At 50.2% G+C, this 283426-nt stretch overlaps 15 protein-coding genes across 59 annotated transcripts in view; 8 read left to right on the plus strand and 7 right to left on the minus strand.

Moving 5' to 3' along the window:
* The window catches only part of LOC122387488 (max dimerization protein 1-like), a 33647-nt gene extending 29940 nt beyond the window's left edge, over positions 1-3707 (plus strand). The window contains exons 6-7 of the mRNA XM_043377736.1: positions 1814-1947; positions 3054-3707. Of these exons, the coding sequence (XP_043233671.1) occupies positions 1814-1947 (134 nt within the window). The 3' untranslated portion in view covers positions 3054-3707. The remainder of the gene's footprint in view (positions 1-1813; positions 1948-3053) is intronic.
* Positions 3689-17469, minus strand: LOC122387487 (integrator complex subunit 5-like). Its single transcript, XM_043377735.1, has 9 exons — positions 17200-17469; positions 16439-16886; positions 15985-16085; positions 15562-15733; positions 14907-15146; positions 13463-14541; positions 11881-12045; positions 7436-7570; positions 3689-4238 (listed from the first exon to the last, which is right to left on the minus strand). The coding sequence occupies exons 1-9, from the start codon at positions 17413-17415 to the stop codon at positions 3924-3926; spliced, it is 2871 nt and encodes a 956-aa protein (XP_043233670.1). The 5' UTR covers positions 17416-17469; the 3' UTR covers positions 3689-3923.
* A 10289-nt stretch (positions 17470-27758) lies between these two features.
* LOC122387453 (serine/threonine-protein kinase 10-like) lies at positions 27759-48856 on the plus strand. 9 transcript variants are annotated; one of them, XM_043377647.1, is made up of 21 exons: positions 27759-28173; positions 29796-29986; positions 30329-30493; positions 33820-34018; positions 34835-35013; positions 36314-36484; positions 38463-38564; positions 39292-39411; positions 39653-40241; positions 40877-41362; positions 41738-41853; positions 42354-42587; positions 42899-43174; positions 43416-43595; positions 44011-44148; positions 44584-44709; positions 44973-45086; positions 45400-45647; positions 46098-46210; positions 46671-46774; positions 47156-48856. In XM_043377647.1, exons 2-21 carry the CDS (start codon positions 29822-29824, stop codon positions 47357-47359), a joined length of 4029 nt encoding a protein of 1342 aa, XP_043233582.1. In that variant the 5' UTR covers positions 27759-28173; positions 29796-29821; the 3' UTR covers positions 47360-48856. The 9 variants fall into 9 exon arrangements, with proteins under 9 accessions (XP_043233582.1, XP_043233585.1, XP_043233581.1 ...); XM_043377650.1 differs by having other exon boundaries at positions 27821-28173; positions 40880-41362; XM_043377646.1 differs by having other exon boundaries at positions 27821-28155.
* A 642-nt stretch (positions 48857-49498) lies between these two features.
* LOC122387455 (protein KTI12 homolog) lies at positions 49499-54791 on the plus strand. Of its 4 annotated transcripts, XM_043377658.1 has the most exons (7): positions 49511-49542; positions 49666-49885; positions 50169-50220; positions 52437-52610; positions 53488-53662; positions 53832-53894; positions 54233-54791. In XM_043377658.1, the coding sequence occupies exons 2-7, from the start codon at positions 49729-49731 to the stop codon at positions 54446-54448; spliced, it is 837 nt and encodes a 278-aa protein (XP_043233593.1). In that variant the 5' UTR covers positions 49511-49542; positions 49666-49728; the 3' UTR covers positions 54449-54791. The 4 variants fall into 4 exon arrangements, with proteins under 4 accessions (XP_043233592.1, XP_043233593.1, XP_043233595.1 ...); XM_043377657.1 differs by having other exon boundaries at positions 49499-49885; XM_043377660.1 differs by lacking the exons at positions 49511-49542; positions 50169-50220 and having other exon boundaries at positions 49748-49885.
* On the minus strand, positions 54723-69922 carry LOC122387454 (CTD small phosphatase-like protein 2). 2 transcript variants are annotated; one of them, XM_043377656.1, is made up of 10 exons: positions 69879-69922; positions 68992-69356; positions 68287-68691; positions 62377-62585; positions 61495-61693; positions 60418-60677; positions 59119-59348; positions 56695-56821; positions 55945-56040; positions 54723-55706 (listed from the first exon to the last, which is right to left on the minus strand). In XM_043377656.1, exons 4-10 carry the CDS (start codon positions 62572-62574, stop codon positions 55641-55643), a joined length of 1176 nt encoding a protein of 391 aa, XP_043233591.1. In that variant the 5' UTR covers positions 62575-62585; positions 68287-68691; positions 68992-69356; positions 69879-69922; the 3' UTR covers positions 54723-55640. The 2 variants fall into 2 exon arrangements, 1 of the variants encoding a protein (XP_043233591.1); XR_006257595.1 differs by lacking the exons at positions 68992-69356; positions 69879-69922 and having other exon boundaries at positions 57046-59348; positions 68287-68542.
* A 3225-nt stretch (positions 69923-73147) lies between these two features.
* LOC122387457 (serine/threonine-protein kinase rio2-like) lies at positions 73148-75914 on the minus strand. 3 transcript variants are annotated; one of them, XM_043377661.1, is made up of 2 exons: positions 75676-75914; positions 73148-75161 (listed from the first exon to the last, which is right to left on the minus strand). In XM_043377661.1, the coding sequence occupies exon 2, from the start codon at positions 75117-75119 to the stop codon at positions 73503-73505; it is 1617 nt and encodes a 538-aa protein (XP_043233596.1). In that variant the 5' UTR covers positions 75120-75161; positions 75676-75914; the 3' UTR covers positions 73148-73502. The 3 variants fall into 3 exon arrangements, with proteins under 3 accessions (XP_043233596.1, XP_043233598.1, XP_043233597.1); XM_043377663.1 differs by having other exon boundaries at positions 75665-75682; XM_043377662.1 differs by lacking the exon at positions 75676-75914 and adding an exon at positions 75624-75672.
* Positions 75809-83690, plus strand: LOC122387459 (probable aminopeptidase NPEPL1). Of its 4 annotated transcripts, none has more exons than XM_043377665.1 (12): positions 75809-76064; positions 76473-76622; positions 77936-78118; positions 78656-78805; positions 79385-79480; positions 79864-79960; positions 80217-80523; positions 80864-80910; positions 81180-81256; positions 81582-81758; positions 82184-82294; positions 82690-83690. In XM_043377665.1, the coding sequence occupies exons 2-12, from the start codon at positions 76479-76481 to the stop codon at positions 82855-82857; spliced, it is 1557 nt and encodes a 518-aa protein (XP_043233600.1). In that variant the 5' UTR covers positions 75809-76064; positions 76473-76478; the 3' UTR covers positions 82858-83690. The 4 variants fall into 4 exon arrangements, with proteins under 4 accessions (XP_043233600.1, XP_043233601.1, XP_043233603.1 ...); XM_043377666.1 differs by having other exon boundaries at positions 76013-76035; XM_043377668.1 differs by having other exon boundaries at positions 76016-76294.
* Positions 83691-84038: 348 nt separating this feature from the next.
* Positions 84039-91463, minus strand: LOC122387460. The gene is made up of 5 exons (XM_043377669.1): positions 91379-91463; positions 90844-91010; positions 90463-90611; positions 88752-89183; positions 84039-84433 (listed from the first exon to the last, which is right to left on the minus strand). Exons 1-4 carry the CDS (start codon positions 91428-91430, stop codon positions 89081-89083), a joined length of 471 nt encoding a protein of 156 aa, XP_043233604.1. The 5' UTR covers positions 91431-91463; the 3' UTR covers positions 84039-84433; positions 88752-89080.
* A 1127-nt stretch (positions 91464-92590) lies between these two features.
* Positions 92591-111421, minus strand: LOC122387461 (tyrosine-protein phosphatase non-receptor type 2-like). Of its 9 annotated transcripts, XM_043377674.1 has the most exons (11): positions 111174-111393; positions 105684-105830; positions 105073-105237; positions 103542-103669; positions 102749-102974; positions 102109-102264; positions 101462-101577; positions 100996-101054; positions 99932-99963; positions 93659-93806; positions 92591-93274 (listed from the first exon to the last, which is right to left on the minus strand). In XM_043377674.1, exons 1-10 carry the CDS (start codon positions 111255-111257, stop codon positions 93666-93668), a joined length of 1254 nt encoding a protein of 417 aa, XP_043233609.1. In that variant the 5' UTR covers positions 111258-111393; the 3' UTR covers positions 92591-93274; positions 93659-93665. The 9 variants fall into 9 exon arrangements, with proteins under 9 accessions (XP_043233609.1, XP_043233608.1, XP_043233607.1 ...); XM_043377673.1 differs by lacking the exon at positions 99932-99963 and having other exon boundaries at positions 92591-93268; positions 105684-105815; positions 111174-111421; XM_043377672.1 differs by lacking the exon at positions 99932-99963 and having other exon boundaries at positions 105684-105815; positions 111174-111421.
* Positions 111422-117262: 5841 nt separating this feature from the next.
* On the plus strand, positions 117263-134607 carry LOC122387464 (G1/S-specific cyclin-E-like). 4 transcript variants are annotated; one of them, XM_043377684.1, is made up of 10 exons: positions 117263-117696; positions 119823-119892; positions 128759-129094; positions 129495-129696; positions 129940-130051; positions 130426-130556; positions 131612-131699; positions 132120-132305; positions 132767-132924; positions 133289-134607. In XM_043377684.1, the coding sequence occupies exons 2-10, from the start codon at positions 119879-119881 to the stop codon at positions 133406-133408; spliced, it is 1347 nt and encodes a 448-aa protein (XP_043233619.1). In that variant the 5' UTR covers positions 117263-117696; positions 119823-119878; the 3' UTR covers positions 133409-134607. The 4 variants fall into 4 exon arrangements, with proteins under 4 accessions (XP_043233619.1, XP_043233621.1, XP_043233620.1 ...); XM_043377685.1 differs by lacking the exon at positions 117263-117696 and adding an exon at positions 117831-117909; XM_043377686.1 differs by lacking the exon at positions 119823-119892 and having other exon boundaries at positions 117375-117696.
* Positions 134608-134660: 53 nt separating this feature from the next.
* LOC122387463 (unconventional prefoldin RPB5 interactor-like) lies at positions 134661-139242 on the minus strand. 3 transcript variants are annotated; one of them, XM_043377679.1, is made up of 7 exons: positions 139219-139242; positions 138321-138456; positions 137932-138181; positions 137354-137500; positions 136805-136940; positions 135818-136427; positions 134661-135636 (listed from the first exon to the last, which is right to left on the minus strand). In XM_043377679.1, exons 2-7 carry the CDS (start codon positions 138435-138437, stop codon positions 135508-135510), a joined length of 1389 nt encoding a protein of 462 aa, XP_043233614.1. In that variant the 5' UTR covers positions 138438-138456; positions 139219-139242; the 3' UTR covers positions 134661-135507. The 3 variants fall into 3 exon arrangements, with proteins under 3 accessions (XP_043233614.1, XP_043233615.1, XP_043233617.1); XM_043377680.1 differs by having other exon boundaries at positions 139175-139239; XM_043377682.1 differs by having other exon boundaries at positions 139049-139223.
* Positions 139243-139542: 300 nt separating this feature from the next.
* LOC122387465 (bromodomain-containing protein 8-like) lies at positions 139543-143142 on the plus strand. 3 transcript variants are annotated; one of them, XM_043377687.1, is made up of 2 exons: positions 139543-139684; positions 140145-143142. In XM_043377687.1, exon 2 carries the CDS (start codon positions 140174-140176, stop codon positions 142667-142669), a length of 2496 nt encoding a protein of 831 aa, XP_043233622.1. In that variant the 5' UTR covers positions 139543-139684; positions 140145-140173; the 3' UTR covers positions 142670-143142. The 3 variants fall into 3 exon arrangements, with proteins under 3 accessions (XP_043233622.1, XP_043233623.1, XP_043233624.1); XM_043377688.1 differs by having other exon boundaries at positions 139544-139624; XM_043377689.1 differs by having other exon boundaries at positions 139555-139684; positions 140148-143142.
* Positions 143143-157658: 14516 nt separating this feature from the next.
* Positions 157659-229502, plus strand: LOC122387466 (protein grainyhead-like). Of its 13 annotated transcripts, none has more exons than XM_043377690.1 (15): positions 157673-157810; positions 194319-194561; positions 203653-204361; positions 212851-213026; positions 216291-216453; positions 220677-220788; positions 221341-221435; positions 223074-223130; positions 223523-223627; positions 225277-225456; positions 226360-226415; positions 227106-227237; positions 227727-227889; positions 228035-228099; positions 228267-229502. In XM_043377690.1, exons 1-15 carry the CDS (start codon positions 157752-157754, stop codon positions 228391-228393), a joined length of 2442 nt encoding a protein of 813 aa, XP_043233625.1. In that variant the 5' UTR covers positions 157673-157751; the 3' UTR covers positions 228394-229502. The 13 variants fall into 13 exon arrangements, with proteins under 13 accessions (XP_043233631.1, XP_043233625.1, XP_043233627.1 ...); XM_043377692.1 differs by lacking the exon at positions 223074-223130 and adding an exon at positions 223174-223230 and having other exon boundaries at positions 157678-157810; XM_043377693.1 differs by having other exon boundaries at positions 157703-157810; positions 194322-194561.
* A 704-nt stretch (positions 229503-230206) lies between these two features.
* LOC122387469 (uncharacterized protein NMB1327-like) lies at positions 230207-233881 on the minus strand. The gene is made up of 4 exons (XM_043377711.1): positions 233589-233881; positions 231850-231991; positions 231357-231489; positions 230207-231096 (listed from the first exon to the last, which is right to left on the minus strand). Exons 1-4 carry the CDS (start codon positions 233739-233741, stop codon positions 230997-230999), a joined length of 528 nt encoding a protein of 175 aa, XP_043233646.1. The 5' UTR covers positions 233742-233881; the 3' UTR covers positions 230207-230996.
* Positions 233882-240849: 6968 nt separating this feature from the next.
* LOC122387468 (ATP-dependent RNA helicase A-like) lies at positions 240850-243025 on the plus strand. The gene is made up of 2 exons (XM_043377710.1): positions 240850-240984; positions 241666-243025. The coding sequence occupies exons 1-2, from the start codon at positions 240967-240969 to the stop codon at positions 242596-242598; spliced, it is 951 nt and encodes a 316-aa protein (XP_043233645.1). The 5' UTR covers positions 240850-240966; the 3' UTR covers positions 242599-243025.
* The last annotated feature ends 40401 nt before the right edge of the window (positions 243026-283426 follow it).

The raw sequence follows: 283426 nt of genomic DNA on the forward strand, positions 1-283426 counted from the left end.
ACACCGTGTCTTGTCGTGTCACCTGATGTATATCTCGCGGCCGTTACGTGCCACCGCTCTACCCGTCCTGACACGTGCCGCCACGGGTATAGCTCTGGACGGGGTGGGATTCGATACACGGGAGGACGGGGAGGCGGCCGCGGAAAACTCTGTGTGGGATGGAACAGGACGGGCGGAGCGGCGGGCAGCCACCTCGCCGCGGGGTGCAGCGGCCGAGGGCGCGGCACTGAGTGAGAAACGTGCGCGCCAGTCACGTGTCGCGGTGCCGCCCAGCCCCACGGTGAACGACACCGGTCACGTGGTCTCGGACGTTCACAGCGCGCCGGCTAGGTGGGAAGAACGGGGACGCTTCCCGCGAGCGCCGGGCGTCGTTAGAGTGATATGCATCGTAGCCGGACCGCTGTTGGAGAAAGGTAAAACTCCGCTGCGCGCTGCGCATGGCGGACCGGACGGCCACGGAGCTCGAGACGTCGGGCGTGCAGTGCTGATTCAGCCGGGAGGGTTGGTGACCGCGGCCGGTTGCTCGCGGACGTAAGGCGCGGCCCGCTCGACCGGTTATGCAGAGTGTGTGTACGCGACTGAGTTTCGGCCCCACCGCAGCGGTTACGGTGGACTGAGCGGGCAGTCACTCGGCCGGCCCACCGCGGTGCATGAAAGGTCAAAGTCTACATGGGTGAGCAGGGAAGAAAAACAAAACCGGGCGACATGTGCTGGAAAAAAACGTGGTTACGTAACACAGTCACGCGTGGATGCATGTCGTATGTTGACGGACGAGTGTGCGGCGGGCTATGAAGTGTGCTATGAGTACAGTGGTACCCGCGGGACTGTGTGTACCGGTACCCACACCACCCGCGCACGAAGGCTGGGAGCGCCGGGTCGCCGTCCGCCGCCGGTTACCGTTTTTGTGGCGACACCGGATAGTGGCGGCCGGGTAATCACGACCGGGCGATTTGAGAGATTGCTGGTCGTGGCTGACCCCGCCCCGGGATCCATAACGGCTGCCAGAGGCCGCGGGCGTCGCCGCAGTGCGCTGAACCTCCACTAAAACAGCCCCCGCTCGGGGACCAGAGGCCGGCCCGCGGCGCCGCACCAATGGCACTGCCCCGCATCGCTGGTGGCATGGGGGCAGAGCTCAGGTGATTAATGTGAGGGACGGGTAGTTACCTGCGGCAGTCATGAATGACTCGCCTTTGTGTGGGGCTAATTATTCGTGGAAATGAAGTAAGTTACAGCTGGGTGTGCCGCGTTGTGTATGATCTCCACATTTCGTGCAGCTGACGTAATGATGTGGCTGACCGTGCAGTTCTGTGTTGAAATGTGTCCGTTTCGTGCACGGCACTGACTCAGGCCTGTGCCGATGCTCGGTGCTATGTGCCTGATGCCCCGGCCTGTTCCTATGTATGCCGTGTGCCCTGTGCTCCCGCCCTTTTCCCTCGCATAGTCCACTCCAGCCGCAGGTCACCCGGCGGAATGCCTTTGTCGCAGCGCGCGGCGGGTGCATTGTACCGTTCGCCCGCGCGTTTTCCCCAGCCAGGTTCTTCACCCCTTGTCGCCAAGCGGCCGGCCGACTGCACGCTCGGTACCATGCATAACGGAGCCTTTATGAGCGTAATTGGCGGCATTGTTGCATGTCGGCCGGTGTTCCCGGCGGCTGTACCTGCGGCTAGTTCACACCACCCTGTCCTACCCCAGGCGTGGCCCGCCTACATCACTACCCGTCTACGTGTTATCCATCTTTTCCGTGGTTTGTGTGTATTCATGACGTCACGACTTACACTGATGACGTCACTGACTGTTCTCCTCTCTTTTTCAGACGGCTGTGAGAGCGCAAACGGCGCCGTGGCGGCGAGTGGCGTCGACGCCACGAGGATTGCTTTCAACACGCTTGACTTTCTCGGCATCGGTGGCATGCACGTCCAGGCTAATTGTGAGCCCACCCAGGCCTAGGTAAGTATTGGCGACACGTACGAGGTTCCACTGGGTACTGAAAGGGAGGGACAGGGACATACTACTGGGGGTGGGGGGTGGGGGGGGGGGGGGGCAGGGATAGGGGAAGGGCTGGTGCTGTATAATAAGGAGGAAAATTGAATATTTATGGTGAGGACCAAGCTGTAAAGGCAGACTTGCAAGGTGTGATTTGGCAGCGATAGGTCGGAGAAGCTGTCATGACCCACACTTTCTTTACTGGTTATCGTGCCGTTTGCAAAAGTTTCGAAGTGACCGCTGCATTTAACAATGAGCGATTTGGAAGTAAAATCGATAGCCCATCTGGCAAATTGGCCTCTGGGGAGCTGCAAAATCGGCCCGATTCGGTCCGGTTCGGTGAGTGTCGAGGTCGGCTGCCTGTCCAGTGCGCACGCGAGCGGCGCGGCACTGTGCGTTGCGCCGACCCAGTTCGGGGTAATGGCGCAGCGGCGGTACGGACAGCGACCTGGATATCATACACGCACCGCTGCTCGTCGGACCGCTCGACGGAAGGCGGCCATATGGGCACAAAATGATGGCCCATGTCCGCTGGGCGGGCGCAGGCAATTCGGCTAATTTACGTGTTTGTAGTATGTTATGGGGATTATGGTCTAAACTGTAAATTCCTGGGATTTAATATGGGCATTACAATATTGGTTGGATGTAATTTGAAGCTGGGCTGATGTAGATGAGATGTATTTCGCTCAGTCTGTGCGTACCGTTCGTTTCCCGTGTTGAGTGTGTGGGCGGGATTTCGCGTCCCTCCGAGGTTTCCCTCTGAGATTTGTCGGTCGGCCGCGACCTTCAGCGCTCGCTGCTTTTGTGTGCCGAGCGGGCCGCTCGATCGCAGGTCGTTCGCCTGGCGGTCGGATCCACCGCTAACGCAGGGTCAAGGTCGCGCCGACGCGCCTCACGCAGCCGCCGGGCCCGGGCCGGGGAGGTGGTCGATCGTTCACGCACCTCGGCCGCTGCTGCGACGGCGAGTTGGGACCGGCGCCAGCGGACGCCCGTTGCAACGATTGCCGCGCGCCGTCCGCCCCGCACCACCTGTGCCCACCGCTGACCGTGTTTCCCCTGTTTGCCGCAGCTGGGAGGAGGGCGCCAGCGTCGCGGCGCCGCGCTAGTCAGCGGTGGTCCGCGTCTGGCCGCGCCGCCTCGCCACTCTGGACTCAGTAGCACGTCAGCGGCGGCGGTGTCACAAGGCTTCAGGACGTTGTTGTGCGAAAAATGAAATATGCGCCACCGGAGGGCATCAAGTACAAAGTGCGCCACAGCAGTAGAACGTCCGGCTCCCTCCGGTGATATGTTTGTGGGCGGCGCCCGTCCGGCGCGCCGGCGGCCCTCCTCTCGAGCCGCGTGCCAGCCCGGCCCGGCCCGGCCCTGCCCGCCCGCACCGGGCCCGGCGCCAGTGGTGACCGCGCAGCGCCGCCATTGCCGGCGCGATTTAGAGGCCCGCTTTTGACGTTGATTTGCCGCCGGGGCGCCGCCGCGTCCGGCCGGCCCGCTGGTTGTGTGCTGATGTATAGCTTTATTTATTAGTCTCCTGGCGCTCAGCGCTCCAACTGGCTTGGTTCCGTGATACGACCAGTGCGTGATTTGACCGTCTGACGACTGCGCCCCGCCCCGGGGTGGTAGGGTCGCCCACGCGAGACTGCGCTCAGTATAGTATGTGTATGCCGTTGTAAATTATTTATTAACCTTTGTTCTGTTCCAAATTTCTCGGTGAATAAATCCCGTTTGTATTGGCTGTTTTGTGGGCACGGTTGCAGAGTGAGATCCGCGGGCGCGGGAGCGTTGCATGGACACGATCATACACCAGCACATCATTATACGTAACGATCAACCGCACGGTCACCACAGACACTAAAAGTCATTTCACTTCGCACTCACAGTCGCACCACACCAGCCTATCTGCAGGTCACAGCACTATGTCCTGTCACCTCCCTTCCTCACACCCTTCACATTCCCTCCCGCCCCTCCCTGTCCCGTTCTCGTTCCCTCTCGCGTTCCCTCATGATGGCCATGTCCCGTTCCAGTCCAACGGGAATACCGTTCCTAGCCTGGTCGTTGGCTATTGCCGCGCGCACCTGCGGGAACAAGTGTCCCAGCTTGGCCACGTTGTTCTGCAGTACGAGGAGAAGGTTGGTGGTGAAGCGACTCTCGAGGGGAGGGAACGAGCGGCTCGTCACGCCGTTGGCGTCCAGAGTGAAGGCGGCTGGCGTCGGCACTGTGTCCCGCATGTAGGCCCACACGTCCGTCAACAGCAGGTACACCTGAGGGAGAGGAGGGTTACGTCAGGGAGGGTGACGGGCCATGGAGGGTAGCAGGCTCGGTGCACCGTCAGATAACAGTGAGGGCAAAACACACTCGTTCGGGACTCGCCGACTCTGTAAGCTGATGCGATGCCCGATTTCACCCGAGTGTGTTGAGAGGAAAAGTGGATAGCCGAGAAAACAGACGAGATCTACCTTTAAAATGTGACTGCACTCAGCAGAGTGTACCTAGGGACTGTGCCGCATAGATCACAGTTGACACCATCAGAGGTCAAAGTACATTTCCTCGCAATGGAAGTACCTGATAAAGTGAAGCAATGTTGAGGTCACACCAAACACATCGCGTTTGCAGTTCTTAACAAACGTGCATTGTTTGAAACAGGTGTTCCTGCCATAGCATGGCCGTAGGCAACAAGCCGCCTATTGTTTCGTACTGCGACCCGCCAATGAGTCGGCTAGGCAATGACAAGGTTGAAGGTACAGGGCAAGTTCACACGAGTCGAAAGTTCAAAGGTGTGGAATCGTCTTATCTCACAAGGGTTGTCCAAGTTCAGCGAAGTGGTCATTTAGCTGATGCAACACATTAACTTGAAACAGATCATGTGTTGGATGGGGTTTTCAGACGTCAACATTCTGCGGAAATACGGGGAACTGGATGTAAAAATGCGACGCAAATGTCGCATCTGGTGTAACGATCGGTCGACAACATATTTCACAATCCATTAGATTACACTGCGTTCCAGCTTCACGAATACCTATGGTCCTATACCCCCCATGACAACAAAATCACCACTGCTTGGAACTTAAAACAGCGTGAGGCAACTCTTCGTCTGTAATTTATTTCTACGTAAATCATACACCGCCCTGCAACAACAACCAACCGGTGACACAAGGACACTCAACGTATCAACACCACTCAACTTCCGGCGACTGCTTGTCCTCCTGTTGTGCTAGTGCCAAATGTCAATTGACACACATAGCACCAAGCTCGAGATATGTTGACAACTACAGCACAAACCATGCTGTCATCGAGTCCTCCTTAAGCGTCACCTTTCCCGTCGTCCCGTACAATCCATGACGTCACACCCCTGACATCGACATGTCACATTACCCCTGGGTTAGCCTGGAGCTCATTCAGGCTGAGCAAAACCACCATCCCAAGCCTCTCTAAAGCCACGCAGCCAACACCGTCAAACACGGTGGGCTAAGGGTGGGTGTAACACCACACGGGCCGTTTCCGCCGGCACCAGACTCGGCGGCGGTCAACCCCGCGCCGGTGACTCGGTGTTTACTGTCGCCTTCGGAACCGGTCCGGCGCCCGGCGACGAAGGCCGGGCAGTCGCCTTCTGTCGCCCCGGTGAGCGACCGAAACCACGGTCAGCTGACTGAATGTCGAGTCATATCGGCGGCGATTGCTGAACGATTGCCTAGTGCTCGGCAACATGCGAACCTAAACTGAGTATCTACCGGGAAGTTCAAACGGATGCTGCTAAGTTTGCTAAGAATGAGGAAGATATAAAACCCATAATGCATATGGATCAGCCACCACTATTTGAAGTCTAAGGATCATGCTGTTGTTACTTTCAGAACCATCACAGTCAATAAGAAGACTGCTGCTAACTTCATATAGCCCATGTTACCAAGGGCTTTTTAGACCCGAGCATCGGGTGAAAAGTAACAAAAAAAGCGAAACTCCAACAGCAGATGACTCAGCACGTTGTCAGGAGTCATCTGAGGAATGACGGAACAAACGACCACCCTAGGGCTGCGGTCAGCCGTCCACAGCTGGTCCCCAACGGCTCCGTCCGGCCTCGAGCCGACGGAGCACGGAGCTGACGGAGCACGGAGCCGGCGGAGCATGGAGCCGGCGGAGCACACGCTCGGTCCGGAGCCGACGGAGCACGCTCCAGTGGAGCCATGCGGAGCCGGGCAGCGCTCAGAGCCGTCCAGCCATGACTGTTACCCAGGGTATATTGAGAGGCTGTTGCCACCCGCGCTGGGGAGCTACGCTCGCGGGTCCCGGCACGTCCTGCCGTGAGGTAATAAGACCACACATCCACATGGGTACAGGCCGCAACCCGCACCCCGGGGCAGGACGGAACACGTTCTGGAGCTGCACTTTGTCCGGTGGGGACATAAAAATGGGACTCAGACTGGTATGTGAGGTCGTGAGTCGAGCGATTTCATGAGAGGTGTGCTGCAGGTCAAAACACGTCTCGGATTGACAAAAAGCGCCCGCATCCCTACCCAATCCAGACAGAGGATTCCCCAACGGATAATTCATTGAATAAATGAATTTCCCTCCCCACCCTGAACGACTCTGGAGCAAAAACAGTCACAGGCTCCAACACGTTTCTAGGCCGGAAATGTCCGAGCAATCACCCCACCTGCTCCAATCGGCATTCCCCTGTTTCTCTACATCAAACCAGGCCGTGTCGCCGACTCTGGCAGACCGATCTCAAACCATGCCGCTCCCCATGGGGCATGGGGTCACTATGGGGTCACTACCCCTCTTTCTCCCCTGCTGTCGGTGTCCCTTCAGTTGTGGTCAGCCTGCATCCCGTCCTGACCTAAGAGCGACCCAGAGTCCACTTCACAGAGGACCCGCGGCGGGATACAGACTCGTAGACACAGCTCGACAGACGACAGTCACCAGATAAAGGCAGCGGCACACATGGCAGCTGTGGTGACGCATGGATATGTGGTCTGATGTGACGGTTTGTCGAGTCATTCACCGGCGAGACGGTGTGTCAATTTGAACAGAACACACACCTCACAAAAAGGCGATCGATACCGGACAGGCTGTTTACAGTTCACGGTGATCAGTTATTAGCAGCACCTTGAGAACATCGCGTGATTCGATGAGCATGTACATATAACGCAAAAAGCCTAGTTGCCGCTCTTCAATCATAAATGAATCAAAACACTTCATTCGCCACATTTCGACAAAAACTGACTTACATCGTGAAGCAAATTGTAATCTCTCCAATTGTCATTCGTGCTGTCAAAACTGCATCTGTGCCATCAAACTTCGACATCAGACATGCACCGTCCCAACTCGCAGCCTCAACATACTGTTATGCCTGCTAGTTCCAAATCCATCTATCATATTAATCATCTTCTACGTCTCTCTTTCCAATCCCTCATCCCTGTCCACCCTTCCCTCTCTCCCCCGCGCCATCCCACCCCCCTCTCACCTCGTGTGACGTCAGGCTGGCCAGCATCTCTGGTATGAGTGTGAGCGGTGGCGGCAGAAGACGACCCAGGGCCATCACATAGAGCAGTCGCTCCGTCACCTCCAGCTGGCTGGAGCACTTACTCGCCAGAGACTCCTGTGGTGGAGAGGGGGAGAGGGGTGAATGAGAGGGGGAGGGAGGAAGGTGAGAGAGGGAGGCACAGACAGGTTGACAGACCAAGAAATACAAAGGAACGGAGGATGGAAGGAGAAAGAAAAAGACAGATAGATATAGGAATGGAGAGAGAAAGAAAGAGAGTAATATCATTATCCACGAAAGGGGAGAGTGAGTGAGTGAGTGAGTGAGTGAGTGGGTGGGTGGGTGAGTGAGTGAGTGAGTGAGTGAGTGAGTGAGTGAGTGAGTGAGTGAGTGAGTGGGTGGGTGGGTGAGTGAGTGAGTGAGTGAGTGAGTGAGTGAGTGAGTGAGTGAGTGAGTGAGTGAGTGAGAGAGAGAGAGAGAGAGAGAGAGAGAGAGAGAGAGAGAGAGAGAGAGAGAGAGAGAGAGAGAGAGAGAGAGAGAGAGAGAGAGAGAGAGAGAGACCGTTACACGGTATTTCTGCACACTGTGGGCTCGGAGTAACAACAAGGAACGGTTCGGGTGGCTGTGAGTGAACTGAGTGAACCGAGGTTTGCGGAACTAGCATGAGTGATGTCTGATCTGGGTTCGTGAGCCGCGAAGGCCGAAATAACAGTACATCTTTGTGCAGTTGCAGGATGTAAACAGGCATCGTTAGTTATCGTGTCTGGCAAGGGTGGAGTCGTTTCAGTTTTGATGTGCTGCAGACACTTCAAGGAATCGTTCAGCTCGTTGTAACCACACCCTAATCATGTAGGTATCCAATCGCAAAGTAGCAGAGCACACGTCGAATAAACATGCATATGACAGCTACTAAACCGGCCGTAAAACCGTTCCCTATGCATGCTGGCGATGGCACACAAACAGAACGCCCCACACTGGGGCCATTTGGCGGCGTCTGCAAAAGTTCACCGCCCTGCTGTCGGGCGCGGCGATGACAAAACATTCACAGGTGTCACGAACACGGACCGGGCTCGTCCATCTGTACCGGGTGCCGGGGCGTGTCAGCGGCCACAGTTTTACGGCTGCCGTTTGTAGGACAGGCGGCACCAGGCGCCGGCGACATAGTTTGTCAGTTGGATGTATGCTCTACACTTGGCCGACAGCATTCCAGTGTAATTTAGCTGTCAGCACAATGGCCGTAATTTAGCTGGGAAACATGTATACGCCGACATCGATAAAAAGGGGAAATTTCAGGAAATTACTGGAGTGCACTTTTCGCATAGAATCAGAGCGGATGTTCGAATTACATAAAAACAGCTGATCGAAGGACAATACACTCGACAAAGTGGCTACTTATCCCTAATTACCAGATCACTACAAACAACATGATAGCTGGTATCGATCCGATCGGCGATTCGACACGAAATAGCCACCAGTCGAGCGGCAAACTAATTCCGCCCGTAATTAACTTGAAATGACGTCCAATACTAGGCGCGCCAGACTGTGCTCATTATGTCACATAGCTCGAGCGGCCGACTCTCTATCACCAAACAAAGCACGTGCCGAGAGGTGGTCTTGTTGAGACGAGCGATACTTCGGCCAGGTGCACTGAAGATGAGTGGAATTCCCAGATTGGTGCCTGTCGCTAATGGTTTAAATGCAGGCTCTATCAAAACCGCCGAGGGCCAGACACGAGGACGCCAGCTCAAGGGCTGAGGCTGGTACTTAGAAGCTGATAGTGTTGATTAGAGTAGGCTGTTGTTCGGTGAGGAGTCGTGTTCGAGCGTGTTGTTTTTTATTTGCTGAGACTTGTTAAAAATGCTGGCGAGCCCAGGTCGAAACACTCATCGCAATTACCCATTCCAGTGAACGAAATTTTGCTTGACCTTTCTTACGGACCTTTTGCTTGACCTTTACATAAGGGAAGTAAGCAGCATGTAGCCTTTTTTTTTGCATGTAGCTTTGTTGTTTTCAGAATACCCGAGCGGGATTGTCGGAGCAGCTTTTGAAAATATCACGTCAGCTGGAATATTTCGAGCAACGTCAGATCAGAGGAGAAGCCGTGGCATCTGGTACAGTCTGGCATTTACTCGCTGACTTACATTAAACTAATATACCGACCAAACACAATCTATGCAGCCTAGCTTGACTTACACTAAAATAATAAACCAGACATAATGCACCCTGGCATCCAGCGTTCAGGGATCCAATTTCAACCACATGCAGACCACACGGCGAGGCCGGTTATGATCGGAGCCAGGCCTGACCGTCGCCCGGGCGGGGGCGGGGGCGGGGGCGGACGTGCCGTCAGCCCACTGCAGACTGCTCGGCGCCGCCGCTGACGCCACCAGGTCTGTGACTCACAGGCCGGCGGAGCGGGGCGGGGCGGGCGGGGGCGGGGGCGGGGGCGGAGGGCTGGCCGCTGCTGCCACCGACATTTAGCAGCAAACAGGTGCGCGATGAAGATAAGGGATTCTGCCAGTTTGTGGTATGAGGACAAAGGAGGCAGAAGGTTGTTGAGCTGAAGCCTGGTTTTACCTGATTTTGATTTGAAAATACAGCACGCTTCTGGGCAATGCTTGCAAGACTGAATGCCTTCAATGTCCGAGAAATGAAATATCAAGACTAAGGAGCAATAGAAACGCTGCCTAAATCATAACGGACATAAACTATACCTGTGCGACCACTTACGTAAGAGGCCATATATTACAACTTGCTGAAAATGGTGACTTATGGTTCTCGCAAACGGCCAGCACGACTCCGCGCAAGACGCCTCGGCCAAGTCGAGCTAACGGGTTGGGCCAGTTGTGTCGGCGCCTAACCCTACCTTATCGCTAAAAATAGCCGTATAATCGGACATTCGCCCCTTCGCAGCCAACAGCACTACGACACAGCCTGGGCGCAGCTATAACAAAGAAAACCCATGACAGGCTCGACGTCCTACTCGGCAGGGAACTTTGCACCATGACAAACTCACGATAGCACGCGCTGCAGCTGTAAATTGCGAGCCTGCGCCGACTCACAACCCCCACGCTCGCCGCCGTGCCGATTAAAGTGCAGTATCATGTTTGCTCGTGTGCGGAGGAACCCTGTCAAGCATTACACCACGAGCAGCACGGACTAAGCCAGCAGGTGTGAGTGAGTGCGCAAACATTCGTCAAGCATTCGCTGGTTATCATTAGTCGACCGGTTAAGCCCACTTTGAGCGTTAGATTTGCCTAAGCTATGGCGCTATCAGTCAGTGTTTCGTGAAAGCTGAGTCAAGGCGGGGCGACAGTGCGTGGTGACCGTGATAGGCAGTGCGGACCGGCTGACGGAAGAGACAGGGACAGGAAGAGCGTCTGCACTATCGCAGTGGTGCGCCGCCGAATACGCTGGAGGCGGAGTGGAGCTGAGTCACCGAGCCAAGGCAATGTCGGATCGAGAATGTTACCAACGGCATGGTTGAGCCTACGGTACACTAGCGCCAACATATGGGGATAGCGAAAGTCCAAAATTCTGGCCAGACGACACACTAAACACCAATATAGCCTGACGGCACGATAGACAAAAACCTAGCCAGACAAAAAAAAAAAAAAATAGCACAGAACAAATCTGAGGGCGCAATTCAACATTCAACAAAACAAAAAACACCCAAGTTCGTACAGAACTTCTAGACATCTGCCGATGCTATATCAGCCTAACCAGACAGCACGCTGCCACGATCTGCCCCATCCCAGTTGCAGAAAAAAATATGCATCCCAGACCGCACTATGTCCCACAAGCACATCAAGACCCCGACCACTGCGCCCTACTTCCTAGTCCCTCCCACATACATGGCACCGAATGACGACACAAAATTGCGAGGTTGCAGAGTGGGATCCCCATTATCTATCAAACTTCCGTGAGTGTGTAAACCGACTGCAGTCACACTTCGGGTGAAAGTGACACGCCGTTTTACAGAAGGGGAAGTAGGTAAATCTGTCGTATGTCATCAGTCAAAAAGAAAAGAAGCAAAGGGGATAAATTCCGCCCATGGACTTAGGGCATGTGAGACGCTCAACTGAATGAACAGCTGGACTGTCAGAAGTGGTTAAATAATGATCGTGGCGCAAGCAGTAAGCGCCTTATGTCTTCCGTGTTTTGACCTTCGATAGCAGATAGCACTAGGACTGCTCCGCTGCAGTTTGTGATGCCCACATTCAAAACATTGCAGAACATTGTCCCACCCTGATGACGACCGCCGGTAGTGTCGCCGCCAAAACAGCACCCGTCCTGAGTCGAAGACCAGTGATGTGCGACTTGCGAGAGTATCAGCTCAGTACACTACTCACCTGAGCTGATGACCAGTGCAGTATCAGTGCAATCGCGGTATATAGTTAACAGGTGCATACGTTCACATCTCGTACCTGAGTTGATGACCAGTGCTGTATGAGTGTCGCCGCCAGGGCCCGCAGCAGTACAGAGCAGTAGCAGATGGCCGGCGGTCGGCGCGCCACCAGCTCCAACAGGCACCAGCTCAGCGGGTGGTCGTCGAAGAAACGGCGCATCTTGAGGTCCCTCTCCATCGTGACCTGAGTGGAAGGGAAGGGGTTGGCTGTGACGGCTGCGCAGGGATGGGGAAGGGGAAGTCGAGCTGGTGGGTCGATGAGGCAGATAGTTACACGGTGGACGAAATTGGTTTGAAACTACCGATGTTACAATTCGCAGCTTTCAAAACAAGAAGATTATTAACTAGAAACAATTAGCGAAGGCTAAATCAATAACTACCAGTTCATTACCAATCGTGTAGGCTCACGGCATTCATGTGGGAAACCCAAGAAAGCCGACAAAAACGCTGTAACTGTGGGCAACAGATGCGTTGCTAGGAAACTCCCGTTTCGCTCATTTACGAGCAAAAACTTCCCAGCCTCCTGGAGGAGCCGCAATCGAAGATATAGGCAATCAATACACGTAACGACCTGCCGGGAAGACCGCGCGCGCGCCAGTTGGTCCGGTTATGGAGTCTGGTCACGCTAGTTCAGCCGCTAACTACCGAGTAGACAGCGACACCAGCAGACATCAGCGTCCGCCAGCTCCGCCGCGAGAATCGAGACCGGCAGAACCAGTATTTTCCGGAATAGGAAGGAGGATAAAACAGAGACGAGATTAGTCCTCAGGCCACACAGCTAAAACATCTGTTTCCGCAGAAAACAGATGGCCTGAACGGAGATGCAAAAACTGTCGAGTTTATCAGGCTTCTTGCCGAGTGGTGCGAGCCATGTGATCCAGAGGGGCCACGGAGGCGCATTCGAGCACTTCTGGTCAAACTCCGAGAGCAGTTTTTGCGACGCGGAGTGGCCAGAAAGCGTTTCGTCATTTTTATGCCGTTGACCCCAGCCTTAACGGTTCCGCTACCACGACAAAAAAGTAACGGGCCTCGGATAAGGCACCGAAACAAAAACAGCCTTCATGTAATCCCATGTTTGAACATGAGACCTGTAAGTGGCGTCGACGACTCGTTTGTTTCGCACGCCTTCCTTGGACACAGTCATAACTCTCCAGGGAAACTTTCACCTCCAGTTCTCAATTACCCTTTGAAAAGCCTACGCTAATGAGTTCACGTTTCGTATGTCATCAAACCGTCCGCACACACACACTTTCACTTAGCATTTTTCTCGTTGCGATATCAAAGTGGAACGAAGAGTTATAAAATAGCGCCATGGGATCGTCAAACAAGTATGAAGTAACACTTATAAGCGTACCTCGCACCATAAATTCCGTCATATCTAACTCATCCACATGTCCGCAATGGAAAACGATTCCATTGATAGTGACAGCTGATATAAATGACTACTTGGCATTCGAACCAGTTATTGGGCCATTCGCATTTCGCATGTTAGTGAATGGATGCGTATCTCGCGCCGCGCAACATTAATCCGCCAATGAAGCATATCTCATTGAACCGCACGAGGCATGCATCCTTTCCGCTATCCTGCGACCCGTTCTCACCTTCATGAACTCCTCCTCAGGCCAGGGCAGGCCGTTGAACATCACATCTGGCGATATGAACTCGACCAGAAGCAGCGCCAGCGTGCGCGCCGCGTCATCGGGGCTCCGTGCCGCGGCCAGACAGCGCGACACCGTCTCCACCACTAGCTCACAGTTGAGCCGGGCGGCGGCAGGTGGCAGCACCGGCGGCGCCGCGTCCGGCCGTCGGCCCTCGCCGATCACACCGGCGTGGAAGACGGTGGTGTGCGCCTGGGGTACGGTGACGATCCTCCAGTGAAGTCTGTTCTCCTCGAGCAGTGAGCGGGAGGCCGGCCCGGGCGGCGGTCTGCCCTCGGAGGCGCCCAATAGCGGCGCTAGGTGAGGCTGCAGAGCGGCGTGCAGCAGCGCGCGCAGCACGGCCGGCAAACAGACCGGCTGACCGGCCAGACGCGCCAGCAGCTGCTGAGCCAGCCGGGTCCGCCGCAGCATGGCGGCCGGCCGATCCCCGCGGCGGAGGCAGTAGAACAGATACCCCACCACACTATCAGCCAGACTCAGTTGCCTACTTCCGGCCAGCGAGTCGGGCAGCTCCAGCAGCGCCAGCGCCTCGATGGCAGCGTCAGCGGTACCCAGCTCCGTCAGTCTCTCAGCCAGCAGCGGCGCGCACTCGGACACCGCACCAGCCAGGGGTGTCTGCAGCCAGGCGCCGGCCTGCTGGCGTCGCTCCCAGCGCAGCAGACGCACCACCGAGCGCAGGACCCGCTCCGGCGCCGCGCTCTCGGCCGACGCGTGACGGAACGCCTCCACAAACACCGTCGGAAAGTTGGACTCTAGTGCGCGCAGCATGCGCAGCGGAGTGGCCAGCCGCAGCTCAGGTCGCTCCAGCAGCCGGCTGAGGGTGTGGGCGGCAGCGGACGGGCCGCGCGCCGTGGCGGCCGTGGCCAGGAGCTGGACACAGCGCCGCGCGCGCTGGTCGTCGGCGGAGAGGTGGGCGGCGAGCTGCGGTAGGGCGTCCGGCAGGGCGGTCAGCAGCGGCACGTCCGGCGCTGAGCCGGGCTGACAGTCGAACACCAGCCGCTGCAGCTCCGACAGCACACGCTCTGTGGGTCAGGGGGGGGAGGGAGTGGTCAGAGACGGGTGGGCGGGTATTTAGTCGGGTTGGAACACAGCTTCATGGGAAAGAAGGAACAATGAAGTACGTACTGTGACGATGATCGGTCAACGATTGAGGTAACCGAAAGAATGACTGTGAACCAGGCAAAGCATGCTATGTTTTCGATCGTATAGGTAATAATTTGGTGTTCTGGCTCTTTCTAAAAAAAAAACAAATGTAAAACGTCTACTTTCTGCGCTGGCATATCCAGCCGATCACTTGCTACTAACGGCAACACCAATCCCCTGTCCCCCGTCCCCTTCTATCCACACGTTCCTTCCCTCAGCAGTCCCCATTCCAGCTCTCACATACCCAGCAGGTGTTCGGCGGCTCTGCCGACGCTCTGCCCATGGTCAGCGGCCCGCAGCAGCAGCTGCAGCAGTGTGATGGCTCCACGCTCACAGCCCAGCTGCATCTCACGGGCCATGGAGCGGGTGCTCGGCCCCAGTACCAGGTGGACGGCCAGCGAGAGAAGGCTCTCGGTGGTCGCAAAGTGGCGCGGGATCCAGGAGGGAAGCTGCTCGGCCACCACGGCCAGCTGCTGAGCCGTCACTGCCGGAGGACACGGGGAGGGGGTAAACGTAAGACTGTGGAGCGCACAAGTCGAGAAAACGGGTTAACCGAGGGTAAATGAAGTTACTTACGCAAAATTCAGTGTTCAGAGTTCAGAGTTGGGCGACGGTCGTCGGCAATCGCAGAACCGAGACAATACAGTGGTTGCTTCGCGGTTTTCTTAAAAACATATGCCTCAAAAGCGACTCTATCTACTTTTCCAAATTGGTTCCCACACGTTTATACATGCATATGCAGAAGCACTGCACTGTTAACAGCAGATAAGAAAAAAAAACACTGAAGATCGACGATGCTCATTCGGTCATGATCGCTGCATTCAAAAAGCTCATCCACGACCGTCGACCAGGGACAATAAATGGCATGCAATGGTCCGTCTGTAACCGCCGCCGCTCACCCGTTTTGGCGATTTCCGTGCTCAGAGTGATAAGCAGCATGGGTGACAGGCTGGCCAGGTGCAGCAGAAAGGGCACGGTGGCGAGACGGGTCTCTTCGGAGGACGACGCGCCGCCAGTAGTGGCGCTGGTGCTGGGCGGGGCGCCAGGGGACTCCGGAGGACCGACACTCTCCTGCGGAGGGGACAGAAACCATGAGAGGCTGGTGGGAAAGCATCAGGGCTCGGAATGACCGAGAGATAAAAGAAATACCAAATATAGAATGATGACGGCGGAGCTCACGGAAATAAACAGAGCAGAAATAATTCATTCATTGCAAATGACGCTTGTTACGCCTAATTACGAACAACTCATCATTGAACGTGACACATTGTTACGGCAGAGATTAATACGAAAATCGATCGAAAGCATCGATCAATGTTTACCTGGAAGAGCGCCTTGAGAGCCTCGCATATCTCAGACGAGTTTCGGTCCGCGAGATGTCCGAGGATGCTGACGACGGAGTTCAGCTGGCCGGACAGCTCCCCTGGAGAAAGGCAGCGCAGTTCACGTGATACGAACTTACTGTGGTTCCTCAACATTTATACTCATTGTAACTCATTGTAAAACAAATATGAGAAACTACTCGACAGCTAACAAGCTCATTCACCTGAATAGCAACATACTCAAAGACAAAATCAGCACGAGTATGTTTGAAGTGGAGCCGAGAATAGCAAGGTGAGTGCAACAGTATTTCCATGTAGCAATTGTTTAGCAAGATGATCAAACTTCCTTCTGGCTTCAACCAAGTTTCCCCACCACAATATCCACCGTCACGGTCATTCCCACCACAAACTATTTCGGCTCTCCCATCCCCCCACCTCCACCCACTCCACTCACCCGCATCGGTCGGCTTCTGGGCGCAGAACTCCCGGAGACCCACCGCCAGCACGCGCTCAATGATAGTCCCCGGGAAACAGGAGCCAATGTGCGCCACCACCCAGTCAAAGTGCGGCGTATAGGTGGCCGACGTCTCCAGCAGCGGTTTGATGCACACATCCGTGTCCCGCCTGACACACTGCACCGTGACGGTGACGAGGGCGCGCGTGGCCGGACAGCACAGCCACAGCTGCACAGAGTCGTTCAGGCCGGCCGAGTGGGGGACGTGAGCGCGTGCCGCGTACCGCGCAGATAGCCGGCCGAGCAGCTCGAGCGCCCAGGCCGAGATGAGCGGCACCCAGCCGGCCGGCGCCGCCTCTAGGAGTGAGGAGAGGGTGGCACCGATCTCGGCCACCAGGTCGTCCTCGCCACCGGCGGCCGCGGCGGCGCCCTCCGGCGTATCGCCCTCCTGAAGGGGACAAACGGTCGAGCTGGGGTCAACAGTCGGTAACTTTTCAGATGATGCTGATAAATGGGTTTAGGAGCACGCGGACTATGCTAGACATTGACGCCCATCACTAAATGTAACACTTCTCAGTGAAACTTGTTTAGAAGCTGCTGGAATATATATGGGATGCTTCAACTAGGCATACAAAACTATTAAAGCAACACAAATGTCAATCACAAAACCTAGGACAGACAAACTCCCCATATAACCAGCAAGGCTCCCCTTCCCCATTCCTCTCCAGTCTCCACGCCCTCCGTCAAAGCACACCGCTCACCTCCAATTGTGTGACGAACTGAGCTGTGCATTCACCTAGCACTGTACTGAGGTATTCAAGGCCGGCTTGGCGCGCCGCCGGCAGGCTCCGCAGTAGTTTCAGAGCCGTGTGCGTCAGCTCTTGCTGACTGAGACGCGTCTCGTGCGTGGCGCCGCGCAGGAACCGCCGCAGGTCATCGCGGACCGATTCCGAGCGGTCCGCGGCCGCCGCCGCCATGGTCGAGCGGTTCAGAGGTGACTGGGTGGCTGGAAACTGTGGAATAGAGATGGCAAGGTGAGTTGGGTATTTAAGGGTTCACAAACTGCTGCTGCTATTCCGCACACATGAAATATATGGCAGAGGCACACAGCTGTGGTCTTAAACCTGGACTATGACTGTGCCAGGCTTCATAGCAGCTGTAAGGTGAGAAAATGAGCACCATTGATTGCATTTCATGGCGTGAGAGCAAAATTACAGTGGTGTTTGACAATGGGACACAGTGATTAACATTGCATTTGTATTTGTCACTTGTCAGTGGGACGTTATGGGTAGAGAAAACCAGCTGCCGTTATCCAAAGCAGACATTTTAGTTTGTTTACACTTACATATCTAAAAATATTAAAAATAACCATATCCTAATAAGTTTAACCCTCGCATGTGTGCAGCGTTTGCCAGCTTCTTACATGTAGGGCGGGGGGGGGGGGTTCGATTGGGTATAAGTATATATTAGGTCCGAGTGGACAATTGTGACGCTGTTGATACAAATATGTAACAGCAAAAATTTTAGGTTTTAGGTTAGGTTAGGTTAGGTTGTAGGTTTGTAGGTTTTAGGTTATAGGTTTGAAGGTTAGGTTAGGTTAGGTTGTAGGTTTGTAGGTTGTAGGTTCGTAGGTTGTAGGTAAATAGGTAAGATTAGGTCAGGTTTGATTATGTTTTTCTTTTATTTCCAGGACATATAAGTATCATTTTTGGATTCAGGATGTCAAATAATGTAAGAATATGAAAACTTTATCTTTTAACAGTCACTCGGACTTAATGAATACTTTTACCGACGATTAGGTATAGGTATAGGTATAGGTTCAGTGGACTAGGATTAGACAATGGTCTATTTGGTGTCCACATCGGTCATAGGTCATTGGCCGTGATTTAAAGACAAATTACTCAGGAATGGTTGCGGCCCAGTGTCGGTCTAGCCTGTTCTTGAAGCTGTCAACAGTTTCGGCTTCGATCACACCTTGCGGCAGAGAGTTCCAGTGCTGCACACTGCGTCTTGAGAAGGCCATTGCTCTCGGTTTGTGTCTGGCTCTCTGTACTTTCAGTTTCTTGTTATGTCCTCTTGTTCTTTCCTCTGTGTTCTCTTCAAAGAACTTGTCGAACTCTAGTCCAGTCATCCCTCTCATGATTTTGAACATCAGTATCAGATCGCCTCTTTGCAGCCTCCTTTTCATGTCGTACATCTTCAGCCGCTTAAGTCGCTCCTCATAAGGTACATTCTTCAGTCCTCTTACCAGTTTGGTTGCTCTGCGCTGGATCTTATCGAGTTCCTTGAAGTCTTGGGCCATGTAGGGACCAACTGCTTGCATGCAATATTCTAGGTGAGGCCGCACATACGTTGTGTATAGCATCTTGAAGCTGCTACTGTCAAAGTTGACAAAAGCTCTTTTTATCCTTCTAAGTGCCGCTGCTGCTTTGTTGGCCGCCTGATGACAATGCAATGTAGGTTTCAAGTTGCTCTCCACTAACACTCCCAAGTCCTTCTCCTGCTCTGTTTTCTTCAATCGGTGTTCAATTCCATCCTGAGTTAAGGTGTAGTTAGCCCTCTGGTTCTTTCTACCACAATGCATCACTTTGCATTTGTCTACATTGAACTGGAGCAACCAATCCTCGGACCATTTGGACAGTACTTCTAGGTCTTCCTGTAATGCCTTTGTGTCCTGATCTCCATTGATGGTCCGATAGACTTTTGTATCGTCAGCAAAGAGTTTGATACCGCTCTTTACTAGTTCCGGCAGCTCGTTCACATATAGTAGGAATAGCGTTGGTCCTATCACAGAACCTTGAGGCACCCCACTCTTGACTTGACCCCACTCGGATAGTCCTTCACCAACACATACCTGCTGTCTACGGTCTCGTAGGAAATCTCCTATCCAGTCAGAGATCTTGCCAGCTATACCATAGCTCTTGAGCTTCTTGATTAGTCTTTCGTGGGGGACCGTGTCAAACGCCTTTTTGAAGTCGAGGAATATTATATCCAGATCCAAGTCATTGTCCAGTGCCTCTGTCCATTCCTCAAAGGTCTCCAGCAAGTTTGACTGGCATGATTTCCGGGTGGTGAAGCCATGTTGATGTTTGCTGAGCAAATTGTTGATTTCCATATGATGCATCAGTTGCGCTCGAATGATCCTCTCAAGTATCTTACAGACTTGGCTGGTCAGACTTACTGGTCGGTAATTGCACGCCTTGCTTCTGGATCCCTTCTTGAATATTGGAGTGATTTTGGCAGTTTTCCATTCTTCCGGCAGCCTACCCTCGTCTAGGGTTTTCCTGAAGAGAGCACATAATGGCGATGCCAGTGATCCTGCACAGTTTTTTAGTACAATTGGTTTTATGTCATCAGGTCCAGCAGCCTTCTGAGGGTTAAGGTCACTCAGTTCCTTGTAGACCAAGTCTGGAGTGATTGTCACATCATTCATAAAGTTCCTCTCATCCTCCACTCTTGGTGGTGGGTTCGGGATTTTCGTCATGTCTTCATCTACAAAGACACTTTGAAAAAAATCTTGGAGAATTTGAGCCATTTCATTATCATTTTGTGCCAGAGACCCATCATGCTTTTCAAGAGGACCCACTGTGACCTTCGCTTTGTGCTGAGCTCTAATGTACCTGTGGAGGTTCTTTGGTTCTTGTTTTGATTTTGCAATGATGCTTTTTTCATAGTCTCTCCTGACTTTCCTCAGCATCTTTGAGGTGCGGTTTCTTTGAGTCTTGTACTCTTCCAAAGCCTCCGCAGTTTTCACCTCGGTGTAGTGCTTCCAGCATGCATGCTTCCTCTTGACCTCCTTCTTCAACTTAGGTGACCACCAAGGTGCTTTCTCTAGTTTCATGCTTCTTTTGCCTCTTAATGGGACGTGCTTGGCAACTTCTGTTTGAATCTGAGCTTTGAACAGCCTCCAAGCTTCTTCAACCCCTAGGGTCTCAATCTCAGCCCAGTTCACATTGTTTAGATCATGATTCATTTGCTGGTAGTTTCCTTTGCTGAAGTTCCTCTGGATGCCCAGAGTTGACTTTTTCCTGTGAGTACCATTTGCTGTATCTGTGTAGAAATACTTCCATGTTAAAACCACATGGTCACTTTTCCCCAGTGGACTCTCACTGACTAGCTCGTCTACTGCCATATCATTGTCACTGAAGACGAGGTCAAGCTGTGATGGAACACAGCCTTCCCGAAATCTTGTGGGGAAGTCTACATGCTGGTGTAAAAATATGTCTTGTGCGACATCAAAGAACCTGGTTGCATGGCCGTCCAATGGCCCTCGGGAGGTCCCGCCTTTCCAATTTATTTGGCCATAGTTAAAGTCTCCCATGATAAGCACACAGTTTGCATTTATTTGGTCAATTTGTTTGAAAAGTTCCAATAACAAGTCATTGTTCTCGGGTGAACTTGAAGGGCTCCTGTAGCATATCCCTATAAGTATTTTGACTGATAGGCTTGGTCTTACAATACCCCAAACGGATTCACCGAACATGGAACCGTTTAGTTCAAAACATTCTGTCAGCCTTAGGTTGTCTCGAACGAAAAGCATGACCCCTCCACCTTCCTGACCCTCAGCTCTGTCCTTCCTTAATGCAGGGTGATAACCTTGCAACATGAATTCATCTTTGGTCCATGTCTCAGTTATGCCTATAACATCTGGCGTACTGATTTGAATTCTACTGAGTAATTCTTCATGTTTGTTTCTCAAACTGTTTGCGTTGGTGTACATACAATTTAAATGACTTTTCCCAATCACGTAATCCCTTTTATGAGGCCCTGTGGTTGACTTGCCTGTTTTGTTGTTCTGGAGAATCTCTCCCTTGTTTGGGGACCACCTTGCCCCGAAAAATCATGTGGGTTTCCTTTCCCTTTTCAGCCAATTCCTGCCTGAGTTTCTTCCGAGCTTCTCGTTCTTCTGGTGGCAAATCTCTGGTAAGGTATATATTAGGAAAACCTCTGTCCTTGAGGCTCCATCTGTTCTTCATGAGCTGTTCAACATCTCTCTGGTCTCTGAGTTTGACCAACATCAGTCGAGGTTTTTGATCTTCCATGGTTTTGTTGTCTTCATTCCTTCTTCCCAGTCTGATCACATTTTCCACCTCAATGTTCATCCCCTCTCCTAGGAGCGCCGCAACTACATTATGGAAGCTGTCTTGGTCGTACTGCTTTCTCAACTCAGGATTGCTTGATTTGCTCTCAGGTATATTATGGAGTAGTATGTTTCTCTCTCTTACTGTTTTTTCATCATGTGCCTTCATGTATTTTCTCAGTTCCTGGGCACTGCTCTTAATTTCCTCCGTATACTTTGGCATCGCTTTGACAGAGTCTATCTGCCCTTTGAGCTCTCGAGATAAATTTTCTAGTTCGACGTGATGAGTCTTCATTTGTTCTTTCATTTTTTGTTCTAAGAGATCTAGTCTTTGGTCTAACTTTGTTTCCGCTTCTATATCTACATTCTTATCATTGATTGCCTGAAGGATGTTTTTCTCCATCTCCTCAATTTTGTTGCTGTTGATGGTTTCTGCCTTCCCCAAATCTTTGACCTTGGGGCGACATTTGCAGCACAAAAAGCAGAGGTCATACTCATCAAGTGCCCAAAAAGCATCATCTGAGATATTTTGGCATTTTGGGTGAAACCACATTTCGCAGCCATCACACATGATAGAGTCATCTGAGTCATCCAGCGTTTTACCACATGGATTTCTTCCCCCATTGCAAGTGTATGTTTGTTTCGCCTCAATTTTTGGAGATCCTCTTTTCTTACCTTTCTTTGGTCCGTCCGACAATTCCCCACTCGCTGATCCAGCCAAGGATCCAGCACCGGATTTTACCTCTTTTTGCTTTTTATCACCGTTTCCACCATTTTCGTCTTTTTGAGACAAACTCGCCGCATCTTTTGAAGCGTCCTCGTTGCTCTTAGAGGTGACTCTTGTTCTTCCCATTTCGATTTGTATCTGGCCTTTTATGTTCAGTTTTCTTTTCCAGCACCTTCTTTAAATTGGCATTTCACCGTTCCACTTTGTTTATGTGCGATAATTCGATCAAAGACACTCTGAGGCCTTCCTCCGCACTATTTCTTCCAGCTGTGACCTTGGCCTTGACCGCTAACACAATCCGGCACAACCTGTAGGGTCGGATCCGGATTGAGGAGCGACTGAGAGGAGCGTCCGTCCGGGCCGAGGATCAGAGGGAAACTGATTGGATTGGACCTTACAGTTTGGCCCCTGCTCGAGTGCTCGGGCTAGAGCTTCGCGGAAAAAACGAGCGTGTTGCCTGTCACGAGTCGAAGCAGATGATGCCCAATTTTAAGGTCCTAGGTCATTGGTTGACCTTCCAGGTCAGCTAATCCTTTCAAAAAAAAAAAAAAAATGGAATATGGAACAGCCGGGATGAGATGGGGTGGATTGGAATTGGGTCTATTTCTTGCTCACTTCCTTGTGAAGTGCCCTGATGCTACTCAACTTGTAAGTAGGCATCCACCGGTTATATTTTTAACAGGGCCGTATCCCTAAATCATAAATAATAATGAATAAAAATAACAGAGCACCCCCAAACAAACACACTTACACGCGCCGGATTGGGCAAGGATGGAGATAAAGTAATTAATAAACGCAATTACTTACAACTTTGACGTCATAAGTAATGATGCAGCATAAGCATAGATTTGCAACAAAGGTAAGGAAAAGTGCAAAATGTCAATACTTTTGATCCTCATCGTACAAAACGAAGCAAATCTTAGTCAAGCGCAAGCAAATATTTGACTAAACCAAGACTTAAACCGACTTAAAATTTAAATGTTTGCAAAAGAAAAGTGAAATATGATAATAAAAACCATGACGTCATCTTATACGTAAATAAAATATTTGTGAATTTGATGTAGCGTTGAAAATGAAAAAACAAATTGTTGATGGCATTACGTCAGATAACACAAAATATGCTTTTTTGAATGATTTAAAAGTAGTTAATATAAAAACATAAAAATCGTCGATCATTTGACCATAGACAATGGAAAAATTACAGTCATAATTTGTAAATTTCAGTCTAAAACAACTTCAAACGTCATTTACTAGAAAAACCTTAGTTCATTTGTTGGTGTCGCATTTGGGTCATAAATGTAGACAAGAAAAACATTTGCGATGCGATTGCGATTGCGAAATGCGGCTCTCTCTATCGTCTGGAGGTTTCGAAAGATGCTCTCCAGAGATGGCGCTAGTAAATTTGGCTGACATGACGTCATGCTAAAAAGTGATGGGTTTTGTGAGAGCAAATGTAATAATAGTTGAAAATTTTGTACTTTTGCTTAATTAAGAAAAAATAAATATACAATTGTTCAAAACAGCGTTTTCCTCATTCATCCTTTATTGTTTTAAGAGGAATATAGACAGTTTAAATATTTTTTTCTTGACCGCAATTCGCACACGCACTAAATTAAAAGCTGGAGTTTTGTGCGTTCGTAAATTGTGATTTGAGAAAATAGGTTGACAATAATCTTTTGCACTTTTGCTTTACAATCATTTTTCAATGCAGATAAATGCATAAATTATTCAAAAATAGGCATATCTTTGAAATATTATGATTTTCCACAAGCAAATTTTCACAAAAACTTGAACTACTTACAACTGACGAACGCATCCAATAATCTGGATGTCTTAGGATGAGTTCGTCATTTTTTCCCAAGGAAATACGATACAGTTCAAGCTACTTTACCGATTTATTAGGGTACTTTTGCCAATGAATTAATAAATAAATGACAACAATTAATCTCATTATCAACCATACTCGGAAGAATTTTCTTCGCATAAGCGCGAACACATCCGCGCTTTCATGAAAAGTCACGCCTGTAGATGTCAGGACTGCTGCTTTATGTTTCGCAAGGTGGCGCAGCGCGCAGGGTACCGACTACCGAGGCTGAGGTCTCCAGACTCTCCACCACGATTTAACTTGGAAATGGCCGATGGGGAAGGTATCACCCAAAAACGGACGCCCTTTTACACAGCTGCATAAAGAGAATGAATTATTGGCATAGCTGACCATACGTCCCCTCCCCCTCTCCGCACCAGCTCAATAGGAAATATCGCCTATTCTCCTTAGTCAGTTATATTCTGACTAATTTCTCACTCTTCCCAGTAAACCTTAACATGCATGATGCAGATGTCCACTGCGTAAGTCGTGTGCTTCCGTAAGTGTGCCAACTATATAGTGTTGCCTACACTCTACAGTGCCTACTGCTTCCCCATTGTCGTTATAATTGGTGATTCTCAGGTCAAAAGTTACACAGTGGTCTCAGAGAACAATCGTTTCAACAAATTAACGATTCAAACCGTTGCATTCTACTTATATTCCGGTCAGTTCTGCTACTAAACGATTCCGGCAAAACACTCTTTAGGTTATGTATTAGCGAACCACCACACAAAATTCGCCCAATCAATGGTCAGTTATTACTGCTGTGCTGAACCGTCATACGCTATATAGCCTATTGCAGTCAATATTTTCATAACGATACTGACTGACGAAACACAACGTATTCGCGGATTCGCACATACGTTGGCACCCAGGTGGCCTGTCAGCAGCCGCACAAATCCGCACAGCGCAGCCGGGATTTGACATTGAGATGGTACACCGTAAAGCATGCCTTTCCACACAGGCACAAGCACAGGGACACAAATTCTCAAAATCCAAACTTATTCCAATACTGGTCAATTACGAATAGGCATAAAGTTTTGAGCAGGGATGCGGAGCCGGAGCCGGAGCCGGAGCCGCCGGAGCCGGCATATTTTGCCCGGAGCCGGAGCCGGAGCCGGAGCCGTGAAACAATATAACCCGGAGCCGGAGCCGGAGCCGGAGCCGTCAAAAAAGGGGGCGACTCCGGCTCCTTTTCTTACGAGGAAACAATTATTTACCTAGTTCGGTTTGACAGTACAAGGCGTAAAACAATGTGGTATTCAAAATAGCCTTGTTATACAAATACAGAAGCAACGTGTACTAATCCCATCGCCTTTTTTCTTCCACCCGTATTTAATTGATCGCATAGTGGATGTACTGAGTAGAAGCCGGAGCCGAAGCCGCCGGAGCCGGAGCCGCCGGAGCCGGATCATTTTACTCAGAGCCGGAGCCGGAGCCGGAGCCGCCATGACATTTCACCCGGAGCCGGAGCCGGAGCCGGAGCCGATTTTTTTCTCCGGAGCCGGAGCCGGAGCCGGAGCCGTCTGAAATTTCCACGGCTCCGCATCCCTGGTTTTGAGGCTTTCTCAGGTTCATTCTTCTTTCAACACACGCGGCAGACTGCAGCAGCTGCAGAACATCTCACAGAGCTGCGCTGGATGCAGTCATGAGCTGGGACACGGTTTGTGACCAATGACCGATCGGGGTGCCAGCCTCCTCCCGGCACGCGATGCACTGGCCGCAGCGCAGTCGATGTCGGGGCACCGCCGGCATTCGCCGACAGGGTTCCATCCGATTCGGTGTATTGGTGGCAGCCCGAACAGTGACCCACGCGAAGCTGGCGGACGTCGATGGCCGATGAGCGATGCCCTTCCGCGACCGGCGGTGGCAGTCGGTCCCACATCAAGAACAGATACCAGTCATGCGGTCAGTCGGCGACGGCGCTGTCGCGAGCCGATCTGATGGTCGCGCGGTGGGCGTTGCCGACGTCCACCGGGACCGTCGACTGGGGGAGCGCGGCCGCCTCTTGGCCGCCGCCTCTGGTCGGCGAGCACGTTGCGCTGTGGGATGGCATCCACTGCAAGTCGTTCACTGTGAAGCGGTCGTTTGACCGGACCTGGCAGGCGGGGAAAGGGGGCCTCAGATGAAGTAAAACCATCCCTCAGGCCAGCTTGAACTGGCTCTCCACCTCACCATGTTAGATAAGCGGACACCCTCGTGATCATCGCAGCGATGATTGCCAATTGGTGTGTCATTATGGGAGAGGATGCCAGCCTCCTTTGCAAGATAGTCTGCCTTTAATATAGTGCAGCCCGACCCATTGCCTGTGGCGCAGACTGGGCTTGATAATGCAGTGCAGGACACACCAAATGTAAGCGGCCATCTGTACCCCCTGTGCAGTAGGGCTGACTCAAGAGCCCAGAGTTGCCCTCCCCCCACCATTCTGTGCACGTGATAACTGGATGGGACATGCCATGGTCAGCATCTGTTCAAAAGCTGCCCTAAGCATGTAAAGCTCCACTGGCATGCTCAAGCATGGTCACAGTCAGTTCTCACTTCTCAGTTGAACCTCCAATGGAAACCCATCACAAAGTAGAGATCAGGGCGCCTCTCACACTGCGGCACACTCAACGACTGAGGCACCATCTCATCACTTGCAGGTGGTTCTTGCCAGGAGCAATGCCAGCCACGCACATCAGGTGATAACAGCAGTGTACAACTGCAATCTACAAGCATCCATGTTCTTTCTGGTTTCCTCCTGTTGAGATCCACTGCCATGCATGAACTTGATGGGCTTTTGTTGCGCTCCTCCCATGTGCAGACAGGTTTCTGCTGAAACAAAGCAAAGCAAATGTGATTAATAATGGCCCTGTTTCACCATCCAGACACTGTGTGCACTGGTAGCTACGGCATACCATAGCATCACTCAAATGACGTTGCATGTGATCTCTTAGTTTATGATCAATCGCGTTTGGAACAGAGTGAGAGGTTCTGAAAAACCGTACCAAGAACAGAGGTTTGAGTTCAAATACTGCTAGCATGCTGCTGGTGCTCATACCGCAGCGTGCTAGCGTTCTGGGATGCTGTCATAGCTTAGCGTCACAGTGAAGTTTGTTGACACTGCCATGGAAACCCAATGCTCTGACACACGCAGCGCACTAGAATATAGAATGCAATAGAATGCTCTAGTGCGTGCTCTGCCGTGAAACACCACCCATGAACGTTGGTTGCATGACCAGGATGGAGCAGTGTGGCAGACAGTGATTTTAATTTTAATTGCACTTCCTAGAGATTAAAATGTTGTTGGTGAAATTGCTATTCATTATTCCTATTACCATTGTCTAAATTTCACATTTCAAGACAGCATCAGCATTGACATGTTATATAAAATAAGGTTTAGACTTCAGGTGGTCCCAGGTTCAGCTATTAAGTAAAACAAGGGCAAAAAATTGTCAAAAAAAATATTTAAAAAAAAATACCTGCCTCCATCAACACCTCATCTAATCTAACCTCATCCTCATCTAACAAGGCCCTAAAAGCAAAAACCGCTTGAATAACAATGTAATATTTTGCAACCGCTGCACCACTACTGTCACGTACGCTATCCCTAGATTGGTTGCTGGTAAGTAGTGGTTGTCGTCATCAACTCGTCATGGAGCAGCTGATTGGGATGGGCGGGGCCTATTTTTATCCAGGCGATAGAGAGAGCCCGAAATGCGAATTGCGATATTTTTGCGATGCGGTGGGATGCGATCGCAACGCTGACGCGCGGGGGTCACTATTAATACTGTGAATTGAATCTATCTCTGTGAAGTGAAACCAAGCGAAGTTCCCGTAGGCTGTATTCTGTAATGCCATTAGTAGCACATTCTCTCTTTATTTGTACTTATCACGGCCTGGCACGCCCGCCCACGTTACATGCCACAAAGTCACCAAGCTGTGAAGACAAGGTTTTCAAGGTTTTCAGCTTAAACCAATCTGAATCGTATCTGAATCTGCTCAAGATCGTGACCTGATAAAGATAAATGAATTAACTCTCGTATATTTATTTATTATAATCAATGGTGAGCATTCTTTGCAGGGTAAGACACTTCTATCTTCATTATTAATTGAAGGGTTCTCTCTAGTTCTCGGTGGAATCTGAAAACGGGGCTTGTGGGATAATCTAATCAAGGATCTTGAAATTTGCTTGACCTAATCACATGACAATTGCCCGGACTGGAAAAAATACATGCTATGCCAAATATGTCTAGCATAGTGGCGGGATTGCGTCAAAAATTTCAGCGCACGTCCGGAGTAACTTCGTTTGCGCCAAATTCAGTGTATGGCAGCGGCTGAATTTTCGGCACAGGGCGGGCGCATAATTTTTTGACGAAAGACGGTCACCGAATGGTGAATTTAGTCGGCACGCTGGTCAATCAATCAGCAGATTCGCACTGTGGGGTGCTTGTGGCTCTGGAGAGGTTTCGGCACGAGACGTCCACGCCCCAGTTGTCGTGTTCTCGAACTGGCGAGCCGCTCTGAGTCTATTCGGCGGAGGAGCAGCCGCCCAGGTGAGGCCTCAACCCTCGGTGTGGAGAAAGGTATGGAAGACCTTGTTGAACATAGTCGTCGTCGTTAAGTAGGTAATACTGCAGTGGGTTCCTGCCCACTGCAGTATCGAGGGAATGAGAACGCGGAAGACCTGGCGAAACAAGCGGCCGCCCTGCCCTCAAACGCCCGCTTGCTGACCAGGGTGGTTCATTGTGCGGTCTCGCATCAATGGCGCGACAACTGGTCCCGAGTTACTATTCAAGCCACTCCTCAGGAGCACGCCGCCGCTCCCTATCCCCGGAGAGGACTGAGGGGACGCTGTTTCGGTGCACCAGATGAGGGCGGGCCACTAGGGCCGCTCGCTCCAGTACGTGCACCGAATCGGCTGTCTCCACTCCGCGCAGTCCGCGGCGTGCCAGCAGTGCCCAGACAAGCGGTGCCACGCGGCGCTCTGCGCCGTGTACCGAGAAGAGGCTGATGTGCCGTAGCACGTGCTGCTCCGCTGTTCGGCCCTCGCTGACTCCCGGCTCCCGCCAGCCTCAAACACACCGCTCCGCCGATATTTGTGGCTCCGGAACTTCCGGTTCCAGCCTTGTTTCACCGTTCACGACGCTTCAGTGTACTTAGCGTATTGAGGTATTGGATTTCCATGGAAATAAAGAACTTTCGGATGCTCAAAGATGAGAGAGTCCAAGGCCCAGGAACACTCCGGCTAGTTGATATAGCCTTGATCGGTAGATGTGCACATGTGGTTTATATAAAAGTCAGTGGCTTAATTTTGGCACAAATAGACCCCCAATTTTCGGCGCAAATCATGCAGAAATTTCAGCGCAAAATCTGCTCCGAATTTCGGCGCAAGGGGCCTCAAGGGCCCCTTGCGGTAGGGGTCGGGGTCTACGCAACAAGCTCTGTTTAGCATGGACTCCGGCTCTGTCAATCCGTCCATTCATACATTCGAGCTAAATTTATTAAAAAAAGGCATCCAACGTAGTGTATGGATGTTTTCCAGTCTGGACAATTGCCAATTGGCAATTGGCCTGTTAAAGGCACCTAGGGGGAGAATATCCCAATAATCATGTGACTAGAAATTTAAAAAATCAGTATGTTTCTATTGTCTTTTTGCCGCTCAATTGCATCAGCAGCTAAGGGGCATTCACTATCTTTTTCCCAGGCATGAGCTAAACAACGTTGTTCAGCATGTCGTTCTTTAAGAACCTGAAAAGCTTGTTCTCCGTCGGCGGTGAGACGAATGCATCCAAACGTCGGAGGGCGCTCAGCAATGTCAAGGTGGATGCCAACCCGGAGGAATTCTGGGAGCTACAGGGCGAAGTGGGCGATGGAGCCTTCGGTAAAGTCTATAAGGTGAGCACGGCTAGGGACAGAGTTGTTGAAAGCTAGTTCTCATATACATACTTAATTTTATGTTGTTGCTTATAAGTCTTGGGTGTTTACCAACACCCTCTGACATGTTCCTTTTCTCACTAACCTTTATTTTTGGTTTCACCCACCAGTAAAGTTATGGAAGATGTGCGGCAATTGCAACTTGTATGTTTACCACTGCCGATATCCCACCTTTCCCGATCTGTCATGACCTCTGCTGACCTGTCTTTGACCCCTGCCGTCTGTGTCCTCCGCTGACCTCCGGTGACATCCACTGACTCACATCCGACCTCTGTTGAACCGCTCCCGTGTCGCCCTGCGCAGGCGGTCCACCGGATGTCCGGGCTGGTGTCGGCCGCCAAGGTGTGCGAAATGTCCGAGGACGACGAGCTCGACAACTTCATGGTGGAGATCGACATCCTCACGGAAATGCAGCACAAGAACGTGGTCCGACTCATCGACGCCTACCTGATGAAGAAGCAGCTGTGGGTGAGTAACAGCGGAGGATGTGACGTGGTGTTCCGACGCCTTGGTGAGGGTGTCTCCCCAGTCGTTTTCCATTTATACATTACGTATTACCGTTGACAAGGAAAGATCGGTTTAGAAAATTGTGTGATTCCTCGAACTGTCAAGGCATGATACCTACAACGATTGTGGGTATGAATGGGATGAGTAATAATATTTCGGTGGATGCCAACTGCATGTGATATAATATGTCTTTTTACTGGACCATTTTTAATGAGCTGAAGGTTCGAATCGTAGCACAAAGACGTAGGTAAGGGATTGCTACGTCGCGATATTTTGCTTTTGATTCTGTCATATACATTATACAGCTATGTAGTTGTGCTACTTTAATTTGAAACGACCGCATAACATGCTGCAGGAAGGTATTTTTTATGATGGAGTTAAAACCATTTTTTGAGAATTGTGGAATTAAGGACGATCATTTAAAAATGACATGGTGAGGAGCTGTCAGTGATTGGTCCGTTTCTGCTCGGCAATGTTCAGAAATTTGTCAGTCGAACATGTGGTCGTTCCTCCTCCAAGGAGTAAAATAGCTCGTGCCTAACAGAAAATGTGCTGAGCCAAGAATCAGTCATCAATGGTAGGACGCTTGAAGCAGACTTTATTTAGGGAAGCCACCTGACTCGTTTGTCATAGTGACGACAAACCGACGCCTGACAGCACTGTTGTGATTGGTATGTTATGTCATGGACAACGGATTGGTGGCTGGCAACAACCGAAGTTGCGCTCGTCATGGGCGCATTTTCATGTGGCCTAGGCATACATTCAGTAGGCACTAGGCACTGTTCTTTGTATACATCATTTTAGTTTTTGTGACCTATACTGCGACCCCTGCACAGCAAAGTCGGCTTTAACCCGCGCACCGACGGGGGTCTGCGCCAACTTAGTACCGACGGGGGGGGGGGGGCGGATGACCGCCCCCCCTGAGATCTCGAGAACGAAGCAAGATAGCGATAAGCGGTAAACGGCATCGGATACGCACGGACAAGATCTACAATTTTTACCAAGGTCATTTTCAGGTCAGGTCAAAGATGACGTCACAGGGGTCGAAAAAGTCAAAATGGCGGCGCTAGATATGGAGAGGGTTTTTCTCGAATAACTTTCGAAGTAGTCAAGATAGGAACAAACTAAGAGCATCATCGTGATCCTCTCGTCAATCCGCATCGAATGATATATATGTTGACCTCGAAAGGTCAAGGTCAAAGGTTGACCTCAGGTCACGTGACCTCGAGGTCATCATGTATATCATTCGATGCGTCTTGACGAGCTGAACACAATGAGACCATCCGCGCGGCTGTATCTTGTTCCTGTAAGGAGTTATTGGCAAAAAACCTTTGGTGACCTTTGATGACGTCACATGACCTTACAGCTGCCCAACAGCAAAACAGACCTCAAGGTAGTGAAGGTTGATCGTATGTGAAGTCATGTATGGTATATGGGGCCATTCCGACCCGTTTTAGTGGTAAAAACAGGGAGTTGATTTTTCCCCCATTGACTTATAATGGGGAGGTCGCGAAATTGACCTGACCTTAGGTCACCGACATCAAAATTCCGAGATATACAAATTGTAGCTACTAATGACCTAATAACATCCTGCGACTTTCAAAGGCCTCCGACATCTACTGTAGCTCTGGCACGGTGACAAAGTTGCAAAAAAGTGACTTGAGGTTGGGTCATTCAAAGTGACCTGGTGACCTGACCTTAAAAGTTAGGAGGTTTAAACTTGCACACCATGTGTAAAATTGATGAGGGAATAGTCATACCAAATTTCGCCCGCTATCCGCGAAAAACCTCAGGGGGGGCGGATATCCGCCCCCCCCCCCCCCGTCGGTGCGCGGGTTAAAATGATACACCGACTGTAATGTTACTCTGTTATGGGATGTGTATTTGCATACTTACACAGGATGCAATATGGGTCAATCGGGTGTTGCTGCTGTCTTTCCCTTTTCCTTGACCCATGAAGTAGATTCGCGCGAATTTAGCTATATTTTGACTTTTAAGTGGTATTATTTTGATATGTGGCTTTTGTGAAACGCGAAGAAGAAGGTACGGATTACGCGGCAGAAAGAGCAATATGGATTGCTTCATCCTTTCTACCGTCCGCTCCAGCCACCCACTTCTGCCAAATCAGCCTGGGCCGAGTATTCCAGCCTTCCGGCTCGGTTCTCCGGCAGTAGTGCCGCAGTACTAAGTCTCTGCGGCCATTGTTTGTCGCCCAAATATCCTTCTGATGTATGGCACGCCACGAATTAGACGGCGAACAATGACTGTAACGCAGCCCGGCGTACTATACAGCCGGCGGTAGAGACGGAGAAACGGACCGGCCGCCGCGCGGTCACTTGGGAAGGAGGGATCGGAGGCTTCAGTCTGTAACCGGCTTAGAAAGCTTCCCCGTGAGGCTCTTTGTGTTGGGACCTGGGAGTCTTCTTACGTTTTAAATGCGTTATTACGGTGCGGCATGCCCTTGTGAATCCTATTGTAGATATGCTAATTATAGCGGCAGACGCTCGGCTACCTAGTAAATGTGTTGGCCCTTACTTTCATTTTATTGGAAATTTTAGCGACTTAAGTACTTTAGAACTACAAGTCGCTCCAAAGATATCCGTTTCGCCCCTTCCTCATAAAAAATCATTATTAGCGGTATGCGATCTTCAAACGAGCGTCTTAATTCTAAGCAAACATTCGTGTTCGAGTTTTGAGGAGGGCGCTACTGCCGCTACGACAGCATACCATTTCTGTGTAGTGGTTTGCTCAGTCGCATGCTTGAATCACCCGCAAGCTATTCGTTTCCATTCGGCATTCTGAGGGAGTGTTTATCTCATCTTTCGACCTATGACGTCATATGCAGACGTCATCCTATAAACCACCCCCGGGGTGGTAACTTAACCTCCCGTGGTGCTAATGCCGCGTGGGGAAATGACATCATCGTTGATTGTTCGTTGTCCAATGATGACGTCCCTCGGCCGTAAACGACGAGTGACGTCATGTCATCTGCGGCTTCGCTAAAGAGTTTGACGAGTGTGCTTCGATTTTAATTTTATGCATGCTCGCATACATTTCCAATTATCTACTAGAACCAACATTAATGGAAGACGGTCACGGTTCTACGTTATCACCGTGACTATTGTATCCGTTATTTCGAGTGTCATTTGCCGTGGTTGATTTTTCGTTTTCATTGTCGTACATTCCTAGTCCGTGGCCCGTTTTGCCGGCGATTGGACGTTTACTGTTCGACAAGGCCCGGCTCCAATCATCACTAACCTCCTCTCTCCCTTGTCCGCCACTCCCAGATGCTGCTGGAGTTTTGTGACGGCGGTGCCGTCGACTCCATCATGGTCGAGCTGGACCGCGGCCTCAAGGAGCCCCAGATCGCCTACATCACACGCGGCATGGTGGAGGGACTCCAGTACCTGCACCAGCACAAGGTGGTTCACAGGGACATCAAGGCCGGAAACGTGCTGCTCACTACAGACGGAGGCGTCAAACTCAGTGAGTTGGCGAGCGGGAGTGGGACTGGGATACACTCATTGAGTTGGGGAGTGGGATCTCTCAGAGGCGTCAAACTCGGTGGGTTAGGATTAGTGGGAGTTACAAGTGGTGGCTAGGGAACTCGGAGGCGTCAAACTCAGTGTTTTGGGGAATGGGATTGGGGTGCACTCGGGGAGCTGGGGAGTAGGAATGGGAATCTTCGGAATGCGTCAAAGTTCAAACTCAAGATAAGACGAAAAATGAACTTTGTCGAGAACCTTGATGGTAAACCTATAGGAATGGATTCTGGCCTTGCAGGTTTTTTTTTGGCGATTTCAGCAATGTTCTTGTATTGATGCTAAATGTAATGGGTATTGTATTCGTGCATTTTTTGCCAGGTGCTAAATTTGTTTTATATTATTACATGTATCTGGGTGATTATCCTATTTAGGTCGTTGGTGACAAAGTATTTCTGGGCGTTTGTGGTGTTAGCTGTGCTATAAATAGGCCATCTGTGTATCAGTATCAGTGTGCTATCGCGTCGGTGCATGACATCGTTATACCCGCGCTAGTTAATTGTGCCGGGGTCTGTCGGGGGTTCGTGACGTAGACGAACGTATTACGTTAACTCTTCCTATTATCTGCGCTGCTGTGTTGACAATATTTACCGATATATTGAACTATATGACAATATTTCCCCCGTGTTAACTTTCAACAACACACGGCTCATCAAAATCCCCAGCGTAAATGACACCTGACAAGGCTCAAATAAACTCACTATTAGCGCTTACGTAAACCCCAACTAACCCTCTCTTACCCCCTTCCCCCCACCCGCAGCTGATTTTGGCGTCTCGGCCAAGAACAAGCACACAATGCAGAAGCATACGACTTTCATCGGCACTCCCTACTGGATGGCCCCGGAGGTGATCGTATGTGAAACGTCGCCAACCGACACGTACGACTACAAGTCGGACATCTGGTCACTGGGCATCACCATGATCGAGTTTGCGCAAAAGGTGCGGAACGGATTTGGATGGAGTGAGGGAGAGGAGGGGAGGAGAGGAGAGGAGAGGGGAGCGTGAGGAAGCGCTACCGCGAAAGCCCGTGTTGCTCTTTGGCCCGGCGTGTTTTCCGGTGTGTCTTTTTGTGTTGCGCTCTATAAGCTATAAGCAAAATGACACATTTTTTTATATAATAATACAATTTATTATCAAATAATGAATTCCCTTCCATGCTATGTAGGGTCGATACAGACCGTCTTAGATAGGGCCGCAGACGTTCGTCAATTTAACTCAAAATTATGTCCTAAAGTGAAGTGTAATAAAACCGTTGGCACTCGTTTACCGACGTGTCTTAGTGTTCCCGTCAGGGTCGTCCTCGGTGCGTGGGAAAGGGAAGTGAGGAGTAACAGCCCATTTCCGTCGCGTGCCGCCATTGTCCTTAGATGTCCAAATGGCGTGTGTGGGCCCCCGCCTGTGGTCCATTGTGTTCAATTGTTGCCGCTCGGCCATTTGAGTCAGGTCAGGCAAGAAGTTATTGTTTATTTCGTTATCAGTCACGTCTGGTCGACGGAAATTTTAACTTTTTGAAAAAGAAGTTTTCACGTCAATTTTTTCCCGGCATATCTGAATATAATAAGACCGATTGAGAACAGCCCCATCGACCCTGAGGTCGGCAGCATTCCGAGATAATGAAGCTAACGTAGCACCGGAATCATGGAAAGTCGATAGTAGCTATCCAGAAGGGTCTCATCCGTGCGCTTGTGTCGGCGATTTGCATTGTTTGGCGCCGATGATTGGCTGTTTGGTGGTTTTGATGGCTTGTTTGAAGGCTCTGTTCATTCTAACACACCACATTTCTGTGCGGACTCTCGCCACCTTTTCGACCCAAAGACCCTCTCAACTTGAGTTGTATCGATCATGTAGATATCTGTTTGCATTGTCACTCTCGCAGCGCAGGTGAAGCCGCACTTTGCGTTCGCACAGCTGTTAACGGATTTATAAGTTTCACGTTCATTTCTGCGGTTTATGATAAAAAGGTGATAGACGACCCGCGTCCATGTATGTAGAGCACCTTTACAGATTGTTGCTAGTTCATAGCCCAGGCGTAAGCCCTGTAACTTGTCTTAACCCGTCTCCTCTGCTTAACTCTTGGTTTCTGATCTGACCCTTGACCTATGATGACCTGTGGTATTTAACCAGCTTTTTTCTAACTGATTCGGGAGTCGGGACTATGACCATTTGACTTGCTCTTTGCGCCCTACTACCTGGCCTGTTATCACTGACCCCACTGACCCCTGATGTCCGACCTGCACAGGAGCCTCCGTACAACGAGCTGAACCCGGTGCGGGCCATGCTGCGGATACAGAAGCACGATCCACCGACCCTGGACCGTCCGAGTCAGTGGAGCCGAGAGTTCAACGCCTTCATCGCCGCCTGCCTGAAAAAGGAGCCCGAGAAACGAGCAGACACCGGCCAGCTTCTCGAGGTGGGTCCCGGGGGACGCAAAACGCTGGCATATAGGCAGGGTTTGGGAAATAGTGATGGCGACTTCACGGCGCGTAAACTAACGGCCATGAGTGATAGTTGTGTTTTGTGTGAATGGGGGGGGGGGGAGCTTGGAGATTGTTAGTTGTGTTTTGTGTGAATGGGGGGGGGAGCTAAGAGATTGTTGGACGTGCTTAGAAGTGTGATGATAGTCTCATGTTAGGAGCTAAGCGGACGGCTGTGATGTAACGGAGTTCCATTTGCTCGTGTCTTTTAAAGGAAGTTAGCAAAGTTATCCTGCATGCATAATTTATCGTTGCTTACGGGTCGTCTATCATCGAAACACAGTCTATGGTTCCACCGATTCTCCAACCCAACGTCGCTCTGTGCCAGGCTGATCCCTCACCGTCTGGCCTGTGTCGTCATGGCTGCCAATGTCGGTGTAGCGATACAGCGACTATCTGGGTCCCGGTGGAGCGGGCATGGTCTGCCGCAGCCGAACCGCGGTTTATGGCGTGCTGTAATGTCGGAAGTGACGGCCCGTGGAGGCCATCCGGAGGGAGTGTTCATGGATACTATCTCATCGGAGCTTTACTTACGCTCATTTCTATGTAGATTTTATTGAAAAAGCGTGATGGGTAGACTTTAAAAGAATCGATGGCGGCGGGAACTATAAGCAGTCGAGAGGAGGGTTAGTTTTTCGTCACATGCTAAGCCACCAGAAGCACACTATGACCGATTCATCTGAGGTAATAATCGCCGGGATATAGGCTATCTGCCTCGATACCGTATCGCGCGGCCGCTTTGGTTCGACGGCGCCGATGGCTCAGTGCCAATCAAACTACCCATGACGTCATGTATGGGGACGACCCGGCCGGGACTGAGGCCGTTACGGTGCGCCGGCTGGCTGGCCTCGCTACCCCTAATGCGTCCCTGTCTATCCAGTCTTTACACGTGCTATGGTCAGCGCACCGTTCGATCACCACCCCGGCGCGTGTGTTGTTCCGCATCCGTCGCTCCTCGCCCGGCGAGAGAGAAGGTGTTTGTGTTGGAAATCGCCCGGCACTTGGCTCCGATCCTGACGCGGCTTGTTTCAACAGTGGACCGTGGTCACGCGGTCGGGCGCTGCAGAGGTGTCTGGGATGAGATTGGCTGTCGTTTTTCACAGTTGTGTGGCTTTAGCGAGATGAAGCGGGTAGCAGGTGTAGGCTATGTAGTGAGATTGCGTATTTCTGTCAGTTGGACGGGTTTGATCGCATTCGTCAGATAGACGCGCCTACACTTACGAATCAAATAGACGGGACTTGGTATCCAGACAGACTGAATGGTTTGAATCGGCTATTCAATACCAGAAGCTGACGTGAGGCTTATCTTTACGCGCCGCAGCACGGTGTATTGCGTGTATGCGAGTCGTAAACGGAAGATAAGATGGCGCGTCGATGTATGTCAGAAATGCGGTATGTTAGGTTCTGGGACATATTGTGTGACCACGTTGATATATCAGATAGTAGCAGTCTCGCAATGAATACCTTCAGAGTTCAGATAAGGTAGCAGACCGGAGGTTGGTTCAAGGTGGATCTGCAACCTTGTAAGGCTTTTGTATGGCCAGCCGCCAGATAGGCGAGGGCTTCCACTTATCAATGGGAATTAATAACCGTAGAATAATTCATGTGGTTAGGTGCAGCGGCCGAGCGTATGCGAGATTCATTTGATCAGGTGTAACTACATACGAGATCTGGCGGCATTTAAAGTCGATTGTGGCATCTATTTTTGGGAACATTTGATTTATGTTATTCGACGAGGGCGTGACCCGAAGTCACTGGTCTTCCGTAACCCGTTTCGCTGGAGACGTTTTTAATCATCCATCAACTCAGTGTTGTCGACACGCCCCTGTTACCAAGCGCCCCGCCTCCTGTCAATGCTGCAGCTGTTTAACTGATACCACCTTCCTCCCTTCCCCTCCTCCCTGTCTGTTACAGCTACCGTTTATCAACCGGACCCTGGACAACAAACCGATCCGAGAGCTGCTGCTCGAGTACAAGGCCGATGTGGACGAGGGCTTCGAGGACGCCGTCGAAGACGTAAGGATGGAGACGGAGTGGAATTATTACGGTGGTGCTTTTGTTGCCGTTTTGCCAGGATGTCTTGTGTGCTAACTGGTTTTAGCGAGATGCAATCTGTTCTCTGCAGCTTTATAGCTAATACCCAGTCCTTCGTTTAAAACAAAACGACGCCTTGCTGTGAATGACTATTTACTATGTGTACGCCTCGTCACGTATGCGTCGCTTTTTGCTGCCTTGTCTCGTCTGAAACGTGTTGTCTTAATTTTTCACATGTGTCTCCTGATGCTTTGGAGCCAATGGCGCTTTTCATTCCTATCCCTCATTCCTGCTTTTCGTCGTGTATGTGATAATGTCCCGATTGTGATGAATTGGGATGCATTCCATTACACGCTGCTCAGACGCCTGGACGGCGTCGAAAAATCGCAGAAAAAGAGAAAAAGGTGACGTATTATTCGGGAAGAGCTTTGTCACCTTGCGCATAAATGGGCCATTTCTTGCGGCCAATGCTGATTTCTTAAAACCAGTTTAAGGATGTTGTTATGTATAGTCTTCCTTTTCATCTAACTTTAAAATCTTTTACAGAAAAGCATGTCTTAAAATGACATTTTTTTGTGGAAAAGTCGGTCGAACGAACCCGTGTTTCGCCATTCCGGTCGGCGGCTTTCTCTGCCGGCGGTCACCAGCGTTAGTGTCAGCAGTACCACACCGTATCTCCCATTTAACCCTCTCTATCCCCACCTTTCAGCAGGAGAGCAGCCGCGTCTCTCGGATGAGTGACTCGGACGCTCTGACGGCTCCGTCCGAGGCAGATGAAGAGAGCATCGTAAACGGGGAGACCGCCAGCGCGGCACAGGCTGATGACAAGGTAAGGCGGATACTACTGGCACCAGTGGTAGATGAGGATGTTTGGTGTTGGTGGGGTTTGTATGTTGTGTTGAAGGTGTTTTGCGATAAGGGACCGATAATACTTCCCCCGCCAGTGCAGTGTCTGATGATTGAGCATGTTTTGTTTGATCCTCGCCGTTTCGAGTGTCTTGTTCCCAAAGTCTCCCAGTCGTCGACATAGTGAAGATTATCGCTCATCGTTTGTTTCTCCCTGTTTTCAGGCGGCCGGGAAATCTACACCTCCAGAAGATCGTCCCAAGTCAGAATCCACCCCTGTTCCCAACGGCGAGGCCGTGTCCCCGGTGAAAGAGCCATCTCCCCAGCCCACCTCCCCGTCAGTTACAACCACGCCCAGTAAACTAGCACCGGCGCCGCCTCCTCCGGCCACGCCCACCAAGGAGACCACGCCCCCTCAGACCTCCACACCAGCGGTCAAGCCGGCGTCACCAGCGGAGCCGGCGCCGTCACCAGCCGCTCCCTCACCAGTGGTTCCTGCACCAGTGGTTCCTGCACCAGCGGCGGAGTCTGTCTCGCCAGTGGCTCCATCACAACCATCCGAACCTGCCAAACCGACACCTGATGACCTACCACCCCCACCCCCACCACCTCTCTCTGATCCGGACGACGGACCTCCCTCGCTCCGGCACGCCGACCAGAGACCCCTGGTGGCCGCCGAGCCGGTGGTGGTACAGACTTTCGGCAGCGATGGTGGTGGAACGACCAGGGTTATTCTTGGCGGTGGAGGAGCGGACCCGCCCTCGGCCATGGGAGATGGGACTGCCAGAGTGCAGATTGTTACCACTGGAACAGGTGAGCTGGATGTCTGCTTACGCCGGGTCGTGTCCGTCTCGGGTGCTTGGGTAGTGTCGTGGTGGGACGCTGGTTGGTTGATGATGACTGGATGGTGGTTTTCACTTTTGGCTGTAACTGAGAGATGAAATTTCATCATGGTATGTTTGTCTTGTCTCGGTGAGGAAAATATTTTATACACATGCATTGGATGTCATGCTTCTATCTACGAGCTTCGGAGATTATGTACAGGTCTCGCGGGTTTTAGCGATAGGTTTTGCACCTAGAAAATTTAGTGTACTTCAGGGTATATCTTTGTCGTCTTAAGCTGTTAAGTGTTGAAGATGCGATCGACTTGTTGGTTCACAAGCCGGCCATGATCGTGTAAAGTGGCTTCATCGTAGATCGATTAGTTTCTGAGATATAATCGAAAATGTAAAAGTGCAAAACCTACCGCCTATTCTCGCGAGAGCCGTACCAATGTCATATTTGTTAGACAATTAATGTCATTGCTGGCCTCAGGGGCCAACAGTCTGGTATGATGTACTGCTTTGGTATATCGTCCTGTCCCGTGTACGTCTAGCTGCCCAGTCTCGGCCCGTTCGCTGAACCTCTCTCCCCGTCTGACGCGTGTTATTCCGTGGTCGGCCCGTCAGCAGCCTCGCCGGAGCGCCGCCCGGCACCGCGGCCGCCGTCCGTCCCGCCTGCCGCCGGGGCCGCCGCGCCGCCGCCGGTCCGGCCCGGCGTGCTGGTCCTCAGCACAGGACAGCCGTTCACGGGACCCACCACAGCGCGCGCCGCGGCGCCCGTGCCGCCGCCCAAACCATCTCCGTCGCGGTCACCCGCCTCGCCGCCTGCGCCGCCGCCGCCGCCGCCTCCAGCCGACACCTCCGAGCCCGCACTGCGTCTGGATGACAGTGAGGTGGTGATCGGTGGAGGAAGCATCGTCTCGGCGCCGCCGCCGGGGCCCGATCCCGGCTCGCGGTTCCAGCTGACCCTGGAGGAGCGGGCCGAGTCGCCGCCGCTGCCGCCGCCGCCGCCCACACCGCCGCGGGTGTCTGTTGGAGGAACGGCAGTGGAGGAGGGAGCCGCGCATGTGTCCGTCATCCAGGTAGAACCCGAGGAAGAGGAGGAGGATTCAGGTGAGGAAGACTCAAGGATCCCAAAGCTAAATATAACTGATCCTTCATTCCTCCCTGGGGTCGTGCTTTATGGTATATGCCTTTGTCATTTGTCTCGATTTGGGATAGTATCGTGGGTGGCCTTTTGTTTTGCTTGCTCAGTCCAGTTCTGTCCTGCTTATTTAATGATCGTTTCATTTCTTTACCTGTCAATGTTACGAATCGGATATATTTACAGGTTTTTTTCTCATTTTTATGCATCTATTGACAATGCAGAAGCTCTTGATTCTGTTTTCCGTCTTCCGTCCCCTAAACCATTCTTTCACATGTCATCTTACCTTTTCTCGTCACCTGACGTTCTCGAACGTACTCACGCCCGTCCCCACCTTCCGTCAGGCACGGCAAACTCCTTGTCCATCATGCTGGAGGGCACGACGGTGGGCAGCTCGGACGTCGATCAGATGGGAGAGGATGACGTCTTCACGCCCGGAAAGGGGGCTGCGCCAGTGCCGGTGAGTGTGTGTAGGGGGGAGGGGCTCTGGGGATGGGGTGAGGTGCTTGAGGGGTGGGGGGACGAGGGTGAAAATGCTATGCGTGCTAGTTCTGCGATGCTGATGGCTTGTGAGCTAGGATTTGGCATGGATGCGGAATCGCGCTTGCCCGATTGTTTTCTGCTCACTAGTAAGGATCAAGGATGCTTGATGGATCTGGCTTAGCATGGTTTAGATTTAAATTCAAGCTTTGCTGTGTTTCTTGATTCTTGCCGCGTAGCAACTGCGATGCAGGATTTAGATGTTCTATTGATTAGGCTTACTCTTATCACTATTCGGTTGAATGCATTTCAGGTTCACAAAAACAAAACTATCTGCTTAGTCGATCACTGCCTGTTGTGGCTCAGCCACCACCGCTTGCCACTTTTAGAGCCAGCCTGATGCTTTGCCGGCTATCCTGCCTGTTAACGCCACCCGCCTGCCCCGGCTGACGCGCCGCCTGTTCGCTCCCCGCCCCGCAGTCCAGCACCAGTACCCCGGCCAGTGCGCGCGGCACGGTCTCCCCGCTGGTCGGGAACGGTGGGCCAGCGCCGCCCCCGCCGCCACCGCCACCACCACCCCCGGCTCAGACGGCTCAGAAGGCTCAGACGCCAGAGAGGGCGGCTCAGACGCCGGACAAGGCGGGGACGCCAGAGGAGCAGGACGATGAGCCGGTGGTGTACAGGAAAAAGCGGCCGGCGCCGCCGCCATCACAGGTAGCACAGAGGTTCAATTGCTGTAGGCTGCAGTTCGTAGTTTGTGGGATATCTTTTTTCACTTTGGCCCCAATGGCCCATTTTCTCAGAATCGCATGTAGCTTGTCATTTCTTGCACGGCGTACTTGCTTTTTTGTTGGTTGATAAGTTCGTATGAGTTAAATTCATGTTATACATATGCTTATGAATTTTCGACATAAATGACATCGCCTCCAGAATTCACCTACCTTTGTCTTATAGCACCGGTGGAGTTGCCTCACACGTTACCCCCTAACGTCCCTTTCTCTCTTGCCTCCTTCGCTGTCTGCCAGGACTCTTCCAACTCATCGAGTGGCGGCAGTCAGTCGCGCTCGTCGACGCTCAGCCGCTCCAAGGAGGAGCTGGAGGCGTCACGGCTGCGCAAGAAGACACGCAACCGCACGCGGCGCTTCGAGATCGACGGCGTCGTCATGACGACCACGACCAAGAAAGTGTTCTATGGTGACGAACCGCTGATTGACGAGCACGCGCTGCGGAAGGCCGAGCTCAGGGAGCTGAAACTGCTGCAGAAACAGGAGCAGAAACAGATCAGGGAGATGCATGACAAGGTGAGATTGAGCTGATGGGGATGGAGGACGTGTACTGTGTATGAAAGTATGCGTGAACTCTGCGCAGCTTCGAACCCCAACCCTCCAAACTGGGGGTTTGGGGTTCGGAGGATAATTCTGGGGGCTCGGCGTGCTCAGCTATGCTGTCTTCAAAAAGGCATTTTATTTTCAAGGAAATCACCTGAGGAATCACCCCTCCCGTCTGTACCCCCGGGATTACTCCCCCCCCTTTCGTCCACAGTCTCAGCTGGCGCTGGACCAGCAGGCGCGCCGGTTCGAGCAGGAGCGACAGCAGCTGCTGCGCCAGCACGACGCCGAGCTGGAGGCGGCGCAGCGGCAGCATAAGGCTCAGCTGGAGCGCTGTGAGCAACAGCAGGAACAGGAGAAACGCAGCGTCAGCAAGAAACTGCGGGCCGAACAGGTAGGCGGGCGAGGGGCAGGCGACGGTGGGAATATGTAGTGGGTAGACAGACTGGCTGGCAGTTGAAAAGGAAAATGGGAAGCGGATTTAGTGCTTAAATGCGTGCTGATTGTAACTAGAGTGCTTAATGTGTTGATTTCTTGGGAGACGGGCTGAGCTAACTCCTATTTATTATCTGTGCTTGTTTGCGTAGGTAATTTGATGACGGCGTTCGAACTTATTCCAGCTGTTGCGCATATTCCAGCTGCGTGTGTATGTATCTTGTCGGGCGCTCACCGCCTGCTTTCCTTGTGACCTTTCATGTGACCGTTCGCAAAATACTACACTGACTGGCTCCCATAATACCATCAGACTACCCAGTAACATGTCTGATGACTCAATGAGTGATGGCCGTGTCTGTGACCGTGTTCCACAGGAGAAGGAGCTGAAACAGTTCCGCGAAGGCCTCCGTGCCGAGGCGCGTCTCCTCAAGCAGGACGTGGAGCGACTGCCGCGCGCGGAGAGGAAGGAGGCACTCAGAGCTGGCAAGGAGAGACTGGAGGCAGAACACCAGGTGAGGGCGGAGGAAGGGTAGAAGAAGGGAGAGATGGTAGACTAGGAAGTTGATGGTGATGACTGATGAGATGCTGTGGTGGGGTGCTGACTGCTGATTACATTGCCGCATTGAAACGGTACAGTTTATGCGTGTTTGTGAAGTGGACGTCGAACTGCAGTGTAAGGAATTGCACCTTTATCATTTACACTCCTAGAATGTATGCATATTTCGGCGCGCCCCTAACCCCCAACAAACAAACAATGTATGCATATTTTTCCGTAGTGCTGCTCAGTTTAGTGAATTTTCACACCTTTGCTGCTTGGAGTGGTTATTTCTACGCTGATATGAAACTGATTTGTATCTCTCGAAAAATGTTCTATCTTGCACTCAGTCCGCCCATCACTCCTAACTTAAGTCTAACGGTCTTTCTCCTCCCTTTCTTGTCTTCCTCAGGAGAAGGAGCGTCAGTTCATCGACCAGCTGAACGAGACTCACGAGGCGGCTCTGCAGCGGCTGGGGGAGCAGCACCGCGCCAGCACCGCGCAGCTTGAGAAACAGTGCCTCGAGGAGAAACAGAGGGTCAGTTGTCCAGAGAAACATTGTCTTTAGGATAAGCAGGGAGTCATTCGGTAGAGGAAACCGTTCCTCGAGGCAAAACAGTGGGTCAGTTGAATCATGGAGTAGCTGTTGAAGAATAAGAACGTTTTTGTGGATGACGGTTACTCTTATTCATTGCTCTTAAATCAAGCTCACCATTCTATCGAGCTGCGTTCTCTCCTGACCTTCTGACGGCTGCCCGGGGATCCCCCTGTCTGACGTCCCCTCCCCTCGGTTTCCCGCAGCTGCTGCGGGCGAGGGAGTCTGCCCTCTGGGAACTGGAGGAGCGTCACATCCAGGAGCGGTTCCAGCTCACCAAACAGCAGGTCAAGGAGGTGTTCTTCCTGCAGCGACACCAGGCAAGTACCGCCGCCACCGTGGGGGATCAGGGATGGTAGCCAGCAATAGACGCGCTTTGGTTTGTGTGACACAATGCCGGATAAAGGATGTGACACGGGACTTCGGAGTTTCTAGGAACTCACCGGATAGATTTCGGGGTACCTACGCTTAATTATCGTCATTATAATCGTCAATAAGTCATAATATTTGTTTTTGGTGTGCGCACAATGCTTTCTAACCGTCGTGCCCCTCTCCTCAGATACTGACCCGTCACAACAGAGAGATGGAGCTACAGCATATAACACTTAGTCTAACCATCTCCCCACTCCCCAGATGCTGGCGCGTCACAACAAAGAGATGGAGCACGTGCGGCGAATGGGCGACCGTCGGATGGACGAGCTGCGCCGACAACAGGCCGTCGAAAAGCGCGCCATGCCCAAACGCATCCGCGCCGAGCGAAAAACGCGCGAGCTGATGTTCCGCGAGAGTCTGCGCATTGGCGCGCCGCGCAGCAGCATCGCGGACGTGGAGACCAACGGCCGCGACCCGGTCAAGGCGTTCCAGGATCAGGAGGAGAAACGGTGAGTGGTTGGGTGTGGACAGTGGCAAGGAAATATGGGAGAAATGGAAGGTGCGTAGAATATGAGAGACGTCTGAATGTGCTTGTGTATGTAGATTGTAGGGAAGATAACACGGCATAGTGAAGGATATTAGAGCGACCAAGTCATGGGCTAGCAGGGGCGCCAGTTTGGTTTTGAGGTTTTGTCTAACGCACTCTGTTTTAGATTCAGTTTTATACACTGAGCGTCCGATGTCTTTGTTTCGGCCCAAAGCGATGCGATTTTCCCCACAATGGCCTATAATCCAACGAGTCGGCATCAACTCGATATACAAGCGGTACCCATCCAATGTTGTTTCAACCACGCATAGCCTAGAAACCACAGATAAGCCTCTTGCCCTGACTACCAGCCTGACAACCTAACTTCACCCACTCAGACGCGACCTGACGTCCTTGTCCACGTGACCCGCAGGTACAAAGCGGAGCATAAGCGGTTCGAGCTCAAACAGAAGAGGAAACAAGAAGAGCTGAAGGCCGTCAGCGAGGCAGCCATGAAGGAGCTGGAACAGGTTCACAACGAAAAACGTGAGTCAGTGGTGTTCAGTGCAGTCGGCGTTTGCTGCTGGGGCGGCCAGCGGCCCGGCACATGAGCCTGCCTGGTAGACGTTATGGTGTTGTTATCACAGTTTGTGTTGTCCAGTTGCTCATATTCTCGTATGCTCATATGTATCTTCTTGTTCTTGTTATCAGGACAAGTCGAGGCACGATGTCCTGTAGGGCCCGTTCTCGCCGAGTTCCTTAACTCCACTCTGTACTCAGTCTGTTACAGGAGAAGGCGCTAATGTCCTCTCGCTGTCCCTCTTTGTCGGTTCTTCAATGTTGTTGGAAGTGTGTGAGGTACCTGACTCCAACTTCGCCTCTCGCAATACACATCCCTAGCTGCATTTCTAGGGAAACGCTACTCCCTTTTGAATTACGGTGGATACGATAGATGTCTTCGCGCGCTCGCTGAATTGTAATGACTCTAACTTTGTCTCTCGACCAGGGCGCATGCTGATGGACCATGAGAACACGAAGTTGCGCTCTGCGGAGGAGGCTCACCAGGCAGAAATGAAGCAGTGGAGGCAGGAGCTCAAACCGCGCAAACAGGTGGGATTATCGAGGCCTGAAGTCAGTCCGGTGTCTTATATGGCATACAGACCATGGTTTGAAGTGTAAGGAGAACTACGTATAGGAGCTACAGGCCTCACGAAGAGGCCTGACTTCCTGAACATTTTAAAAGTCAAAGTCAAAGTTGGCTTTAGAATGGGAGCATGTTCCGTTGGCAGTATTGTTGCTTACAACTTGCTGCAGTGCTTACAGGCGTAAGATTTGTTGCTATCGGGCATGGTGAGTAAATGAGATATCTTTAGTGATGCATAGTCTGCGATAAGTGTTACTGTTTATTTACCTAAGTTGCTATCCATACCATTCCCGACTCCACATTTCCTCCTACACTTCCCAGCTAACCTCCCCTTCCCACCCCGTCAGAAACTGGAGGAGGGTTTCGCGGCCGAACTGGAGGAACGGGAACGCTTCTACGCTGACCCATCAGCCGGTGACAGGCTGACCTGCACACCGCTGGCCGACGGAACGGCCAGCGTGAGTCGAGCCAGCACGGGCAGCGCGGGCCGCAGCTCGGCGAGCGGGGGCAGCGTCGGCCGGGCCAGCGTCACCAGCGGGCGGTCGCACTGAGACTGAGCGTGGACAGGGGTAGGACGTGGGAGATAAACGGTGAAAGTGGGGATCGCAAGGACGTCGGAAGACGAAGATAGGTGTGTTAGAACACCAGTCTGGTGCTCAAGGAAGAAGATAGAGACGCTCTGGCGTCCGAAAGATATACTTAAGACATTCTGAAGGGTCTATGTGACATAAACGAAGCTTAAGGCGTCTGAAAGTGGCGTATTTTGAAGATGCTATCGTATATTCGATGTGCCATGAGCTGCAGGGGACACTAGAGCTGATATGGGGAGTAATTTGGGTGTGAATTTGTGCCAAGTTTGTCGATACCGGTGGTGGTGTGCGATATTGAGTGAGCGGTGGTGAGTTCAGTGAGAAGAGCTGGTCCAATTTCTGCAGGCAGTATCGACGGTGCGCAAGTATAAAAGGGAGAGAGATCGGCGTCGGATCGTCCAAGCCATGCGGTATGTGTACAAGACATCCGCGTATGCGGGATAATGGTCTCTGTCGCTGGATTGGAGACGCGCGAATCGAGTTCAAATAGTCACCATAGTGGTATCAATCCTGTGAGCGAGTGAGTAAGTCAAAGAGTGCGCGGCGGACTATGTCGCGGGAACTATTCGTGCTAAGTGAGCGAGTGATTGAGTGAGTGAGTGGGGAGTTCAGTCCCCAGCTGGTGCTTCGCTGTTCGCGCGGGACAGAGCTGGACTGCCGCTCGCGGGCGACTCCCCGGACCAGGAGGTCCTGCGGCGGTCTGCGTGCTGCGCCGCGCTGGGGTGATGGCTCTAGTCGAAGGCCGGCGGTGCGGGCAGACCCCGCCACTGGTGGCTCTAGTCGGGTACCTATTCCGGGCGGCCAGGAGGGCGCTCAAACGCCGCCCCCGCCCCCGCCACCGCCCCCGCCCGGCGCTCTGCCCTCGGCGGCGGCGGGGGCGGCTCCGTGCCATGGCTGAAGGCCGGCTGTGACCTGACCTTACGACGAAAGGCACGAGCTTCGCGCTGCCGCTGCGATAGTGGCGCCTCTACCGGCAGCGGCGCGCAACTGGCAATCAACCCATGAAGACTGTGCTTTTCCGGAATCGAGCCATATATCGCATATATCGCGCCTGCAATAGCAAGAGTGATTGTCTCAGTGATATCGGCGCGTATTTAGATAATTTTTAGTGCTTGTGATACGCTGTGTCATGAACGCATTTACATACACTTATTTCTAGGCGAATATGATAGCGGATCTGTATCCCAATGGGTGATTACCATAAACGAATGGACCCGTAGCTTTAGCTTTAGCTCGGCTTGCATCGATGCGTGGAGTACCTAAATGCCGTGCCCCGGGCATTCTGCATTTGCCATATGCGAGCACACCTACATGTGTGTATGTATGCATGTATATCTTGGCGATGGGGTCGCCTTATTGACACTTGTCAGCTCACTCCGGTGTCTTCCGGCCGGCCCGGCGGAGCCGCGCCGTCGACGACGCCGTTTCATAATAAAGACTGCTGGTCGCTCTGTGAGATGGTGCTGTTTGTGGTGAGCCTGCCCCGGAGGAACCGTACCCAGCGTATGTAACCGCTCCGTTCAGCTGACTAGTTCAGCCGGAGCTTGCTCAGCTACTGCCTCGAAATAGAGCCTTGGCCACGGTGACTATCCTTGGCCACGGCCCACGGGTAGGTATCAGGATTATCGACGATAGTCATCCAGCCTGGTCATCTTAAAATGTTTTTTTTTCTTCTTCTTTCTAGACTATGCTCTTTTTATACTGGAATTAAACATACGCCTGGTTCCTGCGTTCATCGCATCGGCAGCAAATATAGAATAAAAGCCTTCATCGAGGTTCATCGTTCATTACAATTTTATTCACAACATTGCTGGAAAACAGGGAACCAAGCATTAGGGCTCATAAACCATGCAAAGCACATGCAACACCGTGCCACAGCCTGCACATGTAACAACATAAATATACAACAATCTTTATCATTTAAATGTCTCGTATGAAATATGAAAAAATTGGTACTGTTTGCCAATGTATCATGTATGCCAGTCTATCTGGAAGTGCTTTGTTCACATCACATCAGACAAACTCACACATGAATACAACCTTTTAAATTAGTGACGGCGTTCGAAAGGCAAAGCATAGCAAATATGACGCAGCTGCGACATTCCAATTCCCACATTTTTTGGAAAGCTTAGATCATTTTTTGCGTAATTTTTGAATTATTTACGTAATTTAGCCTAGGTTTGCACAGTTGAAATTGTAAAAAATAAGTGTTTCTTCAGGCTTAGTATGAGTGCGTGCATGTAAATGGTTGTATTTTGCGTTTATAGAGGAATTTGTGAATGCGGTGAATCGTATTGATTCTGAGGCAATAGGTAATATCCAGAATTAAGATGCCATTTGTTGTTATTTCTGGTTTCCCTGCATCTGGAAAGACTACTAGAACGAAAGAGCTTCTTGAATTTATGAAAAAGGAATGGCCAAAAAATGTAGTGGTGATATCTGAGCATGACTTTGTGAAGGATCAAGACAAGGATTACACATATTCATGTGAGTAACATCAACATGCCTAGGGCTGTCAATTTTTGTCTTTTGTTTGCTATGTTGTCTACTTCTTGTAAACTTTTACCTCTTGACAATTTGACAAAACTGCTGACAAACAGGTGTCATCAAAAGAGAGGATCTGGATGAGAAAAGAACCATGATAAAAATCTTGCGATAGGGGCTGTTGTCTAGGGACCTTTTCATGTTGGCATTAGTGACAGCCCTTCCTTGTGAAATACCTGTGCCACTAATGTCAAGCTATCTTATTAACTTGCATTCTTGTTTTTAGCTTCTCAGGTTGAGAAAGATGTTCGTGGAGCCTTGAAAGGGGAGGTTATCAGGTGCGTGGTATCAAACTGTTCTTAACAGCTAGGTTCCCAATTGTTTTTTATTTCTTGAGTAGCAGTCAATTTTTATGATCATTTTTTATTATTTTCTTAATAATTCCACAAGCTGCATGCTTAAATCACTTATCTGTGATATATAATTTATTGTGAAGGCCATGTCCTGGAACATGCCCTGATTAAAGTTGGTAAATGTCAAGTTTACGTCCTAAGCACATTTCAATGATATTTCTTTCATATTCTTACATATTTTGACATGCTGAATCCAAAAATGATACTTACATGTCTCGCAAGAACAAAATCATCACCAATACACTAAGCAATTACACCTTCGGACACCGCACGATCAAAACACGTCAGGAGGAAATCGAAAGTATGCAGCGTTGCCATTGATGAAAAATATTTCCTGTCGAGAAATAAAAACAATCAATATATGATAAAAATAAAAAAGAAATATGAAAAAAATATTTATTTTAAAAAATATAGGAAATTAAATAGTAAAACAACAAGGGGGAAATGATGGAAACCGGGGTTATTGGGTGGGGAGGGTTAGAAAAACAGGGAAATGTTGGGAATCGGGGTTCATGGGTGGGGAAGAGAAAAAATGAAAATGACTGACCTGACCTGACCTGACCTGACCTGACCTAACCTAACCTAACCTAACCTAACCTAACCTAACCTAACCTAACCTAACCTAACCTAACCTAACCTAACCTAACCTAACCTAACCTTACCTACTGATTTTTGCCTACCGGGGATAAGGAAAAAGTTGCTTGCAGGAATAGATTGCAGGCAAGAGTAAATCAAATATTTTTAGGTTAAGTGGTCATGCATCAGGCTTCAGGCCTTCGGCCTGAAGCCAGATACATAGCCACTTAACCTAAAAATATTTGATTTACTCTTGCCTGTAATCTCTCCTAAGGCATTGCCTTCGGCACTGCGCTGCTTCGCCGCGAGAAATATTATGACGTCATTATTCACAGTTGAATAGCAACTGTTAGACTCTTGTCGCGCTGTCACATGTCCGTCACGTCCTGCCTGTCGGTGTCATCAAGACACTTGTAGCCGCCTTGGTTCTCTCGCAGGTCACATACTGCCTTTCCGTCTACGGCAACGGCACTAAGAAAAACATTGACAGAATTCAAAAGATACTGAACTTTGCTGCACGAGTCATTTTTGGTAAGAGAAAATTTGATCATGTTAGTGACCTGCGCGGGAAACTTGGCTGGCTGCCCGCTCAGCACATGGCCGACCACCGTACACTGTGTCTGGCGCACAAGGTGATTGCTGGTGGCGAGCCCGAGTCACTGGCGGCTGCATTCGTGTGCAACGGTGACCGGCGGTCCCGGCGCACGAGGCAGGACGGGCAGCTCTACGTGCCGAGGTCCAACACCGAGACCGGCAAGAGACGCTTTTGCTCGAGGGCACCTGCCCTCTACAACCGGCTGTCGAGTGACCTGACACCGCTTAGCCAGCAGCGTTTTTCACGTACCGTGAAGAGACGCCTGCTGGATCTCCACCGAACGTGACCGTTCCGACAGCCGTGGCCGCCACAGCACAGGGGTAGCCCTGTGTACCGTGTATGAGTGCGTGTGTGTGTGTGTGTGTGTGTGTGTGTTTTTTTTTTATCCATGACAGCGACCATGTTTGACTCGGAGCTTAATAGCCACACTTTGAGTGGACCGCTCTACGATGGCAAATACAAATACAAATTAGATGTCATTCATGATTTTGGCCAACTTTGCGCAAGTAATCGCCCCCCAGTTCTCAGGATTCTCCTTTCCTCCCCCCCCCCCCCCCACCCAATAACCCCGGTTCCCAACATTTCCCCTTTGTTGTTTTGCTATTCTATTTCTAATAATATTTCTTTTTAAATAAATATTTTTTACATATTTCCTATTTATTTTTATAATATATTGAATGTTTTTATTTCTGGACATTAAAAAAGACAAAATATTTTTCACAAATGGCAACGCTGGACACTTTCAATTTCCTCTCGATTTGTTTTGATCGTGTGTTGTCGGAAGGTGTAATTGCTTAGTGTATTGGTGATAATTTTGCTCTTGCGAGACATGTAAGTATGATTTTTGGATTCAGCACGTCAAAATACGTAGGAATGTGAAACAATTATCATTGATATGTGCTTAGGACGTAAACTTGACATATACCTTAAAGTTAAGTGTGATATTGAATTGCTTATTATTCTTTTGCAGGAAAATCTCCAAGGATGACATAGTGATTCTGGATGGTCTGAACTACATCAAGGGCTTCAGGTATGAGCTGTTTTGCATCAGCAAGAACTGCAGGACACCTCAAGTAACTGTTCACTGCATCATCAATCCTGAGCAAGCTTGGAAATGGAATGAATCAAGGCCTGAGAGTCAAAGGTAATTTTAATGAGATGGCTTATTATTTTTTTAGCTTTTGTAAGAAATGAGAGGTTTTTAAGTTTATGAAAAAGTAAGAACTACCGTTGTTTGGCCTAACTTTGCACCAGTTTTTGACTTTTCTTCGTATTACTTCCAAATTATTTTGTTAAATGTTCAGGAAATTGTGCAGTAAGGCAGTGACATCCCTGCTGGTCACCTATAGTCACTCTTAATTTTTTTGGATAATGACATATAATTTATTTTTTGAAATTAGAGTGGCACAATGTTACCCGCACAAAAATAATTTTGTACCATATGAATAAATGCATCAACAAAACAATGGAAAAGCCAAAAGTATCAATGTTAGCGGTCATTATGGATACATTGGTCCACTTAGGGGCTTTTAAAAAAGGAACAGCAAACTTGTACATTGTACAAACATAGTCACGGGATGATGCACACCATCATGACTGTAGGTCGCTTACGTATCCCACTGGGACATTTACGCGCATAGGCATTAAGCTGATTAAAATTTAGCCATTTTTTTCCTCGTGGAACAAAGTTACCCACACGGCCCAAAGTTAGACCAAACAACGGTATAGAAATAAGAATATATTTTGGGTGATAGTGTCACCATGACAGTTTTGCTGCTGTTCTTACATTTTGTGATGCTTGAACACCTGTTAGTGTTCATCCATCCTTTTTTATTGGCATTCTCTCAGCACAGCTGCAAAATAATAATACTGTACCCACATAAGCTTTTAACATGTAATGTCATATCCTCACCAGTTCTGGCAACAAGCTCCACTTCTCAGTGACCCATCCCACAACACTTAAGGGACACATCAATGACGAGGTCATCACGTGACCCCCTGGCTCCCCCTCCGTACCCCAGTTACAGCCGAGCGGTGTTTGACGGCCTGGTGATGCGTTATGAGGAGCCCGACAGCCGGAACCGCTGGGACAGTCCTCTGGTCACCGTTCAGGCCGACGACCCCACGCCGGCTGAGGCTGTGCTGCAGGCGCTCCGGGCGGCGCCCGCGCCCAAACCCAACATGTCCACACAGAATGTGAGCGGCGGGAACGGTGGGATCATATCGTCGAAGTGTCATGGTGATAAGTTTGAATTGGTGTTCACCGATTCAAAGATATTTTCGTTTTACAACTTTGTCAAATGACGCAAGATTGATGCAAGGGTTTCAGTTGAGGTGGTATCTGACGATCTCCAACCTGTTTCAGCCCATGCTGGCACCCACCGACTTTCTGTTTGAGCTGGACCGGCGGACACAGGACGTTGTCAAGGTAGGTAACCGGGGCAGAATGGTGTTCAATGACGGATTATGCATAGTTCACCGGCCTGTATAGGACCTTGGTTCACCGGTGGTAGTGTTTCTCGGTGATTGGGCCGCGCTACCATTCTGGATTAACCATATACCCTCCGCTATTTTTTTCGGGTAATAATTTAATTATGTTCCTACATAATTAATATATGTTGTTTACCGATGACTGTTTTTGAAGAAGTTAGTTAAGTGCTACCGGCTGATCCCAGCTAGAATCGTTGATACATCATTTGCATGAATTTAAGTCATCTCGTGTCACCAATTATATGGCCTGCCCTCTGATCCCGCCCTCCCCCACAGGCCATAGTGTCGGCGCAGGAGTCGGCCATGGAGGGCGACCAGCTACCTGTGACGGGTACCTCCGAGCGGTACACGGTCCCCTCTACGGGCCGGCTCACCCTGGCCCAGCTGTCCCGCGCCCGCCGACAGTTCGTCTCCTACCTGAAAACACACCCGGCCGACCCGGCCAGTATACCTACGCTGTTCGTACAGTACCTGAATAATACGGATCGGTGACCGGAAGGGGTGGGAGGTCATCGCCTATGTCAGGGGCGAGGGGTGGGGATGACGTGGGCCGGAAGGGGCCGGTTTGGATATTTTGGAATGTACTTGAGGCGTTGCGGTCTTGTCAGCTCGCGTATGGTGTGAATCATTATAAGAATGCGGCATCTCCGATTCCATCTACTTTTTGCCGTCTTAGCCACCGGCAATGACTGATCATCTCTCGTACATTTATACGGGCGATACCACGTTATACGGCCCTAATCTGATGATGTGATGACAGATCGTGGTGGGTATTGATGCCGTTTATTAGCTAAAATACTATGCGCTCATTGCAATACAGCATGCAACTGTGCAACGACCACTCTGAAATAATCTCAAAATACGCCGTAGCTGTAATTCATTATAGGGATTTCACACGGTCGATGCGTAAAACAATGTTTCTAAACCACGTCACGCGAAGAACAGACATCCCACGGCAGCAAGTGACCCGATTTGTGGCCCAGTCAGACAGCACGCGAGGAAACATGCGCTTGTACCTCGTGCATGGCAGCGAAACAGTTCACAACAACGCGGTTCTGGAGCCTGAAGTATGCACATATGAATGCCTGAACGCCAGACGGTGAAATTGCGTCCGTATAGGACAGGATAGTAAGCCGCTTACCGGTAGCAAGAAGAAGCTATGTGATTATATCTGCAGGCCAAATTCTCGATTATCCTCACGGTGCATATGTAAATTGACGTCGAACACAGTCTCAAACCAAAAGCCGTCCCGCCCACCACCTCTCCCGATGGGTTGCGACTTGCGACTCTCATCACGCAGAATTGCGAACAATGACGATGCATGCCTTCTTCCACGAAACACCAAAAAGCGACGACACCAACCGCGCTGTCTCCTGAGATGTCGAGGCACCACTCGCAAAAGCCTAATTGGTGTTCGCATTATGGTCTCAGAAAATGGCACAACAGAACTGGTTCAGCAAAGTTCAGCAGTAGCACCGTCGTAGCTGGGCCTCGCGCGTCGTCCATCACTCGTCACTATCGATGCGGGCACCACCTAGAGACGCGCCGTGAAGATCACTCGCGGCGCAGTAGCGGCCACTATAAGTAGACCGGGCGAGCTCACGATCCCACAGCGACTCCGGAGTCCGGGACTCCGGGATCGGTCCGGGTGACTCCGGGATCAACCCTGGGCGGCTCCAAGGTGTTAGTCGGGCGGCATGTATGTGTGCGGCTGGAACTTCTCGCGGATGTGAGGTCGCACGTCCTCGTTCTGAAACCGCCCAGAGACAACAGTGAGTCACGGCAGCATGTATGGGTCGATTGCATGATAAAACAAAGGAAACTGAAAGCAGCAAATGCAAAACGAAACAAATCAACATTCAGGGCCCTCCAGAGAGTTAGGTGAGGCCGCGGGACCCCCTGCGGCCGAAGGAACTGACAGTAACAACACAAATCGACAGTGCATCATCTGCGGTATTTCCCTTCCCCATTTGTCTTTGTATGCTTACCAAGGTGTGCAGGTTTTCTAGGAACGGTATCAGTTTCAGCAGCTCAGAGTCCTCCTTGTCGGTGTACCAGCTCTCAATGGGGATGCCGTTCTCATACTGGAAACAAAACAACGTGGTCAGCATAATTGCGAACTCGAAGGAAAGCTGAAAAACAGCTGACGAATCGATTCATTTCAAACTCGTTTTTATTTTGACTTGTGTGTGCATGCGAGCGTATAGACTGCTCACTGCTAAAAGTTCTTCGTCTCGTCTCGTTTCGAACTCCTTTTTGTTCAAGAACTGGGAAATTGCATTTAATATTTTCGATATTGGCACACCAAAACAGACTTAAATCGCATGCAAAACTGCAGTTTGTGGTTAGGTTACCCATCCAAATTTTTGCTGGGAGCCCATACGGCATCAATCGAAGACAATCGAAGATGGCTCGATAGTCAACCTTAGCTTGAGTCCGATCTTAAGGCCCTTTCAGCTTTTCTTATCCGACGCAGCTTTGGCTTAATACCGGCCGGTCTTCTAGCCCATCACCCACATATCAGACACTATTTACTCACTGATAGCTCCCTACTACAGCCCTCCCTCCCCAGTCCCCACCAGAACTCCACCCCAACAAGCACGTGGCAGTGCTGGCAGATACGGCAGCTGTAACAGCTGGACATGATTTGACCGGCGATTACACGCTTCCACGTGTTCACGTTTAATCACCCCTCCCCCTATCTTCAGCGATACAGACGCAGGGCAGCGAGTACATACCTGATAGCCGAAGGCCTCTGGCGAGTTGTCGATGATGATGGTGCGGGAGAGGTCGCGACCCAGGATGTTGAGGTCCTTGACGTAGGTGCCGTTCACGCAGACGCAGTGGTCGCGGAACAGACGGTACCTGACGACGGACAAAGGTAGTGTCAACTCCATGAGATGGGGTGCGAAAAGTAGTTCAATCGCACACATCAATATCCTCCATCGGGAACTGTAATTGATGAACTTGAATTTAGTCCAAGAACTATCATTTATTGCTTGTAAAATGTGTATAATCATATAATGATATAAGCAAAAAAGAGCCATAAGGTAGCGACGAGCAGCGCTGGTAATTCAGGTGTCACGTACTTTATTTATTAGCAGGGATGCGGAGCCGGAGCCGGAGCCGGAGCCGGAGCCGCCGGAGCCGGCATATTTTGCCCGGAGCCGGAGCCGGAGCCGGAGCCGTGAAACAATGTAGCCCGGAGCCGGAGCCGGAGCCGGAGCCGTCAAAAAAGGGGGCGACTCCGGCTCCTTTTCTTTAGAGGAAACAATTATTTACCTAGTTCGGTTTGACAGTAGGGACCGTCGAGGTCCTGGTCAGTGTTCTCTACCTTCAGTGTTCGCATACACGGTTACACCTCGCCTCGCATTCAAAGCAATGCTGCCACCACCTTCAAGGCGTAAAACAATGTGGTATTCAAAATGTGGTATTCCACCCGTATTTAATTGATCGCATAGGGGATGTAGGGTAGGGTGAGGTAATTTGAACATGTGGGGCAATTTGAACATAGTGTGAATAACACAAAATTACGGAAAATCCATAAGTGGCATGACAATAAGACCAATGAGAGAAATTATCGTAACTAAAAGGGCCATCATATGAACGGGGTTTAAAGTTTCAGGGAATGAAGATGTTGACGCACAGTGTAAAAAATAATTTCGCAAGGATAAACGCCTAACAACACGTCATTGCAACTTCATTGTAGCGCAAAATCTTGCATTGCTAGTGCCTAATACGTAACAGCTTTTGTTGTACAATGACCTAATCAGTGTCTTCAATCCAAGAAATTTGCTTTTGAACCCTGTTTTTGAAAATGGCAAAATAACTTTTTGTGTGGGGTAATTTGAACATAGTGTGAGAATTTCAATGAAAACAGGGATAGCTCCGAAAAAACAGCTCTCCCAGTTTTTTTTTTTGCCAATATTTTCGACCCAAAGCAGTAGCAGATAAGTGATGCCAGTTTTCGAAAATTTACGTCTAATTTCCGTCTAATGCCCGGCATTTTCGTTGATTTTCCGTCCAAAAATGTTAAAGTCAACTATTTGTCCAAATATGTCCGAAAATTATGCAGCTATCAACACTCAAAACCGTCATTTATATTGCTTATCACGTAATTTTACCAGCCGAAAAGTGTTCATTACATTGAGAGCTTAACAAGCTTTCCATTCGCCAAGCAATGCTACGCACGATTACTTGATAAAAATGCTCAAGTGTGGCAGGCCATCGTCCAATGTTGTCCAGACTACTATACCTACCTTTGTGCAATCAATTCCGAATTGGACATAATAAAGAATCGGAACTCCGAATGTCCAGGTTCCGATTGGCACCACTATAACAGATGAAGTAAGGTTTGGTAGAGTTTTTATCGAACGGAGATGATAGACGTCCTGTTAATTGAAGAGAGGCGAATTCTTTCAACTGACCTGTGTGCAGCGTGCAGATATCGATACTCTGCAACTGTTATTTTTGTTGCTGTGTTGATTTTCAAATGAAGGTATGTTTAGAATTGCTCTACCTATTCGTTTATGGGTCAAACAATGCATCGGTGCTGGCGAGACTATCGTTTTTATGGCAGGTAAAGGCAGTATGTTCAAATTACCCCACGGTGGGGCAATTTGAACACACCGTGACTTGGTGGAGAAGTGATGCTATGCTATTCAAGGTATGCTCGGCTCGTCCAAAAATGAGGCTTGCATGGTAAAAGCAAGTGACACATGCGCTACTGAAACAGTTTTTCTTCATCCAGGGTTGAGCTGGAAGTTGGTACAAGGGAGAAGACGTAAAAATATGCTCAAATTACCCCACACTACCCTACTTGGTAGAAGCCGGAGCCGGAGCCGCCGGAGCCGGAGCCGCCGGAGCCGGATCATTTTACTCGGAGCCGGAGCCGGAGCCGGAGCCGCCATGACATTTCACCCGGAGCCGGAGCCGGAGCCGGAGCCGATTTTTTTCTCCGGAGCCGGAGCCGGAGTCGGAGCCGTCTGAAATTTCCACGGCTCCGCATCCCTGTTTATTAGGATAATTGGCATTACGCAAGACGGAAATCGGACCGTATGGCCCAGCTAAATAAACTAAGAGATCCAAACCAGCAATGGGAGTGATGAAATCGAAGAAACGCTACTGTGAGCACCCACGCCCCACGATCCGTATTTACGTACTTAATGAGCTTCCTCTCGGGGTCCAGCAGGTTGACCAGTTTGTCGGCGTACACCTTCTTGGAGGCGGTGAACAGGATGACTTCGAACAGGTCCGAGACCCGGTCTAGGAACTCGTGTATGAAGGGCCGCGTGCGCACAAACACCTCGTAGGAGACGCCTTGGAAGAGTACCGGGAACGTGAACGAGGCGTCGGCCATCCTCTGCAGACTGCAGTGGACCAGCGTCTCGTCCTGCCGCCGAGAGGAAACAACGAAAAGATTGTCAGGGGAAGGTCGAAAAGGGTAGCATGATAAGCGGGAAAGTGATAGTCATTAACATGCGCAAGTAGCGACCACCCACCATGACCATCCCCATTCCCCCGTAAACACAGCACAGCCTGCCACTTGATTAAAAAAAAAAAAATTGGCAGCATAAGATGTTGGCAGACACACACACAATTGACAATGACGACGCAAACGAGCAGTCTGCGTAAAAAGCGCCTAAGTCACAAATAATCGGTGACTCATGAAAATTAAGAAAATAAAACGAAAATTCAATTAATGAATAGACTTGAAAATTCCAGTAGCACTGCAACAAGAGTAAAATACATGAAAGGAAATAACAAATTTCAATTGAAACGCGCAAAGCATGCAGACGTAAAATCGCGGTGACCTCGTACAGTTCGTTCAACTGGGTTGTCATTGAAATTCACTAGACTTCAATGTTGATGAAACTGTGAATTCCCTCTCCTACGTTCTCCGCAGTGTGACGTCAGCCATATCTCCCCAATCTGCCCTTGGCAGAGCCCCTGGTACTATATCTGTCCCTGACATTCAGCAATGCCACAGAGGTTAAACCAGTGGCCTACCAGGCCTCCAGTTGCATTTTGATGCTTCGCAGATATATGCTAAGAAGGTCAAATGAATATTTGTTCCCGTCGTAGCATATATCACGTAGGGAGCGAAAGAGGCGCCTTGACTTTGATATATTCGGAAATATATATTGCTGTTGACTTCTTTAGAGGGAATCAAAGCTCTGTCCTAGGGGAGTCCCAGTATTGCTCGGAAGCGATGAATGAATGCAAAGAAACCATGCAGAGCGAAATGATTTGCATACCAGTTACGCAAAACATATAGACCAGATAGGTACTGGAAAACATGAATTCCAGTGTTCCTAAAAACAATCAAATGACGACTCGACAAAACCTTCATACTCAAATAAAAATAATAAGGGCTCCATTCCCTCACCATACCGACCGAACAGACTCTTCTACAGGTCACAGAGGCGCACAAACCGACCAGCAGCGCCATCATGACTCACCAGGTCCAGGACCAGTGTGAAGTGTGGACTGCTGCGCGTCTTCAGCGGCAGCGCCGGGTGGCGGGCCCGCATCTCGGGCGTCAGCGGCGGCAGGTGTTTGATGAAGTAGTAGGCCTCGAACATGCTGTCGGTATAGTAGTCCGTCTCCTCCTCTCCATCATCTTCCTCTTCCTCCTCCTCTTCATCCTCTTCTTCATCTTCCTCTGCTTCGTCCTCTTCAGGTTCACGGGAGCGGTACTCGGTGGGAGCCGACACACAGCCTGTGGCACAGCGATAGAAGAGCGTCAGAAATCAGAGCGTCAGAAGAGCGTCAGAGCAACGGGGATCGGTAGGGTTCGCGGCGGAAACTGCTATTAGGTTTGTAGTTACAACCCCGAGCGATTAATATCCCGCAAATATTGTAAGGATACCGCATTGATGCGTGAGATGCAGGGAGGGTGTGACCCCGACGGAACTTCTTACATAGTCTATGGCGCTCGCCGACGTCTTCCGGAACGGAATACAAGTTCCATTCAACGACGCAGTAACATACTCATCACAGCTTACAGATTAATTAGAAAGATGCGCAATTTTAGGCCACATTCAGACTTAACTCGTAATTACATACTAGCGGCGCAATACTTCCTAGCAAATCAATCCCACATGGTTCATTGGGACTTTACTGCAATAGTGGCGAAGGAAAATGTTGTTGCATTTTTATACGGAAAACAGGAACCAGTACAACCTTGCTTCGATGAGTAAACACCTCTTTTACGAACATGTTAATCGGAAAACTGGAACCATGATGCAGAGCGTAAATAAGTACAGCCCGAATACTTAAATCGGTGGTTTGTGCTTTGATAATTTGTGATTTAGGGGAGCCCGGGCTTCCGAGGTCATCGGCGTTCATGGCCTATGCTTTGAGTAGGCAGGAAAATAGAAGCAAATTGAACGGCCGAGAGACGGCCCGAAGACCAGAGCGGACTCCCAGAACGCCGCTATACCGTCGACCAACAGTTGTTAAACAGTTTTTACGACTTAATTCATGAACCTTTAGCAACAGCGGGACCACACCCCCTTCCACCAGCCCTTGCTCACCGACGTCACCGGCGGCTGAGGTGACCTGCGGCTGCGCCGGCGGCGGGGCTCGGCTGTTGTGCTGGTCAGGAGCCACCTGCTGCAGAGGCTGGCGCCGTGGAGCGGCCGAGCAGATCAGCCGGCTATCAGCCGCCCCCGCCTCCGCCGGGGGCTGCTTCAGCGCCGTGTAGTCGCTGGTCGATGACGGGTCCTCGTTCTCCTGTGGGTGACAGGGTGGGGTGGGTGTGAGCGGTCTGGTATGGCATCTGTCAGTTGACTGGATGTTTTACAGAGCAGACGTGAGTGGGGTGTACCATGTCCTGGGCAGTGTGTGAAACGTAGCTTTTTGTCCGATTATAATGTCAGTGTAGCTTATTCGCCCCGAATGTTTTTGTCAATTTCCCTCTAAATGTAATGAGGACTATATCGGCGAGCTGGTGTGAAGTGCGAACAACACTTGACGCGACGAACACCGAAAAGATGAATCACAGAATGAATCACTTCACGGGATAAACCCGTACTTGTCACTTCGTCAATAGACAAACACAGCTCAACACAGTACCTCAACACAGCTTGCAACCGTCGAAAACTACGCCAAAATACGGCTAGTGTTGATGATTCAACGTCTGTCGTGCTCTATGACTCCTCCATTATCAAGGTATGGGGTATATACGGGCAACCATAAAACCGACTCAGCTTCAGATGTTGTGAACCAGTCCTAAAATATATCGCCCTAGTGCACTGCAAAGACAACATAGCGCGACTTTGGGCACCAGCATTGTGCATGACTCAAGACTGATCCTCTCACTGATCTTATTCTCTTCCCTCCCCACTCGTAACTCACCCCACCCTTTCCTCTCCTCTTCTAACTCACCGCACTCCCCCTCCTCTCTCCCAACTCACATTACAGGTGCGCAGCAGCGGCCGGCGGCTGTGGCGGCTCGAGCTCGCAGGTGGCAGCGGCGAGCGACTAGCGCGGGGTCGGGATGGCACCCAGGCTGCCGAGCGGCGCGCCCGGCCCCGCCAGCGAGCAGCCACTGCCACTGACGGCGAGCTGCGTGACTTGCTCGCCCGTGGCCGGTTACTCTGCCGGGTCCTCATCGTGCCGACATCTGCCGGGCAGGGAGGGTGGAGGTCAGGTCAGAGGTCACAGGGAGAGTTGAGGGTCACGGTCATGCGATCGGTTCCATACGATCTCTGACAGGTCCTCGTTGATCGAACAATTCGAACATCTGCCCAAGCAAATAAAGCGGAAAACAGCTTTGGAATGTCTCACCGATACAATGGCCAGCCACTGAAACCGCACTGCAGTCCACAGGCATTTCGCATGTCCCAAGCTGGCCAGCCTTTCTGCAGAGTGGCATTCCCTCACGCGATTCTCCAATACACTGCACTGTGCACCCACACTCGAAAAGGTTACGACAAGGAAAGGCTAACCATTAACTGGGGAGCCACAAATTTTGGATAAGTTAGGATGCGGATCCACTCAGCAGACAGTAGACGAACGGCAAGTTGGGTAGCGACTGCGAGTATAACCCTGGCAAGTTATGAATCACGGAAAATTGGGGGGAGCCGAAACAAAATCCGGTCGGCTCATGATCCATCGAGCCGACCGGACGGCCGGGGATATTGCGCCGGATGGTCTGGTCACTTCGTAGTTCGTGGGGGGGGGGGGGGGTGTTTTGCCCGCTCACCGCAGTCAACAGCTCGGTTGGGGTTGTGACTCGTGAGTCACATGGTGATTCGATAGCAGCTCAGGCGGGCCCGCCAGAGGCCCGGAACCAAGGGGAAGGCCTGGTCTGACCGGCCTACGAAGTACCGGAACGAACGGAATATGGGGCTTTTGGAGGTTCGCCAGCGAAGGGGAGTCCAGCATATCACGTAAGAGGAACCTCACTCCCTGGTAGGTGTGGCAGTGTGGTGATGAGAACTCAACACATAGGTACGTTAAATAATGTATCTATTCTTGACGATCGTCAGTTGGTCTTACAGTATGATAGCTCATAGCTGTCACTCAAGAATCGCCGTGAATATATGTTGATCAAATGCAATGCACGGATGGAATGTGCTGTGCACACTGCACGGTGCCTACGCCGTTGTACTGCCTGACTCATCCCTTTAGACCGGTTTTCTTCCCTCCATAGTGGCCTCTGCCGTCCAAACATAAGGTGAATGAACAATGGCGTGGCAGTGACTGCCTTGGCATTGATATAAGCTGAGATGACACATGCTCCCATCTGGAAACGGCCAAATAGATGGCTTCAAACTGAGGGTTAAAGTCACCCAAATGAGGCATATACTGTAAAAAAATTACTGGATATGGGTGGAAAAGGTTATTGAGCCGATAAGCTGCTACGCAATACCTACAACCCGGGAATAGGGGTAGTAATGACCGACAGAGACAAACAACATGCGTGGTGTTTCTGTTTGTTTACAACAGACACAGAACCGGATGCGGGAGGCGTCAATGCTTTCCAAAATGGGTTAGTTTTCAAACACATTTAGTGAGTGCATGAAATATGAATAGTAGCCGCACATGCACCGTCCACCACCCCGCTCTCCTGCCATTTCGCTGACCGCGTACAACACCGACCATTCAGTCAATCGACCCACCATGCATGACGTCATACCACACATATGACGTCACATAGAGCGCGTGCCGAGACTCGGCACTCTGCGCAGGTCGGGCGGGGTCGGACGGATTTGGCAAAGACAGCACGGGATGTAAACAGATGGGGAAAGAAAGCGACCGTTCAGAGACGCGCGATACGAGAGCGATATACAGAGCACGGCTCGAAGGACGAGAGTGAGAGAGAGAGAGAGAGAGAGAGAGAGGGGGGGGAGGGAGAGAGAGGGGGGACGAGAGCAAGAATCGACTACAGCGAGATCGCACCATGGTTTTGCGAAATTGTGATGTCCATGAAGCGTGAGCTGTGTAAGAAAAATAAAATCAATATGGTTGTCTTTCTAAAGATAGTTAAATAGCTGTCTGCAGCGCGGAGGAGCTATTCCAGTCGTGCGTGCATCTCGTACGCCGACTATTGCGAGCAGCTGTATCAAGTTGCACGCTAAATTGGTTCGCGTCGTCTGATGCCTTCCCATACAGTTTCCTTTTTATCACATCCTTCCTTCTTAGTTGCAGATGCAGTAAGAACTAGACTAAGGAAAGCTGGCCCAAGGTCACGGACCACAAAAAGCCCGACCATCTCCGGCGGCCGCCGAGACAGGGTTGGCAAGGGGTGGCAAAAACTGGTTTTTGCCGGTGGTTTTAACCGGTTTAAACCGGCTGGCAGAAACCCTGGTGGCAAAAACTGGCAAAAACTGGCAAAAACTCAGGTAGTCAAGACTTGCAACTTTTCTGGTTAGCAATTGATTTGAAATGTAGGTACAAATGCATTTCTGGATGTTTTAGAGACTCGCTAAACATTCTGAAGTTTGCCCCATTAGCTACCCGGGCTGCAATGTCTATGCATGTCGGTAGACATCCGTCAGACAATGCATTTCTGAAGAATATTGGCATTTCCATGCATCACGGTTAGGGTGCTACCTACTGCAGGTGCACACGTGCAGGGGTCGCTTTCGACCAGATCTCGAGAATGGCTCTGCCGATTGCGCTCAAATTTGGAACACCGTTACAGACAGATTAGATTAGCATGGGTGTCGCAGATAAGTCAGTCGGGGGCAACTTTCTACGAGCGCACGTGTGGGACGACACTTCCAGTTCTCGAGAACGGCTGCGTCGATTGAGCTCAAATTTGGTACTAATACCGTTAGGAACCAGTGAGTATGGGGGCCGTGACACATCAGTGGCAGGCACCCCTTCGCACTTCTGCATGTGCAGGAATCACTCTTGCACTGGCTCATTTGTCGCCCCAAAAAGACGTACTGGTTACTAATGGAAAGCGGGAAGCCCATGAAAATGTTTTTATTGTATGAAACACTGGTCGAATGGTCAAGATGTCGCTTCTTTTTGAAAGCATATAACTTTCACTGAATCCCCCATAGAATGTTTCCAAATCAAATGCATGTCTAGGCAAAGCATTGTAATGGTTTTGAGTTTTTGCCAGTTTTTGCCACTTTTTGCCGGTTAAAACCGGTTTAAACCGGCAAATGGCATAAACTAGTTTTTGCCGGCAAAAATGCCAACCCTGCGCCGAGAATGGCCCAGTATTGATCCAGCCCCGTACCCGCCCCAGCCCGACCGCGTACTCCAGAAAGGTCGCCATGACCCCGGGCACACGAACGGTTGACTATTCCACGGAATAGTCAAATGACGGCATTGTTTGACCGAGTGGCGTCATTGTCGGCGAATGACTGGCCCGTCATAAAAACAAGTTGGGTGTGTGATAAAATCGACTGCCACAAAAACATGACTGAATCATACAAATGAATGTGCAAGTCATCGTGGAACTCACACCCAATGAGCAAACCTCAATATAAGGTTTCAATATCAGACAAATTTGCAGCCTCATGCTACTCCCGGGAAGGGAAGGCATAGCGGAAAACGTAGACCAAAAGCGACAAGCCCATCCGCAGAGCTGTCACAGTAGTCGGTTAACAAAAAAACAGGAGCACCTGTTTGCGGGGGCGGCGGCCCAGATATGCGGGCAGGGTCGCGGAGGGTCGGACGGACCAATCGATGGTGTGTGACCCGAGCCGTCCGTCGGCCGCCGATACCGGCGGGAACGATCGACCCGTCGGCGGCGGCTATATGCCAGTCGGGACACGCCGTCCCGCACCGTGGGGTGGTAGGTCAGGTCAGCTAGTCGGTCGGCCGGGCGGCCAGGAGGGCACAGGAGGGCGACGGGAGGGTGGGGGCTTATCAAAAAGAGACTCGTGGGACTATCGATGGAGAAGCTAATAGTTCCCTTGATAGTGAAGTACCTAAATCTGTAAACAGCTAGGTAGGCGGCAAACGTCGCACGCTTAGAGCTTATCTGCACTGTTGCACAGATTGCATGGTGAACAATGTTTGTGACAGATCATGCAAACTTAGGACCGTTTAGGCGCTTAGGTTGTTGTTGACGGTTCATGCGAGGCATTATAACTTGAAAATCGCACCATAGAGGGAGACAACTAAATCCACACCCAGCTGATGAACACTCTAGAACCCTGGATTAATAATATTCATCTCGTTCAGTTGGAGACAAGCCGTATCAGGATTAAATCAAGAGGTGACCCGCCTCGTCCTTCCCAGTCACCTTCCTCGATTGGTGTCCGGTTAGATAAAAGGGGCGATAATAGGAACAGATAGGTGTCCCTCACGCGGCGAGACAAAGGACAGCCGATTGGAAACCTTCGAATTTCTAATAGTCATGCCGATAACTGGACCGGGTTTTCACATTACATCAGCCGACAGAATGCGCACAAGGGCAGTCTAAAAGAGGCATATTTTTCAAAACTAAGATACAAAGGTAACCGGTGTGGGCAATTGTAAGCACAAGATGTGACCTTTATCCCACAAAACTCTTAAATCTCAGTCTCACGAAAGGTACCTACATAAGACACGATCCAGATCGCATGTTTATTGCTTGTTGCATCAGACGAGTCGGCAAGGATTATGAGCGTACTCCGTGACCTTCCTGTGTGGAACGTTAATAAAATAAACACTCTTGGATGTATTTATGTCTGCAGACAGACACGAATAAATATGCGATCCCGTATGACACCGTGCACTTTGCCGGAATGCCAAAACGGATTGCGACCAAAACAATGTAGGTGGGTTGATGTGCAAAATTATGAGTGGCTTCCATTGACAGTGAACGAGACGAATTAAATATAATGTCGTCCTTTGACCCAGTCCATCATATAGGGTCGTGCCCTAGTCAATAAAAGAGGAATGTGCCCCACTTTCGAGTACTTTTTGGCCTAGTTTATACCCATACTTGCGGTACCTAGCGAGGGTTCGTTTCAGCCTACGCCAATAACCCCACACCTTTTCTCACGAACATCCGAATTTCCGACCTTTTCAAGGCTGCGGTTTCAAAGCTCCCGATTCTCACCGACCGGTGGGAGATTTGAATCTCACTCCCTTCAACCCCTCATTGGTCCAGGGCCACCAGGCCGGGCCGGGCCGAAAAACGCCGACCGCCCCAGGTAATCAGCTGGCCGAAAAACCGGCAGCTGGCGTCCGCCGGGCCCCCACCGAGCACGAGGCGTCTGAAGGAGGCTTCTCAGGGCGTATGGCTGTAATTGAGCTCTAGGGAATGAAGAAGTGTCATGAAATGTCAGATTTGCAATGGGGTAGATAGATACCATACCAACGTCGCTATGGTCACTAGAGGCTGCAATCACAACGCTGAGAATATCAGGAACTCGCTGTCTCCAGGACGCTAAAGCATTGTAAAGAGAATAGCGGGTGTGTCCCAAGTCTCAAAACACCACTTCCAAGCATAATATGATGTCGGTTAAGCCCTAAAACACGGACCCGTTCGAAGCTAGTCGGCCGCAAGATGAGAAGCTTCTGGAAAGCAAAACAGGCCGGCCGCCAGCGCGGGGAGGGGGCGGGGCGGGGAGCCGTCTGCCGACGTACCGCGCAGTTGGCCCACCCGGCCGACGGCACCTGGGAAAAAACCGACCCAGAGCTGCAACGATACCTTCAACTGTGAAGTTAAAAGAAAAGCCCTGTGATAGAGAATTTACCATCATTCCATGGATTTGCTTAGCTTCCGGTGCATCTGTCACGCAAGGCGCTGCTACGCCATTCCCGCCACATTCCACATGCCCCGCTTTCGCGCGCAAACCCGGCCCGACACCCACGTGACTCCCTGTACGCAATGGAAAGCTCTGCCAGCCTCAGCCCAACGTACTCACCGACTGTTCTCTCTCGCAGGGGAAGTCCTCGGAAAGTTTTCTCTCTTGATTGGCGGCTATCTTCGGGGCATTCACACGTAGGTTGAACGCGCGCACGTCCGACCTGCCCACGCGCGGCTGGCGCCACAATTGTTTGGCGCCGCCGCCGCGCGTTCCGTATTGATTCTCACGGCCGCCGAGCGACCTCCCCCGCCGGCCGCCGGTGTGGACTCGTCCGGCGCGGCGTTGTAGATGGCGCTGCGAGCGGTGTCGGCCGAGGTCGTCGCGATGTAAACGAACGCCGTCTGGCCGGGCCGGCACCTCCGGGGTAGGGGGGGGGGGGGGAGGGGTGGTGCAACTTGCACGTTGCAGAGCGTCTTTTGCTGACCAGCGGCGCGACACCTCAAACTCCGCTGGCTCCCAGTCCTGAGGATGAGAAGATGGGTAATGAATAGGTATACATCAGGATCAGCTGCTACTGTCACGCTCGTTCTACATACAGACGGGGGATAGTTCAGCATTCCAAGGCAAGATTCGAAAGCAGTGCTTTACACTTGACTAGAATACAACCAAACCGATATCTTTTTAGCTTGGTATACTCGTATATGCAAGAGTTGCTTCAGGGAATGAATAAAGCCTCCTCACATAATCGCGATGTCGAAAGTCTCGTTATGACTCACGTGTGCCTACCTGATACATTTTTCTCCCTACAGCTCACATTCTTACCCATTCCCATAGCATTGTAACGCACTCCACCTCCAGTCTCCATTCATCCCCTGCTGCTTCCTGAAGCCCTCCCGGCGCTCGGCGTCGGTCGGCACCGGCGGTGCCCCCGCTCGGGCCGCCGTGTCCGGTGTGCTGGGGGCAGCGGCGGCCGGCCTTGGTCGGTGTCCGTCCGTCCGTCCGTCCGTTCGTGCGGGGAGGAGGCGGTGGAGAGCGGCAGAGGCAACACAGGTTATGGGCGTCTACTGGCACCCGGCCACCACACGGCGACAAAGAAGGGGAGGAGGATGGACGAACGGAGGAAGAGAGGTGGACCGATAGCCGCCCCGGCGCCCGCGGGCCGCCCGGTGGCTGGGTGCGGCCGGGGGCTTGGAAAAAGGTCACGGTTCCGGTAAATACAATGAGATGGTTTGGTATGCAAGTTCGTTGGAATGGACAGAGGTATATGCAACAACGGCAACTTTGAAAGCATGTTGACATGCAAGAGAACATTTTGATATGGTGGTAGGGCGTAGTGGGGGTTTAAAGTAATATGAAAATAATAAGCGCCAGTCACGATTCGGATGAACATATAATCTATAAACACGGCGAGAAGTTTCGTCACAAGTAATCATTGCAAGCTCGCTTCAACTGACTGTCTATGGATGCAATAATAGCATGCCCGGCGGTAAGGCAGTTGTCACCGTCAATGGCACCCATCCAACCCGCGCCGGGCCGCGCCGGGCCGACGGGCGAGGGTCGAGCTGCACCTGAGGAGAGGGGAAGGGAGGAGGGGCGCTGGCGCCGGGCCGTCGGGGCTGACGGCGGCGACAGCGATATACCATCAGTCGACCCCGGGAGAGTCCTGAGACCGGTCTGGTGGGTTCAAACCGGATCGAGGACCGACACACCTCCGTGGTCGACCAATGAGCGCCCACCACCGGTGGGCAGGCTCGCTGGCCCGCTGGGGACGGGTGCCGGGTACCGATGCCGGGCCTGATAGCCGTCCGTGGCGCGGGCAGACGCCCGTCACCATACGCAACCGAAGTCGTGACGTCACGATAAGTGGCTGGGGCATAATCAGCTGACGGCCCCGTGCTAAAGCAATGGGGCAATATTTTGCCGATCTTTCCCAAGAAAACTGGACCTAGTTAGATAGTTTTAGTAGCTGAATTTAGAACAACTATGTATGATCTATTTTTCTATGAAAAAATATTGCAAAATCTAACAACGCAAAGCACAAAATTTCGTGAAAACCTAATTGGCGGCGAAGTTGACGCAGAAATACAAAACATTTTAGATCAAGAGGTTTAAAATAATGGATTTAAAATAAAAAAGATTTTCAAAATAACTTATATGGTGAATTTTCTCCTTTGCTTTTCACAAATAAAAAATATTTATCCAGCTCAAACTCAAATATGTCAAACCTTACGCATCAAAATCCTCCCGACGCGGTCACAGTTCGCATCTCAAGGTCATGTATTTGGTGCGTCAAGTTCGCCGCCCGTAACAATTTCGCGAAATTCGGTCCTTTTCGCTTTGAAACATAGCATTTTTTGGGCGTAGAAAAATAGAATATACTCAGTTTACCTAGAAACTGGCCCCCAAACTATCTAACTAGGTCCAGTTTGTTCTAAAAATGCTGATAAAATTTCGTCCCATTGCTTTAACACAGGGCCGTCAGCTGATTATGCCCCAGCCACTAGTCATGACGTCACACTTCGGTTGCGTGACGCAACCGAAGTCGTGACGTCACGATAAGTGGCTGGGGCATAATCAGCTGACGGCCCCGTGCTAAAGCAATGGGGCAATATTTTGCCGATCTTTCCCAAGAAAACTGGACCTAGTTAGATAGTTTTAGTAGCTGAATTTAGAACAACTATGTATGATCTATTTTTCTATGAAAAAATATTGCAAAATCTAACAACGCAAAGCACAAAATTTCGTGAAAACCTAATTGGCGGCGAAGTTGACGCAGAAATACAAAACATTTTAGATCAAGAGGTTTAAAATAATGGATTTAAAATAAAAAAGATTTTCAAAATAACTTATATGGTGAATTTTCTCCTTTGCTTTTCACAAATAAAAAATATTTATCCAGCTCAAACTCAAATATGTCAAACCTTACGCATCAAAATCCTCCCGACGCGGTCACAGTTCGCATCTCAAGGTCATGTATTTGGTGCGTCAAGTTCGCCGCCCGTAACAATTTCGCGAAATTCGGTCCTTTTCGCTTTGAAACATAGCATTTTTTGGGCGTAGAAAAATAGAATATACTCAGTTTACCTAGAAACTGGCCCCCAAACTATCTAACTAGGTCCAGTTTGTTCTAAAAATGCTGATAAAATTTCGTCCCATTGCTTTAACACAGGGCCGTCAGCTGATTATGCCCCAGCCACTAGTCATGACGTCACACTTCGGTTGCGTATTGCTAATCGAGGTGGCTGGTATGAAGGCCGCTACCTAGGCGGAGGGAGAGAACGATGGCGATGATGGAAGGTGCTTTCTACGTATATGCATGCCTTTGCATTTATGTGCGCACTGCGCAGTGCAATGTATCAAATTATGCAAGAGCTAAGCAACGCCACCTGCTGACGATCGGAAAGAGCTGGAAACTGTTCTTTCCTCTCAGAATAAATTTTGAATGTGCCCATCCGAGGTATCATCATAATTATTATTGCGACAAAATACGCCAAAACCTGAAAGTTGTGCACTGTGCAGTGTGCAGGCCCGCAAAGTGCAAACTCTTGCATGTTGATTTCAAACCTTAAAAACTGTAAAGCCGATGAACAAACGCTGGCCCCAGACGAACAAACAAACAACGCTGCAAAATAAGTGCCTGGAGTCCATAGAAATACTGGAGTCAGTGTATCGAGGCGAAGCACGTTCGACGGCGTACCCTAACTCCCCGGCGGACCGGTCTGTAATCTTTGGTCACAGCTGGCCGGAGAAACCGGTCCCCGGCACACAGCGTCCCTGAGGTCGGGCGGACGACCGAGCGGGCCCGCGGGCCGACACCCGGTCCCGGCGACCCGGTGGTGGAGCCATGAAAGTAGGTGAACAGGGGCACAGGGACTGGCCCGATGGAGGAATCAAAATGACAACCTAACAGTGAGGGATTCGAATAAAGACTCGTGACAGGAATTCGCAAATTGCAAATGTTTGAAAAACTGCATGGTAAACATCTAAGACAATGCACTCGTACTTCTAGAGTTTGGTCACTTTGTGAGTTTTTTATTGCAACCTCTGAAAACACACCAATCATCGCATAATTTAGCCGGCTTAAGCAGTGTACGTGAATGAAAACGGAATACAGTCTGCAAACAGCTGAAATTGATTTCACCATAGTCGTGCACGCTCCGGCCAACAGCCCTTCAAAACTACCGAATTGAGGGCACCAAAGTGTATGAACTATGAACTGTGCAATTCGACACAAGGTGGATTGAAGAGTTATTGGTACGTTACTGAATCATGCGGTCATGAAAAAATTTGGTAGCTACTAGCCAGACAGCCAAGGCCAAGTCAAGGCAGCAATTACATCAGCGACAGCAGCAAGGCAGGCAGCGACTCGAGGGGCGGCATCTGTCGGAGAGTCAGCGCAAGCTGTCTACCGCTAGATGTCAGTAAAGAGAGCCAATGCACTTGGGTGGAAGGCAATTGACTTGAGCGGATAGCGGGGTAAAGCACCCATCAGAGCCTCTCACCTCAGCACAGGCCGTGCAGTGTGGGTAGGTGGGCGAGGAAAGGATCAGTCGTCGCATCGGACGCAGCGGCGACAGTCACAGGCCGCGTTATTCTCGTGCGAACGTCCTGAAAACGTTGCCGTCTGGTTAGTCGGTGAGCTAGGGTATGGTCCAATTGCAGGCAGTTATTCAGGTAGGTAACAGTAAATTAGCTGAGAACCGTGAACATTGTTAGCAGTTTATGATGGAATATTTGCGTCGATGTTTAAAAAAATGAAGTAAATGCGAGGAATCAGCAGTTTGATTAAAATGAACACTATGCGGTTGGGATGCAGCGTAGAAAAGTTTGGATATGCGCCAAGCAGCTCGGAGTGAAGGCACAAGAATATCAATGCATCACCATCCAAGCACAACACTTGGCAAAAAGTCGGTACTCTGTAGCACTGTCAGCAAAACTATGGTATGATCAAAATATACAGCATAAATAAAAAAGAGCATATTTGAACAAACCTTTATTGGGTCTTAGATAAAACGTCTTCAAAATAACAAACTCCTATTTTTAGCTGGATCTAAATGGCTTAGTTCTAACTTATACTGAAGAACAATAAATCCGTCGCAACGCACATAGCAACAAACCGTCATACATTATCATACAACACTTACAAAATCTCATTCGTCGCATTCCCAGCACAGATAACCGCCCAATACAGACAACCGTCAACCATCGCTTCATCTCAATCTCCAATCCACATTCTTTAACACCTCTCACGCGTGCAGCCCCGATCACCACACGTGTCATCACACGAACACACCAGACACATCCTCCAGCCCTCCCCTCCCCATAGTCACCGTTCAGTCCGCCCAGAAGCCGGTTGTACTCTCGCGTATGGTGGCCGCGTTATCCCTCCTCGAGCGGGTCACCGCACTGGCATCTCCCTTGGCGCGCAGCCGCTCGGCCTGGTGGCGGCGTTTGCGGCGCAACTCGCGCGCCAGCCGGCGCTGCAGCACCTCTGGCGCGATGGTGGAGGCGGCCGTGCTGCGGCTCCGCTGGCTGGCAGACCGCTGGATGGCCTCGTTCAGCTGGCTGCGCGCCGCCAAGCGCTGCTCCTCGAGTCTGCGCTGTTTGAGTCGCTTCATCTCACGGCGCCTCGCCGCTGCTGCCGCCTCGTCCTCGTCTCCCTCTGAGGAGACAGTGCCCTCCTCCGCCGAGTCCTCCCCACTCCGACCGCCGCCGCCGCTCGAGTCTAGTCCAGAACCGTCTCCGTCCGAGCCGTCACCCGTATCCGAGCGCAGCGCCACGCGGGTGGCCGAGTCGAGCGGGAACGCCTGTGGCCGGTCCGGCTGCTCCGAGACCACTCCCGTGGGAGTCTCCTCCTCCAGTGACTCGACAGCGTCCTTGAAGCTGTCATCCTCACTCCCCTCCTCCGAACCGGCTCTTTTCTGCTCCTCCTCAACTCGGCTGGATTCCTCGTCATCTGACTCCTCTCCCGTCTCCGAGCCGTCGTCTTCCTCGCCCAGCCCGGCCACCGTGTCGAACTCTGCGAACTCTTTGCCGTAGCCGCTGGCTCTGATTTCCGTGTCTAGGTCCTCTGTCCGAACCACCTCCGAAAACACAGGGTAGTCGTCGCTCTCAAACCGGAAGCGTCTGGCGAAGAATCTCCTCAGACATTCGACGTCCCGCTGAAACAGGTGTTCGGCGTTCGGGTGTGACGTGCTCACCATTTGCGGGAAGTCGATCAGGATGATGTGTTCCTCATCGGTCACCATCAGGTTGAACTCGTTGAAGTCGCAGTGGATGACGCCGCACTCGGCCAGCCGAATCATCAGCTCCATGCACTCGCCGTAGAGCCGACGCGGGTCGGAGAGATCCCTCAGCTCGCACAGCGGTTCGCCGTGTACGATGGACATCAGCACCGCATGCCGATTCTGATAAATAGGCCGCGGCACTGGAAAGCCGCGCTCGTGGAGTGCCTTCATGTAGGAGAACTCTTTTCGCGCCGACAGCGTCGACAGGTACAGCCAGGACATGTGCGAGCGGTTCTTGTGGTAGTCTCGTAGCAGTTTGAGCTTGCGGAACGACGTGCGCCCGAGACGGTGAAACTTGAGCGCCAGCGCCTCGCCGTGCGTGTCATACGCCGCGTACACGTCCGATTCCTTTCCGGTGCCGATCTGATTACCGAAACCGTCAATGACGTTCTCAGCAACCATGCTGTGCAGCGCGAGGAAGTCATACCCACTGACTGTCAGCCTCAGACCGTCGTAGCGCCTGCCGCGCTCATACGCTAGCAGTTTCGTGTTCTGTAGCTGTCTGATAACCTTCTGAGCGCCACCTGAGCGCAGGTTCGCCAGAGAGCACGCCAGGGGAGTTGACACCAGCTCATGGTTTCGCATGCCCATTTCTACACCCTGCAGGACACGAAAGTCCTCCTTGGACATGTAGCGCAGGATGCCCACATCTAGACGACCCATAGTGAACGGGTGGACGGAGACGGACGGACGCAGCCAGATCGTCTGTTGAAATGTTGGAAGTCAGTTAGCAAACACTGAAGGCACAAATTGCAGAGCAGTCATACAGCTTCCCCTTGGTGTTGTGTTCACAGAGTTGCAACAAAAAACCAAAGTGACTGGCACAACTACTGACAAGGAACACAAAATAATGCAAATATAAATGGAGAGTGGTCAAAATATTAGTCTGATGCCTGATGGGACTGGGTCTGGGATTGGTCTGGGAGTAGCCACGTAACTGCCAAGTGCGAGGCACGCAGGCCAGGTAAAAATTTTATTTTTGTTTTGGTTGCATATTACTTGATTTTGATTTAAAAACAATTTTTAGCGAAAATGGAAAACATTTTGACATTCCAACTTCAACGAAACGTGGGCAATATAAAATATTTCCACGTAACACGGTTCGGTGTAATTCAATCCAAGGCCATATAGGTTCTTTTGAAATGTTTGATTCGATCGTGAACGTACAAAAAGGTCAGTTTGATAGAGATAAAAATATAAAAATTCACAGCATCCGTACCCCACGTGCGCACTCGAACGTCTCTCACGTTGCAGACTGTTTGTATCAAGGATATGAAAATAAATTTCTAAAAACACAGCTACAAAATTGTTGCAAATTTGTCTTCGCTTCACCCTCACAACTTGTTTTTGATGGGTTTTAGTTCAACCATTTCGTATAACCATATCTATGTTAAATCTTTATGTTTTTTTAACATAATGGATCATTTTAGTCTATTAAACTGTTAAACAATGCGCTTTAAAATACAAACTTCCCAATGCACCGACACAGCAGTTTAGGCGGTTTGGTGCTTCTTCTTTTGTCACAGATCCTCTTGTAAACGTGTTTTCGGTGCATTGATGAATTTTGTAAACTGAATTGGTGGGGCCCCGGAGTTTCTCGCGCCGGGGGTGAGGTTTTTATGTTTTTTGATGAATGCCAAGTGTACTTAATCTCCAATGATATTGAATGAAAATGCTTGATTTCGGCTAGTTTCGCAACATTTTGATTTGTTCCTCTATTTTTATTTCAAGTTTGAGTTTGAGTCATAATAACGGGATCAGGATAGCAATTCAGCATTTCTGATTTCAGCAGGAATTCACAGCATTTCAATTTCTTAAAAGTTAAATAGGTTATTTAGGTATGTCTCTTGCTCCAGTTCAAACTATTCTGCCTTACCTCATAGTCCTATTGCCATCGATTTGAATTGTATCAAACATTTCAATTTCATGCCATGATGCCTAGTCGAAAAGTGTATTGGTATGACTGTAAACGTATGCTTATCTGACCTTTTGATTTTTTGCACCTACTGTTTTCAGACAAAGATGGCAACACTGAAGTACGCTGTGGGTCTGGCACCCTCTGACCCAGACAGCCAGCCGGTGATGGTTCTGGGCCAGATCCGTCACCTGGCTCGAGTCAGCTGGGACACCATCAAGGTCAAATTGGAGCCTCAGGTCTCAGAGGCAGTAAGTATCATACAGTTTAATTTCTTATCCTGTTTCCATAACATTTTTTCTGTCAGCTACAACTGAGTGAAATATTGTACATGTGGCTGAACTGTAACATGAATTGTGATGGACAATGCTAGTTTTGAAAAATGATCTGTGATCATGGATCTGAGTGTAGGATCTTTCATCTTGTGGATCTCTGAACAAACTGAAGGCTAGGTTCTCTATTTCCATAGAATACCACATGGAAAAATGTGTAATCTTGTGGCTGAAAGTATCTGGTTGTAAGTAAAGGGTCATGTAGGATCCATTCCATGTGGACCTCACACCACTCAACCTCTTAAATGATGACCCTAGGTGCTTTTTATGACATTAAGTGCTACATACTTGTGAAGTGTGGTCACATTAAATGTCTCAGACAGGTCCATTGCATTTTAAACTCCTCAAAGAAAAAAATGTCATTAATGTCTTGAACAAAAGTCATATGAGGATTTAACAGAAATTTATCCAGAACCTTCATTGAAAATAATCTTCAAATTCAATATCCAAGCAGATCTGTCATGAAAATATCAGAAATGGATGTGTAATCCCAGCTCACTTTTCTCAGCTCAAAGCACATCTCAAATAGATGTTTTTTTTGTCACAGAATCTGCAAAGTAAACAGGTACCTATTTTAGATAATCACAAATATACAGGCTGGTCAAGTGCCCATACCACTTAAGAAAGGTTTTAAGTGGAACTCGAACTGTTGCATTATGTTGATGTGGTCAGTGGTATGAGTTTTGTGTTGTGTAAAGTATAGTGCTGGCTGTTGTGCTGTAACATGGCGAGGAGGAGCAGTTTGGAATTGGTCCATATTGTTACATTATTTGTCTTGAGGCCTGTGAACATGCTGAAGAGCTGAAATGACTCATTGGGGCTGTTCCATAGGTATTGGTGGATAAAATTTATAGAGCTTCAATCATGAATGAAGGAGTGTTAATTCGTATCCACAGGACAGTGCTATTATATGTCATTTGCCCATGGCGTGTCATTGTTACCTGATGTCTTGTTATTTTGGATGAACTGCTACTTTAAAGCAATCTTAATTGTGCAGCTGACTTCTGACATGCAGTGGGTGTTTTTCTCCTTCCACATTGAGTGCTGGTGCATGTTTGCAAAGGCTGGATCTGCTTTGGTCTCACACTTGGTAATGTTCATCAGTGATTAACTCTTTTTATGACCCACAGTCTCGATAATGCTGAACTTTGTTTTACCAGCCTGCATCACTTTCTTTTCGCATAATTTTCCACCCTTCCCGCACCTCTACCTGCCCCTTTTCACCCTGACAGGTATGGCAGCGAGCCGTCTCGGAGCTCTTCCCGTCGCCCACGGACTCTCTGCACCTGTACCTGAACCAGGCCACGCTGGCCGCTCTGCCTGGCAAGTGTTCGCGCCATAACACACCGTCTCGCGCGCACAGCGTCACACGACTGGTGCGCTCGCTGCTGACTGGCGCCGACCAGACTGTCGTGGTGAGTGGAGTGGACAGCGTTGTATCCACGGTTCGTAGTCGTACGGCACACGGGTGTGACTGAATTGAGAGTGGGAGGGTGGGGATGGAGCTGGGGTCGCAAGTTGAGGGTGAATCAGATGTGTATACATGATAATTGCTAGACACAAGTGCTAAGTGCCAAATGGCCGAATGTCTTGGTGCTGGCTGAGGATGTGATTGAGATTGTTTCGGTCGATTGATGACGTGTATAAGTGTGACTCTTTTTGGATCGGTGAGCGCTGTTAATCGTTTTTTTTTTGTACTTTCATTTTACTTAAGATGCACTCATGCAATGTTAAGTTCGAAAAAAGCTGGGCAGCATTCTCCAGAGTGAAGATGGCCTAGTATTATTCTAGTGTTTGGATATCCGTTCACAAACGTTTCTTGATTTGCTCGCAATCTACAAATCACTGTGCTTACAAAAGTGTGATGATATCGAACCAGTCGTTCTTTCATGGACGTTATCCTCCCCCGCACCTCTGACCCCCCTCCCCCCCCCCCCTCTCCGCTCTCCCAGCTGGTATGTGAGCGTGCCGACATGCTGGCCACGGGGTGCGCGGTGGCGCGCGCGCTGCCGCTGTTCACGCGCAAGTCGGGGCCGCAGCCGGAGCCGACCATCACCGTCGAGGTGTTGGTGGTGGATGGGGAGCAGGCTTCCGCCGAGGAGGTGAGTATGGATGGGGGCTGGAATGAATGATAGGTCGTTGAGGCACGTGAAAAATGAGGCAGTCCCTAATAGCTAGAGTCAGGCTAAGTCTGGAGGTCTTATGGGACGCACCAGCTACCAAGTAGGATATTCTAGGCTGCTTGATCGCCAAGTTTAAGTGTTAGATGTTCAGAAGTTCATGTTCAAGGAACTTCTACGATTAATACCTTGCTGGTATGTTTCCACACGCTATGAATTTGATCTTGTTGCGATGCCGTTCCTCCCGCTGTGTGGAGCCAGTACAGTATCGGGATTTTAGAGCATCGCACAGCACCTGACTCGGATGTCTTCACCCGGCTGGAGTGTCGGTTCTTCAGTCGGTTCTGCACATCCGCACAACGCCTCCTCATACCAACATCTAACGGTCCTTGTGCGCCGACTGACTGTCTGGGCACTGAGATTGTTTAGCTAACACAGGGCTCCCAGTGTCATCCGCCTCACCCTCTGCGTCTGAGTAGGATCAACGTATTTAGCCCGCCACTCACGATATCCGTCCTACCCACTGTCTGACTGTTTCTCTGTGTATTTCTGCCTGAGCAGGTTCAGCTAATGCAGGACGCCGCGCGCGGCATTCGCCTCACTGCCAGGCTGGTTGATACGCCCGCCAACGAGATGCACACAGATGCCTTTGTCGAGGTTAGTTATTCACTTAAACCCGTTTGTGTGTCGGTTGGCATGTGTTCACGGCCTTAGTGGGAGGAAAGATAGCGTATGTGCTCTAATCTCGAACTCAGTACTAGTCGCCGAGACTGAGCGTGGCTTCAGGCTGGCTGAAAGTCTGGTATTCTTACTGGTTAGGTCGGATAGCCAAACGAGTGGTTAGATACAGATAACATGCATGAGTACCTGAAGCACGTACTTATGTTCAGTCAAGAGGCTGCGAGATTATCAGTCAAGTGGTCCTTGTGAGGCATAGCAACACTGCAGCTGACTCGGCCTGGAGCCCTAGCATGACATCCTGGTCTGACATGTTGATCTGTGTGACCTGACCTGACCTGACCGTCACTGTGTCTATTCAGGAAGTGAAGAAGGTAGGAGAGGAGCTGGGCGTCTCCCTCACCCTAATCCGCGGCGAGGACCTCAAGGCGCGGGGGTTCGGCGGTATCTATGGAGTCGGTAAGAACGATACTCACATGGGTCCACGGAAGTGCCATGTCGCCTAGTAACAGCTGTGATGATTAAGCTTGTTTATGCTTATAGACGTGTAATTTATGGACAGTGGACGCCCTTGAATATTTTAAACTAGCATGGCTGGCGTAAGTTCAATGCCGGAGCCCACTTGCTACAACTACTGGCAGCATATGACTCACCAATTTTGCACTGCATTCGTCCTGCCCAACCCCTGACGATTGACCCACCCTGTTTCTTACAGGTAAGGCTGCCGTACACCCGCCGGCACTAGCAATTCTCAGTCACACCCCTGCTGGAGCCACTCAGAGTATCGCCTGGGTCGGCAAGGGCATCGTGTACGACACGGGCGGCCTCTCAATGAAGACCAAAACCACCATGCCCGGTATGAAGCGGGACCTGGGCGGAGCAGCTGCCATTCTCGGTGCCTTCCTCGTCACGGTGAAGGCCGGGTTCACACAGAACCTGCACGCTGTGTTCTGTTTGGCCGAGAACGCGGTGGGGCCGATCGCCACGAAACCGGACGATATACACACGCTATACTCGGGAAGGTGAGTTTTGAAGTATGGGAGATTCGTGATGCGAGTAGCTTATATGGTGCTTGGGGTTTTTGGAGCAATAATAGTGCTCTTTGCGCCTATCAAGCGCTCTAATGAAACTATCAAATGCAGGCAAAATGGGTGTGTTATGGTTTTGTCTCACTGTTTTCAAAGGTGGTAAGCTAGTATCCTGTAAGAAAAGTCGTTTAGTCCGTTTTTAGTGTCCGTTTTCACCGTCCCAGCAGTGTGCTTTTTTCTTGTTCTCTTAATTTTTTTTATTAATTCTCTTTTCCGTTTCTAACTCCGTCTGATTGTGGAACCTAGCGCTGAAGCTCCCTCTGCCCCATTTCAGGACGGTAGAGATTAACAACACAGACGCGGAGGGCAGGCTGGTCCTAGGTGAGCAACAGAAACAAACTCATCAGAACTTGCACGCCACCTATTATGTACTGGATTTGGCTGTGCAGTTCCATATCGTTTGCGATTGATGCGGCGCATTGCACTTCAGGATTGTTATCGTGCAATTTTGAATATTTTTCCCCAAGCTTTGTCTCGCTGCCTTTTGCAGTCTCGTTTTAGTGCTGGCATCGGACAGTGTGGGCATCTTCGGGGTCGCCGAGGAGCTGTATCTGTATGTCGTCTGTACATAATCTGGTTGTCTCTTTCAGCCGACGGCGTCGCCTATGCCAACAAAGACCTCAAGTGTACAACGATTCTGGATATGGCCACCCTCACCGGGGCTCAGGTAAGCAAGAGTATTCTAGTGCCTGGCTGGGTATAGGTAGAGCTCACAGATCAACCCACCTCTGGTTCATATGACTTGCAGAAATAATTGATCCCTTGTGCAGTGCATATTTATCGTATTTATGCAGAAGGTATCTTACTTTCTGTATTTTCACCTTCTGATGCCAATCGCTGGTGTAGCACGCCGTACGACCGCTCTAAATAAAAATCTCGCCATCACCATAATTGCTCAACTCAACGTCGTTCATTTATGTTCACACATTATCATTCACTCACTAATCTCCTTTTCTTAACTAACCCCTCGCACCGCCGACCCTCCTGCACAGGGCACCGCCACGGGCAAGTACCACGGCGCGCTACTGACTAACGAGGACACCTGGGAGGTGCTGGGCGCGGCGGCCGGCCGCGCCTCGGGAGACCTGCTCTTCCCTGTGCCGTACACGCCCGAGCTGCACTTCAGCGAGTTTGCGTCCAGCGTGGCCGATATGAAAAACTCGGCGGCGGTGAGTCATGGGTGAAAGAGAGGATAAGAGGGAGAGGACGACAAGGGAGAGAGATGATGAGTGGGATTGAGTAGGAAGCGGTGAGGATGAATAGCAGGCGATGGAATAATGTGGGTCTGGCGATATATTTAATAATCGGTTTAGTTAGATATTCATGTTATGCAGATAGTGGTGTAATCTTAAATCAGGTACCCAACCTACATACGCCTTTTACATTTTGATGTATCATTTTCGCGACACTCTTGTCGCGCGTAAGTGAGAGGAGAATCGTTTTTGTCGTAGCCTGCTTAGGGCTTTGATAACGACAGCTTGTCACCAGCACGCTATATTCACCCAGTGCCCGAATGTGTATCGGTTTTTCGCACATCTCTCCGCTTCAGTCGTTCACCATCACCCTCCGCTCTCTCCCCCTCTGTACCCGACAGGACCGCAGTAACGCGCTGGTCTCGTGCGCCGGCCTCTTCATCGCTGCCAACCTCGGCTTCGACTTCCCTGGCTCGTGGATTCATGTGGACATGGCCTCGCCCGTCCACTCGGTAAGTGGCGCTGCAGTCGCGGCTGTGTGGTGGATCCCGTTGTGGATGGGGGGGGGGGGGGGAGGAGCTGCTCAGATTGGGTTAGAATTCCAAGCTATGATGTATTTTCATGTTGCTGTAATCAGATGTCTTGTCTCATGCTACATTATTCCAACTGGATTTAAAGTCGACTGAAATAATCAAGCTGCCGTTGTGCTGTGTCGGTCCATCGCTTCAAGCTTGCTTGATACATGCTCGAAGTTTCTGGTTCACGCTTCCATCATAACTCGATAAGTTCCAGCATATTGTGTCCTCGTCCGTCCGCGGCGACTACATAGATGCCAGCATCGCGTGATCCTTTGCGCTCCTCCTCTGTGGTTTAGTGCTCTGCTGACCCCCTATCTCTCTCGCCGCAGGGTGACCGAGCCACCGGCTACGGCGTAGCGCTGCTGTGTGTGCTGTTCGGGGCCCACTCGTCGCACCGCCTACTGCAGGCGGTGGCGCCGCCGCTGCCGCCGCCCGCCGGTCACACGGACGGCACCAACTCCAGCAAGAAGATGCGCCTCGAACAGAGGCGGCCGTGAGGGCGCCGGGGAGGTGAGAGAGCCTCCGTTCGGGACGTGTGTGCCTGCTGGGGTCGGTGTCGGCCTCCCGGGGAGGGTGACGGACGGGAGGGGGTCGGTTGTGCCTGTCTGTGCCGGGCGGCGCGGATCCCGCCGCGGCTAGTTTTATTTACCGTAGTCTCGTCTGGATGGCAGCCGCGGGCGCTGCGCGCGCCGCTCCTACTCGTCGTGTGATTAACAGAGCCGTGTTCCTGTACGGGGCGGCGGCCGCCGTCTTCCGCGCACACTGCTGCCGCTGTGATGCCGCGTCCAGGTCACCCTCGTTTGTACCTCAGTTCAACGTTCGCTCACTCACGTACAAAAGCAGTTATTAGTCAGGTTTGCCGCGGAGTGACGCGCCGCGCCGCGCACTGTCTCGGCTGCCAGGAGAGCCGGCTCTCGGCTGAGATAGAAACACCCCGCTGATTAAAACTGGCCGCGCTGGGGTGATTATTTTTTGCTTCATTCCGTGGGAGACGGCATGTGACGAGCTCGTGCCGAGAACTGCTGACCCGGAGTTCAGAAGTTCCCCGCACGCAGGACCCATGCCCCGTGCCCCACACGACCTGGATCGGAATACCTCTCGCGTTGTGTTTGTGTTAATCTCTGCACGAATTATTGTTGCTAGTTTCCGGTAATTGAGAGGCAGTTTTTCGCTCGACTCCGCCTCTCTGACGAATGATCAATGTTTAATCAGGCTCGTCCGCGCGTGCAGTGCCGCCGCCGCGGGTCAAATTGTACCGACAGCCCGCCGCAGCTGCCGACCCCGTGTACTCTGCGTGTCGCAATCAATACACGTATATGGTTATCGCTAACGAAAGTGCGTGATTGGTGAGATGGGGTGAGCGGCGGGAGAGGGGGTGAGCAATATGTGCTTTTTCAGAATTAGTTCGGCACTGACTTACTGGTCCTTCGAGCTTTTTGGAGGCTGAGCTCACCGTGGGATCGCGAAGTTCAGCCATGCTTCGTTCGAGCGCAAACGTATGATATATTATGTCCTTATCTTTGTGGTATGAATATGTCGGTATGGTATAGGTATTATATATTTTTGTTCAGTTTCGCTCGGAACCGAATTCGTCACATATCTGTCCATTTTAAATTTATTTGAGTACATCGATGTTTGCATAAAGTACCCTACCATTGTACAAACTTCACTGCGAAAATCAAAAGGTTCAGGTAGCTTTGATTCAAGTAGTTATTTTCGTTCTGCTGATAGGCGACACTGATTGTTCAATGTTCAGTTTGACCTGTGCATGAGCAAGGCTCTCAAACGCCTTTCGAACAGCAGACGCGAGTGACTAGCGTAGTGGAGGCTTGAAATTGAAAAAAAAAAACACGTAAGCTCACAAAAGACGTGTACAAAACGCGCGCTTCACTTCCGAATTACGTGTTTGCCTCAAAAGGACAGGGCGTTGAGTTTTAGCGTTTGATGTTTTGAATGGGAACGGCCTCGCCTTCGCCAAGCACAGCGACTTCTGTGACGTTCCGGCGCTTGCGCTTTTTGAAGAAAAAGATACATAAGGTGAAATGGCTCCTGAATTTATAGGCCATGGAACGTCTGCCGTCCAAAGGAAGAAAACCGTAAGCGCCATTTACCAAATTTTACAGGAGAGCACTTTTTCGGTTTTCATTTAATACACTCTTACAGAGTGGATGTTTATTGTAAAATTAGGTATAGAAATGATGCTTTCTTTATCAGCAACCTACTGATATGCTTTATTTCCCTCAAAATTGAATACTTTTTGCTATATTTCAATAAATGCTTTTTTCCTTAGTCAACAAGTCAACATTTAGGTGCATCTGTCAAGTCAAATAAACGTATGTCAAGCCTGAATCTCACGGATGGCGGATACGCTTATTTACCTTGGTCACCATGGGCCGAGAAAAAGTGGCAAAAAGACGTATGATGTGACTTACGTCTTTTTGTTTTTGATACTAACCTCCGTCTTCCTACTCAATGACCGGCCAAAAAGCGTAAGTGCACGATACGCCTTTCTGCCCTTTGTCATTTCAGCCGAATTCGAGATAAAGTGACAATAAAATAGCCGTATGTCGTACCAGAAAATGAATGAAATGAATGAAAAGGAAAGAATGAATGAATGAAAAGCGTATTAAGTACCTACACATGAATCCGGGGCAACTGCGTAAAATAATGCGGCAAATGAGTGTAAAAACGGAGTCAGAGTCGGGGTCAGTCGAAGTCAACAATTCTGACAGGAGTTGGAGTCGGGATCGGAGCAACTTTGGAAGCCGGAGTCGGAGTCGCGACTTCGACTCTGCATAATTCATTGCCTGGACAGCGACACGCAGGGATGCGGAGTCGGGGTCGGAGTTTGAGTAGGAGTTGGTCGGAGTCTACAGTTCTTCACGAAGTCGGAGTTGGAGTCGATTTTGGGAGCCGGAGTCGAGTTACCGAAAATCTCGACCGCTCAGCCTTGGTCAAAACAGAAGCGTCGCTTTCCTTCTAGCTCAGGATGTACCGCACTGTTGTCTTGGCTCTGTTCTGCAGAGCAAGCAAGAAGTCTGTGGCGGGAGATCAGCCCCAGCAGATTCTTGCATGGCTCGTCGATTTTCTTGTGCAGCATACGGGTAAAGATCCGGAGGAGATTGCCTTCTCTTTAGTGCTCGAAGGTACGGCTCTCGCGAAATTAAGCGGTAGGTTTGCACTTTTACATTTCCGGTTATATCTCAGAAACTAATCGAACTACGATGAAGCTATTTCACGATCATGGCCGGCTTGTGAACCAACAAGTCGATCGCATCTTCAACACTTATAGGCGACGAATATATAGCCTGAAGTACACTAAATTTTCTAGGTGCAAACTGCAAAACCTACCGTTAAAACCCGCGAGACCTGTACATACCTGTAATACGGTACCGCCGGCGCATACGACATGCTGACGGGACGCTATCGTGTCACAGTCACACTTAATTGTGTGAGTTCCACCTCCTCGCCTGTCCTTAGGAGTGGCTGACTGCGTACTTGACTGCTCCACCCCGTTGTGTATCGAAGCATCGTTGCAGGGTAGGCGGTGGTCCGTACCATAACCGGCTGCCCCCTGTCCACCCCGGTTCACGTTGTGATGACGGAAACCGGGCTGATGCCGGTGGCCGCCCGCCGGGCTGTTTTAGAGGCCAAGCTCCTCGCCAAGGCATACGTGCTCATCGAAATGACCCGCTCAGGTCAGCCGCGGAGGCGGAGGGGCGACACCGGCTGAAATTCGTGACGGACTGGTGCGAGGCCGTGTGCGATGCGTGACGGGCCGCTGGGATCGTCCCACCGTTCAGTCACCCTGCAGCCAACCCGCTCACCGCCGTGGGAGGTGACTGCCTGTCCCCACGTTACATTCGGCCTGGACATCGAGATTCTGCGACTGGGAGCCTCGGCCGATGATCTGCGCCGGGCGGCGCGGCGACTTTTGATCTTTCTTCTCCAACGAGCCACCTGGGTGTGGACGGACGGTTCGGCGGACGCTGGAGTCCACTGCGGAGGAGCTGGAGTGTTCGTGGACTGGCCGGACGACTGACGAGCCGCGCTCCCGTCGACGTCCACCAGCTCCGCGCCGGGCACTGAACCAGGTCCCAACAGTGTTTACCCAAAATCGTCAAAAGTCCCACTACCGCCTGCGCCAGGTGCGAAGATGAAAGATGCACCGCGGCCAGATGCAGCATCTGTCTTGAAGAGGCGGACACCCTGGCGCACGTGCTACTGAGGTGCATCAGTCATCACCCTCATGACCTGCGGTTTTGCGTGCTGGGAACAAACCACCCGACGACCGAGGAGCTGCGTAGCGCCGACGTGGTGGCGGCTTTGGGGGGCCGCCTTCGTCTCCCTTCAGAGCCGATTGGCTACCCCTCTTTGGGCCGCAGAGAGACAAACAACAACAGCTGAGCTCCCCGGCCGGCCATGTCTTCTCCAGCTTCAGGACGGAGCTGGCCGCGCTCCGCTCAGCCCTGGACCACATGCGAGCGAGACCATACGCAACATGCGAATCTTCCAACAGTTTTTTTTTTTGTACGGACTCCCAGGCAGCACTCGCGGCCCTCCAGGAGGGGGTTGGGGGATGACCCAAAAGTCCCCGCTGGGTACCGTCGTATGGATGGGTTTGGCAGCACTGGTCGTCCCGCCCCATCACATCCACCTGCAGTGGGTGCCGTCCCGCTGCAGCATCGACGGGAATCAGCGCGCCGACCAGGTCGCCAAGGAGGCGGCGACGCTCCCCAAGCAGCGGTCCAGGTGGATGTCGGCACCGCCCACCGCGCGGTTATCAGAATAGCATGCGACCGCGCCGTCGCCGCCTGGCCGGACGGCTGGTACCCGGGACCGATTGCCACCGCCGCGCCGATGGCGGAGGAGGACCGCTCTTTAGCCGAAGACGTTCACCAGCTCTGTGCGAGCTACTGGTCGGGGCCCCGCCAGAGCCTGCACTGGATCGTATGGAACTCTACCGTGGAGTGCTGCCAGTGCCCCGACACCGATTGCGCGGCGGGCCGGTGCACCGTGTGCCGACAGGAGGCATACACTCCTGTTGTTGTTGATTGTTGTTGATTTTCCCTCCGGCTGCGGGTGGCCCCGCGGCGTAGCCTCATCGGCTCTGGAGGGCCCTGAAGGCGGCCACCAGGGCCGCCACCACGTCACTGCGCCAGACCTCGTCGGGTGTTGGTAAGATGTTCCTTACGGCCGGGATTCTGAGGCGAACACCCATCAGGCCCGGGCACGTGAGCAGGATGTGCCGGGGGGTGTCCGCCTCTTCGCCGCACAGCGGGCACCGGGCGGCCTCGCATAGCAGGTCCCGGCATTGGGCACAGGCGGCTGAGGGGCTCTGGCCGATGGAGTGCATGAACTGGGTCGATCCACTCCAGCGGCCAGTCCGGATCTGGTGGACATCGATGGCTGATCGCCGATCCAGGTTGGAGATTGGGGGCAGGTATCTCGTACCCATCAGCTCACGGTACCAGCCGGTCGCCGCTCTGCGTGTCGGGTCCGGGTATGACGGTCTGTCCCTGGCGCCCGGTCCCTGGCTAGACGCCAGACGGACCGCAGCCTTGTAGATGGTGTTGACGTCGATGGAGGCGATTTCTTGTTCCAGCGCCGCCGCCTCTCCCGCCAGCACGTCCACCGCCTCGTTGCCTGGGATCCCACAATGGGAGGGGACCCACTGCAGCGTCACGTGGCGGTCCGGTGCAGCGATTTCCAGCAGGCGGCTCCATATCTCCGCCCCCTTGGCCGTCCTCTGGGCCGAAGGCCCCTCTCTCAGTGCAGCCAGGGCAGACTGTGAGTCAGTACAAATAAACGTATGTCCATCGAGCTTGCCATTTTGCTTGGGGACGGGTATACTGACAATGGATAAAAACCGTAAGTCCATCGTACGTCTTTTTGCCATAAGAAATTAGGCAGGGTGACCAGGAAAATAAACGTATGCGCCCACATACGGCTGGCCGAAATTGTCGGACAATCCTTTCCAGAATGGAAGATAAACGTAAGTGCATTTTTTCGGTTTCTACCAAGGCAAATAAACGTATATCCATCTGTAAGTTTATTTTCAGTTGTACCATGTTGACAATGTATGGTGGCAAATAAACGTAACTGAGCACTTGCGTCTTTTATCCATGGTTGCTCAGAGTTTTAGCCGATTTTTCGTTGATCATACGTTTTTTTGTCAAAGATACGTTTATTTGCCAGTATTATAAAATGCTTTATGTGACATAAGGTTATTTTGAAATATTTTATTCTTGTATAACTTGGTATAAAATCATTTAATATCTGTGTAATGTATATGGTTAGATGCAGAATAACATGACGATTCCAATGATACCAATAACTCATTTTCGGTAAAAGTGGCGCTTACGGTTTTCTTCCTTTGGACGGCAGACGTGCTTACTTCAGCTGTTTCCACCGGGATGGATTCGTCAATGCAGTGTATCATTGCACGGATGCTTGCTTCAACTTCACCAATTCATCACTTCCAAAAATCTTGCCCTTCCGCGAGGTTGCGTATGAATCACCTGCAAAACCCGTAAAACTAAACCCCTTCCTACATCCTCTGGTGAAGTTCCTCGAGTTGCAGCCGGTTGTTACTGATTGTCCCAGCTTGTTCCGGTTGGGTCCGGTCCAGATGGTCTGTAACTCTGTAGTCCGGCCTGGCAGGTCGGTGGTCCGGTCCAGAATCCAGATGGTCTGTTGGTCCGGATGGTCCGGATCCCACTAACGCCTGTAGGTCTCCTGCTCGTGCATCAGCAGGTCCTTGGACGAGTCAGACTTGGACATGTTTCCTCCGATGCCTGGAGGAGCGCCCATGTTCTGCGCCCTGGAAACAGGAGGAGGGAGACCCGCAGGTCAACAACGAATGGCGAGTGTCATAAAGGCGGAATTTTACTCATTCTAGGCAAGCATCGAAGCGGAAAATCTTTGAGGAAAATTTCTCAGTTAAATTTGGAACAGATACGATTCTCCCAGCTCAAAGTGTCATGGTTCTGGGCGTCATCATTGATCGGCATCTGACGTGGGAAAAACATGTATCAGCAGCTGTGCAGCGCTGCTACGCTGTGTTGATAGGCCTGGCCAGGATGCGTCACCGACTACCAGAGGATACCAAGCGCCTGCTCGTTGAAGCGCTAGTCCTTCCACATGTGCGCTATTGTATCAGTGTTTGGGGTAGCTGCACGGTAGAGCAGAAGAAGCGGATCCAGAAGGCTGTGAACTTCGGTGCTAGGATTGTAACTGGACTGGGCCGCCGCGAACATGTTACACCGGTGCTGCAGCAGCTCGGATGGGGAAAGCTGGATGATATGCTGAAGGATCATGATATCTCGATTGTAAAACGACTACTCACTGCGTCAGACGCATCGGAGATCCTGAGAGCGAAGCTCGTGCATCGCTCTGAGATATCCGGCCAGAGTACCCGAGCAGCAGCGAGTGGCCAGCTGCAGTTGCCACGCGTCAAAACAGAGATGGCGCGACGCAGTTTTCTTTTTAGAGCAGTTGCTGCATGGAACAGTGTTCTGAAGTGATAGGGCTGTCCTCGTGCCTTTTATTTTTTATCTATATAGTATCTACCTACATGTATGCATTTTAGTGGTTCTTATTTCTTTAAGGATTTCTATCTATTTTGTAGACATTTATATATTTTACCATCAGCTTGTATGCTGATGTCATGCACCTGTTTCATTGCCTTCTATATTTCCACTTTTATAGGGTGTTCATTTTTAGAGTAGCCACAGTTTAGCACTACTGTTCAATTTTAACATTGTATGTTTGATAGATAGGTGTCTGGCGTTGGTTTGTCTGTGCAATGTCTGTCAAAAGTGTTTTGCATTTATGTATTGACGTGGATACCATAAAATCCACTTTGTGGAGGATCCTAATACATTATCTATCTATCTATCTAAGCATTGCCGATTTTTTTTACAATTGTACATGAAACGCGAAGCATTTGAAGCGTGTAAGATATAATTGATCAAGTCCTTGAAAAGGCTATGTATCTCGTCACAGCTCCAAAGTCGCCCCACACCCCGCCGCTCCTCTATGACTATATCCGTTCTCAGTGCGTCCAGGACGGACAGACTGCCGCCATATCGACCACTCGCCTCTGGTTGCCCCGGTGCTTGTCCTTGCGCCGGCAGCAGCAGCCGCAGCACTTGGTGTCCTCATCGCAGCACTGGCCGTCCCAGCGGGCGTACCACATCAGCAGGCCGAACAGCACGATCACGCCGATCACGCCGCCCCAGAGCTTCACCTGAGGAAGGTGGGGAAGGTGATGTCACTGGAATGGTGGGTGATAACTTCGATAACTTCGAACCCGATAACTTCGTCACCTGTTACTCAAAACCTCGTGACCTGTCGCCTGTAAATAACATCGTGAACCGTGCCTCATGACGTGGCCTGAGCCCCTTCACAGACTCTTGACCCGTGACACATGACCTTGCGACCCCTCCCGACCCTACGACCTCCCGACCAGTGACCGTTACCTGTCGCATGATCTCCTCGTGTTCGTCCATGTCGCCGCAGCAGGAGGGTTTGGCGTCCTCGGTGCAGCAGCGACGGTCCTCTGCACATGTGTACAGCTGATTGGGGTCCTCGAAGTCATCATCGGTAGCCTCGCGAGCCTGTCCCACCACGCAGTGCTTGGCGAACGCTGTGGCAGAACGGGGATGGGTGAATTAGTGGAGGAGGTGGCTGGGAGAGGGGGTATGAAGGTAGTGATCCTTTTGAAAAGGCTGGCTGGCGTGATCAAGATATAATACTGATATTCGAACTTTGACACGAGCATCATGCCTTCTGCAGATGGAACAGACTGAATACACGCGAAAGGAGTCGAAAGATAAGTGCTCTGTACGGTTAATATAAAGTATTTACGCTGCCGTCGTTCAAGCCAATGCCAACAACCCTGAGGTCAGCCATGCGCACCGCTCACACTTCCTCCCTAGCCCTGCGTACAATACAACCACTCACACACACACCCCACACGAGCCCCTCTCCTCACAGACCCTCGGCAGCACTCACCAGCACCACAGAGTAGCAGCAGCAGGCCGGCGGTGAGGGCGGCCCGAGCCATGGCTGGGTGTCTTCTCTCCCTCAGACCACTGTGAGCCCCACACTCCACCTCGCGCCCCGGCTGGCGGTGTTACCTACAAACCATGGAGACGGGACCGGTGCCGGGCGCCCCGCCGCAACGCACCGCCTCGCCAATCAATGTTGATATGGAGACTTGACGGGGCCGGCGGTACAGCACGGTTGGAGCGTGGGTCGGAGGGGTATGGTGGTATGGTGAAAGGTGATGGTGGAATGGATGGGGATGGGCTTAGAATAGACTTGGGTTGAGATTTTAGTGGAATACCGTGGCTGGTGCACGCACGGATTGGAAAGGCGAGGAGGAGGAAGAGATTATTGACTAATGAGGTTATCGGTGGAGCCAACAAATAACTAAATGCACTTACTTTTATTACTTTTAGTTATTTGTTGGCTCCACCGATAACCTCATTACACAAATATGTCCTTAAATAATCAGATTATTGACTGTTGCGTTAGTGCTCATACCTTACGCCAGATGGGGCTTGATGAGAAATGAACGATCGAACCCAATGGAGTGAGTTAGACTTGCTAGCGTGTACAACTTTTAAGTCTTTTTTTTCAGAGTAAGGCAGGTGAACGTATGGTGAACTCTACCATGAGCATTACCACATCAATTGTCGCTCTCTGATTACTGAGCGAAAAGTCATCCCTCAACCTCAGGTCAGTACGGTCAGGTGATAAACTCAGCCCACGTGAACTTCCATGAGCTCCTATTTCGCATACTCACAATGCCGAATAAATCAGCACCACACCTGAAAGCCCGCCGACCCCTGAACGACTCCGTCGCAAGTCGCAACTGCCCCTGCCCTGATCCCCCCCCCCCCCCCCCCCAGAGCGGGTAACGAGCGATCGATACACGGGCCTTCACACGGCCGTGAAACGGTCACAGGCTGGACGCGCAAGGCCGACATACGGGGGAGGTCGGCAGTGGTGGCAACTGTAACCAGGACAGTATGTGTGGGGCGTAAAGTCGCTGAGAATGACGGCTGATCTAAAGCAGCTGAAAATGAGATTTATGGAGACTGGGCCTTTCATATTTCATTCATTCATTAAATCGTTCATTCAGCTTTCGGCAAGTGACTCGCTCCAGAAATCCGTTTCCAGTGTCCATCAGCACGATTCTCCCCCATTGAGACGCGCGTGTTCGTTTCTAAAATATACGTGTATTTATCAACCTCGCGTGACGGCCCGGTGGTTACAAAACACGTGTGTCGGGTGCGCACGGCCGGCACGGGCCGCCGAGCAGCGCCGATGCCGACGAGCCGGCCGGCCCGCCTCCCATCTGTTATATAAAAAATAACGGGATCCGGCCGCCGCCTCCCTCGGGCGCGCACAACACAAACAGTATGAAAAGGTAAAAGACCGCCGGGGCGGCGCGGCGCCGCTGCTCCGGCCGCGGGGCTGAGGGGGCGGACACGGGAGGAGCGGCGGGCGGGCCGCCGCGCGGCGCGCCGGCTCACCCCGCTCTCGAACTTGGCACGATTCTGCGCGCGCGCGCACGCGTGACGGTGGGCGCGGGCGGCGGCGCGGACGGCGCGCGCGCGACACCTATGGAGAGCGCCGCGCTGCGCCACTGACGGCTGAGTACGGTCGGCGCGGCCGGCCCTTTGTACTGCCGCACGGGACCGGCCGGCGCGCTACAACCAGCGCGACCACATCAGGTAGACGAGCACGGCGCCGCCCAGCGCCGCCGCCGTGTAGCCGAGCGGGCGCAGCTGCTGCTTGCGCCGCTGCCACAGCTCGTGCTCCAGCTGTCTGCGGCGCATCTCCTCGACACGCTGCTCCAGCTGTGCTTTGCGCACGCGTCGCTGGCGCAGACCGCTGTTGCTGCCGCCGGCGGAGAGCGAGGGGCGTCAGAGAGCGGCTGACTTAGCGGGTGAACAGCAGGGAAAACGGCCCATGAAAACGGCCGATTGCAGACACACGTCTAATAAAGCGGAATGAAAACCCAACTTATGAAACGTGCATCGCTTTTACAACTCCTCGCCATCCAATGTTAATAAAAATGCATGCATATAGTTATGGGAAACGAGAGTATGCACACAACCCCCACAGCAAAACTAACCTGTCGCTAACCTAGTCCTCACAACTTCAATCCCTCAAATTTAGATCTCTTTAGTCATCATTCACCAAATTACAACCCCATCGGCTATGGCCCCTCGCCATCCCTCCCTCCCTCCCTCTCCCTCCCACCCTCCACTCTCAGCTCACCCGTCGTTCAGGAGCGGGGCGTCGACGAGGCGGGGCAGCCGGTCGGCGGTTCCGCTGATGGCGGACTCTCCGTCTCCGGCGGTTCGCCCGAGGCCGGCGCACGGGGCGAGCTGAGGCTGTGGCTGAGGCGCCTCCTCTTCGGTCGAGTCTGCGACAGACGGCGTGCTGTCAGCACACACACAGAGAGCACGGTCTGAGAGCGGGCCGGGGCGGGGGGGAGGTCATAGCACACCGGACCCGACACACACACAGCGATAAGCGAGCACACACACACACAGAACGGAGTCTGAGAGCGCGACGGGACGAGACACACCCGACGGACCCGACACACACAGCAATTAGCCAATTGGCACGGTCTTGTAAACACGGGTGATTGGGTCGGGGAGTCGGTAAACGGCGTAGTTTACAAACTAGAGTGACAGGGACTGGCGGGTAGTTCATTGAAGTGTCAAGTGAGGTTGGTGAGACTGAAACACAATACGCAGTCGCAGACACTCTGTTCCCCGAAAATTTTCGGGAGAAAGCGTAACATTCGTTGATGCCGAAAAGCATAATTTCGATGACGCTGACTAAGGCAACAAATTTTTGTTCTCGTTTTTAAAGTCCCATCAACGTTGCTCGTTAGCCATTGACGCCCACTATAGGAGTGCTTTCGCAGGCTACTTGGAGGAATTTATGTCGCAAGATTAATGCTTCAAACTTGCATTATCATTACGCAACGCATAAAACAAGGAAACTGAAGCCTGGGCTTCCTCGAATCTCGCGAGTACAAAACAGTGTACTTACTGTGAATGCTATGAAATGAATTGGGAAGGCTGCTTTGTCCCATAAATTTTTACAAGGAGCGACAATCACAAAATGAAAAGCGTGACATGATGGGTCCAAATTGCTAATGAAATGATCTTTGGATTGCGATCAATGTAATAAAAATAGTAAATAAATTGCAGGGCCTCCTCTAAGGAATTTTCACTGGGGGGGCCAGAGGCTCAGAAGTCAAACCTAGGGTACCCCCAAATCCAGTTTCCTCATCGGATTTAGGCCACTTATTTTTCGTCACAGCCCTGATACCATGATTTTCATTTTTAATTTGAAAAAAAAAAATCAAGAAATGGTAGGCTACGTCACCCTACTGGTGGATCCAGGCGGCAGGGTCACATTTTAGGTACCTAACGATCCCGGCAACGTCCGAAATCGACGAAAATTTCTGGCTTTTCGACTTTCGAGGATAAAACAAAATCCCTATATTATAGAAAAATAGTATTAAACGGCACGCAGTGCGTCAGGAATCTAACCAACCGCTAAAAGTGTGAGGGTCAATCTTTCCCACTAACACTGGAATCCATTAACCAACAGCTACCTGCCTGAAAACAGCTCACTATCCTAAAAAGCTACCTGCCTGAAAATGACTTAAGAAACAGGCCACAGGTCAATAGTAATGAAGGCTAGGGACCAGGGTCATTTCAGGAAATGTGCAGCCAATTGATAATCACAAGAATACTTAAAGTTTTGCCACGCTGGGCCACTTTTTACGTGAGTTATTTACGAAAACCCTAGGGGTAGGTCTATCTAACGGCTAACCCCTCAATAAGTGTGAGGGCTTATTGCTTCCAGTCCCAAACACCGGGGAATAAAAACTTTTCCGTGCTCCGCCGCGTTCTCATTTGACCGTAGCAAGATTTCCTCTTCAAGAATGAACCCGTCTCCCGAAAAAAATAGTCCTTCTCCGTGTAGAAGCGTGAGCGTTTGACTGATTGAGAGGGCGACCTTCCGGGACGCTTCCTTCTCAAAGGAATTCATCAATGCCCATGCCCCGTTCGGGCTTCAGTCGGTGTTCGATTATAAAAACTGAACTGTCTGACCTCATTCCGTGGCTCATCTTAGGCAACATGCGGATGTGAAATGTTCTTTGTAGATAAAAAACAACGGTAGGCATTAGAAAACTAAAATTAGTAACGTGGTGATCGTGGAGATAGTCTGGAATCCTGGATTGTTTGTGTGGTACGCTTTTAGTGAAATTTCCTCATTTTTCTACATTATTGGTTTAAAGGGACCCTCCCACCTTCAAAAAAGTTTATGAATTGGCATGAAAGTGATGTCGCTCGGTTCAGAAAGAGCGAAAACGAATATCTAACAAATTTCACCGAAAAATATTCACCGGTTTTCAAGATATTAGACTTTTACTTTTGTTTACTTTTTTGGGATCTCCGCTGTTTCTAGCGACTTTATTTTAGAAGTGCGGCGTTTGCGGCAGATGTTGCGCGCAAATAGCATATACCACCGCGTGCTACAAAACGTTTTAGTCAAACATTTAAAAATCGTTAGATATCTGCGCTGACGTCACATATTCAGAGGGGTATTCCTAAGCATTAGCCCCTCTGAATCAAAATGCTGCAATTTTGAAATTCAATATTTCCGATTTAAGGCATTTCTCGATGTTGTGAGTGCCGAAACCGGTAATTGTGAGCCAGGGACCCCATTTTGGCTATCTCAACTCAAATCTAATGTTAAGGTGGGAGGGTCCCTTTAACTGTGTGGCCCCCCAGTGACGCGATTTCAGCTCCACTGAGGGGGCCAGCGGCATCACTGGGGGGGCCGCGGCCCCTCCCCCCCCCCCCCCCCAGTTAACATGTTAGAGGAGGCCCTGATAAATGGCACACAAAACAAAAATAAAAGCACATCACAAAAAAGCGACGAACAAAGGCAAACTGCATGGCATTAAATGTACTCGTAGATGCTAACAAACGAGCCAAGAAAATGCAACGAAAAGTAGTGACAAGTGCTAAAGGATTGGCGAAAAATACGACTAAAAACAATAACAAAGACGAAACGAAAAAAAAATATAGGTCATGCGAACAAATTACTAACACATTCGTGCCTTGTGACGGGAAACAATTAAGGCATTGGAGCATGCAGAAATGTGAGAGGTTTTCGATACCAAATGCGACAACTAATCCAGACCGAAAAGCTAATGGAGGATATTCACTTTTGTGTGAGACTTCGTGTTGAACAAAATGTTGTTCGTGTTCAGTATTGTCATCCAGTTTTGAACAAAGTGGCAAAAGTAGCAACTTAGATGTCATAGCGGATGAACATAAAAAGACAATGTTATTCAAATACACAAGAAAAGTACAAAGCCTTCTGTATTGAAATACCTGCCTACCTTGATCACTGCATGTGTAGGTACACCAAAATGAAGAAATATCCATTCTAGTTGTTTGTGCGTGCATAATAAGCCGGTAAAATTGAAGATGGCAGTTTAACCCGCGCCGGGCCGGGGGGGGCGGGTGTTTAAACACCCCCCCCCCCTTGCGGTTTTTCGCAGATATCTCAAAAACAGCGGCGCGGAGCGCCGCCCTTTTTGGCACACCTGTTCGTGCATCTTTTCCGCACATGTTGTGAAAATTTCAGACCCAGGTCAGTGGTCACCTTAGGTCAGGTCACCAGACACCAGGTCACGCCAAGTGACCTCACCTCAGAAAAAAATAAGAATGCTCGTCATAGCTACACCGATTGATCGATGGCCTTGAAACTTTCAGCGATTGATAAGAGAAACATTACCTATAAAATGTATGTCTCGGAATTTTGATATCGGTGACCTAAGGTCAGGTCAATTTTGCGGCCTCTCCATTATAAGTCAAGGGGAGAAAATTGAAAAGCGTCTGTTTTGCACGAACTCTATTCTAGACACTCTCAAACATCGAGATGCAGGTAAAATTGACACACTGAACCGGAAAATGGCAACTGTGACCCCTCGTTATGTCCCCGAGGTCATCTCAGGTCACGAACAGAATATAACAGTTTTTCGCCAATAACTTCTGATAGAGTCGTGCTAGAGCGCTGAAAACGCCTTAGATGTGTTCGGCTCGACGTTGCGGATCGACTGATATGCAACATGACCTTTTCCAGCCTTGATCTGAAGTCAAATTTTCAAGTTGACCTTTCAAGGTCAACTTATAGTTAATTCGACGCGTCTCGACGAGAGGAACACGATGCTGGCAAAAGTAATGTCATGGCTCTTTTGAGTCAAACGTTATTGCCGAAAAACGTTTTTCGTAAAATCGGCTATTTTTGGAGTTTTTGCCTTCTGGAAGCTAAACCGTTGACCTGAGGTCAAATCTGAGAACATTACTCAGAAAGGTCTGTAAAAGGGCTATCGAATGCGCTTTTCCGCGGCGCTGTAGCTCTTTCGGTTCCCGAGATAGCCGTCGGCAGTTTCCAAAATGTTGAAATAGTCAACATTTGACCTTTGGTGACCTCTGGTGACCTGACCTTTGACCTGACCCAAAAAATGACTGAGTGTTTTCGTCCTTATTTTGGACGTTCTTTCGATTGCCGCTTACCGCGTGCCGCTACGTGGCCCAGGAGCCGAGTTAGAAGGGGGGTGTTCAGACACCCCCCCCCCCCCCCGGCCGGCGCGGAATCTCCGAGCACCGGCCCGGCGCGGGTTAAAGTACAAAAAGATATATTCAGGCAGGCAGGCAAATATGTCCATGTTTTCAGTTCACACACTAATTGCAGTCTTTTTCTCTTGACTCCCCAAAAAGCCCCCATTTTACTCGCTGACCTTCAATCTTACAAGATTTCATTTTCCTCCTGCCCTGGCATTATACGATCAGATGGTTTCAACCCATCTCCATTAAGCCGCGCCCGTCCATAAGCATACACATGTAATGATCAAAGTATTTTAATACCGAAAGCTTTGCACTTTTCTTGCGTATTTGAATAATATGTATTGTCGTTTTTTATGCATAGGTACCTATCTTTCATGAATAACACACAATTATACTGGATGGGATACACGATGCCAATACCATTGCCTTAGCTTAGGCAGTGAAGAAAAAATAAGCTCGGACGGAAAATGGGATAAAAATGAGTACCGATTAGTGAGCTCGACATCCCCTTTACGTTAAACTGAATGAATTGCAGGACGGATCGCAGAAGTGCGTCACGCATGTGCAGTAACCGGCGGGCCAAGTGCCGAATGCTTCCATACAAAACTCACAAACCGCGCATAATTAGATGCAAAATGGCAGAGTTTTCCGCTCACGTCAACAACTTTTCCGCGAAATGGTTTACACAGTGAACAGCCAGCACAAAAATTGGCGGACCTTCATAGACAATGATCTTGCGGTTAATGCATGCACCTTTGTTTCAAAGGCTGAAGGGCCTGCCGCCCTTCGCTGTCCGCGCAGCGTTTGGTCGCCGGGAAGACACCATTTCACATGAATGGTAGCTCCACTGGAAATCCACGACCCTTAAACAAAATACACTCTAGTACACACCCCTTGGTGTTGATAGTAGAAATTATAATTGATATATTATCTATAAATGATAGGTAATGAGCGATAGAATATCCTAACCGAGGTTCGTTGTGATATAGGTACCTCATCTAAGGCGTATATGCTCGTAATCTTTTCATCAAATATGCTTGCAGTTCGGGGAAGTAAAATGTGTGCCGGCTGGACTATTGATACCGGGAATTTCATCGAACCGTTTACTTACAATACAGCTGTCGCAGAGCCGAGTCTTCATGTAAAATGTGGTATAACCTATAATGTGACCACAAGCATTCAGAAGAAATTAACGCGAGTGTTGCCAATGCCCCCGATTTTCCCATAGAAAATAAGATGAGACCTTCCTCCTATCCATGACATAACCCGTATCATAGCCAACTCCGCTCCTCCGAACAACCACAGTGTCTATCTCTGTGCATTTGTTGATCGTCACTTCCAGCCAGGGTAGATAGAGGGACCTTCCAGCGACATCCTGCGACTGACAGGGAGTCCCAGGAATGGAGGGGGCAGGAAGGGGGCTGGGGGAGACCTCCCCAGTCGCGGGCGCCTCTGGCAGTCGCGTCCGTAGTAAAGTAATCTTGGTCGCGTCAGCCACATCCGGGGGTGAGAGGGGGAGGGGGGGGGGGCGGAAGTTGCCCGATCACGGCCGGTGGGGGGAGGGGGAGTGGGAGTGTTGCGACCGGTTGCGACCCGCTCCGAGGCACGATCAGGCAGCGACTGAGTGCTGCCAATGAAGTCAGTAGGTACGTCGTGCGTGGAAACTGGCGGATCCTAGCGAGTTGTATGTGGATCGGAAGGGCTAATGAGAATCCAGTCATTTCGTTCGCATAAGCTGGTGCACATTCTTCTGATAAAGGCGAAAAGAATCACCCTCTTCTAGACGACTGACGACTGTAACATATCTATTCTGCAGGTAGTTGGCAGAGAAAAGGAGAAAGATATAGAGAAAAAGCAATCACCCAGGAAGCCAAATACCTACGACAGAAGACATCCAGGCGGCCCGCCACCTCGCTGAAATGAACAGTCCATCAGTTCCATTCAGATTTCAGACCAAGGATTTGAGTCCCTCCTTCAAAGAAACATTGAACAGTAAAGGACTGGAGTGGTAAGTGGTACCATCACCGTCACTTAGTGATAGAAACGTGAACACCATTACCAGAGGGATCATCGGGAAACCTTATCATCACCTGCTGCAGGACAAAAAAGCTCGCGAACGCATGTATTTGGAAATGGTAACACGTATTTGCGCATGAAAAACAAATACCTTCACAGCGAAAAAAAAACACATACGCGGAGCTTCCAGCGTATGACAGGTCATGATGACTAAACCACCTGCCGCATGCCTGGTAAAGCTGTGTGGGGGCCGGCAGTCCGCATCAGATCGCCCGAAAATGACGTCACCAAATGACGAGTCGCTCTGATGCCGGTTGGCCCCCAATGCAATAATGGCCTTCACATTCCTACAAGATGGAAGGCATTCCTTTCCCGGGAACGACACCGATTCAGAAGAGCTGAGTGGCCTGTGATCGTGGGCATACGACGAAGGAACACTTCAGCGAACTTCGCAGGCTAATGGTTATATTGAATTCGATGTACCCAGTATGCATGATGGAGCGATACGTGATGGTTTATGGGTACTGAGACCGGTACCTGCAGTGGAGATGCCGGGTGTGATCACGTAATGATCTAAATGTAATTTCTGAGATGGCTGTTTGCGTCATCATGAAGCAATCTACCTAATCAATCACTAGCAAATCTACCTAATAAAATTCACTTACAACAATGCCAATTCCTGTGACTTACCCTCTAATTCAGATTCACTTTAAAATCCATGCTGTTCAAAAGGATATCATAGGAAACACGTTTACCTTCCCCAGAAACCCACAACAAAAGCAGAGAGAAGGGTCAGCCAGCCACGACAGAGTGCCAGGGTGACACAACTGCATTATGACACAAAGAATCAGTGACACATATGTATGTGATGCAGTGCAGAGTGAGAGAGACGAGTTTAGGGAGAGTATAGAATGGATGTCAAATACTTACCGGAAAGGTGCTCCTCATTATTCAAATCTGCATTTCGCGACTCCTCAACTGCTTTCGATCTGCGGACGGAAACAGCAAGACGGGAGTCAACACGGTGCAAATCATCCAATCACTATCACGGGAATGTAACATAAAAAAAGAACCAACATTATGCGATCAAACAAGGTCTTGAGCATAAGGCCCATCATATAATCATAAAATGACGCATTTATACACAAAACCTTGCACAGGTCGAGCTCCCCATCACGCCTGCTTCCAGACAATGACCGGAACACGGGCGGCGAGGTCAGAGCCGGAGCCAGTACCGAGCAGGACCAAAGTCGGCGGCCGGGGCCAGGCCAGGGACGGGAGCGGGAGCGGGGGCGGGGGCGGCGGCCGGGGCCAGGACGCGGGTGGCGGCGGGAGCCGGAGCGGGAGACGGAGTGGGAGCGGAGGCGGAACCGGGGACGGTGGCGGCGTCACTGACCGTTTCAGCGACTCGGTGCGCGGCGGCGGAGGAGGCGGCGTCTCGTCATCCGAGTCGTCGTTGGCCGCCAGTTTCCGTTTCTGAGGCGAGGCGCCGCTTCCGTTCAACATATCACACTGTGGGCGGAAACAGCGAGTGTTACAGCGTGTTGCGAGTGTTACGAGTGTTTGAGGGTGTAACACAGTGAGTCACAGCGTCACAGGGTCCCGTAAACACCGCACACTGTATCGGCAGGAGGTTCGGAGAATCTCGGCACCACACTGCTATCACTGCACCGTGCTGTCATCGATGACATGACGGGAAGAGGGCTGCAGTGGCAGTTGCGAGAATTATAACTAAACATTGATGACGCATGACACAACAAAACCGTGGAGCTATGGCGGGATCGCAGTAGCCCGAAAAATACATGATACTGTCCAGTGTGCCCACTGTACAACTGTTTGTCATGTAGTGCTTGAAAGTAAAACGTAAAGCAGTGGCCATAGGATAAAATTGCCTCCCCAGAAGGCGTACTTTATGGCAAAATCCATCCTGGACCTTGCATTCAGTCACTTAGAAATGCATGACACTGTATCATATTGTCCACCTCTCAAACTATGAACCCCACCTTGCCCCCTCCCCCGAGCGAGATTCCCATTAGGACTCACCAGCGCGTTGTGTTTGAGCAATGACCGTGCCCCCTGCACTATGGCCTGGTAGGAGAACTTGAGCTGCTCGTGCGTCTGGATGAGGCCCATGCGGTACCGGCGCATGGTCAACAGAACGCTCTGGATGCTCTGGCCGTCCACACAGCCACGCTCCAGCTGTGGAGAGGCCGTGAGAGGGTCAGACGAGGAAACTGGAAAACATGCTGCATAAGTCAAGTGGATCCAGAGCACTCAAAAATCGCAAGACAGAAGAAAGGCTCGCCGGATGCAGGCTTTGTTCATAACGCCATATCGCTTTATGATATCCGATATATTAACAGGAAATAAGCATGCATAGATGGACCTCCGTAGACCGGTGTACACGATGAAATGACACAGGACATTTTTAAGTTCAAATTTCCATTGTAATTTTGCAGCAGCCTGCTGATGTTCAACCATAGTAGACACCAAAAACTAGAGATCACAGCTTCCAATCAGATTCTTATCACATCTTCTTCACAATAATGCAAAGCTACCCAATACCCCGTTCCCAAATCCCAGCAAGCCGACCTACACCTCACACCTTACCCCCTCCCCTCCACACAAACACACAGCCTTCCTACCCACCCTCCCCCAGCCCGCTCCCGCTCCCATCACCCACCATAAGCAGGTAGCTATCCACGAGGCTGAAGGTGCCGCTGCGCCCGATGCCGGCCGAGCAGTGCACCACGGCCGGTCCGACCGACTCCTCGAGCACACCCGCCTCGCGCACGGCCGCCAGGAACATGAGGAACGCGTGAGGCGACTGCGGGATGCCAAAGTCGGGCCATGTCGTGTAGTGGTAGTGGAGTACCTCGCGGTGCTCGCCACTCTCCTGGTCTGTCAGCCTGGTGATGCGAATGGGGAGGGGGAGTGTCAGATATTGGAAACGAGGGGAGAGACAAGTAGGTAGGGTGAGATCAACTGATGAATGTGTTCATTAGCTAGCATGCCATAACAAAAGCAGGCCATCGCTCGTAGAAAAGCACAGCTCAGTTTAGAGCATCTATGACAACCCTAGCTTCAAGGAAATGCCGGCAAGTCATAAAAGTAAGATATGCTATCAAAGCTCGCAGAAATTTGACTGTAAAGAAGTACCGCTAACCTCAATAAGAACCACAATAGTTTGTCCCCTGCCCTTGCTATCGCCATCGCCACCACCACTTCCATCCGAGTTCGGAATCGTAGGGTATTTCCTCCAGCGCACCATCCTCAGTCATATCACAACATGACTAGAGCAACCGCAGGCAAACACTACGCAGCCACCCAGCTGCATGAATTCATCAACCTCACGCCCCTCCTCCACCTCCATGGGGACAGACCTGATGGGTCAATGGACAAGAAAATATCGACATGACTTTCTCAGGCGCGAGCATACTGTCAAGAGGGTTTAAACGTCAGACAGCGCTACTCACTTGAGCGCGGAGACTGTGTAGTAGCTACAGTCAGTCTGGCTGACGAGCTCTACAGTCAGACCGACGTCTTCCAACTGCAGACGGTCCTCCGCGCCGGAAACCAGCGGCCAGTACTGATGGCACTTAATCTGAGGGTCAGGGCAGGTCTGGTCAGGTCAGGGCGAGGCAGGACAGACACCAGAGCCCAGCGGTCAGTATTGGTGACACTTGAACGGTGAACATTCCATGCTCTCCGAACTCACCGGTAAAAACGCCGCAATTATATGAGTTTCTCATTCGACTGACTAATGGCTATCTAAAGCATAACTTGTTGAAAGAGGAAAGAGAAAATTGAAATTACAAATGTGGGAGGGGGTAAGTTCAACTTTGGTCCGTATTATGAATTATGAAGCAATAAACCAGAAAATTCGTATCGCGAAGCTGGGGTGGCAATCCTTCATTCCAGTATTACGCATTGCATCACTTTTTCAGCGCCAATAAGCGATCCGAACACCATCTCCATTCGCCATTCTGCCAACTGTTTGTGGTTTCATTTCCCTTCATTCCTTCCGCAACCGTCCGATCTTGATTTCATGCGCTTTCTTGGATATGCCGTCAACAACAGCAAACACGCTTGTAAAAGCACCGCAAGCTACTACTTTAAGGCTACCGACTGGAAAACTTGCCAGCGATAAGCCTGGCAGCTTGGCAGCGAAGCGACAGGCAAGCCGCTTTCGCGTCAGGTGTATGTACGATTACAGCTCGGCTATTCGTAGAATTCAAATCATTTTTGGTCACCTTCGGGGAAACACTAAACGCCGTTTCCGCAAATCTGATCATGTAAACGGTAGCAACAGTTGCGTGCTATGCAGGAACTCACAAAGTATTTGAAAATTACTCGGTACGCATGAGGAAAAACAGAGCATCAGTAACTTTGTTTCCTCAAAATGCATCTATATTTGTTACTATTCTTATGCGGCATGCGCGGCCATCTTCCGTCCCTTCCTGGCGAATCTTAGAAAATGGGAATCCAGTGTTGAGGGAGATGAGCGAGAGTGCGAGAGTGTGAGAGTGTGATTGAGTGAGAGAGTGAGAGAGTAAGAGAGTAAGAGAGTAAGAGAGTAAGAGAGTAAGAGTGAGAGAGTGAGAGAGTGAGAGAGTGAGAGAGCGAGAGGGAGAGGGAGAGAGAGAGAGAGAGAGAGAGAGAGAGAGAGAGAGAGAGAGAGAGAGAGGAAGTGAGGAAAGAGGGGAGAGGGAGGTTCAAAGGTACTACCAAGCGTGACTGAGTGAATTAGTTGCTGAATGAATGAAGGAACAACTGAAAGAGCGACGCCAGACGGAGGGAAAGAAAAAAAAGGAGAGCCGAGTAAAGGCGACAAATGGAGGAAAAAGAGGGCGAGAGAGGAGAAAGAAAGAGAAAGAGGAATGAGAGTGATAATTAATCTGCATTTCTTTGAAATAAGACAAACCTCAACCCCATATCAGACCTAGTACATCGCCATCGTCATGATCCCTTTCCTTGCCAGTCACGTCGCACCCGATTGCCACCGACCTGATTCTTTTCGATGGTTTTGTTGAGCATGATGATGGCGCGGGAGCACTGTTCCCAAACGAGCAGCCAAAAGTGGCCGGTGGTGTTGGGCAGCGGGCCCTGCGTGAGGATGTAGCGTCGCCGCGCCGCCGGTATTTCCACCAGACTGGCATTGATGTAGTCCACCTGTCAGAGAACGGCGACGATAGGTAACGATACATATTACATAACGCATGGTACCTGTCCGCGAAAAAAAAAATAATAATGTAGAGTTATTATTGACAAACCCAGGTGGCTAATAACGGAAAGGTGGTCTAAACCAATAGCAACATCACAAGATGAATACATCGTAGCTTGGTTTACTGCTCGAATCATAAACATGTAGCACCATTCAGAGAGAATGTGTCGTTATCCCTCGCGTCAAACAAAGACACACGAATAGCTCGTCTGTCCCTACTCATGGGTCTCACACGCATAAACTAACGACCGAATTTCCACAGGAATGTTCCACTGACCTGTCCCATCCGATCGCCTCGCTGACCCATCCACCACCTGTCCCTCAGCTCACCGACTGCCCCACTGACTGCCCCACTGGCACTGTCCCACCGGCCATTACCCAGTCCCCGACTGACCTGGCCGCGGCCGAGCTTGATCCGCGCGTGGTCATACGGGTTCACGTCGCGGTACCGGTTCAAAGAGCGATTCTCCAGCCGTTTCGCGTCCTTGCATGTGAAGTCAAACTGCTGTGCGTCCGTCCGGATCTCCTGTGAAGAGAGAGCCTGCTGGTACAATAAGTGACAACAGAATCTGTTGTCAGTGCACACAGCTAACGCACAACCGAATCGCACTACCAAACGCACTGCCATATCCCGATGAACTTCAGCTTCAGTTCATCTCGTTTCGAAACGAAACATTCATCTCGTTCATCTCATCTCGATTCGAAACCTAAATCTTAAATCGATTTAAGATTTAGGTAGAGCATAGTGACAAGGGTCGCAAAAGAATAACAACATTTCACTTCACCTCAGAACACTTCTTTAGATTGGTGCCTGCACACTTAGGCACATGCTGACTTTGTGTTAGACATATCAATGACATAACCTATGCAGATATGCAAACTGAGAAATTATACAGACAAGAAACCAGTAAATCACTAGGTAGCTAAAGAAGTCAGAAGTGCCCCAGTTCATTGACCTACCTGCAGATGAAACCCAGCCCTAATTTCTAAGCTCACATTGGCTAGGAGTGCATTTCTACAGGAGAAAAAAAGTATTTCCCATCAGCCATTCTACACTTTCATATCCTTGATCTTATGACCAGCTAATCAAACATTCTCCTTTGAATTGGCACTCCCCATTTGCATAAGACAGGGATGGACAGTGACAGGTAACAGGTGACAAAGGTTGCATTACAGAGTACCTACAGATCAAATGATGTTCCAGTGAAGATTGGTGATGTCCTACCATGTGCATGCATGCATCACATAATCCAGACAGATCCCCCCCCCCACCCTGATCAGTTTCTGATCAAGCCACAGTGATCTACTTGCCTGAATCATCAAATTATTTGGTTTACTAGTTATTACTTTTACGCTCAGGTGGCCATTAAGAAAGGAAGGTTTCATAACCAAACAAGATATCACTTCAATAGATACCAAGATTAAGTTGTTTACTAATACTTTACTATTTTTGTAATACTTTGGTTGATGCTTGAGGACAAGGCTATGCTGTTTCTGAAAAATATCATTTGCTAGCAAATGGCATATAGGTATAATTTCAGTGAAAATAAGAAAAATGTTGCAAGCTGCCAGCTGATAGCAGACATAACATTCTCAACCCTAAAAAAGTCACAATCCCATTCTTAATTTCTTGTCCATCGAGTGTCCACTTAGGTAATTAACTCTTTGAAATAGTTTTCCATCTCTATAAACCATACAACCATCCAGGCAATAAGCAAGGAAATCTTACAGATAAGTTTAGCAGGCTGAACTTTAGCAGGCTGAAATTATAATAGCTACAAGAACTTTGGAAAGTGAACTTTCTGAGCTTTAGAAAAATAAAAATTAAAACTGAAACTGAACAATGGAAATAGGACCTACCTAAGAATGAGATATAGAATAGGTAACTTTCTAAGAATACCATAAAGACAAGCATGTAGTGCAACAAAGAGTTGCTCATTACTGGGCCTTTTTATGCCAGCAGAATAATCAGCTCATTAAACTTTTTAAGGGTATTACAATTGTAAGCCCTTATATCTTAAGCAGGGACGTATCCAAGGGGGGGGGGGCGACGGGGGCGGTCGCCCCCCCCCTGGGCCCTGCCGGGCCCCAAAAGCGGGTCCGGCAGGGCCCGCTAGGCAGCAAGAAAGCGGGCCCGAAGGGCCCGCTTTGGGGCCTAGCCAGGAACAATTTGGGGTCGGTTGGGCCAAAAAGCGGAAGGGCATGTTCAGAAGGATTTGTTCGAATTTTTTTGTTCGCGGATGGGCCCCTGGGGCCCTGCCGGGCCACAAACAGGTCCGTAACTGGGCCCTTCGGCCCACTTTTGGGCAGAGCGAGGGCAATTTGGAGCCCGGCAGGGCCCCAAAAGCGGAAAGACCCGTTCAGAAGGATATGCTCGAGCCTTCGAGCTTGAGGAAGGGCCCCTATGGCCCTGCCGGACTCCAAACGGGTCCCTTATCGGGCCCAAAGGTACCGCTTTTGAGCTAATTGGCCCCGGAGAAGTTATGGTTAGCGGATCCGAAAAAATCCTCTTCCGTGCCCAGTCACAGGGCCTGTCTGTGCCCTAGATGTGGAAGGGCCCGCTGAGAAGATCTTGCCCAGGCTTTCGGGTCCAAAAAGGGCCCATAGGGTCTTGCCGGTGCTCATATGGGTCCCTAGCCGGGCCCCACAAGCGGACCGGGCCAAGCCAATGACAACCGGGGGCCCGGGAGGTCTACAAAAGCGGAAGGGCCCGCTCAGAAAGCCTTGAAGCAGGCTTTTAAGCTTAAGTATTGGTCCCTCGGCCTCGACAACGTATCAAGAAAGCGAGCCCAGATATACACTTCCGTGCCCAGTCTCAGAAACAGCTTGTCCTGACCGGGCCCCAGAAACGGAAGGGCCCGCTGAGAAGGCCCTGCCCAGGCCATGGGGCCCGAGGAACAGGCAACAGCCGATGATGGGACCCTTTCGACTGACCTCATGGGGCTGCTCCTGTTTACAGTTCTCCGAACAAAATGAGATCCATAGTTGCGCCACGGATGGCGTTTGGGACAGGCGGTGGGGGAGGCGTTTGAACACCCTCTCTCTCTAACTCGGCTCCTGGGCCACGTAGCGACACGTAAGCGTACGTGGCATTCGGAAGAGCGTAAAAAATCATGCCGAAAGTAACTCGGTCATTTTCTAGGTCAGGTCAAGGGTCAGGTCACCATAAGTCAGCAAAGGTCACATTTTGCCTATTTCAACATTGTTTGACAACTCCGGCGCATAACCCGGGTACAAACAGAGCTGCAGCGCCACAAAAAAAAAACGCATTCAATAGTTCTTTTAACGTTCTTTCCGTAAACTGTTCTCAGAATTGACCTGCGATTAACCCGCGCACCGACGGGGGTCCGCGCCAACTTAAACCGACGGGGGGGGGCGGATGACCGCCCGCCCCCTGAGATCTCAAGAACGAAGCAAGATAGCGACAAGCGGTAAACGGCATGGGGTACGCACGGACAAGGTCTACAATTTTTAATTAGGTCATTTCCAGATCAGGTCAAAGATGACGTCACAGGGGTAAAAAAAGTCAAAATGGCGGCGCTAGATATGAAGAGTTTTTCTCGAATAACTTTCGAATTAGCCAATCTAGGAACAAACTAAGGGCACCATCGTGATCCTCTCGTCAATCCGCATCGAATCATACTCCGTTATCTACTGTAGCTCTGACACGACGTGACAAAGTTGCAAAAAAGTGATTTGAGGTTGGGTCATTCGAAGTAACCTGGTGATCTGACCTTAAAAGTTAGGAGGTTCAAACTTGCACACCATGTGTAAAATTAATGAGAAAATAGTCATGCCAAATTTCGCGGCGCTACGCGCCGCGGTTTTCCCGCTATTCACGATAACCTCAAGGGGGGGCGGATAACAGCCCCCCCGTCGGTGCTCGGGTTAACGGTTTAGCCTCTTGAGAGAAAAAAAAAACTTTTAAAATAGTCGTTTTTATGAAACACTTTTTTCTTTAACAATTTTCGACTCAGGAAAAGGCACGACATTTCTTTTGTCAGCATCGTGTTACTCTCGTCGAGACGCGTCGAATGAACTACATATAATTTGACCTTATCAGGTCATTTAGAAAATTTGAATTAAATTCAAGGTGACCTGACCTGAAAGGTCATGTTGCACATCCGTCAAACCGTATCGTCGATAAGGCCTGAACACATCTAAGGTGTTTTCAACGCTCTAGCGTGTCTCTAACAAATGCTATTGTCAAAAGCTGTGGAGACGTTTCGTGACCTGAGATGACCCCATAGACATAAGGAGGGGTCACGGGTACAAATTTCCGATTTAGGTTGTCATTTTTTATGTAACCAGGTGATTGAGGGTGCCTAGGATGACGTTTGCCTAAAAGGGGCACCTTTCGATTTTCTCCCATTTATAAAACCTAATGGAGAGGGCGTAAAAATTGACTTGAACTTATGTCACCACCAGTATGCAAATTTCGAGATAATCATTTTATACATACTGTTACTCTTATCAATCACTAAAAGTTTCAAGCCGATCGTTCAGTCGGTGTTGCTATGGCGAGCATTCTAACCTTTTCTGAGGTGAGGTCACTTGACGTGGTCTGGTGACCTGACCTTGAGCGACCTGGGAGTACAATTTTCATATCTGTAGATAAGATTCATCCCTCTTTTTTATATCCACGCAAAACCGCAAGGAGGAGGTGTTCAAACAGCCCCCCCCCCCCGGCCGGGCGCGGGTTAACGAACTTCAACGGAAGTGAACTGCAAAAACGAACTTCAACGGAAGCCAACTGCAAACATGTTATCAAGGTCGAGAAACGCAAGGCAATGCATTTTCATTTACAATGCCAAATTCTATCGTAAATTTGCTGTTTTTTCGACATTCTCGAATTTTTACACGCCAGGATAGGCAGTCGCTGTGGGGCCCCTTTTGGCTGACCTCCGGGCCCTTCTCGGCTGTCGCCCCCCCCCCCCTGAGCGAAATCCTGGATACGTGCCTGATCTTAAGGATGTATCTTGTTGTGACTTACTTGAAAGCTTTATGCAACCCAGCCAGAATGATACTTGCTGGTATCTTATTCCAAATATTTACCTTTCTACTTATGATTGATTGACTAGTTATGTTTTATTGTGCTTTTTGACAAGTCTGAACCGAGGACCTCTGCCTCTGCAGCCGCATCAACTAGTTCCAAACATCTAGTGCAGGTAACCTGAACTTTTTTTCAAACAAACTGATCAATAATATTTCTGTTTTAAACAAACTGATCCATATTTCAGTTTTAATTTTTCAAATATCAGATTCTGATGATTACCTTTTCAACTAAACCTAAAGGAAAAAGTAAAAGCATTTGCATGAGTGTCTGAGTGAATATCAGCATCAGTGAGTAAACCATTACCTAATTCACATTTAAATACCTGATTTAAGCATTTTCACTAATTCTAAAGCCAGTTACATTTGATACCTCAAAACTCAAACAAAAGACAAAAGTCACTGACCAAGCATCATGCCAAACCTTATTCACACACAAATCGCAGGGGGAATCAGAATGCAATTAAGTTGGTCCATATTTGATCTTCAATGACATATTGATATGATTGCTAAGAACCACTCTTGTCATCCACAAGCCAAAAACATTATTTGTCAATATTCAATATAACATTACAGCTATGTGAACATAACAAAACAATAATCCAATTAGAATAGGAAGCCTGAAATACGACGGTGGGTACCCGAATACTCGCAGGTCACATCAATACACCAACTTCAGAAATCAAAACACTATTAATTCTTGATCAAATTTAAGGAGTGTTATTGAGAGGTTCCTAATATTCAAAGAAACTACTCTGAAGTATAAAATACGTGCACCAATCATGTATTTAGCAGACATTACTGTGATGCGGCATTTGCGGCTCATACTCACATGGTACAATAAGTGCCACCCCTGCTTCGCTTCGATGTCATTGTAGTCTTTTTCAAGACTTGCTACGGTTTCTTCTGATAACATGTTATTAAATACAAATTTGACAACATTTATCTGGCCTTCCGCAACTCCATAGCAGCCTGCGCAAGAAGCGCATTCACCCCTCACGGCACCAAATAATGGAGATCTTCGACGAGATCGCCGCCGCCACAATACATACAGCAAAGGGGTGAGACTAAATGCTTATTTCGAAATCTAAGCTGCGTTGCGGCATTGGCGGTTATGTGCGGCGTGTATGCCGCATGATTAGTAGGTAAGCGGCGACCACTAAATTAAAAACTCAATAGCTTTGACCTGTTTTCAATGGATAACACTGCATACCAAAAATGTCCATCGCTCTCGTCATAGGATATTTAGATTTAAATAACTAACTTATCTACATCATCGTTTTGAACCAAATTAATACTTTCAACTTGACCCTCGCCCGTATTGGTGTTTTTCCAGCCGCGAACGTATAAGGTATAACCCCTTGCCGTTTCGCTCCTGATCAAGCTAGAGCTTCGCGGAAAAAACGAGCGTGTTGCCCGTGACAAGAGGAAGCCGATGATACCCAATTTTAAGGTCCTAGGTCATCGGTTGACCTTCCAGGTCAGGTCAATGACCCAAAAGGCGGAAAATTGGGACCTGTTAGAACGTCGTAGTGTGGCTGCTAGGGGTTTTCCGGGGTGCTGATCACGAATATCACGCTAGTTTTGATCACAGATGATGTCTTCATTCATTTAGGCCAGGTCGGGTCAGGTCAGGTCAGGTCAACCAGTAGAGGTCCTGCCGGGTATTTGTAGTAGGTGTCAACCGCCTCTGACAGCCTCGTAACATGTTACGAAGGCACCAAATCTACTTTGTAAATGTTCATGTGGTTGCTAAATTCGAATTCAGCTCGAAAAACTGGCCTAGAAACATGTCAAACTCGAAAAAGTGAACCGAGGTCACCAAAGGTCAATGACCTGACCTGACCTTCAGGTGACCTTGACACCCACCCTAATGCATGGGGGCAACATCATATCACATGTTTGAACGCTTGAAACCACGAAAAGACTGCAAACGCGCTGCTAATGCGAGCCGACATACGCTGAATCGCGGTTCCGGCCAAACATGGTCTCGAAAAGTAGGTCACAGGTCAAAGGTTATTTGCGTCAGGGTCATGAAATTTTCAGGGTAGGTGTAAAATTGATCAACGCGAGGGTACTAAACGTTACGTCGTGATCAGCCGCTTTTTACGCGAGTTATTTGCGAAAAAACCGAGGGGAGTCCGTTCGACCCCCCCCCCCCCCTAAAGGGCGAGGGTTAACTCACAGTCCGAACTCCGAACAAGTTCGGTCTTGTTTGTGAATTTGTCGGAGCATCACCTAAATGTAGTAGAGATGATGGTGGGAAACTAGGCTTTTAAGGAGGGAAGGGAGTCGGTGACGGTCAGGGGCACTACAAGTAGAGCAGTCATAAGCTGGTGACAGGGCTGACATACCATGTTTTGATAGCATGACTGAAACAGACTTTTTGGGTAGCCAGGAAATCGCATGCGAGAGCCTATTGAAATTTTGTTTTGTTTTGTTGGGTTAGGCCCTTTCGGTCGACAAGACCATTGCAGAGCCGGAAGGATGATAGGGATTAGGGGGTGACATTGGTCTGGGCAGGCACCCTAGTGAGTCGCCGGGGCTGAGCCCGTCCGAAGACAGGCCACCCAGCCCCAAGGCACTCACTGCACCCGGCTACGGGGTGCGCTCCCTCGGGAGCAGCGGTGCCGCTCCAAGGGAGCAGCCCGCATGAGATAAAGTTGCCTGTCCAGCCCGGAAGGGGGTTGTGGCGTGGAGGAGAAGGATTTCAGTTTCCTGAGGATAGAAGCACGGATAGGTGTGTATTGAAATTCTTACATCGGCCTTTATATGCACCAGTCGTATACAGGTGCGGGATTTGGCATACGATTTCCAGACAATCGAAAGACTGTTTGGAGCCAACGAAGGAAGGAATGAGTGAGTACCTACTAAGTTGAAGGCATTAATTTGGTTCAAAATGATGATGCAGATAACTTAGTTATTTAAATCTAAACATCTTATGACGAGAGTGATTGGCATTTTTGGTATGCATAATGCAGTGTTATTCATTGAAAACAGGTTGGAGCGTTTAAGTCTTTAATTTAGTGGTCGCCGCTTACCAATCATGCGGCATACACGCCGCACATAACCGCCAATGCCGCAACACAGCTTAGATTTCGAAGTAAGCATTTAGTCTCACCCCAGCAAAGCTGCGTATTTCAGACGGAGCGAGTAAGAAATGGATGACGTTTTATACGGTGAACGATGCCAAAAGGACCGTTCCAATTGGCTGTTGGCCTTACAATGACGTCAATTTTACGTCATTGTTTAGCCTCGCTTTCAATAGAGAATATGGTAGCTTTTTAAAGAGATGCCATATAAAGAGAAACCCCTAAAATATTTTTTACTTCATTGGTCATTCATTGGCCATTCATTTTCAACGCCTTAGTCGATATCCGTAATCCGTTAGTCGTTACCAGTTATTTATCAACACATATAGCGTGAGCCAGGAGCCGAGCACATTGTGACCGGAGCCGGAGCCGCAGTGTCGGGTGGCCGAACTCAGAATCCTTTTTCCCGAAGGTGGAGCCATTAGAAATTTAGAACAAAGAAGTGTTTGTGCTCATATTTGAAGCCGTTGTACCTGCAGGTAGGTAGTTCAAGGCATGACCGCGGGAGGTCAAATGTGGGAAAGTAAGATCAGATGCCTGTGAGTCGTTTGGTGCCGTGTTTAGCGCTCTAGCTACACTTGCAACTTGCAAGGGCAGGGCCATAAACTAATGTGCGCAAATTTGGGCCACATGACCTTTGCTGATCTCTGTAGGTCAAACGGCTGGGAGTGCCACCGAATGACTCGGACTGTGGATTGGGCATATCATGGCCTACATTGTGTGTGAGTTTCAGCTCAATCTGAGGTGTCCCGAATCTGAGCTGAATCCAGGCTGCCACGCTAGGGGGTGTCAGAGAATCGTACCTTTTGACCTGCCGGCTGCCCATATCAAACGGGGTCACATAGCGAGAAGCGGTTTCGAGGACAAGTTACTACGTCTTACTGGCTACTCGATGGTAGGTATGCTTTGATTTGGAATTCGGTCGATCCTTATACTCGAGAACCGTTGTGCACGTGTATTTTCGACTTAGCCCGCAAATGACTTTAGGTCAACGCATGACCACGGAAGGGCAAATTGCTAGTGGGAAAGTAAGATCAGATGCCTACGAGTCGTTTGGTGCCGTTTTTAGCGCTCTAGCTCCACTTCGAAGGGCCATAAACTGCTAGCGAATTTGGGCCCCATGACCTTTGCTGACCTCTGTAGGTCAAACGGCTGGGAGTGCCAACGAATGACTCGGACTGTGGATTGGGCATGTTACGGCCTACATTATGTGAGAGTTTCAGCTTGATCTGAGGAGTCCCGAATCTGGGCTGAATCCAAAATCACGGGCTGAATCTGGGCTGAATATGGGCTGTCCGTTGATGAACATGGCTCTGACGCGATGATAACGTTGCAAAAATTAAATGATTTGATGTTGGGTCATTTAAAGTTACCTTGTCACCTGACCATGGAAGGCAGGAAGCTATTACTACCTCACAACGTGTAAGATAGCGGTTTGCCGAGCCTTTATACGATGATACGAACCTTCGCTTACCAACATCTCCCAATACGATACTTATGCTTATGCGAAACCACCGTATGTCCTGGGAGTCAAGTTCTCAATTTGTTCAATAAAAGCATTTGCTCGTCAGATATCAGCTCGACAGAGCCGGATCATCGATTAATTTCTTACACTTGCGACTGACTCGTTAACGTTTGCAGGAAGTGAAGTAAGGTATCTTTGGGTAATGTTTCATAAAAACTTGGAGTAATTTTGCAAAAACGTCTCGTAAGCCTGTCGGCCGTCGTTCCCAGCAGCGAAGTCCATCCCGCGTTCAGTCTCCGTGAAGTCCGAATGGCCACATAACCGGTCTAACCGGGTTAAAAACTATAAACCGAAAGCGTCGTCTCCGATATCGTTATGTGGCGTCTGAAGGGTTCATGTGTTGCTCTCGGGCGAATTCGCAGTGGCAGCGTCTGTGGCCGTATCATATACCCTTTGCAGTTTGCACTATGTCTATGTAATATGTATGCACATTGCACTTTGCAGGCAAGTGTCCTATAAACGTGTAAGCGCATAATGACCTCTCTGTTGACGCGCTATAGAACGGCTAAACCCCCAGGCCCCAACAAATAATATCTGATAATCTTGGAAATAGGAATCGGACTTCGAATGCGACATTTGATTGTGTGAGGCATAACCAGAACGTGTAGCTATTTGCAGTCCACACTGCTAATGACTTGCTGCGTCATCAGTCGCCACTTATCGAAGACACAAGCGCGTTTTTGTCAACCATCGATCGTACTAGCAACCTATAAGCTAATTGAATGAAATTAGATGAATGACCTTATAGGAACACCATACACATTACACACCGATAAATTTGCCCAGTGAGACTGGTGGCGGTGCTTCTTAGGGAGCCTGAGAAGCTAAAAAAACGCATTTATTTGGCCATGGAAGAATTAAACATCCGGCACATTTGAAGATCTACTTTCATACATACCTATGTAGGTAATATCTTCATAAGGTATTCATATTCACACATACCACCTATGGTATAGGTATTAACAAATTATAGGTAGGTATCTAAGACAACAGCTATGTAGCTGAGGCCGTTGAGGCATTACAGACGACTTTCAATGCAACGAAAACGAAGGTTACCTATCGTGGGAGATAAAAACATTTAAGATAAAAATATAGAGAAAAAAATCGACATTTACGAGCGCAATTGGTGATCGTTGTTCTAGGAAGGGTCATGGTCATGGACTCAGTGGCCCTCCCCTTGGTTACGTCCCTGCAGATTTCACTAGTTCTGGGTCCCTGAGAATTGAGATAAGTCCCTACTATATACATACTGCGGATATAAGAGCCGAACCTGAGCCCACTCGAGTCCGACGGCATACCAAGACGGCGTTCCGGGGGGGGGGGGGCTAAGTAGCCGGTAGATACCCGACATCAGCGTCCGAGGAGGGCACATTGTTTAGATAAGAAACGGCGCGAAGACGTTGCGTGGAGCGCGGGAGAAAGGCGCGCCAAAACAGACGTCCACCGCCGGCGCCACCGTAAATAGTCTGTTTCCCGCGGAAATCACTGCTGGGCAGGGGAGCCGGGGTTTGACGGGGACGCCGACGCAGGGGGGGGGGGGGCGGGTCGGCACCTGGCGGCAGACGCCGGAGCCGCGTCGGTGTGACGTCACCAGGCGCGCCTGTGACGTCACGGGTCGTTGTCCCAGGTGGCCGACGCGCGCCGGCCGTGAACCGCGCGCCGGTGGCGTTGGCGCGCTCGGGCGGCCGGCGCGCGCGCCGACGGCGGACGTCTGGGGCCACGACCCCACCCCGCGGCCGGTCCCTCGGCCCGCTGCCCGGCGGACAGCGATTGGTATGCGTCCGTTGCATGGAGAGGTGATCCACGATGAAATGAGGCAAAAAGCCGTGCGTCCGAGGTTTGCTGAGGACGTTGCCCCCAGTGGGCAATAAAACCAGAGCACCTTCCGTAGTCCGTACCGACTACCGATGCTTCCCTTGCCGGCATCAATGGCGGGAGAATGAAGAAAATCGTTGCTAGTTTCCTCAACGCAGATGTTTCCTCACCAAAGTTCAAAGGTTATGATGCGTTATGACCAATCCTTTATCATGTTATTTATCCGTTAGTTGTTACGGTACCCATCCCACCGTCGCGCCGCGTCAAATCGTTTTCTGGGCCAGACATTCATGTATGAGGCAAAGGTTTTGGTACTTGAGACGATCGATCGCTCGTTAAACTTTAAAATTCTAGCAAATCTGCAACATATTGCGCACCTCGGATCATCTCCGGGGGAAACGGTGCAGATGACGTAAGCAGAGCGAAGCGATCAGCTGATGAGCAGCCAAGCAAAGCGTTCAATCACCGGATGAAATGTTTCTGCATTGTGCGTTGTCTGTTGGACTGGGAGACATCGTTGACTTTGGGGAACTTTCCATTGTATCGGCCATCAAGGGAAACGCCGGGGCGCCGGGCAGCCCGCTCGAATATCGCGCCAAATTGTGGATCAGCTGGGAGGACGGGGCTCTGCGGCTTCAGTTGGCTGTTTCTAATATTAACCGCGATCATGAGTGCTCTTAAGATTTAGAGAACCGACTCATTTCATACTGTTTATTTTATCTTGTAATAGATATGCTAGCTAAGATTATTGTAAGTTAAAACAACACATGCAATAACTATAAAGCAATAGATATGTTTCCTGGCTCGCGAACATTAGAGCCGTCAAACTCGTGATGTAAACTTGGCCCGAGGAGCGGGAAACCGCGCGCGCCGGCACCGGAGAGGAGGCGGGTGGACGTATGCAACGGAATCATCTTTAATAGGTAAGTCTTTTGTGATTTTGTAAAATTTTCTGGCAGATCTTGATGTTTTTCATCCACTCTATTCATCAGCAGGATTGTATTCCGATAAATTGGTGGCATAAGGGGATGATAGGCTCAAGGAGTGCGCCGGAAGTGTCTGCTGCCCGTTTTTTGAGTTGTATTTCTGTTCGTAATTCGGTTATTATCCCATAAATTTGGATGGAATCATAACCAGTAGGTTCTTAAATTATATTTCAACCTTTGGAAATTGTGTTGATATAAATTTGCTATCACTTTCTTTTCAATCCTGAATTGTACATGGAATGACAGTGAGAGTTGCAACTGCAACTTGCATGGATGCCTGTCACTGTCCTATCTGTGCTATGGTTATGATATGTCTTGTTATATTATCTGCTTTATTTTGTTCTTAAAATCTGTGCATTATATAATCTAAAAAGATCAGAAACTTGTATCTGTGCAATACTTGGCGGTAGGTGATGACTGATTGTTTCAAAACTGGATTTTCAGGGTTGTGTATCTGGATGATCCACTGTGATGAATTATTTTTATTTCATATGCTTCATCGACAAGCCAGCAAGGTGTCATGCTGATGCTTTTGCTCCACTATTCAGATCTTTCGATGTTTCAAGGATGATCTGAGCGTAACTGTTCCCTAGTAGCTATCAATCCTTTTTTGTGAATGAATGCTTCTATTCTATTTGTCATTCATTCTTGTTGTAGAAGATGTTTATATCAGTTTGTTTGATAAGCTCTTTTTCTCTTTGCAAATAAGTTGCTAGAATGATATTAATAGCTAGGTATTCTAGGGACTAGGGCTCTAAAATATGCCTCAATTTAGTATATCTAATTGCTAACCTTATGACTTATTTTTCAACCCTTGCCATAAATGGTTGGATTAATATATACCTATTAATGATGCCTTCAGGCAACCGCTCATGTAATTAGCTTAAATGCTCTCAAAGCATAAGCTGCTTTATCAATTTTATCTAAGTGCTATTTTAAATGAAACTTATTTAGATATTTCCATTTCAATCTAACAATTTATCTCATATTTTAACAAGGTTAAGTTGTACACCTAATGAGGAAAGGAGTGTCCTGTCTACTATGTTACTAAATTTTGTGTTACATGGAAGCAAACCAATTACCAATGCCTTTTTTTGTATGGCTTAGGTAATTTGGTTTGATGAAACATGAGGTTATTGGTTGATGATGTTACATGAGGGCATTGGATATTGGAAGTTTGATTAAGTTTGAAAATGAAACATAACTGAAAGTATATGGATATACTATTTTTGGCATTTAGTTGTTTATGTGAGTAGTTATAAACTGGCTATGAATTGTCTCACTAACTTAATTTGTTATAGCTGGTAATTATGGGAAAATCATATTTTCCTTCATTCTTTTGTTGGGTTATGCTGAAAACCCACTGTCAGCATTGAGCATGTGTGTCAGTGACTATTACAGTTGGATTCAGTGATCATATTTCATTTGGTTCTTACAAATTGCTTTGCAGGCAACACTATTTCATTATTTTGCAAACAGGGTGTACATAGACATGTGGCTCAAAAAACAGTCAAATTTATACTGCATTGGTAGCTTATTGCATTGACATAAACCATGGTGCAATGTAAACATGCTGGTTTGATCTTTTGAAGTGCTGGTAGACTACTATCAACATATTTTATTGCAAGCAAGCCTATTATTGTAATAATGTATTAATGTGCCCACTCTAAAGCACCATTTTTATACCAATTTCATCAACCAAAATGTAAAGATATCTGCATCTTGTTATGCTCTAAATAATCAAGCTTAATGCTGCCTATTTAGCAAGTAGTTGCTTTTTTTGCTCTTGACAAGTAGTTCTGTATCAACTACATTCCAAGGTCTGATTAGAATCTTATTCCAATATTCTAACTTTCTTCAAGATGGCTAGGGGATGACATGTTAATGAGTAGTCAAGTTGTTCTGTTTTTCATTCACTGCATGCCTCTGCTGAAAAGCATCAATCCATTGATGTCAATTGTCATTTGGTTAGCTGTGCTGAAAGAGGCTTTGATTTAGTTAGAACATAGAAGCTGTATTTGTGGGTCGCACGTTTTTCACATGTCGTCTGTGGCCTGTTGCAGAGTAATGATCGAATGAGCGCTCGACTCCCTCTTCTGACGCTGCCGTCGGACAGATAATGTCTGGTGCCAGGTCAGTCGGCTGTGCATGCATCATCGCTGGTGTTTGGTGACGGTACTAGTTACTTGTGAAAGTGAAGACGGCAGACATTACACTGAATGCCTGGATCCAGAAAGTAGACTTGAGCACTGGTGAATGGGCCATTGACGACTTGGTGCTTTGACGTCTTGTAATTCGACTGTGATTTGTCCTGTGCTGATTTTCACGCTAATTCAGCTAGTGGGCTTTACTGGATCTTGCATGTTTGGAGTAGTTGACTTACATTTCTTGCCGGGGAATGCACAACTGTCCTACGTAGTGAGTGCACACCACATCAAGATAACTTAATCGCACGTCAGAGGTATATTTGTCTAGCGCTGTATGTTCGTCGACTCACTCGCGAAGGATGATAACAAAATGAACGACCATTAGAACTGTCCACCTAACTCGTATCGTGGATCCTTTTTTACGCGCTTGACTTTATTTCGTCATTCGTTATGCGTAAGTAACTGGAGAGAACAGTGTAAGAATTGCAACGATTCTCTATTTCTCCTTAAACAGTGATGCCTACCTAATAGTTTTTTTTTTCATTGAACTTGAGGGGAAGGTAAGGAAAGGATAAGTGCGAATGATGCTACTGATAGGTACGAAAGTATGCGACACCTGCACATCAACACCGTCCTAGCTTGTGCTTTCAGAGCTCAGTTCAACAGAAAAAATATGTATGATATTCAGTACTCATCGGAAAAATGATCTTGTGGTAACCATTTGCAGCGTTTTGTCTCGGCAATAAGCATCAAACGAGTTTTAGGAAGTATTTTTGTAAGGTACAAATTAAGGTGACCTTAGGTCAAGGTCAGAAGAGCATTATGGTTACATGAGCAAATCATGGGTACCGGCAGGCGACTCATCGCATTTCGGCATTTTGTGCTGTAGTGCATGTGCAATTTTTGTTCTACGGCCCTGGACAAACATAATGAAACGTTAAATATAGGTACACTAGGCCTCTGGAGGCCTGCCCTTTAGTGGCTAATCAAGGCACCCTGTGCGTATTGTGGGCTGCTGCACATTTTGAGGACATTTGGCTCCTTACCTCCGACATTATCTTTTTTGTGTGCAATTCTGTCGATCTTTTATTTCAATCGCTTGGTGAATAACCAGCCGGTTGTGGAGTTAAAGGGACCCTCCCACCTTAACATTAGATTTGAGTTGAGATAGCCAAAATGGGGTCCCTGGCTCACAATTACCGGTTTCGGCACTCACAACATCGAGAAATGCCTTAAATCGGAAATATTGAATTTCAAAATTGCAGCATTTTGATTCAGAGGGGCTAATGGTTAGGAATACCCCTCTGAATGTGTGACGTCAGCGCAGATATCTAACGATTTTTAAATGTTTGACTAAAACGTTTTGTAGCACGCGGTGGTATATGCTATTTGCGCGCAACAACTGCCGCAAACGCCGCACTTCTAAAATAAAGTCGCTAGAAACAGCGGAGATCCCAAAAAATTAAACAAAAGTAAAAGTCTAATATCTTGAAAACCGGTGAATATTTTTCGGTGAAATTTGGTAGATATTCGTTATCGCTCTTTCTGAACCGAGCGACATCACTTTCATGCCAATTCATAAACTTTTTTGAAGGTGGGAGGGTCCCTTTAATCGGCCAAATGTGCCCTTTTTAGGGGAAGGGGGGGGGGTCGCGAAGATTCTTCTTAAGAGCACCAAGAAAGTTAGGCCATTGGTCAACTGGTAAATATGAATGTATCAGCTTCCTTGCACGAGTGGCATAGGCTATTTTTTGACATGTATTTGCACTCATACCACATAAATGCTTTAACCCGCGCCGTGGGGGGGGCGTTTTTACGCCCCCCTCAGGTTTTTAGCGAATATCTCAAACGGCGGAGCTGCGCGCCGCCGTTTTTGGTACACCTGTTCATACGAAACTTTCAGCGATTGATATGAGTAACAGCATGTATAAAATGTATATCTCGGATTTTTGATATCTCTGACCCAAGGTCAGGTCAGTTTTGTGACCTCTCCATTATAAATCAATGGGAGGAAATTGAATTACAGTGTCCCAAAATTATATTTTGGCTTGGGTGTCTGAGGGGAATATTCGTCGCTACAAAGAGGGCTGAGAGTGGAAAATTGCCTGTCAGAATGGCACAGAAAAAGAGCGGGAAAAGGATCAACAATTTATTGGTGAATTTCGGAGGATGTGGGAGCTGATTTATAAAATAGGTGAATCGAATATGGAGGGAAGTAAAAGGTACACGCAGATGCTCTTTATTGGTAAAATAAGGAGTGAAAAATTGATCTGGAAAATTGGAGGTGAGAGTGGAGAATTATTTTGATTTGGATGTCACTTCCCACCCAAACTGGCAAATTTTGGGACACAATTTATTGAAATGCGCCTCTTTTGGACGAATGTCGTTAAAAAATTTTCTCAAACATCGGTTCACAGGTAAACATGGTAGGTACACTGAATCGGAAAAATACACCTCTGACCCCTCTGTATGCCCCTGAGGTCATCTCAGGTCATGAACGGTCACCAGCATTTTTTTGGCCTTAACTTTTGACAGAGACGTGCTAGAGCGGTGAGAACACATCAGATGTGTTCAGCTTGACGATACGGACCGACTGATATGCAACATGGCCCTTTCCGGTCCGGTCATGACCTTGACCTGAGGTCAAATTTTTAAAATGACTTTCAAGGTCAACAAATAGTTCATTCGACGCGTCTCGACGAGAGAAACACGATGCTGCCAAAAGTAATGTCGTGGCTGTATTGAGTCAAAAGTTATTGCCGAAAAACATTCTTCGTGAAAACGGTTATTTTGATGGTTTTTGCCCTCCGGAGGCTGAACCATTGACCTGAGGTCAAATCGGAGGCCATCACTCAGAAAGGTCTGTAAAAGGGCTATCGAATGCGCTTTTCCGCGGCGCTGTAGCTCTATTGGTTCCCGAGTTAGACGTTGGCAGTTTCCAAAAGTATTGAATGGGACTAAATTTGACCTTTGCTGACCTCTGGTGACCTGACCTTTGATCTGACCTAAAAGATGATTGAAGTGTTTTCCTTCTTATTTTTGATGCTCTTTCAATTGCCGCTTACCGCGTGTCGCTACGTGGCCCAGGGGCCAGGAGCCGAGTTAGAGGGGGGGGGGGGGGCGTGAAAACTCCCTTCCCCCAGCACTCTGCGGAAAGTTCAGGCCACCAGCACGGCGCGGGTTAACAATATCGGAACTTCTGGAGCAAATCCGAAGCGAAATTCCATGTCGATAAGATAATAGTTCCGGAGGGTCGCGGATTAGCCGCGATGACGGTTAACCCGTCTGTGGAAGCGATGTAGCCGTTAAATCTGGCATGCTTGGCCTCAGCTCCGCGGATGGGCTGTGTTGCTGGCATGAAAGTAGGTACCTAAACAATGGACTGAATTCTTCCATCGATCTTTTCTCTTAAGTTTAGTTCCGTCTGCGCCATTCCCCCATTTCCTTCCATTAACCCTGACACGCCCTGGACCACGCCGTCGCCATGCCCGCTTCAAACCGGTCCCCGTAGACAGGCGGCGGCTCCTCGGGGCCGAGCCGTGCCGTTAGCGGGCCGCGTGGCGCGCCTATTCTTCGCGCGCAAAATGTGCGGCACATGCTGGCGCGCCGTCGCCGGTCCAGGTGTGTTTCCGGCGGGACGGTACCGGCGGTCCCACCTGGCTGACAGGTGCCGCTGCGCCGACACCGGCGATCCCCGCGCGACGCGACGCGCCGGCGTCCGACGATGGGAACCGTAGGCTACCGGTGTCGGCCAGCGCTGCGGAGTCGATGAGTTTTCGGTGACTCCGACAGCCGACTCAGAGTCCGGCTTCCAGAATTCGCCTCCGGTCAGAACTGTCCACTTCAATCCGACCGATTCCGATTCTGACTCTGACTCCGTAGCCTTGGTGCCGGCGTTGGTGGCTGAGGGCTCGAGCGCTGGTTTTAGTCCGGAGGATGTGGTCCCAGTTGTGGCGGCAGGAAGTGGGCGGCCGTACGGACGGGTCGGGTGACGGGACAGCACCCATTTCACCGGGCCGGATGGAAAATTGGCAACCCTGACCCGAAAATGTCTGACCCGAAAGTTGTGTCTCCACGTGCTTCGTAGCACTCGCAAGGGGCTGTGTCGCAACTGGTATGCTTGTGATCGATGCGCGTTTGTTCCGGTTCCATGAGTATGAAGCTGCCATTTTCTGCGCCTCTTTCGTAAATCGCGAGAGGACAACGCGGGTCTGGATGCGGTATTTCACCTCATCTGCCGTGGGTGCAGTGGCAGTGCGCCACCCTCGGTGAGTCGTTAGGCAAGTGCAGCTCCCTCGTGGGTGGAGTGGACTGGCCTCGCATTGTTCGGTCCACACGCTGCGAGTGCAGCCGTCTCTCGGCAATGACTCGCCGCTTCCGGGACCGCCAAGTCTGCATGTTCTGCAGTTCTGACTCTGCGAGATGGCGACCCTCTCGACCAACCGTCGGCCGTTTTGGGAATCAGGCTTTTTGGAGTCTATTCTTCTTTTTTTTGGTCCCACTTTTTTGTCAGTTTTCAAACGGTTCATGAAGCTGATTGTCTTCTTATATCATTGTTCCTAACCTTTTCCTTTCATGTGATTCTGTAACGCGAACGCTTCTGTCATACTTTGGACGTTGGAATGAGCATGATTTTGAACAGCCGAGCAGTTGACACACTCAATGTGTCCGTTCAATGATATCTGCCGTTCACTCGTTTCGATTTCTTTCATGGGAAAACAAGTGAACGTCTTTGAACGGACACAGCGTGTTTCAGCTGCTCGGCTGTTCAAAATCGTGCTGTTAGATCAGCCGCATAAGAGACAGTTTGTGGGCAACAGCCACCTTGTAAATGCTCGATGCCATTTTAGGGGCTCTGCAGCAAGGAACGCCGCATCCGATCAATTTTGACGCATGATGCCTTTAAAATCTCGGCCTTCGGTGGCAACAGGGAACTGCAGATTTATTTAATTGCACCCCATGATGGACGTTTTTAAAGGTTAGTTGAAAAACAGGCATTTAAATATTCACAAATATTCGTTAGTGACAATGGATGGCTGTACCACCGTCTGGCGGGCCGGGCCGGGCCGGGCCGGCCGACGGCCGCCACCTGTCGGGGGCGGGATGGCGCGCCATGGCCCGCGCGCGCGCGCCGCCGCGCCGCTACCACTTTTGGCGCGCTTTTCTCGGGGCGGACGCTGGCAGGAGTTTATGGCCCTTCGAGACCTTTCGCTGCCTTATTTCAGTGCCGCGTTGTTTTTAGTATGGATGCCATGCCTGTGTGAACTAATTATTCCCAGATGCTGCTCTTTTGCTCTTTCATGAGCCTTGCCTCTTACAGTGAATGTTTAGTTTCAGTTCAGTTTTTAAGTTGATGTGATCCCCGGCTGTGGTTGCTCAGGGTGTAAAGAAAGGAGGGAATGAGTTTGAAATTCTTTCTTATCAAGGTCGTAATGGTGCCGTGAGATTTTGGTACCACAGAGGTCGTCAGGAAGGAAATTAAGATCCATGAATGACTCAATGAAGAGACCAAGCGCGAGGTGCTGCTGTAAAGAGCCCAGTACACATCACCATCGCGAAATGTGAATGTCTGAAACACGACACATCGGTGGTCAGCTGGTATCCATTTTTTCAGCTCCGATACCATTGCCGTGCCTCTGCACGTTTTGGCGTTATCGCGGCTAGACTGGGTGGTCAGAAGCGAGGGGGATGTAGTGTCCGAGGACCGAGTCCCTTAAGCCGACGGTTCTGGCGGGCAGACGAGGGGGGGGGGATGCCTGGGGACGGCCCCGGCTCGGATTTCATCGGCGAGCGTCGGACCGACGCCGTCTCCCCGCGCGTTTTGCGCGCGCTCGACCTTTGTCTGGTAATCCGGTCCTCCGGGGGGTCGCGTCCCCCGCGCCCGCCACGTCGCGCCGCCAGACGTGACGTCACGCGGCGGCTCCAGGGAGCAGGCGTCGGGTCACACTCCTCGCCCGCTGTCGGGAATGTTTCACCGGTCACCCCATCCAAAAATAGCCACCTCCCGGGACCGTCTCAAAGACGTGCCATTGTCCGTCCCGTTAGCTGTCCCTGGCGCCGCCCCTGCGGCCGGCGGCGCGGGAGCCCGGCGCGCGCTGATAGGGGGTCGGGGGGACGGCGTGTCGCCGCCGGCCGGCGGCCGAACAGCTGACCGATCAGCTGATCGCGCCGGGCCCACTCAACCACGCCGGTTCGACCGCGCCGGTCCCGTCAGCACGGAGCTGTCACCTAACCCCGCGCGTGTAGCATCACGGTGTGCAATACGGGTGTTCCGGACGCCACTGGGAGCAGGATATTCGCCGGCGTTTACAGCGCACCAGTTCCGGTAGGTGAGGAGTGCATGCCGCACGCCGCGCGCGACGCGCCATCGACCACCTGTCGGGTGTCCGGCGCGCCGGCGGGTAGTGTTGGCGGCTGGCGCCGTTTTGGACGCTCGCGAGCGTGGGTGACCTTTGCGGAGGGTGGTGTTGCCCGCGCGGAGGTCGGACTCGTCTGGTGGGGTGGAGTGGACACATGTTGCAGGGGAGGGAGGGAGGGAGGGAGGGGAGAGGCTGCAACGTGGCCGCCGGCGTCTGCAACAGCTGACTCGGCGTGGCGCGTGGAATCCTTCGGCCCGGGTCGCTGGCCTTCGGTTACTGATGGGTGATGGGCTACATACCAACGCTGCTTCGCTTCGATTTGTTACTGCCTTCTTTTTGTTTTATGTTTATATTTATTGTCTATATGAAAGTTGAAATACCTTACCTTGGAATGCATTGTTTAATACATTCACGCTCCACTGTTACAACCTATCTGGCTGCTTCCGAATAAATTTTGGCAATAGTGTTAGGTCATTTAGTTACCTTTAAATTTTTACTGACTACCTTTAAAGGGACTATCCCACCTTCTAAAATGTTGTTAAAACCAGTTAAATTGTGCCCGACTTTATAGATTGGATGACCAGGAACACGGTTCTGGCATTTATTTTTCATTAAACATCTTAGGCTTCCCATATTCCAAACACAAACTTTCAAATATGTGACGTCACAACCCAAAATTACCTCCTACCCCAGGCCACATTACTGTCATAAAGCTGATTCTTTTTACTCTGTAGGCACCATAACAAAGTTCAGACCAAGTTTTAAGCGATTTTTCAACGAACAAACCCATTTAAATCAGAATGACTAAACGAGGTGACGTCACACTAACGGTCGCTCCATGTTGAAGATAGGGCCTTGCACAAGGCCCATTTTCAAATGAAGGGAACGAATTTCTTCAACACCAAGAGGCCGCGGGGGTTGCAACCTAGATAGATAGTGGTTTCTGAACCTCGCCGCAAACTTGGCTATCTCAACTCAAACCCCATGTTAAAGGTGGGATAGTCCCTTTAAACTGTTTTGTTATGATCGGATTGTTTTTATTTAAATACCACGTTTGTCGTTTTATTAAATGCCCGTTTTTAAATGTCTACCAAAAAAAGATGTCGAACGTTTATTCGACGTATGAGGTGAAAAATATTAAATAAAAATTTTTTCGGCTTTATTGAGTTGCGTTATTCACTGGTTCAGACCAATGGTTAAGGAGACTCCGTAAAGCCGTAATATTTGTTTTTTTAAGTATTTTTTTTATCCCTGTACAGCCCAAAACTTAAAAAAAACACACATCTGGGGATCCTTATTGAAAGTGGAAGACCTCATTGAATGGATGATTTTTTTTTTTTTTCATTACCTCGGACACGAGTAGGTACACCAATTTTTTGGTGCAAAACGGAACAATGGTAGCCTATGTTCTGAGAGCGATTTCATGTTGGTGTGATGCCCAGTTAGAAATAATGTTTTCTTTGCTTAATCCTCGTAACTAAAGTTTCATGTTATTTCCTTCATAATGTGAGCTTCAGATTAGATCGGCCTTTGTTTCGAATCGGCTTTACTTCGTTTCTGACTCAAGTGCTTTTTTCCGATGATTTCCTAAAAGATATAAGCAGTTTGAATCATTGAATAGCCACGGGCCCGTGTGCCCGGTAATTTGTTGCGAATCGCTGCAGATCTGCCACCCCTACCCGGCTTCTTCGCTCGCGCTAACTCCAGACTCTAACCGCTAACTGGCCGATGTAAATGAATGAAACTGTCTTCATTGAAGACAGTGGAACGTATCGCGGCAGATGACGTCACGGTCGTCCTGGGTCTCATGCGGCTCTTTTGTTAGGGGCTTGTTGAAGGCAAGAACTTGATACCCTGAAAGGCACATTCACTTTTGTAGGATTTAACCGCGATAAACATATTATTTGAAGGTTCTGAAAACCAGAGTGATATTTTTTGAAGCACAGTTTTTAATGGCTCATTCACCATTCTGGAGGCTGCAAGCTGTGCTCGTCCACGTGATATGATACCTTTTTGGTTTCTACTTTATCACGTGCCTTGATCACGTGCACAACTTGACACATCTAATCAAGGTCATGAGGTCAATACTCGTGTAGTTCCTTAATTATTGCTTTTTGCTTCTTCATTTTGTTGACTATTTTCATTTCCTCAAAATTATTTTTGCATAACACCTGATGTGTTGTGTTCATTTTCGTTACTTGCGCTTTACCAACAATGGCCACGAGTACCACTTACCTGTGTGAACAGTCAATATTCTTTCAATGGTACGTTCATTGATTTTGTACTGCATGTTGCATGTTGACTGGCTTGAGATATTTACGCGAGCACTGTCAGTGTCTAACGCTCAACAACAATCCCAGTTCAATCCTGCCCGTTTCGAAATTCATCCTCATCGAACTTTTCCGTTCTTGGCCATTTATCACTTGCTGAACCCTGACGACCTAACGTGACCCCCGATGGGACCCCACCTGACCCGCCACCCGTCCTCCTCAGGGGCAGCTCGAGACCGATCCGCGCGGCACCGGCCATCCTGACGCGCTCCAAGCGGCGGCGGCCGACCGACAGTCCCGTGTCGGCCATGGACCAGGGCGCCGGCCCGTCAGCGGTCAGCCAGCTCGGCCAGCAGAGCTGGGGAAGCTCACCGGCACTCAGCGTCGACAGCTTTTCGAGCACGCCTGCGGCTGGGGAGAGTCTGAGCTCGCTGGCGGCCAGCACGCCCGGCTCCATGGAGAGCCTGGACTCGGACTCGAGCAGGACGTTTCTGCGCGGCTTCGATAGCCAGTGGAAGCGGCAGCGGGCGCGCACGCCTCCGCCCTCCAGCTGGTCAAAGTGAGTGTCTCGGGAGGGACCGGGAACACAGGGAATTAGTCGGTTGATGGTTTTGTGTTGCCGGAAATGTTTAAGCTCTTTACTAGAGGTGATGTTTTTCAATAATCTAGCGGGCTTCCTAACGCAAGGCTGAAAGAAGTTTGCTGATTAGACGCGTTGTAGTGCGTTTTGCTTTTTATTTAGTGCCCTGACTGAGACGCTACATCAGTTGAGCAATATTCGATGACTTGTTGACCACTTCATCGTGATTCCGCCACTGATTGGCTAAACTTTATTTGGACCGAAATCTGTGTAATCTACGAGTACTTGGCGCCGTAACGCCACCTCTGAATGGCGACGTTACGCCGCCCCTGACCGTTTCGCTGACGCCGCCTCTGACCGTTGCCCTGACCGGCCACAGGTTCCGCGAGTCGCAGGTGATGCCGCCGCAGATCCGGCAGCGGGTACCGCCGCTGCCCGATCTGCAGTGGACGGAGGCCGAGGATCTCTGGAACAGTATGCGCACGAAGGACTACAGCTACAAGCGGGACCCTGCCCTCATGAGCCACCACCCGGCGCTGAAGCCCCACATGCGAGCCATTCTCATCGACTGGCTCATTGAGGTGGGTATTTCGAATACAACGAGCGAGCTAAACGAAGAACGAGAAATTTTTTGATCATTTAGGGAGTTACAACATGTTTAGTTTTTGTAGTGAATCAAACCTGGATGGCATTGAACTATTCAAAATATACCACATGCTGTTTTATAAGATGCAAGGCGAACTTCAGCGACGAATGAGCAGATTTCCGCTCATTTGACCCCTGTTGTTCCCCCGTCTGACTTCTGCTCATCCTGTGTTCGTCAGGTGTGTGAAGTGCACCGGCTACACAGGGAGACGTTCTACCTCGCGGTCGATTTTCTGGACCGGTATTTAAGTCGCGCCCGGGACCTGCCCAAATCACAGCTCCAGTTAGGAGGTGAGATAACGGACAGTGGCGCGGGGCGCCATTGATGGCGCAGTGTGCAGAGCCTGCGGCTTCCGCTGTACTCTTGAAGAACGGCTGTGGTCGTTGTAGGGTTATAGTCAATTATATTCGCATCGTGTGGGTGACAAGAAAAAAAATGTCGAGCTGATTTGGCAAGTTGATGGTCTTAAAAGTGAAGCTGAACATCGGAAAAATGGTAAAAGCTGGTTCTTGCCAAGCGACAAATAGTTTGAGCAAATGGAAGCTGACTGATTTACATTCGACCACCTGGTTATGTCGCGGTCTATGTAAGGTGATGTCGTTTGCGGTCACTATGGTATACGTTTGCGGTCTCGCTCACACGGCATGTGTTCCCATGCCTGCAGGCATCACATGCCTCATGATAGCCGCCAAGCTGGAGGAGATCTACCCGCCCAAGGTGGCCGACTTTGCCTACGTCACAGACGGCGCCTGTACCCAGGAGGACATTCAGGACAAGGAGCTGGTCATCATGAAGGTATGTCGGGAGGGGATGGTGGTGGTTTGGAGAGGCGGCGGATACCATGGTGGTTGGTGGTGATGGGGAATAGTTGATGGGGTTGGGATGGCTCTTGGCTCTGTGGATGATTGGTTTCTGCTTGGCGTGTAATGTTTCGGCTGGATTACAGTTGGGTTGGTCTCTCCATTGGAATGTGGTTGAATGATTGAGGTTGCATTGGTTTCTCGCTGTGGGTTTACTATGGTGAATGGTCTCACGGCTGGTGGCGGTATTTGAGATGGGCAATCCTGCGTTGTATATGGGGCTTATCAATGCTTAGGGTCTGCTGCATACCTACGCCAATGGCAGCTGTATGATTTGTGATGGACACTGACACTTTTCCTTTCCTTCTATGCGCGGTCAGATCAGCGAAGGTATGAAACTGTGGAATTAACCATTTGTTACATGTCAACGATAAGTTTTTTGTGTGTTTGTCAGTGAGTTGATTTCCACTTTCCATTTTTAATGTTACCAGTTCACTTTTGTCAGCTGATTTTGTCCCCCTATTTTGTATTTGCATGCCTTGTGTTGGTATTTGTGCTACTAGCTGCAAGACTAATGCAGTTTTTTTCCTAATATAGCCTCAGTTTGTAACTAATTGATTATAGAGAGGCCAATTTATTTTGTTGTGCTTCTTTTCGTGCATTTTAGGAAAAATAAAATAATTAAACCCTTTGTGTCAGGTCAGTATCATTGTAAACGTATGGCGTATGCATAATATAATGTTCCTGCTCGCATACCACCAGCTGCTCACCGGTCCAAAAGTGGTGTCGAATTCCCGGCTAATTATGTAGACCACCTTTTATTCGCATTTCATGGGTCAAGGCTGTATTCGAAAGCGATATATTTTTGCGGTTATCAAACTGATCACATCCAGACGTCGTACTTCCTTATTTAGTAGACTTGGCTGTTGCTTCTTGGACTCGAGAGATCAAAGTGTAGCTGAGAAGTGCAGTGCAAGCCGCCGTCGAATCACGAAAACCCTAGGCCATCTATGCACCGAAGTATTGACACACATATTTCCCTCTGTGCAGGTGTTGAACTGGTCCTTGTCACCAATCACTCCTCAGCACTGGCTGGGCACCTATCTGCAGCTCACAAACATGGAGGAAACCAGATGCGGTGAGTAGGAACGCCTTTCGTTAGCTCAGATTGATAGGCTGTGATGCCGGACATTGGTCATGTGAAGTTCTGTCTGCTGTGAGGCATCAAAATTGGTTTGTTGATGGAACCAAATGTTCGTTAGCGTAACGTCCTACTGGCAATTATTTCATTCATTCAAACTATTGCATGCGAAGAAATATGCCTCAATATTTCATTCCATCCTAGTGTTTCACCGCGGATGCAGTATTTATACGAAGAACTGGCTTTGCTCTTCACCCGTGAGTGGTTCTTTTGTGGGAGAGCCATACACTTCGAACTCATCATACCCTACAGCACTCTATAACCCTCCCCTCTCCCTTCTAGGTGACGCGGTGCCTACCCTCCCCCTCCCCCTGATAGGTGACGTGGTGATAACTCCCTCCCCTCCCCTCCGTTCAGGTGACGCGGTGACGGCCGAAGAGTTCACCAGTCCGCAGTTTTCGGCGCTCCAGTTTGTCCAGATGTGCCAGCTCATTGACCTGGCCGTCATGGACATGGCCTCGATCCAGTTCAAGTACGGTGTGCTGGCCGGCGCCGCCTTCTTCCACTTTACCAGGAACCGGGAGCTCACCATCAGGATCTCCGGTGAGACCCAGTCGCCGATTACAAGATGCACCTGTTATAAGCTGTTTAGTTCGTCAGTTCTCTGTTGACATATCCGCTTTACCAGTAGGTACAGCGTTATTATGGGCGCAAAATGACCACCGTATTCGACGGGCCCGTAAAAACCCTAATAAACAAACAAACAAACTGTTCGCTGTTCAGGTGACATACCAATGTGAGCCAATATTTAGTCGCATTTTTAGGTTCACATGCCACCATTCGTGGATTTTTGGTCTGACTGACTTTTGGTCGCCAAAAATGGCAATTTGCAATTCAAATGTTTCATGAATATCAATGACTTTATTTTATTTTCATTCATTGATCACCTAATCGAGCGATATAAATTCCTCAAAGACCAGCTCCTGTAGTTGTTTTGTTTAAGGTCTGCACCTGATTCTCACTGTGTCACTCGCTGACCTTCCACCCGCTTCTGTCCGTCTCAGGCTACTCGTGGTTCGAGCTGTCGCCTTGCGTCACCTGGCTGGGCCCATTTTACGTGACACTGCGTGACCACCTGCTGTGTCACGTGCCGCCGTTTGACCGAGTGCCCGACACGGATCGACACAATATCCAGATCCACGCCGTCAACCTGCAGATCCTGGTGAGTGGATATGATGGTGACGGGAGAGCTGGTGGGCTCCGGGGGAGTAGGGGATTGCTGTGGAGGAGTTAGTTAAGTTAATCAATCATGGTGAGGGACGGGTATGTAGTGGGTTCGAAGTCGCTGGTCTCGTCTATTCGATGAACACTAGGATTAGGTAGAACTTCGTTTTCTAGCTGTTTCTAGAGGGAATAGACTGAATCCTCTCGTACCGATCTAGCATTGCTTCCAGCAGCTAGCGTTGCTTGTAGTATGTAGATCCCCGGAAGATTATATTCCAGACTGTTGAGCTCTTCGTGCCATTTCATGCTTGTTTTGTGTCCATGCGTTCGAACTGTGACTGACGTCCGTCCTGTCTCCCCAGGAGGAGGCGCAGAAGCGGTCTGAGGAACAGGAGGCCCAGCTCTGCATGTCTCCTCAGGCGACCGCTGAGCGACCCGACTTCCTGACCCCTCCGGACTCGGGCGGCCGGCACCGGCCCTGAGCGACCCGTCCGCACCACGACGGGGTCACGGTGGGACGTGGTGGGACCGCGGCGGGACCCGGAGCCACCGACCAGTCAGAAGCGTCGAAACGGGCGCGGCGGTGTAGTTCGCCATACAAAAAATACAGCGGCGGTCCTCATGAGGGCCGGCCGCGCTCAGATAGCACTGCCATCTTCCGGCGCGCTGCCGAACTATCAGTTGCGTGGTGGCGCTGTGGTAGTTATTTATTTGCGAGGCGAGGCGGCAGGGCCGCGGGCAGTGCGTCGGGAAGGGTAGGAATCGGCCGGCATCGGTAGAGTAGCTCTGGACGGGCATTGTCGCCGGCTGCCCGGCGGCGGTTTCCAAAGATCTCTGTCGACGGGAGGCCGTCCCGTCTGAGGGGTCCGCCATCAGCGCTCTGAGGGGCGTGTGAAGTCACTGCGCCGCGACCGAACCGGCGCAACGGTCTGGAACCGAGCAGACCGCACCGCCAGTTTTAACCGGTTTATAGCAGATCTAGGAATTTTTCCAATGAAATGAGCCCTTTTACCAGAGACGGTGGAGTTTTATCATCTCAACTAACTGCCTTTTAGCCGTGCCTCGCCTCCACCCGGCGTGCGTTTATCACAACGATGTGACACTGCCGACGATATTTGTCCCAACGAACCACAGTTCATAGCCGATTGTGTTTTTGAGTGTATGTTTGCGTGCCTGTGTGGGGAAGGAGGGTGTACACGTGTGCGGGGTGGGTTGTTTTTGTTTTATTTTCTCGCGCCGCCGTGACGCCGCGGTGGCTGCGAGCGATCTCTGTTCTGCTCACCGGGCGCCGCGCATCGCCAACCGCTGACGGTGCGTCGATTGGCCGAGCGTCGCGGGGCGACGAGAGCCGGAGCGAGAGCGCTGTGTGTAGGCGGCATTACACTGGTCTGGGCCGCGGAGTGTCTGCGTCGCGTCCCCGGTGTGTGTTCGGGGGGAGACTTGTGCTCATGGAGGGGTGAGGCTGGGACCCGACCCCCGTGTACGAGCGATTTGCTCCCTGCTGGCGTTTAAAGGGACCTCCGTCTGGGCTTTGGCCTCGAGGCGCCCTGTGTCGAACCCAGATGCACGATGGGGCCGGATGAAATCGCTGTCAACATTATGCTCCAAATCCACGTACGATCCATACATTGTCCTGAGTTTTGTGTTGTACATCTTGATCAATAAACATGAATTGTACTTACTGCTGTGTCCATGGCAATTTGCATACCCTTGGGAATGTATGTTCCCCTCTGATACGCTTCTGCTACATGTATTCATGGAAAAGTTGGTCCTGGCGGGACAGGCAGACCGGCGACTCGAGTATGCATTGGATGCGATACATAACGGTCAACATGTCGGTCTGATGTCGCCCTTGACAGAGCTCGTCAGGCACGTCAGTGACCTGACACATCGCCATGCGCTACTGGCATGAAAAGCACCGCGTACTGCACAGATCCTGGCCGAGCGCGAGTTAAACACTCATACATGAGGCACGTATGATTCGATGCGCATTGGGTAGCGAAAATACACAGCCAGCTTCTACTTGCGCGGACCTTGCCTCTGGAAGTCTCCTGGCGCCAGCGCAAACAATATCAAAACGGCCATCGCCGCGAGCCTATTCAGCGTAGGTCGCGTTGGGACCTAATCCCAGTCGACTAGACATAGTGACGTCAAAAGACCAAATACGTCACAGGACCGACGACATACATCGCTCGTCACTTGAAGCACGGATATGACATGACGGCGCATCACTCCAGCAATATCGAGACACTGACGGTCGCCGGCAGGAGCGACACGGAGAGTTACAGCACATCGGCTACAAACTTGGCACCGCGTTATTGAAATACGAAGTCACGGTGCGCCTCAACGTCATGACTGACCAATTATGCTCCGCCGACTTCTGACGTGGCGTCACAACTTACACCGAGTGATACCAGACTCAATACCTCTATTGACTAACGAACTAGTACACAAACATCATACGCAGGTTACAAAAACATCACATCCTCTGTACGAGTCCACACACCACTTCTAACAACGTAAATGATTGACCGCGTCTTACGTCACACCCGGTTGATGACGTCAGGAACATCGGGCAGCGTCAGAGCTGGCTCCTAGAGGCCCGGAAGCGCGACAGAGGCCTCTTGGGAGGTGGGGCATCGCTAGCGGCCAACGGGGGTCCGGCCGGTGTGGTGGTCGCGTCTCGCTCCTCGATCTTGTAAGAGAACACCTGTGGGGTGGATATTGTTGGGTCAGGCTCCGGAGGTAATGCTATTCTGTCAATCAAGAACCACTGTTGATCGGAGGCTAAGAATCTAACAAGTGCCAGAACCAGCGCAAATTTACATAGCTTCAAACATCACCACTCGCTAAAGCGTACACCCACCAGCCTCCCCACCACCTCCCCTTACCTTGGAGAGATCGGGCCGCTCGGGCTCGGCAGTCGGCGGCGGCAGAGGCTCCTCCTGTTCAGCAGAGACGATAGGCACGCTGTCTCCCGCGCCAAGCCAGCGCACCCGTCCGGCCGCGGTCGACACCGCCTCCTTGGCCTCATCGGCTGCCCAGGCGGCGCCGGCGGCCGCCGCAGCCGCCGCCGCCTCGTCCGAGGCTCTGGATGCCTGCGGCAGAGGGCTCCCTGGCCGGCCGTCGGACGGTTTCAGGATCGACACAGGTGTGCTTTCACGGGACCGACTGACAGCGTCCTCAGCCGCCGGCGGGGTGCCGTCCCCGTCTCCTTCCCCGCCGGTGGGCTCGTCCTTATCGTACATATACACTGTGTTAACGCCCGGCTCCCCGGAGAAGGAGACCCGTTTGCGGCGGCCGTCGCCCGTCTGTGGCGCCGGAGACTCGGCCGGGGAGGTGGGTGAGGCCGGCCGACTGTCGTCGTCACTGTCCAGCGCCGGCTCCGGAGTCTCGCGGATGATGACAGAGCCGTCAGAGTCAGAGTCGGCGGCAGAGTCGGCGGCTGAGTCGGCAGCGTCGTCCTCCCCGCCGCCGCCGTCGTCACCGTCGTCGGAGAGCCTGGCGGACACGGCCACAACGATAGCGACTGTTGAGAATACCAATATCAGATGTACTGCATTGTATCGCATTACAACAATACTCATAAGCACAATATCTATTGTCAGGCACATTATCCAAAAAAAAAACAACAACATAGAAATGGGTGCAAATTCATGCTAAATAATATAGGCGCCATACAGCCTCGTTGCTGGAGCGCCCTTAAACACCAAATCATCATCATCGTGCTAAATAATACATAAGTGCCCCTGAACGTCAATGGTGCAAAATCAAATTGCGGTGCACAAACCACTTTCGTTTGTTAGATAACAAACGTAAACTAATGAAAAAGGGGACATTTTCGCAAGCAATCAGGCATCCAGCACCGTAGTCCGTACCTGTCGAGCTCGTCCCTGAGCTCCTCCAGTTTCTCCAGCGCGTCCAGGCGAGCCATGACGTCAGTCTGGTCGGCCACCTGTTGGCGCAGCTCGGCCTCGCGCTGCTTGTGTTCGGCCACCCGGCGACGGTGCTCCTCTGAGCGGGCAGAGGGTGAGGGGTAACTAGCGCATACGATGTGGACTTGTTCATGAAGATGAATAGTGAATACACAAGGCTTTGGCAACCATGCTCGACAGGCTGACACCCCATTGATAGTTGATACTACAGAACTGAAACAACACCAAATCTGGCAGCTGGCCCTAAAATACGCACTACTCAGCACACCGATGATCCTTTCTAATGAAAATGTCGAATCTTTTCCAAGTTCATGAAAATGTGACAAAAGCTCGACATGACACAATATGCCACTAAAGTAGCTCCACTTAACGTTACCCTCGCCACGTTCCATTCTCCCTTCCAATGCAACACACTCTCACTCTAACTTCCTCCACCAGCTCCCCTCCCCCTCCCGTCTCCCCGACCCGGCAGTCCCCACCGCGTTCACTCACCGCGCCACTGTTTCTCTGCTTCCTCGTCTAGCGGCTCCCTGATCTCCTGGACGTCTTTATCAGTCTCCTGGATGGCCGTCGTCTGCTCTCGCCACTTGGTAAACAGCTCCTTCTCCTTCTCCAGGTCTGACACCGTCTTATCACACTCTGCCAAGAGCGAAAGTGGGGTTAGTTAGTGTACACCTGACTAGAAGGGGTATGATACCGTCAGAAGGTGATGGTAAGGCGATCGACCACTCACCAGCGAAAAGCAAGCGCTTTTACACGGTAGTAAATACAGTTAAAATGAAGCAAACCATGCAATGACAATAAGTACCCTTTTAAAATGCACTTGACATCACTTACTTACAGTTTACAATATCATCTATGAATAGCAACAGCCAACGTGCTAGTTTCATAACAAATACAAATTTTGTAACATACAAAATTCGGTATTGAATTGTGAATTTTCGCCATTCACTCGTGTTTCATGTTCTTCCGTTCAGGTCCGATTTCACCAAAACGATGCTACCTTTAACCTTACCCACGCTATCCCTTCCCACCCATCAATATAGGCATCAATACCTCCCGCCACTCACGTTCCAGGCGGCGGTCGACGATACCGCAGGCGGCGTGTGCACTGGTCTTCGCGAACCAGTTGTCACCAAGCAGCACCAGCAGTTCATTGGTGTGCACCAGCCGACCGGGCGCGAACGCCAGCGGTCCCAGCGGCACCGTCACCTGGTGGGACACCTGCTGTGGCAGGGTGGTGAGCCGCTCGCGCAGCGCCCGGTAGTCGTCTGCGTACTTCCGCCAACGGCGCAAGCCCTCCTCGGTGCTGGCCAGTTTCTGTGGGAGGGGAGAGGCAAGGGTGGGGTGGAGGAGGGAGTGAATGAGAGGCGCATTATGCAGGAATATGAGCTGACAAACCCACTTAGCTTATATTGGAGACTGCCATTAGGTTAACTGAGCCATCACCTCTACCCACCTTGTCCTGCTCAGAAACTAGCTTATCAAGCTCTGGGAGATCTCTTATAACTCGCTCAGCCATCATCTTATCCAAATCCTGAGGACCAGCAGCAGCTGGCTCTTCCTTTTCTGCCATCTTCAGTTTGTAGTTATTTCTGCAATGGAGAATGAGATAATTGTTATTGGTTTACACAATACCTATAGTACATGTGGCTATTACTATCTTATCCAACCTCTCAAAACTGGAGAAATTCACTTAATAAAAACATGAAAGGAAAGAAGATATCCTCCTCAGCTTGAAAAGTGGCATGACATATTGATACTTCAAATACTTTTACATAAAACAGCACTTATAGTGAGGTGCAACTTATAACAAAGGTGCCATAAGTTATACCTCACCACCCGTGTCCCGTCAAGTCAGGTAAGGTTAGGTACATTAGGTAGGATAAGGTCAGGTTAGATGATGAGGTTTTTGTATTTCTGATGGTAGTGTACCTTCTTTCAGAACTAACGATTTCATGGCCAATTATCTAGGTTGATATATGGCTTGCATGGTTCGTAAAGGCGACTTTCACCTTACTTTTCAAATCAAAATACCATAGCGGCCAGCATATACGTGGAGACCATAAAACATCCTGTTCGGACCATAAATATAATTTATTATGTTCAGACCATAAATATAATTCATTGTAGGGTCAAGTGCCAGGTCAGGTAGGTCTAAGGCCAAGGCGCTTGCGGCTCGCTCACCAGTCACCACCCCACCATTTGACTGCGCCAGAGCCCACAAATCAAAATGAAACGTGGGAGGCACGGAAGGCACACATCAAATCAGATACATTTATCATAATAACGATGATATTGCACAAATATTACAGAAATATCCATGATCAACGATCCCAATCCCCCGCGATCTCTACCACGCGCATGTGATTGATTGCTGCATTTCTGGCGCATATGAGACATATTTTAAGAAAACTACTTATGAATACTCAATTTGATGACATCATAAAACCTTACCTAGGATTTAAAAGAAATGATAAATTGTTTTGAAATTTATCTGACATACTCTTTTTGGAATTTTATTTCTTTATTTCAATCAAATTTCAAAAGTCTTACAAAATATTTAGCTAAATCTGAAATTTTGAACCTTCCTCACTTCATAAGAACAAATCAAGTCCAACGATTTCGCATTTTTCATTACGTCAGAACCTTTCGCAATTACGTTTCATTCTTCACGATTCACAATGAATTGAGGGATTGAGGATTGAGTGCATTGCAAGGCCATAGTGCATTACGCTAAAAGCATTTATCCAACATTTATCGGTATCGACATTGCCCCTGCTGGTTGCGTGCTGGTTGTCATTTATTAGAATATGAGCTCAGGTAGATATAATAAATGAAAATGCCATCGATAGCCTTGATTTGATAGCCTTGAGTTTCAATCGCATCACTGAAATGTTAGCATAATTTAGCTATAAGCACATAACAGTAGTACTGTTATCTAATATCTACTGTTATCTACTACTGTTATCTGTGCTATAAGTAATGTCATTGAATTGAATTGACCATGATATTTGTCAGTCTGGTTAAAAATAAAACATCAGTTGTAGAGGCTTACCCCCCCCCCAGACTGGAAAAAATTCATATTACTGCCGACATGTCCAGCGTAATGGCCAGATTGTGCCAAAATTTTGGTGGTGTCTAGCATAGCTGCTAAAATTTTTGGTGCTCAGGTGAACTAAGAAATTTTGGCACAAATGGACATTTATCAGCCAGGCACCACTGGTCACGAATATTGTTCAAACCAATTGTACTGTACTTACCCATCATTGCCTTCCTCCAGCAGGTAGAACTGATTACTTTTGAGCCATCATGTCCACACCAACATCGGGCGGCACAGTGTCCCGGCTGGCACTGAAGCAGACGCCACTGGACACATGGTCCACACGGGAGCACCTGGCCCTGGCTTCTGCAGTGGTGCGCAGTGGCGACCAGAACTGGATGTCGGTCAGCCGGGCCATGCGCGGCCTGGCCGACCCGGGCCGGCCGCCCGACTGGTGCTCTCAGAAGAACTGTGCCCAACAGTACACCCGTCTGCTCGAGCTGGTCGACACACCGCGACGAAAACGGGAGCGTGGCGAGACTAACGACACACCCGGCGAGAGCATCGTGCGTAAACTGCGCCAGGACAGGACGGACGAGCTGCGCCGACAGGTCACCGAGACGCGGACGGCGTACGCGGCGCTCAAGGCGCAGATCCGCCAGCTGCGCTCAGGTCAGCTGGATGCCAAGCTGGACGAGATCCAGCGGGAGATCCAGGCGGAGAAGGACGCCGACGCTCAGGAGCAGGAGCGCCAGCGGCAGTGGCTGGCCGACCGCGAAGCACAGAAGCTGGCCGTGCAGCAGGCGCTGCGCGCGCAGGTGACCAAAGCGCCGCCGCCGCCGCCGAAGCGCCGGAAGCTGACGCTGGACCGGCGGGACAGCAGTCCGTCCGAGACGGGCTCGGCGCTCTCGGAGGCGGACTTTGCCGACAGCCCGGTGTCGGAGGCGCCGGCAGCGGAGGTGAGCGGCGACGAGGCCAGTCGTGACGCCGCCGACCAGCGCCCGGCGCCGGCCTCGCCGCTGCTCACCTCTCTTCTGCGCTCACCGTCTTCAGGCCGACCGGCCGCAGCCGAGTCGAGCACCGTCACGCCGCCGGCCGGCTCTTCGACGCTGTCCCGTCTGTTGGAGCTGCCGCCCGGCTCGGCCGGTCTGCCGAGGACGAACCTCTTCCCCGAACAGAACGGGGAGACGACGGAGCAGAAGACCCCGACGGAAGTGAAGCAGGAGAGGACGGAGACGGCACCGGCGGAAACTCCGACGCCGACTCCGACCCCGACTCCGACCCCTACTCCGACTCCGACTCCGCCCCAGCGGGCCGAGCCGGCCGTCGAACCGGCCGTGACGCCTGAGACGGTGAAGTCGGAGCCAGCGCCGGCGGCGGAGAGAAGCTCTTCAAAGGAGGAGAGCAAGGACGGTGGAACGTCGAATGTTGCAGTGAGTAAGCCAGCCGTTCCAGCTGCCACGGCCGCCACCTCTGCTACCATCATTGTTGCGTCGACTACCGCAACCTCAGTCACAGCAAGCTCGACCTCTGGAAGCATCGCCAGCGCCGCCGCCACTGTAACTGTCCCTGCTCCCACCGCTGCTGCTTCTACTGGAGCCGCAGCTGGCACCAATACCGCCACCGCCACCGCTGGCACGACTGCCACGACGTCTACCGCTATCGCCAGTACCGAGACACGAGTGAGCGCTGCCGCCGCTCCATCTAAAGCTACTGAGGAGAGCGCTCCTGTCGCTGTCACTGCACCAACGCCAGACCCACCGGCCGCAAAGAAAGTCACCGCGGCTCAATCAAAAACTCAGCGAGTGTCCGAATCAGAGACCAAATCTGCCTCCGAAACAGCGCAAAAAGAGGTTAAGACTGAGCCGGAATCGGACCCGAAGCCGAAATCGAAACCTGCTGAGCCCGCCCCGATGGAGGTGGAGACGCCACAGGAGCCTGCGCCGGTGACGAGCGAGATAATCGCCGTCTCCGTCGCTGCCGGTGGTGACGGCGACGGTCCCCGAGCGCCGACCGTCCCGACGCCGGCCGTGATAAAGCAGGAGCCCGTCGAGGCTGAGGAGGAGCCGGCTCCGGCGCCGGAGCCGGCCGCCGCGGCCACCTCTCCTCCCAAGGAGGCGGCGCAGTCTGTCGAGGAGCCGCCGCCGCGTCCCCCGCCTCCTCCCGTGAAGGAGGAGCGTGACGAGAGTGACGCCGAGTCGGCCACCTCTCTGGGTCCGGTGGTGCGCGCGCGCAGTGTCTCTGCGCGCAGTGAGCCTGCCTCGCAGGAGTCTGTGCCCAGCAGCCCGGCGTCTGGCGTGCTCAGTGGCGATGACGAGGAGCGACGCGACTACAAACTCTGGAAGAAGTCCATCCTACTCTTGTGGCGTGAGTTTGCTGCTCACCGACACGCCTCCAAGTTCGCGAGGCCAATCACGAACGATCAGGCGAGTAACTACCGGGCCATCGTCAAAATGCCCATGGACCTTGCACAGCTCAAACGCAATGTGGAGAGCGGAGTCGTGACAACCACGGCGCAGTTCCAGCGTGACCTGATGCTCATGTTCTGTAACGCAATGATGTTCAACTCCACTGACCATGAGGTACACCGGTTCGCGCGTGAGATGCAGGCTGAGTGTGTGGAAAAACTACAGCTTCTGACTCAGGGAGATCAGCCAGCGAGCACGCCCATCAAACGGCGGGAGACTCGCGAGTCATCACGCGATGAGATGAAGAGGAAGAGATCGACGGACGAGCGGCCCACGCCGACCAGGAAGAGACGATAGGGGGAGACGGGGAGACGGCCGTGATGGAGACACGGAGACGGAGACTCAGAGCTGACGGGACTGCTGGTGAGTGGTGAGTGTGTACTGAGTGAGTGATGAGTGCGCACTGAATGTGTGTGAAGTGCGCACCGAATGATTGAATGGTGAGTGAGTTGTTGGAGTGGTGTTTGAAGTGTAACAGTCCTCACTCTGAGAACTTTGGGGCTGTTGTCTATTCGTTGACAGGACTGGATAGACACTGGCTCGATGTTGGACACATTTTGCGTATGGCGAGGACGATTGAGCACGATCCCGGCCCGGACAAACAAGGCTTCCTGCTCATTTCGCCCAGTTAAACTGATGTTCGTACCCGATGTGAAGCATTATTTGCATTTTCTCGCGTTCGGCTGTCAATTAGGGTAGTATCATAATCATTGTGTTGCTCTGCCTTGGATTTGTTCACACAGCCCTTCCAATACATTCATTCTACTCAATATGTGTTTAAGATTAATGAAATAATTGGCTTTTAACGAGTGCAATGATCTCTCTCTCTCTCTCTCTCTCTCTCTCTCTCTCTCTCTCTCTCTCTCTCTCCTCCCTCCTCTAACTCATTCCTTTCTCTCTCCTCTCTGTCTCCGTCTCTCTGCGATGTCATTACAATGCCCTCACCACACAGTACACACAGCTCATATGCAGGCGAGAGAAACGTCCGAAGGCAGGAGTTTATTTAGACTTGCACTTGGCAGCAGCGAAGTAATCTGCCTTAGTAACAGGGAACCAAGGGAACCCTGTGCGACACCCAGTTAGAGCGCGATACCAGCGCCGCCATGCGGTACTCGTACGTTAGCAGCGCCATCGGGCGGCTATCGCCGAAAACTCACAACACTACAGGCACCAAAGTTCTTTGTTGAGTCATAGACCACTATATACCCAAATAGTGGTCTATGGTTGAGTGGTATATAGTGGTCTATGGTTGAGTTTGTTTTGTTTGTTTTGTTGGGTTAGGCCCTTTCTGTCTGACAAGACCATTGCAGAGCTGGGAAGCTGATAGGAATAAGGGGAGACATTGGTTTGGGTATGTGCCCTAGCGAGTCACCGGGGCTGAGACCGCCCCGACCAAAGTTCTAAGTTCTTGCTCTGCATTACACGAATATATTTTCCACATGACCAACATAACACACTAAGTTCACGAATGATTTTGTACACGTCAAGGCAGAGCGACTTCCCTCATCCAGTAGAGCATCGTTCCTGAGTGGTACACCTCCGGGTTGTGCCACGGACTGTGGTGGTGGGCGCCGTGTGAGTGGTGGCTAACGAGAGTCCCCCACCACTCTGTCCTCGAGGCCGTCGTCAGAACGGGAAACATTTTGTAAGGATTGTCGTGAAGACCTGTGTTGACCCAAGGCATTCTTCTTTTGATTCCATCGTTCTTGTAAGTCCAGTTGTCAAATCTTCTGACGAGGCTGACCTCCGTCTGTGTGCCCGTCTCGTCGACGAAGCTGTAGTGTTTGGGAGCGAACCAGACGCCGCCCCAGCGCTGGCGGCCCTTTTCCGCCTGCGCCTCGATCCGGTAGGCAAACTTGTCGCTGGTACTGAGGTCACGGATGGTGTCGGCGTACCGCAGGATCGAGTAGTCATCCGACAGAGAAGGGGAGAACACATTACGGGCGAAAATGCTGAGTGGGTCCCAGCCGATTTTGGAGATGGCAGTCACAAGTAGCGTCCAGCCGCCGCCGTCGTGGCTGAAGTCGCACAGCACCGGCACCGGCAGTCCGGTGAGCCAGTAGACGCCGTCCTGGGCGACGCCCTGCCGCTGCAACTGCAGACAGGAACGGGCGCAGGCGCGCTCGGCCGGCTCCTGGTAGGTGGCCGCTCCGCCGGGCAGAGAAGTGTAACAGTCCTCACTCTGAGAACTTTGGGGCTGTTGTCTATTCGTTGACAGGACTGGATAGACACTGGCTCGATGTTGGACACATTTTGCGTATGGCGAGGACGATTGAGCACGATCCCGGCCCGGACAAACAAGGCTTCCTGCTCATTTCGCCCAGTTAAACTGATGTTCGTACCCGATGTGAAGCATTATTTGCATTTTCTCGCGTTCGGCTGTCAATTAGGGTAGTATCATAATCATTGTGTTGCTCTGCCTTGGATTTGTTCACACAGCCCTTCCAATACATTCATTCTACTCAATATGTGTTTAAGATTAATGAAATAATTGGCTTTTAACGAGTGCAATGATCTCTCTCTCTCTCTCTCTCTCTCTCTCTCTCTCTCTCTCTCTCTCTCTCTCTCTCTCTCTCTCTCTCCTCCCTCCTCTAACTCATTCCTTTCTCTCTCCTCTCTGTCTCCGTCTCTCTGCGATGTCATTACAATGCCCTCACCACACAGTACACACAGCTCATATGCAGGCGAGAGAAACGTCCGAAGGCAGGAGTTTATTTAGACTTGCACTTGGCAGCAGCGAAGTAATCTGCCTTAGTAACAGGGAACCAAGGGAACCCTGTGCGACACCCAGTTAGAGCGCGATACCAGCGCCGCCATGCGGTACTCGTACGTTAGCAGCGCCATCGGGCGGCTATCGCCGAAAACTCACAACACTACAGGCACCAAAGTTCTTTGTTGAGTCATAGACCACTATATACCCAAATAGTGGTCTATGGTTGAGTGGTATATAGTGGTCTATGGTTGAGTTTGTTTTGTTTGTTTTGTTGGGTTAGGCCCTTTCTGTCTGACAAGACCATTGCAGAGCTGGGAAGCTGATAGGAATAAGGGGAGACATTGGTTTGGGTATGTGCCCTAGCGAGTCACCGGGGCTGAGACCGCCCCGACCAAAGTTCTAAGTTCTTGCTCTGCATTACACGAATATATTTTCCACATGACCAACATAACACACTAAGTTCACGAATGATTTTGTACACGTCAAGGCAGAGCGACTTCCCTCATCCAGTAGAGCATCGTTCCTGAGTGGTACACCTCCGGGTTGTGCCACGGACTGTGGTGGTGGGCGCCGTGTGAGTGGTGGCTAACGAGAGTCCCCCACCACTCTGTCCTCGAGGCCGTCGTCAGAACGGGAAACATTTTGTAAGGATTGTCGTGAAGACCTGTGTTGACCCAAGGCATTCTTCTTTTGATTCCATCGTTCTTGTAAGTCCAGTTGTCAAATCTTCTGACGAGGCTGACCTCCGTCTGTGTGCCCGTCTCGTCGACGAAGCTGTAGTGTTTGGGAGCGAACCAGACGCCGCCCCAGCGCTGGCGGCCCTTTTCCGCCTGCGCCTCGATCCGGTAGGCAAACTTGTCGCTGGTACTGAGGTCACGGATGGTGTCGGCGTACCGCAGGATCGAGTAGTCATCCGACAGAGAAGGGGAGAACACATTACGGGCGAAAATGCTGAGTGGGTCCCAGCCGATTTTGGAGATGGCAGTCACAAGTAGCGTCCAGCCGCCGCCGTCGTGGCTGAAGTCGCACAGCACCGGCACCGGCAGTCCGGTGAGCCAGTAGACGCCGTCCTGGGCGACGCCCTGCCGCTGCAACTGCAGACAGGAACGGGCGCAGGCGCGCTCGGCCGGCTCCTGGTAGGTGGCCGCTCCGCCGGGCAGAGGAGCGGGCCGCTGCTGACAGGCCGGCTCCTGATTCTGACCCGCCTCCTGGGGCTGGCCCCCGACTGGAGTCGCCTCTGGCTGCTCCCTCGGCCGCCTCACGAGGTCCCCCTCGGCCGGCGTCGGAGCTGGCGTGCCCTGCGGTGCCTGCTCAGTCTCGACACTCACCTCCGCTGTCCCGGGCGGGCTGACCCCAGTTTGAGCCCGCTCCTGACGCCGCTCAGACTGCGGGGGAGGTCGGCAGGCGCCGACCGGCCCTGTCGACCCGTCCCGGCCGCCGCCGGCCAGCACCGACAGCTGCAGCGCCGTCACGTCGTGGACGACCGAGTCGAGCCGCAGCTGCTGTCGCGTCAGCTCGGCCAGCGCCCGGTGTCCGGCGTCGGCGCCCGCCTGCAGCTGCTCCAGCCGGCCGGCCAGCTGCGCCAGCTGCCAGCCGCACTGGGCGCGCGACACGGCGCCCTCGACCAGCGGGTTCAGCAGCGCCGACAGCTGCTCGGCTGCCGACGGCTGGTAGGAGACGGCTGGCGGCGGCTGGTCGGCTGGTGGTGGCTGCTGGGAGGGCAGCGCTGCCGCCACCGTCAGCACCGAGAGGAGACACGCCATCCGGCGGACAGCCATTTCGGCTGCTGAGTGAGCGACAGCGGGGTAGTAGAGACCTTCACTGATGCGGCGGGGAATACAGTCCAGCCAGCAACTACCACCTCGCTGATAAGAGTCCACCGGGCGCCGACAGCAAGCCGACGGCTGACAGATTCACAGCTCCAATGACCGGGCAGTCTGGGTGTGCTGTGTGATCTACTGGTGGCTTATATTAGTGGAACGGGGCTAGGAACCTCCGCTACTGGTCGTTGGACATGTGATTCCTCACTATGTGACATGTGTTTATACACAAATTGCCAGACACGACTTGGAATTTTAAGCCCGGCCTTTCCACATCAAATGGACTGGTGCAAACTGCTTTATAAACATTAACCTACCGATAGAGTGGAATTTCAAATTGCGCAATCCCACCAAATCCTGAACGTAACTCTCCTAATTATGCGATTGAATCCAACAACTAACTTTAACCCGCGCCCCGTAGGGCTACCGGCGGACCCTACCTATATACTCTGGACCCTACCACCCGTAGGGGGGGGGGGCGTTTAGGCCCCCCCCTAAGATCTCGGAAATTTACCGGCCGATTTTCAAAATTCAAACGGCGTTCGATAGTTCCACCGGGGAACTACCTTGTGATTAAATTTCATGGACCTAGGTCAAACCGATGACGTCACAGGTCAGGTCAAAGGTCAGATTTTCACCGTTCACAGGCATTTCAAGAAATGTGTTGTGAAATCGATTAAATTGGTAAGTTATTGAAAACCATCGATGGTACATTGTTCGTCAAACACACTTCGCTATCTGAGGTCACTGACACCAGGTCAGGTCACGGGCGTATCTGAGGTCAGTCCACCGGACGTCGGGCCCGGCAGGGCCTATAGGCAGCCCGAAAGGGGTCCGCTTTTGGGCCTAGCCAAGGCCAGTTTGAGGCCAGTAAGGCCAAAAAACGGAAGTGCCTGCGCAGGCCTCAGAAGGATTTGTTTGAACCTTGGGGTTCGCGGATGGGCCCCTTGCCCTGCCAAGCCACAAACGGGTCCGAAACTGGACCCCTCGGCCCCACTTTTGGATAGAGCCAGGGCAATTTGGAGCCAGACAGGACCCCAGAAGCGGAAGGACCCCTTACAGAAAAATTAGAAGGATATGCTCCGAAGGATACCTATGTTCGGAAGGATATGTTCGGGCTTAACCCTATTCCGGGCGGGGGGCCTTTAAGGCCCCCCCTTCAGGTTTTTCTTGTGCCATTGCCAAACGCAAGACTGAAAGCTCATACTCGGTGACTTTTTCTAAACATTCATTGCGCACATTTTGACAAAAAAAAGTTGCCGGGTCAGGTCAGGTCATGTCACCAGAGGCGGTTTGTTGACCCCACCTCAGAAAAGTTTTGTAATCACGCCAGAGCTAGAGTTTTTGACTGATCAATTTCTTCTCTTCAGGTTTTAGTGAGGGTACCGGCATGTGCAATTTGTATATCTCAGAATTTTTATATCTGTGACCTGAGGTCATGCCAGACTCGTGACCTTTACATTGCAAGCCTATGGGAAAATATTGAAACGCCTCCTGCTTCGTGTAAACGAGTCAAAACCACCAAATTCTTTCAGTATTATGGAAGATTATCTCATCGGTGATGATCCTGGTGCCGCTTATTGACAGGGGCACCGGGAAAGGTCATCTGAGACTGAGGTCATGTGGCGTCATAAATAGTTTTCTGTCAATAAATCACGACATGATGGTGCTTAAGACTTGTAAGTGGTACCAAACTGCTCGCCTGGTCAAAGCGCGTCGTTTGGTATGCAGCATGACCATACCCCATAACCTCATTGGTGAATGACCTGACCTTGACCTTAGGTCAAATTTCAAATTCACCTGTGAAGGTCACCGCATACTTATTTCGAATCGCCTCGACGAGAGCAACAAAAAATGTATTAATTTTATGTCTCTATGTTTCTTAGTTTTTAAGTTAGGTATATAAGTAAATAATTCCAAAACATTTTATCGTTGATGACCTCTGGTGACCTCAATATTGACCTGACCCGAAAATGTTTTATGTAAAAGTTGTAGATCTTTAAACGACCTATCAAACGCCGTTTGCTGTTAGTCGCTCCGATGTGTAGTTTTTGAGATCTGAAGGGGGGGGGGCCGAAAAGGCCCCCCTCCGCCCAGAATCGAACCTTTCAGAGCCCGCCCGGAATAGGGTTAGGGATAGGCTATGCTCTATGGATATGCTCTATGGCCCTGCCGGGGTCCCTTATCGGGCTCGAAAGTCCCGCTTTCGCACTAATTGGCCCTGGCAGAAGTTATGGAAAGCGGATCCGAAAAAAATCCTCTTCTGGGCCCAGTCACAGGGACATCTTGGCCTTTCCGGACCCTAGAAGTGGAAGGACCCGCTGATAAGACCTTGTCCAGGCTTTCTGGTCCAAAAAGGGCCCCATGTGGCCTTGACTGTGCCCATACGGGTCCCTGGCTGGGCCCCAAAAGTGAACCAGGCCAAGCCAACGACAACCCGGGGCCCGGGGGCCGGGATGTCCACAAAAGCTGAAGGACCCGCTCAGAATGCCTTGAACCGGGCCTTTGAACCCGCGCCCCACTGGGGTCTGCGTATAACGCGCCTTACTGGGGGGGGGGGGGGGGGGGGAGGGCTATTCACAGCCCCCAATTCTAATTCCGAAACTACTGGGCCGATCGTCAAAATTCAAACGGTGTCTGATAGCCCCGGAATAACTGTAGAGTGAAACCTTATCCCGCGCCCCGCTGGGGGGGGGGGGCAGAATTTGCCCCCCTCCCGTTTTTCGCTAATAACTTCTAAACGCGTTATGCCAGCGACGTCAAACTTTCAGTACCTTATCTCACACCAATTTGACAGGTTCCCTGAAAATTTTAGCGAAATCTGTCGGTATATATTTTTGAGAAATTGACGTTTTGGTGACGTGATGTTCGCCATTTTCGCCTAAAAAAACGGCAAAATTTCCAACGCCGCTAACATCTTCATTTTTAAAGGAATAAAGACGTAACAAAAAAGGTTATACGTGATTCTACTTTGTCTATCAAATGGCTATCTCGGTTTTTGAAAATTTTGGATTTGGGCCCAAATTTTTTCAAAAACTGACTTTTTTGAAAAAATAATTATGAAATCCAAAATTTTGAGTGTATCGAAAAAACAGAATAAATGTCAGAGGAGTGGTCTATGTGCACCTACATACCAATTTTTAGAAGAATCGGTTCAAAAATGTGGGAGTCATTCAAAATTTTATGACGTCACGACACACAAAATTTTTGAAAAATGATTTTTTGGAAGTTCTAGACCTCGCACGGAAACAAAAATAGCACCATTCGATTCGCCGTGAAAAACTGCATCAGATAGATACCTTTTTAGGCCTTAACAACCAACTTCAAAATTTGACCTCACTTGACCTGACCTCGACCTGAAATTCATCCAGAGGTGGTCCATATCACTTATTGAGTGTGCCTATTGAAGTCTATGGGTAAAATGATCCATAAAACATGTGTCGCACATGCCCTTTCTATATTTTGTTTTTGGTGACCTGACCTGACCTGACCTGACCTTGACCTTGACCTTTGAATGACATTGCATGCAACGAATATTCTCTTGGTAGTCTAAGAACACGTTTTGGGCAATCAGTCTCAGTCCATTCTTCGGCAACTACGGTGCAAGGCCGATACTGTAGAAACTTGCATTTTGTACCCTTGACCTGACCTTGACCTGACCTCTGACCTACTTAAGCAAAAAAATGGATTCTTAAGATCCACCTTGTTGAGAGCTTTCGATTGCCGTTTTCCCCGTCTTTCTACGACCATCGGTTCGGAAGTTAGACAGGGGGGGGGCAGAATCTGCCCCCCCCCCCCCCAGCAGGGCGCGTATGGCTGAATAGCCCAGCGGGGCGCGGGTTATTTCATTGACCTCAAGGTCACCGATGACTTCACAGGTCAGGTCAAAAATAAAAATTATCGATGTTTGGCTTGTTCAGCTTGGTAGAAGCAAAGGTTGGCTTCTTATGAAAAGATTGTGTGTGAAATTTGCGACACGGATGGGCAAAAATGTATTTTTGCTAGCATTGTAGGTACCTACTTTTGTTTGGTCCCATTACCTAACTGCAACAATGATCTTTCTTTGACCGACTGGAAAGTAAACATACCTGGCTAAAGATGTCTTATTGATTGTGGCGACCTTTCCAACAAAAGTTACCACTAATCGTAACACAACATAGGGAGCCGAGTTAGGAATTAGGAAAGGAAGTCCTCGATAGCTTACGATCGGAGCATTATAACGCTACGAAGCAAGTCGAAAAATTCGTGTACATACGAGTACGTGTATATGTATTTCCATTCCATCGCCAAAGTGCTGTACAGTCGGCATTCTGCTTCATTATTTCACAATGCTGGATGCTGGTTCTTATTATGTCAATTCGCACCGCGGCACTAGGATGTCAACGTTCCGGTTAATTCATTATTACAACGTTTATTTTCACTCTACCAGCATACGAGTATGTTTACCATGCTGTGTGCGTCATTTGATGTGGAAAGGCCGGGCTTATACAGTCCAGCCGTATCGGACAGTTTGTAAATAAGCACAACGTGAGGAATCACATGTCCAACGACCAATATCGAAGGTTCCCAGCCCCATTTCACCAATATAAGCCACCAGTGGCTCACGACAGCAGACCCAGACTGCGCAGTCACCAGAGCTGTGAGGCTGCGAGCTGCTGGTTGCTGTCGCCATTCGGTGGACTCTGCCAGCGAGGCGGCACTTGCTGGTTGGACTGTGTTCCCCGCCGCATCAGTGAAGGTCTCTACTGCCCCGCTGTCGCTCACTCAACAGCCGACATGGCTGTCCGCCGAGTGGCGTGTCTCCTCTCGGTGCTGACGGTGGCAGCAGCGCTCCCCTCCCAGCAGCCACCACCAGCCGACCAGCCACCGCCAGCCGTCTCCTACCAGCCGTCGGCAGCCGAGCAGCTGTCGGCGCTGCTGAACCCGCTGGTCGAGGGCGCCGTGTCGCGCGCCCAGTGCGGCTGGCAGCTGGGGCAGCTGGCCGGCCGGCTGGAGCGGCTGCAGGCGGGCGCCGACGCCGGACACCGGGCGCTGGCCGAGCTGACGCGACAGCAGCTGCGGCTCGACTCGGTCGTCCACGACGTGACGGCGCTGCAGCTGTCGGTGCTGGCCGGCGGCGGCCGAGACGGGTCGACAGGGACTGCCGGCGCCTGCCGACCTCCGCCGCAGGCTGAGCGGCGTCAGAAGTGGGCTCAGACTAGGGTCAGCCCGCCCGGGACAGCGGAGGTGAGTGAGACTGAGGTGGCGCCGCAGGGCACGCCAGCTCCGACGCCGGCCGAGGGGGACCTCGTGCGGCGGACGAGGGAGCAGCCAGAGGCGACTCCAGTCGGGAGCCAGCCCCAGGAGGCGGGTCAGATTCAGGAGCCGGCCTGTCAGCAGCGGCCCGCTCCTCTGCCCGGCGGAGCGGCCACCTACCAGGAGCCGGCCGAGCGCGCCTGCGCCCGCTCCTGTCTGCAGTTGCAGCGGCAGGGCGTCGCCCAGGACGGCGTCTACTGGCTCACCGGACTGCCGGTGCCGGTGCTGTGCGACTTCAGCCACGACGACGGCGGCTGGACCCTGCTTGTGACCGCCATATCCCGCCAGGGCTGGGACCCACTCAGCATTTTCGCCCGCAACGTGTACTCCCCTTCTCTTTCGGACGACTACTCGATCCTGCGGTACGCCGACACCATCCGTGACCTCAGTACCAGCGACAGATTCGCCTACCGGATCGAATCACAGGCGGAGAAGGGCCGCCAGCGCTGGGGCGGCGTCTGGTTCGCTCCCAAACACTACAGCTTCGTCGACGAGACGGGCACACAGACGGAGGTCAGTCTCGTCAGAAGATTCGACGACTGGATATACAAGGGTGACGGCATCAAGCGAAGGATGCCTTGGATCAACACAGGTGGTGAGAATCCTTACAGGATGCATCCCGTGCTGACGACGGCGTCCAAGACCGAGTGGTGGGGCACTCTGGTGACGCACCACACCTACACAAGGCATAACCACAGCCCGTGGTACAATCCTGATGTGGTGCACTCCGGAACAATGCTCTACTGGATGAGGGAAGTCGCTTTGCCCTGAATTCGATCGTCCTTCTTGAAAGTTGAAATGTACTATTGGCTACATACAGAATGTTGCTCCACTTTTCATAGGAATTAGGCATATACTTACCATCAGTTGCCTGGAGTGGTAGGCTGTGCCGCATCACACGGGCTGAGTGACACAGCTTACATAATGCTGTGACCCAACACTTACCATAGACACGCTTTATTGCGTGATAAACAGCATAACTAAAGCTTCCAGTCAATTGATAGCTTCTGGGGAGTGGAACATCATTCTGAACTCTGTATGCCGTTTCGCGTAGATAACATATTAGGTCGTTCAATAAGTAACGAACAATCGGTCATAACTTCTTTATTTCTTTATTGAACACTTTCAAACTTTCACAGATTATAGATCAGACATTTCTGAATGCAGCCTATGTCTCAAACCAGCCGGAGCCCGCCTGCACACACTTCTCCCAGCGTTCCGGCCAACGCCGGAATTCCGCCCGGAAAAACGCGTTTTCCGTCTTTTTCACCCAGTTCATGACAGCGCACATGACTTCAGCGTCGGTCTCGAAGTGTTCACCATGGAGGCCATCCTTTAGGGGACCAAAGAGGTGAAAATCTGAAGGAGCCAGGTCCGGACTGTAGGGCGGCTGGGGCATGATATTCAGCCCTGTCACGCGATCTCCTCGCGCGTGGCGTGAGACAAGTGCGGTCGGGCGTTGTCATGGTGTATGGTGATGTTGTTGACATCCGAGCCGCGCCTCTTCTTCAGGATTGCTTTTCTCAGTCTCCTGCAGGACTGTGATGTAGCGGCCCGCTGTCCATCGTCCGCCCAGGTACAAGAAAGCCCACCAGGATGACACCATGACAACGGTCGTCTGCACATGTCTCACGCCACACGCGAAGAGATCGCGAGACAGGGCTGAATATCATGCCCCAGCCGCCCTACAGTCCGAACCTGGCTCCTTCAGATTTTCACCTCTGGTCCCCTGAAGGATGGCCTCCGTGGTGAACACTTCGAGACCGACGCTGAAGTCAGGTGCGCTGTCAAGAACTGGGTGAAAAAGACGGAAAACGCGTTTTTCCGGGCGGAATTCCGGCGTTGGCCGGAACGCTGGGAGAAGTGCGTGCAGGCGGGCGGCGACTGGTTTGAGGCAAAGGCTACATTCAGAAACATTTGATCTATAATCTGTGAAAGTTTGAAAGTGTTAAATAAAGAAATAAAGAAGTTATGACCGATTGTTCGTTACTTATTGAACGACCTAATACAGTTGATAAAGATAGACTTACCTAGATAGGCAGTAGGCACTTGTATAAGTATTTTCACCAATAGTGACCGCAATGTGCAAAAGCCAGGCACTGAAGGGAATAAACTAATAGTGCGTGTGTGTGACTTTATGTTATGTACATACATGCATGCATGGGCACACAAATTTACTCAGCCACTTCACTGACGTTTACTCAGCGATGAGTTCAGGGCCACAGTATAAGAGCCATCACCTTTGCTCGGATCAACCCTGCGGCCTGCAGCGGCGAACCTCAGACGATCGCGGCGCTATCTGTGACCGGAGCGGCCAAATGCGGCGCAGCGGAGACGACGTGACAGGTGACGCACCGCCGTCCGCCGCCCACCGCCCACCGCTCACCGCCCGCCGCCCTCCGCAGGCGACGGTTGGTCCAGCGAGCGATGGATGGCCGAGACACCAATCGTGCATCGTTGATGGCGACGGGGCCTCACAGAGGTCAGGTGGACTGTGGGCTGTGCTGGCGACCGTGAGCTGTGCTAGACTGTGGGCTGTGATCTGTGCTGGTCGGTAAACTGTGGGCTGTGGGCTGTTACGGTCGATGAACTGTGAGGCGTGAGCTGTGCTGGATAGGCAATCTATAGATTGTGGGCTGTGCTATCCGGTTGACTGTGGGCTAGGTTAGTCGGTGGGCTGTGCTGTCCGGTTGACTGTGGGCTATGTTTAGCCGGTGGGCTGTGCTGTCTGGGGCCGTCTGCTGTGCTGCATGATGGGCTGTGGCCGTGTATTGTGGGCTATGTTGGCTTTCAGCTATGCTGTTTGGTGGACTCGGCTGTGTTGTGAGCTGTGCTGTGAGCTGTGCTGTGAGCTGTGCTGTCTTTAGCTGTGCTGTCTGTAGCTGTGCTGGTCGGCTGGGTCGTTATGGATATGTATAGAGACGGAGATGGAGACGAGTGAAAACTGGGAAACAGAGGCAGATATGAAAAAAGACACAAACATAAATGGATTCGGGCAAAGACGAATTCACACAGACACACAAACGGAGACATCGGAATAGAGAGGGAATGTTGCCACGCATGGTCAGGTTATGGACGCAGACGAAAAGGCAAGCCGGCACGGAGGCTTTATGCGGGAGACGGAGGAGCTGGATTACATAGAGATGAGACAGAGTAAATCCCCCGGACAAAACGAATAAAAAAGACCAAGACTAAGACTAAATGAATAAGACTGAAAATGGCTAAGAAGACTAAAAATGACTAGGACTGAAAAGGCTCAAGTGGATACCTTTCTGCTATCTCGGCACAACCTCGAAGAATATGGTTTTGAATACCTACGTTCATGCTTCGCGATTCGATGTTGTTTTTTCGCGAATTTTATATTAACGTTCAAAAGTTCTTTTAACCTTCATTGCATTATACCTACCTACCTACCTACGCCTTTTTCATTTTGACAGCAATACCTGCAAGTTCTCAGGGTGGATGTGGTCTCACCAACTACGCCGATGGACAACTTATATGCCCAGGTAACTGTCGTACCGTAAAGTGGGGCTATTTTAGACAGTGGGGCTATTTGAGACAGTATTTAAAATCGCTATAAAATAAAGATCGTTTGATTCTTTTGTGATATTTTTCCTCGGGGAGGTGAAGAATCGAGCAGTAAATCGCCTGGCCAAAAATTGAGCATAAATTTTAAATGATTTTTATCTTATAGCAATTTTAAATACTGTCTCAAATAGCCCCACTGTCTCAAATAGCCCCACTTTACGGTACCTATGTCGTTGAATGATTCGGGCTAATCGAGACCTGTCGGTCATTTTTATTAAAGGTAGTGTGCCAGCTTTCCTGGACCGTTTGGAGTTAATGGCCCAGATAAGGAGAACCGGATTTTTAGAACTTATCCATACCTTCAAAACTCATGGAAGCGTCTTAAATTCTTCAAATTTTGAGTACCCCAGTGCGAAATTCGCCCCGACGGGTTGTCGGTCGTACCCCAACCACATTTCACACCACTATGAACAATAAATGCACACACTGAAATCGCTATTACCGATATGCTCATCCAATCAAGTTTCGATAAACCCGTTCATCATCAGCTCCTGCGGTTTCGAACACGCCTGTTAGGTGGTGCGGTAGACCGCGCCCAAAGCCAGGGCCCCGGTAACGTGAGGTAGCCGAGTCAGGGCAGCGTGCGCTGACCCAAGCCGGAGCCGCGCGTCCTCCCGGTGTCATGTGATAGCCCGGGGCTGCCCGCGGGGATGCGGTAGACCGCGCCCAAAGCTGCGGCCCCGGCTTGGGTCAGCGCACGCTGCCCCGACTCGGCTACCTCACGTTACCGGGGCCCTGGCTTTGGGCGCGGCTTCTGCTCATACTTTGTGGTGCGGTGGTGGTGCGTCGGGCTGCGCGCTCTGACTTCGGCCAAGAAAAATGCGTCAGCTGATCATTGTCATTTCTGCCACTTGCGTGTGGTGAAATGGGGTCATAACTTATGAGACGGCTTTTTCATATCAATTATTTTACATAAAATCATATTTCAAACCATAAATAATGTTCGACAGCCAAATAAAAGAAACAATACCAATACAGGCTTACAGTTTAAGGCTCGACATTGTGTTGTCTACGATTAGACAGCTGATAACTCATTCCCGTACGTCGTATGGTCGTAACACTATAATGACCTTAGCTTATTGTCACATGTGCGTCGCATTCGCGATTGTTGCCGACGCCTGTTTGCAGGTGAGCCCACTACAGTTGTTATACATATCTAAAAACCGATAAACTTTTAGGCGAAAAAGGCACTATTCCAGGCCCATTTTTGATTTTTTTTGCGATATTAGGTAAAAACAGAAGCTTCTTATCCTAGGAAAAATAAAATGGGAAGTCTTTCAAAGGTGGCACACTACCTTTAACTTCTGACCTCCACTCGATCCGCCTGCATTATTAATTTATTATGCAACCCATCAACATGGCAGCTTTGAGTTACCTTCCAGACTGTTAAGACCACTACATAGACTATCCAGACTGCTATGAGCACCATGTAGACTACCAGATCGCTACTATTGAGTTACCTACCTATCAGACTAGGTATATGAGTCACAGTGCATGGGAGGTGCGTTAATATCAGTTATAAATGTGAAGGCAAGATAGAACAATATATGTAGAACTGGCTCATGACTGAAAATCAAAAGTGTCTATCGGTTTCACACTCTGCACTCTGCAGCATTTTAGATAGGTAGGTCGCCCAGGGAGACCCGCCCAGTCTCTCGGGAAGTCAGACGCTCCGGCCCGGTAGCGATCTCAGTGCCGACAGAGGTCCTCTCGGAGAGCCAGACAGAGTCGCACGTGACTCCTCCAGCGCCGACCAACCGCCTGCAGCATGCCAGCACCGCACCCGCCACCGGCGCCGCTTATCGCCGCCTGCAATCTCTGGGCCGCGGGTGGGGCGCGGGCGCCGCGGGCGGCGCTCGGCCTGCCACCTGGCGGCTCTGCGGCGAACCAGCCGGCCGGAGCGGCCCGAGTTGAGCATAGCCGAGCGCGGCGGGCCGCGGGAAGTGTGTGGTGATTATTGACAATGGAGCAGCCGCAGCCGGAGACCTGTTTGGCCAGTTCGGAGCGGCCCGCCCCCGACAGGTGAGCCCGTTTTTCGGCCGGTGTAAAAACGCCGGCCGGAACAGCGGATGTAAGGCAGCCGGACCAGTTTTTTTTTTTCGGGTGCGGGCGGGTTCCGTTCCGGGTGGGACACAGTCCGCCGCCGGTGCGTAATACGGGAGGTGGTAGCGGGAGGAGGCTGTTAGTGTGTGATTAATAGCGCCCCGAGATGTCACAGGTTGTGCAATGAAAGCGGCACAGCACTCGCAAACTTTGGCAATGCACGACTGTATCGGTGTAGGGTATCGCACCCAATGCCATTACCATGCTGGATTATTTACATATCGACTTACGTTCGATGGGCTGCTTCCACTTAGAAATTAAAAATGTTGCTGACAGGAGTTTTGAAAATAACCCATTCTCGGATGGATTCATCCTATGCTCGTTCATTATTCTAATAATAATCAGTAACGTTATTCCCTCACCTCACTGAGAGTTGGGCTGTAATTTGCGCGTTTAATTCTCGCAAATATTTAATTCAGACTGAACTAAGATTCGATGCGATAGAGGACCGGTATTCGCCGAAACATCATTTGACAGTTGACTATGCGGCATTGGTGTTTCGCCACCTATCATTGGCTGGTCGGCTCGAATGGGGCGGAGCCATGCGATGGGATGGGCGGCGTCTATGGAAGGTCGACCCTGAATCACGTGACCTATTGACCTCGCTAAAGTGGCAACGACGGTGGTGCCATACGGGCCGAGCTAGGCTGCTGCGTTTTGTTGTTATGCCGATATAAGACAATCGAAATTAGGTAGATATATGCAGGTTCTCTATTTACAACAAATGTGTCTGTGCCTTTGTAGGCGTAGGCTCCAGGTTTCTGTAACCAATTAAGAGGCAATAAGGACATCGAATGGCAAATGATTAAAGAGCTGTGTTCGTCAGTCGTCACATCGGCTATTTCTGGTCTATGTAGGGCCTAGGCATCCATTCCAGGTGGCATGCGGGACTGGCGCCTAGTAGTCCGCCTTGGCGTATAGGACATCGATTCGATGCCACACTCAAGGACATATCACACATGCGGGTTCTAGACCTGCACGCGAGTGGAGTAGTACCCAGGAAAGTGCTTTCATAATTGGGCTCGAGCAGTTTTACCTTCTCACTGAAAAATGAGGATAACGTGTGAACTAAAATAATGAATGACCGAAGCTATAATTACAATGAAGTCCAACAAAACGAATGTAATCCTGTTGTGATGCCCATTGTAGTCTGGAGCAGCTTATATTTCAAAGTCGACGCCTCAAGCTGCGTGGATGTGTTGGTGACGGAGGCATGTATTGTTGTTGAACGAAAGACGACAAAGCGATACGGAAATTTAGTGAAATGTTTCCATTATTATGCTAGCTTTATAAATATTATCCTCCTTTGCTTTTCAGGCCTTCGACTTTCTTATCCTTACTTTAAGATCAAAATGACTTATTTTAAGTTATTAGTAAACCATTATTTATTTTTCAACTGTATTATACCTAATTATTGGAATCCGTTTTTGAGAATGTGTGCGGACTGGAATGGCAACTACAGAAAGGTCAAATGCGTGTCCGTAATCGCAAATGTACAAGCACTTGGGTTGAAAATGGATATTCTTGCTTCTTAAAACCTTTGTCTGATATTAAAGTTTAGTTATGTTTACTGCTACTGCTACTCAGCTTTTCTTCTGATTATGTGTACCTAATTTCAAAGACGGCAAAACATGTAAAATCATAGCATGCAATGTGATATCTTCATCAACACAACAGCAATACATGCTCCTAATTTGCTCACAAGCAGTGTCCGATAAACACTCAGGCTGACACGCTTGTTTTCACAACAGAAACAGCTATGTCTGTGTGAGAGCGTGCCACCCGTTATTCCCATGGTGTTCCGTTTGCAGCGTCCGTCGCAGTCACCGGTGTTAGTTCCCGATGCCGTATTAAGGTTATCGCCTCGCCGAGTGGCTTGCTTTCGAAGTGTGGCTGACTGGTTCACAAAATGTGTGTTAGTTGTTACGAATGATAGGTGTTTAGCCACTATAATATATGCGTTTAAAACTTACATTCCTGGTCATGCTGTAACATAATGTTCTTAAGGTCGATGCGAGCGACTTCAGCGAGTGTCAGCTGAGCGAACGTCATTTGAGCGATCCATTTTCAGCGACTGTCTTTTCAACGATTATCAATTTGAGCGATTATCAAATAAAGCGATCATCAATGTGTGAGGAAGCTATGTTTCAGCGACATCTATTTCGCCGACTACCATTTCGACGATTGTCATGTTTGGCGAGACACTCTCCAGTCTCCTCCCGTCAGGGTGCATTTTTGCGTTTGCAAGCCATAAGCGACCCGCGAAGTACCTATTGCACACATTTTATGATTACCCGGAACGGTATGACGAATGCCGTGTTCAAAGTACATACATTAAACTCCAAGTTTTACGATACATTAAACAATCAAAAGGTTTTGTTTCGTCCCTCTATCAGTAGCGGCGGAACACCTTCAATTAACCCGCGACCGCCTGGGGGGGTCGGATCCGACCCCCCCTCCGTTTTTCTTGAATAACTCATGAACCGCTTGCGCTATCAACTTGAAACTTCGCGTACCTTCTCCCCTATCAATTTGACGTCTCCTGTGCAATTTTTAAGAAAAAATTTCCAAAATTTTTTGAGATATATCGATTTTAGTGATGTAACTACATGGCGTTTTCAGTCAAAAAATGGTAAATGTTTACAAAATCGCCAAAAATCGAGGTTTTAAGCAAATTGCAAATTAAGGACATGAAAAGACGCAGCTCAACGAGTTCTTTAAAATGGTTATCTCGGATTTTCCATGAAATGCGTTTTTCACCCCTAAAAATTCAAAAAACTATATTTTTTGGAAAACAGCTAATAAAATCCAAAATTTTGGGAATTTTCAAAAAAACGGAATATATGTTATAGAGCTCTATTAGAACATTAGATGTTCCAAATTTCAACTTTCTATCTTGATTTTTGACCCCCAAATTGTAAAAAATAGCTCCAACATGCATAGGGCATGGTGACGTCATAAGCATTTTCGCGAATTAGAGGCACTTCTGAACATCGCATGTGAAAACAAATGGCACCACTAGATTCCTGGGACAAAGCTCGTCTAGAAAAATGTATTTTTATGTCAAAAATAAAAAGTTGAAAAATTGACCTTTTTTCTCAGCCCTCGTTTAGTATAAACGATTTTTTATGCTTTCAATGCACACTTATCACCAGCACAGTGACTTGGGGTCACATATAACCATTACCATCGGATTTGGCGTGAAAAATAAGCCATAAAACATGTGTCGCACGCCCATGTAGCAGAAAGTGAAAACCGTGACCTTTCGTGACCTGACCTGACCTTGACCCGTACTTAGTATGACCCCTATACGCACATGGTACCTTTACTAGGTCTTTGAGGTCATTTGTGGTGAGTTTCGAGCAGCAGCTATCGATTCCGCTGTCCGTAAGCCTAATCATGCAAAACCCCTGAATTTGACCTTTGACCTGACCTTGACCCGAAAGTTGACCTCAATCTTAAAATCTTAAGAATGCTTTGGGAAGGTCTCGTAGAGACCTTTCGAACGCCGCCTCGCGGGGCTCGATACGACCATTGGTTCTCGAGATAACAGGGGGGGTCGGATCCGACCCCCCCCCCCAGGCTGATGTGGGTACGGAAATAGCCCAGGCGGTGCCGGGTTAAGGGGGGGGGGGGCACTGCCGACTTTTGGTCACATTCTTTCCATGCAACGTCCATAGGGCTAATGTTGAAATGCCAAAATCAAAGGGGGCACGGTGCCCCGGTGCCCTCCCCGTTCCGCAGCCTATGCCCTCTATTCTTGGCAATAATGGTAACCAAGCGTTTATGCAGAAAGTCACATTGCTTGGGCTGTTACAAGCATTTTCTTATTTGAATTTGGATCAGTTCCCCAAGTTATACTCTTGTCCTTGCCCCGAATCTGACGAAGTTCCAAATCCAAATATTTGGATGAGGTCCCTGAAAGGCATTGCTTGAATTCCCTCGTACATACCACCCCTCCAGCTTATTATTGGTCCTCGGCTTCCCTCCGTTCCCTCGTTTCCTCCGGCTTCCTCTGTTAAACACCTCGTCATTTAAAACATTTCATTTAGCATTTCGTCAAAAGTAAAGGCAACGATTCGTCCTTCGTTCGAGTCGGTGTCGTCGTTCGGCTCGTAGGAGTCGTTAAGTAAAATTTTTCCTGCCAGCCGTCGATCCGGCCGAATAAGGTGGGAAATTGCCGGAGAGTGACAAATAATTTACCTTAGTTTAGTTCGGTTTCGCTGTAACTGTATTCCCTCAATGGGTTCTCATTGATCGCAATATATTCGCTCAAACTGGGCTCGCTGGTTCTGGTCCTCGTTTTAGTGTGATAATCGCTGTAATTGAATTCGCTATGTAGACAATCGCTCAAAAAATAATTCGCCTAATTAAATTGAAAATCGCTGAAAATGCTGCAGTCAGATGTCGTTTGCTCAAATGACGCTCGTTCAGGTGCCGCAGAACCTTTTAAGGGATGTAAGCCTTACGAATATAAAATATTGAAATACTTTTGGCTGTAGGAACCATTGAATCGTAATAGCTGGTAGCTGCTGAGTATTCTTCTTTCAATCAAGCCGGAAAACTGCTGAGTGCAAGGCTTAGGTACCTATGGATAAATTGAAGTTCTCCTTTATTGTCTAATACTTTTCTTTAATCATACATATACATGAAAGACCGTTTATTTAGTCGCTATTGAATTGAATTAGCCTGTTCACCTGCGTCAATGGATGTTTGAAGGTTGTGCTGGCAATAATGTCATTTTGCAGGGATCAACTGCTGACAGATGACAATCAATGAAGATGACATCACCCCCTCTGATATAATCATCTCTCGCTTGATTTCCATCTGGCTGAATTTATTTGGTAGGGCGTTGGTGCGGCACGACAGACTTAACGACAGAGCAGTACGACATGGAGACTCTGCGCCAGTACGGCGGGCCTTATACGGCAGGAGAGACGCTGTAAGTACGATTACCGGGAGACTGCCTTGTTGTCCGGCGTCCATTAACCTACGCACCCTCCCAATCATGGCTAGAGCCATACTTGATGGGATTTTAGCTATCCCGTCTCAGAAATGCCTTCATTTAACTTGCAATCAAGATGGGAAAGAACCAGTTTATTATTACGAAGTGAAGCGTATTTGAGGACCGAACTAACTACATACATACAACAGCACACTCAAAAACAAAATTGGTGCGGCAAAGAAACTGTAAATGAATATTTAACTAACTTCATAGAGTAGTCTTTAATTCAGAATGCATTCATTATTCATTCATGCTTAATTCATTCATTGTTTATTGTTTACACAAAAAAAAGTTTACTCTGACATTAACTCAATATCGTTTGGGGATAAAATACATAGTCCCTGGATGACATATGATGAACTTAATCCTAGCATGATAACATGTTTGTCTTCTGTTCTGAAAACCATTTGTTCTTATACCCTTTTCATATAAGATTACATGTGAAACCAAACATTAAATGTTTTGGTCAGCAAAGGAGATGCAAGCTTAAAAGAGATGCTCAGTCAAAAGAAAAAGTTCGTTGTGCGAGCGTTATGATCCACTGCCAGATACCCTCGTGAGCAAACATTTTGAAAAGAGGCAACTGATACGTTCCCAGTCGTCGGCCCATGATCTGCAGTCTGCAGTCTCGGACAGACTTCTTCGTCCATGATTCTGCAGTAGGGGTACCCATTTTTCCCGATTTTGGAAATTTGAGGGTGGGGGTGGTTTTTCCCATTATTTCACGGCTCCTGATTCCAATGATGCCAAAAATATTGAAATCAAAGGTGGTTTAGGGGTCGCGAATTGAGATTTAAATTTGCGTATTTACCTAGAAATATGCCTATTTTACGCTGATAGTAAATCGCACCAAAGGCAAACTTTTTGTTTCGAAAGTCGGGTAGAGGGGTCATTGAGCGCTCCTTTTTCATCCAGATCGATGTGCTCCATCACGTGGTTCCGGTTAAATGCCTTACTAGCGATCAATACAAGTCGATATTGCAACATTTGGTGAAAAGCGCCGTGATGTTTTGCTCCTGTTGTTGGTATCATTCTGGTCGGCGTGTAATTATTTTTTATATCTTCTGCCTTCATGTGACCTTTGGTGACCTTTGGTATTGGTGACCTTTGATGACCTGTGAGGTCAAACTTAAATATGACGTTTCAGTTGCCACATCTCAGTTCATGACAGGCTTTTTGTGTCCATACAATTAAAGTTTCCGCAAATTAGCTCAGGATACATCTCACAGGTTATGGCTCCGAATGGACTTCAAACCATGTAATTCAAAAACGATCAAACCATTTTGACCGTATACTTCCACAAGACACGCCGTCCTGATCGCTGACCACAGGCGGCGGAACGGGGAGGGCACCGGAGCACCGTGCCCCCCTTTGATTTTGGCATTTTAACATTAGCCCTAGGGGCGTTGCATGGAAAAAATGGGACCAAAAGTCGGTAGTGCCCCCCCCCCCTTAATTGAAGGTGTTCCACCGCTACTGTCGCTGACGGCTACGATGTAATACACGTATGAGACAAGGTAGAATAACTCTGGGTGTTCTACCCAAAAATATCAACTTCTAATCCAAAACCATAAACTCCAAAGCGTCGATTCTTTCCATGCCTACCAACCATGTACCTACTATTCCATTTCTTCAGTGGGGATACGAGTACACGTCTTAAGTGTAAGAGGTTCCGATACAATGCACATTGCACATCATTTACGACTTTGCATTTTTGACCACGGGCGACTAGCCATGCGCTGATACGTGCATAGCTGATAAGTGACGAAGACCTTTCACTGCTCCTTGCACAGATCACTTGTGATCTGAGGTGATTGGCGTATGAATCTGAAGAACCTAATGAAGCAGAAGATTTTCATCCTGCATGGGCCGTATATGGTGGTAACCAGGACGCGGCGTCATATAAAAGAGTGTGCGTGCAGAGGCTGAAGACGAGGAGAACTAGGTCCGCCACCTAAGGTCCATGGCCCACCCAATGTGTCGGCCCCCAGGCAATGCCAGGAGTCAGTAAACGGATCTGCCTCGGAGTTGGCTGAGTCGTTTAGACTTGGCACCTTCCTAATTTCCAGCTTTAGCCAATGCCATTCGACTTCAGTTCAGCACCATCTGAGGGTTTGGACTGGGCATGTACATAGAGTGCAGCGTAAGGTCCGTTATCTTGCAAGGACGCTGCTGGCAGCGGCCATCACCAGGCACTAGTTCCATGACATGATATCTGCACCCGTCTCAAGTTAACGATATGTCAACAGTCTAAACAAAAGTCTGTATGTGGGTGTGGGTGTTTGTGGGAGAGGGGCAAAGCTACACTCATACAGCAGTCACCCAACGGCGCGGTGGTGTAAAGCTTGCGCCCCTCCCTCAGCCGTGTCTGCAACTCCGGGACTATAGGGGGTCGGCTAGCGAATTGGCAAAGGTTATGCATACCGGCATAGCTTCTGTGCTGTTTTCATCTCGTTAAAGATATAAATAGGCCATTAACAACTTATTTATCTACTTCATGCCATATTTCCGTTACAATACGACACACGAGTTATATCGTCACATCCGTAACGACTTTTAATGCCCCTCCCACCCAGATTGTGTCAATAGGGGAAGTTGGGGCAATGCCGGAGTTGGGGCAAAGCCGAAATTCGAGATATTTCGAAAACCGTAAGACATGGATGCCACCTGTCAGTGATGCTCTGAAGCTTAAGTGACTACAATTATCGCATGTTTGTTACGAGTCGTCATTCGGAATGCTTCGGCTGTGAGGACACCAAGAGCGTTTTCAAGGTACGCGTTCCTTGTACTACATGCGCCTTTGAAGCTGCATTTCTTACTCATTATGCTACCGTTTGTCTGGCCAGTTCGGTCAAGTAATCTTCAGCATGTCTTTGCATAAGTGTGCTGCCTATTTGAAATTTATACGGCACGTTGAAAAGTTATGGGCCTGCAAATGAAAGTATGGCTGGCTGGGGTAATGCCGAAAACGTGCAATTACGCACGTTAAAGCACGCTACGTGGACTTTACTGCTGTAGAATAGCAACGCGAATTTTTAGTCACACAAATTACACTTTCAACCGACACAACGGCCTGTTACCTATAAGGAATTATTTACCTGGCATTTTCTTATTATATCACACAATTATAACTTCCAGTGTGCACCAAGCGTCCTCAAGCTCTTAAAACGCGTGTCAGCTTTGATAAATTCTGGATAAAGTTTGAGATAAAGTGGCAAAACATCAATGTCGGCATTCCCCGCAGATCATTTCTCCCATTTTCGGCTTTCCCCGCAGTCCGGGGCAACGCCGAAAAAGTCACTTCTTTGATATTTTTAGTTTGTGCGCTTAACGGTATGCGAATTCATCAAATGCGCCTGGTATGTTTGAAAGGTAAAAGACTGACCTCTCGAATGACGCCAACAAGAATAGCTCTTGCTGTCTACCTTGCGTGCTACGGGCGTCAGAAAAAAGTATTCGGCGTTCCCCAAACTTCCCCTATTCATTGTTTACGTCCTGGGGTTCAGTCATTTCTTTTGCTGAATAAGACGACTCATTGAAAACTAAATGGTCCTAATGAGAAAGCTTCGATCACTGATTTGAGCCCTCTGACTACATAGCCAGTCGTTCTAAGAGTTACGGTCTTGTATATATGTAGGTACTAATGACGGTCTAAGCCACAGTGAGTGTAAATGAGCATACACGTATGCTGTTCATTGACCAAAATGATATTTTTGGTGCTCTCTTTTACCGCTGCACGTCGAATACCACTGCAACACATTCAGGCTTTGCGCATTTATATCCATTCATATGAAGTCATTTTTCCAAGTAAAATTAAAACTTCCAATGCAAGCTCGCGATCCCTAAAAGTGGTCTGATATCGTTATTTCTGTCACTGCTAGATCCAGAACGGAGCAAATAATGATAAAATCGACCCCAAACCGTTGGCATGGTAACTTTGTCCCAACATAAAATAATGTTAATTTGGTCGATTTTCCGCTAAAATTGACCTTTTCATTTTGAATACGTGACCTCTAGAAATAGTTTGGTTTCGTTATTTTTGGCACAGATGGAATCAGAATGGACCAAATAATGGGAAAATTGACTCCCACCTGTTAGCATGGTAACTTTGTTCCAAAATAAAATAGCATTAATTTGGTCGATTTTTCGCTAAAACTGGCATTTTCATTTTGAATTCGCGACCCCTAGAAATCGTTTGATTTCACTATTTTTGGCACAGATGGAATCAGAATAGACCAAATAATGGGAAAATCCACCCCCACCTAAAATTTGAAAAATTGACCCAAAAATGGGTACCCCTATTCTGCAGTCTGAAGTCTCGGACAGACTGCGTCCCGTCCATGATCCTGCAGTCTGTAGTCTTGGACAGACTGCGTCCCCGTCCATGATCCTGCAATATGCAGCCTGCGTCCCCGTCCATGATGCTGCAGTCTGCAGTCTCTGACAGACTGCGTCTCCGTCCATGATTCTGCAGTCTCTCGGAGACTGCGTCCCTGTCCATGATTCTGCAGTCTGCAGTCTCCCGGAGACGGCTGCGGGCCGCTCTGGTGGTGTTTACGAGCCGTCTCGGGGTGCGAAGGGCGCCGCGCCGCCGCCGCCGTCAGTTCGTTGCACCGCGTCTGAGAGAAGCTGACGGCGGCCCGCACAAGGTCACGGGGGGGGGGGGGTGAGGGGGTTGATCACGGCGGTTCATGCACGACGCTGGCCTCCCCTCCCCACCTGTTCTCTCCTCTCCCCCCCCTCGGCGAGCATGGTAACGGTCGGTCAAGAAACGATGCTAAGAGGAACTGCACGTCTTGGGGGACAAAAGGAGGAGGAGTTAGAGATGGGGGAGGATTGAGGGAGAGGAGGAAAAGAGCTAACAGAGGGAGAGAGTGATGGGAGGAAACGATGGGAGACTCCGTGGCAGGAAATACTGAGAGAGGATGCAGGCAAAGTGAGACTGCCGATGGGTTGAATGGCAGAGGACGGAGGGTGCTTGAATATGTTTCTGTTTGTGGTAAGACTTCTCTATCACCGATACCGACGTGTACGGTGTCTGATTACAAAACACATTGGATATGAATCTAAATAAGACAAAATATGAAGTTAGTTAATTATGGAGTATGGTAGCCTAAGCTTAACAAGGCAAGCATTGGCTAGGATTTGAAAGAAAGCGTGCTTTTATGGGCAAAATGCACATGTTCAATAATTATGGCATCATTAAAATATGGATTGCTTATGGTATGAAATAAACAATCATGTATTATTATTATTATTGTTATTATTTCCACATGTGCTGAGAGGCGTACTTACGCTGCGGAAGTAGCCGATAATGGCGAAAACCTCCCTGCACTGATATTTCTCCCGCTGCCGATTGGAGCCTTGTTGCACCTCTCCGGACTCTGATTAGGATTAAGGCATAATTTCATAGAAAGAATGAACAGCTATGTTGACTTTTAGACCGCAATAGATGCTAATGCCGTTCGCCTATGCATATTACCTGATAACTAATCCTAAATACCAAATACCAGTAAAAAACACATTGCAAGAGAGCCATGCATACTGTGAGTGTGTCGCCCACAAATCATGATTTACGAGTAAATCATGCATAATTGTACCCATGCACGCTATCGGCTACGATTCGCTATCTGCTGGTCCAAAGGAAAACATGCTGTGGAAGATGTGGCGATAAATATTTTCCTCGTGCAGGGAAACCCACACTTCCTCAATGGCCACAAAATAAGCAGTTGTCATGTGGCAATGGTGGCCCGCGCTGTGGTTTCAGCCACATGTGCAGTTTTTCCAGCGTTATTAACATAATCAGTTTTTGTCAGCGATAAGCCCCCAGTGCGTCAACAAGCGGTGTTTAGATGGATTACACCAGCCGCTGGCAAAGAAACAACTACCAAAGACGGACACGTTTATGTATTGTATTAACGTATGTCAACGCGCCTTGCTATAGAATTACATACATTGCTGCTCCGTGGCTTCTTAGCTCAAAATGGTTAACCCTCGCCCGTAAACGGCGATCTGCCACCTTCGCCCATGCAGGGGGGGGGGGGTTGGTGCGACCCCCCCTTGGCGTTTGAAAACGGAGCGTCGTAGAGCTTAGCGGAAAAGACCAACGGATTGCTCTCGCCGAGATCTCGCGATTGGTGGTATATTTTTTTGGTCCTAGGTCAACATTTGACCTACTTTTGACCGGTCAAAGGTCAAATTTTCGGAAAAATAGACTTTTTTCAACTTTCCGCGGCGATTGCGGCAAAACGGTGGAAGATATCGACTTGAAACCTTCACTATCGTGTTCCTTGATCAATTCTCTATCGTTTGGTATGTATTTCGTTTCCCTAGCTCTAAAAAATGGCGCGTTGGGAGCGCCGGTAGTCGGCAAGGTCACAGTCGGCGGCAGAAATTCGAAAAATCAAAATTTAAATTTTTGAAATCTGATTGTATTTTTGGATTTGGAAGGTCCATTTGCTCCCTATAGAAGCTAATATTGCTGCATATTCCCATTGAGGTGACAAGAATTAGCAAAATAGTGGTTCGGGCGCTTTTCAAAAATAGTACCGGACGCTGTTCCTCTTGTGACGTCATAGCTCCGTGACCTGACCTGACCCGGTCAAGTTTCTTATACCATATGATAGCCAATACTTGCCCCAACATGCATGGGAAGTTTCATCACGATCCATCAACCGATGTCCGTACCACCGGCAGGAAACCTCGGGCGTTGGCACTCAGTTTGTGAAAATCCGGCCGGAGGCTGTTCCCTTTGTGACGTCATAACTCCGTGACCTGACATGACCCGGTCAATTTTTTTTTATCAAAAGATGCGCAAGGTTTGCCCCATAAGGTACCCAAAATTTGGCGGCGCTGCGCGCCGCCGTTTTTGCACTATTTCCGAAAAACCTCAGGGGGGGGGGTTGCACCAACCCCCCCCCTACATGGGCGAGGGTTAACTTGAAGCTTACAATGAAACTCTTGAACACAACTGACAAATATTGCATGCATGCAGATGGCGAACCTTCGGATATTCCAGCTATGAATGTCTCCATTCACAACTCCTCCCAGCTGCCTGATGCTCATTTCGGTGATCGTATATAAAAGCATATACCGAACAGGAGCCGTCTCCTCTCCCCGTCTCCTGAAACCGTCGGACCGTTCTTTTGCGCTGCCAGCTCTACGGCCGCCGAATTTTGCACACGGAGCGGCGGCCGTTAGCGCGGTTTTAGTGCGAATTGCCGGCAATGCCCATGCACCCGGCGTCGGCGTATAGCCAATCGCGGAGTGATCTGGTGCGGCAGATTGCTGTTATCATCAAACCTCCGCGGGCAGAGTTGTTTATGAGGCCCTCGGGGCGGGACAGCGATGGACCGATGCATGCCGCCGCCTCCCGCGCTGCCCCGGCGGCTATTTAGACTGTTCGGCTCCTCCTATTGGAGAGGGGTGGGGGGGGGACGGAAGGGGTTCTCTGTGTTCTCATCACCCCGCTGTCTCCCCAAGTATTCTCTCCCTGCGTTCCCCGTCTCCCGCTGTCTCCGCGGCACCTGAGACCAGTCCCAGTCGACACCACAAACAATCAGCACAGCCAAACAGTCAACGAGGTGACGACGCCGTCGTTATGTTCTTTTTGTGAGCAGCTTGTCTGCACAGCGGGGCTCGGCCAAAAGCTGGGAAGCGGCGCAGCGGTAGCTCGCAGCTCCAGTAAGCGGTCGCCGCACGTCGCCGCTTCTGAGCCTCACCAGTCGCCGATCAATATGCGCAAAAATTATCCGCGTTGTTCGCGGCCGCTGACTGTGGAATGTTAAGCCGTCGAGCGCTGTTCTCGGGCCGTGTCTGACGCCGCCGCCGGTTTTTTCTGGCCTTCTCGTGATCAGGTGCGCACACAATTCCAACTTTGTTCACGCTAATCGTATGCGATCGGGACTTTTTAGTAAACAATGCTTGGCATTTTTTACTAATCCCGATTATAATATAAATACGGCGGGCGGCGGGGCGTTTTGGCCGGCCGTCTCTGGGCTGCGGGCCGCTCGTTCCCACGCGTGAATGGCGCCGCGACAAAGCCGAGAGACGGGTCGGGCCGCTGAATACGGCATCACGAATAAAGAGCAGCGCTGGGCGGCGCCGGCGGCGGCGGCGAGGCGGGGCAGGTAGGGAGCGATCCCACCTGCCCCCCGGCCCCGCTCAGTGCCATGCCGCAGCCCGGAGAGTGTGCAGCCACCAGCAATTAGAAGCACATCGCCGCGCCGCTGCAAGTGAACAGACTCACTGGGACGAGAGTGGCCGGAGCAGGCCGAGAGTGAGTGAGCGAGCCGTGCGCGCCGGGAGGACAGGCGAGAGACTGCGTGGCGCGGCGCGAGAATCATCCCGCAGAACTGCGCTCCGTGATTCGTGATCCGTGACTCGTGATCCGTGATATGTTGGGGTTTGACGGAACGGGTGGCGGTCGGAGCGTGGCCTACAGCAGTGCGACCTACTGGCCGGCCGGCGGCGGAGGCGGCTTCCCATGGTGAGAGGAGGGGTGTGTGTGTCTAGTGCGTGGCTCCCCACTGCGCCACGTGCGTGGCCCGCCACAAAGGTGTGGGAGAACGACCTCGCACCGGTGCCCTCGCTGTACAAAGGTGACGGCCACTGCCGCGCTGCAAAGGGTGCTCTATTTTATGATCCCTGATTCACTGCACGAACTGCTTATTCACTGAAGTCTGTTTATTCATCTTTTTACTAGATTTGAATTAAGATTGACATTATGTGTGGCATGCTTACGTTTCCGGTTAGATGTTAGCAGGATTTACTAGTGTGCGTATCATATTTTTTTCTTCAAATACCTGTCCAATGTCCATTTATAATGGTATGTTGCGCCTGGCAGCCTCGCTATATTTGACTAAAAGCATGCTGAGATCAAGAAATAACAATAACATCAAAAATCACTCAACCTTCACGATTAAAGTTGACGTTCACTTACGTAATAATCCAATCTACAAGCACGCAAATGCACCTTGCCCTGCTTTTTGTGTGATAAAACAGCACGCCATCTAAATTAGCTTACATAGATTTTTGAAACACTTCCCATATCATGCGTCTACCCAGTCAAAATAGTCACGCATAGGTATATGCGAATCACAAAACTTTTCACTGCGTTGTGGTGTTGACTGTTGGATGACTTTTCGACTGCATATGCCGAGTCCCTGCTCTGATACAGACGCCGACCAAGGGCACACCTCTCGGTCCTCTCCGGTCCCGTCTCCTGCCGGTCGCGTTCCCGTGTGACACGCAAAGTGCGTGCGTGCCGACGATCGTTTACATATTCATGAAATGCCGGACGGTCGGCCAGCCGGCGACCGCGCCGCGCGATAAGACATTTTTGGCGCGGCTCCGCATTAGGCGCTGTGTCGCATTAGGGCGCGGTGCGGCGTGTCGCGGCGCGGCGCGGCGGTGGCGGCGCGGCCGGCCGCCGGCGGTGGGCGGTGACACAAGTCCCGCCCCGTCCACCGTGGGCGCCCAATCACGCGACACGGCCATATCGCCAATCATTAGACTTTCTTTAATTGTCACTCGTTATAACTGATTAATCACGTGACATTTCTCAGATAGCCATCGGAGATAAAATGTCCAGAGAAAGGAACATAAATTCTCGGAGCTAATGAGTGCCGTTGAAAGCGTGGTCGCCTTGGGTGACTGCGACACTGGAATGACAATCACGCCGACTGACGGACAGAAATGCGATGACCAACTTATGACCGATTGCCAGACTGCTGAGACGACGGACGGACGGACAGGTGAACTGACGGACAGACGGACAGACGGGCAGACAGACAAACGTTCAAACGGACGGACGAACAAACAAACAGACGGACAGACAGACGAACAGACAGACGAACAGACAGACAGACGGACAGACTGACGGACTGAGTGACCGACAGACTGACAGGTGGACAGAAGAGCAAACGGACTGACAGACTGACAGAAAGACAGACAGTCAGACAGACAGGCAGACGAACAGACGGACAGACTGATAACCGTCTATCTATTGCCGAATGACTGTCGGACTGATTGACTGATGACTGTCGGACTGGACTGAAATGTCTAAATGATAGATTAAACAGGATGACGTCATGATGGTTGACGAGCCAGTGCACCGAGAGACAACGGATTAATAATGGATTATGGCTGATTATGGTCTGACATCAGCACGACAATGGGACGTTCACCACGGGATGACACACTGACGTCAGGCCGATGATATGGTGATGTGACGAAAATTGAATATCTGACTGCCGAATGGCCACCCAACTGAGAGTCTCGCAAACTGACATGGTGAATCGAATAATTTACTTTAAAAGCAAATTTTACCACAAGGTTATTTTCATCCAATTCCACATCAAGTTGAGTTTAGAGCCGATGTCAAAATGAAAGCCAAGACGTCACCCCCTTGCGTTTCACGACCCCTAGAAGAGGCTAGAGCACCAGGCCACCGTCCAGCCCCGAGCACCCTCCCTCGTCAGCAGTCGAGCCCCCCCCCCCCATCTCTCCGTCACCCCTGCACGAAGTCACGCTGTCAGGTCCCGGGGCGGAGCGCACCCGCCTCTCGGACGTACACACCGCGGCGGCGCCGCGTCCCTGTTTGGCCGACCGACCAGAGACTCGGCGGAAAACAGCCGGATTTGCATGCAGTATCGCCGTCGTGCGAATACATTATGCGAAAAACACTGCAGTGGCCGCACGCAGCGCGCGCGCTCGTACGGAGATGCGCCGCGCTGGACCACGGTCACCGTCGCATAAACGCGGCGGTGGCCGTGGCTATAGGCGCCGAGAAGGTAGCTAGAGAGAAAAGGGAGCCCCCGAGGCCGCTCCAGTGATTCGCTCCAGTAGGCCACTGGCAGTCAGCAGGGCTGGCCGTCCGGCTGTGTCTTACACGCTGTGACATATCGGAGGCGACGGGTGACCCTGGGAAGGGACAGTGACCACGGTCGCACGGACGGAGCCCCAGGCCGCGCGACAGTGCGCCGGCCGGCCGGACGGACGGGCCGATGCATATGCCATGAGAGTTCCCGGTAGGCCGCCGCTACGGCGAATCGTATGTGATTGTGCCGATTGTACACGTGCTAGGGGTGCCGCTTCGGCCGCTGGATCTGGCGCAGGGCCAGCGTCGCCCGTCCGACGCCGCTCGACTTCAGACAAAGGCGGCGCACAGGGGAGGGATGACGCCTAAATCTGTCGAACTGGGGCTGGTCATGAATGCGGTGGGATGAGGCATTAAAAAATCCAGTCGAATGGTTCTCTGGTGCATTATAACAGTCCAAAAATAGTCGGTACAAATGACATCAGAAGGTAGCTGAAGTCGAATCCAACATCCAGCTGGCATACGAATAAGCAAAAAACATTCTTATTTGACGCCAAATATCGTGTTTCACGTGTCCTTGCTAATAGCGATTATTTGAAGTTCAGGGTCAAGCAAGCCACTAACATTCGATATCCGGATATTGGGGGCCTTTTGATGTCAGAATCCCCTTCAAAGTTTGTGAACGAAATGACGAGTTCCGTCCTCGCCAGCGACTGAATGGAGCGGCATCAAATTTCGGCCGTAACCCCCGTCGTGAGTTCATCCACCTTGAAACATAAAACCCTCTAGGCCGCGTACCCTGTCCTTTCCCAGTCTATTGTGCGCCTTCCATATCCGCTCAGAGATGATATTCCGGTCCATAAAAAGTCGAAACTTAACATGAAGACCACGGCGGTATAGTCGTAGAGTGCTGTCAAATGTCGATCTCACCAAGAGCTTGCGCTGGCTGATATCCACCTACGTCGCATTGACGTCTCTCATTTGAATTCGTATGCAGCCGATGGGCCTCTACCGGCGCTCATAAACGTGTCGATATCTCGGCAAATCATGGCGGGCTCCATTTCCATGCAGCCTTCATGGTTCACCCGCGGCGGGCGATTTCTGCTTCCACTCTGCTCCAACACCATCCACTGCGCATGCGCCTCCTCTCGGCGCCAATTATGTGCACCGCCGGGGGCTGGCATTATCCTGCATCCTCCAGTAATTCATGGCGCACCAATGGGCATCTCGGCTTTCCAAGGGGCGCCACGCCGCGAGGGCGTGCAGCTCTCGGACGCCGCAGAGTGCAGGCGTGCATCGCGCCTCCGCCTGCGCCGGCAGCCCGCGGCTACGCCATCAAGGACGCCAGAGAGAGACGCGGAGCCGACAACGAACGGCGGAACAGAGAGCATGACTGCATGGCAGAGCGAGCCACGATCGATCTGTGCATTGAGAACGGCCGCAGCGGTGCCTGGGTTTCGCCAGTCAGCCGACACCGAACGTGAATGCCGTCAAGGATGTTTGCGAGGCTGGACGTGGCTTGCTGTGCAAATTTGGAAGCTGTTGAGGGTTTGGGGAAATCACAGCAAGGTCATGGAAGGCGGTGAACTGTTCTGTCTGAAGACGCTCTGCGAGCAAGTTCTTCACATAATGCTCAGAATGCACAGAATGCTTACATTTGCCAACCCATTCTAGCATTTCGCTCGTCTTCCTTGCACACCTTTGCAGTGCTGCTAATCTTTGCTGTATACGAACACGCAGTACCCGCGTCCTGCCGTTGACCTCTCCTGCGTCACTCTCGCCACCGTTAAGACAATCGTGGCACGGGGGCGGCGATCGGCGGCGCGGGGCGCCCCCGGCATCGCCATCTTGGTCTTGATGCCATCGATGCAGCGGCTGATACCTGCATCCGGGTGCGACGCGCTGTCGTCCCGTCGACTGTCGCTCGAACCTGTGACGTCATCAGTAGCGCCGGCAAAACTCTGCCGCGAATCACGGCAGAACGGGGAGTGCTGACGTGCCGCGCCGCGAACGCCTACGAGGAAATGATGGCCGATAGACGCGGCACACACGAACAGCGGGGGTCACCCCACACGATATTGCTTTCCTCTGATTGTTCAGAGCGTGTCGCACATTGACTATGGGCACGAAAAGCCTTGACAAGCCGAGCGCCAGGCGCGCGCCGACATGCAAATGTGCGACACATGGTGTCCAGGTGGCGCAACTACCCTTTGAAACCGACTGATAAAAAACCGGCGCCGTCATTAGCGAGCGTGATGCGGTGTCGTCTGACCTAAAATGCCTAACGCGACAGTGTGCCCAGTGAACTGCGAATCTCGGGCTTATGGCGCTTCTTTACATTCAATCCAGAGATATAAATGATTCTAGAAGCGCGCGGCCTTGGCGGCGTCGGTCCGAGCCGGGCCGGCGGTGGGCATCAGAAGGTCCGAGAGGCCGTTAATGCTGGCGATACCATCGGAGCTGCACTTGGCTCGTGTGCCGGGGGCGTCTAAAAAATCACCGGTTCGTCCCGCTGGCAGCTGGAGGGCCGCACAAATCGGGCCTCACTCCAGTGAGGGAGGAGTTTTACAGTCAGCACGGGCCTCCGAGGGATCCGCAGGTCACTACAGGTTACCACGGGTCAGCAGAGGTTACCAACAGGTCACCACAAGGTCCCCTGAGGTCCTGAGGGACTTAGTTCACAGTTGGGTCAATATGGGGACAGGATATTGACCAATCGATTCGTCAAAATGACCAGAATAGTAAAAACAGGCTGCGTTTCACTGCTTAGCCCAGATCACCACGCTCTTGATTTTCTGCGTTTTCTCTGTTTGCGCTTGTCACAGCCCACACGTAGCCTGTCCTCAAATCAGACCCGTGCTGTCTCCTACGCACTGACCCTTCCACACTGATCTCAAACACACCCCATCACAGCGACAAACACGAAACACAAACCGACTCCTCCATTCCGCCTCCATCCACACCACACGCCCTCACTGTCTCTCGACCCGTCCTCGTGCCAGCTCACTACCATTACCACCGACAGCAGCCCGGCAGGAGGAGGGGCAGACACGGAGCAGGTCCTAACCAGTACTGGCCCCGCCGAGCCGAGCCGGTCTGCCATTCAGCACGGCCTATCCCAAGAGCGTGTCGTGACACCGGCCTTGCCGCGGGCCATGCAAACAGGTCTAAAATTCTCCATCTCATCGGAACAAGACAAACCAGATTTCTGAATGACTCGCCCCGGGAGCGTACCGGTCTGGCGGCCGTAGTACGCGGCAGCAGCCGGTCCAACCGGCCCGACCAGCCTGCCGAGCGGGTCGGCCCCGCTGCCCGCCCGCCCGCCTCCCCCGGTGGGCGCCGGTTTCCGCGTCAGGAGCAGACACCACGCGCGCACGGCCGCCGTGCATTTGCATAGCCGGTCGGCGGCAGCCAAGGTTCGTCTGGCAGCGGGCGGTGCCGTTGTTGAGCGTCCGACCGGAACGGATCAGAGTTAGACCGGCAGGCGGGCCGCGGAGGCGCCCACTGAGGCCGGTAGGTCGGCCGAAAAGGCTCCCACTGAGGCCAGTAGGTTGGCCGAGGAGGCGCCCACTGAGGTGTGGGTCGGTAGGAGAAGGCGCCCCCGTCAGCCCTCACAGAGGGGTTCGGGTCGGCTGTTCGGCCGAAAAGGCGTCTGGCATGTCGGCTGCTGGGGCACCCGTCAGCCCTCAGGTGTGGGTCGGCTTGGAGTTGTTTGGAGTAGAGCAGGTGGGGATGGACAGGGTGAGTGCTGCAGCGGTTTGAGCACCTGTCGACCACCTGATGAGACATGACATGTCCGACCCCGGTACTGAGATCAGGTGCTTGGTGGGTGTGGTGGCTGAGTGGCGGCTTGTACCCTACTTGGCGTGGTGGAGCAGAACCACACATCTCGACCACGAGTCTGTAAAGACTGGAAGAGCCTTCTTTCTGTTCTCGGTTTATTCTGATGTGTCCGGCTGGTACCGTCATCCCAAGGTATCTCGTGACGTTTAACTGGGTCTGCGTTTGTCAGAACGTCTCTCACGCCCGGCAAAATACCTTCAATTGATCACATGCGGCCCCGCTAAAAGCTAGTTTTAGGTTGTTTCCCGTCGGCCACTTTTCGGAATCCGTCCCCCTCATAAGTTGCTTGGCATAACGGTTTGAGACGATTCGTCGGTCGCAAGTACATTTACTAAAATAATGTGATTTGAACATTTATATACAGGAGAAACAGGAGTCCATGGTGAATTGGGCTCATTGTTGACTTTTCCCTTTCTATAGAATGTCGTTGCTTGGAAGTGAATTGATTCGGAACTGTATGCTCTAATTAACTTGGGATTCGAGGTGTGACGATGGCACTGCTCAAGGTAAACAATCAGAGATGCCTATTGTGGAAACCTAAGGGTTTTGTTTTTGAAAGCATCATAGTAAAACATTTGATGTAGTCCCTGTTTCAGTGCTTTTTTATCGATAAACGTACCTACCACAACATGCTTCCACGTTTTGTGCTTTCAAAACAAGCTTGTGCCACTGGTTTGCCTGATGAACGTGGAATTCTGGAGTCGAGTGATGACTGATGAGTCATGTTCTCCAATTGATATGTAACATCAGAAGTGCCATGTTTAAAACCTATCAAAACATAAATTCCAGGTGCAAAAGCGTGGCAAGATATCGTATCTGCTCATGCATGGCCAAATTAATTTGATTCGCCGTTGCAGATCAAATACTGCATCATCTTTACCATATATAAGCCTAAAAATGGTAGTTTGACTAACACCGTAGCTTGATTCTGAGCTTTAACCCTATTAGTGGCAGGCTCCTGGTTAATTAATTACAGGTTGCATCCGGAATGTAGTGTTAAGTGTTGCTATCCAACACTAAAAATATCACAAATAACTGCAACGTGAGCTCGGAATCACGCAATTGTACTGCAAGTGCATTAAACCCCTATACTGTTAACAAGTGAGTCATACAGCTCATTAAATTTATGCATTATTCATGCGGATAAAAGAGCAGGGTGCTCTTCTTTTGACAACAAATATCTACAGGACGAGCCAGCGTGCATAAAATTACATTTATTCACCATGTCTGGCGTCGGGCATGGGACACGTAATGCATTATGTAGCATTTACAGGGGCTGCGAGTCGCAGGGTCGCCTCGTGCAGGTCCGCAATGCATTCATATTCATGCTCGGGCGCCCGTTGCACTGCGGTGGAAAGTGTCACCTGTCCCATGGCGCGGCGCGGCGCGGTGCGCCCTCCACCTACCCCGCCGCGCCGGCTGGCTGTCCGCCGCGCTGGCCAGGCCGCCTGTCGGGCCTATCACAAGTTGCAGCGCCGCGTGCAATATATCCGTGGACGTCATCCGGCCGCATTGTTCATGGCTGCCGTGTGTTCACGTCGAGCATTGTCCGGTAAGCGGAGACATTGGCGGTGGGGTAGATCTATGGCTGCGAGAGCGCATGAGCACATGAGCACGCGAGTGCAGGAGCTCTTGAGCACGTCTAAGGCCGCGTGAGTGAAGTCGCGCGGCCGGCCGTGGGCTGGCTAATGCTCGTTGATCACCTGCGCTGTCGCCGCTGTTGGCGTTCTCTGGTAGGTCAAACCAGACAGCCTGCAGGGTGAGCCAGCGGGCCGGATTTCTTGGACAAGGTGAGCGTGAGTCGTGACCCGGGAGCTGCCATGACTCGCTGCTGGGGTGTTCTGGGGCCGACAGAGGCGTGGTTGACCCAAGAGCGAGGATGCTTCAGAAACTGCAGACTGTTCGATCGCTGCACGACTAGGCAGGCATACAGAGCAACTCGTGTGAATCAGCATCTTGCTGCAACTCGAGTGCCATCGCGGACAACAACCGCTTCGTGAAGAGGCTGCTGCTCGCTGAAGGGTTTCAACAAATTTGCCATTGGGAAATCGAGTGGCTGCACCACCGCCCCTCTAGATAAGGAGGCTGGTGATGTAGGCAGGCTGTTGCAAGATGCGCAATCACACTTTCACCTTGCCTCTCCTGAATATAGACAATTCGCATTACTTTAACGATTGATGGACAATATATTGCATCGTCAAGAGCTATATATTGATCAATCCACATTAATCATTACGACAAATTTTCACAACAAATATAGTGCATTATGTTTCTTTTTTGCGTTTCGGGCCACACTGAGGTTAAAAAATATTATCAAAACGATTTCATAGCCTTTTACCTCATTTTAATTCGAAAAGGAAGAAAGGGAGAAACAGTACCTAGCCGTTTTCACGACGGCCATCTGGTACTTACATACTTGGTGCAGATTAAGTGCAGCTTTGGTGTAGCTTGATCAAATAAGATTCAGCATGTTTCTTAACAGTTATCAGTTTGGGCTGCATCGATGCTTATATAAATACCTCATTTTTCAAATAATCAGGCACTATTTTTTATTGAAACACTGGAATAAGTTCATGATACGAAGATATTTATTGTAAGAGAAATTTGGTGCACATTTGGTCAAATTAAGTGCATTCACCAGATAGCCCGTCGTGAAAACGGCTAACATCATAGCACCTAACCTGCGGAAATTAATAAATGACATTTCGTCAGTATTTGATGTCTCATGTAGACATTTTAATACATAACACAACACATCAAACATCATGTTTTACAGCCTAAGCCAAAATATATTTTCCAACATGCATTGCCCAATATGTGCCGATTCCTGCTTATTTAAAAACCTTTCTTGTGTTGACTCAGCACATTTCAATTTATCTTCTTGCATGACTTGAACGTAAAATGGTAATATGTGACAGTTTGCATGCAATATTTCAGCTCAACACTGGCCGTCGGCTTGAGCATACAACCTTTAAATTGCTTCTAAGTGCGTTGCACACCTGTGGTGGCTTATCAACATTTTAGATTCTTTTTAGCCTCTTTTAAGAAGGGTTTGTGGTCGACCAAGCCTAGCATGCAACACCAATCCATCCGCTTAGAGAAATGCTCATTTTTAGATTCTCCAGTTCCTGGTCGGTCGACACGTCCGATGCTTATCTTTGATTAAAGTCGCGGTCCCAGGAAGTCGTTTGGATATTTATTGCTGCAGTAAAACAGTGATGATTATGTGCATTGTTTATTTCTGGCAGCTCTTTGAAACTCGATTACTCATTCAAGAAGACTTTATAAGACTATGCGCTCAAACTTTAAAAACCGTTTTTATACCTATCCTACTTAAGATGAAAAGGGAATTAGACGAGCATACGACAAACAGGTCGTCATATTTAGAGCTAATTCTGTATTAATCATGGCCTTCCACGATCAATATTATCGACATCACATAATTGCCATCCCTACCTCGGGTGAATCTGTATCGTACAGTCTAACCCTCACTCTGCCCACCGTACGGTCTAACCCTCTCTCTGCCACCACACCAGCTCACATTAGCCGGTGTCGCCGGCTCGCCACCGCCACTGCAGATATCCTACCGGCGTGTATGATGAAAAACTGGTATTTCTGGCTGCATGTTTGGCGTTGACACTCTAGTGATCGGCGCACGATATGGCCGACAATGATTTACACATGAAGACACTTACACAGTGCTCGGCCGGCCGATCACTATCAGGTCGATTGTCGAAATCAGAAAAAGTTCCTACATGTCACGCTAATTAGCGAGTGAAGTGTAGCCGCAGTGCTTATCTCTGCTCATACATATTCAATAGTAGAAGAAAAACCTTGACTTAAGTCGATTATTAATGCTGACAAAAATTAATACACGCTATTAGAAAACAGTAAAACAATAGTCATAGGACATTTTGCTCGATGCGATTAATGGTTGAAGTATTGCTAGTACCTATTAATTTTATCCTTTAGCAGTTATTGTTTGAAAGCGAGCGGATAACCATATTGAGGAAATGTCTCTCTCTCTCCCCCCCTCTCTCTCTCTCTCTCTCTCTCTCTCTCTCTCTCTCTCTCTCCCTCTCGCTGGCTACCCCGCATGTACGTCTATCCTACTGCTCTTCCTTACCTCACCCTATCACCAACTGGACATCATTAGTTCGACCATGGTCCGGTCGAGTCCCGAGGAGGGTGCCTACCACGATGATGGCCAGAATCGATAGGAAATTCACCGAACCGATGAGTCGATATCAAATTCAGTGAACCGATGCGCTGCTGTAATAAAGATGGTGATTCATTTGTCTTAACGGTGCCAAGACTGCAACGGTCATTTGCCATGACAAGTGTGTTCTGCATGCTGCTTAACTAGGAGGTGTGCGACGTTTATGCCCTCATAGGTCTCTTTTGTCGAAGAATAATTCTAAGAAGATAAGGCTGCTGGCTCTGCATCTGAAAGGATAACTATTGGAAAACGGCTTTCAATTTAAATAGATCCTAATTTTATGCAAAATGTCAAAGCATTTATGTCAAAGCGAGCATTCAAATTAAATAAATAGTTAATCAGATATCACCCGTTTTTACGGAACACAGCAAGGACATATGTCCTAAGGAACCCTCAAGGGAACAGCGTTCGGCCCTGTGGCAAATAGACTCTTCTCCCGCCCATGTATCCAGTGACGTCATCAGCTGCAGCTGCCAGCTCCAGTGACGTCACCAGCCACAGCGGACACACGTCCAGGGAGGATTAGCCCGGTGAATGGCTGAACGGTCGTTGTGACCTGAATGACCTCCGGGTGACCATAACGCCGCAGAGGGCGTCGGTGTCGCAAACTGTTGCCAGAAACGACAATAAAATGGCTTTCCCGATGACGAATTCCGTAAAGGTTATTAGGATGACTATGACTAGGCTTAGCATTTGAGAACTAATAATGCTTCTTGTGGTTGCAAAGATCCTAATGTTTGCAATGCATTTGATTGAAGTTTTAGATTAGTATCACATTAGGTATAATGAGGTGGACGATAAATCATGCTGGTTAATTGGAAAGTAGGAACTCAGAAACAACGCGCACGAAATAGACGCAATAGCTGAGTAATGAGCTTTGGTGTTAGGCATAATCTTGCCATTTCCTGGTTATATTCAAAACAGATATACCTAAAAAATGAATGCTAGCATCGATAAGCCATTGCTAAAGAATTAAAAAAAAAATCGTGTTAAATCAGTGCCTTGCTGCGCGCAATTTTTGCTTCTCTTAGTCCTTTCTGTCGTATGTGTTACCGACAGATTATTGCAGATTGGGCAGATGGGTAGGTACTTGTCAATTAACACTGGCGTGGTTTTACATCCTACGTGGTATAATTATGAAATGTAGTTTTTTTGCAAGATTTAAAGTTAACGGATAAGAGCTTAAGTGATGATTAATAAAAGATCAAAAGCTAGCTGAATTTCAATTAAGCAAAGGCAACACATATCCAGCGGGCCGATTACCAGTAAATGGGTTCACATCCTTTTCCCCGCCGGGAACTGATGCGTCTGTCACTCACCACCGCTATATCTGAGCCCGGAGAAAGCCACTTTTTAGTCGAGCCATGTCCATGACAATTGTATCTGTTACATCTGAGCCAACTCAGCCTTGAAATGGATACTCGAGATTGTGAAAAGCGGCGTCAGTCTCAGAGTCACGCAGTCGGACTGTGGGAAGGACAGGCCAGTCGGTCGGGGCGGCTCGGGTGACCCTCGGGGCCCGCGAGCCCCCCCCCCCCCCCTCCGCCAGCGGCCTGGAACCCTGGGAACGACCCTGTCCGACTCTTGACGAGTTCCGATGTCCATCCAGTCGCGGGACACACTAGTCGGCATCCAGTTCCAGCCCCGCGGCTCCCGGTAAATCACAAACGGCCCTGATCTCGGATATCGATAATACCTCCGGAGGGTCCTCTGTCCCCGCGTGGGACTCGGGAGCGGATCAGGAGCAAAAACCACCCCGTGTGTGCGCGGCTGTGAGCGGGTATGTCGAACACAGCCACAGCGCATTCATCTTTAGAACGATGTTTGCGAAAGCGCGGCCAGTAGATGCCTGTGAGCATTCGTCAAACGGTCAGCCGAGGCCGCGCGCTCCGACAGACGTATGTGCGGCTCGGTAGCGGCCGATTTCGACAGCGGGCATCGATGAATCCTAATTGGCGACGACGTTCACCGTCGACCTGTGCAGAATCTGATCAATCTTTTACGTGGGCGTAAAACTGCCTGGATCGGGAATCATATTAATCATTTTGGGAATTTCGAAAGGAAATTCTCGACAGATTAGCGGGGAATGCAAATGAGCCATTATTTTATAATCCCTTAAGTCACGTCTACCTGTGACAGAAATTCCGGGAGGCCCTGACATTCTTTTATTACTAGAATGGATGAAGTTGGCTTTTATTGGTAAATGCACATCAGACCCTGGTTGTTCGGACTCTCCCCATCTGACGGTCTGTTAAGAGTGCCGTGACTGGTATGTACCGAGAGCTCCCTCAGCTGGACGCTCGACAGCTCGGCCAGACAAGGCCGGCTGGAGGTAGGCGGCCTGCTCAGGAGCTGCTGGGGACCGGTCGCCCCCGCCCCGGCCCGGTACAACACCGGCGGAGGCTGCGTTACCAGCGCGGCCGGTTTACTATGCGGCTGACGGGACCAGGAGGCACGACAGGGGTACCGGCCTCTAACGGGCCCGGGCGGTTCTGGACCGACCGGTTCGACCGGAGCTCAGACGGCCCCCTGCCGTCCCCGAGACGGCGCGCGCGCGCCAGCCTCAAGTTCATGTTCAAGATCGGCCGGTGGGGCGAGTTTTGGCCCGGTTTGGTAGACGCGTCTGACGCGACTGGTCGGCCCGCTCCGTCAGCTCCTCCGGTTCGGCGGCAGACGGCGCGGCGGGCACGATCACGGACCTGCTAGCCCAGTCGTGAAGCGGGGCGGGCGGGGAGGCGGGCCCAGTCCGGTTTCTGGGTGACGGATAGCTCCTGTGATATGGGACGCAGTGCAAGCTTCAATGGTCTTGAGAGTGAGCGTCTGAGGCCTGGGCTAAGATGTTGCAAGAGTGACCTTACATCAATTCAGAAATTCTCTAAACGATGGGATTCTTCTTACTCGGGCATCTTTTGCGACCCATATGGAAGCGGTCGTATCCAGCTGTGTGCTACACTTATTCTCTTTGATGTTTGCCGCTGTTTATTAAGATGATCACGTTTTAATAAAATCACCCCGGTGTCTGGGCGGCGAAACCCGAGATCAAAGAAGCACACGTCTCTGTCCCGGACTCCACGGAATGAAGGCACGCCGGCCGCTGTCAGCACCCGTCTCGGGCCGATTCAGCTCATTCCCCCGGCGTACCGGTGCTTTGGCTTCTACCCTGCAAAAATAAACTGAATTTGGGTAAAAACACTTGTCAAATACTGCGTGCCGAAGTGTCTCGAGCGCCGCAGCAGCACTGCGAATATCGGCCGATTCTTGAATAGTGCTGCCGGACAATAAAAACTGACAGGACAAACCAACCATCTACGCTATGCCTAGTATGCGGGTGCCAATGATGCCGGCAAAACATGGCCTGTACGGTTCACTTTTTGCTCGGCTCTGGCTACTTCCCGGCATTTGGTGGTCTTTTTGCGGCGCCGAGGAAGCCGGCGGTCACTGGCTTTGATACGGGTGACATCTCGGGACCGGCTGGGTACTGCTCGATAACGACTCGACGGCTGACCAGAGATCGGGAGCGGGGAGACGCCCAGTTTTTAGCCTCGATCAGGCAGGTTGATGCATTACCTCGATGATGGCTACATACACATTCGTATTTAGATAACCAGTCATTGTTCGGTGGACACCGGGTGGTTTTTGCAGGCGAGGATGTAGAGATAAAATGTGTATAAAATCCGAGCTCTCGCGCTGTCATCATTTTCGTGACTAGCCGTATCAAACACGGAGATTGTCAGCCATTTGTGCGCGAATCGGAGCTGTAGATCCTACTGGAAAGCGCCTGTGAAGCCCTATCATTCCGGCCTCCGTTACACCCCTATCACACACCACGTTCACGCCTCGCGCCCAGCACCTCACGCGTCACGCCTCACGAATCACGAGCTCCCACGCCGGGCAGGAAATGATAGCTCGGCCCCACCGCAAATCGTCGACCACTTACCGCGGGTGGCGGTCTACACGTGTCGCCACTTAGCCCCTGCGACCTTTCCCACACGTGCAGGCGACATGATGCCATTACTGGGCCATGTATCACATGGGGACTGGGTCAGCCACAAGCCTGCCGGTTCCCAGGCCTCTGAGAACCGGCTGGCATGGCTTATGCTATGGCATTCACAGACCGCTATGGCCCGAGTGGTAGTGGTAATGAAATCGTTTCAATTGTATTTGTAATGGGGAGCTAACTCGCTGCCTGGCTATGAAGGGGAGCAGATTGAAAATCGAACCGTCGAGTAACTACAAAAGAACAGCTGCTGCTGTCACGTGTCTTTCTGACTTTTCATGTAACCCCATCCGCGAGACCCCTGCGGCGTCGTTCAGCGCCCGTTCGCCCATGCGCCGCCCCGCTTTGCCCTCTCTCCACCCTGTGATACCTCTGTGACGACGGTCGGCGTCACGTCACGTCTCCGTGCGTCACGTCACGTATCGGCCGATGATGACCCCATTGTTGGGAGGCTCTCTCACGCCGCTAGACGGCCACCATCACGCCATAGGAGACACTGGTCCCACGCTTATCGAGCGCTGCGTGAACGCACGCACAAACCAAAAACTATCGGTCGTAGATGGTGGGAGGCGGGCGAACGTTGGTGGGTCGTGAGAGGGGAGAGAGAGAGAGAGAGAGAGAGAGAGAGAGAGAGAGAGAGAGAGAGAGAGAGAGAGAGAGAGAGAGAGAGGAGAGAGAGAGAGAGAGAGAGAGAGAGAGGAAGAGTGAAAGAGAGAACAAAAAAGAGAAGAAAGAGTAGGAAGAGCGCCAGGCAGAGAGAGGGAGAGAGAGATAGAAAGAGAGAGAGAGAGAGAGAGAGAGAGAGAGAGAGAGAGAGAGAAAGAGAGAGAGAGAGAGAGAGAGAGAAGGAAGAGTAAAAAAGAGAGCTTATAGGAGAGAGGGAAGAGAAAGGAGAGAAGAAAAGCAGGTGCGACGTGTGAAGGGCAGATCCCAGAAGTGACGCGTTTACCGTTAACGACGGAAACGGCGGGCGTTGGAAGTGATCGTGTCACCAGACCTGACGGGCGGGGTCAATTGGTAGTCGATTGAGATGATATAACGTCAGTGCGATGTCGAAGTGTTGAATTAGTAATTGACGCGCACCCGCAGTGTAGCCCAGCAATCTACACGGAGAGGTCAGGTCACATGGGTGTAATTCGATCCCCAAAGTGTCTCGGGATCGTACATAAACAAAGTTGCTGTTGTCATGGTAAGCGCGGTGTCATAAAAGTGGCGGCGCTGGCGTTAGAAGGGATGCAGGATTCGAGGCCCGGGCACCGGGTCCGTTGCAGCTTTACTGGGGGTCGATGAGGATGATGTTAACGATCGACACACGTAAGTGCACTTCAGCGAATGTTGCCAGTGCACGCGACATGGTGCACACTGGTGCAATCGTTTTCTCCTCCACGGAGCGGCGATGCTTTATATTGTTCGCTGAATTTAAATAAGTATCAACGATAGGCTATCGGTTGGCAGTTGGGGTATTTTAAGTGTCAGTCCTTAGCGTCATTGATCCTCTTCCATCATTGATAAGCCTTCGATCATCCTTCATGCCTCAAGTCGCAACCATCATCGGCTAGCCATGACCAGTCATCGCCCCTTCCGCTGCTGTCACTCAGACGTCGCTCAGCCGTCTTTCCGTCACCCGTCGTCTGCCGATCGTCACCCGTCAGTCGTCTATCGTCTGTCGGTTGTTATCTGCCGAGGGCGGAGCCCGTCAGTGTCCACCCTCCTCCCTGCTCTCCCCGCTCTATCTCCGTCGCTCTGCCCTCCCGAGGGCGGCTGCGGCGGCCATTTTCGGACCGCCCCCGGCTGACCAGATAGCTAGGCTCCGTTTCTAGCGATGTCTTATCGAAGTGTGTCTGCGCCACCGCTTCCCACCAAGGACCCGCTCATTAGCTGCGAGTGTTTTTACGCTGCCCGGTGGCGACATGTCCGAGCGCTCGGCTTCGGATTCTGGCCGCCAGGCGGCACCACTGCGGCCGGCCCCGATCGGGCCCGTCCAAATCATAGGCTGATATTAATTGTCAACGGGAGGACCGGTCGTGTGACGCTCTCAAGTGTTGTGTGGAATGCCGCTTTTCAGCTTCCTCAGGTGAGCGAACGGGAAGAAGTGGCCACTTCCGATGACGTGGTCGGTGGGGTAAGTATTTTTTTTATCGGTATTTCCATATTTTTGAAACATTGGAAACCAGTATTGGTTGCCAAACCGGTTTGCTCCGTTCTTGATCCGGTTTTAAAAATGTGTCTGGTTTGAGGTCTACCTGGATATTTTATTCCTGCCTGCCTTTTCCAATTGGTGTCCCGATCCAAACCGTAAACATAGGTGCATAAAAGTGTAACTATCCAAAGCTATTGACATAACGGAGAAAATGTGACATGCTGAGAACCTTCAAGGTACCTACATATAAATGACAAACCAAATGTTCACGCCTGGTCTTATGGACTCCTTTTGGCCTTGATGAGCAATGCCTACCTACCTAAGAACTTAAGGGAAACTTGTAGTTAGTTGACTCAATATGGACTCAATGATATTTTCCTATCCATCAAGCACTTGGTAAATAACTTTCAATACGTAGGAATATCAAAACGTATTTATTTTGAAGTAGACTCAATATATCTATGGGAAAACTTTTCCAGGTTTGTGTTCCTCACTCCCTCTTGAACAGTTGCTGTTTTATCTTAACCTTTTAAATCATAGAATCCCTTTTGGAATAGATAAACAATACTCGCTCGAATAGTTGGGCTTTTGTTTTGAGCCACACAAAAAAGTATATAGATTCTATTAAATATACCGTACCAATTATCACATACCTATCGTAGGTATACGCATCCCTCATAATGCAATAAAAGCCGCTAACTTGACAAATTTGTCAGTTTAGATTTGCTTCTCATTATATCTACCTACATCGCGCATTTGGCCATACACGACGAAAAAGAAACTATTTCATATGAATTAACCTTTATACATAATGACACATCAGTACCTATGTTAATTTTAAAGTATCTAAGCAAGTGTTTAAAAGAACTGAATTACCGGCTGTTAATAAAAAATAAACATTTAATGTACATTTCTCCTGCAAAAAACGTTTTTAGCGAATATCACTCAAACTTAAATACTATGACGGGATTCATGTCCCTAAGCTTGATAATATGAGGAAAAAAAACAAATGGCAGTACGATAGGTACTTATTTTTGTATGTTACTGTCAAACAAAACTACAGGCACAAGCTACAATTTCCATCTTACCTAATTTTCTCACATATCTCGTCTACGCTAATGTCTGTCTTCAAAACACGCCTCTGTAACTTATCCCGCCTCTTACTGTCTTCTAGAGACTGTGAGGGATCCGCGCCGTTTCTCCCGATCTCTAGCCAGGTGCATCCGCCTCTCTCTCTCCCTCTCTCTCTCTCTCTCTCTCTCTCTCTTCTCTCTCTCTCTCTCTCTCTCTCTCTCTCTCTCTCTCTCTCTCTCTCTCTCTCTCTCTCTCTCTCTCTCTCTCTCTCTCTCTCTCTCTCTCTCTCTCATTTCTGTGTCTCTGTTCTCACACAATCTCTCGAAGGAGAGCGCGGCGTTTTCGGCCTCGTCCTTTATACTGGCTGTAAAACCGTTTATGTCCGAGTCGGCCAAGTCGGCCGTCCTTCGTCGGCTAGACGCCAGGACCGCCGTAAGCGCGCCAGGCTGGCCACAGAACGCGACGAAGCGCGCCGGTATAGCCGTGAATTCAGCAGAGCATACGGGAACAGTTGGCTGTTGCGGTACTTACAAACTCCAATGTGAGAGGTTGCGCCACTTCTCATTTCTATTTCACGGATTTTGTGTGATGAACCTTCACGATTCGACAGCGAAAATAGCGACGAAGATGTTTAAAACAGCTGTTGATGGTGCTAGCTTACCTGATTAATGAACTGTGCTATGGCCGGCTGACCATAGCATCGTATATGCTTGTATAATCGTATATGCTCTGGCTATTGTGTAATGAGAGGACCTGGCTGTCGATTTCCACTGAAGATAAATGTGATATGGTAGTGCATCTTGTTTTATGCAATGCCCTAGGCCAAACATGGAAAATAGGCTGCTGTTTTCTGCATGCATATCTAGCATCATCTCCAACCGATTGAATTTCGGCATCGACTGGGGATTCATCTTGCATGGCCTCTGCTCTGGTATACCCGATAAAGGGCCTCCAGCGCCCGATGCCAGATCACCGTCATCGCGTGTGCCATTCTGCAACAGTTGCTAATCAACGAATCCGGCGCGGAATCTCCGTGATGGACAGAATGCTCAGAGCGGCGCGCCCTGCAGCTTTGGCAGAGCTGCCGACTTGCGCAATGGTGTTGTGTAAAGCGGAGAGGTATCGGTTCGACCGCGTGCGTGCGAGCGCCCCTCACGCGACCTGTCCGCCTCTTCAATGGTCAGTCGACACGGCCCTTCCTCTGTGAGGATTATCCGAGCCGAGTTGGCGATACGCGTTGATTTGCCGGCGCTGACTGTTGGGCGTATCAATGCCAGTGCTCTTCACGCTGATTTCAAGAAGTCAAACTCCGCCCGACTACTCGGAAATTCATCCTGATACGGGAGCACTATCTGATTTATAGTTTTTATAGGCAGTCCCTTCAATGATGGCCCGATAGCAAATTATATTCTGTTAGACCTAATTGATTTATTTCACATTGCAAATCATGCAGGTCTTTTAATGTCATGATCAATGACCTACGTTACAGACCAGTGGCGATGCCGCTGCAACGAAATCTGATGTGCAATAAATTGCAATTCAAGTTACCGATAACATTGCGCCAGAAGTGTTCTTTATGAAAGAACTGCCGCAAATGTCGCCCCATCATCCCTGAATCCAATAATCAAGTCGTCATATTGACTAAACCCTCTGAAAACCACAGATTCCGCACCCGTTTCCTTCGACATATTCACTCCAATGTCGCCGTCATCCCCATCCAATGTCGTCATCTTTCCAACGCCCACCGCACCAATCCACTTCCCCGTACTGACCCAGCGCCGTCTCGTCCACATCCACACCAATCCAGCTGCGTCCACCAGTGTCCACACACATCCACAGGTGTCCACAGTGTTCCACGGCTCGTGGTCGGGCCGCGCGGCCAGGTGCGTATTTCCCGGTGGGACGGGAAGTCTCGCGCGTCAGTGACTGGGTCGAGGCGAGCTCACGAGGCCGACAGATGCCATCCGTAGATCCTGTATACCGGCTGTTTTGAATAATGGAATGAAGAGTGTCATATTTAGTATTTAGGACTACTGAAAAAGAGTAGTACGCTAGTGCGCGCCGCACAATTGAGAGTGGTGCACGACAAAAACATGGTTAACAATGGTTGCCAATAGAGGTGCGAGTGCAAACCACTGGGATCCAATGGGTGTCTGATTGAACACAAAGACCGGTGAGACCGAGCCAGCCGAGTTGACGACCATCATAGACCATAGGGTAGCTCGTAGAATGTGGCCAGCGGTACTGTGAAATGTGACGTGGTAGGGAAGACTGGACTGCCCTGGTGGCTTAGTGGAACTCACAGGCAGCACGACTTGTGGATGGTTGAGCAATCGGCAATGGTTTTCTGATTATCTTCTAAATCGGCTAGCTATGATAAAAACTAACTGTATGAAGTATAAGGATTTTCATACTGACCACAAAGCAATAGAAATCCTTCCCGTGGTGTGCTACAAGGGAGGCGCCATTTTACGCTCAGCTGAGAGACTGCTTTCGCCTAGGAGAATAACACCAGAGACTGCAACAAAGAATAGGAACGCAACATTTCACCGGCTGAGGAATACTGTGGGGCGCGCGCTATAAGACCGTACTCGTTGGAACCTCAACTCTGCATTGAAGTGCCGCCAAACTATTCTCAACAGACTTCTGTGTAAATGCTGAATAAAGAGACGCATGAAACCCGAAGTTCGTCTTTCGATGAACATTGCCAAGCTCAAGCGCGTATATAAATGTAACTTAAAGTTGCAAGATCCATGAAGTGATGAAACCTTCGCCGCTCCGCTATCTTCCGGGCCACAGACAACTAATGCTGTTGCAAATGATAATGAAGCAATAAAATGATTGACTAATGAACTGATGACCTAACAAACTGACGGGCAAATTAACTGATGGGCTAACAAACGGATTATTTTATGAGTTAACGAACGGATAAGTTCATGAACTACGTCAGAAGCAATAATGTCAAAGTTTAATGCTTCCTCAAAGGCTGGGGTCGACACGAACAGCACAACGAACTTCGGCACATAGCTACATACACAGGCACAGCACACTGCTGAGACACACAAAGGTCGTCCTTCAATTATTACCGAGGGATGCCTACCTACCTACACGATCTTGTACACCAATTATCTTAATTGTTCGGAACGCCCTTCAGATCACGGCGTCCCGTGACACAGGCAGCGGTCGAGTCGTAATGCATCCTACCGATAATGGCCCTGCCATGGTACGGACAGTTACGGGCGGCACAAATCACTTTTGATTGCGTGTATCTATCAGAGACGGACTGCAAATGCCTTTCTGCTGCTGTGCTAAGCTGAGGATAAATCATAGGTCAACGGCTGTGCTGACAAAGTCGGATTGCCGCCAATAGTATTGTATGTAGTTTGAGCGCCATGGCTGTAATGTGAATTGTGCTTGCTGGCACGCATGCAAGTTCGTACAAGGTGCGTCAGAAGGAAGTTGTTAAGTAAGCTACCTTGAATACATTCGTCCGTGTCGTGTGAGCCAGGTGACTGCACCTGTATCTTTTTCTCATTATCCGAACTTCAGCAATCAAGTTATGCCTGATGCTATCTCAAGTCGTTAAGACAGGCGATGGGCGCATTATTACCAGATTGCGAGTGGTTAATTCATGGGCAGGGGTGTTTGATACCGACCATAAGGTCTCCGAATGACCAATTTGAGCTTCTTAGAACCCGTAGAACAAGATAAGTAATATTTCAAAAATACCCGTTCCCAGAACTCTGAGAGCTGCCTGTCTGCGCTGACGCAACGGGCATTTGCGGTAACGGTAAATCGGCAGACGGCGGCGTATGGCTCTGTGTTGAGGGTCCCCGTCCCTCTTCACTGAAGTCTCATACAATGTGTCAATGATCCACACAGGGAGTGAGCGCAGTATGACCGACTGCTTCCCGTCAGCGTAAAATGGAAAATATCTCTGACTGGTGACTGGCCTACCCGACTTGAGACTCAAACAGGAATTCAATTAAAACGTTCCAATATATTCGGGCTTTTAGGAGAAGAGAGTTTCAAATGCCCATGAGACTAGTGCTGATGATGATTGTAAGCACTGAGCTTGACTCTTCAACAAACCTTCGATCATCTCTTTCATCTCATGGACTGAAATCAAAGACGAAAGCTGGTCCAACTATTAGCATGGGCGACAAATGAAGCAGCGCAGCCACGCCACTGTAACCGGAGACAGGAGCAAAGGTGTCACTTCGGTGGCGTGAGAGGACAGTATTTCAGCTAATGTGACGCTTGTAGCTCAACGATAAGACAAGGCAGTTATTCACGGTCATAACAAGGGCAATAATAGCTCTACTGAGCCGTTCGTGATGACATTCACGGAGCTCTGTGACGAGTGAGGGATGTGTGAAGTCACCCGATCATATCTGGCGATTAAAAACCCGGCCGCTCGCTACAAGAGGCGTGCTAACGAGCATATTTAAGATGATATCCTCGACGAACATTATGTCTGAAGACGCAGAGCATGAATAGGCGTGCAGATAGTCACTAATCAGATAATCACTCGGACTGTGGCTCAATTTCAACTGATAAGGATTCGCAGATGTTCTGAAGGCTATCGTAACTGATCTTGTTTGACAAAATGTCAAAGATCCCTACTTGTTCGCCCCCCCCCCCCAAAAAAAATAAGAAAGGTCCTGGCAAACCAAACAAGGAACAGAAAAGAAGCATGCTTGCCTATTTTAATCTTTAAGATAATTGTATTCATAAACAAAATTGAATTCAAACTTTGTGACTTTGTGTGTATATTATATACACAACACGAGTCTTATCGTGATAAGTCCGCCACAATTTAGACAAATTCATTTCGTTATTCGCGGCATGACAAGTTCTTACTCTTACCAAACCACTGTTCATGGGCGTAAGTGAGCTATGATAGTTACATACGGGTCACATTTCATATAAATTACGCTGTGCTCACTTCGCTCACACCTCGACCCGACCGATGTCATGAGCAATGCTATAAAAATGATCGAGAGGGGGTCCAGCGCCAGCCAGCACATGGCCTGTACCGCACCGAATGTGCACAGATCCCGGCGCCGGAATATAAACGACCTGCTAATGGCACGACCGTCGCTCATCGATGGTAGTTATTAACAGTCACATCCCAATCGAGCGGCGCCGACTGCACACGGCTGTCCCACACATCACTCCGGTTAGTGTGGCCTGGACCTGTGATCACACACTGACCGCAGACGGCGAGCGGGTGTCAACTGACAGGTAGTCACCGCTGTGACCCGCGGCTGACCCCAGCACTGACCTCTACCACTCCTGACGGCTGACCTGTGACCTCCTCTGTTCAGCAGGTCGCGGGACGGATCACCGCCAGCTGAGCCGCCCCCGCCGCCCCCGCCCCCGCCGCCACCCCCCCCACCGGAGCACACGCTCGGGGCTCCCGGCGACCCGGGGGCTCTGGCCGGGTCACAGCCCAGCTGGAGGGTCAGCTATGAGCACCCCCTGACGGCCGCCACGTCAGCCATGCTCAACATCCAGGGAGCGCCCAGCGAGCAGCACCAGCAGACGGTCATGTACGACTACTCGTATAGGTGAGTAGAGATGTGGGAGAGGCGTAACAGTACCAACAGTCGTGCTGAGGTCCTCGTGTCTGTCTGTCTCTGTCTCTGTCTCTGTCTCTGTCTCTGTCTGTTGTCTGTCTGCCTGTCTCTCCTTGCCTCTCTGTCTCTGCTTCTCCTTGTCTCTTGTCTCTGTCTCTCCTTGTCTCTCTGTCTATCTCTGTCTCTGCTGTCTTTATCTCTGTCTCTGGCGCCTCTGTCCGTACCTCTCTCTCTCTCTCTCTCTCTCTCTCTCTCTCTCTCTCTCTCTCTCTCTCTCTCTCTCTCTCTCTCTCTCTCTCTCTCTCTCTCACACACACACACACACTCTCTCTCTTTCTCTCTCTCTCTCTCTCTCTATCTCTCTCTCTCTATCTCTCTCTCTCTATCTCTCTCTCTCTATCTTCTTTCTTATTCTGTTTCTTTCTTTCATTGGTTGTCTAATCATATAAAGATCGCAACGATGACGCTGTTTGTTTTAGCCTGTCTTCAGCCTGCATCCAATATTGCATTTGAATTACAATAGCTTAACATTTTATATCCCTAATTTTGCTCGCAGCAAAACAAGCCCGACAATGCTTCCAACTGTAGTTACGTAAAGCCAATCAACTGGAAGCAGCTGTATGTAAATACAGCTCATTGCTAAAATAAACAAGATACCTAGGATAGTGTCATTATCATCCGATGAATACGATTCATGAAGATTCGATACTTGATGTTCATAATGTGTTTCATAATGCTAACGTGTCTGTTTGCCATTAATCTTGTATGCTTAAGCTGTCCGATATTGATAAATGATCTGTTAGCATTGCATTGAGAAACATAGGAGAGTGTATTGCTCATATCAGCTAAATAGTGGAAAAACTTGCAAATGATGCCACCACATACATTTCATAACTCTAAATAGTTGCCAACTTCATGAGAATTATTAGTGAATGTGCATTGCAGATTCCTTCAATCCCGGAAACTACGCATCAGATTAGCATTGGGCAACGGGCAATGGCTGACTACCTACCAGTCGACAGCTAAGCGAAAAATACACCGTCTCTGACACAAGACCTTCATAATTCCACCGCTTGTGGAAATTCTCCGTGTGTCGGCTGTCAGAGGCGGTTAATGTTGCACGCTGTGAACCACGCCGGGTCACGGAGAGGTCATCTGCGGTCAGATACTGACCTCACTAAGCACCCGTCAGGCAACATTTGCAGCCGGAGACACGACCACACGGCGGCGCCGGCAAAAATGGCCGGTGATGGGGCTCAAAAGCGGCGAAACACCGCAGATTGCAGAGTTAATCCGCTGCGATTCTATCTGAAAAGGATGTGTGACAAGGCAGGAAATGAGAGTGGCTTCAGAAGACTCGCATTTTCTGAGAGTTGATGCGTCAGACGTGTCTGCGGAGTTGCGAAATTGTGAATGTTTGCGCGGGATGATAGGTCTGCTCGTCAGAGTACGTCGAATGGCGCGGCAGAACTGCTGAAACATTTTAATTGAGTCACGAATGAGAGATACTGCAACCCATACCGGCAGTTTACGTTGTTGGTAACTAACAGTAAAAAAAAGAAGAAGAGAAACTGATAGGATTATCACGATGAAATGTTACCAACTTTGCTGCATTGCAGCCAATTTAAAGATGTTGTTTTGAAATAGCGTGAAATATTTTGTAGCTGTTAGTTCACAAATAACAAACCCGTACCCATCGGCTAAATTGCTTTCATACTTATATTTCCACTAAGTTTTATTGTAAGCACTTTAAATACGATGCGTTGAAGTAATTAAGATACTTTCATTGTTTTATTCTTAGAAAACAATTGGTTATTCCTTTTATGTAATTGTTTTGACGATATTTTCCGTAAAAGTCTCACGCTACTGCATTGTGCAATGGAAGCCTAATTGGCCTCTATGTTTTGGTCGTGGTTATATAAGCATTGACCTCAATACGAGTAGGTTTGTTTTACAAAAACACTAATTAGTGTCGATTCCAGCAATGAAATGCTCCAGTCAATCGACTTTAGTTAGGGGAATGCTTAGGCATACATGTATCAGCCCACTTGCATTGCACATTCGTATCAGAACTTGTAGGAACAAATTTTTGTTTGTTTCAATCATGTTATAGAGTGAACTACGTATAAACTGTAAAACTTACCTTATAAAAATTACCGTAATAATGATAGGTACTAGACTACAAAGGAAGCGAGCAAAGGCCCGTAAGTAACGTAAGCAGTTTGATGTACGGTATTGACATGGAAACAACCTCTTTGTGCATCGGTACACGATCACGAAAAAGGAAGTAACTTTTCCCCAAAGGCGGTTGCCGGTTCGCCACAATCCCACAATCAGGAAGGAACTGGGAGAGCCGCAGGACCGGTCCCGTGGCCAGATCTGTGCCAAAGAGGCACCGACACGTCTGGCAACACCGTAACCCTGCTATGTAAACTGTGCTTTATCTGTACATCCGCGTTAACTGTACGTTACCCACAGAAACGGCATATGATAATGCATTATGGTGCATCCCTCAATTCCGTTACTAAAGCCAAAAATACTGACGTTGACATTACACGAAATCACGCATGGTGCTCGCCACTACTGGGATAACTCAGCTAACTCAGCCCATGCAAAACTGACTAAGAATGTTGTTGTGGGGTCGTTGATTGTAACGTTTTGCCCAGTCCGTTTGACGGATGACTCATTTGCATTGTGAGCACCAATCGGTGACCTCCGCGCGGACAATGCGGAAGCTCAGGTGACTGAATTCCGCTAGTCGGAGGGATCATCGAAAAACTCGTCGGGTCAGGGCAGTGACGTGCGTTTTTAGTCGTCACAGACTGCTGGTTTAATTGGTCCTTATCCTTAACTGTGGTGAAGATAGTTACCTTCAACTGAGACCATTTGGCAGCTTCTAATTAGTCATATGGGTCATCATTGGTGGAAGTTAGCTGTTGTTTTACTGACTTCTTGTTTGTATATGTAAAGGCTATTAATGAGCTAAGGTAGAATACCTGTCATGCTGTTTCATGACATCTCCGTTTGACAGGTGTTCCTTAGTTAATTATTTAACAATAAAAATGCCTGCCAAATTATGTTCTTTTGCTATTAAACATCGCGTTTGTTCAGTGTTTTGTAACCGTAACTATGTTTTCTTATTTGCATGTAACCTAGCCTAAATCAACGAACAAGCCTAAGAAGATAAAAATACGATTGCCATATGACGTCATATTCTGCTTTATCAGCTCCAACAGTTGCCTGGAATAACGAAAGTGATTCAGATCGCTCACGAGTCGACCATAGCTCAGTAATCGCAGCCTTATGGTGTATGATTATATGATAATCGCTATTCAAAGCTCGCAGCTCCACAATTTATCACATACACGTGTCGGCCCATTACCTTTTCTAATAGTCACGCATTTCCCAATTCACTCGCCATGACACCAGACGGCTAAATGCCCTCCGAGACTCAGACCGAGCCACTCTCGATACTTTAAGTGAAAGACGGATCCAACACTAAGTGAAACACGGAGCTAGCACCCGCCATCACACATCTCCCAAATCCCCCCTGGGGGCAGCCCCGGGGCGGCCGGGCGACGCGACCCGTCCATCTCCGCCGCACAGATAAATACCGCACTCACACAAAGCCGGCACCGGACGCCGCTCGCCCGGCGCCGCAGTCCATTTTTGTTCGCCTCCAATCGAAGCCATCTCCGCTAAGGCCGTTTCGCTGTTTAGTCCCACTGCGCTTCTCCCGGACGGATGCTTCGGGCGCTCGGCGGCGGAGGAGGCTCGCGCCCAGTGCGCGGGGCACCCACAGGGCGCTCCGGAGGCCGTTTTCTCCGGACGGGAGGTGCTGAGGTCCGTGGCGGATTTATGGTCTGTCCTCTGTCCGATGGCCAGTGAACGGAGCACGCCCCAGTGCCGGCGGGTCGGCGGGGACGGCAGCCGGCGCCGTGGGCGGTCCTGCCCGCCGCCAGCGCGAGCTACAGGTGAACGTGACGCCGCTCCCCGGGGTGCGACTGCGTCTGAGCTTCTATGGGGGAGGGGCCAAACCAGTTGCCGCTCGAGGGGGTGGGGCAGAACTTGTCGTCGGTGTGGGAGGCTGAGTCAGTCACCGATCTGGGCCCCTGAAGCTGTCGTCACTCTGGGGGCTTGGTATCTACATAGCCGCAGCCGCCTTTGGGCTGGACGGTGGACATGACCACTGACCACTGACCAGGCACCACCCAGGGGCCTCGAGTTGTCTGTCGTCATCGGGTCACCGTACATGCATACTCAGACGGGGCAGCGGGGAGGGGTGCTAGTAATGCTACTCTTGACGCAGTTGTGCAGTGTGCACCAATATTGCATCAATGGATATTGGATAATGCTGCAGTGGCTCACGTCCAATATAGTAGGCACTTCGAAATCACTTTATATTTCAATCGAAGGTTATCTAAAAACTGCACACAAAAGTTATTTTCTCATAAAAAACATCGTGTATAGGAATTCAGTCGATTTTTCATCCACTTTTGCTTACCATTTCTGTTTTGTTGTCATGTGGTTTTACGACGCCTGGCCTACTGACACCGCAGCTCCCACACACCCTACCTGGCCTTCTGGCCACCTGACAACCCTTCGGGCTACGCTCTCATTATGGAATCACCAGAGACGCGCCGTCCCGTCCCGACTTCCCATGCCGGTCCTCTGGAGACGGAGACCCCACCCCGCCCGGACCGGCCGCGCGCTGCTTCTGAGCTCTCAATCAAGGCGGGAACAAAAGGTGACAGCGCCGGCCCTCCATCACACATGTCACGCCACTAATCGGCCCGCAAAACGGCGCGCTGGAGGCAGAGCTGGCGCACCGCCGCGCTGCTTACTCGCCGCCGACGGCTGAGACGTTCGGGTGGATGGGGTGAAACTACAAATGGGTTGTTGGTGAGGAGTAGCGGTCTGCTGGTCGTTGAGGGATGACCTGGGTGATAAGCATATGCCAGCTGATTAATGAGATAATTGAGTTTTATAGCTCAGAGGGATGCAACTGGTTGTGTCTTTGAAAATTTTTGTTAAAAGATTATACAACGCTTGCACAAGCACAAAATATGTGCACGGAAGTGTTTCTGGTGGTCAAATAAAAACAACTTATCTTAAGGAATATTGTGTTGTGCTTGTGTTGGTTAGTGGTTACCGCATCCGTAATTTGTTTTTATCTTCGCTCAGGTTTCACTCAAAGTCACCAGCCTAATCACATCAGCGGTGCTTAAATATTTATACACATTACGTAAGCAGCATTACAAATTTAAGACGTATAATCTTCATTACTTATTGCAAGCCACCAACGAATGAGCTTTGAGGTTATCGCTTCAGAGACTGGCTGTCACTCTGCACCAAGAAGATGCCTTGTAAACATCCAAGAATGTGGTAACCGTCTTCTGGAACAACACGTGGCAGGACGTTCAAGCTCGCTTCCGAATTAGTCTCTTTCGTCTCTAGGGACTCTAATGGAAAAAAGTACAATACAAACTCCAGAAGCCTCAACTGGAAGATGATCTTAACTTCAATGTTTTTTTTTTTTTTTGTAAATGATCCTGTCCTCGCCACCTCTAGAAGCCAGCGCTAAAAATATTGGTGGTTTCTCACTTCGATGGTCGGTCGATCAGTTCAACCTTCAAATGTCATGGTGACGACTTCCAGACTTATCTCACTCCGAAAGCACTGAACACAATTTCGACACGCTAAAAGACGCTGTCTCTCGTACATCCGTTCGGCACGTCTATCCAGAAGAGACGAAGGACCTCCACGGTTCCACCCACTGAAGAGAGCGACTGCTGCTTTTACCGCGGCCTTCGCCTGCCAAAGCGACGTCTGCAGTTCGCACAGCTGCCGATCAGTCTTGGATCACTATCCTGGATCGAGGCCTAGATCACATCGTCGACGGGTGACTGTCGAACCCCTCTCGACCCGTCGACGGACACCTTTGGGGGCGGCGGAGCGGCGTCGACGGGGCACGGGTACTTTCTCCGGCGCTGGTGGCGGCCGGCCGGCGGCGCGCGGCTAGCGCGTGCCCGCTAGTTTGGTGCTGACTGGCGGCTACGATGGACGCCTATCTCCGCGGCTGGTCGCTCGGGTAAGCCGGTCGGGTCGGGACGGGTCGGGGCGGGTCGACACCCACCGGGCCCGGTCGGGGCAGGTTCGACGAGATGCCCTCAGTCGTCGTGTCGTGTTTCCGCCCCGCCCGCGGGCTACCTGGACCCGAACCTGTTCCTCTAAGTGGCATTGGTCGAGATTGGACGGGATGAGGGCACTGCGTGACGCTAATGTGACAGCTGGGTTTGGACGAGCTGCATGTGACGCGTGTGTCACGGACAGTGTGACGGGTGTGTCACAGATGGTGGGACGGCTGTCTTACGTGAAGTGACTGACAGTGAGAATTCCGTTTGTGGCGAGACCTTTCGAGCGACAACAGAGAAGTGACTGAAGTTATTGACCAGTGAAAATTGGCAAAGGGAAAGAAAAGCCTGAGTGTAAACTGAGTTTTATTCGAGCGTATAGACCGACACCATGGATGATATAATACTCATCAATCTGTTATCTCATCCATGCCGACACCATAAAATGATGACACATTTAGCTGAACATCTGTGTTCACTAACTTTCGCACGGATTTTAGACCAATCGCACATCAACTTCCTCAGAACGAACGCTAATTGACCTATCTCTAAAATAAGTCGCATGTAATAAGCATGACTTACAGTATCAACAAGCAGGTACCGAACTGAAGGCACGATCAGCCAACGGCTTCCCGGAGCGACTGAGTAGTGTAAGCGCAGCGCCGTTTGCCGTGGACGGCGAGGCTCACGATCTCATCAATATCCCCTCAAGCTGCCATCACCTAACTAGCTTGGGCAATTTATCATACAAGAGCCGGTTGGCTGAAGTGAAACGTCGTCGGCGGTCATCCGTCGTGGCCAGCAGACTCGAGCTGACGTATTCCGCTTCTCCGCGGGCCGAAATCAGCGCCTGTCCGAAACTTTTTGGCCGGCCTCCCGCCACGCGCACCATGAGACCAGTGCTCGCGCGCGCGCATCCGCAGATCGAAGGCCGTCGTCTGACGCCCACTGTTTGAAGCCGCCGCCTCCCGTGACCTTTGCTCGATGGCACACAGTTGTGTTTGACGACGCAGTCGGACTGTCGGCGACCCTCCGCGGCAGCAAACTCCCTCCCGGAGCTACTTCGCACCTATTGTCCGTGCCATAAAACTGTGGCCCGGCGCCGCTCGGTCGCCGCTCGAACGGCGCTCGGTGGTGTTTCCTCAAATTGGGTACCTGGCTCGGCGCTGGTATGCGCCGCCTCTCAGAGAGGTACGTCAGCTCGAGGCGTCGAATAGCCTCGACTTGTCTCGCGCCCCGACGGCGGAGCTGCGCCGTAGTTTCCGCGCCCGGGGCGCCTGGCAGATCTTCGTAGGGTGCCGCGCAGATCGTCATGGGGCGCCTAGCACTTCATTACCTGGTGTTCTGCACCTTGGTTTCTTAGATCAGACGTAACTACTTCTCAGCTTCCAGCACCCTCCCCCATGGTGTTTCATAGCGCCCCACTGCTTCTCACAGCTCCACATAGTAGAGTGTGCTGTTCTTCAATGGCGTTTTTAGCGCTGCATACCTTCGATAGAGTTCTCCTTGAAGGTCACACAACTTATCAGTTTAGCGGCTCGCAGCAGCTCAACACGAGTCGTCGGACGTTTCTCGACGATTTGGGCTTTTCATGATATTTAAAGACATTTTGCATCGTGTTATGCGTTTTGCAAGGTTTTACAACATCTCGCATCATCTTGCCTGGAATCTCGCGTCGCAAATCCTGGCAGTGAGCGAATGATCGGCAGCTACGGCTCGCTGATCACCACGGCACGGCCCCGAGCGGCTTGGCGACGATGGCCGCGGATTTTTCGCTAATTGAGATTAGCGGGGTGCGCCGATCATGCCGCCAGCGCGCCGAATATGGCGCGGCTGACGCAGCGGTACTGGCGATTACACGACGCTCATGAGTGACTGTCATATGGCTGCGATCACGTCCAAGGCGCCATTTTGACGGGCGCTCGCAACGAGGCACGATATTGCGAGCGAAACTGCTTACGATCCATCTGACATGCAAGATAGTCTTAGGTTATGGTTGCACTGATAAATAAACTATGCTAAACGTTGCGAACGAGGCAGTCAACAGGTTCGTTTGCTCGCTGGAGGGCTGAACACTTGGCTCAATTTGAATTGTTTGACCACTTCCTGGATGGCGTTGCTGACAGTCACGCTCCGTCGAAGGCCAGTGGGGCTGTTCGGACGCCAGAAACACTGCCGCCTCATCCACTGCGATCACGAGTGCACCGCACCGCAGCTGATTGTTCCCCTTTCGGCCTGCCGCTCTCTGTATAGACCCCGTCTCGCTGAGGGCAGCCCAGACGAACCCGCGCCGCTCCAGAGAGGCCCACCTGCGTCGGCCCCGGGATGGCTGCGTGGTCTGCACCCAATCGAAGCGATCTTGTCACTGCAGCGCGCATGCGTGGCACGCCGCTACGCCGTTAAATTTACATATCGGTTGTGTCGCCCGGCCGTGCATGCATAGTGCCCCCGGGAGGTGCGACGCCATGCTGCTACATGGGCATGAGCACATTGACAGGGACGGTCGGTCCTTTGTCAAAGAAGAGCAGCGTGGTGACGGGTGCGGTAGTTTGATGACCCCGCGCCGGTCATTGCAATCGCGGCCATCGGGCGTTAGGATCGAGGCTAGGAAGTGCAAACGACGTCGTAGGACTGTCAGCGGCCATGGTGATTGTTATATATGGTGGATGACTGTCGTGGAGATCTGAGTTTGTGAATGAACGCTTGTAATCTAAGCTATGGTGCATGCAATTTATGCAACTAAAATCCAGAAAATAGTTGAGTGTCATCAATCAGCATCATCGGTTAGAAATTCGCTTTCGACATCACCAATAACTTTTATCATTCAAAACACTGGCGGTACAGCATACTCAAATGCAAAACATTACCAGAATTTTAATCGATGACATTTTCCAACTTTCAAATTCCCTCCATGCTCACGTCTGACCCTCCGCCTCCTTCTATTGCAGAAGCTCAGCGGCGGCGGTGAGCGCGCCAAACGCCCTCATCTCCACTCAGAGCAAGATCGGCGACGAGCTGACTGCGAGCAGCGAGCTCGGGCTCCTGCTGACCGACCCAGCGGCCGTCAAACGCGAGGCCGAGGATCTGACGGCGCGCCGATCGCCCGATCGACCCGAGGACCGACGCGTCGTTATCGTCAACGGCGCTCTGGAGTTAGGCGGGAAGGTGGAGGAGCCGGACGGCAGCCCAGGCCGGTACGGGACTCAACAACCCGTGGCTCTGCTCCACGCCGACTCCCCGTCACCGAAGGACATGTCGACGGGTCATTACGCCGCCCAGTATACGGGTCTCGCGCCGGCACAGGTGTTCGCCGAGCCCATCTCACAGTACAGCGCGATGCCTCCGTCACCGACAGCCACCTACGGACAGCCGGGGCTGCGGACCAGCGGTGCTACGTACGCGGTAACTACGGACCCGTACTACCGTGACCCGTACTACCCGGCGGCCGGCGGGGAGCAGTACACGACCGGCCGCGCCGCGCCCGTGTATGCCGACGGTCAGGACGGACACGCACAGTTTGTGGAGCGCTACATGAGGCCCGGCGCAGCGGTGTATAAGCTGCCCGGGCAGGGACTGACGGTGGATCTGCCGTCTCCGGACAGCGGGATCGGAGCAGAGGCTACCACACCGCGGGACCAGAGCAACACCCTGCAACAGGTCAGTCCCTGGCAGCCCGAGGATGGGCGTGTTATGGTGTTTGCTTAGGGTTGTGTGGAATGGGGCTTGATTTTGGCGAAGATCCTGGTCAGATATTTGTGTAAACGCGGGAACCATTTGGTAGCATCTCATTGCATCATGGCCTGAGCGCTTCAACACTGAACACACTGGTTTCTTAGGGAAGGGTGCACTTCAGACGGACAAATATTATCACGGGTGGACCGTTCATCGGTCCGTGATGCTCTCAGCGATCCGTGCCGAGTTGCACTGCCATTGGCGTGGGCTGCAGCATCCCGTGCCGCCCTCTGCGTCAACAGAGCGGCCTCACGAGCCGCGAGCTATCGGCCGGGATCGGGGCCAGCCGGCACGCGAGTCACCGGCGTTTGTTCGTCGTGTGGGCGTGGAAAATCCTGTCGTTAGTCCGCCGTACACGACAAACATGCAGATGATATCCGTACATGTCTGTGCTCACGTTGATAACTAAGTTGCACCGACGGACATGTGGAGCCCGATGTTCGCTGATTCCAAGATGGCAGCAATCGGTGCCCGATGTGGCCACACTAACTTAATCCTTCCATTTGAATCACAAACATTCATGTTATACCGGAGTTAACAGCGTTTAGGGAACCGGGCTCATTCGTTCATGGCATGTTCTGATATCCGGTATTTGTCTTTTTCCCACCATAATGGCAGTCTGCCAGCCCCCTCTGTCACGCGCCCATTACGAAGCTCTAAATAATCGCTCCCTTCAGTGGCAACTGAGGCTGCCGTAAATCGTCGTATTATCTGTAACCTTAATTAGACTTTGTAAGACGCCACTGGAACGTGGGCGCCGGTGCATCTTGGAGCCATTACCCGTGTCCCGGGTGGGCTCCCACGCGACCCCCCGCCGGGTCATGACTATTCGTCTGTCCTGACCCCGTGCTGACCCGGCGCGAGCTGAAAACCCGCCCGATGTGACCTCTCTCCTCCACCGCCGCCTATCCGTGACCAATTCAACCAAATAAGCTTGCCAATGGATAGCGCTATTCAGCTGCTCCGCGGCAGATCTCTGTCGCCCCTTTGAATCCGAGTCATATATCGTTCTGTTGCCGGCGGCAGTGGACGGGGGCGCTCGGTGCATCCCAGATTAGAGTCAACTGTCGCCGCGCGGGCCGACTCCCGGCTGCGAGACGCCGCTCGGAGACATCCGTTCTCTGAGCCCCGGCGCGGAATTAAGACTCGGAGCTTGTTTCTGGGTGGTACAGACGGCCATCAGTGCCGGGGATTAGATCGGTACCGCTAGGCTCAGCTGGGAATTTACACAACGGGCGGCTTCCACCAGATTATCGGCTCTCTGAGCAGCGCGGCGGTGCAAACTGAGCTAAGAGCGGCTGAGCACTGCAGTAGTCACAGGCAGGTGATGTGACGCCACAAACTTGCAGACTGGCGTATGATGGTGGAAGGTGGAATTTATAATATGGAGTGTGCGCCATTTTCGGGCTGCTTTAGGTCCGACGATGTCACTGATGGACGACAATCGTTACGTCCATCGTATACTTTGGGCATTCATCCGAGAGCTTCTCGTTTGAGAGTATGCCGGTGAATATTTCAGAGTGCCGAGGAGGGAGGTATTTTACGCAGGTGGGCATATCCTATCGCTCCAGCGATTTGATAGTGCGCGTCTTTGTAATCCGCGTGACGTTTATATCCTTCATCTGACTAGAAAATGTTCTCAGCGAAACACGAATGTTCCTGGACAAACAAAGATGACAGCTCAAAACAGCGCACAATGAGAATCGGACAACGAGCCGACGCAAAAACGGCCGCGCGCTGGACTTTCAATTAAAAGTCGCTGCCGGCCAAAGACAACGAGATTAACAGCGACGCGCCTAGACGAAAGCGGAGTGACATCTCCGGAGCGCCTTTTAAGATCGCGCCGGGCTCGTTAACGGCGCGCCGTCGTCAATTAGGGCGATAGTGGCACAGCGCCGGGAAAAGTGGCGTTTGTCGTAAACGCGCCGAGACCGCCGCGACGCACCGAGAAAGCGGCGCATCGAGGACATTTGGACGCGTTCCCCCTGAGGGTCGCTCCTCGGCCGAGGTCAAAACGGTACCGATGGAGGATGGTGGACATTCCGAGAAATGTTCCAGTAAACCATAGCCACATATGTGTGTCGGAACACTAGGCGAGGAGCAGTGAGATGAAGTGTCACAGGACTGCGTGACTCTGAGAAATCAGAGATGCAGTTCACGAGGTTTGAGCGCCGCCGAAACTGCACTCCTGTCATGACGTGAGCTGATGACCTCTCCTGATTATATGCCATGATGGCGACTCTTGAGGTTCGCCAACGATGCAGAATTGCCGACGGAGCCGGCGCGAGAAACGAGCCCCGCCCGGACACGACAAAAACTCCTCGCTCATTGTCCCCCACAGCGGGAGGTAATTGAGACGTCTCAGGTGGACACTTGTTCACCTACCCTTTCGGGCGGGGTCGGAAACAAATCCATATCTTACCCACCTTACCTCACCACCCTATTACCATCCATAAGCGCGACCCAGTTATCCCATCCACCACTTAGAGTGCATTTGACCGGCGACTAGGTTAATTAGGCGAGTGATTAGCGCGCGCTACACGTTTTTTACGTGTGCAGACGGCCGTCTCTGGGCGGTGACGACCCCCAGCGGCGACGGGCGGCGGACGGTGGACGGTACGGACGGCGGACGACGGGCGGTGGACGGTCAGTCGGACGGTCACTTTCGTCCCCACAGATGGGACCATCCCCGGTCTCAGGGTCACTGGAGCCGACCGTGATCCATCACCGGTCAGATGTGGGCTCCTGCGCTGGAAGCCAGCCGGCGCCGAGGGCCACCCGGCGTGACATGAACGCGAGGCTCGGGCATAAGGTGTTCGGGCGTATCGGTGGCCTGAAAGGGCTGAGACGCTAGGTGAGCTAGCTGAAAGGAGCGAGTGATTACACAAGGCGTTTCACTGAGCAGGCTCGATTCCTTTTAATGACGAGCTTATGCTGGAAATGGAAGACGCTTTCGGTCCAACGGAAAGCGATTAGTCATATAAACTAAACTGGTAACTGGTGATAGACTGGTAACTCTCGGGCGTCCCAAAGCAATTCAGCAGCCTGTATTGCTTCACTCACCTATCCTTGCATCCTCCTCCATCCTATGTATCCTCAAAGTGACGATATCAGTTGTGACTTACCGGAAGATCGCTAGACCCATGTCAGCGTGAATGTCATTTTCTGTCCACCTGTCTGTCTGACTGTCTGCATACCTGCCTGCCTACCTGCCTGTCTTCCCTCTGCATGCCTCTCTGCCTACCCCGCCACTCATCCTGTATCCCCTCGAACCCCAGTCCATCTCAGACGGCACATCGGCACCCACGGCAGCGTTGTCGGCGGTCGAGCGGCACTTTTTGCCCCGTGTCAAGGCCTCAGCACGCGTCTCCGGCGGTTGTTCGTTGTCGCGCGCCACGGGGGCACGTGCATGCGTGTCTGGAGAGCAGCAGCTGCGAGAGTCTCAGGTATAATGAACTGCTGCGATGAGCTGATTAACTGAGAGGGAGGATATTATGAGAGTGGCATCGAAGTAAGTGGAAGACACGCGGGAATTGATTTAGAGGTACTTATCCTAATATTCGGAAGGTTTCAATTAAGTGCAGGGTTCCGAACAAACGATGTCCCATCCCAGGCTGTAACTTACCGGTAAATTATCCACTCCCAGGGTGTTTAGTAAACGATAAACGCATGCTTCAGCGCCCCAACGAATGATTCGGGAAACAAAATCAATTACTTTACGACAATGATACGACACAAGCTCGCTCGTGAAATTTCCGATTAGCCATGGGGAGCGAAATCCGCCTGGTCAAGCTCGGGTTGCTGGTTGGTGGCGGCTAATTCTCACGGCCAGCTGCAGCCCACGTGATACCCGGCTCGCCCCTCAGAGGCGACCTTGGCGTAATGGCCGCGCCAGGTCACAGGTCACGCCGTTTTGTCACGTAACGGGACTGTGACGAATGCTCGCCTCCATTCAGCCGAGCTGTGTCCGTGAAGGTGACGGAGATGAGAGAGGAAGGGTCTCGGAGAGGAGAAAGTTCACCCGTCCGGCGTAGTTCGGGAGCGGGGGACGCGGTTACTAATTGTCGGGGTTGACAGCACCAAAGGATATCGCCCAGATGAAAAGTGACCACCGCGGTCGGTGTAACATGACCTGGCGGGAGTCCATCTCCGCGTCCAAGTTTCGAAAGCAAATTGATGTCGATCCTCATGGGATGCTCCGGCGGCAGACTAGCTTCCCGATTTTTTGTGGCACCTGGGTTATGGGAGGGTTTTATTTGGCCATTTTGTTTCGAACGAGCCCTTTGTCGATTTCACCGCGACCGTTATCCGAGTTATTTCTCCATGATGGAGAAAATGTGACAGGTCTATAAAATTCCAGAATCCTGCACTGTAAAAATGTCGTCGGTCTGTAGTTTGTCTCCGATTATGGAACATGAATTTCAATGTAAAATTTGCTTTCCATGTTAGTAACTCAAAGAATCTAATTAGCTTTCCTTCATTCGAGTCATTGAAGTGTATGTAACTCGCATGGCAGGCAATTAACATGATTAGAGCACCACTTGACGTGAAAGTGTCACTGAACACTCGCCTATTAACCAAGGTTACGTGCGATTACGTCTTTTACTCCCTTGTTTGAAATCTTAACGCGGTGGTGAAAGTGAAATTACCGTGAAGCGACCAGCAATAAAATTACGCTTCAGTTGGCTTGTACAGATTACCTGAATAAATAAAGCTGCCGAAGTGTAGCGTTGGGCAATGTTCAATCACCCCCTAGCTCTAACACCTGTGCCACACGATTTGGGAAATCTGAGCGAATGACCAGAGGCGGAGTTGTTTCCAGCAGGGACCGACCTTGAAGTATCTATTTGGTCAAACGGCCGCGATATTTTAACGTCACGGATGTCTTTGGATGGACATCGGACCCATACCAATGACGGTATATATTGGCCATGCTGCCGGCACGACCCATTACACATTCCATTCAGGCGGAGATATGTTTTCCAAGCGAGTCGCTTCAGACTGACAACGCGAGATGAAGGTCACATGCATTTTTAGCCGTCTGCTCATGCCTGGGGACGGCTTGGGGGCTGGGCCACACCGTCCATTTGGATGCCACGAGTGAATGTATGTCGGGCTACATCCATCACTTGCGCTCTGCGTTCTCCACTGCCAAGGTGTACTTAACGTGACGCATGAAGTTATATTGGGTCTCCTCCCTCCCATCTCTCTGTCTGTCTTTCCCCCTTTCTCTCTCTCTCTCTCTCTCTCTCTCTCTCTCTCTCTCTCTCTCTCTCTCTCTCTCTCTCTCTCTCTCTCTCTCTCTCTCCCTCTCACTATCTTTCCTTCCTCATCATCCCCCTCTCTCTCTATCTCTCTCTCTCTCTCTCTCTCTCTCTCTCTCTCTCTCTCTCTCTCTCTCTCTCTCTCTCTCTCTCTCTCTCTCTCTCTCTCTCTCCTCTAATCAGCCCTGCGGCATGCCAAAGAGCAGAGTCGACACCACGGTACCTTGGCCAGCCTCCTCGCCACTTAACAGATAGGCCGTGATTGGCAGCAACCCAAATCAAAGCACACCATCAATCACTCGCAGCCCACGATCAGGGCGCTGAGATCCTCACTCACTCTCTCCCAACTCTCCCAATCCTCTGTCTTCAGCTCGCACGACCGTCGTCTTCCTGTGCCTTGGTTTGGTTTGATCAGCATCCCTCTCTCTCTCCACCCATTCCTCCAGCTCTCTCGCTCTCTTATTTCCCCTCAGCCTCCCTCTCTCTCTCTCTCTCTCTCTCTCTCTCTCTCTCTCTCTCTCTCTCTCTCTCTCTCTCTCTCTCTCTCTCTCTCTCTCTCTCTCTCTCTCTCTCCCTCTTTCTCTTTCTGTATTACCCTTCACTTCTTTCCATCCTTCTCTACCCTCCTTTAGGCGCAGAAAAGCGTCCTCGACCTCAGAGGACGCTGGGACCGCAGCCGGGCCCGCCGCTATCGCTCTGTCATCCGCCGGCAATCATAACACCCCCTGCACGTGAGCAGGACGAGCTGCAGGGCCATGGGCGCCGTTCGCGCCCGTTGTGCTCCGCCGCTGCACCCGGTGCAGGAATTAATTGGCCGCTGACGAGCCATGTCATGCGATTAGAGAACGTCAGGGCGGGGCGATGGGACCGTTTTGGCCGCAGAGGCGATGGCGGCCTCTCATCGTGATCGCTCGACGCGGTTGTGACAGGTAAATTATGACCGCGCTGGGGTGGCGAGTGTTCATGGAACGCCACTGTTTACAGCGGCTGAGTAGCCCGCCTTGGGGACGAAGGAGGCATGGGATGTGAGCAGGGCTGCGGAGTCGGAGTCGGAGTCGGAGTCGGAGTCGGTCGGAGTCGACAGTTATGACCGGAGTCGGAGTCGGAGTCGGAGTCGATTTTAGAAACCCGAGCCGGAGTCGGAGTCGGAGTCACCGAAAATCTGTCGACTCCGCAGCCCTTCTAGGTCTGCGGAGTCGGAGTCGGGAGTTGGAGTCGGTCGGATTCGACAATTCTGCCCGGAGTCGGAGTCGGAGTCGGAGCTGGTTTTTGAAAGCCGGAGTCGGAGTCGGAGTCGGAGTCGCCGAAAATCCATCGACTCCGCAGCCCTGGATGTGAGGATAGGTGAGTAATCTGAGGGAGAAGATAGAGGAGCAATCTAAGAATGGAAAGAGAAGTGATTTGATGGAGAGAAGGGGTGTTCTGAGGAAGAGGAGAGCGATCTGACGGACATGAAGAGAACAATCTGAGGACGGATATAAAACAATCTGAGGATGGTTAGAGGAGCGATTTTAGGATGGTTAGAGTAGTGATTTGAGTATGGATAGGAGATCGATTTGCTGGAGAGTAGGAGCAATCTGAGGACAGATAGAGACGATCTGCGGCAGAGAAGGAGGAAGATTGAGGATAGCTGTGGCTCGTGTCGCCCTCCCCGTTCCTTTTCCGGATATTATAGAGGGTGATAAAGTATCCCTGTCACGGCCCCGGACATTCCGCACTTAAGGCTGAAGAAGGGTGCTTCTTCAGGGAAAACCCATCCACAGACAGCGTCTCAGGGGTGCGTCTTTCCGCAGTAACTGAAAACCCGGCACCGCAGTCATCTCTACCGCAGAACGGTGACCATCACCGAACGGGGCACGCCAGATTAGAGACGCACATTTGCGGCTATCGATGCATGCTATTCGTGGCAATTTTGCGGATGCGGTCGAGGAGAAAATGCTCTGCGTGATATGGAGGAAGTAAAAAAAAAAAAAAACACCCGTTTTACCCCAGCAGCTCGGTGTCTCTGTGTGGTGAAGTTAATTGAGACGTTAATCCAAGGATGTTAAGTCGAAGCAGAGCAGTCTCTTCCAGCTCCCATGTGGACTAAGAAGCCATAGTTTATTGCTCCACAATGTTCTCGGAGTGGGGACTAGCTGCTGTTCTGTGAATAGATCCCAGTGATAGCAGAGGCGGGGTCTGTGTACAGAGGGATACATGACGGTCGCATGTCTGCCCGCCGGCCATTGGCCGAATTCCATGTCACGATTGATCTGATGCATTTCAATGATCCATATGCTAGGTGAATCATAAAACATGGTGCAGTACTGGTCATGATAGATCCAATTCACATTCAGCTGCCGTATTATCAAAACCATATTTCTAATGGTATTGAGTCCTTGTTCTCTTGGCCATTTCAAGCAGTAGCCAATGGAATCGTTTCACTGCTCAGTCCAACCAACAAAGAAATTGTGTTTTATGTGATGAGTCACCCAATTTGACCAGTGATTCGAACCGCATGATTCATTGTCTGATTATTTCCACAAAGGGTGTCCGCAAAGGAGCGCTAAAAGGCCTTAGTCACCCAACAGAATGACCGCAAATACCCTAGAATATCTAATGATGGTGCAACGTAGTCATTCTAAGACATAGCCATACATGCGGTGACACGGTGCATTCTAATGCATTTTAATGCATTCTAATGCTGCATTGACATGAGCGCATAATGTCTATTGATGGTTTATCATGCAATCACCACGAAAGCACACAAAGCCTCTGGGAAATCACGCAACATGTGACAATTTTGTGCTGTGCATGCTGTTTTTATTGATATAGTTACTTGCCGACACATTGTTATGGCTAATGAGAACTGATGTGAAGTGCTCCAAACGTCAAAACTGAGTTTACTAGCATTGCTTGCCCTTCATGATAGACAGAAGTTACACTGAACGATACAAATTTCTTATGTAATGCCTTCTAAGATCTCCATCTAATAATAACGGTTTTCCTGTTGTTCGCAAAAGCTTGCTGTCATGTCCACCATTAGAAGAGGTAGCACCATGTCCAACAGTTCTGTGCTGGCCTAGTTTTCTGTGTCCATTACCATTACCCATACCCACCCTTCAGACACTACCAAATACACTATCTGACCAGAGGTTTCTCCTTTTTCAGACGACTACCGGGTTCGAGTACACAGATATGTGCGGCACGGCCGGTCAGCAGCAGGTTCTGACCGCTGACCCGACCGTGCTGCGACCCGGTGCCACGCCCCCGGCGGTGTCCAGGTCACGGCCCTGGCACGACTTCGGCCGGCAGACCGAGGTCGATAAGATACACATCCCCAAAATGTAAGTAGCATAGTAATAGTGGTGGGCCTCGCTAACAGTGCCTGCTTGTTATCCTAATGTCCTGAATGCATGAGCTATGAAATTACGTTTGCTATCTAGGAGAAAAGTAAAATACTTAATGCACATAAATGTTCGGCCGGGCTTTGATGTTTTTCTTGTTGTAACTTAACTTGTTGTCACTTCGAAATTTATCTTAGACTTCTGATGTCACAGCTAATGTAAAACTCTCAGTAGACAATCATTCATCTTTGATTCGAGGACCTAACGGAAGGACCGGTGGCCCCTCGCGACACTGAATAATATCCAGCCGTGCCTCCTGAGCGTGTGTAGTGCGTCATTAGCCAGGTCCGAGCTGACGATCACAAACCATTTAGACGTCCTAAAGTAGCCGTAATCTTGTGCAATAGCACTATTCTCCAGGAGAATGGCTCGGAGGAAATCTGGACTAATTAGGTCACTAATTTCTGCTTTAGTATGACCTGCCTCCATAAAGAGCGGGATTACGGTTTATTTCTTTAAATCTTGATTTATGTGGTCAGTTCTGGAAATGATTCATCTGTTCTCACGCGTTTCTGGACACGTAGGTACAGTCCCGCTCCGCACAACGCCCTTTGGCTAGAAGGGTAGCCATGAGCGAGTAGTAATTAATCTTAATTGCGGTGCCGTGTGGCCCCAGGTACAGTGTATGAGGCCAACCTTCCGCAAACTAATGGCTAGGCTTTGTCAGAGGACCGAGACGGGCCAGAAATACTTGGTGAAAGGTACTCCATTGAGTCAAGAAACTCGATTACCGCCTAGAAATAGCTCGAGTTCCATTTTCTAACCAACAACCAACGTTTAATCAACTTCTTGCCTTTCTTTTCAAATTTTCAGAAAAAATAAGTTCTTGCGATGGACAGAAGTATACATAACGAAATAACAGCCGGCGATACAGGGGTTAAGGACATTTATAATTTGTATTCACATCTACTGGAAGCGGGATGTGCTGGGCTGCATCAGGAGTTACATTCGTAACTGCGCCAAACGCTTCCCGACACCACTAAAATCCCCGCACCTAAGTCCGCCAAACGCTACCCGACACCACAACTGCGCCAAATGCTGCCCAACACCAGTAAAATCCCCGCACCGAGGTCCGTGAAGGAGCTGCGTCCACCCGCTACCGGTGAAGTCACGCCGCCCCAGGGAATGCCGGCGGTAGAGAGCGCGGTCGCCGTCTCATGTCACGACCCTGCACAGAGGGGTGGGGGTTCTAGGAAGTGCCGGCCCGCCGCGAGATATCCGTGAATAGACGGTCACTGTTAGTCATGGGGAGAGTCGACACAGGCAACAGAACAGTCACCCTAAGAATGATGTGGAGGCGTAATCAAGAGCGAGGGTGAGATCACCAGATTTATATCTGGCGCAATGCAACAGCATTTGTGATTATACTGAAATTAACACTTCCAGATGCTCCATAGCATGAGTACCAGGCCCATGGATATTTCAAAATCAACTCCCAGAAAGGATGGAAAATATCGCGAGGCGGATTGAGAGGCAAAGCTTTTAAACTCGGTTCTAAAATCTCCCCTCACTCTGGGAAGAGTCTTCCCTCGAGTCACCCTCTCTTAGACACAGACGAATGAGTAAACAGCCCCAGTCCCCACCGTCAGTGAGGCTGACTCAGTCTGCCGTCTCTCCCCCGTTCGGCCGGTCACCATGCCGGCCGGGGCGCCCGCCTGCAGTGGCGTGGGAGGTGCACCACCGATCTGCCGCCTCATGCCGGCACAAAGCGGCGGCCACAGGCTGTCGGCAGCACGCCCTCGACGACCGTTGGCGCGCCGCGCCGCTCGTGCACCGGCCGGTGTGTACTGTGCACTAGTGCACCGTGTTCTGATGCGAGAGACGCGCGGCCGGCAGGAGGCGGCGTGGTACGAAGCAGGGGATAAACGGTATATAGTCGGTGACGGTACAGAAAAGTGAGAGATTATGAAGAATCAAAGCGCACAAACTACGAAACATGGAAGGGCGATGGGCTGATTTGTTATAGGGGGCAAAACAAAGTCGCTCGAGCGGCATGAGATGCTTGAAATGTGTTCGATGAAATGAAGTATCTCCTCCTGGCGCTTCCTAGATGAGTCCCTGCCGCCGACTGGGAAAACCTACCGTTTCTAAGTATCGCCTCATCCCAGCGGGGATTAGACCCGGCGTAGAGTTCGGTACTTCCACTGCCGCCCCCGGGCCGCAGTCCACCCACGCCGCCCGGCCCGCGCGCTGCAGCGAGGAGTCATCCATCCTCATGGCGGGCGGGACGGGGGGGGGGGGGAGGTGGGACGACGGAGGCAGCGCTGCTGGCCCGCAGCTCCGTTGCAAAGCAGATGTAACTTCATACGTCCAGTCCTGGCAGTGAATGTTTCTGTCGCCGTTACCGCGAGGCCTCTCGTCCTCGAGCTGTGACACAGTTGCAAAATCGTTCATAAATACCGCTTATCTGCGTCATGAGGGCCGACTTAAGGATGCAGTAACGATCAAGAGAGTTTCTCTAAGGGGCCATTTGGGTTCTTGTGCAGGCGATTCGTGCTTTTTTTTCCTATACTCAATGCAAATCTTCGCTTGGTATTTTTTTTTTGAAATATTTTTCATGTTTTCGAATGTTCTTGGTAATAATGTTTTGACATATTTAGCTTTTTAAAATGCGAGCATGAATAAGCGCTGTGAGTTGTGCGTCTTCGTAAATTAATCGTTACAACCGTTACGCTGGGCTCGCAAGCAATCACATACACTTCCCTGTTACGGGCTCTTTAATGGCATGGTCTGAACCACTTGAATTGAGCTAATAAAGACGAGGTTGCTGGGTGTAATGCATGCAAGGTTTATTGATATCCGAGGCCTTTAATTGCAATTTATTGACTTCTCTCAAAGCTATGGTGTTGTAAAAATTGAGGTAATTAAACGACATCTGCAGTGGGTAATAACGTTATTAAACTCTGCTCATGGCATGTCATAAATTTGTTGTGTCACATCAATAAAATTTCAGCACTCTTTTATTTACTCTACACATAAAGAGCTGTGTGGACAAATATTAAAAGATACAGATATATTATGCTACCGACAGATAGCAATCCTCTCCACACCTAATGGCCACTTACCAATAAATTTTGTTTCTCAAACACAGAATACATGCATTTGAAAGGAAACCCCTCGAAATAAGTTTCCATGAAAAAAAAATATTTTGTGAAATTCTCATTGTCTTTCAACCTCGACCTAACTGGGGCACCCGTTTCGCAGATTCTCCAACTACGGCTTCCGCTTCTTCCTGGAGACGCCGATCTCGACGAGCCAGCGTCGCGAGGACGATCGCCTGACGTACGTCAACAAGGGCCAGTTCTACGGCGTCACCATGGAGTACGTGCCCGATCCGGACAAGCCGCTCAAGAACGCCACAGTCAAGGTAGGTGCTGAGACGCCGAGGTCGGTATTTGGTTAACTCTGAGACTTTTCAAAAACTGTGTTCATGGTGGATAGCTGTGTTGAGCCAGGTCTTGATTTACGGAGAAAATGCCCAAATAAACTATAATGCCAACTTTAGGGACTGTATGGTTCCGCATGCCACAATGAGCAGCTTAGATGGCTATATAAAAGTGAGTGGTGTAGTCAAGCTGGGGGTCTTTCCTTCCTGTACGCTTGTTAAAACAGAATGGAGATCAGTTACCTAAAAGAAACAAACAATAGTACGGTGTGTTTGCTTAATCTAAAACGCAAAAAAATAGCTTGATCAGTCATTCAACTTGCTTAATTAACGCACGGGTTTTCTAAGCACGATGCCACTTTTTAGATACAGTCCTTGGAAATGAGCCTTACAATAAGTGCGTGCTATGCGACATTGTCATTTTAAAACAATGCGAAACCCTATTAAGAGTGGCCAAGATGTTGCGATAAAATGCGTGTCACACTTGAAGTACAATGATAATCAGTCATGCAAAATGAAACTCCCTAAGACAGGCGAACATAGTTCGTATGCCGCTCAAAGTCGCCCCATAGCACGTTATCGGCCTTATCAAAGGGCATGCTACACCTGCCCGCCACGAACAAATACTGGGCATTTCACAATTACGGCAGCGCCTTCCCGAAATTGGTGATAAATGTGTCACGCGATGATTCCAATTGTGACAGCCCCAGCAATACCGGGAATGTTAAGTGACAGCCAGCCGAGCAAATATATCATATTCAAGAAACTTCAACATGTCTTTCCTTCGTAACACGCTATTGCTTCTGATTCCACGAGAACTTAAGCACAACGGCATTTTAGCGCCGCAAACATTTAACATTGAAGCAGGCATTTCAGATCGCAAATAATCAGTGAATTTAACACCTAAGATCAAGCCAGTGAATGCAGATTCATTTAGGCTGTCATTAGCACGTAAACTTCTTTTTAACTTCTCTCAACGGCAAGGGAGACAAAAACAATACAGAAAAGACAGGAGGGAGACCATGGGATTGTTGGAGTGGTACGGGATGAGTGCGGGCGGTCTGAGTGGTTAGTCTAGATGCAGGGTAGGTAGGGTGATATAGGCGTAATTCGGGGTTTATTACCGGCGATACGAGATATGTTTGGTTTAGAGTGAAGATAGCCGACGACGCCAGAATGAATAGAGCTGTACCTAGCAAAGCTCGTAATTCACAGGAACAAGGCCGATTATTATCACAACCTTGGCGATGTGGCATCGCTTTTACCGAATCTCGGCAATTTAAGGGCATACCCACTTTGCAGTTGAAGCACTAGAGCGACATTTATAGGTTTCATATAGGTTTCAGCTATCTGCCTCATTCTATAAAAGGCAGCATGAAATCAGACTCAGTCTCGGGTCCCGCGAATCACCCCATCTACCGTGCCGGCCCTGCATGACTGCGGACACACCTTGTCACTAATGTGGAGCCGAGAGTGGTACAGGGGCGGGCCCATCATGTCACGAGCGATGTGACTAGCTGGCGCTGCCGGCTGCCGGCACTGCCTCCTTCAGAAGCCGGCCGCAGCGCCCACCCCGCCCCCGACACGGCACAGAGGGACGATGAGGAATGGTGCCACGAACCATGCAGCGCAAGCTGATCGGTCTTGGTCTGTCCAGGGAGCTGCACAGAGTTCGAGTCGGGGTTGGAGTCAGAAGCTGTGACAAGGGGCGTAGGCACTTCTAGCTACGCTGTTCTAGCTTTGGAGACCAATTGAAGCTTGCTTTAATCATTGCAACTTGCAAGGAAGCGACGATGAATACAAAAATATTCATTGCGCAGTGTCAATTTCACGACGTCAGACCGTGAGAGTGTCAGAGAATGACACGGAGATTCATTACGGTCTCCCTGTAGTAATTTTCTCGGATACACAAAACAATGGGGGACACATGTCGGCGTAGACGTTTCACAAGTGGCTCATGTAAATTGCCGACAATCTGGAGACAAATATGGAGCGCCGAATTAGCATCCCTTGGCCATCATTGCCACTTTCCCCAGCGCGGGAGAATAGCGCTTGTTTACTATTCATAGTGCGACACGCGCCCGGATGGGTCCCTGCGGGTTTCTGCGTACGAGACACATGGTGTACGAGGTTCGGTCGACTTCATCGCTGATTGAAACATTATGGGCGACCTCGGCGGTCGTTTAATATGCAGAGTCAGAGAGAACGCCTGTTACTACCCGCCTCGTGTGAGATGCTGCGACCTTGGAGGCTGCCCTGCCCCGTGTTAGTGCCCGAGGCTTCATCACAAAACAGATTAGGGAGGATTTGGAGCTGCTCGAAGGCGTTTCAAGCTTCAGAGATTGTAAGCCGAAGGGTCACCGCGAGGGCGGACGGTAGACTCCCGGGACCACGCACTGCGCGTGCTGACCTCGACTCGCACGTTCCGTAAACAACATGGCCATTTTGTGAACCGCAAGGTCGGGAGAAGCTGCGCATTGGTCATCAAGGCTAGAGCATAACAGCTGAGTGTGCGGGTGACTGGCATTGGCTCGTTACGCCCTTACTACATCAATCGTTTGCCATGGAAAATTGATAACCGGAAGCCAAAACCAAGCCAAGCGAAACCCAAGCCGGCATAATACATCATTGACGTTCCGCAGCGTCACAGTTCACGAATACATCACTACCAAATGACATTCACTCCCCCTTCCGGTCCTCTCCGAATATCCCCGCGTCTCCTCTCGTCTCCTTACATCATATCTCTCCGCCGCCTGGGTGCTGCGGAAATGCAAGTCACGCGCCTGTTCGTCACCGGCGATCGCTGCCAATTGACTTCGACCACCCACGCTCCCCGGCCGCCTCTCAGCTCGGAGAGGAGTCGATCCTCGCCCTCTCCCGCGTCCCGCGGCGCTACGGCCGACAAACGAATTCATCTCTTGTCGTGAGCGCCATCGCCTAATTATGCGTAATCGACGCGATGGGTAAAAAACGCTCGGCACGCCTCGCCTGATTGCGGTAAACTGCGCGGCGCATCTGCGGCGATTCTTTGCGCACCGGCGACGTTCACAAACAGGCGCCGTTGCAACACTGCTCCCCATGAATACCAAACGACGTTTGTCGTCGCAAAAAGTCGCTCCGACGGAGCCTTCGGGTCCGTTTGGACTGAGCATGACGAGCGGCCGCCGCGACGATGATCTCCGGACCGGAGTTTTTGTTCCGCGAGGCTACGATGAGCGTAGCTACCACACGGAGAAGATCATTGATCAGTGATCTCCGGAGGACCACAAACAGCAGCGGAAGCGTATCGACGACTGAGGAAAACAGCAGGATCAGTGACCTGACCGCAGAGGTCGTCACGCGCAGGTGACTGAACCACGCCCCTCCAGGCTGATCAGAGATTACGTGCGACAAGTACACAGCTGACGAGAGTATCCTTAGCACGGACAAACAATAGTCACAGCGCGGCGGCCACGGAGCCCGCGTGGGCGATGATTGAGTACCGCTCTGGACGGGGCGGGGGCGGGGGCGGCATGGATCCGCCACCGCTGATTCCCTTACCACATGCGTGGTTATGTATATTTCAAGCGATCTCCCACACTGGTTTCAAACTACGCCGTGCAGGCTGTCGTCAGCTTAGGATCTTTTAAGATGCACCGGAGATAAACACATGACGCTGTAATTACGGACTATTTATTTTTGCCAGTCAATGGAGTGGGCTTTCAGACAAGCGTGCTAGCGGTGATGGGCTCATATTGTGTGGTAGCGGTTGTCGAGCCATCTGATTATATGACTGGGCCACGGGCATTATTCTATTTCCATATGAATGAAAATGATCGGTGAGATATCGGCAACACGTCACAAACTATCGTACTTTTGCTGCTATGAAATAGACGTATTTACACACCCAAAGTGTGCGGGTTTTGCGACACAGAGGCAGTATCCTTTAGCATTTTACCGTATGAACAGCGGTCAAATGACTTTATTGCACATTACAAAACAGAATACTAAGAAATACCACTGTCTCTAAGATCTTCATAATACTGCGTAAATATCATGTCCGGTGTGTTCCAAAAGGAACCGCACATGGGACACAGCTTAAGCTAATATACACCTAAATATACACTCAATATGCACCTGAAAGATGATATGCTCAGTATTACTGCGTTTACCATATTGCCCCTCTGACGCTCTCAGTGACGCCCTCCTTCCGTCTGCTCTCACAGAGCGTGGTTCTGCTGGTGTTCCGGGAGGAGAAGACGCCGGAGGACGAGCTGAAGGCCTGGCAGTTCTGGCACAGCCGGCAGCACAGCGTCAAACAGCGCATCCTCGATGTCGGTACGTGCACAGAGGGTTCTCAGAGGGTTCTTAGAGGGTTCTCACTTCTCAGAGAGTTCTGACTTCTCTGAGGGTAATCACTTCTCAGAAGGTTCTCACTTATATGAGGAATTTCTTTTCTCTAAGGATTTTTACTTCTGGTAGGATTCTCAGAGGGATCTCACTTCTTGTAAGGTTTTCAAGGTCCCGACTAGGGTTCAGGCTCCTCTTCCCATGAGGTGCGATTGCCGAGCACTGGCTGCCCAAGGGAATATTTGATAAGGAGTAATCAGGTTTCATGGTTAGTTGTGAGACCTTACCATAAGCCACTAGATAATTGCAATCGTATGATGTTGAACAAACTATGATCGAAGTGTTTACTGCTGTTTTATGCTGATCTAGCTTTGGTTTAACAGTGCTTGATTCACTGGAAACCGAGCGTAAATTATAGACAAACCATTCTAGGTTTACTACTTCTACTCGGCCTGGGTTTAGTATCGCAGTTCATCCAGGCCTGACTACCTTACAGCTCTAAAACACCCTCCCAGCTCTGACACTGCCCGTCTTTCGCAGATACCAAGAACAGCATTGGTCTGTACGGAGGTATCGACGAGCTGGCTCACAACGCCATCGCTGTCTACTGGAACCCACTGGAGAGCTCGGGAAAGGTAAGCTTCAACGCTCTTCTCTGTTGTACTTTATACGCACACCCAATTCAGTTGAATCCGATTATTTTTTAGCAGAGGGTCTAGATACTGAATGGCAGTTAAGCAGCCGGATCCTCTTGTGTTCCGTTCCGGTCATACAATATTTTATCATTTTTTTAAGCCTCCATTCCTGAAAAATCCCACCTCCCCAAAATTGCCATTTTCAGAGCAGATGCAAAGCTAATCACGTTTTACTGGCCATTGCTAACCCCTTATAACCCTATCGGGCAGCCCTCGCGGCAGTAATCAGCACCCTCCCTGGGTACGTCCCGCTCTCCCACGGGACCGTTACGTTTTGTGAGCGTGTCCGCGGCGCCCGGAGCGCCTCAGGCGCGGCTGTCGGCCTTGGCTCGGCGCTGGACCCGGTTGCGACACGGGCCCTCCCCTGGCGCGGAAGAGATGGACGCTACCCCCGGGCGCCGCTGGTACCTGGGAGATGACTCCTGGACGTGCCGTAAAGAGGAGTCCGATCGCCTCCGGGTGGCGGGCTAAAGGATGGCCGGGGTCGGACCCACAGCACAGCCGGGACTGATATAAAATTCAGGGCGCGCTGTCAGAGTTGTGTGTTTACTGCAGCTGGCGCTATATAAATACATCCAAAATTAATTTTAGAATTAAGTTTTGCTAAATGTAGAAGCAATATCTCATACTTCCAGCAGAGTCTTGCATTGGATTGAGATGGAGACCACCACTTTGAAAGTAAAACGCTGAAGTATGATCAACTAAGTGTGCTAAATCTCTGAGCATGCATATGCAGTGCGCATTGTGCACCTAATCCAAGACAGATGGTCGGCCGGGTCATAAGTCCGGTGGGCTGTGCCACTCTAAGCTGCTCAGCAATGTCCCGTAACTCGTTCATCTCTACATGGCGTTTCAACGGAGACACATGCTGCATGGCCAGTGGATATACGCCCCTGAGAACCCACTGCAGTGGCGTAGTTAATGACAAAAGGGGCTGCGCTCACGTCTCCTGAGCAGCCTGAGTCGGCCAGGAGAGCGCCGAAGCGGAACGGCCATGTTCGTGATGTAAATAGATCGTCCCGTAATGGTTTCGCTCTCGGGAGTTGGAGGCATCGTTAATGGTAGTCCTTGGAGTAATGTAATCTATTGCAACATTATCGCCCGGCGCCGTAGCTCACACGTAGCGGGCGCCGCATTGTCCCTATTAGGATTTGCACTGACGATGGCCGCTTAAAGCTCAATTCACTGCAGTTAGCGGACACTTTAGATAAGAGACCGGGTTAAAATTCATCCCATGCATGGCCTGATTCTGTGACAGGGCCAACTTGGTGGCCACTCGTAGTCCCTAGACCATGGATGGATTGAGTAATGCACTTCTCTGGTTCTGAAACCTAGCCTTCATCCCAAATGCGGCGCGCTAGATCAGCAATCACCACAAAATCTCCCCCTTTACAGTCCGTGCCACGAGCGTGCTCGTTTCGCTACTGAGTGTTCATGCTTTGCGGTATATCATGCCATAAGTGCCGACTCATTTTATAAACGAGACAGCTTTTGAATTGGCATAGCTCTAGCCGTTCATCTGAGCGCTCTTCCAGCGGCCATGACTGTTCTCTGACGGCGTATCGAATGGCTTTGCAGATCAACATCGCTGTTCAGTGCTTGAGTACCGACTTCAGTAGCCAAAAGGGAGTTAAGGTGAGCATACGGGGAAATTGTTGATACCACGCCTTGATTGCAGATAAGCATCGCGTTGCAGTGCTTTAGTACTGACTTCAGTAGCCAAAAAGGCGTCAAGGTGAGATGAGGAAAGGATCGTCCTTAGCTAAAGAACTGTCGACCCAGTTCACCCACATTCATATGTAAGATGCGTTGTTGCACTTCAATATCGCTTGCGGTTCGTACCGATCACGACAAAGGAGTTGCATCACTTGCTCCTCTTGGTCCAAAGCGTCATTCGGCGGCTTAGCTTTGCATGCTTTCACTCGTAAAGGCGCCGTGAAATGTTTGAACTGCCTCGATGCCGTGCAGTGTTCCGTACCCGACTACCCCTTGTGACGTCATATGACGGTATTGGTGTGCCGCCACAGGGACTTCCGCTGCACATTCAAATCGACACCTACGAGGATTATCGGGACCCGAACGCGCCTGTCTCTCACCGCGCGTACTGCCAAGTCAAGTCCTTCTGCGATAAGGTAAGCACGTCAGCAGCAGAAGAGATCAGTCAACAAGAGATGAATGGCTGTGATGAAATGCTTGATCGAATTACGTTACAGAGCTATAAGGGAAAGGATGTTAGAAGTATGCAATTGCACAAAGTATGCGTGGAGGTTGCCACCGAGTAAAGTTCAATGCAGATGATGTTTTGAAATCATCCGATAACGTAAGTTGTTTAAGATTTCAACTTATGCTGAAGAAGAGCATTCTCTTCAGTAACGTTGAAGCCTTCGAAATGAAATACCACATTGCACAATGCACATGATATCATAAACGATGACTCAAGGCAACTTAGAAAAAAAAACTCTTCAATTGCAATCACTCCTCTGATTCAACTCGTCCCCAGCACCTCCCCTCACTACCCGACCACACAGTAGCCGATCTGGCAGTAGCCGCCCTGCACAATCTGGCAATAAATCAGCCGCCTCCCGACCGGCCGGGCCATCTGTCATGGCCGTAATGACAGGCGACCAATGGCTGCAGCGGGCACAGAGCTGCCGACCGGGGAGGGGCCGCGCGCGGGAGACGGGACACGAGCGATGGAACACGAGCGGTGGGACACGAGCGGTGGGGCACGACCGACCGATGGAACATGATCGAAAGGACACGACCCACGGGATACGACCGCCCTGGGGGAGGTGTCTGCCTCGTCCTTTCCCCGCTCTGCAGAGACTTCGTTTCCCGTTTAGTGCCGCTCCCACCCGATTCAAAGCTGCTTCATTACATCCCGCTTTATTCGTGTTCCGATTCAGGATTTTCTTGTTTAGGCAAGTCTCAGTTTAGGCTTGCTTCGGCTTAGGAATGAGCCGGTTTAGGCATGTTCTTGTTTAAGCATGACCGTGTTTAGTATGTTCTGATTTAGGCATGCCCGGTTTGGGCATGTCCCGGTTTAGGCACCTGACAAAGTTCCTAACGACACTCCGCTGCGGCGCTAATGCGGCCGTCAGTCCCAAATTAATGCCGCGTTATGTCGGGGTTTATGCTGATGCTGCGCCGGAGAATACATCTCGGCCTTGTTCTAAAAAGGCAGTCTCGGCGGGGCCACCGGCGCAGCTGGGTGCGCTCCTTTGGCCGGGACTCAGACCTTTCACTGGGCTGGGCTGCACTGAACGATGGGCCGCATCCCCGGCGGCAGTGGAAACCGTTTCCAGCCGGAATAATTTATGCTGTTGGTGTCGAAGAGCTAAGAAACATGAAAAATCCATCGTCGACTAGTAATTCAGAACATGTTAATGTACCAGCATTGGGATAGACAGTAGTTTAGAAATGCTGCTCCGAGACGGTTAAGAAGCATTCTGTTCGAATTTCATGTGTAAATGTGTCAAATGTGGTGATGTTTGCAGCGCGGGTTCAAAAATAAAGTTGCTGAAACTAGACAACTAATTGCGGCCTAGCAACTAATTAACTTCCAGCACACTCAGTCACTATATGCGGGCACAGATGTTCTTCTTGTCTTTCATTAAAAACACACTTTTCAAGCATCTGAAAAGCAAAGAGTTCAAGATAAAACTCATTCCAAACGTGACATTGTTCAATGTAGTAGCCAACACAACACTCCCCAATTTGACCTTCAATTTCACACAGACCAGCTTGGCCCACGTTTTGACCACTCCGTTCCTCTCAACAGGGAGCCGAGAGGAAAACACGAGACGAGGAGCGACGCGCCTCTAAACGGAAGATGACGGCCACCGGTCGGAAAAAGATGGAAGAAATGTACCACGGCTCGTGCGAGCGCTCCGAGTTTTACTCGATGGCCGATACCACCAAGCCGCCGACACTCTTCCAGCCAAGCGATGACCCGGAGAAGGTGAGAAGAGAGAGAGAGAGAGAGAGAGAGAGAGAGAGAGAGAGAGAGAGAGAGAGACAGAGAGAGAGAGAGACAGAGAGAGAGAGAGAGAGAGAGAGAGAGAGAGAGAGAGAGAGAGAGAGAGAGAGAGAGAGAGAGAAAGAAAGAGAGAGAGAGAGAGAGAGAGAGAGAGAGAGAGAGAGAGAGAGAGAGAGAGAGAGAGAGAGAGAGAGAGAGGAAGGGAGAGAGGGAGGGAGGGAGGGAGTGAGGGAGGGAGAGATGGAAATGGACAATAGAATAGAGAAGTTGACGAAACACGAGGGATGAAAGGAAAGGAATATCGATGGTAAGTTTCATACTGGTGCTAGGGCTAGTTTACCATGGATAAGACAGACGTAAGAACCGTTGTTGCTGCATTCTCCTATCTCCAAACTAGCAAAATCTACCGCCAAGTCGAGAGGAACCTGGTGCTGCCTTTATAACCACAATCGCAGTCTCAACTCCACGCCTGGTGCTAGGTTTATAGCCCCCGTTTTAGTCCCCGATGTCGGCGGGCGGCGGCGAACCGTAAATGCCTGGAGCGGTATACTGTGCCGCATGACACGCTTCCAAAACTGGTGTTAGTCTGGGGTGCAGCGATGCAGTCTCATGGGGAACGAAACGTTTGGTGTTTGTTCCTATGCATTTTTGCAGTCTCGGGACACCTGGATCTAGCCCAAATGCTGGATCCTGCTAGCAATCTCATTTACCTAATACAATTAATACATATTGGAACTTTGTGGCGTGTTCATGAGAAATCCTGCAAAACAATGCGTCGGGGTTCTGCAACGGGTTTTCCTTCCATTGCAAATGTATACCTACAAATGAAACGGTTCAAGAAAAAAACATTAATCATACAATTTATAATGTTCCGTATGTTCTCAGATTGGCAACATGGAGCTGCAGAACTACTACGCTCAGCAGGAGGGCGAAGGAAGCCTGTAAGTTGTCGCCTGCACCGCTGCCTGTCGGCAGACCTGTAAACTAATCTCTCTTCTGCGCTCTGTCTCTTTCCGCGCTGCACTGTTATGCTGTCTGTGCTCGTTGCTCATCAAGCTTTCAGCATTGTAAGCCTTGCCTGCTTGCTAAAAAAAAAAAATAGTTTTTACTGTCAATACTTGTAAGCTCAGGCATGTTTGCTTTGATAAACTGTCATCTAGCACTGTCTAATGACGAGCAGAATATTAATGATGTACAGGGATTCTGATATCGTTTAATGAATTTAAAGCAGGTTTCATTTTTTTCTCCTAACCTAAACATCCTATGTCATTCCGTTTTCATGCAGCTCAAAACTGCAGCCTTCTAATAAGAAAAGTTAAGTAGCCTTTCCAAACATTTCATACTGAAGAGCTTTTCTGTGTCACGAGCGAGCTTGCACCGCGCTGTGCCATGCTGAGCAGGCCACCCAGGGAGGCCATTGCAAATACGCGAGCCCCGAGCTTGCAATGCTACCACCCCCGCTCCCGTCCCCATAGCGTCACCATATCCGATGATGTTCTACCCATCCCTTACCCCCGAGCGCCGAGCTTTGCATGAGCGGCTGCCAGCGCACGTCGCGCCGCTTGGCATGTCACGTGACTAACTGGCTGTGTCACGTGACTAACGTCCGTCTGGCTGTGCCGCCTCACCAGGTGTGCTGACGCGGTGGGCTCGCCCGCGCCGCCGCCGCCGCCACCGCCGCCGCCTCCGCCGCCCCCCGCTGCCCCCGCTACCCTCAAGTTTCACTACAGCTTCCCGACGCTCCCCGCTGAAGCAGCAGACGGGTGAGTTGACCCGCGCCGCGCCGCCTGACACTGCCCCGCCGCTGCCTGACACTGCCCCGGCCGCCGCCCCTGTGACTGCCCCGCTGCCGCCTGCGCCTCTGCATTTGCACGTGCCGCTGCTAAGCGCCGAGCGCGACCCGCTTGACGCTCGCGGCAAAGCCATGCGCTATCTGGATGCTAATAGTGCACGATTTGGAGACGCTTGCAATGAATACGGTCCTCAAATGCTCGCACGGAAGATAAATTGTCAACCGCTTGCAACAGTCGCGCTGAAAGCATTGCGCTGCATCGGCGCGGCTGCATCGGGAAGGGTCCACAGTGAATGCTCGATGAGGACAGATATGTGGTGTGTTTTGCATAGCTGCAGTCGCACCGCCTGGCAGGGAGAGGTTCCTTTACTTGACCCCGCCTGTACTTTCCCCTACTATGTAATGCGTATGTTTTGCAGTCCCCCTTCACATGTCACTTAATTCTGTCGGTGGTTTGCAGGGATAGGAAGAGCGAGGATGGCCTATTTTCTCCGGGGGCGAAGAGGGCACGTCTCTCGCCGCCGCTCAGCCAGCGGGTGATGCTGTATGTGCGTCAGGAGCGGGAGGAGCTCTACACACCGCTGCACGTGGTGCCACCTACAACTATCGGACTCCTGCACGCGGTGAGTACGGCTATAGGTGTCGCGGTGTTTTAGGTGATTGCGTGATTATGAGCTACGAAACGACTGACAGCCAGCCACTATGCATTGGCTCCTGAAGTTAGAGCGTTTACGCACCTCGACTGACGTGTGCTTCTGTATCTTCCAGATTGAGAGCAAGTACAAAATCAGTGCCTCCTGCGCTCAAACACTCTGTCGGAAGAACAAGAAGGGGTAAGTGGCTTACCATCCCTCATCATACGCCTTGTTGAATAGGCAATAGGCATGGTATTGGTTATTGCATATCGTTGACAATGGATGACCCCATGTACCACAACCTTGCCTGTTCTTCGTCCTGCTTCGATCTGAAGTCAACTCATCACCGTACTCGTATGTTGCAGAGTGGTAGCGACGATGGATGATGACATGATCGCGCACTACTGCAACGAGGACACCTTCCTTTTGGAGATCAGACAGGCGGAGCAGGAGGGCGCGTTCGACATCACACTCATCGAAGTCGGAGACTGAGCGTATCTCTACTTCTCATGCCGGCCGATAGGTGGTGCGGCGGTCGCGCCCGTTTTCGGCGGCGCTGCCACTTGCATGCGTGTTAGTTTGTTGTTGCTTGTAGCGGTGGAGATGTTGATTTTGTATGTTGACGTGAACATTGTGATATTTCATTGTGTTATGCGCGTGGGACGGCGAGTTTGATTTGCTGACTGCGTGAGGTCAGGGCGAATGTGTATTCCTGACCTTTTTTGATATTGTACACAGCTGATATGGATAAGATGCTGCGTCGCACGACGCTAGGATCTCGAATTCGTGCCAGAGCTGGACAGAGCGCACGCGATGTTTTATCACTGACGCGTCTGGCGGCTCGCTCTGGTGTGAGGAGGTTTGTCAGTCCGGCGCGTGCCGCGTTCCCCGGGCCCGTGATAGGCCCAGGGCCTCGTACCTGAACCGAGGACCAGAGGACGGCGGCGGAGACCGATATCAAAATCTGACCGAGCTGTGCCGGCCCCGGCTGGGCCCGTGCAGCCACATGAACGTAGACTATAAGGTGTGACAGTGATGGTTGTAAAATGTACATATACACACACCACCCGCATGAATTCACAGTGCCAAACCCGTGGGCTAGCAGTACTGTGAAGTGTGACGGGACCAGACGGGCTGCGGCGAGGAACACAAGCTCGTGCAGCAGCTGGTCTGTTAGACTTCGCGTCGTGTAGAACTAAGCTCATCATGTAGAGTAGTTCATTCTTGTGACGTCGTTCCCCCATCTTTGCTCATGCATGTGTCATGAAGAGATGAACGTGTGTCATACGAGAACCAAGTCGTTTTCGACAGGCCGCCTGCAGTGCCACCTACTGGTGGTGTTTGTAACTATTTTGTAAATTTTGTCAGTGACGGCTCGTTTTTAATGTACTTGTGCCTTTCTGATGAAATTGACGGTTGGACTGTGCGTTGCCATGTGAGAAAGGGCGGCCGGTGCGGTTCATTTACATGGGAGGACGTTCAAAGTGCTGTAAATGTAATTTATTGGCCACTGTTTTAGCATTGTGCCAGCTGCTTCTATTTCAGCAAGCGAGCTTGTTAGATTAAAGTACGCTATACAATACAGTTGTTCAGAGAACTTGTGCTGTGCTGTTCTTGTCTTGGTAAGAGCTTTCTGTGATCTAGCCCTACCCACATGACAAAGGTACACCAATAGGAAACTTGGAAACATGCCTTTACATCCAAAAATTTAGAAGTGACCCTTGCCTGAATCTGGGTAGTGCAGTGGTGTTCTGCTTCAACCCACAAGTGCAGCCAATCTCAATGTGTAGATGGTTGGTTGGAAACTCGGTTGGTTAAAAAAATAGCATGCGCCATAAGCCGCGAACATCCCGGGCCACGACCAAAATGATGCTAACAAAGAGTATCAAATCATTCTGTTTGTGCTTTCCTCGGAAGGCGGAAACAGTGACTTTCAACACTTGTTTATTTTCAAACAAACTGTGTTCGTATCGTCTACCACCTTAAATTCTACAAAGTATGCTGAGAACGTCATCAATCCGAGGTCCGTCGTAGATATCGCTGCCTGCCGATATCTCGAACACAAAATCATCCCAAACACCGCACTGTCGATCGGGACGCGCACGTCCAACACGACTATATCGTCTAATAAGGCACTGCGGTAGCACTGTTCGCGGCTCAGCCACGGAAGGCCAAACGTGATTTAAGGATAAACCTATAACTTTAGTTAGTCTATAGTTATCTTCATATTCCATTGATGTCAGAAGTTGAAAAAACTCAACCCAAATCAGATGCTTTTTACATAAATACACTCAAAACGTAGACATAGACATAGACATAGACGTGTATTGAAGCCATCCACGATACACTCGTGGCTATTACGGCCGCTCGTACAGGGCTAAAACTCTGCATGGGAGACATAACATAAAATAACGTGATAAATACGCTCAAAGCCCGTACACACAAACAAACATACACATGCACTCATACAGACTCATGGCCGCTGTCTAAGTCTAAGTCGTAAGGCATGATCTTAGCAAAATAAAAGGAAATATCTAATTATCACTCGAGACGCTAGAAATAAACAGAATACAACAATGAGGCAAGACAAAAGTGCATGAGAATGCATAAATCTTCAAAACATAACAGCAAGCGCGGAAGGTTGTGCGTATGATACAGCTGCATCTAAGCAAAAATCGAGTCAAACAACATCGCCCGAATTCGGCACACCGAACATTCGAGACTGACAGTAAAGGATGTCCTCTTCTGACTGTTGGTATAGATAGACACAACCTGGCTCCGAGTATCTTCTCAGATATAGATCTCAAGAAATGACACGCGGCTTGAAGTCACGCCTAGATCTCGAGAAATGACACACATCTTGAGAGCAGGCTAGGTAACGAGGCGCTTACAGTAACGTAACTAATATCACGACAGAAATAACGCTCTAAATCGCCAACAACCATGTGCTGCCATTCCTTGCAATATGCTTCATTTGATAGATGATGAGCTATGGGACTGAGGACGTTTTATTAAACCACCATCACGATGCTGACTCAGAGTATTTCACCTCCGACCATCTTACATGTGTGTGACCTGATGTTGACCTGCCGAGGTCACTGCTCACAATCGCCCCAGACGCAGGACGAGTCCATCATATCAGAGGCTTCCGGTACCCCCTGTCGAGCGGCGTGCTCGATCAGCTTCTGGGCCTCTCTGTAAAAAGGAATAACAACGCTCAGGGGCTGTCAGGCAATAGGCATCTGATAAACAAACTTGGCATTGACAGTCATGTAGGTTTACTTGTGTGTTGCAAGCGATATGGAGATCTGTGGCACAACATCTGAGTCATGGATCATACCCGATAAAACTGGGTCAACTTTGGAATATAAATACAACTCGAAGTAGCACCGTTCAATGTTTATCATACGACCATCACCACTGAACACATGCGCATTCGGTGCCGTTTTAGTTACCCGGGCTGGAGGTCCTCTGTCAGCCCCTGCAGGTGACCAACGGCCAGGTTATACGAGGAGTGCGGGTGGCCCTGGTCGGCCGCCTTCCTGAACCACTTCATCGCCTCAGAGTGGTCCTTCTCAACGCCTCGTCCTGCCATCGGAAGATAAGGGTCTCTCACTGTCGCACGGTAACTAGATTGTTATAATTGAGTTATGTTTCGCAGCATACAGGTATCGTACTTTACCTTACAGACTGGTGTACTATGTAGTGTGAAACAACATTAAAAAATAAAAGTTTCCTACCGATGACTTGATAAATATTATGATAAAACCTATGTAAAAATACGGAGAGTGCGTACTTGCTCTCCCTCAGCTCACGTTTATGTTTCAGTATCCAAACTGCTACCCTGACCAACACCTAAAAGTCAAAGGTACTATAAACACCACTTCGCTGCCACCCCCTGTGGAGCCCCTGCCCTTGCCACCGGGTCGCCTCGACTGTTGGCCTCACCATGCAGGTAGCGCTGACCGATCAGATGCTGGGCCTCCGTGTGACCTATGTGGGCGTACGCCCGGGTCACATGAAAATGGAAATGATCGAAGTGGTAGTAACACCAGTAGCCCAGTGAGACGACGAAGGCGAGTGCCACCACCTGGAGAGTGAGAGCGAATGTTAGTGATTGTCCGGGCCAGTTGCCGCATGCCTACATAGGTGTATCCAGATAATTTGTGCACTCATTTGTACTTTTCAATTGTGTATGTGGCTATAAAATCGTCAAAAAAGTGCACCCACTTGCTGGGTATCTTATGAAATAAGCGGCGATCAACTATTTGGTATATTGATGAGATCGCATGTCATATCCAACAACTATATATCAAGAGTCAAACCCCGAAATCACCTGCCACCACATATGTAGTTATATATCTTGATTTTTCCTCAGTCAAGCACAACAGCCATTCTATTAACCATATCACCTGCTACTCCTCTGTGTTTGTTTTCCCGTTCCCGGCATGCTATTTTCGTGGTCGCATGTTGTCCTTGTATTGAGTTTTGTGCTATCCAGTACCTAAAGTCCATACCATGCTGCCTGCTGCAGACTTGAACCAGCCGCTCTAAGCAAGAACACGTTCCATTCGGCGAGTGAGAGGGATGAACGTAAGAGCTCCCCCAAAAGTCTTTCACAAATACTGAACAGTCCGAGCCACGCAGAGACACCGCTTCTTTTGATTTCATTAACATGCATATTTTTCGCAGATTTGGCAATTTCAGTCGTCCACATAAGGCTTGGTTACATGAAAGGCAGGTAAAAGATCCCATCAAAAAATAAATGTTTACCCTAGGCACACATGCAGATCACTTGCTTTGTAAATTTCAAAGAATGTACGTACGAGTATGTTGTACGTTTACGTATGCACGTTCGACGAGGTGCGTCCTCTATGTTACGTTCAACTAAAGAGACTGCCTGACATGAGGCATAGCCCTTTCCGGATAATTAATGATCCCTATCAAGTTTTCCAGTTGGCTTAAAGGTCACATTCATTTGACACGTCTTGATGAGAAACTATCGCAAAGCCAGTGAATCGTTCGCATACAGCACTGCATATGCCACCAGTTTTTGCAAACAAAAATGCAACGTTTGAAGGCTTTGTGTGATAAAGTGAGACAATGCCACTTATTTCCAGAAATTCCAAAAATCGAGCGTTGGCAACCACAAGCTAACAAAGCAGTTACACGATTAATATAGGACATTGCCTGCAAGTCATTTGTGACAAGCACATTACACGTGTGAGGCCAGACAGTAAAAAACAGAATTTTAGACATAGCTCGGGAACAGCCCACAGGCTACTGTCTGGCGTTCCAGGATATACTGCTCACTCGCTGCACCAACTCCAGTAGTTCATATCTCGGAGGCCCGTCGAGCTAGGTCAGGTCCAAGCGCAGACGGGCCGGGATATTTCCTGATCGGGAGGAAAGATGACGACCGAGACCAGGCATGTGCGACGCGGTCATTCCATCTTAACGGCACTGATTGGTGACGTTGTTCGACACAGAATCCAAGAACAAGGAAAATAGGTCAGACAGATTTTTTAATTATCTAGTCTGCACGATACAATTCTCTCCTAGTTAAAAGCACCATCACTGATACCATCAAATGAACAGACTGAAAGCGCGGTTTCACACATATTCAACTTCCCATACCCCATGCCACAGCCCGGTCAACCTGACCCAGTATTCAGCCGGTCACTGACCTCCAGAAGAATGCAGAGCCACGTATCGGGTTTCTTGCGTCTGGCGAGGTACACCTTTCCTCCGTAGGGAAGCGACGGATCCCAGTCCAACGGCTGGTAGTGCGGCCCCCCTACCGACCGACGTCTCTGACGCACGTCAGAGTGTGGTGCCATCGGATCACCAGGTCACAGTCACGTTCACCAGCTAAAAACCACCAGTCAAAGTCCCACCCAGTCTACGGATCAGCGGCGAGAAAAGACCCTCCGGTCTAGCTGCTCACCACTCCGCCAAAATCACGGCGCAGCAGTGCAGTGTGGTCGGTAGCCGAGGTCCCAATCGGTGCGGTCGATAAGCCGCCCCCGTCGCCACAACACGACCGGTGTGAGGCACGTGGCAATACGGAACGGTGCTGCGCGACGCACGGCACCGACGGTACCCCGGTCCTGACGTACCCCCCCCCCCCCTCCCCCTCCAGGTGGATGACGCAATTAGCCCCGGAAGTTCTTAAGGCGCAGTTGACTCTGCTTCTAGAATACGCCATTTGGATGACTAGTTTGCAATGAGGGATGGAATTGAGCTCATAGGTATCGATGTTTTTCACATGGCCAACAAGTACGGATTCTGAAAATATGAAGGAGCTGAAAAAACTGCGCAACCATGAACCAACGTAAGCAGGCGTCATATTCGAACAAAAGATGTTTCGCTACCTAATGTTTTTTGTCGACATATATTCAAGCTAGTCATTCGGCCAATGGCAGCGAAACCTAACGTGCACAATTGCTGCTCTATTTTAGCTTGCTTTGGCCCAGAACCTTTGTCTGGCGTGCCATAAATATGGTACGGGTCTGCATTGACAAAGCAAAGCATATCAATCAACAATCGTCTGTCTGCTTTTCTTATTTCGCACCACCAAACATTCCTCAGTGTCGAGTTACGTCCACAAAGTAATGCTGCGGAGGTGCTGCACAAAACACCTCTACTATTTTACACAAACTTTCCTGACAGCGCATGAGTCGACCTTGCAGACTTCGGTTGCGCCACAGACTGCGGCCTTCGTAAGCCGAGTCCAGCGTTTGAGGGCACTGGACTCTGCTAGGAGGGGAGGGTAGCTGGGAAGGGGCACACAATTATGGCATAAAAATATATTCTAGCGAAGCTGCAGTGGGTAGTGGGCTATCGAAAGGAAGCGAAACACGAACCACAGTTAATGAACGGGCTGAGAGCCAACAGCTGGACAGCGTGCACTAGACTGCATAGCTTCAATCTAAATCATGTGATTGGCGAAAAAAGCATTCGCAAATGTCAAATCAACCGTGATTTTTACATAAGCACAGAGCTTCCCCCAATGGATATTCCGGATCGATTCATCCGGATTCTCCGGATGGATCGGGAGCTGGACTCGTCATCTAGATTCCCCCAACAATGCATAGTATTTAATCGATTATTGAATCGCATAAACGCAACTAGTTGAATGAATGCGATCGCCAAACACTCATGAAGAATGAAGATAGCAAACACAGCAAACAATCCTGCCAGAATTTCGAGATCATTGGTAGGGCCGCATATTCTGCATGTGATTAACAGCGCTATCTCTCGCTGTGAACTGCCGCCCGCCTGGCAAACCGCTACTGTTGTACCATTACATAAAGGCGGTGATGCGTGTGACCCTAGCAATTACAGACCTATCTCGATTCTACCTGTTGTTTCCAAGCTTTGCGAACGCGTTGTCTGCACACAACTCATGGACTACCTATTAAGTCATCACTTGCTGTGTCCACAGCAGTACGGTTTCCGGCCCGGCCTATCCACCGAGGCGGCCCTGCTCGACACTGTCACGTACCTCACAGACAACGTAGACGCCGGGCGTGTGACGTCACTAGTCACAGCCGACACTTCTAAAGCCTTCGACAGTGTCGAGCACGGCCGCCTCCTGGAGAAGCTGGGCTGGTACGGCATTGAGGAGCGCTGGTTTCGTGCGTGGCTCAGTGGCAGGACCCAGTCTGTTCGGGGTGGCCCCAGTGTTGAGAGCGTGTCACACGGAGTGGTCCAGGGTTCGATCCTGAGCCCGGTCCTATTTTTGGTATTTACCAACGACTTGCCACAACATGTACCTGCTGAGAAAATCGTTATGTATGCGGACGACGCCCAGTTCCTCCACTCTGACTTACCGAACAACCTCTCTGACATGAAAATACGTTTGGAAACCAACATGTCTGCTGCTCTAAAATGGTTTACGCAGAACAGATTAAAAATCAACCCCTCTAAAACTGAGATGATCATGGTAAAATCGCAACGATTGAAAACCGAAACTGGCTTCCATATCCATTTTGGAAACTCTCAAATTTTCCCGGTACAGTCGGTGAGGGTGCTGGGCGTCGCCGTGGACGACGCCATGACATGGGACAAACACATATCATACATTTTGCGCCGGTGCTATAGTGTACTGATCGGTCTGTCAAGGATTCGACACCGCGTGCCGCGCGAGACCCGTAAGCTCCTGATTGAAGCGCTAGTCTTCCCGCTAATAACGTACTGCATGTCTGTATGGGGCGGTTGCACAGTCACACAGCTCAGGAGACTGCAGAAATGCATAAACTTCTGTGTCAGAATCGTAACGAACCTCAGGCGTTGCGACCGTGTGACAGCGTCCCGCAAGGAACTGGGATGGCCTGCTGTACAGGAGCTACTGCGTGAGCATGATCTGCATGTTATGTTTAAACTGATGCATGACTCGCATGCCCCTGATTCGATCCGCAGCCGCATCGTCCACCGTACTGCGGTGTCGAGCCGCAGCACTAGGGCAACCAGTGACGGTCAGCTTCATGTCCCGCGCGTGCGAACTGAGCTTGCCCGGCGCTCATTCATCTGTCGCGCAACTCGTTCATGGAATGAGTTGCCTGCGCCTGTTCAAAGCTGCACCGGTCTGGCGGCGTTCCGTAAAAAGGTTAAGAAACGGCATGTTTAATCCGGCTGCGCTAGGTCAATGTGGTCAGTTAGTTTATCATGTGTGGTGTGTTTTAACCTCTATAAAATCTGTCCTGTATGTACAGGTATGAGTTTTGAACTACTGAATGTATGACGTGGTTTACTGAAAACCCAATTTCTTGGATGTAACCGAAATATATGAGTATGAGTATGAGTATCATCGTGTTAGACCCAACCCATTTTGTCCATCGGAGAAGTATTTTCCTCTTTTCCTCTTGAGATCCGCCATATATCATTGTTCCAGGCCAGCTGTGACACAGCACTCTGAACTCCGTGTTCATATTACAGCGGGTGCTGGACATTTCCTGGCCGTGCTATCGATTGGTATGGCCACCAGGTGTAGATTGCACAGGCCGGACGCAGTGCTCAGATAACGCTTAGATCAGCAGTGCAGACTCGGCGGCCAGAACCCGAGATATGCATTAGGAATGCGCGGTATTTGAGCCGGCTAAATGACAACACCGCTTCTTCAAACTGCCAACTGAAAAGAGATTACCATCTGAAGAAAATAGGCATCTGGGTAAAATTTCAGTTTGGGGAAAACCTGTTTCTAGCCAAGTGCCTATTTCTGGTGCAAGAGCCCTCATGTGTGTAAACTGTAAATACTTGTTGTAACAGATGGATATAATCTGTCTCGTTGTTTGATTAACAGGCACTTGTTGGCTTCAAGCTGTAACATTTCCAACAGGTCCAAAACTTCTGACACCAATCGTTAGCTGATGTGCGGAATTGGTGGCCGTGCGACGCTTATTTATGACATTGCCGCCATATTTTGATGGAAACACAGCATTAAAATTTATGAGCTATCACATGTAAATAAGACTTGTAAGCTGTCACGTTGAAAAACTGACATGTAATATACCTACAGCTTTTTGTACATGCTGCAGCAAGCTCATCATCAGCATCTGCACTGCGTCGTGAAACTCAGTTTTGCAAAAAAAGCTTTTAGTTTTTTTTTTTTGGGGGGGGCGACATTTCAAAGTCTAATAATTATGTGCTGTTACAATATGCCTCTTGGACAAGAGCGTGTTTATTCATACACAAACAATAATTGCTCCAAACAACTCGCAAATCACTGCAACCTAACTCTGAAACAATACCTTTCACAGCCAATCGCTTCCTGACCAAGGCTCACAATGCATGCCAATTAAACATACAGCTCGATTATTAAAAACCTGCCAATCACTTGTTCGTATATAATCACCTGTTCGTATACGGTGGTTGCCACCCCCCCCCCCCCCCCCAGGTAGTCTTTCTGCTCTGCACTCAACATTTTTAGAGCTAGAAGGCTGATTTTTCGTATAGCTGCTCCTCTATTCTTTCTTGATGTCCACTGAAAATTTCAAGTTTCTGTGGTTTTTGGTTTCGGAGATATGACCTTGTTTTTCAGGTCATGTCATGACCCAAATGGCCAATTCTCAACATCTTGCGTTGGCTATGGGCCTTGTGAGCTTTTAACACCTTGATTTCGGCCTTTTATACCAATCCTACCTCCCACCTATCATGAAACATGTTGTTCGACGATGTACAGAGGTCAAGGTCAGGGTCAAGGTCAACCTAGGTCATCTAAGATAATTGCGTTTTAGGCAAGCTGAATTTACTTTTTTTGAAATTTTTTGACTTCATTTTTGGTAAAAGCTTCTCAGATCATGATTTCATGTAATATGGACACATAAACAATCGGTGCACACATCAGTATACACACAGACACACACAGACATGCAAAAACATATTATTGACCTTGACCTGACTTGACCTGAGATGACCTCAGCAGCAAAAACCTGGTCGGGTAGTGTGACAAAGAGGTTCTACCTGGCTTGGCACCAGAAAACGGCATCGTCATCGGTATATGACAAGCAGCGCGCTTGATATCCAACGGTGACCTAAAACAGAAACATTTTTTAGTTTGACCTGACCTGGAAGGTCAATGACTGACCTGAGAAGGTAAAACTGGGTATCATTGGATTCGTCTCTTCCAAAAGAATCTTTTTGGTCTTTACCGCTAAGCTCTATCTCCAACAGGAACGAAATGGCGCGGGGACGCCGCCATTTTGTTTTCACAAAAAAATAGGACTCCGAAAATGAAGCAGGCTTGATATAGAGCGTTTCTTAGGTCATAAAGGACTGAGCTTATTCTTTCAATACGCTTTGTTCGGAGGCCGTGTTTATTGTGTACTCACAGGATTTCAAACGATTATTTCTAGGAGTTAGTAAACTGAGTTGCAGCCGGTCACAACGCTCTGTGAAATATTTCGACCCATGTAAGCTTATGCAATATGCATAACATGGCATATGCATAAATTACGTTAGTTAGGCCAACTTCCAGCTTTCTCTTTCAGTCTCCTTCCAAAACAATGGCCCATGACATCACCATTTTTGCACCAAATACGCATGAGCCATTTGTATGCCTTTGTGTTGTGGCGCGTACAAGTTACAGTGCAGAGCTACAAGCCCTCTAGGTGCAGACACTGCCATGTAGCTCCCACCAACAGGCCGTGGCCGTGAGAAATCGATTTACAGACCTCTGCTGAAGGCGATATATAAACAGGGACCGTTTTCGATACAGTAATTGTTCAGCAGGGCTTCGTCCAGAGAGTGGCGGAGCTCCAAACTATTGGAAAACCCCGGCTAGCGCTAGCATATTTGGCAAACAAACCTCGCAACCAGCATGCGTTTCACATTTTCGGTAAGTCTTTCCTAGTCCTAAATTAAAAATGTTTTAACTGATTAAATAAGTCAATTTTTCGAGATAAATCATAAGATTAATTGTAAAGTCACCAATTCAGGTATATTCAAGTGCGGCTCTTGGTTATAAACTGCTGTCAACGATCTTTTACTAACCGATAACCATGGTGGTTATCAACTGCTGTTAACAACTTTTTAATAACCGATAACCAGTGGTTATCAACTGCAGTCAACAGCTCTTTATGCATTAACAGATGATCAATGGTAAACAACTGCTGTTAACAACACTTAATTAGACGTTATTAATTAGACGTTAGTTAATAGTTATCAGTTGACCAAGGATCGTCCTCGAATACAGCCGAATTAGTAACTTTGTTACTTATCTTTGGATCTATTTGAGGATGAGGTCAATTGAAATATGGTGATATTCAGAATGATATGCAAAAGAGGGAATATTGAACTTTTAAACTTTAAAGTCAATAAAAGTATATGCAAGCACCAGCATTTATGTCCATAGACAATTAAAACTTATGTCAGCATTGGATAGATAAATTACCGTTTTGCATAAATCGCCATATTATCACTATGCACAAGAATGCATCCTTGCAGACGGTAAGGTTGCCTTGTGAATGCACAGCTCACACTGCCCTCTGTTTTCAGCTACTGCTGACCGTCCTGGTGCTGGCTGCGGCCGTTTTCGCTGACGGGTTTTTCGACGATGACGGCCCATTCGGTGACGACGGCTTCTTCGATGACGACTTCTTTGGCGACGACGACGGGCTGAGATTCCGACGATTCGGTCTGTTCAGACCGAGATTCTTCGGTTTCGGTCGTCCTTACATTTTCGGAGCCCGACCGTTCTTCGGCCACTGCGGCTTCTTCTGCTGAATGAGGGAGTACCGAAAGCAAGGACTTTGAAACATGAATGAGAGGCGGATGCCCAAGCCGACGACAGAGTTACTTGCATGTGTTGATCGTGCCGCCGTTTACAACATATGGGCAGTGCAAATGGCCGCGATATTCGTAAACCAGCCGAATGCACCATGCATGTTTTAGAAATGCGTTTTTAGTAACATGCGTCAGTTATTGTGGCTCGAAAACACTGTTTCGTTACGTCAATGTCATTGCTTGCGCTGGTTTCATGCAATAAAAGACGTTACCTAACCTAAATGTGAAATATCTCGGATAAATAAATGTCGTTCACTAACTGAAAGATTATTTTCAAATTACGGTATTCCGATATCACGACGAGATAAACTAGCGTCCACCCGGCGAGTAAACGGTTCAATGACCTCGCACCACACATAACCATTACATGGTTCCACTGCCGTAGCTGAACATACAACACCTCACAGCTCACACTGCAGACTCTCACACGGAAGTACGTACACCTTCTCACCCACACCATGCGTGTTTCCGCTTCCCGAGTATCACCAACAGCTGGTCTGGTTCACGCCAGGCCAATGTCCGCTGCACGAGCTCCAGAGCTCGCGGCCAGCTGGGCGTGGCCCCAGCACCCCATGTCCACTGCAGACGCCGGCTTATCCGGCGGGCAGACGGCGGAATTTGTCCGCGTTTCGGCGCGGCGCGGGGATTTTTGCCCGTCTGTCACGCAGTGCTCGGGTGTGGTATAAAGCCTGGCGGAGATGTGGAGCAGTCAGACCCGAGGGCGCCCTCTGAGACCAGTACAGCCCTCTCGACCCGCCCGCCGCCGCCGGGCCCGCAGCCATGAAGGCCGTCTTTGCAGTAAGTCCTGGTTCACTGAAAACTACTTAATATGAGCACTTCAAATAATCATAAATTGCGTCGTGCCATTCTTCTAATAAAAAATAAGGCCTGTGAGCTGTATATCAAATGTTTGCGGACAAAATACAGCTTGAGGCTGTCCTGGTTTAGCTAATTTTTGACATTTTTAAGGAGGAGGAATTTGAGTAGATAACGACACAAACTAACTTTTCAATGTAGCCAAGCTCATCTGATGCTGTGCAGCTGTTGAAAGTAAACAAAAATTTGCTTGGAATAAAAAACTGCTCACGCCTCACAAAACCATTCATTTCAACTGTATATGTTTTTCGTCTTCTAATGGTGCCATAATGGTAAAAGAGAGGTCGTGAAAGTTTAATGGGATTATGTTTTCATGAGATGACTTTTGTTCTGCTTTACTTTTATCAATTTCTGGCTGTTCCGTGGTTCAACTAACTGGAAAATGTGCAAATACAGTGTTTCAGGCTAATTGAAATTATGTGAGTTTAAATTAATCGGCTTAAAATATAAGCTTTGGATTTGATTTCGTAAACCATTGTGAAAAAAAAATTGAAGAAACGATAACTATAAATGATAACTGACCCCTCATCCAAGCTGGCCAATACCGGTTGGAATGGCTCGATTTCGAAGGGAACTGACGCCGTGTCGTCTGTTCTTTTGCAGCTGCTCCTGCTGGCGGTGCTGGTCGCCCAGGGCTCTGCCCAGTTCGGATTCGACGACGACCTCTTCGGTGACGATTTATTCGATGATGATTTATTCGATGATGACCTCTTCGACGATGACATCTTCGATGATGACATCTTCGACGATGACCTCTTCGATGATGATTTATTCGATGATGATTTATTCGATGATGATTTATTCGATGACGACAGTTTCGGCTTTGACGGCTGGCTGGGCCTGCTGAGAGGTCGCGGTCGCTTTGGAGGAAGGTACTTCTTCTCCCACTACTACCGGATGCTGCGGCTGCTCAAATATTTCCGCATCTTCGGACACTTCGGTAGACCCTACTACGGCCGTGGATTCGGTATCGGGGGCCGGCTCGGAGGACTGTTTGGAGGAATCGGAGGACGTTTCGGAGGACGGTTCGGAGGACGGTTCGGAGGCAAGTTCGGCGGAATCAGAGGAATTGGCGGACTCCGCGGAATTGGCGGGATCCGCGGAGTTGGCGCGCTCCGCGGAGTTGGCGGGCTCGGTGCGATCAGCGGATACGGAGGTCAGTTCGGAGGTCACCGAGGTATTGGTCTCAGCGGTCTCCTGAGCGGAGGAAAGCTCGGAGGAGTCGGCGCTCTGGGCGGCGGCAGCCTCATTGGCGGCGGCGCCCTGGGCGGTGCCGGGTTCGTGGGAGGTCAGAGCTTCACCTCGTCAGGATTCAACAGCTACTACCCTCCGTACGGGTACAACTATAGGTACCCCCACTACTACCGACAGCCCTATTACAACCAGTACCGGCAGCCGTACTACAGCCACTACAACTACTACCGGCCCAACTATGGGTACAGCCACTACTATAACCCATACAACCAGTACTACTACGGAGGTCTCGGCCAGGCCAGATCTGGGGTCTCGGCTGGAACTTCTAGCTATGGAAAGTAGGCACCGCTAACTGTCGCTAATATTGAGATCAGGGCGGTTTGTGTCACTGCAGCTATACGACCTGAAATCGCTCACACAGTTTCATTTATTAAGGGCTAATACTTCGTGTTCTTTGGGCAGTAAATTGGAGCTGGACTTTGCGTTTGGAAAAGCCACGAGATGTGTACTATGTACTGGCTCCACTTCCAGAGCAAGGCAACACGTTTCAGGAAATACAGAGTGTCTTGATGAATAATTAAAACTTGGTGAATAGGCTCAGTATCACGCTTGTGGCAATACAAATCTGCGCTTGGATTTCTGTAAGGTCAGGTAAAGGTTTTCGCAATTGGCCTCTATCCAACTTCTTATTTGTATGTTCTGTGTATGTAACCTATCTTTAATTATGTCTGTGATCTTGGCATGACAATATACATTGCATGGCATATTGTTTGATCTTTCCTGTCCAATATCAATATTAATGAGGTTAACTGCATAGCACTGGCAGATACAGGGGGCAGAATGGAGCATTCTCGATTTTTCACAAGAAACACGTAAAATGCGGGAAATATTTCAGTGCCTCGTTTTGATCAATTGTAGGTACTCCCACTTATAAAATATCATGGCCCTGACCCAAAGACCTTTCACCTGTGACCTCTTTCTTCAAGTTATATGTCAGAAAGATCATTCGACATATGTCGGCCAGAGGCGGCGGAAGGTAATTTGTATATATGTATGTATTACGTCAACAGACACTCCACACATGGTTGTGGAATGTGGCTATTCTGTGCCTTAAGTAAGAAAGATAAAACAAAATGTCAATGAAGTGTGAGGGATGACAGGCAGCAAACAATGATGTACACAGCACACACACACGCAAACGCACACACACACTCAGACATGCACGGGCGTAAAAACTACCGTATTACCAGCGACTTGGCAGCGCGCCTAAAAGCAGACGGGCCCAGAGCTCGGGTCTAGATTGATAGGCGGTTGAGAAGCGTCACAGCTCGGTAACTAAAAGATCGCTGTCCGGTCACGGTTCGGAAAGCCGGCGGCCGAAGACGCCCGTCCTGTCTAGTTGGCCGGTCACAATTGCGCGCGTCGGAAAAGCACTGGAAGAGTGAGGCCAGTTCGGACGGCTCTCCACTGACAAGTATCTTGTGGGAAGCAGTCAAGGTATACAAATCACACATTTGCCGCGGCACCATTTGTTGGAGGTGGACCTATTGCTTGCCGGACCTATTGCTTTCCTGCCGAAGGAGAGGGTTGGTTCGACCCCCCCTCGCCGTTTCGCTCCTAATTGTGCTAAAGCCTCGCGAGAAAGAAACGAGCGTGTGCGCCGTTACGAGATGCATCGATTGGTACCCAATTTCAAGGTCTCAGATAAAATCAGGCAAATAAAACCTCTAAGGTCAGTTCAAGGGGCCCAAGGCACAGGCCCGGTTTTTGGTAAATAACATTACCCCCCCCCCCCCCAAAAAAAAAAAAAGATCGCAGAGCCGCGATTTTGGCAGCATCGTGTTATCGTGTTTGTCTAGCTCAGGCACATCGAATGGTGTACTTTTTGTTCGGGTGAGTTCACCTTAAGGTGTTGACTGTTGATCTCGGGTCAAGGTCAGGTCAGTGCTACCCACTCCAGGTCACGAAGTTGATTGAAGGAGGCCATATCGCAATCATTCGATACTGCAGGTCTTTCCGAGTCCATGTAGCTTTTCGATTGGCTAGCTCAATTTGATTGGGAGTTCTTGACGAAGAACTCATATGACCTTAGTGATGTCATAAGTGACGCCAAGTAAGGTCAACAATGCAAAAGTGAAGCACCGGACCTTGCAAGGAGTGTATGAAGCCACGATTCCGTGTGCTTGGTTTAGTTTTAGATCATTCCCGGTGCCAAAATAGCAGTTTCTTTTTTCCTCCCATTGACTAAGGTATAATGGTGAAGTCAAGTGACCGACCCGACCTCAGGTGACCCTTAGTAAACATCCGAGATATACAAGTTGTGAGACCTCTCGAGGATACTAAGTAGGTTTCATCCCTGTGAAGCTCCTCTGGCACTGATGGCGTTAGGATGATGCGGCATTTTAGGACCGAGCAGAGGCTCACTTGTGAGTTTTGACGTTTATGTGATGTTCACTTGCCACTTGTGACGTCAATTATATTATTTTTCACTCGACTTTGACCCAGAATCACCTGCAACGAAACCTTCCATACTAAAATGACGTCTGCTCACCACCCGATGGCAGAGTTGCGATACACTCATGTAGATGTCAGGACGGTCGACCAGTCCAATCTCAGTAACGGCAGGTGGCGCCACCTCCCCACGATGTCTTGGGTTTGGGGGCCAGTGTCTCAGTCCGAGTACTACGTCGGTCTCAGCTGCTGAGGAGCGGAGTCTGAGAGCGAGTCGGTGTATTGGAGTTACAGGCTAGGGTCACATGACAGCCTAGCCCGCATCCGGTATTTTACAGCGGTAGCGGAGGGAAGGTCGATTTGGTCAGAACTCAGAGCCCCTGCCGCTCGGCCCCTGATCGGACAAAAGCTTGGCCGAAAAAAAAGAACAGTGTATTGCTCGTGACGAGAGGCAGCCGTGTCTGAAAGGTCTTAGGTCATTTGCTGACCTTCCAGGAAAGGTCAGTGAAAAGAATCTTTAGAATTTGTAGACTTGCTAGGCATTTTGAAGGATTTTCTAGGCCTATTTGGGACCTGCCTATTACCTGCCTATTTGGGACATCCATTTGGCACGTCATTGTTTTGTTGAAAAACAATGTACACGTATGTAGGTATTCGTGCAACTGCAGTAGGTCACATCAGGTCAGATAAGGTCAGAGAAACCATCAGGCGTCCCACACTGTCATTAGGCATTTACCGCAACGCGCGTTTGTTAAAAAAAGTAGTGGCAAAATGGTCAAATGATTAGGTAATGCATGCAATTCATTAAATATGCATAGCAATTAGCAAATTTTGAAATTAACAAAAATAATCGAGGTCACCAAGGGCCAATGACTCGCACTGACCTTCCCACAACCCTGACACCTACATAATTCATATAAAAATAATGCTAATAATAATGAATATAGATTCATCAATAGCGCAAGTAAAGCGTACTTCACCCTGTGAATTATTCTATATGTTTGGAGAAACGGGTAACAAGCTACATATCATTTTGGGCCAGGGTCTCGAAAGGTACGTTTAGGTAATCACAAAATATTTCACTGCATTCTGACGGTGGCTTCACGAGCTTGCTATGATGAATTACAGAAGGTGATGGGCACCGTCTAAGTGCCAGAGTTAATCTAAGGTTTTATATGCAATTTTACCATAAGGAGTTGGACCAGTTCGACGCTTCCATGCGGAAAAAGGCATAAGTTGTCGTTTTGAATGGGTTACTACACATACCGAATACACGCGAAGCCCCGGGAAGCACGTTAAGATGCTATTGTAAAATGCAATTTTTTCGGCTGCTGTTACCAATTCAAAACGCAGATTTCAACATATACCTAAGCTGGATTGTCATGAAAAAGGGACGAAAAATAGTTAGCTTCAACGTTCATGAATAGCTAGGTACAGTTTTCATGCCATGACTTGCCGTCCCGTGTTGGCAATCTTATATCAAATGCTAATAGCCTACACGGCAAGTGTATAAATGTTTCCACTATCAGATCAAATTTCAAACACGATAAGCTTGAAGAGTTATTCAAACAAACTAGTAAGCTTGCAAACTGAAACGTTTCACAGCCATATTGTGCAAGTTGGTATTGGTATGCAAAATCATTTGGCCATGTGTCTTATGAAACACATCATTTTACACTTTCCCAACCACAGAATGCATTTCAATCACCCACTTAGCTCATCTCCATATTTGCATCCACCCCACTGGCAAGCAGCAAACTATGTATTTTGAGGCGCGATTTTGCGGCCAGCGTATCCCACCCGACCGCTCTCTCTGTGCATCACGTGCATACGAGAACCGGAGTCTTCCCAACGCTCTCCAGCGCCGCTCGGCTGCGGATTAAGCGATGCAAATGCATACATAAATCCCGTAAATACAATCGACCATCAAGTATAAGTTAACTGTGAGCTATGGACATGACGCGAATGACGTGCAAACGGAGTTATAGGCGAATTATGCGCGCTCGGGCCCGGCGCGCAGACAATGAGCGACTGGCACGTAACAAGCCCCGCGTGTCTCGCGGAGCCACTCGGTAATCGCAGGTCATGAATACACCAGGAATGCACCGAGCGCCGCCGCTTACGCCCTTTTGGTGAAGCGGGGCAGCTCACGGTGAGGGCGGTAAGTCACGCGGACGGCTGTGAGCGGCCCAGGACCGGCGGAAAGGATTGTGAGCGTGCTGTCGCTCGGGTGGAGCTAGAGAGCTCATCACCGAGAGCTCATACGAGTTTAAGCTTTCGAGAGTTAGTAAAATGTGAGCCTTCGGTGTCCGATGAAGGGCCAACTCAATGCGTATACGTTGGAACAGTCGAAACAGGAATCTATATCACACATGCTTATAATATATTCCTAACTTCTCCGAGATTTATAACATTGTAAACTGTAAGTTATCTTCTTTGTTTCATTTCTGTCTTTCTGGGTGAAAACTGCGCGACTCAAATATTCAACGCTCTACATACATTCTATACCGTCTTTATCTTTGACACTACAACATCTGTCAAAATCCTCCCACTGCACTGTGCTGGCATATGACTTGGTGTCCCTCGTAAATAATAAGACCAGTCACGGTCACTGCACCCATAGAGATCTTATATACATGTATATAAAGACGTCGTATATAAGTCGTCGTCGTAAGTCGTAAGGACGTCGTAAGGACATGTATATTATTTATAGTCACCGTGATGTATATAAGATCCCTATGACTGCACCATCACTGCGTCTTGGTTTCCATGGAAACAGCTTCACCGTTTGCGTCTCCACGACCTGCCAATTCCGCCACTTCACGTCCTTCGAGCGCGCGAACACTGACCCCGATAAAAACGGCACCACGACCAAAACACGAATCCCCGGCGCAAAAACTTTATGTGAAAGACATTAGCATGACATATTTGCCTCATAAAAATTCCATATTTGCCTACATCTGCGCGGGAATTCATCATGCTGCCGCGCCGGATGCCGGCAGAAAAAGAAACAGAATGCGTCCCAGGGCACGGCGTCGGCAAAAGGTCAATACACGTCGCACCACTAGTCATGGGAACGAACCAAGTGGCTGACAGGGCGCAGAGTGGAGAGACACAGGCCCCGTCGGAGCCACGAGCCGCACCGGAACTCGCACATTGAACGAAAACTGGGCTGCGGGAGTGAAATGACCCCGGAATGGGCCGCGGTGAACGTTAAATGTCCCCTCTAAAACGAGCGGGCTGCGGGAGGCGTTTTTGCGCCAGTTCTGTGGGGGAGTAGCGGTTTATGAGAGAAGAGAGACGTAGCAGAGGCGAATAACACCTCCTGATAAAGTCAGGATGAGTCTGGATGGGTGACATGCTGCTCAGATGTGACACACCACGTCCGCACTGATCCAAGACGCGCTATGACCTTTGTTCCAGGAAAAGGATAAGAAATGAGCTATGATGTAAAAAATAAGGATGAACTACATCTAACAACATCAGCAATGCATACTCGAACAGCCCGAAAGTTCCAGCTCGTCTTAGTGCGTTAAGAAGCATGTCATCATCTAACTACGTCGCATGGCGTACCTACCTGCTCAATTCTGGAACAACTATTACGGTCCCAGACATCTAATTTGTGCATATATAACATGCTGAAAAGTGGCAACTAGCAGGACTGCATTTGTCATCCATCATTGCGCAATGAAATGGTCTATGGCAGTTTCTAGTAATCCGTATGATAATACAGTAATTATGCGGTTAAATTGCAGAAACGGTGCAATAATGGGCAATTTAATCTGAATACTGGACCACCGATTACCAAACTGCTCAAAACAGCCTGCCTCACCCTAATCGCCTCACATAATGTCTAAATGTACGGTTAGCCATTCAATTGCACTATTTTATCGAGCTGCAAAAGTGGAATGCAAATGAAATTCATCCGTATTTTTCGACGGACTACATGACTATATTTCTGACTATTTGACGTTACCATAGGGAGCAACGAAAGGGCCATGACACTGCACCCTGGATTAAAATCTATGCGTCCACAACACACGCGGATAGGTATGTGCAGTGTGCAAGTTGAAACCAGCTCACGTTGAAGTTAAGGCGAATAAGAATGAATAAATTCTTTGTTTTTCAAATAGTTTGGTCACGTTCTTTCAGCTTACCTTATGATGGAACTAAAAAACAATAAAAAAGACTGAACATAATATACGCGACACTCCAATTTCTTCCATGCTTTGTGACCAAATGATGACGGCAATAATCAAGCTGGGAGTGGAAAAAAAACGCAGTTCCATTGCCCCAGGAAAAATGTCGGAATAACTAGAATTGTTTTCCGAAAGCCGCTGGCCATATCAGTTACCAATCTTATTTCCGTATTATGACGAGACATTCGAAAACATTCGCCATCGCACTCACAACGACGATACCATTCCTTTTATTCAGTCACGTCGGCTTTCAATCCACATTGGACGCTGTCGTCTTTCCAAATGGCATAAATCACTGAAGTGCCGCGATTCACCAAACCTTTTGTTTGGGCCGCCACGGTGGCGGCCCCGGCCGACCCAAATTGCTGCCGGCGCCCTCCCCCTCCCTTCCCCTGCCCCGAACATTCACCTGATCGATCGTCGCACTGAATAGTGGGCAAGTTTGGGCCGTTTCCAAACTTTGTCTCTGTGTGCGAGCGTTGCACGCGTCTCCCGGCAACGAGCACCGTTTCGAGCCAATACATTCCGCAATGCCCGTCAATGGGGCCCAGCCACGCCCGCTGAGAAATATGGATATTCCGTAATGATAATGCTTTGACATGCTGCGGCCACTAGGGGCGCCATTAAAACTTTTGAATGCCAGTCGACAGTCTTGGGGAGGGCAGACACCTTAAATGGACAATTGCAGTACAAAAGTATGCCGATGAAATGCGCCAATGCACTTGGTTTCATTCAGTCGATCACTGGTCTGATTGCCAAGTTCTGTGGAGGGTATCCGCGCGAGCGTGCACCTCGTCACGCTTCGAAAGACCGTTTTACGGTCAAAATCGAACGATGGAGCGAGGGACTCAACGGAAACGGCACAGCAAACCTCCTCAAAACACACGGCCACTACAAATCACCGCCGAACTGGCTGAGTGCAGCCTTTGTGCTGGCTCGACTCGGAACAATGCATGATCCGTACCTTTCACTGGCGCGAAGGCTGGCCACATGGGGTCACGGATAGTCCAATATGTTGCCTGTCACGGCAAGCAACGATTTATCATGGTCATGCCGCGCTCTGGAGGGTGTTTGTGTGTCTGTGTATGCCTACGTGTTAGTGTTTCAAGGCGTTTGTGTGCGTTCTGTGAACAAGTGCGAGTGCCTGTAAATGAAATAGTTCAAAGAAAGACAACTAAGTGAATAAGTGCGCTTATTATCTACATTGGACAAGTTGAGGCTGCAAAAACAAGATACAAGCAAATTACCGAATAATATTGTTGAAACTAAGCTGACGATACATTTTATGCGTTGCAATACTACAGTACATAATAGCAATTTTCACGACGGCCATCTGGTACACATTTGGTGCTGATTAGGCGATCTGGTACAGATTTGATCAAATTATGCTCAGTGTGTTTCTTAAAACTTACCAGTTTGGTCTGCACAGATGCTTATATTCCTCATTTTTCAACTTATCAGACTATTGTAAAAGAGATTTGATGCAGATTTGGTCAAATTCGGTGTATTCGCCAGATAGCCCCTCGTGATCACGGCCATTACAGTTAACAGTCTCTTTGAGAAAATACCGGTAAATTTTAAAGAGAACGCGGATCAACTTTTATGAACAGAGACGTTAACATCATACGACGATTTTTAGAATGCTGCAACACTACCTATGGGGTGCTATGGGGTTTCATCCGATTGTAACTGCAGAGACAAGAGCTACAACAGGAAAAGTGCAAACCTCATCAGCACCATGAAAGGAGCATCAGAATATCGAAAATCCTTCCACTGTTGGTACCGGCGATAAATGACATGGACACAGTACTTCCACTGAGACACGGCCCTGTCAACCGACCCCAAGTGGTCAACGATCCTCCTCGCGCAGTTCTTAAAGCCGCCCGCGCTTTATAACCACCTTTATAAACCAGTATCTGCATTTTACAATTCACTTTATATTGAGCTTTACAGTCGTGCCAGGGTCGCGGTCAGCGCTCGTCCTGCGCAGTGTTCCCGGTAATCTCTGCACTCGTAGCGGCTGTCTCACGTAGGGTGACCGGTTTTGCAGAAAGTTTCGAAAAGTTTTGCTCCCCAGGTCTAATCTAACGTATTTGGGGGTGCTGATCACGAATCCGGCGGAAAAAATATAAAATTCGAATTTTTTTTTGACCGCCCCGGCTCTTTGAATATTTCCGGTTTTCTCAATTTTTGCATGTTTTTGAATAATATGATGAATGTAATGAAAATTTATTAACAATGTATCGCTAAATGCATGTACCAGTCGATTCGGCATACAGCGGCGTCGAAATCGGCACGCCGCCTGCTTCACCGGCCTCGCAGGAAAGCATAAGGCTCGGAAGGTTTACGTTAGTTACCCGATTCTCTCCATAGATGGCGCTGGCTTAGCCGCCCGCCGGCCGGTCGTTGCCGTGCCGTTCACAGCCCCGGCGGTCACTTGCGACCGTCGTGGTCGTTATGCTACGTCTATCAAAGCACGACAGAAATGTTCACTTCATTTTTGTGTTACTTCAGACACATTTTAGACCTAATGTTGAATTGGATAAATGACTATCGTGAATTGGCGAAATAGTGGAGTGCGCTCGGGAGCCATTTACAATAGCGAGGAACGTAGGTGGATTGATCTGAGTAACATATGACAATGCGTTCACGGTTGATATGAAGTTTATTCACACTATGTAGTCCGGTGACATGAGAACAAAGTGACTAACATACCTTGTGTACGACAGGGCGCGACACATGGATGAAGCTAATGCTACTTTTTCATTTTGTTTCGGTAGGCCCATTTGCTCAGAGCGTAGCCGTCCTGTCGGTCTGCGCCTGTTACAGCTGTGACTGATTCGGTGGTCAGCTTTACAGCCCTTCCGGTGGATTGGGTATGGCAGGGGACCCCCGTTTTAAGAGGAGTCTGTAGAAAGTCGCGCAACTCATCCTCGCTCATGTGTCGTACACAAGGGGGCTCAATGTCTCGGCCCTCGTCAACCGCTCGCTGCACGTTAACCAGTTCCATATAGTTGTTCGCTTGAACGTTAATTTCCGGCAGCCGGAAGTGCCGAATGGGCTGCTGCTGTGGCGGTGGGGGTGGCAGCTTTGGCGGCGGTCGTGGCGGCGGTGCCGGCGGCGGTGGTGGTGGTGGTGGTGGTGGTGGTGGTGGTGATGGCCGCCGCCGTTTCAGACGCCGCTGCTGCTGTTGTGGCGGTGGCGGTGGCGGCGGTGGCGGTGGTGGTGGTGGCGGTGGCCGCCGCCTCTGTCGCCGCTGCTTCTGCTGTGGTGGGGGCATGGCATTAGGGCAGATGCAGTCCGCATAATCCAGAGCATTCGTCAAAAAAGGCAGCGACAGGAGCAGCCGCCGTTCCCGCCCCCGCCACAGCAGAAGCAGCGGCGACAGAGGCGGCGGCCACCGCCACCGCCGCCGCCACCGCCGCCGCCGCCACCGCCACAACAGCAGCAGCGGCGTCTGAAACGGCGGCGGCCATCACCACCACCACCAACACCACCACCACCACCGCCGCCGGCACCGCCGCCACGACCGCCGCCAAAGCTGCCACCCCCACCGCCACAGCAGCAGCCCATTCGGCACTTCCGGCTGCCGGAAATTAACGTTCAAGCGAACAACTATATGGAACTGGTTAACGTGCAGCGAGCGGTTGACGAGGGCCGAGACATTGAGCCCCCTTGTGTACGACACATGAGCGAGGATGAGTTGCGCGACTTTCTACAGACTCCCCTTAAAAAGGGGGTCCCCTGCCATACCCAATCCACCGAAAGGGCTGTAAAGCTGACCACCGAATCAGTCACAGCTGTAACAGGCGCAGACCGACAGGACGGCTACGCTCTGAACAAACGGGCCTACCGAAACAAAATGAAAAAGTAGCATTAGCTTCATCCATGTGTCGCCTGTCGTACACAAGGTATGTTAGTCACTTTGTTCTCATGTCACCGGACTACATAGTGTGAATAAACTTCATATCAACCGTGAACGCATTGTCATATGTTACTCAGATCAATCCACCTACGTTCCTCGCTATTGTAAATGGCTCCCGAGCGCACTCCACTATTTCGCCAATTCACGATAGTCATTTATCCAATTCAACATTAGGTCTAAAATGTGTCTGAAGTAACACAAAAATGAAGTGAACATTTCTGTCGTGCTTTGATAGACGTAGCATAACGACCACGACGGTCGCAAGTGACCGCCGGGGCTGTGAACGGCACGGCAACGACCGGCCGGCGGGCGGCTACGCCAGCGCCATCTATGGAGAGAATCGGGTAACTAACGCAAACCTTCCGAGCCTTATGCTTTCCTGCGAGGCCGGTGAAGCAGGCAGCGTGCCGATTTCGACGCCGCTGTATGCCGAATCGACTGGTACATGCATTTAGCGATACATTGTTAATAAATTTTCATTACATTCATCATATTATTCAAAAACATGCAAAAATTGAGAAAACCGGAAATATTCAAAGAGCCGGGGCGGTCAAAAAAAATTCGAATTTTATATTTTTTCCGCCGGATTCGTGATCAGCACCCCCAAATACGTTAGATTAGACCTGGGGAGCAAAACTTTTCGAAACTTTTTGCAAAACCGGTCACCCTACAGTGTCTCAGTGCCTGATTTGCTGGCCTCGTTCGCCGCCATGTCAGGCTGCAGCCGCTTCCAGAGAGTTGTGGTACAGCGGGGTGCGACAGTTCGTCCGGTCACCCGCCGCGGCCCGACGGTGTTCGCTGAAGGACCGCTACGGGAGAGATATGCGGGCAGACGAGTTAAGGGGATATCTCAAAGGGGATGAACCTCAAAGTGGGATATGAATCGAGCTCAATAGCAGCTGTTGTGTCAGTTTCGTGACCCACATGCATTTGGGAGATTCGTTGACTGAATTAGGTGCTCATTGCACGGTTTATACTGATAAGCGTGATGAGCTTGACTGAGAGAATTTCTTTTTTAATTAGCACTTAGCAGCTGCATTTCAGTTTTGATATGCTAAAGGATTGTGAAAATATTCGCACAAGGCCTGTGCTCGTATATTGCTAACGGTTTCATCTGGATGGCATCTCCCATCTACACGAGAACAAGTAATAAGAACATTTTCGAACAAATTTTTCGCACGAATATAGCATCCAAATAACACCAACCGTCCCAGACGACCTTCAAACGGGTTAAAGACCCCAACAAAGTCCGCTCCCTATCGCGTGTCTGGAGTTACCCTGCAACCCCGGCATCATTTGGTCTTCCATTAGCCTATTCATCATTTAGCAGTCATATTTATCAGCAGCACCTGCCGTATGGTGGTCGGGTTGTCTACAAGACACCCCACGGTACGGAGCATGGCACGTGAGACCCATACCATACAGCCGAGCGACACAGAATGTGAGGTCTAAGGCCATTTGACCAAGGCCTTACGCTATGTGAGCACGCCGTTTGACATCGTCTGTAGTGTATTTTAGGTTGACCGTTGTATGGAGGCCACGCGTTGTGGTTAAGAGGTGAAATAGTGTGTACATTGAATAAACACGTTGTTTGTCAATTACCGATGCATGTAGGGTAATTGAGAAATAATGAGGTAAAATATGTAAGTACTCATGGATGTGCAAGAGCCTCAAAAAGGGTAATTAATTCCTCGACCGCGTAAGTACCTCGCATCCATGCATTACCAAAATGATAACGAGGTGAATTGAACAAAATGCGTTGCCAAGAAAGAACCACAGATTCTTACCTACCACACACAAACACATACCTACACGTTACCCATTGAATGAATGTCTCGCGTAAACATCTTCCTATTTCTCGAAAGAAGTCTTCCTTTCTAAAAAAAAAAAAAAAAACTACATCAACAGGTCCTTCGCACCCAGATCAATCCCACTCGTGCCAATTCACCTGCACCATTCCCTGCGCCGTGTTCAATCCACCGCGTTCCCTCACAAAAACACCACCGCCACGCCGCGTTCGCTATTTTCCAGCATTTCAGGTAATTGTCAGGACACTACTGGTCAATACTCAGTGTGGGCGCACCAGCCGGCGAGCAGGGCCGGCCGCGAATTCGTGCCCTCCGGCGGTTCCAGTCGGCCGGACGCAGGGGAATAACAGGAGGCAGCAGAGTGCTGTGGTGAGCGGAAGAACGCTATCTTCCTACGACCGTGGCGAAAACGAGATCAGTCAAAGGTAAGTCGGAACAAACTGTTTATCAAAGGTAAGTGGGTGGAGTATGGGAGGGAAGAGAGCAAATCAACAATGCTGCTATTGTATTTGTACCAAACAATAGTGCCTTAGTATTTGTCTTGAGATACCTGTAGAAGGGTTGTTTCCGGAAGTGCTTCTGCTAAGATTTTAAGCAAATATGTGCACACATGCATGCATGCATACAAGGGTCAATCGGTCCCGTACTTTAGCGAGAGAGAGGCAGGAGAGACGCACTTAACTGCATAGTTTTCGATTGACGTGGTGCCGTTTTCTGAGGTACTGCTGTCTCCATCACATCACAAGGTTACCAAGTCAATGGTTCCGGCTGTTCAGAAACTATTATATTGAGGGTGACGTAACATGTCGGCACACTGACACGATCTGACCTAAATGAGGCCGATTTCAATGTGGGGCATATCGGCTCACTATAGCTTGCTCATTATGATGCATTATTACAGCATGACACTCTAAATCGGGTCAGAAAACACAGATCGGATGACTCAATGCAGAGTGCTGACATGCCTGGCTTCATCAGCACTTTGGCGCTGTGATTGCGGTAAAGAATTAACATCTCATACCCCGCCTGTGATTAAGTATAATTAAGTTGGTTTTAGGGGACAATTTAGCACGTATAAACAACCCACGCAATTAGAGGGCAGTCAGACTTGCCATTTATGTAAATATGAATGACACAAAATTAGTGAATACGGGCCGCAAAGAATCAACTTCATTGAGAGCTAACTCGCGAAAGGCATTGCTTCCCACCCATAGGCGTCGCCAGAGATTTTCGGTTGGGGGGGGGGGGCAAAATCAACTTTTGTGTTAAAACTTGCCTTTCCCCAGTCTTTACTCACTCGTTTTACATATCATTCGACGCGCAATGGTGAGAGGAATCCGATGGCGACAACGGTTTCCTTCTAGCTATGACATGTAATTTTTTTACAGAAAAATTCGAAATTTTGAAATTTCATGACAAAAACGACTGGTAAAATTATAGTATATAGTGGCTGCGATTGCCGACGCACTGCAGAGGGCCCCTGTGCAGACGCTCGACGCTCATGATCATTGCCCAGAAAAAGGTGAAAAACGCTCCATTTAACCCGCGCCCCGTAGGGGGGGGGCCGAAACGGCCCCCCTGTCCTTTTCGGTCGATATCTCCTAAACGGCTGGAGATATCGCCACCAAACTTTCAGGACCCCTCCGGGCATCAATTTTACACATTGTGACCAAAAATTTTTCCAGAGGCTATGATAGGTTCGCCACAAATGACGTCAGAGTGACGTCATGTTCTGTCATTTTAGACCGAAAAAAGACCTTCGCGAGAAGACCTGTCAGGACTACAGCTTTGAAGATACAGAAAAATGATCAAGACATAAAAGGTGTAGAATTGACATGGCTACAAAACTGCTATCTCGAATTTTTGAAATTTTTGAGTTTTGACCCCCAAAAATCAAAAAAGCATTTTTTTGGATATATTCGCCAAAAAATCCAAAAAGTTTTTTGAGTTTCGAAAAAAACGGAATATATGTGATAGTGCCTACCGTCTTCTATCTACATACCAAATTTCAGATCGATACCTCGTTTTTTGGCCAAGTTATAGCGAAAAAAGTGTTCAAAAATGATGACGTCAAATTTTCAAACTCAATTTTTGGCAATTCTAGAACTCGTAGAGCAAAACGAAGACCACCATTAGACTCCGCGTGACGAGCTGCATCGAATCGATACCCATTTTATGCAAAAATATCAACTTTGAAATTTGACCTAATTTGACCTGACCTTGACCTGACCTTCACAAAAACGTGACCTAGGCTGGCCCCAAAGGCTGCCTAACCCACATAATCGCATTTGTCATGTAAAATGGACCATAAAACATGTATCACACGACACATTCATATTGTGACCCCCGGTGACCTGACCTCGCTGTGACCTGACCTGGTATCAGTGACCTCAGATAGCAAAGTATGTGTTTGACGAACAATGTACCATCGATGGTTTTCAATAAATTACCAATTTACTCGCTTTCACAGCACATTTCTTGAATTGCCTGTGAACGGTGAAAATCTGACCTTTGACCTGATCTGTGACGTCATCGGTTTGACCTAGGTCAATGAAATTTGGTCACAAGGTAGTTCCCGGGTGGGGCTATCGAACGCCGTTCGAATTTTGAAAATCGGCCGGTAACTTTCCGAGATCTTAGGGGGGGCCGATACGGCCCCCCCCCCCCCCCCCTACGGGTGGTAGGGTCCGCCGGTAGCCCTACGGGGCGCGGGTTAATCGGATCACCCTGCTAAAACCTCCATTCACGCATGCATGCAGAGGTTTTACGTGAAATGCATAGGACTTATCCCAGCCGCCGATCGTAGCTAAGTTGGGCATTCGGCGGAGAGTGAATGTCGGAAGTATGAATCGGAAGTAATTCATCTTTGCTCCAGTGAGAGGAAGTGTTTTGTTCACTCGAGTGTGAACAAAAGTTTCTCGTTTTTCGTGTGAAGGGAAGCGCTGCAAACGCGAACAAAAACTGTTAAACGGAACCAAAAGCTACGCACGGTATAGCGGCAAGGGATCCCTTAGAGATAGGTTTGGGACTTCCAGGCCATTTTAGGCCACTCAGGGTCGGTGCTGACTCTCAGAAGCATGCTTAGGATTCCGGAGATCGGCGTGGGTCACCTCAAATATTTACGTGTACGTGGTGCTTTAGGGCTTTCCGAGCCCAAGGTGGGGGCCTCAGAAGCCAGTGTGGGCGGCGGGCGCTAAGAGACTAGGCCCAGGGTGAGCCTGGAGCCCTCGGATAGCAGTGTGAACCCTGGGGGTCTGTGTCGAATCCCTAAGGACCCTACGTAGGGACATAATTAACCTTCGCCCCAGTGGGGGGGGGGGCATATGTTACCACCCTGTAGCGTTTTTTGCGTGTAAATAAAAAACCGCGGCGCGTAGCGCCGCGCCGCTTGGAGTAGCTTTTGGTACATCAATTTTGGACAATGTGTGAAATTTTTGACCCCAGGTCATGTCAGGTCAGGTCACCAGGTCAAGTTAACTGACCAAGCCTAAAAAAAAGTTTGCAATCATGTCCAGCCTGCAGTGTTTGTCAGAAAGCTTTTAAACTTGGTGGATTGCATGATGTTACGGGCGCCTACAATTTGTATATCTCGGATTTTTTATATCCGTGACCTAAGGTCAGGTCAGTGGCGTGACCTTTCCATTACAAGTCAATGGAGAAAAATGAAAATGCCTCTAGATCCATGTGTACGCATAGGAACAGTCCAAATATTTCAGAATCACAATGATTTGGACCACCCGTGATGACCAGGGTGTCATTTTTTGCTGATAGCCTCTAGAAAGGTCATCCGAGGTCATTTGAGGCTACAAACAGATTTTTGCCAATAACTCGCGATTGGAAAGAGATAGAACGCTGGGGATGGTCTCATTGTGTTTGTCTTGCCGAGACGCATCGACGGATATGCAACATGACCTTTTTCGGTCAGGTCATGACCTTGACCTGAGGTCAAATTTTCAAGTTGACCTTTCAAGGTCAAATTATAGTTCATTCGACGCGTCTCGGCGAGAGGAACACGATTCTGGCAATAGAAATGTCGTGGCTTTTTGTTGTCGAAAGTTATTGCCGAAAAACACTTTTCGTAAAAACAGCTATTTTTGGAGATTTTGCCCTCTGGAGGCTAAACCCGTGACCTGAGGTCAATTTTGATAATGACCTTTTCAAAAGAAGAGTTCAAGAGCTATCGATTGCTCTTCCATGCGTTTTTCTAGCTACCATAGTTCCTGAGATAACGGCATGTTTTCTGAAAAATATAATGACCATTGGCAAATTTTGACCTTTGATGACCTCTGGTGACCCCAATACTGCTCTAAGATGAAAAATGACTGAAATACTTTCAAACGTAGGCATTGAGAGCTATCGACTGCTTTTTACTGCGTCTTTATATACCTCTTAGTTTTTGAGTTAGAGGTGGGTGGTAACATATGCCCCCCCTCACTAGGGCGAAGTTGGCGGAGACCGCCACTGGGGCGCGGGTTAAAGGGACTATCCCACCTTTAACATGGGGTTTGAGTTGAGATAGCCAAGTTTGCGGCGAGGTTCAGAAACCACTATCTATCTAGGTTGCAACCCCCGCGGCCTCTTGGTGTTGAAGAAATTCGTTCCCTTCATTTGAAAATGGGCCTTGTACAAGGCCCTATCTTCAACATGGAGCGACCGTTAGTGTGACGTCACCTCGTCTAGTCATTCTGATTTAAATGGGTTTGTTTGTTGAAAAATCGCTTAAAACTTGGTCTGAACTTTGTTGTGGTGCCTACAGAGTAAAAAGAATCAGCTTTATGACAGTAATGTGGCCTGGGGAAGGAGGTAATTTTGGGCTGTGACGTCACATATTTGAAAGTTTGTGTTTGGAATATGGGAGGCCTAAGATGTTTAATGAAAAATAAATGCCAGAACCGTGTTCCTGGTCATCCAATCTATAAAGTCGGGCACAATTTAACTGGTTTTAACAACATTTTAGAAGGTGGGATAGTCCCTTTAACATGTGTTGCGGACCTCAGAGGGACACGTGAGCTGTGACCCCTCAGATGCCGGCTTGGGGTTAGCAAAGTCTGTCGCCTCAAAAGTTTGGCTGAACTATCAGAGGCCAGGTTCTCAGAAATGTTCGAAGGCTCAAATATCCCTGTATGGGCCCTCAGAGAACATGGACACCAGTGGGACTTTAAGAGGCCGGTTTGGGCCTTCTGAAGGCTTCTTTAGGGCTCAGTGGAGCTCCTTAGGAGCCCTTGAGGGTTAAAGCAAGCTCATGAGCCCTGCAACACTTGTATTGTACTTGAGCCTGTCGCAGACATTTGACGAGAGTTGAGAAAGGCCCCGAAGATTTCGTTTCACACTTTGAAAGAAAATTGAATCAGCACTCCAAAACTTATGAAAAAACGTATGTAAAATGTAATAAAGAACGAACTAGGAACATGGAATGAATCACAGCATTGACATTTCCGAGTCTGGAATCGGAGTCTTCAAGACTTTGGCGACTGCGAGTCAGACTCTGGTTTGAACTGCTTGCTGCAACCGAGTCTGACCTCACAGGCATTCTCAGAAAGGTACCCCCATTTTTTCCCGACTCCAAAATCTCATCGAATCTGTATCGATCTCAGGGGGTGCCCGGTCCGAGGTTGGGGGGGGGGGCAAGCGGGGCGCTGCTGACGAGAGAAGGTAGTAGGTACCAAGGCACTAAAATCAGAGAGTTCAATCCAAACTCAATTTTCGCCGAGAAAAATGAGCGAAGTGTAAAGATAAACCTTTTTGTACTTGTTAAACGCTACACTTAAGTATATTTTGTAACAGAAAAACGACACCTCCTTGTGCACCAATTGGTTCTAGGCGGGTTATTCTATTAAAAACATTTAAGCGCGTGACCATGACCAATGCCATGGAAGCTTGGCTTGCCCTTCGGAGCACGCGAGTAGCATGATACCAGTCGAAGATCAGAGTGATTTGACCTAGTTTTACTCAACGAGCTGGAAGTAGGTCTGAATTCGGGCGGTGCAGAGCCAGCATAGCAGTTATTAAGTTACCTGTTCTTGATCAATTAAGTCAGCAAAAACTGGCACTGGAGCAGCGAACCTACAACACACCGAGAGCACGCCAGCAATGCAGACGACACATAACACGCAAACGAACTGCATTGTAGTGCGTGCATGGACGCACTCTGCGGTAAACCATGTGCTGGCCATTTTGGTGCTTCATGCAAAGCCACCCGGGGTCAAAGTTCTCTAGAGACGGTACAAAAAGCTCCGTTTGCAATGCGTCAAGTGTCACATTTCCTGCTCCGATGTGTCTCGATAAGATAAACCCGACAAATGCCTACTCAAAGCCCGGCTATGGGTACAGACAGCCCAAATCTGTCCGAGATCCTGCTTGCCACCCGCCCAAAAGGTAAACACTCGGACGACCTGAACTGTCTTTCGGTGCAAAGTTGTATAAAACACTTGAGTGGCTTTCGTTCCGATATCGGCCGATATGTGAGAAATGGACGCCGGTCTGCACGCGGTACAGACGCCATGGGCCGCCCGAAATAGGAACCGGTTATCGATCAGGGATAGCAGGGTGACGCAAAGACAGCAATGATAGCAAGGATTAGTTGGCGGTGGACGCTGTTATTTTATGCATGGCCTGTATTTGACAATTCAAAATGAACAGCCTCAGGCAGCAGAAGACATGAATTTGATTTACTGCCCTGAGATGCATGACCATTGATGGCCGTAGTGCCAGAATAGTGTGCAACTTACGGCTTGAAATGTGAAACGGAAGTTAACCAATAAAAAATAAGTGAAGTGAAATGCAACTTTTGCGTCAGCACAATTTAGTATTTATATAGTATTCGCTGTTAGTGTTCACAAATGGTGCATCAAGCGTCAACTTCTATTTGACCATCTTTTTAACAGTTAATAACAGTTGGATTGAAGCAATCAGCCAACTGAGCTAGGTGGCTTCAGGGATCAAAAGCTAAACAATATGCTATTAAGCATGCAGAGCTATAAACATATCTTAACAGCAAACATTAGTACTGAATCGCCTCTGTAATACCGTTTTCTGAGAACGGTCCTCTTCTTTATCGATTTGCGGTGTGTTTGAAACTTCAGTGTTCAGTCCATGATATCGTCCAGGTGCTGCCTCCCCCGTCAGAGCATCGCTCCACCCTTTGGCGTGGCGGCGTCGGCGCTGATTACCAATTCTCTGTGACCGCTGTGCTCGTCCCGTCTGCATCCCCTGGTGTGTCTCCCACAAATACAGAGGGACTGCTCACTCCCAGTTGGAACCAACCCACAAAGCCAACGGTTCGGCGGCGCCGCGCTCACCGCCCATTTGCATGCCAGCTAACCGGGTGCCGTATTGACAGGACATTATGCACGGTGCGATCCCGGCGTCTCCCGGTGTAGTCAGAGGGGATCGGTCACGGCCCGGGCCCGCTCTGTGACCCCCTCTCTCCCCTCGGTACCAGACAGGACATGATGAATGGTGGCCGCCAGCCAATGGTAACCCTTTGACGAAGCGTTTCTTTAAATGCGCTATATCAGAGCGGTAACCATCGAAAAACCGGCTCGTATTGAGGCGAGTCGGAAACGTCGGCCCAAATATGAAATCCGACGGCGGTTCGGGGATGATATTGGCGCCGCCAGACACACATATGCTAATCAGAGAGAATTAGATGGGAAACCAAACGAGGTATGAATGTCTGATTTTATGCTTTTGTCTATTCCGATGGTTTGAACTGCTGTCAAACGACGTGTAAAAATTAATTATCGCTCTGCTCTTTCAGTTCCAGCAGACAGCTCTGTGTAAAAAGCAGCTGTTTGCATAGATTTGGGCCGGTCAGGCGAGCGGGGTTCGAATCAACTGGATCATATTAATGAGTCTCATATCGCAATCGATACGGGCTTGTTTGAAACCGGATAGCTGCGCGGCTGTGAGCCTTGTTTAATTGCATTCAGTATACCCCAAAGGTAGCACAAGAACGGCAGCAAAACACCACACTTTTATATTGGAAAGCCGACCACAGACCACAACTCACATAACTGTAGGCACCAGAGACGCTCGGAGCTGCTCGAAACGAAATACTTGCATCCAAATCTGAATCCAGGATTCACGTCGTTGCGCATGTCAACGACGTGTTTTCGTTGAATGCTACCGGGAAGAAATAAATATACGGCGAGAGATCTGACATTTATGCATGTCAAGTGGCGTATTATACACCGTCTCCCGTCAACATGTTTTGTCTGCCACTCATGTATGAGCGGCGGTGTCCGATACGCCGCTATGGACAGTTATTGGGCGGTGGGCACAACTGCTCGTTTGCATGAACACACAGATCTCCTCCGAAAACCTCCTCCCGGACCGTCCGATAGCCCCGGGCGCTGTCTGACCAACAGTCCGTGTTTCTCAGAATCCGGACACATTTGACACCCGAGCCCAGGATATGTAGCGGCCGTTGGTTCCCCATTGCCAGTGCAGTGCTCCGGAATACCAAAGTCATGTTACCGGTCCATATCCGCGCAATCAATGTCACAATTCATAGTCAAGGACATATACATGGTCCATAGACCTCGTTGGTCAGCATTGAAACACGAAGTCAAGCGTCGATTAACCCTCGCATGTGTGCGGCGTTTTCCAGCTTCTAATGTGTAGGGGGGGGGGGGTCGGTTGGACCCCCCCCCCCCTTGCCGTTTGGCCCCTGATCGAGCTAGAGCTTCGCGGAAAAAAACGAGCGTGTTGCCCGTGACGAGAGGAAGCCGATGATACCCAATTTTAAGGTCCTAGGTCATTGATTGACCTTCCAGGTCAGGTCAATGACCCAAAGTCGGGAAAATCGGGACCTGTTAGAAAGTCGTAAAGTGTGGCTGCTAAGGGGTTTTTCGGGGTGCTGATCACGAATATCGTGTTAGTTTTGATCACAGATGATGTCTTGAAGCATTTAGACCAGGTCGGGTCAGGTCAGGTCAGGTCAACCAGTAGGCGTCGTGACGGGTATTCGTAGTACGTGTCAACCGCCTCTGACAGCTTCGTAACATGTTACGAAGTCACCAAAACTACTTCGTAAATGTTCAAATGGTTGCTAAATTCGAATTCAGCTCCAAAAACTAGCCTAGAAACATGTACAACTCGAAAAAGTGACCCGAGGTCACCCGAGGTCACCAAAGGTCAATGACCTGACCTGACCTTCAGGTGACCTTGACACACACGGCAGTAACATCAAATCACATGTTGGAACGTTTGAAACCACGAAAAGCTTGCAAACACGCGGCTAGTGCGAGCCGACATACGCGAAATCGCGATTCCGGCCAAACATGGTCTCGGAAAAGAGGTCACAGGTCAAAGGTCATTTGGGTCAGGGTCATGAAATTTTCAGGGTAGGTGTAAAATTGATCAATGCGAGGGTACTGAAAGTTTCGTCGCGATCAGCCGCTTTTTACGCGAGTTATTCGCGAAAAACCATGGGGGGGGTCCATCCGACCCCCCCCCCCCCTACACATGCGAGGGTTAAATAAATATGGTGATATAGCCCAGCATGAGGTTGATTGTTCAAGGTTAAATGTTGGCTGCGAAGGTTCAAGTATTCGCGGGGCAGGCCAACCGTCACTCATCATATAACGGCAGAGTTTGACAATCAGAGAAGGATGAGAAAGCAAGTTAAGGAACTGAGAACACTCAAAAACGTTTCACAAGCGAAAATTAGAGTTGAAATGTGTAGGAGCACTTCATGCCAATCAATTCGGCAAAATAAAACTGAGAACATTGCAAGCATATATGTCAATGCATTACAAACTTCGGAGCAAAACAGCACGACTGTTTGCTCAAAAACGTTGTTTTTCCCTCCGACAGCATCGAACTTTCCACAACCGTGTCAAACACACCAAGTTTCCGTGCATTTCTTCCACCGGAGCACGTTCCAATCGATCCGAAACTGCCGCCCTTGGGTAACGGTCAATAGCCGGTGTGATTCGTCCTTTCAATCCAGGACCGACCCGTTCAGTCCAGACACCCTCCGGGCGGGGGCGGGGGTGGGGCGGGGACGGCCCTCCCAGGCGGAGCGCATCACCCCGTTTAACATGCGGCGCAGCCACCGTAATTCGCGGCTGCCAAATGCACTTGGGCGCGATCGGCAGCACGGCTTTCAGGAGGCCCGGCTCGTCACTGCACCGAGAAGCCGGCCGAATAGGCATCAGTGCTTTTAGTTAGAAGGCACGCTCATTTGCCAGTCAGAACCAGTGGCCATCGCATTTCTGATCGGGGCGGAGGGAGGTGTTCGGGAGTGAGGAATGCTGCTCGCCGCGCTTTGATGTCGGCCAGGTATGCACCAGGTGGCGCGGGTGTTCGCAGAATCATCAGCAGCGTCTGAACACCGTCTGACAAGGGTGCCACCGCTACTGAGCGTGTTCAACAAGTCCATCAGCAGACCGAGCGGCTGGATGAATCTTCCTCGTCAGATCGACGAGATTATGGTGTTCTTTAGAGGAGATTGCGTCTGATTCTGTTTAATGGATATCATTTTTGTCCGAAGCAGTGTCAAAAATGGAAGCGAGGTGAATCAAAGTATATTCTTCATAACGATGCTTGTAAATATTTACCTTTCGCATGATTCGGCAATGCAAATTGAAAAAAGAAATTCCATAAAAAGTATAAATATGTAAGAAGCGTCAATTTCTATCATATCATAAATTCACTGTTAAGCTGGTATCCTACAAATAATCATGGCTTAGGTACAAAGCTAAGATCAATTCAGGATTAAATAAGGAACTGTACTTGGACCGTTTATATTTATGTATACAGGCACCAGCAACACTATGCTGATATCGCATAGGCCTACGTAATACGTAAACTGCAGAAAAAAAAAGAAAAACAATAATTACGCTCTGCGACATTCTTTTTTAAGACATCACACGGATAAGTCCTATTTCGGAAGGAATGACTTCAACTCCAAAGACACACATTTCCTCGGCGACCTCACCAGTTGCAGACGTTTACGATCCATTTTCCACCGCTTACCATTTACATAACCTCATTCGAGCCATATCCACACAGCTTTGTCTGCGACATGAAAACCTAATCCAAACATTCCATGGAACCTGACTTCCTCTCACCAGTACGACGTCCGCGGCTGTTCTGTATATTGTAAAAGCACCTTCCACATCCAGCTTTGATATTCCGTCCCGGCCGTGTTGATAATAACTTCGCTCCGCCGGTTTTATGTCATTGTTGAAATCGTTGCCGGCGCCGGGGTTCGGTCTTTCGCCCGGCGCCGTCTCGGCGAGGGTGCCGCCGGCGGTGGCGTCATCAAAATGCGGTCACCGTCACATCACGTCATCGGTACGTCATCGCAGCCGGGTCATTACCGAGTGGCCAGACCTCGCGCGTTGCAGGGCTACTGTTCGACGCCCCCCTCTCAAGCACCACTCTCCCCACTCCTCGCCTCCCCTCCCGATGTCTAGCGCGCCTGGGTCTAGCGCAGATAACTTCTGCGGGTAACTTCATTCAAACTTCGTCATCGAACTTCCTAAACTTAACGCTGACTCGTAATGTTCATTAGTTCCGCAAATGTCTTCATTAGTCCTAACGTCCCAACCCCATCTCCATTTCCCAGTTCTTACGATCACCCCCACCCCCACCCCACCCCGACCCCCTCGAGGGCCGATGTTGACCGGAAGAGCACCAGCGCGTCCAGAATGATGGATCGCTACCGGATGACCCCCGCCGATTAGAGCCGACACAACTAGCGATACCAGCACCAGTAATGGCCCTCAGCCTCGGGGCACGAGCGGGGCACGAGCCACACCGTATACAGGACACTTAGAGGCATGTCGTGCACAGATAACGTAGGAGGTGGTTTGACGACAGTTAAACGCTACGGGCGCGACTGCGCTCATTTGCGAGGTGGCAAGAGGCGGCGCAATTAATTTCACTGCCGGAAGTGATCACAGACTCACTAGATCACCGCGGGGAAGGAACCGCATACCGATGTGGAGTTGAGAGAAAAGGTCCATGACGTGATGAATGGCCGGTAGCAGCTGTTGGCTGCTGCAAATTGTCACCTGTAATTATGGTGCATATCATTAGCGGTCAGGGGAGGATAATTTATCAGTACAAACAAATGGAACACAAGGTGCGGTAGAGTTGTGTTGGCAGAGCACCAAGCTTAGCTGCATAGAAGACAGCACCGCCTTTCAAAAAACCCTCGTTCGGGAAGAGCATTGAAGGAACATCTAGTCAGCTCTCTCACATGGCCCTACACAAATTTCCCCCAAAACCACCGCACATTGACTCGCCCATCTCCCGACAGCGAAGATCAGGTTTGGTAGGTCCCTCTATGACTCTATGTAATGTCGGTGGCTGTCACGTAAAAAACGCACCCGGTGCCCGTTTGCCCCGCGCGCACTTCGCCGAGTTAGCGTTCTCGCGGCCTGCGCTATTTTGGCACAGTGCTGGCGCCGATTTCGGAATCCTGCACGGGCGCAATTCCCCGCTTCCTGTTTGGGATGCCTCGCATGCGTCCGCGGGCCACCTCGAGCTGACTTTTTTGCCGCTCCTGCGCCGGCCAGTGGCAGTGCCAGCCCGATAACATCGCTACCGACAGCCGCCGCCAGCTATGTCAACGATCGCCGATTTCAGCGGCTTCAGATGCTGGTTGCATTCCCACCGCCGCCTCGCGCGCGGTGTTTATTGCCAATTTGAGTGCCAAACCTCAAAATGGCCTCGATCGTCGCGCGAAATTAGATGCGTGACGCTCACAGTGGCTGCTCTTGTAGCGCCGGTGCTTATGTGAATGAATGAAATTGTACATCACATCGGACAAAAAGTCCACTGGGCCGTCCGCCAATTACGAGCCGCTTTATGTTCGATTTATTGCATGTCCAATTCTGCAGGCGTTGTCGGCGATAGCGCGCGGCTCAGAGCCGGCGAGTTATGTCGAGGGATGGAGGCCGATTCGATCGCCGGCCTCTGCAAGTTATCGCCCGGCGGATTTCTGCAGGTCATTTGGGCAGCGGCGTCATGGCGGGAGTCCGCTGGTCGGCGAGTGGTCACTGGCCGATCCTGGCGATCTCACCCCTCCCCTCCTCTGCCCTCTCACCTCCCAGCCTCACCCCACGGCTTCTCACTGATGTACCCGATACAGTCATCTGCAGAGGTCGGTCGAGTCGCCCACTCCAACTGACGCCATGCGCTGTATAGAGGCCATCGTGGAAGTTTTCATGCAATAGTACGCTTCCGAGCCGACAGGATCAGGAATTGATCTATTTTCAACATTAGCTGCTAGCCAGTGCTGAGGTCAAGCGCACCTTTCTTTCAATTCGGATCACTTTGCCGGGCCGCCTCGGTCGCTGCTCGTGGGTCAGGACTTATAGGAGGGGGAGGAGAGGAGCAGGTGGTAGGCTCCCCTACCAGCGGCATTGCAAACAGATGTCGGGCTGGGGGCGAATGACAGGGTCGAGAGCTCATTACAGAGGATATCTCGAACAAAGGTCAGGTCAGATGCACGGGACAGGACCAATGGCCGCCTCTCATTACCGAGGGTACCCCAAAGAGATGTCAAGCCTGGAGTGAGAGGGACATGTCGAGACCTGCCACTCATTACAGAAGATATCTCGAACAAAGGTCAGGTCAGAAGCAAGGGACAGGACCGAGAGCTACCCCTCATTACCGAGGACACCTCAGACAGCGCTCAAGTCAGAAGCGAACGACAGAACCGGGGGCCTGCTCCTCATTACCGATGGCACCCCAAACAGAGGTCAGATCAGGAGAGACCGCCTCGACTGGAAGCTGGCACCGCGTTCCGGGGGTCCCCTCAGCGTGACGGGAGCGTGGGAGCGAGACCGGGTCGGCAGCTAACTCAGGAGTCACGATCGTGACGGAACACCAACAGCGAGCGTCACGCTGTCGGTGCTACCGTCACGGCGGGGCAGGAGGTTACGCTGGGAGAAGATCCGAGTGGGCTTCATGATACCAAAGTCCAAACTGTCAATACTTTGCGCTAATTAATCCCTTCAATATTTATAACTGATACTTACGATATCAAATCACGGATATCATAATAGCCGTTTTCACGACGGCCATCTGGTACACATTTGGTGCACATCTGTTGCAGATTAGGTGCAGATTTGGTCAAATTAGGTTCAGTGTGTCTCTTAGTAGCTATCAGCTAGGGTTGTATGTACTAATTGCTTATTATTATTATTATTATTATGCATGCTTTGTGATGTTATCAGAGAGCATCATCGATTAAAACACTGAAATAAATTAATAAAATAAAGATATAATAAAACTACGTACCCACTGTGCGCCTCGGTACTAAATATCCACCTTGGTTTGATCGTGATGTGAGATGTGCATTACGCGACAAAGAGGCGGCCTTCAAACGCAAGAAGTCCGACCCTTCGCCTGAGAACTCTCGTGCCTTTTCACTTGCCCGATCCGCTTTCAAATCTCTATCGAACTCGAAATATCGTGATTACCTCACTGGTCTAGTTCATGACTTCAGAGAAACGCCTAAACGTTTTTGGTCATTTATCAAGTCCGTAAAATCTTCATCGCATTCTTCTCCAACTTTAGAGTACGAAGGTGTGTCGTATTCTGATGACTATGACCGAGCAGTTTGTTTCAACAAATGTTTCAGTCGCAAATTTTCAGATTCCAAAATTGACTCACTGCCTCTCACACCAATGCTGAACGTGTCGACTTTGTGTAGCTTTCATGTGCCACCGGGCAAGGTTGAACGGCTACTGCTAGAACTGGACAGACACAAGGCGTGCGGTCCAGATGATCTCAGCGCACGTATACTGAGGGAGTGCGCCCGTGAGATTGCTGTTCCGCTTGAGATTCTGTGCCGACTCTCGGTTGAACAGGGCGTGTTTCCATCTCGGTGGAAACAAGCCAACGTGGTGCCAGTTCACAAGAAAGGAGACAAACGTCGCCCGGAAAACTATCGTCCGGTCTCACTGCTACCGCTCTGTTCTAAAGTTTTAGAAAATACGCCCGGTTATATATGACAAGATATAACCGGTTTTTCCGCGACACAACGAGCGTCTTCTTTGGGGCGGCCCCGGAGCCGGGCCGGCCTCTGCGAGCAGCGTTCGGCGGCAGGCGGGCGGCCGCCTGCGCCCCCGGGCGGCAAGGCCGCTAAGGCGGCGGCCTCATCTGATTGGTGGAGCGACTTGTGTCACGTGACGGTGACGGCGCGGGGTTTGAGTGCATTTGCGCGGTCACTCTGTTCTAAGCCGCCCGGTCTGACGCAAGTCAGCAGTGTTCTCGCTCTGAAATGTTTTTGCGTTTTACTGCGGTCGTGTTCAGTGGAAGCTGGAAGACATCAAGGGGAGTATAAGTTCGGTTTTATATCAATGCTATATTGATTGACGAGCATGTTTTTTTCCTTTCGGGGTTTTTATGTTTATTTTTTACTGGTTTGTTGTTCTGTCTTATTTTTTCATTTTCGGCATGAGGTCTGGTTTTTTGTGTTTATGTTATGCTATCACGGTAAGAAGAGGGTCGATGAGCAATGGGTCGGCAAATGCCCGGTATTATAGGTTTTTTGAAGGTTAGATGAAACAACGAAACTTGGACTGCTGGTAGAAATAGGCTTGGTGTGTTTTTCAGATTTTGGGAGATTGGGTGTAGGTATTTGCTAGGTGTAACATAGCTGTAACTGTTTTTTGTTTCTTCCCTGGAACGGAGCGCCGGACTTTGCCATTCTACACTCCGTGTGAGTGGAATCAGCTCATGCTTTCTCGGTGTAGCAGCTCAGAGTGCACGGCCTGGCCGGCGTAGGGTTTGGTGGCCACGTGGTGTTGGCCGGTGGTTGTGCAGAGAGTTGGTATAATTGCCGTTTTGTGGTGCCTGGTGTTGGTTGAACTGTGGTTCCCATACAGGTGAACGGTTACTGGCGTAAGGTGTGCCAGGTGGGCGTACCCCGTGGAGAATGAGCTGCTGGTGATGTTGGCTCTGTCCGAGCGTGTCCGAGCGGGGTTTTCATTAGTGGGACGGCCTTGAGTGGGTTAGGGATTGTTGATAACAAGGGTACCAACTACCGGGTGAGACTTGAGAGGGTAAATGGATTTCATGCTAAGGATAACCAATGCAATGGCATTGGTCTAAGTTGGTATTGTTATCTGGTGTTGATAGGTTGGAATGAAAGGTTTAGTGGGTGATACATGGAGGTACAGAGGTGATACAGTGGAACCCAGTTTGGGTGTGATAAGTCTCGGCGGACTAGGATATTATGGATTAGATGGGGAATTATGTAAGTTGGTTTTGGGATGCATTAGCGATAGCATAGTAAGTTACAGGCTATTACCCAGAGGAAGTTTTCACACCCATGTTTAAAGGCTGCAGTAGGTAGGCATGCCATTTTCTACGATGCAATTTTAGGGTAGCCCATGATTGTGTGGCTCTCACTCTGCATTGAGGTACGAGTGAACTGTGTTTCGTTTTTTTATGGTAGTGGCGTTTGTAAATAGTTTTTTTTTTTTTGCCAGGGTGAGGTGCCTTTCTTGTCGTTGGTCAATAGAGCCTTGCCTAGACATGCATAAGCGACAATCATCATAGTAATATTGGTATGCAATATGCATATCCTGCCGATATGTCATCACACGCATTGTGAGATAAATGGCCCCGGTATATATAACCCCCTTTTTGATACGAGATTTCGGCTAAAAATGGTTGTGACACAATCTGTTTTTTTTTTCTTCTTCCATGGCTTGGTGGTTGGCATCCGACTCTGAACGGCGACGGATCGGCACACTCGGCGGGGCCGGCCCGCTTTGCCAGAGTCTTCTCTGGCCGCTGAAGGATTCCTTTACAGCTCCTGTGTCAGCTGAGGGAGTTCCGACCCCTCCCAGCTCATCTAGCTCCAGTGGTGCTGCCTAGCAGGTCTTACGGGACATCGTCAGGTATAGGCCAAGGTGGCCGGGGTTTTGAAAGGTACGTTATTCCATGTACGGGGCCCGGTACATATCTGTTAATGAAGGTTCTAGGGGACCCGATAGGGTGGATTGTGAACGCTTGGGCATGGGCGATATCGGCATTTTTGAGGGGATGTTTGGTTCCACCAATAGGGACATGAGGGCAATGCTGGTGGAAAGTGAGATACTATGATAGTAATAAAATTATGATAAAATCGTTAGGCGAAGCCCGAAGATAAAAAATGAATCTATAGCAAGTCTAACGTTAGACGTGTTTTCAACCTTGGTTTGCTGCTGCTGCTGAGGGTTGTTAAATCGTCTGTAACTATCTTCAAAGCGGTCTATTTCTTAGCAAATTATTTCTACTTGTCGCTACAAAATATGAGATGACCTCTCTCCTGCAAAACAGCGAATGAACATTGAACAATACAGGTCAGGTACTATCATTAATAGTTAAAATGAAGGAAGTCAGTATGCGTTGTTAGGACTGGGAGTTCCCCTCAGTGTCCCAAAATTGTATTTTGGCTTGGGTGGTCAAAGGAAAATTCCTAGGGGGCCGGGAACAATTTTCAAGGTGGGGGGGGCGGGGGGGGTGAGCATATAAAATACCTGACATGATGCATATGAAACGGTGGCGTAGCTAGGGGTCTAAGGGGACACGTACCCCACCTCCCCATCGGGTTCAAAGGGAGCCTCGCTCGGGTCCGAGGGGCCCTGCGGCGCTATTTGACCACTGGGGGTTAACAATGGCCATATAGAAGGGCCCCATGGGGCTCGTTAGAGCTCCTCATGGACCCTAATTGCCACACTAAGATCTCTTTAAGGGCCCTACGCCGGATTCTGAGGGCCTCCTGGGCCTTTATAAGGGCTCCTCAGTGGTCTCCCAAGGCCCGTTACTGGCCTCTGAAAGTTCTTACCGGCCTATGAGGGCCCAGTTCTAGGGGCATTTCCTGCCTGTGATGGTCCCACAATTATTTTTCTGATGGCCCTATAACGGCAACTGTGGGGGCCCTAGTCGGCGCCTATGAGGGCCCACACCGGTGTCTGAGGGTTTCACATCCCCAACTCTTTGAGTGCCTACACTAGTGCCTATTAATGCCCTATATCGGAGACTCTGAGAGCGAGGACCCTAATCCCTACCCTACCCAATACCTGCGCATCTATAGGCCACCCACTGGTGACTTCTGAGGGCCCCACACCGGTCCGGTGACTCTCAGGGCCCCACCGGCGTATGATAGTACCATGCCGGTCTCTAAGGACCCCACAGAACTTCTTCTGCTGGCCTAAGGGCCTCTTGCCGGTCACTGAGAACCCCCTGCCGGCTTGTAGAGGGTTCGCGTCAGCAGCTCAGGCCCCACACCCGTCTGTAACGGCTCCACACCAGCGTCTATGAGGGCCCACAGCAACGCCTGTAAGGACCCTCACCGGCGCCTCTGAGAGAATCATACTGGCACCTCTGAGCGCCCACACCGGCACCTGCATGACATTCCCACACCAGTGCCTCTAAAGGCCCCTTACCGGCGGCTCTGAGGGCCCTACGCCGGTGATTCTGAGGGTGCTAACGATAACCGAAGACACCACAAGCCCTTAGTGTCGCTGAGCTTTTAATCCCATACCGGCCTTCCAAGGACGCCACGTAAGTGCACTCATTGCCCCACACCCCTCCCTTACACCCGGAGCGGGTAACCTGTGTTATACCTGTAGCAACGATTTTACCACCGTTGTACGTTAGGTATTTCTAAAGGTTGACTCAAAATGGTCCAGTATAAAAGCTGGCCTGCCAAACTTATGGCCAAGGCCAGGCCCAAACAAAAGCGGGATGACAACGGCAGATGTCAAATCGATACTGTAACAGCAGAAACCATTCAGATGGCAAGGAAAATGCCGGGTGTTGATGTTTAGATGTATAAAGGAAACAAGAGGAAGTCCGGAAAAGGGAGGAAAGATCCTTTCTCGCTGCCTCAATGTTGAGGGGGCGCCGTCCCCTCGGCTCTCAGGTGGGGGGGGGGGGGGGGGGCAAGCGCCCCCGCTGCCCACCTGTTTCCCGGGTCTATGAAAATTACTCACCAAATAAGGGATAAGGGTGGAAAATTGATGGTCAGATAAGGCCTAAAAGACTGGAAAAAGAATGTACAGCAAAATTTAATACAAGGCTGGTATGTGGGAAATAAAATGGCTATCGATCCATGCAAATGTTTTTTGTTGGTAAAGTTGTGAGTGAAAAATGGGCTATTAAAAAATGGAGGCGAGTGAAAAATGATTTTCATTTGGATGTCGTTTCACAACTAAATCAACAAAGTTTGGGGCACTGGTAAGGGGTACCCCTCGCCGGCATCAGTTGACGTCACTCAGGACCTGCCTATGGTTGGTTGGTGGGTGAGTTACTGTACCTTCTATGGGTGGCATTGAGCCAGCTCGGCGTTTGGAGGCAGTAAGCACCTCCTAAACGTGTCGAGCTAGGAAGCAGCGGCAACCTTTATACCCATATTGGCCTGTTTACAGCGTAGGGGCTGTCTGTATGCTGGTCATTTGGTCCCTGATCAATCCGGATCTTCGCGGAAAGGCAAGCTTGTTGCCCGTGGCGGGTGATGCGGATTCTATCAGATTTCAAAAGCGGGTATTTTTGGTATTCAGGTCGGGTAATTGCCCTAGACATTCGAAGAATCTTGGGATGCCCAATTCTGCAAGTCCTGGGTGAAGCTCGCTAGTCTACCCGGGGGGTGTCCCCTTCTACAACGACCCCGGGGCAGCTCACTAGTCTGCCCGGGGGGTGTCCCCTTCTACAACGACCCCGGGGCAGCTCACTAGTCTGCCCGGGGGTGTCCCCTTCTACAACGACCCCGGGGCAGCTCGCTAGTCTGCCCGGGGGGTGTCTCCTTCTACAACGACCCCGGGGCAGCTCGCTAGTCTGCCCGGGGGGTGTCCCCTTCTACAACGACCCCGGGGCAGCTCGCTAGTCTGCTCGGGGGTATCCCCTTCTACAACGACCCCGAGGCAGCTCGCTAGTCTGCCCGGGGGTGTCCTCTCCTGCAACAGCCTCGGGGCAGCTCGCTAGTCTGCCCGGGGGTGTCCCTTTCTACAACGACCCCGGGGCAGCTCGCTAGTCTGCCCCAGGGTGTCCCCTTCTACAACGACCCCGGGGCAGCTCGCTAGTCTGTCCGGGGGGTGTCCCCTTTTACAACGGCCTCGGGGCAGCCCGCTAGTCTGCCCGGGGGTGTCCCTTCTACACGGCCTCTGGGCAGCTCGCTAGTCTGCCCGCGGGCCTACAACAGCCTGATTCCTGGAGCGGGCTGAGAGCCCTCCCCTTTTTTGCTGGGCGGCTGTCAACGACCTTCGTTGATGCTGTTCTAACCCCTTCCAAAGTTATGGGAAAAATTAATGGTCGCGCTGAAAGGCATGTGCATAGGGTTCAAGGTAAAGGAGAATACAGCTTCTGTTGTCAGATGCCTCAGAACTCATGGATGGTTGTTTTTTCGGCGGGTATATCGAGGGCCTTTACTTGGTGGAGGCTATCATCGCAGTAGTGGCTAATGCTACTGGTTGTTAGTCCTGTGAGGGCTTCGGTATAAATGCCGTAATATTGCTCTTCATTGGTGACCGCTGTATCGCTCACATTCATGTTAGCAGGTTTAAGGGATCGTGGCGTTTCTGGTAAGCTTCGGGCCAGGTTGAGGAACTAATTACCTTCCTTCAACCAAGCACGTATTTGGGTGGGTTCCGCCACTGGTCTCGACACTGGCGGCGACTGTAGGTCTTTTGTGTTAATTTGTATCCCCCATTCGGTCTGCTGGTTTCGGGAAGGGGGTGTTTTATTATGGCGCATTGGTGTCTGGGTGGATGTATTGAATGGGTGGGGACACCATTGCGCCGCGCGGGGGGAGGGGTGGCGGCCCGTTGGCAGGGCAGTCTCGGTTGAGACTTGTATACTTGCTAGTGTGTTTGTGTCGTGTTCATTTGGGCTGAATATACCAATAGCCCCTTTTTGTACAGCTACAGTGTTTTCCTGGAGGGACTTGGTTGTGAGGTTTGCGCTGAGATTGGTTACGCATAGCATAGCTAATTGTCTCTATGTTTGCTGGCAGCTCGAAGGGGAAGCGGAAAATACGCCCGGTTATATATGACAAGATATAACCGGTTTTTCCGCGACACAACGAGCGTCTTCTTTGGGGCGGCCCCGGAGCCGGGCCGGCCTCTGCGAGCAGCGTTCGGCGGCAGGCGGGCGGCCGCCTGCGCCCCCGGGCGGCAAGGCCGCTAAGGCGGCGGCCTCATCTGATTGGTGGAGCGACTTGTGTCACGTGACGGTGACGGCGCGGGGTTTGAGTGCATTTGCGCGGTCACTCTGTTCTAAGCCGCCCGGTCTGACGCAAGTCAGCAGTGTTCTCGCTCTGAAATGTTTTTGCGTTTCCCACCCACCCACCACCATTTTTGGGGCTTTTTTTTTACACGCACCACACTCTTAAATAAAGATGGGTTTTTTCCACAAAATGTGGTTTTTCCCCAGTTAGGTCCCCCGGTTTTTTTCTAGTTAGGACTTTTTCCGGGGGAGGACACACACGACAGGGTTTCTAGTTTGGGTGGGGACACCATTGCGCCGCGCGGGGGGAGGGGTGGCGGCCCGTTGGCAGGGCAGTCTCGGTTGAGACTTGTATACTTGCTAGTGTGTTTGTGTCGTGTTCATTTGGGCTGAATATACCAATAGCCCCTTTTTGTACAGCTACAGTGTTTTCCTGGAGGGACTTGGTTGTGAGGTTTGCGCTGAGATTGGTTACGCATAGCATAGCTAATTGTCTCTATGTTTGCTGGCAGCTCGAAGGGGAAGCGGAAAAGGTTATTTACGACTGTCTGATGTCTCACTGCCGTCCTGTCCTGCCGCTGAGCCAACACGGATTTTTATCAAACCGATCTTGTGTGACCAATCTTACATGTTTCATGAGCGATGTATGGGGTGCCATTGCCGAAGGCAAACAAACTGATGTTATTTATACCGACTTCTCTTCCGCTTTTACTAGTGTTAATCACGAACTTTTACTCTATAAGCTAAACAAGTCTTTCAACGTAACGGGTCTTGCATACAACTGGCTTCATTCATACCTTAGTGACCGTAAACAGCGTGTTGTTGTCAACGGGAAGCAGTCAACATGGACACCTGTGCTGTCGGGCGTGCCGGAGGGAAGTGTGTGCAGTAGTTTGTTGTTCGCGTGCTACACAGCCGACATCCCGCTTCATGTCAAGCACGGGTGCACGATGTATGCAGATGATATCAAGCTGCACAAAATGGTTCGCTGTGAAGATGATGTTCATACATTGCAAGCTGACATCAATGCATTGGTAGACTGGTCTCGCGCTTGGAACTTGCACCTGAACCCTGTGAAATGTCATGTGATAACTTTTACTTTGCGCACCTCACCTGTAATAGCATCATACAAGATAGGTGACGCCGCACTGGAACGATGTACGCAGGTGCGTGATTTAGGAGTTGTGCTTGACAGCAAACTGACCTTTGCTGGTCACGTAGATGCCACGGTCGCCAAAGCGAAACGCATGGTCGGTCTGCTGATCAGAAGCATGCAGCGATCGGCCGTCCCGCGCCGCGCCAGGGTCAGTTTTAAGCCTTTACTGTCTGTGTTTTACGCTCATGTTCGCTCCATCATCGAATACGGCAGTGTGGTCTGGTCTGGTGCAGCTGTGACTCACCTCAAAAGACTCGAACGTATTCAGCACACATTTCTCATCTGGCTGGCCTGTTCTAGTAACACTTGCTCACAAAATCTTAGCTATGATCACCTACTTCAGCATTTTAACGTTCCCTCGATCAAATCACGTCTCATGCAACATGACCTGATGTTCCTTTACGGTGTGTTTCACGGCCACATTGACTGTCCTCAGCTGCTACATCAGTTTCAGCTGTCGACACCTGTCAGACGCAACAGGTCCCCAGCTCTTTGGCATGTGCCGTTTGCTCGAGTGGCAACGATCAAAAACAATACCTTCTGCCGTATCCCATCGAGGTGCAATGAGCTTTTAAGAGACAACACATCTCTAGACTTCTTTTATTCTCCGATATCAGTGTACAAGGCCTCTGTAAGGCTCCATGCTGCACGAGCTGGCTTTTATTGAGCTTTTGTCCGTCCGAAGGGATGCGTGTATTTATATAGATTTATCTTATATTTATCCATGACTTCACCTGTAACCGGGTTTTATCTGTACCTGTTGGTGATGAGCAAATAAACAAACAAACAAACAAACAAACAGATATTTGCTGCAAAAGAGATTAGGTGTAGATTTGCACTCGCCGGATAGCCCGTCGTGAAAACGGCTCATATGAATCAGACATCAATACATATTACATATACATAGGTGACTGCTATTCTTGTATCCTAATCCATGTTTGCGAAGATACCGTTTAGTAATTTTGAAAATCATTCGGGGGTTAATTCAAAATACAAGATTTGGTTCACTCACGATCGCGTATCCTTGACAAAATATCAAATAAAAAAGGTTAGATTGCTAGTCCCATGCGATCAGTACCCAAATGAGCTGAAGTGGTCGGCTGGCGTCACTAAAGCAACATGTTAGGCGAACATATGGTATGGTCTGTCCCTGGAAATCAGCCAGCCGTCTGAAGAGAGACAGTGATACTTCGAATGGTCACTCCTCCTAAAATCTCTCATTACTCTTAGTTCCCCCTTTCTCTACCTCAAGAGCTCCCCTCCACTTTCCGGCCGTCTGCACACCATTCGCCGCGCCAGCGTCACCATTGTCTGTTTACCACAGTGCGTCGTTTTTGCCTCAGGATTAAATCATTATCGCCGCACTAATCATTAACCATTAATTCGGTGACCAGGCAAGGACGAAACCAGGTCAGGGCGCAGATGGATGCACCGATAAAAACGACCGAGACGCCAAATCCAGAGCGGTCATAAGGGGCGGCCGTGGGCGCAGCGACGACGTCGACAGGGGCGGGGGAGGACGCCTGAAGTAAGCACAGTTTGATCGTGCAACGTGTCTTTTCACACCCGCAGTCTGGTGATCCTGGTCTGGGTCTGCTGGCTCACAGATAAATCTCACCAGCAACATTATAGAGGCACATGTTTGAATATATGAGACGATCTGATGAGACATCTACGATTTGAATCAGCATGTTGAAATCGAGCATTCAGCTTTAAATGATCTTGTTCAACTAGCTTCACATCAAGCCTAAATAGGCACCTTCTCATGTTCAAAACTTCATCTGCAAAACATCAATTCGCTTCAAACAAACGATGAGCGGTGGAACATCTAGCATCGACACTCCATCAATCACAGCGTCCATTTTCACATTGATTTGCATATTTACGTTTTACTTGCTGTCACTTGGCTGATAGCACATTGCCGTTGTAAATATTGCCAACTCCAGAGCTGTTAATTTGATCGGGTCCGATGCGCCGCGAATGCTCACGGTGCCACGTCACTGTTCAGATCAGATGAACGCGAACGGTGCAACGGTTCGAGAAACCAACACCGACCGGCACGGGGCTCTTCGACCTCCGGCGCCTGTCATCACGAGTCCTCCCGACCCGCTCCATCACGCTGTGTCGCACTGCACATGGCTTTTTGTCGGCCAGAAGAACGGCAACATGTCCGGCCGAGGCGTGACGCACCGTGTGCAGTCCGCGTGTCACTGGCGTGACGCCGGTCTGTGCGGAGATCGGTGTGACGCCTTGTGACGGCGCAGGTGACGATATGTGACGGTGCAGGTGACGTTTTATAACGGATCACACTGAGATGGCGTGAGGTGACGGATCGTGAGGTGACGAGATGACTCCCATGATGACGGTTGATGACGACCGGAGACTGTTCGCCCTTCACACTGCTCAGTCATCCGATGACGCCTCGAGCGCCGCCCCTCTCTTCAGGTTTCTTCGTGCATCAGGCACCCCAGCATCCTTCTATGCCTTGCATCCCGATCTATTCAATCAATGCCTGTCAATACAAATACATGCATGCATACAAAGCCTTACCAAAACTAGCATTCCAGCCCTTGCAATGCACCAGGTGAGCAGTGAAAGAGTCCACCTGCCTCGCCCTGCACCAGAATGACCTACCACCGGTCGACCGGTCCACCGGTCGGCACCACATTGCCCTCCAACTCACGTAAAGACGGCTGTCCGCTCTCCGCCGGCCAAAAAACACCTCCGCCGTGTTCTTGTATGTGTTGCTCTAACGCATCTAATGTGTCTGCTAGAGCCATTCCAGCCAGATTTTGGTCACTTATTTACATAGTTTTTCGTCGTCGTTTTTATCGCAGTGAAAGCGGCTCGCTGCCAGGCGGCCGACGCGCCGGACGGCCCCAGCTCATGCCCCGCCGAATGTGATCAAAATGTTGTGATACGGAAACAGCGAGGTGGTGCAATGTTGTTGCGCGAGGTCGCGCACGAGGTGTCGGGTGGGGTGGTCTCGGAAAAGGTGGTGCTAGAAAGAGGGGTTCGTTTAAGAAGAGGACAGGAAACGTCTGTTTTCCTCGGTGCAGGAGGGTGACGTTGTCCATGCAGCGAGGAGCTTGATTACAGAGATCATTGTTTGCGGGATGGCCCATTGAATATTTTTACGTTCCAAAGGTAATAAGGGAACTTTAGCAGACAGTTGCGATTATATATTGCCTCATTATTCTGGGGCTAGAACGACGCCATTATGTTGTCAAATAAATTTATCCAATAATATTAAATATATTGAAGCTGCAACGTAGAATGTAGTAATGATAAACAAAATACGAGCGTGTTGCTTATTACTTTTATGGATACGGCATATCATAGCACTGTACTAAATTCGACACCTTAAGCACTACGTGCTACTGTAGGAGGAACGAGCTTACTTGAAGGGTGATGTAGAAATTACAATCGCACACTCATTAAGTGTCGAAGAGGGAAACTATGCTCATTCCCTGATCGACATATACAGTTCCCTGAACTTTGATCCCTGAACTTTGTTGGCAACTCCTCATTCAAAGGTGGTTAACTAAAAGCCCAAAACACGCAAATGTGTCAATGAATCAGGCATTCATGGCTGCCGCCAAGGGCTTTGTTCGCGACGGGACATTATAACAATAGTTGAGTACATAGCTAGCATGAGGTCAACTTTTCCATGACAGCATACCGTTTGGTGCCTAGAGACCTAGAGTCACTCAGCAAACGACAAAGGAGCTAAGAGTGCAGCTCTGGGAAAGTGCTTATATTCTTGGTTCTTTCACAGCATCGCATTTACAAGCATTCACACAAAACAAAACTCACCCAAGACTCAGCGATATAGGTATGGCTCTTCATCCTCCGAAAAATCCACTCACCAAAGCCCTATACTATTTCACCTCCACACTGACCCGTATAGGCCTGCATCCAGATGCGTCTTTTTGTCCCTCTCGGCAGCAGTGCGGGCGGGCGGCGGGCGGGACGGCGGCGTCGGGGTGGGCCGTTTCCGGCAGCGCGTCCGACCGGAAGTGTCCGTTGCCGGTCCCACGGGGCGCGTGCCGTCTTGGCGGCGGTAATCGGCGGCACGTGGCGTCTCAACGGACCGTGGGAGGCAGTGGCCACACCGTGACGCTAGTGGGAAGTTACCGTCAGCGCGCTGTTTGTGAGGATAAATAACGACGGAAGGAGAGGACCTCCAGGCTCAGAGCCGAGGCGAGTGAACAGTCATTTCCATCAAAAACTTATTTTCTGAATTAGTTTTACAACAACCACAAGTGCACATCAATTGTTGTTTGAATCCGTTGCACAATCAGTACACCATATTTTCCCGAATGCATCGGTTTACCTTATTTCTAGTCAAAAGCACCTCAAACCACAACAATTTCCCCTTTCCCCTTCCACGTCCCCTCCCTTTATCATTCCCACCGTGTGGAGCCCTTCATGTAAGCCGTCATCAGTCAGAGTTGTCACCACGGAGAGCCACCTGTGTCTCTTCACGCCCCGGCCGACCCCCACCCCCTTCTGTGACCGTCGTCCTGTCAGATTGGGGCAGATTTGCCAGCCAGCGGTCACAGCTAACAATAGATTGCACTGAGCGGATCGCCTGCCAGCCCTGTCCGCTCGCTAGTCCGTCTGCCAGTGCCGACACTGACGAGGGGATATTGTCGGAGGGCGCAGGGTTGACCGATAGGTGTCATTGGAGGTGAAAGCTTCACTGCTGGTCACCAACCATAATGTAAGTGACCACAGCTCAATTATTACTAAATAATGACCAACGACCCTTGCACACATGACACAATGTAGTCTATATTACTAAGTCAACAAGCATTGTTGTATTGCTTATTTGTCAGCAATGATATGCCTAATATCAGCAGGAGAATCAGGAGACACCAATCCTACCTCATCCGGCAGTGCCAAACACGCCCTCCTTCCGGCTCTCCTGGCGGTGCCCCTGCAGGTCCCGGTCCGTCCACAGCCGAGGGCGGTCCTGCAGGCTGCATCTCATCTCTCCGACAGAGGACATCCCTCGATTATTTACACTGGCAGCTCCGATTCCCTTTTTGTCTACGTGGGCGATTGTTCGCCGGCCAAAAATAATGTCGTCGGCAGCGACACCTACGCGCGCGCAGAGTCGACGCCGTCGACGCTCTCTCGTGTCGTCCGTCGCGTCGCTCGCCGGCTGGAAGCGTGTTGCGGATGTCGCGGGAGCCGTGACTTCCACTGACTTCCACTGGAGATCACAGCCGCGTGCCGCCGCGCGTCGCCAGATCAATTAAAAGGCATGATGTGACGGAAACTGAGCGTTGGCTTTCGGCTCGCGTCCGCCACAAACCAGGATCTGCGCGCACCGCTGATGAGTTGTGCAGCACTGCAGTGGGCATGTGATGTGCACAGCTCGAAACAGCAGAGCAGGTCGGCAGGGAGCGATGGAGACAGATATGAAATTCGATGTAGCTACACGTGCCAGCGGCAGCACGATTTATCATCCATATGTTAATGCTATGAGAAGACTTGAACCGAAAATAAATAGCAGGTAAACCATGAAACATGTTAAACATATCGCATTTGAATTCCTCAGAGCGCCGTACCTTCACTGATGTGAGATAAACGTTGACAAATGTTGTGTTTTACGTAAATCTATATTTCTCAATGTCAGTGGACAAAAACATATTTAAAACATGTGCAAATTCCAATACCAGACCGAAATCGCTTCTCCATACACATCACTACCATTGGAAGCCGAAACCCTGGATGACAGTCAGAATAATGGAATGCATGTAATGTACAGGCTATGCTTCTACGCAGATAATTAGCGGACATATCGCTGAAAAATGGCCAATGCGTTGACCCACATATGAAAAACTGTGACGTTTTATAGGTATGTGGCCGAGTCGACCCGTGTCGTCTGGGGAGAATCTTTCCAGCCCGACCGCGAGGCGGAGTCATCACACACATTCCGAGAGAGTGCAACAACCAAAGCCTCGGCACATGTAAAGCACGACATGACGTCGTTAAATGCGGAATGCAGTGTTTCCGCAAAACGTTCAGAGTCTCCGAATTCGTCGAGGGATGATACGCCTGGGAAAATGAAAGCCAGCAGTTTGAGGATCGTCGGCGAGCATTTGCGCGGCCGGTTCCCATGCAGCCTTTTGATCGCGATTAATGTTTGACGTGAATTGACCCGCCGGTTATACCCTTCATTAGATCGTCCGTCAGTCAGCTGACGTGTTTTTTGTCGGCGCTTAACGGCGCTGTCTCACTTAGCTGGCCATAAACGTGACCGAGGTCCGATCCTAAGTCGAGGCACCTAACAAAGCCGCTGAAAATTGCACAGCGCAACGGAACAAGGCCATTCCGGCGGCGCCGTCTCTCCCAACTGGGCCGGCAGCCCCTGTGAACTTGCAGTTTCTGGCGGCGCTCTCGGCGGTCGGTTTCCTCATTTTCTCGACTCAAGTACACT

The sequence above is a fragment of the Amphibalanus amphitrite genome, unplaced genomic scaffold (genome assembly GCF_019059575.1).
Source record: "Amphibalanus amphitrite isolate SeventyFive unplaced genomic scaffold, NRLGWU_Aamphi_draft 000287F_arrow, whole genome shotgun sequence".
NCBI classification, from domain to species: Eukaryota; Metazoa; Arthropoda; class Thecostraca; order Balanomorpha; family Balanidae; genus Amphibalanus; species Amphibalanus amphitrite.

Coding starts and splice junctions, on each gene's coding strand:
- LOC122387457 (XM_043377661.1), bottom strand. CDS start 75,119: ATGGGTCGTCTAGATGTGGGCATCCTGCGCTACATGTCCAAGGAGGAC.
- LOC122387469 (XM_043377711.1), bottom strand. CDS start 233,741: ATGGCACCACACTCTGACGTGCGTCAGAGACGTCGGTCGGTAGGGGGG. Junction 231,992..233,588: donor GGCTCTGCATTCTTCTGGAG/GTCAGTGACCGG, acceptor CTCACTCTCCAG/GTGGTGGCACTCGCCTTCGT. Junction 231,097..231,356: donor ACAGAGGACCTCCAGCCCGG/GTAACTAAAACG, acceptor TCCTTTTTACAG/AGAGGCCCAGAAGCTGATCG.
- LOC122387461 (XM_043377670.1), bottom strand. CDS start 111,257: ATGTTATCAGAAGAAACCGTAGCAAGTCTTGAAAAAGACTACAATGAC. Junction 105,238..105,683: donor TCAAGCTCGGCCGCGGCCAG/GTCAGTCGGGGA, acceptor GTTCTCTGACAG/GTGGACTACATCAATGCCAG. Junction 101,578..102,108: donor TGCTCAAACACAACGCGCTG/GTGAGTCCTAAT, acceptor TTCCGCCCACAG/TGTGATATGTTGAACGGAAG.
- LOC122387487 (XM_043377735.1), bottom strand. CDS start 17,415: ATGGCGGCGGCGGCCGCGGACCGCTCGGAATCGGTCCGCGATGACCTG. Junction 15,734..15,984: donor CTCTCAAGGCGCTCTTCCAG/GTAAACATTGAT, acceptor TCCCCTCCGCAG/GAGAGTGTCGGTCCTCCGGA. Junction 14,542..14,906: donor AGCCGCCGAACACCTGCTGG/GTATGTGAGAGC, acceptor CCTGACCCACAG/AGCGTGTGCTGTCGGAGCTG.
- LOC122387463 (XM_043377679.1), bottom strand. CDS start 138,437: ATGGCAGAAAAGGAAGAGCCAGCTGCTGCTGGTCCTCAGGATTTGGAT. Junction 136,941..137,353: donor AGCAGAGAAACAGTGGCGCG/GTGAGTGAACGC, acceptor CTGCCCGCTCAG/AGGAGCACCGTCGCCGGGTG. Junction 135,637..135,817: donor AGCGGCCCGATCTCTCCAAG/GTAAGGGGAGGT, acceptor TCCACCCCACAG/GTGTTCTCTTACAAGATCGA.
- LOC122387454 (XM_043377656.1), bottom strand. CDS start 62,574: ATGAGGACCCGGCAGAGTAACCGGCCACGGGCGAGCAAGTCACGCAGC. Junction 56,822..59,118: donor CCCGAGAGGAAGCTCATTAA/GTACGTAAATAC, acceptor GTCCGTCGTCAG/GTACCGTCTGTTCCGCGACC. Junction 56,041..56,694: donor CAGAGGCCTTCGGCTATCAG/GTATGTACTCGC, acceptor TTTTGTTTCCAG/TATGAGAACGGCATCCCCAT.
- LOC122387464 (XM_043377683.1), top strand. CDS start 128,480: ATGGCCACGAGTACCACTTACCTGTGTGAACAGTCAATATTCTTTCAA. Junction 129,095..129,494: donor CCGCCCTCCAGCTGGTCAAA/GTGAGTGTCTCG, acceptor GACCGGCCACAG/GTTCCGCGAGTCGCAGGTGA. Junction 130,052..130,425: donor ATCACAGCTCCAGTTAGGAG/GTGAGATAACGG, acceptor CCATGCCTGCAG/GCATCACATGCCTCATGATA.
- LOC122387453 (XM_043377647.1), top strand. CDS start 29,822: ATGTCGTTCTTTAAGAACCTGAAAAGCTTGTTCTCCGTCGGCGGTGAG. Junction 34,019..34,834: donor AGACGGAGGCGTCAAACTCA/GTGAGTTGGCGA, acceptor CCCCACCCGCAG/CTGATTTTGGCGTCTCGGCC. Junction 42,588..42,898: donor CGGCGCCGCCGCCATCACAG/GTAGCACAGAGG, acceptor GCTGTCTGCCAG/GACTCTTCCAACTCATCGAG.
- LOC122387455 (XM_043377657.1), top strand. CDS start 49,729: ATGCCATTTGTTGTTATTTCTGGTTTCCCTGCATCTGGAAAGACTACT. Junction 49,886..50,168: donor CAAGGATTACACATATTCAT/GTGAGTAACATC, acceptor TCTTGTTTTTAG/CTTCTCAGGTTGAGAAAGAT. Junction 53,663..53,831: donor CCAACATGTCCACACAGAAT/GTGAGCGGCGGG, acceptor AACCTGTTTCAG/CCCATGCTGGCACCCACCGA.
- LOC122387466 (XM_043377690.1), top strand. CDS start 157,752: ATGGAGCAGCCGCAGCCGGAGACCTGTTTGGCCAGTTCGGAGCGGCCC. Junction 213,027..216,290: donor AAGATACACATCCCCAAAAT/GTAAGTAGCATA, acceptor CCCGTTTCGCAG/ATTCTCCAACTACGGCTTCC. Junction 227,238..227,726: donor CCCGCTGAAGCAGCAGACGG/GTGAGTTGACCC, acceptor GGTGGTTTGCAG/GGATAGGAAGAGCGAGGATG.
- LOC122387459 (XM_043377664.1), top strand. Junction 78,806..79,384: donor AGCAGGCTTCCGCCGAGGAG/GTGAGTATGGAT, acceptor CTGCCTGAGCAG/GTTCAGCTAATGCAGGACGC. Junction 81,257..81,581: donor CCACCCTCACCGGGGCTCAG/GTAAGCAAGAGT, acceptor CCTCCTGCACAG/GGCACCGCCACGGGCAAGTA.
- LOC122387465 (XM_043377687.1), top strand. CDS start 140,174: ATGTCCACACCAACATCGGGCGGCACAGTGTCCCGGCTGGCACTGAAG.
- LOC122387460 (XM_043377669.1), bottom strand. CDS start 91,430: ATGGCTCGGGCCGCCCTCACCGCCGGCCTGCTGCTGCTACTCTGTGGT. Junction 91,011..91,378: donor GCTGCTACTCTGTGGTGCTG/GTGAGTGCTGCC, acceptor GTTCTGCCACAG/CGTTCGCCAAGCACTGCGTG. Junction 90,612..90,843: donor ACGAGGAGATCATGCGACAG/GTAACGGTCACT, acceptor CACCTTCCTCAG/GTGAAGCTCTGGGGCGGCGT.